Below are 288,358 nucleotides of genomic sequence, written 5' to 3' on the forward strand. Positions count from 1 at the left end.
TATTCAGAGAAGCACAGCATCTCAATCATGCAAAGTACCATATATCTTGAGTATAAGCCAAGTCTTTTTATCCCATGATTTTGTGCTGAAAAGTACCCCTTGGCTTATACTTGAGTGATGGTCCCATAAGATGGAGGGTGAGCGGCAGAGCAGTGGGTCACAGGAGGCAGGATACGACTGCTGCAGTTAAAGCCTGTGCCCACTGCTTAAGAGAAATATTCATTTCTCTTTAATAGCGGGCACAGTAGTCGTAGCTGCCAACTTCCTGCAGTTGCCGCGCAATCATACTTTAGGGAATGAATATTCACTGCCCTCCATGCCCATAGGCAAATAGTACACAGCTAGTTAGATAGGATACACCATATATGCATTGATTAAATAGGATACACTGTGAGTGATGTTTACATTACTTAGGACACAGTGACACTTTCCTGTAAACATCATATAGACTTCACTGGGATTCTACAGCAAGTACAGCGCATCTCATAGAATACACTGAGACTGCAATATACCTTGCATAGGACATACTGACACTCTGCTGTATATATCACATAGCATACACTGAGACTTTGCTGGATATTTTACATGGGATATATTAAGACTCTGCGATACACATCATGTAGAATACACTGGCCTGCATATTTAAGGGGTTAAAATGGCGCAAGAGGTTCATGAATTTTGCATTAAATTAAAAATAATGTTCATTTTTTTCATTTACTTTTTTTGCACCTTTACTAGCATATAGTCAATGTTCCATTGAAATGTTGCAAAATTTGCACATCATTTTTTCGACATAAAATCAGTATAGCGTGGTTTGGAGTACATTTGCCCAAAAATTTAGTGACTTTCCAAAAATTTGGAATTGATGATTCAGTGGAAAATATCAGAAAAGCAAAAACTCATAATGGTGAACGCATATAAAATATACTTTCAAAAGGTGCAAATTAAAAGAATATAGTGAAAAATCAAAAACAGGCTTTAAGCACCAAAAACAAGATAAAAAATAACAAGCACAATAATGCATTATACACTAATCCCTTTAATGAAGGATGCAAATGATGACATGACAGGCGGCCACCATTAATAATTATAGTTATATAATTGTGTCTGTTTAGCTTTCTCTTCGGTTGTCAGTCAATTTAATTGAAATAAAAAAGTTGTAGCTTGCTGCACTTTTCTCCTGTCAAAACTGATAACAGAGCCTCCTAAATAATCCTGCTTTATCCATCACTTTAGGCTAGGCTATGTTCACACTTTAAATTTTTGCTGCATTTTTTGCTGGTTTTTTTCATACAAATTGTAAGCTGCATTTTACAGTGCCAGGAAAGGCTATGAGATTTCAGAAATCTCATGCACACAAAAAAAAAAAGAGAGGAGTCTGAGAGCCGTCAGGAAGGATTTGATAGCGGATGATGACTTCCTGTGTGCACACGAGAACCTGCAGGCCTGATGGTCACAATGTGGTGACATGATTCAGCTGCCTATAATTAAAGAGTTCAAAATCATGATCTGCAGCTATGCTGAGATAAAAGAAATTACAAAGCCAAAATATTTTGTAGAAGGATCATCTTTATTCTCATTTGCACAAGGAAAGACTAGAAGCAATGGGATGAAACTGAATGGGAGGAGACACAGATTAGATATTAGAAAAAACTTTTTGACAGTTAGAGTGATCAATGAGTGGAACAAGCTGCCACGAGAAGTGGTGAGTTCTCCTTCAATGGAAGTCTTCAAACAGAGGCTGGACAGACATCTGTCTGGGATGATTTAGCGAATCCTGCTTTGAGCAGGGGGTTGGACCAGATGGCCCAGGAGGTCCCTTCCAACTCTACGATTCTATGATTTCTATGATTCTATGATTTCTATTTCTTAGCTTTATTCCTGCAAAAAAAAAAAAGAAACAAAATTAAATCCAAAGTTGCACCCAACCCAAGTGCTTGGTTTGAAGAGTAATTTTGTGTTGAAGGAATCCGGTTTCATTTCTGTAGATCTGAATATGTTGTTTGTTTGTAGTGCAGAAGACGGAACTATTAACTATTGTATTTATTCTTATGCTTTAAGGCTAAAAGTTTTGCTCTTCCTAAAAGTTATACTAGGGTAAAGGACACTGACATTCTTTCACAATGCTTCCATTGTCAATAACGACTAATGCTTGTGAAAAGTATTGTGTAAAAATAAACTTTGTATGCTCTAATGCTTTTTATGAATGTATTTCTTTTGCTCATGGCAATAAAAAAGAAAATACCATTGATATGTATCATCCTGTTTTTCCAAAATCTTTTTGAAAGTCATTGTTTGTGAAACCAATTGTAGAAAGTACATTTCAGAGCTTTCTTTCTCTGTTCTGCGGCGGTTCATCAGGGTTATTTGGAAATATATTGGTGGAGTATGACGACACTAAACTACTACTGATCGTTGATTTTGTGATGCGGATACTTTGTGCTCACGTAATCTCACAAATGACTCCTTGATATAATATGATACCAGTGCAGTCAGTTTGTACAATAAAGAGCTTTCATAATACTTTCTAATGCTATGTATTCCCAAATTCTAATGAAATTCTAAAATTATTATTGGGAATGATAATACCGATAAAGTCTGTATACTTGCTTAATTTGCCTAATATGTACCTCAATTACAGTGCATTACTTCTAGAGTTAAATGGATCTTACTCATCAGTCTACTCTTCATTCTCTTCCAATCTTCAGTGGGTGCCACCATGTTTGCCACAATCGATGGCATGTAAAACTATTATCCCTTCAGCCATATGATCTTGAGTAAGTCCCTTTTCTTCCAATTCTGAGAAGTTGTGATGTGGTTCAAACTAGGTGATTTATCATTGCAGTCATCTCTACATTAACAATGAACAGAAGCAAGCGATCATCAATGCCTCCACCAGTAACTAAGGACATGGCCAATATAGTAGGAAGAGTAATGACATTGTAAAACCACTTTGCTTGGTTACTCAGACAAACAATACCAGTCATTGACTCTTTAAAGGGGTTGTCCACTACTCCTTTTCAATGACTGTATTTCTCCATGTAACATTGTAAAAGATGTACTCATCTCCAGTGTAGGCGCCATTTCAGCGATGTCGGCGCCTCTTCTCTTGGGTCTCAAGTGATATTGTAATGTCAGTTGAGCCCTGCACACAGTCATCGGCCACTTCACTCTCAGCTCCTTCAGATGTAACTGACATCTGGAAAGAGTCAGAAAGCAGCAACAAATTCTCACTTCTTCGGTATGTCAGTGTTGTTCAAAGGAAGAGAGTGAAACGAATGCTGATTGGATGCAGGGCTCAAGTGACATAACAATGTCCAGAAGAGCTCCTGAAGAGCAGACAGCGACATTGCTGGAACGTTGTCCGCACCGATGTTCAACAGGCTGTTATTATTTTACATGAGGGAAAAGCCGTGACTGAGAAAGGCTTGTTCGATTAGTAGAAAAACCCTTTAAGATAACAGTGTCAAAATTATCAGATGAGTCTGTGTGGGGACAGCGGGGTAAGGAACCAGTTCCTTCTGATTCTTAGCTTCTTTATAGTATAATTTTTGTTGTTCAGCATTAGCTGGCATCATTTATCTTTTAAATGTCCCATGGCTGTAATTCATTGTCCCTAAACAACTTCACAAAGAGCCAGGCACAGTAATATAGCTGTTTTGCATGTGATATATGTAGTAACATTGATAGGATGATCTTATTAATACATTCAATATGGAAACCTTAGATCTGGTGATCTTTTTTTTTGCAGTGAAGAGAAAACAGCTGCACTCTGGGAAGTTTTGATTTTCAATGCAAAAAATTTTTTTATTGAAGACACCACAGGGGAATAGTGCGTTGAGGTAACGTTTCGACCCTATGTCGGGTCTTTCTCAAACCTCACTTAAAGCACAAGAGAAAAAGAAGCAATCATGGCAGTATGAATATGCAGGAGGGGCAGAAAGCGCAGTCTGACACTACACCACAGACTGCGCTTTCTGCCCCACGCTTCCAGCTCATCTTAGGACCTCTGCCTGGTCCCTGCCAGACCGGACTTCTATATATGGCACTTTAGCCCCTCCTGCACATTCATACTGCCATGATTGCTTCTTTTTCTCTTGTGCTTTAAGTGAGGTTTGAAAAAGACCCGACATAGGGTCGAAACGTTACCTCAACGCACTATTCCCCTGTGGTGTCTTCAATAAAAAAAATTTTTGCATTGAAAATCAAAACTTCCCAGAGTGCAGCTGTTTTCTCTTCACTGCAAAAAAAAAGATCACCAGATCTAAGGTTTCCATATTGAATGTATTAATAAGATCATCCTATCAATGTTACTACATATATCACATGCAAATCAGCTATAATACTGTGCCTGGCTCTTTGTGAAGTTGTTTAGGGACAATGAATTACAGCCATGGGACATTTAAAAGATAAATGATGCCAGCTAATGCTGAACAACAAAAATTATACTATAAAGAAGCTAAGAATCAGAAGGAACTGGTTCCTTACCCCGCTGTCCCCACACAGACTCATCTGATAATTTTGACACTGTTATCTTAAAGGGTTTTTCTACTAATCGAACAAGCCTTTCTCAGTCACGGCTTTTCCCTCATGTAAAATAATAACAGCCTGTTGAACATCGGTGCGGACAACGTTCCAGCAATGTGGCTGTCTGCTCTTACTTTCTAATGCTATGTATTCCCAAATTCTAATGAAATTCTAAAATTATTATTGGGAATGATAATACCGATAAAGTCTGTATACTTGCTTAATTTGCCTAATATGTACCTCAATTACAGTGCATTACTTCTAGAGTTAAATGGATCTTACTCATCAGTCTACTCTTCATTCTCTTCCAATCTTCAGTGGGTGCCACCATGTTTGCCACAATCGATGGCATGTAAAACTATTATCCCTTCAGCCATATGATCTTGAGTAAGTCCCTTTTCTTCCAATTCTGAGAAGTTGTGATGTGGTTCAAACTAGGTGAATTATCATTGCAGTCATCTCTACATTAACAATGAACAGAAGCAAGCGATCATCAATGCCTCCACCAGTAACTAAGGACATGGCCAATATAGTAGGAAGAGTAATGACATTGTAAAACCACTTTGCTTGGTTACTCAGACAAACAATACCAGTCATTGACTCTTTAAAGGGGTTGTCCACTACTCCTTTTCAATGACTGTATTTCTCCATGTAACATTGTAAAAGATGTACTCATCTCCAGTGTAGGCGCCATTTCAGCGATGTCGGCGCCTCTTCTCTTGGGTCTCAAGTGATATTGTAATGTCAGTTGAGCCCTGCACACAGTCATCGGCCACTTCACTCTCAGCTCCTTCAGATGTAACTGACATCTGGAAAGAGTCAGAAAGCAGCAACAAATTCTCACTTCTTCGGTATGTCAGTGTTGTTCAAAGGAAGAGAGTGAAACGAATGCTGATTGGATGCAGGGCTCAAGTGACATAACAATGTCCAGAAGAGCTCCTGAAGAGCAGACAGCGACATTGCTGGAACGTTGTCCGCACCGATGTTCAACAGGCTGTTATTATTTTACATGAGGGAAAAGCCGTGACTGAGAAAGGCTTGTTCGATTAGTAGAAAAACCCTTTAAGATAACAGTGTCAAAATTATCAGATGAGTCTGTGTGGGGACAGCGGGGTAAGGAACCAGTTCCTTCTGATTCTTAGCTTCTTTATAGTATAATTTTTGTTGTTCAGCATTAGCTGGCATCATTTATCTTTTAAATGTCCCATGGCTGTAATTCATTGTCCCTAAACAACTTCACAAAGAGCCAGGCACAGTAATATAGCTGTTTTGCATGTGATATATGTAGTAACATTGATAGGATGATCTTATTAATACATTCAATATGGAAACCTTAGATCTGGTGATCTTTTTTTTTGCAGTGAAGAGAAAACAGCTGCACTCTGGGAAGTTTTGATTTTCAATGCAAAAAATTTTTTTATTGAAGACACCACAGGGGAATAGTGCGTTGAGGTAACGTTTCGACCCTATGTCGGGTCTTTCTCAAACCTCACTTAAAGCACAAGAGAAAAAGAAGCAATCATGGCAGTATGAATATGCAGGAGGGGCAGAAAGCGCAGTCTGACACTACACCACAGACTGCGCTTTCTGCCCCACGCTTCCAGCTCATCTTAGGACCTCTGCCTGGTCCCTGCCAGACCGGACTTCTATATATGGCACTTTAGCCCCTCCTGCACATTCATACTGCCATGATTGCTTCTTTTTCTCTTGTGCTTTAAGTGAGGTTTGAAAAAGACCCGACATAGGGTCGAAACGTTACCTCAACGCACTATTCCCCTGTGGTGTCTTCAATAAAAAAAATTTTTGCATTGAAAATCAAAACTTCCCAGAGTGCAGCTGTTTTCTCTTCACTGCAAAAAAAAAGATCACCAGATCTAAGGTTTCCATATTGAATGTATTAATAAGATCATCCTATCAATGTTACTACATATATCACATGCAAATCAGCTATAATACTGTGCCTGGCTCTTTGTGAAGTTGTTTAGGGACAATGAATTACAGCCATGGGACATTTAAAAGATAAATGATGCCAGCTAATGCTGAACAACAAAAATTATACTATAAAGAAGCTAAGAATCAGAAGGAACTGGTTCCTTACCCCGCTGTCCCCACACAGACTCATCTGATAATTTTGACACTGTTATCTTAAAGGGTTTTTCTACTAATCGAACAAGCCTTTCTCAGTCACGGCTTTTCCCTCATGTAAAATAATAACAGCCTGTTGAACATCGGTGCGGACAACGTTCCAGCAATGTGGCTGTCTGCTCTTACTTTCTAATGCTATGTATTCCCAAATTCTAATGAAATTCTAAAATTATTATTGGGAATGATAATACCGATAAAGTCTGTATACTTGCTTAATTTGCCTAATATGTACCTCAATTACAGTGCATTACTTCTAGAGTTAAATGGATCTTACTCATCAGTCTACTCTTCATTCTCTTCCAATCTTCAGTGGGTGCCACCATGTTTGCCACAATCGATGGCATGTAAAACTATTATCCCTTCAGCCATATGATCTTGAGTAAGTCCCTTTTCTTCCAATTCTGAGAAGTTGTGATGTGGTTCAAACTAGGTGAATTATCATTGCAGTCATCTCTACATTAACAATGAACAGAAGCAAGCGATCATCAATGCCTCCACCAGTAACTAAGGACATGGCCAATATAGTAGGAAGAGTAATGACATTGTAAAACCACTTTGCTTGGTTACTCAGACAAACAATACCAGTCATTGACTCTTTAAAGGGGTTGTCCACTACTCCTTTTCAATGACTGTATTTCTCCATGTAACATTGTAAAAGATGTACTCATCTCCAGTGTAGGCGCCATTTCAGCGATGTCGGCGCCTCTTCTCTTGGGTCTCAAGTGATATTGTAATGTCAGTTGAGCCCTGCACACAGTCATCGGCCACTTCACTCTCAGCTCCTTCAGATGTAACTGACATCTGGAAAGAGTCAGAAAGCAGCAACAAATTCTCACTTCTTCGGTATGTCAGTGTTGTTCAAAGGAAGAGAGTGAAACGAATGCTGATTGGATGCAGGGCTCAAGTGACATAACAATGTCCAGAAGAGCTCCTGAAGAGCAGACAGCGACATTGCTGGAACGTTGTCCGCACCGATGTTCAACAGGCTGTTATTATTTTACATGAGGGAAAAGCCGTGACTGAGAAAGGCTTGTTCGATTAGTAGAAAAACCCTTTAAGATAACAGTGTCAAAATTATCAGATGAGTCTGTGTGGGGACAGCGGGGTAAGGAACCAGTTCCTTCTGATTCTTAGCTTCTTTATAGTATAATTTTTGTTGTTCAGCATTAGCTGGCATCATTTATCTTTTAAATGTCCCATGGCTGTAATTCATTGTCCCTAAACAACTTCACAAAGAGCCAGGCACAGTAATATAGCTGTTTTGCATGTGATATATGTAGTAACATTGATAGGATGATCTTATTAATACATTCAATATGGAAACCTTAGATCTGGTGATCTTTTTTTTTGCAGTGAAGAGAAAACAGCTGCACTCTGGGAAGTTTTGATTTTCAATGCAAAAAATTTTTTTATTGAAGACACCACAGGGGAATAGTGCGTTGAGGTAACGTTTCGACCCTATGTCGGGTCTTTCTCAAACCTCACTTAAAGCACAAGAGAAAAAGAAGCAATCATGGCAGTATGAATATGCAGGAGGGGCAGAAAGCGCAGTCTGACACTACACCACAGACTGCGCTTTCTGCCCCACGCTTCCAGCTCATCTTAGGACCTCTGCCTGGTCCCTGCCAGACCGGACTTCTATATATGGCACTTTAGCCCCTCCTGCACATTCATACTGCCATGATTGCTTCTTTTTCTCTTGTGCTTTAAGTGAGGTTTGAAAAAGACCCGACATAGGGTCGAAACGTTACCTCAACGCACTATTCCCCTGTGGTGTCTTCAATAAAAAAAATTTTTGCATTGAAAATCAAAACTTCCCAGAGTGCAGCTGTTTTCTCTTCACTGCAAAAAAAAAGATCACCAGATCTAAGGTTTCCATATTGAATGTATTAATAAGATCATCCTATCAATGTTACTACATATATCACATGCAAATCAGCTATAATACTGTGCCTGGCTCTTTGTGAAGTTGTTTAGGGACAATGAATTACAGCCATGGGACATTTAAAAGATAAATGATGCCAGCTAATGCTGAACAACAAAAATTATACTATAAAGAAGCTAAGAATCAGAAGGAACTGGTTCCTTACCCCACTGTCCCCACACAGACTCATCTGATAATTTTGACACTGTTATCTTAAAGGGTTTTTCTACTAATCGAACAAGCCTTTCTCAGTCACGGCTTTTCCCTCATGTAAAATAATAACAGCCTGTTGAACATCGGTGCGGACAACGTTCCAGCAATGTGGCTGTCTGCTCTTACTTTCTAATGCTATGTATTCCCAAATTCTAATGAAATTCTAAAATTATTATTGGGAATGATAATACCGATAAAGTCTGTATACTTGCTTAATTTGCCTAATATGTACCTCAATTACAGTGCATTACTTCTAGAGTTAAATGGATCTTACTCATCAGTCTACTCTTCATTCTCTTCCAATCTTCAGTGGGTGCCACCATGTTTGCCACAATCGATGGCATGTAAAACTATTATCCCTTCAGCCATATGATCTTGAGTAAGTCCCTTTTCTTCCAATTCTGAGAAGTTGTGATGTGGTTCAAACTAGGTGAATTATCATTGCAGTCATCTCTACATTAACAATGAACAGAAGCAAGCGATCATCAATGCCTCCACCAGTAACTAAGGACATGGCCAATATAGTAGGAAGAGTAATGACATTGTAAAACCACTTTGCTTGGTTACTCAGACAAACAATACCAGTCATTGACTCTTTAAAGGGGTTGTCCACTACTCCTTTTCAATGACTGTATTTCTCCATGTAACATTGTAAAAGATGTACTCATCTCCAGTGTAGGCGCCATTTCAGCGATGTCGGCGCCTCTTCTCTTGGGTCTCAAGTGATATTGTAATGTCAGTTGAGCCCTGCACACAGTCATCGGCCACTTCACTCTCAGCTCCTTCAGATGTAACTGACATCTGGAAAGAGTCAGAAAGCAGCAACAAATTCTCACTTCTTCGGTATGTCAGTGTTGTTCAAAGGAAGAGAGTGAAACGAATGCTGATTGGATGCAGGGCTCAAGTGACATAACAATGTCCAGAAGAGCTCCTGAAGAGCAGACAGCGACATTGCTGGAACGTTGTCCGCACCGATGTTCAACAGGCTGTTATTATTTTACATGAGGGAAAAGCCGTGACTGAGAAAGGCTTGTTCGATTAGTAGAAAAACCCTTTAAGATAACAGTGTCAAAATTATCAGATGAGTCTGTGTGGGGACAGCGGGGTAAGGAACCAGTTCCTTCTGATTCTTAGCTTCTTTATAGTATAATTTTTGTTGTTCAGCATTAGCTGGCATCATTTATCTTTTAAATGTCCCATGGCTGTAATTCATTGTCCCTAAACAACTTCACAAAGAGCCAGGCACAGTAATATAGCTGTTTTGCATGTGATATATGTAGTAACATTGATAGGATGATCTTATTAATACATTCAATATGGAAACCTTAGATCTGGTGATCTTTTTTTTTGCAGTGAAGAGAAAACAGCTGCACTCTGGGAAGTTTTGATTTTCAATGCAAAAAATTTTTTTATTGAAGACACCACAGGGGAATAGTGCGTTGAGGTAACGTTTCGACCCTATGTCGGGTCTTTCTCAAACCTCACTTAAAGCACAAGAGAAAAAGAAGCAATCATGGCAGTATGAATATGCAGGAGGGGCAGAAAGCGCAGTCTGACACTACACCACAGACTGCGCTTTCTGCCCCACGCTTCCAGCTCATCTTAGGACCTCTGCCTGGTCCCTGCCAGACCGGACTTCTATATATGGCACTTTAGCCCCTCCTGCACATTCATACTGCCATGATTGCTTCTTTTTCTCTTGTGCTTTAAGTGAGGTTTGAAAAAGACCCGACATAGGGTCGAAACGTTACCTCAACGCACTATTCCCCTGTGGTGTCTTCAATAAAAAAAATTTTTGCATTGAAAATCAAAACTTCCCAGAGTGCAGCTGTTTTCTCTTCACTGCAAAAAAAAAGATCACCAGATCTAAGGTTTCCATATTGAATGTATTAATAAGATCATCCTATCAATGTTACTACATATATCACATGCAAATCAGCTATAATACTGTGCCTGGCTCTTTGTGAAGTTGTTTAGGGACAATGAATTACAGCCATGGGACATTTAAAAGATAAATGATGCCAGCTAATGCTGAACAACAAAAATTATACTATAAAGAAGCTAAGAATCAGAAGGAACTGGTTCCTTACCCCGCTGTCCCCACACAGACTCATCTGATAATTTTGACACTGTTATCTTAAAGGGTTTTTCTACTAATCGAACAAGCCTTTCTCAGTCACGGCTTTTCCCTCATGTAAAATAATAACAGCCTGTTGAACATCGGTGCGGACAACGTTCCAGCAATGTGGCTGTCTGCTCTTACTTTCTAATGCTATGTATTCCCAAATTCTAATGAAATTCTAAAATTATTATTGGGAATGATAATACCGATAAAGTCTGTATACTTGCTTAATTTGCCTAATATGTACCTCAATTACAGTGCATTACTTCTAGAGTTAAATGGATCTTACTCATCAGTCTACTCTTCATTCTCTTCCAATCTTCAGTGGGTGCCACCATGTTTGCCACAATCGATGGCATGTAAAACTATTATCCCTTCAGCCATATGATCTTGAGTAAGTCCCTTTTCTTCCAATTCTGAGAAGTTGTGATGTGGTTCAAACTAGGTGAATTATCATTGCAGTCATCTCTACATTAACAATGAACAGAAGCAAGCGATCATCAATGCCTCCACCAGTAACTAAGGACATGGCCAATATAGTAGGAAGAGTAATGACATTGTAAAACCACTTTGCTTGGTTACTCAGACAAACAATACCAGTCATTGACTCTTTAAAGGGGTTGTCCACTACTCCTTTTCAATGACTGTATTTCTCCATGTAACATTGTAAAAGATGTACTCATCTCCAGTGTAGGCGCCATTTCAGCGATGTCGGCGCCTCTTCTCTTGGGTCTCAAGTGATATTGTAATGTCAGTTGAGCCCTGCACACAGTCATCGGCCACTTCACTCTCAGCTCCTTCAGATGTAACTGACATCTGGAAAGAGTCAGAAAGCAGCAACAAATTCTCACTTCTTCGGTATGTCAGTGTTGTTCAAAGGAAGAGAGTGAAACGAATGCTGATTGGATGCAGGGCTCAAGTGACATAACAATGTCCAGAAGAGCTCCTGAAGAGCAGACAGCGACATTGCTGGAACGTTGTCCGCACCGATGTTCAACAGGCTGTTATTATTTTACATGAGGGAAAAGCCGTGACTGAGAAAGGCTTGTTCGATTAGTAGAAAAACCCTTTAAGATAACAGTGTCAAAATTATCAGATGAGTCTGTGTGGGGACAGCGGGGTAAGGAACCAGTTCCTTCTGATTCTTAGCTTCTTTATAGTATAATTTTTGTTGTTCAGCATTAGCTGGCATCATTTATCTTTTAAATGTCCCATGGCTGTAATTCATTGTCCCTAAACAACTTCACAAAGAGCCAGGCACAGTAATATAGCTGTTTTGCATGTGATATATGTAGTAACATTGATAGGATGATCTTATTAATACATTCAATATGGAAACCTTAGATCTGGTGATCTTTTTTTTTGCAGTGAAGAGAAAACAGCTGCACTCTGGGAAGTTTTGATTTTCAATGCAAAAAATTTTTTTATTGAAGACACCACAGGGGAATAGTGCGTTGAGGTAACGTTTCGACCCTATGTCGGGTCTTTCTCAAACCTCACTTAAAGCACAAGAGAAAAAGAAGCAATCATGGCAGTATGAATATGCAGGAGGGGCAGAAAGCGCAGTCTGACACTACACCACAGACTGCGCTTTCTGCCCCACGCTTCCAGCTCATCTTAGGACCTCTGCCTGGTCCCTGCCAGACCGGACTTCTATATATGGCACTTTAGCCCCTCCTGCACATTCATACTGCCATGATTGCTTCTTTTTCTCTTGTGCTTTAAGTGAGGTTTGAAAAAGACCCGACATAGGGTCGAAACGTTACCTCAACGCACTATTCCCCTGTGGTGTCTTCAATAAAAAAAATTTTTGCATTGAAAATCAAAACTTCCCAGAGTGCAGCTGTTTTCTCTTCACTGCAAAAAAAAAGATCACCAGATCTAAGGTTTCCATATTGAATGTATTAATAAGATCATCCTATCAATGTTACTACATATATCACATGCAAATCAGCTATAATACTGTGCCTGGCTCTTTGTGAAGTTGTTTAGGGACAATGAATTACAGCCATGGGACATTTAAAAGATAAATGATGCCAGCTAATGCTGAACAACAAAAATTATACTATAAAGAAGCTAAGAATCAGAAGGAACTGGTTCCTTACCCCGCTGTCCCCACACAGACTCATCTGATAATTTTGACACTGTTATCTTAAAGGGTTTTTCTACTAATCGAACAAGCCTTTCTCAGTCACGGCTTTTCCCTCATGTAAAATAATAACAGCCTGTTGAACATCGGTGCGGACAACGTTCCAGCAATGTGGCTGTCTGCTCTTACTTTCTAATGCTATGTATTCCCAAATTCTAATGAAATTCTAAAATTATTATTGGGAATGATAATACCGATAAAGTCTGTATACTTGCTTAATTTGCCTAATATGTACCTCAATTACAGTGCATTACTTCTAGAGTTAAATGGATCTTACTCATCAGTCTACTCTTCATTCTCTTCCAATCTTCAGTGGGTGCCACCATGTTTGCCACAATCGATGGCATGTAAAACTATTATCCCTTCAGCCATATGATCTTGAGTAAGTCCCTTTTCTTCCAATTCTGAGAAGTTGTGATGTGGTTCAAACTAGGTGAATTATCATTGCAGTCATCTCTACATTAACAATGAACAGAAGCAAGCGATCATCAATGCCTCCACCAGTAACTAAGGACATGGCCAATATAGTAGGAAGAGTAATGACATTGTAAAACCACTTTGCTTGGTTACTCAGACAAACAATACCAGTCATTGACTCTTTAAAGGGGTTGTCCACTACTCCTTTTCAATGACTGTATTTCTCCATGTAACATTGTAAAAGATGTACTCATCTCCAGTGTAGGCGCCATTTCAGCGATGTCGGCGCCTCTTCTCTTGGGTCTCAAGTGACATTGTAATGTCAGTTGAGCCCTGCACACAGTCATCGGCCACTTCACTCTCAGCTCCTTCAGATGTAACTGACATCTGGAAAGAGTCAGAAAGCAGCAACAAATTCTCACTTCTTCGGTATGTCAGTGTTGTTCAAAGGAAGAGAGTGAAACGAATGCTGATTGGATGCAGGGCTCAAGTGACATAACAATGTCCAGAAGAGCTCCTGAAGAGCAGACAGCGACATTGCTGGAACGTTGTCCGCACCGATGTTCAACAGGCTGTTATTATTTTACATGAGGGAAAAGCCGTGACTGAGAAAGGCTTGTTCGATTAGTAGAAAAACCCTTTAAGATAACAGTGTCAAAATTATCAGATGAGTCTGTGTGGGGACAGCGGGGTAAGGAACCAGTTCCTTCTGATTCTTAGCTTCTTTATAGTATAATTTTTGTTGTTCAGCATTAGCTGGCATCATTTATCTTTTAAATGTCCCATGGCTGTAATTCATTGTCCCTAAACAACTTCACAAAGAGCCAGGCACAGTAATATAGCTGTTTTGCATGTGATATATGTAGTAACATTGATAGGATGATCTTATTAATACATTCAATATGGAAACCTTAGATCTGGTGATCTTTTTTTTTGCAGTGAAGAGAAAACAGCTGCACTCTGGGAAGTTTTGATTTTCAATGCAAAAAATTTTTTTATTGAAGACACCACAGGGGAATAGTGCGTTGAGGTAACGTTTCGACCCTATGTCGGGTCTTTCTCAAACCTCACTTAAAGCACAAGAGAAAAAGAAGCAATCATGGCAGTATGAATATGCAGGAGGGGCAGAAAGCGCAGTCTGACACTACACCACAGACTGCGCTTTCTGCCCCACGCTTCCAGCTCATCTTAGGACCTCTGCCTGGTCCCTGCCAGACCGGACTTCTATATATGGCACTTTAGCCCCTCCTGCACATTCATACTGCCATGATTGCTTCTTTTTCTCTTGTGCTTTAAGTGAGGTTTGAAAAAGACCCGACACAGGGTCGAAACGTTACCTCAACGCACTATTCCCCTGTGGTGTCTTCAATAAAAAAAATTTTTGCATTGAAAATCAAAACTTCCCAGAGTGCAGCTGTTTTCTCTTCACTGCAAAAAAAAAGATCACCAGATCTAAGGTTTCCATATTGAATGTATTAATAAGATCATCCTATCAATGTTACTACATATATCACATGCAAATCAGCTATAATACTGTGCCTGGCTCTTTGTGAAGTTGTTTAGGGACAATGAATTACAGCCATGGGACATTTAAAAGATAAATGATGCCAGCTAATGCTGAACAACAAAAATTATACTATAAAGAAGCTAAGAATCAGAAGGAACTGGTTCCTTACCCCGCTGTCCCCACACAGACTCATCTGATAATTTTGACACTGTTATCTTAAAGGGTTTTTCTACTAATCGAACAAGCCTTTCTCAGTCACGGCTTTTCCCTCATGTAAAATAATAACAGCCTGTTGAACATCGGTGCGGACAACGTTCCAGCAATGTGGCTGTCTGCTCTTACTTTCTAATGCTATGTATTCCCAAATTCTAATGAAATTCTAAAATTATTATTGGGAATGATAATACCGATAAAGTCTGTATACTTGCTTAATTTGCCTAATATGTACCTCAATTACAGTGCATTACTTCTAGAGTTAAATGGATCTTACTCATCAGTCTACTCTTCATTCTCTTCCAATCTTCAGTGGGTGCCACCATGTTTGCCACAATCGATGGCATGTAAAACTATTATCCCTTCAGCCATATGATCTTGAGTAAGTCCCTTTTCTTCCAATTCTGAGAAGTTGTGATGTGGTTCAAACTAGGTGAATTATCATTGCAGTCATCTCTACATTAACAATGAACAGAAGCAAGCGATCATCAATGCCTCCACCAGTAACTAAGGACATGGCCAATATAGTAGGAAGAGTAATGACATTGTAAAACCACTTTGCTTGGTTACTCAGACAAACAATACCAGTCATTGACTCTTTAAAGGGGTTGTCCACTACTCCTTTTCAATGACTGTATTTCTCCATGTAACATTGTAAAAGATGTACTCATCTCCAGTGTAGGCGCCATTTCAGCGATGTCGGCGCCTCTTCTCTTGGGTCTCAAGTGACATTGTAATGTCAGTTGAGCCCTGCACACAGTCATCGGCCACTTCACTCTCAGCTCCTTCAGATGTAACTGACATCTGGAAAGAGTCAGAAAGCAGCAACAAATTCTCACTTCTTCGGTATGTCAGTGTTGTTCAAAGGAAGAGAGTGAAACGAATGCTGATTGGATGCAGGGCTCAAGTGACATAACAATGTCCAGAAGAGCTCCTGAAGAGCAGACAGCGACATTGCTGGAACGTTGTCCGCACCGATGTTCAACAGGCTGTTATTATTTTACATGAGGGAAAAGCCGTGACTGAGAAAGGCTTGTTCGATTAGTAGAAAAACCCTTTAAGATAACAGTGTCAAAATTATCAGATGAGTCTGTGTGGGGACAGTGGGGTAAGGAACCAGTTCCTTCTGATTCTTAGCTTCTTTATAGTATAATTTTTGTTGTTCAGCATTAGCTGGCATCATTTATCTTTTAAATGTCCCATGGCTGTAATTCATTGTCCCTAAACAACTTCACAAAGAGCCAGGCACAGTATTATAGCTGATTTGCATGTGATATATGTAGTAACATTGATAGGATGATCTTATTAATACATTCAATATGGAAACCTTAGATCTGGTGATCTTTTTTTTTGCAGTGAAGAGAAAACAGCTGCACTCTGGGAAGTTTTGATTTTCAATGCAAAAATTTTTTTTATTGAAGACACCACAGGGGAATAGTGCGTTGAGGTAACATTTCGACCCTATGTCGGGTCTTTCTCAAACCTCACTTAAGGCACAAGAGAAAAAGAAGCAATCATGGCAGTATGAATGTGCAGGAGGGGCTAAAGTGCCATATATAGAAGTCCGGTCTGGCAGGGACCAGGCAGAGGTCCTAAGATGAGCTGGAAGCGTGGGGCAGAAAGCGCAGTCTGTGGTGTAGTGTCAGACTGCGCTTTCTGCCCCTCCTGCATATTCATACTGCCATGATTGCTTCTTTTTCTCTTGTGCTTTAAGTGAGGTTTGAGAAAGACCCGACATAGGGTCGAAACGTTACCTCAACGCACTATTCCCCTGTGGTGTCTTCAATAAAAAAATTTTTTGCATTGAAAATCAAAACTTCCCAGAGTGCAGCTGTTTTCTCTTCACTGGATAACCGTCTGGACTAAGTTCCAGGTTCAGCTTGCACCTACCTCATATCCACAGATTGCACGCCTTGTCTGTATCACTATCTTTTTTTTGCAATCATCCCAGTAAAACCTGTTGCCATCAATATTGTCATGTGATACCATGAGGCAAATGACCACTCATGCATAATTTAATAAGGTTTTGCGTTATTAAATTTGCACACTTTTTATCATTGCCCTCTTTTATAATATTTGAATGCTGCACGTTACTGGTACCTGATGCAATAATTTTTGAGATTATTATTTAATCTTTTAGATTATGAAAGATTATGTATATTCTTATCATGCTATAGGATCTGTATTACATTTTGCAAAAACATGGTAAGATAAGGAGTTCTGAACTCCACCACAAGCACATTTATGAAGGTTATTTTTGCAGCAAAGTAATAGGCGCAATCAGTCAGTTACACAGATATGGCATTTTAAACCATTCGCTAAGATCAGTCAATCTTAGAATATTACACGGCTTTGCACATACATTAGCCACAAATCTTTGTACACACATGTTTATTAACATACAATCTATTTCCTTCTTATCCTCATGGGATTATTCCAACATAAATTGTGTCTTTACTACAGTTTACTTAAGTCTGAGTGCTTTGCAATTAAAGCAATAAAATGTTTATGCAGGAATAAATCTGTTTTAATGAAACTTTCTCCCCGTCAGGTTTTTAAATCAAACCTTGAATTTGCAATTAGAATATACATTTCCTGCCTCACTTTCCAGCTGTTACTGTCACAGATCCCAGAAACGATACCAAGCTAATCCCTGCAGGCTCCAGAAACCAGGGAGCTAAGAGAATCTTATCGGGCTAAATGGAGATGGTGGGGCAAGACCTAGAATGGCAGAAATTTATCTTCTGGGACACAATTAGAAGTATCCTAAAATGTACATGGAATGACTGATTCTAAAGCATTTCTATATCTGTAGTGGTTGGAACACTGAGTACATTTCAGTCTATTCCAATAGGAATTTTCTGACAAATTGACTGAAAACAAGATCCTGCATATTTAATTAAAAAAAAAAACTGCCACACATTTGATTGGCACCTTCCAAGCCTGGAGTTTTGTTTTTCAAGTTACGCAGAAGTAAAATGTGACGTGAACAAAATAAAAAAAATATCAAAAGTCCAATAATTAACACAAGGTCATTACTTGACTGGTTTAAATTAATTTTTTAAGAGTAATAATTTTCATTTTTATTTAATAAATTACTACTACATGTGAAAAAAGCAACTTCTTATTAGAGAAATCTGCTTCTTTCTCCTCCAGGAAGGAATATTCATTTTCAATACTCTCAATTTTATGAGCACAATTTTTATTCATTGAAGAGATAGAAATCTTATCAGTAGCCACTGCCATCTCATATACTGAAGGGAGGGTGAGGGAGGAGTTTTAGGCAGAGCTACTCCCTCCTCATGAACCTCCCTTCTACATACACTCTTATCAGTAGCAACTATTATCTTCTATCTCAGTACCATAAAACTCTGTCTTCAATGAATGCAGATCTTAAGGTACTGTCACACTTAGCGATGTACCAACGATCCCGAACCAGCGATATGGCGCGGTCAGGATCGCTGGTGCATCGCTAAGTGGTCGCTAGTGAGCTGCCACACAGGCAGATCTCACCAGCGACATCGCTGGGGACGGGGGTCGTTACTTACATGTCACACTAGGCGATCCTGATGTCCTCCCGCCTGGCTCCATGCTCGACGCTCGTCTCTCCACAGGAAACGCCGCAGGAAGCTGATGACAAAAAGCGGTCCATGCCGTTCTCGCGCGATCAGCGATAACCAGCTGGGGAGCGGGTCGTATGTAAGTATCAGACACAGCGATGTCGCTAGCAATATCGCTATAACGTCACAAGTAGAGTTGAGCGACTTTTGGTTTTTTAGGGTCGCGTTTCGTTTCGTGAAACCCGACTTTTCCAAAAGTCGGGTCGAGCAAGATCGTCCGATTATAGGGAAAAGTCGGGGTCGTCCCGAAACACGAAACCCAATGTAAGTCAATGGGGAATAAAAGTCGGCAGTGAGAGGAGGACAGGAAACACACCTACAGTGCCCATTTGAATGCCAAAAGCATCAATTCTTCTTACTTAATCTTGTCAACCTTAATTAACTTCATAATACAAGTTACGCACTGAAAAATGGGGGTTATTTGGCTACAGACTGTGGGGGGGAGGGCTGGCTCCAGGTTTTCATGTGCCCTGGGCGAAAGAGCGCCCCTTTAACACATACCACAACTCATCATGCTCCGATACGGCAGAGAAATAGCGGTATAGTACAATGAAAAATACCTCACTTTTTACATCTCATGACGAGGCCCATCTATTTCTCCATACAGAATCATTGGTCCCATATAATGTTTGAAACAGTATATGATGAGCTCCACATAATGCTACAGTATATGTTGGTCCCCATGGATGAAGCTCTACTGTCTTATGGGCCCAAATAATGCTTCAAACATAATGGGCCCCATTTCTAATGCTCTAGTGTATAATGGGCCCTGTAAATGCTGCTCCAGTGTCTGATGTCCACCTTTGGAATGTTCCAGTGTATGGTGGGCCCCATCTATCATTCTCAGACGGTGTTAGGCCCAGTATGGATTGCACGTGATTGCACAAAGGTTAGAAAGGATACCGTATCCCCAGATAACATGTATGGATAGCGTACACATTCAAAATATATGTCTCAGGAGGCAGGCTCAGACGGTGTTAGGCCCAGTATGGATTGCACGTGATTGCACAAAGGTTAGAAAGGGTACCGTATCCCCGGATAACATGTATGGATAGCGTACACATTCAAAATATATGTCTCAGGAGGCAGGCTCAGACGGTGTTAGGCCCAGTATGGATTGCACGTGATTGCACAAAGGTTAGAAAGGGTACCGTATCCCCAGATAACATGTATGGATAGCGTACACATTCAAAATATATGTCTCAGGAGGCAGGCTCAGACGGTGTTAGGCCCAGTATGGATTGCACGTGATTGCACAAAGGTTAGAAAGGGTACCGTATCACCGGATAACATGTATGGATAGCGTACACGTTCAAAATATATGTCTCAGGAGGCAGGCTCAGACGGTGTTAGGCCCAGTATGGATTGCACGTGATTGCACAAAGGTTAGAAAGGGTACCGTATCCCCAGATAACATGTATGGATAGCGTACACATTCAAAATATATGTCTCAGGAGGCAGGCTCAGACGGTGTTAGGCCCAGTATGGATTGCACGTGATTGCACAAAGGTTAGAAAGGGTACCGTATCCCCAGATAACATGTATGGATAGCATACACATTCAAAATATATGTCTATACATCAGGAGGCAGGCTCAGACGGTGTCAGGCACAGTATGGATTTGACGGCTCAGATTACACAGCGGAGGAGCAGGGAGAGGTAAAGATTGCAAATGCTGGGGCCCTGCCCAAGCAAGGGGGGCCCACTCATGGGCGTCGGTACTGGCACTGGGCCCCTCATAGTACAGCGGTGTGTCTGACGGCAGGTGTGCACCACCACCGTCAGAGACACTTGATTGCACTATGAGGGACCCTGTGCCAGTGCCCGCGCCCAAGAGTCGGCCTACCCACCTGTCCAGGGCAACGGCACTCGCACGGTGTCGTGCGCTAGGTGGTGACCCCGGCCATGGGGGGGAGGCAGCACAGTTAGGGAGTTTTAGAAAGTGGCATATGTTGATGTTGGACATTCAGCTGATGCAAAAGGCGAAATAGGTGAAGTACCAGGAAGAGGTGGACCAAAGCAAGCCATTTTTCTGTCACCCTATGTGTCATCAGGGGAAGGTGGGACAAAATCCTTGGAAACCCATGCGTGGTACATTTTAATGAAGGTTAGATCATCCACATTTTGGGTTGACAGACGGGTCCTTTTTTCTGTCAGGATTGATCCAGCTGCACTGAAGACTCTTTCCGATAGCACACTTGCAGCTGGGCAAGCGAGCTCCTGTAAGGCATATTGGGCCAATTCAGGCCAGGTGTCCAGTTTAGCGGCCCAATAGTCAAAGGGGAATGACCTGTGTGGGAGAACATCGATATGGGAGGAAAAGTAGTTTGTAACCATAGTTGACAACTGCTGTCTCCTGTCACTTTTCATCGATGCAGTATTACCAGTTGTGTGAGCGGTATTTGAAAAATCAGTCCACAACATTGTCATGAAACCCCTGTCTCCAACGCCACTTCTGCTGTGTGCACCACGAACACCTCTGCCAAGCTGCCCCCGGCCCGTACGGCTCGTGTGAGAACCATCACCGCTGCTGTGTGCTGGGAATGCCTCAAGCAACCGATTTACCAGTGTTGCTTGTTTATTAGCCAATATTAGGTCAAGGTTCTCCTGTGGCATGATGTTTTGTAATTTGCCTTTATAGCGTGGATCCAGGATGCTGGCCAACCAGTAGTCGTCATCGTTCATCATTTTGGCAATGCGGGGGTCCCTTTTTAGGATCCGCAAGGCATAATCTGACATGTGGGCCAATGTTCCCGGTGTCAATGATGCACTGCGAGTGCTGGGTGGAGGAGCACTTTCTGGCAAATCCACATCCCTCCAGTCACGCACAAACCCTGTACCAGACCTTGCCACGCCAACATTTTCACTTGCCCCACGAGATGCATCCTCCTCCCCTAAGTAATCATCCCCATCATCATCCTCCTCCTCCTCTTCTTCCTCCACCTCGTCCAGGAGAGGTCCCTGAGCAGACAATGGCTGAATGTCATCAAGGATTCCCTCCTCCTCTTCCTCCTCATCAACATTGGCTGCAGACGCCTGCTCCTTAAGGTGCGTCAAAGTTTGCATGAGCAGACGCATAAGTGGGATGCTCATGCTTAGGATGGCGTCGTCTGCGCTTACCAGCCGTGTGCATTCCTCAAAACACTGAAGGACTTTACAAAGGTCTTTCAGCTTCGACCACTGCACACCTGTCAACTCCATGTCTGCTCTCAAAGTGCCTGGCCGTGTATCCTCCCACAAATGCATTATGGCCTGCCTCTGCTCGCACAGCCGCTCCACCATGTGCAGGGTGGAGTTCCACCTTGTTGCAATGTCGATAATGAGGCGGTGGTTGGGAAGGTGGAGCAATCGCTGCAGCTTCTGCATTCGAACGGAGTGTACAGGCGAACGGCGGATGTGCGCGCACAGTCTTCTCACCTTCTGGAGCAGGGCTGTTAACTCTGGATAATTTTTGAGGAAGCACTGCACCACCAGGTTCAAGGTGTGAGCCAAGCAAGGTATGTGGCTGAGTTTTGAAAGGGCTATGGCTGCCACAAAATTACGGCCGTTATCACTAACTACCTTGCCTGCCTCAAGATGTACACTGCCCAGCCATGACTCAGTTTGTCGCTTCAAGTACTCGGCCAGCACCTCGGCGGTGTGTCTGTCGCCCAAACACATCATCTGCAACACAGCCTGCTGACGCTTTCCACTAGCTGCTCGATAGGGGGACACATCGTGTGCAACAGTGGCAGCTGCAGATGGAGTGCTCGTACGACTGCGCTCTGTGGACGAGCTTTCGCTTCTGGAGGAGGAGGAGGAGGAGGAGGGTCGAACGCCTACAGCCAACTGTTTCCTATACCGTGGGCTAGGCAGCACTGTCCCACCACCGCTGTCCCCTGTGGACCCTGCATCCACCACATTAACCCAGTGCGTAGTGATGGACACGTAACGGCCCTGGCCATGCCGACTGGACCATGCATCAGTTGTGAGGTGCACCTTTCCGCTCACTGACTGCTTAAGTGCATGGACAATGCGGTCTTTCACATGATGGTGGAGGGCTGGGATGGCTTTGCGAGAGAAGAAGTGGCGACTGGGTAGGTCATAGCGTGGTACTGCATAGGCCATGAGTTCGCGGAAAGCTGTGCTTTCCACCAACCGAAAGGGCATCATCTCAAACGAGATTAGTTTGGCAATGTGGGCGTTCAAACCCAGTGTAGGCGGATGAGAGACTGAGTACTTTCTTGACCTACTCATAGTGTCTGGGAGGGTGAGCTGGACTTGAGAGCTGCATATGGTGGAAGTAGCGGTGGACAGGGCGGACTGAGAGAGGGTTGATGATGGTGATGGAGTTGGTGTTCTTTCTGATGGCCTAGAATCAGTCTTTCGTTGATATAACAGTGGGATTCCCTGACTGCTGTGGTCTTGCAACGACACCTCAACATTTGCTGCTGTGCTAACCGGTGGGCTTACAGTGGGGGAAACAATGTAGCGTTGCTGACTACCTTCGTTGTGATCAGTTGCACATGTGGCACTTGAGGTTTGGTGTTGTGTCCACGCTTGCAAGTGCATGGTGTTTAAATGTCTAAGCATGCAACTGGTATTCAAATTTTTCAGATTTTTCCCTTGGCTAAAGGTCTTTGCGCACTTCTTACAGATAACCTTAGCCTGATCATGAGGATTTTGGTCAAAAAAGTGCCACACTGCACTCTTCCTACTTTGGCAGACATTTTGCGGCCTAGCACGCTGTGATCTTTTGACCCTCTGGACAAGCTGTCCAGCAACTCTTTTGATGTTTGGAACCTGTCTTTGGAGTGCTACGGGCCTGCCAGATAACAGCTGTTGCGATGTCGATGTCTGCTGTGGATGCTCCTCATCTGAGCTATTGGAAGCAGCACCCTCTTCCCCCAATGGATGCCAATCTGGGTCAACAACTGGGTCATCCATCACCTCCTCTTCTATGTCATGTGCACCTTCCTCTGTGTCACCGTGTATGGTGGTATAGTGTGCGGGAAGGGGCACCTGAGTCTCATCAGGGTCAGAATCTGGCTCTGTACACTGCGAGGACAATGTAGTGCTCTGAGTGAATGTACCAGCAGAATCATCCATCAGCGGCTGTGCATCAGTGCACTCCATGTCAGATTCATCTTGGCCTGGGTAATTCACCATTTCACTTGATAATCCAGGCATGGTATGTGAAAACAGCTCCATGGAGTAATCAGTAGTATGGCCTGCGTCATCCTTCAATCTTGGTTGGGGTGAAGGACACAAGGAAAGGTGTGGTTCATGAACATGAGCCTCCAATGACGACTCAGTGCTTTTACTTTTTACAACTGAAGAAGAGGAGGCGATAGAGCTGGAGGCTGAGTCAGCAATGTAAGACAAAACTTTTTCCTGATGCTCTGGCTTTAAAAGCGGTTTGCCAACTCCTAGAAAACTAAGCGTTCGAGGCCTTATGTAGCCAGACGATGACGCAGGGTCAGCACCTCCTGCATTCGGTCCTATTTTGCTCTTGCCACTACCATCAGATCCACCACCAACACCATCATTACCAGCTGCCAACCCCCGCCCAATTCCACGGCCTCTTCCACCAGCCTTCCTCATTTTTGGTAGAAATGTAGACAAAATCCAACAAACTATATAGTAATGTAAAACAAGGTACAAGGTGTCTATAGGACAGGGGAGATTTTTGAATTTCTGCAGACACTTGTGGACACTGGACACTTTTGGATTGTGTGAGGCCCACTGATATCTGAGCGCTATGTGACAGGCTCGATGGCACAGCTGTGACCAAAGTGACTAGAGGATAAGGGAGATTTTCAATCTCTGCACACACTTTTGGACACTGGATGGACACTTTTGGATTGTGTGAGGCCCACTGATATCTGAGCGCTATGTGACAGGCTCGATGGCACAGCTGTGACCAAAGTGACTAGAGGATAAGGGAGATTTTGAATCTCTGCACACACTTTTGGACACTGGATGGACACTTTTGGATTGTGTGAGGCCCACTGATATCTGAGCGCTATGTGACAGGCTCGATGGCACAGCTGTGACCAAAGTGACTAGAGGATAAGGGAGATTTTGAATCTCTGCACACACTTTTGGACACTGGATGGACACTTTTGGATTGTGTGAGGCACACTGATATCTGAGCGCTATGTGACAGGCTCGATGGCACAGCTGTGACCAAAGTGACTAGAGGATAAGGGAGATTTTGAATCTCTGCACACACTTTTGGACACTGGACACTTTTGGATTGTGTGAGGCCCACTGATATCTGAGCGCTATGTGACAGGCTCGATGGCACAGCTGTGACCAAAGTGACTAGAGGATAAGGGAGATTTTGAATCTCTGCACACACTTTTGGACACTGGATGGACACTTTTGGATTGTGTGAGGCCCACTGATATCTGAGCGCTATGTGACAGGCTCGATGGCACAGCTGTGACCAAAGTGACTAGAGGATAAGGGAGATTTTGAATCTCTGCACACACTTTTGGACACTGGACACTTTTGGATTGTGTGAGGCCCAATGAATATCTGAGCGCTGTGTGACAGGCTCGATGGCACAGCTGTGACCAAAGTGACTAGAGGATAAGGGAGATTTTGAATCTCTGCACACACTTTTGGACACTGGACACTTTTGGATTGTGTGAGGCCCAATGAATATCTGAGCGCTGTGTGACAGGCTCGATGGCACAGCTGTGACAAAAGTGACTAGAGGATAAGGGAGATTGGATTGCTTTTAAAAAAGCAGTTTGCGGAGCAGTGGGTAAACAGCAATGCAGGAATGTCAGGAAGCCTTAGAAGGCAGCCCAACAACCAACACCACTGATACACCACTATATAGCCTCCCCTTGCACTGCACACACAGTGACTGGTGTGTTGTGCAGGCCAAATTGCTAGCAGCAGAAGCAGTTTTTTTGTCTTCTCAGCAGGACAAAAAAAAAAAATTGGGATTGCTTTTAAAAAAGCAGTTTGCGGAGCAGTGGGTAAACAGCAATGCAGGAATGTCAGGAAGCCTTAGAAGGCAGCCCAACAACCAACATCACTGATACACCACTATATAGCCTCCCCTTGCACTGCACACACAGTGACTGGTGTGTTGTGCAGGTCAAATCGCTAGCAGCAGAAGCAGTTTTTTTGTCTTCTTCCCTGCCTAACGCTCTCCCTACAGAATCAGCAGCAACCTCTCCCTATACTAAGATCGGCAGAAGTAAGATGGCGGTCGGCATGCACGCCCTTTTATACCCCCTGTGACACCCACCAAAGCAAGCCAATCACTTGCATGCCCTTCTGAAAGATGGTGGTGACCCGTGCCTATGTCATCACGTTGCCCACAGTGTCCGTGGATCCTGATTGGCTGAAAAAGAGCGCAAAACAAACTTTTGAAACGCGACTTTGGCGCGTAAGTCGCCGACCTCGTGGCCGACCTCATCCTAGGGTCGGGTTTCGTTTCATGAAACCCGACTTTGCCAAAAGTCGGCGACTTTTGAATTTTTTCGACTCCTTTCGCTCAACTCTAGTCACAAGTTATAACGATATTGCTAGCGATATCGCTTAGTGTGACAGTACCTTTACACAAAAATTGAGAATTTTTAATATGAATGATCAGTTCAGGAATAAAGATGAGTGAACATTTCAAGGTTTGGTTTGATTCGCCGAACGTTTATAAGTTCGACGAATGGTTTGAGGAACAAAACAAACGTATACACAACACCTTAAGGGGTGACAAAAAGCTTATCAAATAACTAAAATTAGAAGTAGACACCGTGAAAAGTGACATCAATTGACCCACAGTAAAATTTGCAAATGGCACAGCAGCAGTGAGCCATGGGTCATGCATGAGGCATCAGGGTCTAGCCCAGCATTTACAGCTTGTAATTAAAGATTTAATGAAGACCTGGTGGTTAAGGGAGCAGTGTAAGCATTCTTCGCTCAGAGCCCTGATACCTCATGCAACACCTCCATTTTTTTTTCTTATTCCAGCCACACTCAGATGACGCAAACACCAGTATCATACAGTGCTATTGGAAGAAAAATGAAAGGAAAGTAACACAGGTAGTTGACGAAAGCCCTAAGTACACAGGCAGCCCATCAGATGGAGACCCACCTTGCAGTCTCCACATTAAAAAAACTATTGTCACACACCACTAAAGTGGCATCAATTTCTACAGAGTAGAAATAGCATAACAGGCCTCTGACACACCTTCTACTACAGGCAACCCACCAGATGGAGACCAAACTTTGAGTCATCACATTTCAAAAAAAAGTTTGTAACTTCATAAGCAGCAGCAATAGCAACAGAAGGCAGAGACGACACCACAAAGGTGTTACAGATTGCAATAATGCAAGATCAATGCATGACAATAAAAAGTAAACCATCGTCTAGTCTGCCCAGTCTGCGACTGGGGTGCAAAAGTAATTGGAGATACATGGCCTGTTCATTTTGATGAAAATTAAGTGGTCATCACTTTAAGGTGACAGCCAGTTGCACTTATCCAACAGGACACCACCAGCAGTGCTGAAGACATGTTCTGAGAGAACGCTGGCTGCCGGGCATGACAAAAACCCCAAGGCTTGACAGGCAAGCTCAGGCTGTTACAGGCTGGTGGAACGCACCAAATAATAAAGAAGGTATAAGGTGCGTTCGAAGCCCGGGGTCCACCATGCAGAGATGGTAACTGCTGCTCGGTAATAGCGGACGTTATATGGCGGTACAATAAGGAACACACGGGGTTAACTCCACCTAATGTGTACAGAAAGAGGGGTGTGGAGAACCACACAAAACACGACATACAGATCCAATTTATAAGCAAAATTCACTTTATTGGAAATAGGGACAGAACAGGAAAAATGGAGGAGCAAGTGCAGGGGACAATAACGTGCAACAGTGCTGAAAGACGCGCCTAAACCTGACAAGACATGCACAATGTCAAATTACGGTAAATAAATAACTGTGAATCCACAGCCATGGTAAAATTAGATTAACAAGTGCCACCTCAATCTAGCTTATATTAGTCTCCACATGCACATGTAGGGACATGTAAAGAGACCATAATACACATACTTAAGGGTGGAATGAATAGGGTCACATAAGATATAAACCATGGAATGCACATTGCGTCCCGGGTAGCTATGGTGACGCACGCGTCACTTCCGGTATGCGTCAGCGGCCTTCCGGTCCGGCGCTATTTTTAGCTCCACACTTCCCTCACTATCACGCCCCCTGACGAAGGAGCCTCGCTCCGAAACACGCGTCGGGGAGACGCACCGCCATCTGCCAGATCGCACCAGTGCCCACCCAGGTAATTATTGAGCATTGCTCTCCACTTTTCTCTCCCCCCTCCCCCCTCTGGGGTTGTGCTGCGAGAGTTCACGGTACTCTCGTCAGTGGGGGAGATTTGCTGGTCATTAGTAGCTATGTACTTGTATTGGACATGGCTTTGATTGTACCATGGCTAATGAACATTATGACAGCAAGGTCTGTGAGTGGTGATAATTTTGTCAACCTCTTATGTGCAGTTTAATTATATACTTGGGTGCCTTATTGTTCTTACAAGTGTCACCCATTTACAATTTGCACATAGATTGGGTGAATTCCATGGTTTATATCTTATGTGACCCTATTCATTCCACCCTTAAGTATGTGTATTATGGTCTCTTTACATGTCCCTACATGTGCATGTGCAGACTAATATAAGCTAGATTGAGGTGGCACTTGTTAATCTAACTTTACAATGGCTGTGGATTCACAGTTATTTATTTAACTTGACATTGTGCGTGTCTTGGCAGGTTTAGGCGTGTCTTTCAGCACTGTTGCACTTTATTGTCCCCTGCACTTGCTCCTCCATTTTTCCTGTTCTGTCCCTATTTCCAATAAAGTGAATTTTGCTTATAAATTGGATCTGTATGTCGTGTTTTGTGTGGTTCTCCACACCCCTCTTTCATGTTACATAACCACGGATCCGTATTTGTCCACTATTCTAACAGCATATGTACACGGATATTCATTTATACGATGCTGTTTTATACCGTTGCTGTAATATTATGCTAATGTGTACAGAGGCAGACTCTGTTGCCTCACAGAGCTGCCCGACCACCAAACACAAATGCCGCAGCCTGTTTATGCTCACAGAGCTCGGCATTGTGAGCACTGGTGTATAGACACAGAACTCTACCCCTGAGACACAGGGTTAGAGTCCCTCTAATCACACTAGTGCTCGGTACCGCAACTGTGATGTCTGAACAGACACCTATAGGATGCTGTGCCCTGTTACAAGTCACAGGGTGCAGCTGAACGTTGCTTACCGCACAGCGCAGCTCTGGCAGACGCCACTAACCAGTCTAAACTCAGGCCTGGAAAGCGCATAGTGCGGCGCCATGCGCATCCTAACAGATGCTGCAGTACCTGCGGTAGCGTGGTGCCTTAGGTAGATTGGCGCACACAGGCGCTAACATGTGTGAGGAGCTGGGAGCACTGCGGCACTAGGCAGTGGCACACAACACAACACTGACTCTGAACTCTAACCCTAATAACATGCGTATCAAAGGGAAGGGGCTTCATAATGAGCCATTCAGTGGTTCACAAGCATCCATCATCACACATATCTCTACCAAATACAGTGTATACTAGTGCATGGCTGAGCGGCCGTGCAAACCTTTTATAGCAGCGTCCTTCTGGAACCTTCCTGATGGCCCAATCCGAGCTGAAAAAGGACCTGAGCATGTGACCTCCGATCTCCAATGAGAGATCGTCCCACGGCATGCCCAGTAGACCGAAAGGAGGACTTAGTTCCTGGAGTAGCTCGCTGCTGACCAGCATGCGTTGTTATAGCTGGACGAGGGGTGACAGCAGTAACCAATCCCACAGTGCTAGACTGAGTAAGAAGCTGGGACCATTGTCTTTGCTGTGCAGGCTCCTCTGCGGCTGGAGAGAAATGGGAGACTGCCGAATGCAAAGCTTGGGATTCCTCCTGTGCAGAGGCAGGAACCTGACACCCAACACAGGCCACTTTTCCATTTTTTAATACCAAAATACAAAAGGATCCAAACCCCCTCGTTGACATTGATATTGAACTCCAGATATCCCTGTACCATACTCTCCAGTAACCCACAATGTTTCAGACTTGTACTCTGTTATGCTAGTGCATGGGCTGGTTTAAAAATGTATCAAATGACTTACAGAAATTGCCTATGCTACTGCTAATACTTTTTTTCATACTTTAGGCTGCGTTCACACGTCGCTTTTTTTGTGTTTTCGTGGCTTTTTAAGGTTAGTTTCACTGTTGTGAGTTCATTTTCCCCTTCGTTACTGAGGTCTGGTGAACTCCCTATTCTGGTAAAGGAAGGTAATGAGCCTGATTATCAGGCACCTGAGTCTAATGAGGATGACTGGCTGAGTGGAGTCACTGACTGGATATAAGGCTGCCGACGCCCTTCGGCCCTGCGGGTGATTTCTCTGTGGACTTCTAGGACACCAGTCTGATTCCTGCTTCCCTAAAGCTAAGTTTTCTGCTTTGCCTGTTTGCATTTATGTTTTGTTTTTGTTTTCCTTGCTTTTCTGGATTCTGCCATTCCCTGCTGGGATGAGCTGAATCTCCTTTTGCCGGTTGCTCTGTCTTCAGAATATTCCTGAGTACTGACATAGCTTTTTTGAAGCCTAGCGTCTTCAGGGCCTTTTTCACTGTCAGTCTGTTGGCTCTTATTTTCATAGGGTTTTTCACGGATTGCAGACAGCAGCCATCCTGTCCTTTCCTATCTAGGTAGCTTGGGCCCCGTCTTTGCTCAGTCTATCTGTCTGTGTTAGTGTTTTCATCTTGCTTCACCGTCATTATATGTTGGGGCCTGCCTATTGCTTTGGGGTCTGCTCTGGGGCAGTTTAGATTTCCCCTTTCTTTCTTTAGGCCTATTTAATTCTCCGGCTGTGATCGAGGGGTCTAGGGCATCGTAGGAACCCCCCACGGCTACTGTTAGTTGTTATGATAGGATCAGGGGTCTGCAATCCGATAGCTGCCAACCTCTCTGGTTTTCTGGACTTAGCTAGCAGTTCTGTTTTTGCCTCCTACGGTGACTCAATCATAACAGAATCACCCGCCATACCGCAGATCCTAGGGTACTCAATAGCAGGAAAGAATTGTGTTTAAAAAAAAAAAAAAGTGTGTGTATATTCTTTCCTCTATATCTCTGAGGCCGTAGGGGGAATTTTTTTTTCTCTCAATGGAGATAAAGCAATTGTCTGATCATGTGGAGCAGCTCGCTGCGGAAGTGCTGGGAATTTCTGCCTACCTTGCTCGTTCGCATGCTGTTGAACCAAAGATCCCTACACCTGATGTATTTTTTGGGGATCGATCTAAATTTTTGAGTTTCAAAAATAATTGTAAATTATTTTTTGCCTTGAAGCCTAACTCGTCAGGGAGCTCCGCGCAGCAGGTTAAAATTGTCATCTCTTTGCTGCGTGGCGATCCCCAGGATTGGGCATTTTCTTTGAAACCAGATGATCCTATTCTGACTAATGTGAACACATTATTTCAAGCTTTGGGGTTGTTGTATGACAAACCTAATACTATTGATCAGGCTGAAAAGACCCTGTTGGCATTAAACCAGGGTCGAGATTCTGCAGAGTTGTACTGTCAAAAGTTCCGAAAGTGGGCGGTCCTTACTACCTGGAATGATAATGCCTTGGCTGCTTTCTTTCGGAAGGGTTTGTCAGAAGCCGTAAAAGATACTATGGTGGGATTTCCTGTTCCCTCTGGTCTGGACAATTCTATGTCATTAGCCATTCAGGTTGATCGGCGTTTACGTGAACGCAGGATTGCACGAGAGGTGCTGCCACCGGTTGAACAGACGTCTGAACCTATGCAATGTGATAGAGTTTTGTCTAAGGCGCAACATCAGGAGTTCAGAAGGCGTATTAAGCTGTGTTTTTTCTGTGGAGATGCCTCGCATATTATTTCTGTTTGTCCTAAACGAGAGAAACGCCTTGCACACACGTTTTCTGTTGGTGGTGTTCAACCTAAGTTTCTTCTGGCAATTACTCTGACCTGCTCCCTGTCCACATTTTCCGCCAAGGCTTTTGTGGATTCGGGAGCAGCACTAAACCTAATGGACTTGGATTTTGCTAAACGTTGTGGATTTCCGATGACACCTCTGCAGACGCCTATCCCTTTGAGGGGGATTGATGCTACTCCTTTGGCTAAAAATAAACCTCAGTTTTGGACCCAGGTGGTCATGCGGGTCACCCCAGACCATCAAGAAAATTGCAGATTTTTGGTGTTGCATGGTCTGCATGATGCCGTTGTTCTGGGGTTTCCCTGGTTGCAAATTCATAATCCAGTTTTGGATTGGAAGTCTTTGTCTGTGGTGAGTTGGGGTTGTCGGTGTGCCTTTAGAGAGGCTCCGATTTTTTTCCACCTCTCCTCAGTCGCATGATGTTCCTGACTATTTGGCGGACTTTTATGATGTATTTAGTGAGAATGAGTCTGCGTCCTTGCCTCCTCATAGGAGTTATGACTGTGCTATTGAACTAAGCCCGGGGTGTAAATTTCCCAAGGGTCGGCTCTTCAATTTATCTGTACCCGAGCATGAGGCTATGCGGTCCTATATTAAGGAGGCGTTGGAGAAGGGTCATATTAGACCATCCTCTTCACCCTTAGGTGCCGGTTTTTTTTTTGTGGCCAAAAAGGATGGTTCTTTAAGGCCTTGTATTGATTATCGCGCCCTCAATAAAATTACTATTAAATATCAGTATCCATTACCCCTGATTTCGGATCTATTCTCTAGAGATAGAGGTGCTTGCTGGTTTACCAAGCTTGACCTCAGGGGGGCGTATAATCTTATCCGCATTAAGCAGGGGGATGAATGGAAGACGGCGTTTAATACTCCGGAGGGACATTTTGAGTACCTGGTGATGCCTTTTGGGCTCACTAATGCCCCTTCTGTCTTCCAGGGCTTCATGAACGATATTTTCTGAGACTTTGTCGATAAATTTTTGATTATCTATCTGGATGATATTTTGTTCTTCTCCAAGGATTGGGATTCTCATGTGGAACATATTCGGACTGTGTTCCGGATCTTGAGGGAGAATTCCCTGTAGGTCAAAGGATCGAAATGCCTTTTTGGAGTACAGAGGATTTCATTTTTGGGATTTATTTTGTCTCCGTCAACTATTGAAATGGACCCGGCCAAGGTACAGGCCATTTATGATTGGGTTCAGCCCACTTCTTTGAAGGCCCTCCAGATGTTTTTGGGTTTTGCTAATTTTTATCGGAAATTTATAGCAAAATTTTCTAGTATTGCCAAGCCATTGACTGATCTGACTAAGAAGGGTGCTGATGTGTTGAATTGGTCTCCGGAGGCTGTTGCTTCCTTTCAGGAGCTGAAGCGAAGATTTACCTCCGCCCCGGTTTTGCGGCAACCTGATGTCTCACTCCCGTTCCAGGTAGAGGTGGATGCTTCTGAGATTGGTGCAGGAGCTGTTTTGTCCCAAAAGGATCCTGTAACATCTAAAATGAATCCCTGTGCTTTCTTTTCCCGAAAGTTCTCTCCATCTGAACGTAACTATGCTGTGGGGAATCGGGAACTGTTAGCCATGATATGGGCATTTGAGGAGTGGAGACATTGGTTGGAGGGAGCTAAACATCAAGTTGTGGTCCTCACTGACCACAAGAATTTGATTTACCTAGAGTCGGCTAAACGCTTGAACCCTAGACAGGCTAGGTGGGCCTTGTTTTTTACACGTTTTGATTTTGTGGTCTCTTTTCTAACTGGAACTAAGAATGTCAAGGCAGATGCCCTCTCTAGGAGTTTCTTTGCTGATTCTCCTGTGGTGACCAAGCCTGCTACCATCTTAGGCGAAGGGGTAGTTCTTTCTGCCATCTCGCCCAATTTGAGACTTGCTCTGCAAGAGTTCCAGGAGGACAAACCTGAGCGTTGTCCCAGTGGAAAGTTGTATGTTCCTGACCAGTGGAAGAAGAGTGATGTCTGAAGTTCATTGCTCTGCGTTGGCTGGTCATCCAGGTATTTTTGGTACTAGAGATCTGGTGAGTCGCTCTTTTTGGTGGCCCACCTTGTCTCATGATGTCAGGAATTTTGTGCAGTCCTGTGGGACTTGCTCCCAGTCTAAATCTTGTTCTCGCTCTAGTGGGTTGTTGATGCCTTTGCCGGTCCCCAGGAGGCCATGGACCCATATTTCAATGGATTTCATCTCTGATATGCCGGTCTCTCAAAGAATGACTGTTATTTGGGTGATTTGTGATAAGTTCTCTAAGATGGTTCATCTTGTACCACTCCCTAAGTTGCCATCTTCCTTTGAGTTGGTGCCCCTGTTTTTGCAACAGGTGGTTCGCTTGCACGGGATTCCTGAGAACATTGTATCTGACAGAGGAGTTCAGTTTGTGTCTAGATTTTGGAGGACTTTCTGTTCCAAGCTGGGAATTCAGTTGTCCTTCTCCTCTGCTTTTCACCCTCAGACCAATGGGCAGACAGAGAGAACAAACCAGACCTTGGAGTTGTATTTGAAATGTTTTATTTCCGCTGATCAGGATGATTGGGTTTCATTTTTGCCCTTGGCCGAATTTGCTTTAAATAATAGAGCTAGTTCTGCCACTTTGATGTCACCTTTTTTTTGTAACTTTTGGTTTCATCCTCGATTTTCTTCAGGGCAGGTGGAGCCTTCTGCCTGCCCAGGTGTTGACACTGTGGTGGAGAGAATGCACCAGACCTGGGACCAAGTGGTGGATAAGTTATCTCTCTCCCAGGAAAAGGCCCAGCGGTTTTCCAATCGACATAGGACCATTGGTCCCCAGTTTAAGATTGGTGATATGGTGTGGTTATCATCAAAAAATATTGCTATGAAGGTGGCTTCTCCTAAGTTTAAGCCTAGATTTATTGGACCTTACAAGATTTTGGAGATTATTAATCCGGTCTCTTTTCGTTTGGCTCTTCCTGTCACATTTAAAATCCATAATGTGTTCCTTAAGTCCTTGTTGAAGAGGTTTGTTGAACCAGTTGTTCCTGGGGTGGCACCTCCAGACCCTGTATTGGTTGAAGGTAACATGGAATATGAGGTAGAGAAAATACTGGATTCCCGTCTGGCTAGACGGAGACTCCAGTATTTGGTTAAGTGGAAGGGTTATGGTCAGGAGGATAATTCCTGGGTCTCTGCCTCTGATATTCATGCCAAAAGATTGGTGCGTGCCTTTCATCGGGCTCACCCTGATCGCCCTGGTGGCGTCGTTGAGGGTTCGGTGACCCCTCCTCAAGGGGGAGGTACTGTTGTGAGTTCATTTTCCCCTTCGTTACTGAGGTCTGGTGAACTCCCTATTCTGGTAAAGGAAGGTAATGAGCCTGATTATCAGGCACCTGAGTCTAATGAGGATGACTGGCTGAGTGGAGTCACTGACTGGATATAAGGCTGCCGACGCCCTTCGGCCCTGCGGGTGATTTCTCTGTGGACTTCTAGGACACCAGTCTGATTCCTGCTTCCCTAAAGCTAAGTTTTCTGCTTTGTCTGTTTGCATTTATGTTTTGTTTTTGTTTTCCTTGCTTTTCTGGATTCTGCCATTCCCTGCTGGGATGAGCTGAATCTCCTTTTGCCGGTTGCTCTGTCTTCAGAATATTCCTGAGTACTGACATAGCTTTTTTGAAGCCTAGCGTCTTCAGGGCCTTTTTCACTGTCAGTCTGTTGGCTCTTATTTTCATAGGGTTTTTCACGGATTGCAGACAGCAGCCTTCCTGTCCTTTCCTATCTAGGTAGTTTGGGCCCCGTCTTTGCTCAGTCTATCTTTCTGTCTGTGTTAGTGTTTTCATCTTGCTTCACCGTCATTGTATGTTGGGGGCTGCCTATTGCTTTGGGGTCTGCTCTGGGGCAGTTTAGATTTCCCCTTTCTTTCTTTAGGCCTATTTAATTCTCCGGCTGTGATCGAGGGGTCTAGGGCATCGTAGGAACCCCCCACGGCTACTGTTAGTTGTTGTGATAGGATCAGGGGTCTGCAATCCGATAGCTGCCAACCTCTCTGGTTTTCTGGACTTAGCTAGCAGTTCTGTTTTTGCCTCATACGGTGACTCAATCATAACATTTCACACTAGCGTTTTTCTGCGCTGGTTTGATGCGTACATCAAATGCGTGACAAAAACGCATTCAAACGCTTGTAAACGCTGCTTTTTTGTCACATTATCATGTGCGGTAATGCAAAAAAACGCAGCATTTGTATGCGTTTTCCATGCGTATGCGTTTTTTACGCGCATGGTGTCACAATCACAGGAGGAAAATTCTAGAAAAATTCTTGCATCAGACACCACCAATGGGACAGCAGTGGGCTTGTGTTATGGAAATTCTTTATATAGACCCAGTTTACAGCTGAATTCTTCACATTTGCTTAGATTTTCTCTTGACAACATGGATCTGCGCTGGAAGACTTTTTACTTCAACTTGGATCTGGACATCAGGATGGCTCAGGCTTATGCAGTTGCTTGCCATCAACAAAGGGAGAGAGAGACAGCGAAGATGGCAGCGGCGGCATTTGTGGGTACATCCGATTGTTGAACTCCAGGAGAGCCGTGGAGCGTTCCACACTCTCTACAGCGAGCTCCAGGCAAACTCGGATAAATTTACTGATTACACACGGATGTCCCAACAAAGCTTCATGTATTTGCTAGGTTGTGTCCAAGATGCCAACTGGAGACAGGACACACATCTACGTCATGCGATTCCTCCTGAGAAATGGCTCCTGGTCACCTTACGGTACGTAGTATTTAAAAAACAATGCCTGTGGGTCACCCTCCCAGGGCTGTTGGGTACTCGGTACCGGGCCGGTATCAGCGGGATGTGTCACAGCAGCGGTGACCTGGTCCGTGGCCCTGGGCACCCAAGAAAAAGGGGGAATGAAATGGTGGAATGTAGTTAATTGAATGATAGTTCGTGACGCCACCTGTGGTGTTCGGCAAGTGCGATGTTGAGCCGACGCTGCATGCAGATCCTCTGGGGCTGGTGGTGTGTTGCAGCCAAGATGGTGAAGCTCCCCACAGGTGGAGCTGTAGCCCCAGGGCAGTGTAGATGTAGGGGGACAGGAGAGGCACAAGTGGTGTAGAAGCTGGTACCCAGATGTAGCGGTGCTGGGTGCGTTGGCGCAAGAATGAATGGAGGACACCAGGGCTTGCAGTTCTAAAGCTTTACTCACAGTCTGTAGTACACACAGGTGCCTTTCTCTGTGCTGTGTCCTCTGGGTCAGGGACTCAATCAACCTCCAGGCCAGATGGAATGCTCCCTTTCAACACTCCGCCAACATGTGCCTTTCTGAACGTCTCCTCTTATAGCGCCTTTAAGTGTGAAGTACTCCTAGTACTGAGTTACACTGGAGTTCCTCCTGACAGATGTTCCCAAGAACTCTACTTGTAAGGCAGACAGCTGTAGCCTGCTTCGGGGACTCCTTACTCCTGAGTCCCGGCTCACTATCAATGTTGCTGTTGTGCCCCCAAGTCTTAGATGGAAGTAGTGCATTTACAGCCCACTACTCCACCGGTGTGTCCTGTAGAACCATTAGTGTCCATATAACCTCGGGGACCGGGACCCGGCCTTGCGCTTAGAACTTCTAGACAGGGTTCTCTTCTAACCCACGTCCTCTGTTCCTCAGCTCAATGTCTTTCTCCTTCTTTCCTTTCCCGTGCCAGCAGACCCAGGTCACTGAGATCTGCTGCAGCACCTCCTTCCTCCATCCCTCTCCCAGGGATCTTCTCTCCTCACTCCTCTCTGAGTGACTCACCGACTGACTGACCTCTAATCCTAAACCCTCCCGCTCTTTTATGTAGTCTAACTCCACCCGTCTCCCAGCACATTTCGTGTTCCCAGCAGGGAGCCACCAAAGGTGCTCTGCTACACTCCAAGCAGGGAGCCGCAATGTGGCTTTTCTGAACTACCGTGTTGTGTGGGATGCGAGTGTTGGAGCGTGGTCAGGAGCCTCCAACTTACCTGGATGGTGGGGTACCACACCTCAGGAGGAGGTGCAGTACCTCTGTGGCGACGGAGCCTCAGGGGCGCCACACCTGCCTAATTTTATTTGTTCTCTCAGATGAACTATGAATTATTTTTATTCCATGTACTTAACCAAAGGCTGAAGCATTATTTTTATGCCATGTAGTAAGAAAAGGCTGCATATTTATGTTTGCGCATTTTTTTTGTTTGTAAAAATTCCAGATACACAAATATTAATTTTTGTTGCTTCTCTGTTTCCCAGATTCCTGGCTACTGGAGAGACCCTCTCTTCACTGCACTTCCAGTACCGGTTTGGAATCTCCACCTTGTCGGGAATAGTTGCGGACACCTGCCGGGCTTTGTGGGACGTTCTCTGTCCCGAATTTCTGCCCCTCCCCACCGTGGAAAAGTGGATTGAAAATGCAGAAAAATTCTGGACAGTCTGCAATTTCCCCAACTGTTTGGGTGCGGTGGATGGGAAACGCATCCGGATTATAAAACCAAAAAGAACTGGATCAGAGTACTATAATTACAAAAAGTACGCCTCTACAGTACTCATGGCTATTTCTGATGCAGACTGTAAGTTTGTTGCAGTGGACAGTGGTGCATTTGGGCGTGGGACTGACTCCCAGGCTTTTAAGAACTCGGACATGGGCCGGAAGTTGTATGGCAACCAGTTCAATTTCCCCATGCCACGTCCTCTTCCCAACACCGAAAGTCCACCACAGCCCTTTGTAATGGTTGGGGATGAGGCATTCCAGATGTGCCAAAACCTCCTCAAACCCTACTCCAGCCGGGACTTGGACACAACAAAAGAATTTTTAATTACAGGCTGACCAGGGCAAGAAAAACTGTAGAGTTTGTCTTTGGTATACTTGTCTCTGGATGGCGCATTTTAACCACAGCCATTAATCTGAAACTGGAAACATTGGATGAGGTGGTGAAGGCCTGTGTGGTTCTGCACAATTTTGCTATGGTTAGAGAGCACCCGAACTTTGAATTTGATGATGCCGCTCCTAACCCCTTGCCAGAATTTAATCAGCACCCTCTCAGGTCATCCGTTGAAGTTGGCCAAATGAGGGACCAATTTGTGGCCTACTTCAACTCAGATCTAGGACGGGTGGCCTGGCAAGACCAAATGGTGTAACAAAGTTTACTTTTGTGTTTTTGTTAATAAAAAAAATTGTTGATACCTGTACCGAGTGCACTCTGTCTTTTTACACTTCAATATAATAATCAACTGGCCAGGTGTACGATTGAATTCACGATGCTGTGTTTTGTGCATCCTTCATTTAATAGTACTCAAGACCAGGTGACTATACATACACACAACTTGTATGATCTTTATTATCTTTACACTTTGAGTTCGGTGTGATGTGACCGTGGAGATAATACAACTAATATTTGTGTCACCTGTCATGATGTTACAAGTATTCATTTTGGAATGCAGGAGCATCCCTAACTATTTATGACACCTAAAAACACTGACTATTCATAATAGTTGTATTAGCATCACTGTGGCCAGTTTAGAACTCAAGACTGTATGCATAATAAAGTTGATACAACTTAAGTGGTGTTTCTCTGTTTGTGTTTTTCCTTAGTGTGTATTAGTACAGCGGTGGGGCCAGTGCCTGAGCCACCCAGCTCCCTAGCAAGGGATAGGTGTAGGGTGTGCTAGGGCTCCAGGTTCCTGATCGGCGTCTGGTGCGGAACCGGCATAGGGATCATTAGGAGCGTTATTGGCACTGACTCATGGGAGTGCAGGAGGTCTCCACGTCCCCTTTCCCTATCGCAGGACCCACCGTTGTAACTGTTTCCCTACCCCTTGTCTTGTCGTTTTAGTTACCGGCCTGCGAGCCGTGTCACACAGGACAGTATCACATGCCGTGTCCTGTTGTTTTAGTTACCAGCCTGCTGGTCGCGTCACACAGGACGGGTCCACGTGACAACATCTTGCAGTAAACACACAAGTATCATCAGGTGCAAGAGATAAAGCATCAACAATACAACATTACAATTCACAATGCATTGACTGTTGAACCTGAGGACACTTGTGTGTTCACTGCAAGAATATATCTTGCAATAAATACACAAGTAACATCAGGTGCAAGAGATACAGCATGAACAATGCAACATTACAATTCACAATGCATTCAATGTTGATCCTGAGGACACTGTTATGGTTGCAGAGGCGCTGTCCCAGCCCTCCATCAATGCAGCAGCCACCTCATTCCAGAGCTGCCGGGTCACCACAATGTCCTTGTACTGCTGGTCACGGCTGTCCCACAACGGGACATGTTCCTGGACAAGGATGATCACTTGCTCGTTGTCAATGTACATGTCTTCATCCCGTTGTGGAACCTAGAAAAGAAATTCATTAGAATTGTGGAAATTGTGGAGAATGGTATAGAGAAAAAAAATAGAACATGAAAAACAGGAATAGAAAACATAATTTTAAAGAAAAGGTAACTTTAAATAATGGATACTTACATTGCTTCTCCTCCCCGCCGGGACTTGTGTACGCTGCTCCGGCTGTTCCTGCTCACTTGGCTGGTCCGATGCTGAGGTCTGTAAAAGAACAGAAATAATTACTGGTTTGTAGAGGTACAGTATACTTACACAAAGGCAAAAACCACTGGAGCCATAGGCGGAGGAGGACATGACTTGGGGATGGTTGTACTTTTACTCCTGCAGCTTTTTTGGTATAGTGGTATAGATTTTAAGCAAGGGTGATGTTGCTTTCAGAGTAAGAAGCACAGTATGTCTGTGCCTGGGGGGTTACTGTGAGGAGGGTGGGGCTTATATAGAGCAGGAAATCTGTCTCTCTCCCTCTTTCATGCACAGGATGAACAGGAGGAAGCGTGTCTGCAGTTTCAGGGAGTATAATACTGGGGTTATCACCTCACATGACAGATGATAGGAGAACATTCACCATAGGAGTGGGGGTCCGTCCCATATCCATAAGTCAAGCAAAATACTCACCTCACGCTCTACTTCTTCCAATTCTTCCCTGGAAGGACTGTATTGGGATCCAGACGACATGCTGGAAAAAAAAAAAAAAACATTAGTACATAATATATTTTAAAGGACAGGCTCACATAAATTGATTTTAGAATACTCACATTATAGCTGCTGTGTTCTCCAAAGTAGTGGATTGTCTCTGGCTGGGTGGGTGTTGTCTTGTCTTCTTTGTGCTGCAGTCTGTCTGGAGAGTAATGATCTGGCACTACAGACCCCTTGTTTTATCTACCCTCCTCCAAAACAATTTTGTTTAGGGGGTGTATTAAACAAGTGTCTAGACATTGTTTACTGTGAAATCGTGCACGCTCACAAAGCGCTGACATGCGCACTTCACAGCGCACGTCAGCGACACCATAGACTATAATACTATTTTTTTGCGCATTGCGTGCACTCATGCACGCATGCGATTTTTTAACGATGTTGGGCGGAACAAAAAATGCAACATGTAGCGTCCGGCGCGTCTGGTCGCACACCTGGAAAATGCGCAGTGCACGCAAACGCTGAGGCCCACGTGCAGTCGCTGGACACTGCGCCTGCCATTTTAAAGATAAGGGACAATTGCGCGTGCGACCGATAGCGCACAATGCACTGCGCGATAAAATGCAAGTGTGAAACCAGCCTTAACGCGCAAATTTGCCACAAAAACGGAAAAAAAAACAGCATCCCATGCAATCCTATGGGATTCCGCAATGCTGTGCTAATGCTGCGGATTTTCCCGCTGTGGAATCGCATCGTGGAAAAATAAGCAGCATGCTGATTATTTTGCGGAATCGCAGCAATCCCGCACCCATAGGATTTCATTGTTCCGCTTACATCCCGCATGTGGCTGTGCCCACCATGCGAAAAGTAAGCAGAACATTTGAGGATGGTACCCACAGTCCGGAGGAGAGGAGACTGTCCTCCGGGCTGGGGGTACCATATCCCTGTTAAAAATAGAATAAAAAATAAAAAATGGTGTTATATTCACCTTCTGGCGTCCCGCGCAGCCTTCCCGGGCCTCAGCGATGCTTCCGTTCCCAGTAATGCCTTGCGAGACCTTTGATGATATCGCGGTCTCGCGATAATGTAGCGGTCCCTATTCCTCACGAGACTGCTACATTATCGCGAGACCGCGACACCATCAAAGGTCTTGCAAGGCATTACTGGGAATGGAAGCATTGCTGAGGCCCGGGAAGGCTGCGCGAGATGCCGGAAGATGAATATAACATCCTTTTTTATTTTTATTATTTTTAACATTGTATTTTTTACTATTGCTACTGCATAGGCGGCCTCAATAGTAAAAAGTTGGTCACACTCGTCAAACACTATGTTTGACGAGTGTGACCAACCTGTCAATCAGTTCTCCAAGTGATGCTACAGATCGTTTGGAAAACGATAGCATTCTGCAAGCTAATTACGCTTGCAAATCGCTAGTTTTTTCCCGGGAAAATCACGGGAATTTAAAATGCGATTTTCCTACAGTTTCTTTGACAGTAACAGATGTTGTCAGTGGTCTTCGGATAGGACGAGACAGCGTTTGTTCAGTTGAGCTTTCATTAATGCCTAACCCACGTACATGTTTAACATCAATACTATTTCCCCTTCCACCTCGACCTCATTTTTTTCCACTCAGTGTGTACCTTCCCCTCTTGTTAACTGCTGCTTCACAACCTTCGGCCCACGACTGTCAGTCACCTGTCACTAAATGAACATTCACTATTTATTTTCTTTTATAGTGTGCATGAGTAACACCGTTAAACCTAACAATTTTTAAGTGGAAATCTGGCCTTCTGATTTGTCACTGGAACACAGTTTTATCACAAATGATTTGTATTAGCTATTTGGGCCTCCTCGGTGCACCCCCATTTTAGGACTAAGATTTTTAAGTGGAAATTTGGCCTTCTGATTTCTCTCTGAAACACAGTTTTATCACAAATGATTTGGTTTAGCTAATTGGACTTCCTTGCAACACCCCAATATTAGGCCCAACGACTTTTAAGTGGAAATCTGGCCCTCTGATTTGTCACTGAAACACAGCTTTATCACAAACAATTAGGATTAGCAAATGGGTGTCCCTGTGACTTCCACACAGTTTTTGCACAATCTAGCTAAATGGTGGAAGATCAATTTCACACAGGACAGGAGCAGCTTCTCTGCACTGTGACACTGAGAAAATGGAGCAGGCAAAACAAGATGTCCACTTTTTATATGGACAGGTACAGGTTACTTCAGCACCCAACCACAGAATACCTAATGTCATGGTGTTATGGATGGTTGGCTGCAGGGATTAGTACGCATAAAGTTAAGGGAAAAAAAGTGCGCTGATCCTTTAACCTTTCCACATTCCCTCCCCTGATCAAACACATTCCCCGTCACCCAGCTCATCATACAACGCCACTATCCTAGCCAAAGTGATAACAAAAGCATTAGTAGAAACTAGATGATTTGCTGAACGGTAACCGAATTTTGCCAACTTTGAGAAAAAATGCTTGTGGAAGTGAACACGAATCTGAATATACTAAATTTGTGCCGATTATAAAATTGGTGAACATTTTTATTCAGGAGAAAAAAGCAGATTTTTATGACAATTTATATTGTAATTGAATTAACTAATTTCCGGGTCCGGATGGCATACACCCATGAGTACTAAGAGAACTAAGTAATGTAATAGACAAGCCATTATTTCTTAAATTTAGGGACTCTATAGCAATGGGGTCTGGCGCATAGCAAATGTGGTACCAATATTTAAAAAGGGGCTCCAAAATTGAACCTGGAAATTATAGGCCAGTAAGTCTAACCTCTATTGTTGGTAAAATATTTTAAAGGTTTCTGAGGGATGTTATTCTAGATTATCTCAATGAGAATAGCTGTTTAACTCCATATCAGCATGGGTTTATAAGGAATCACTCCTGTCAAATTAATCTAATCAGTTTTTATGAAGAGGTAAGTTATAGACTTGACCAAGGTGAGTTATTGGACGTGGGTGGTATATCTTGCTTTTTCCAAAGTGTTTGATACCGTGCCACACAAGAGGTTGGTACACAAAATGAGAATGCTGGATCTGGGGGAAAATGTGTGTAAATGGGTAAGTAACTGGCTTAGGCTAGTTTCACACTAGCGTTTATGAGCGCAGCGACGGCCTGCGCACGGCCGCCGCTAAGCCCCGCCCAATGCCGCGCCCCCGCCGGTAGCTCCTTCCACCGGCGCATGACGCTGCATGCGCCCTGCGTCCCCTATCTTTATCACAGGGGGCGCAGGCCGTGCGCAGTATGCGTTTGGCGGCGCATGCGCCTTTTTGACGGTGCGCCGACGCAACCAAACTGGCGCAGGTCGGCGCACCTTCAAAAGGACGCATGCGCCGCCAAACGCATACTGCGCACGGCCTGCGCCCCCTGTGATAAAGATAGGGGACGCAGGGCGCATGCAGCGTCATGCGCCGGTGGGCGGAGCTACTGGCGGGGTGCGGCAGGGGCGGGGCTTAGTGGCGGCCGTGCGCAGGCCGTCGCTGCGCTCATAAACGCTAGTGTGAAACTAGCCTTAGTGATAGAAAGCAGAGGGTGGTTATAAATGGCACATTCTCTAACTGGATCGCTGTGACCAGTGGGGTACCGCAGGGGTTGGTGTTGGGACCTATTCTCTTCAACATATTTATTAATGATCTGGTAGAAGGTTTACACAGTAAAATATCGATATTTGCAGATGATACAAAGCTATGTAAAGCAGTCAATACAAGAGAAGATAGTATTCTGCTACAGATGGATCTGGATAAGTTGGAAACTTGCGGTTTAACAATGATAAATGTTAGGTTATACACATGGGAAGAAGGAATCAATATCACCATTACACACTGAACGGTAAACCACTGGGTAAATCTGACATGGAGAATAACTTGGGGATCCCAGTTTATGATAAACTTACCTGGAGCAGCCAGTGACATGCCCATTTCCACCAGTCCTCTACCGCTTTTGCTGGTCTTACAGCGCTGCAAAAGTGCTTGAAATTGCCAAGTCACCGACTCATTTGCGACCTGCCCAAGCAGTGGAACTTAACCTATCATATGTTAGTTAGGATTAGTGAGCAGCAGAGGGCAGTAGCTGAATACCATCTTCAACATGCCTGTCACACTCAGAGTCAGCCACCACACATAACACCTGTCGAGTGGGTGTGGATCGCTGACATTTGTGAGGTTCTTGAGAACTTTAAGTACTGCACCACCCTGTGAGCGGTGATCAGGCTATTATCAGTGTAACTGTGCTGTGTCTCTTCAAACAATCACTGCATAATCTCAAAGAGGAAGCTTTGAGTGCCCAGCATGTTGGTGTGGAGCCATAGTTCACAATGGGTGATACTATCCAGCCCAGCCAGTACTCTGAGGCAACATTGGGTGACGAGGAGGATGAGGAGGGAGAGGACTTGTTTTTCTGTGCTACTGAGGGAACTCCTAATGCTACAGAGGGGACACCCAACCCAAGTTTCATTTCTGTGCTGACTGGATGGGCTGGAGAGGAGGAGGTGGAGGAGGAGGAGGCGAGTCAGCATGACGAGAGGGTGGGTACTGTTCCTACTGTGGGGGACAAAAACATTTGCCTTTTTGTAGCTTGGCTCACATGGCACAGTTCATGTGTAAGTGTCTGTGGCGAGACCCTCGCCTGACACACATTTTATCCAACAACCAATACTGGTTGGCCATGGTAGAAAAAGAAATTTCCTTCTCTCTCTTGTTAGAATCACCAAAGAGTTTTACAGTGGAATCGTTCAAGAGGGCCGCTGTAGATCAGTTGCTGAAAACATCACCCTCAGACAATGCTGGTGGCAGAGGCAGTGGCTGTTTTCAACACTAAGGGATAATGGGGAGAGACACGAACACCAGGTCCAGCAGAGGTGGGGGGGAAATGTGCACAAATTGGGCAATTTTCAATAAACCAGCACAACAGCAAGGGCTATCTGTGCCTGTAACAATGCCAAGGAAGGAGAAGTTATAGAACATGGTCAAGGAGTACTTAAGTGACCATTTGTGCCTCCTTTCTGATGCTTCAGTTTCCTTTAATTATTGAGTGTCCAAGCTGAACACTTGGCCCGACCTCTCCCTATACGCCTTGGAAGTGCTGGCCTGCCTGGCTGCTAGTGTGATGTCAGAGTGTGTTTTCAGTTCCGCTTGGTCAATCATCACTGACAGGTGCACAGAACTCTCCACGAAAAATGCATACACACTTACTCTGATTAAATTCAACAAGGATTGGATATCTACTCAGTTTGCAATCCCTTCAGATGACAGCAAACCAACCTAAGTTCACCAAAAATGCTGATTCATGCTACTGCTGTTGACATTAAGCCCTTCCCATAAAAACATATTTCCTTCCTTCGTCACTTCATCAACCATGACTCAGCCTAGATCTCAAATTTTTACTGCACATTGTGCAGTGGACAAACCAGGACAATATTCCTACTCCAGCCTAACTACTATTTGTGATTGGAGGCCATTGGGATGGTGGCTTCCTGTGTCAACCATGACTCAGCCCATAGAGCTAATTTTTACATACTCCATGCACATTGTGCAGTGGACAAACCAGGACAGAATTCCTACTCCAGCCTAACTTTGTGATTGGATGCCCTTGGAATGGTGACTTCCTGCATCAACCATGACTCAGCCCATAGGGCAAATTTTTACAAACCCTATGCACATTGTGCAGTGAACAAATCTTGAATGTAGAGTGGTCCTACCAAACTAATATATGTCATTGGGGGCCCTTGTGACAGGTTGTCCCACATTGTGACTGAGTTAGGGGATACATATTCAATAGAAATCTAGGTTTGGTAATTGTTCTTGTGTATCTGCAAAAGTGGTGTAATACTGCGACAAACTTATTCCCAAAAACCATATGTGAGTCAGAAATGCATGCAGGCATATTCTCCAGGCTCTTCCCATTTTGTTTCATCACTTTCCCATCCATTTCAGCCTTTTCCTCACCCCCAGACCCCTTTGTAGGGTCCAGCAGAAATGTACTCGTATTTCCCATTGACTTGCATTCTACTCACTATTTGGAACGAATATTACAGTACTCGCTCATCATAATGACGAGTCTGCAGTGCAGCAAAAACAGCAGTTTACTCTCATTTTTATTTCAGTTCCCTAGACACCATTTCTGTGCAATTTTTGGCACCTTGGCATCTTGCAGTGTGTATAACCAAACGGAAGACATGAAACTCACGTCTGCTTAGTATATCATCATATATAAATGGAGAAAAGCATAGTTCAACTTCCAATAAAGTTAAGACATTAAAATCCATCATCCTTTATTGATCCCAGTTAAAGCATGGTTGTATTATGCAACATTATCAACCAGCACTCGGCTAGACACAGAGGTAAAACCAGAACAGTGTCTCTTCAAGAAAATGCTTGGTTTATTGAAGACAGAATAAACCAAGCTTTGGAAAGTAAACCATGCCCTCCGGACAAAACAGTAAAGAAAAAAAAGAAAGAAACACCTTCCCTTTCGTAGTGGAGATCAGCCCGTTAACAGGCAGTAACGTTCAGATTAGCACACACTTTCCTGGAGTGCTCTCTTTCCAGGCACCTCTTGAACACTGAAACTTTGGCAGTCAGTCATTTAAGCCCAGACCATGTGACTCCTCCATCATGTGACTGATCATATGATCCTGACATAACAATGATCCTGTCAAAACTCTGCATGTGAACATATGATGGAACACCTCCCACCCGCTCTATGGAGGTCCACTAAAACCAGCCCATCATATAACTTTATATAAACCATCCCAGCATGAAGTGTGATGGAAGACACCATTCTGGTTTTACATCACTGAAGCCATCATGTGCAGTGATACGTATCTCTCCTCCATCTGACTCTGTCACTATATATATATATATATATATATATATACTGTATATACACACTGTATATATGCATAAATAAACAATGGTACATCTCAAGCAGCCATAGGTTGTATCAAATTCATACTCTGAGTCGCTGGTGGACCATTCCCTTTTCTTTCAATCTCTGAATTCTTGGGTTTTGTGAGAGTCAATAATGTGGGTGAAACGAAGGAGAAAAATGCCAAAATGCTCATTTTCTATAGTCACATTGCAGGCATCATGTGGTAATCTTTCATTTCCCTGCATTTCATCAGTAAATGAGCCAGTGAGCCACTTTACTTGGCTCAAGACGTCATTATGTGTTGCTTCTCTTCCTTCTTTATAATAGTCACCCTTTCAGGTCAAAAATAGTAAAATGTTCACCTTTTGATGCTCTCCTCATTACATGTGGACTGTTAGTTACGGCCATTCTCACAAGGCATTTAGCCATGGTTACTAAATTACATCAATGTTTCCAAGATCAAGTCATCCAGTTAATTTTTCTAACATTTGCCCTACTTTTCCAATTGACCAAATATATCATCACTGCCCTACATTTACGGAAACTGACATGTGCTTCCTGTTTTGCTCATGTGATGCCAGCACATTATCAAGCATGGCCAGCAACATGCTTGCTTGTTTGAGATAAGTAAAAACAAGACATCAAAGGCAGGAATGACAATGGACAGCTATGCTTTGGATTTAGTATAAAAAGAAAATCTAAGATATTTTTTCTTAGTCCTCAAGGCTTCCACATATTATTAAATCTCTTTCTGCAACACATCAGAGAGAGAATTCCACAATCACAATCCTTGTGGAAAGCAGGAACATTTCCCAAAAGATGAGCTATCAATGTTTTCACAATCTTGGTCAATGCTTGAAATATGAAACAAGAAAAGCAATGTCCATAGTAACAGTATTAACCAATTCTGAATTGCTGATATGATGGAGGCATACTTTCAGCTACTTTGACACACTATGTCATTTGATCAGCATCTGTCCATACTGCACCCTCGCTCTAGAACACTACTTGAAGTTTCTCTGCTGCTTCTACTCTATTAGGCTATGTGCCCACGTAAAGTTTTAAACCGGACACTCAAAACCGGACTCCTTCCCAGAAAATGCGCGTTTTTTCCGCGCGATTTTACCACGATTATGTTCGCGTTTTTGCCGCGATTTTCGCGTGCGTAATTCACTTGGAAAGTGATTGACAGGTTGGTCACACTTGTCAAACATAGTGTTTGACAAGTGTGACCAGCTTTTCACTATTGAGGCTGCCTATGCGGCATCAATTGTAAAAGAATGTTAAAAATTATAAAAAAATAAAAAATCGGGGTATATTTACCTTCCGACGTCCCGCGCAGCCTCAGCGACGCTCCCGTTCCCAACAATGCCTTGGGAGACCTGTGATGACGTTGGTCTTGCATTGCTATAGCGATCTCACAAGACCACGTCATCACAGGACCGTGCCGCAAGGCATTACTGGGATCGCTGAGGCCCGGGAAGGCTGCGCATGACGCCGGAAGCTAAATATACCCCGATTTTTTATTTTTAATTCTTTTTTTACAGGGGTATGGTACCCAGGGCCTGGAGGACAGTCTCCTCTCCTCCACACCGTGGGTACCATCCGCACATGAGACGCTTAACTTTGCGCATGGTGGTCATAGCCACATGTGGGAAGTAAGCGGTTCTCATGCATTCCTATGGGTGCAGAATCGCAGCACTTCTTTGCGATTCCGCAAAAAGAATGAGCATGCTGCGTTTTTTTCCACGATGCGATTCTGCCACGGAAAAAAGCGCAGCATTACCACAGCATGTGCGGTATGCCATAGGAATGCATGGGGGGCGTTCTGTACAAGTTTTTTAAATGTTTTCGCAGCGTTTTCACGCTGAAAATCGCTGCAAAAATGCTTAAAAATCGCATCGTGGGCACACAGCCTTACATACAGAATCTTAGAATACAAACTCTATGCTTTGTAAGAGTCTCAGAGAAGGAAAAGACAATTTTAACATAACAATATATGTTACTTGATGAGTCTTGTCAATATTATTCTGTCTTTTCTTGAGAAATCTTTTTATTCTTTTTTACCTTGATTGATATTATTCAGTACTATTGTTGAGCATTCCGATACCGCAAATATCGGGTATCGGCCGATATTCGCGGTATCGGAATTCCGATACTGAGTTCCGATACTTTTTGCATATCGAATACTGGAATCGGAAGTTTCCATAATGCTATGAGCCAGTTTGATTTGATTCAGCCAATGAGGAATCCTCAGAAGTGTGGGCACATCCTGTTAGGCATGTTAACTAATGGCATGACTGTGATGGGCTGCTGAAATGATGTCATGATGCACTATAAAAGCCGCCGCCGCCATTTAGGGTTCACTCTGCTGTGAATTCAGTTAGGGACAGGCTGCTGTTCAAGACTCTGAGGGACAGTTAGAGATAGCGATTTGCTAAATAATATTCTGCTTTACCCAGGCTACATTATCAATCACTGTAACTTTCTTTTGCCTTGCAGCGCTTTTCACAGCTGTCTGCAAGGTCTGTGTGAGTGCAGCTCATGCTGTAGTGTGTCCTGCAGCCACCTCTGGTTGTAGGCCGCTCAGCGTGCGTCACTGCCTCATACATATTTTTGTTTTATTGCTGCTAATTTTTCATTAATTCTCCTATTAGTGGGCATCCATCCGTATCCATATACATTGGTTGCAAACACTATAGGAGTAGACAGCGGAGCCTTTCTGCAGCCTTTCAGTGCTAGTGCCCAGTTCTCTGCACTGTTCACGGCTGTCTGTGAGGTCTCTGTGTGTGAGTGCAGCTCACGTTGTAGTGTGTTCTGCTGCCACCTCTGGTTGCAGTCCGCTCAGCGTGCATCACTGCCTCATACATAGTCCTTTTTTTGTTTTTTTGCAGCTCATTTTTCCAGATTTTTTTCTCCTATTAGTGTGCTTCCATCCATATCCATCTACATTGGTTGGTTGCAAATACTATATAGGAGTAGAGAGACAAGCCTTTTTGCTGGCTTGTGCCCTGCACCCGCAGCCAGATTAGTATTTGCCGATTTTGTGGAGCCTCATCTATTGCATTGTAGGTTACCTTCCTGCATTGTAAGGCTGAGTGCAGACGTACTTTTTGGCCCTGGGGATTTTTCCGCGCAGAATGGAAGAAATCCGCAGGTCAAATGACCTGCATTTTTCCTGCGGATTTCTTCCATTTTTCATGTGGTTTTCATGCAGTTTTTGTGCGGTTTTCCATCGCGGTTTTCCCCCTGTGGATTTGGTGACAGGGGAGATGGAAAACCGCACAAAAGAAGTAACATGCTGTGGATTTTGTACTGCTGGAAAACCGTGCGGAAAAATCCGCAGCGTCTGCACAGCGGGTTTTTTTTATACATTGATTTTAAGGCTACTGTACATCACAATGCGGATATGCAACGTTTCTGCGCGGTAAAATCCGCTGCGGAACCGCTGCAAATCTGCATCGTGTGCACACAGCCTTATGGCTCCAAAAAGTTTGCAATACTATCGCTTTCACATCTTTGGTCACATCCTTTTTGTTTTTTTGAAAAAAAAACACGTAAATAAAATTCACCAAACACGCCACTTGACAGTTGTGTAGGCCACATTAGCTCATATTTAAGTGTAGTCCACACACTTTATAAAATTTGTGTTTCTTATACCTGTTAGCAGCTGTTCAGGAATAAGCACACTAAGCGCCCCATTGTACTTTTCTGCCTATCTTTATCAGTCTACCAAGATGAAGAAGGCAGGGAGTAAGGCACGTGGTCGTGGGCGTGGAGTTTAAGCAGGGAGAGGACGTGGGGATTCTGTGCCCGCTGCGGGCACAAGTGACTCAGCATCCCCCAGTTTTACCAGGCAACAGTCCGTTATGCGCAGCTTTGTAGGACCTCGCCGTACTCCACTGCTGCGGGATGAACAAATTGAAGCCATTGTCGGATGGATGGCAGCTAACGCATCGACTTCAATTACTTCCACAGCCTCTCAGGGCCAGAGCATTGAAGAGCAACCATCTGTCTCTTCACCACCTGCCAAATTGCCCAGGCAGTCAGGGAGCCCTGGAGAGGAGCCATCTCTACTTCTGTTCTCTGAATCTCTTGGCTTGGAAACAGGGGGCCAGCCAAGCAGCATTCTAGAATGTGAAGAAGAGGGAGTATGCAGTGATGCGCAACTTCTTTGTCCCTCTGAATCTGAAGAGGCGGGTGGGCCAGCGCCTATGGTCAGCACACCTCTGTACGCATCAGATGATGCGACTCAAGTGCCACTTTCTGGTGCGTACTGTGCTGGCGAGACTACCCAGGAGAAGCAGGTGTTTGAAGAGAGGAGTGTAGATGATGAGGTCCTTGACCCATCATGGCATGAGGAACAGGAAGGCGGTTGAGCAGCTCTGAGGAAGAGATTCCCCAAACAGCCAAAACAGGAGGGAGAGGGAGGGGGCAGACTCGGCTGCCTGTAGCCTCCACTTCGGCTCCCATTAGGAGCATTCCTCTTCCAAAACCCAAAACGGGCAGTCCCAGGACTTGCAGTGTGTGGTCCTTTTTTGACACAGTTGCAGATGATGTTTGCTTTGTCAAATGCAAGCTGTGTAATCATAAAGTCAAAAGAGGGAAAAGTATCAGCAACCTCAATACCACAAATATGTGGAAACATGTGCGGACCAAGCACGTGGTGGAGTTACAAAGACACACTAAAGACGTAGGCCAACCTACAGCACCACCTACCACCTCTTCAGCTCGTGTTGTAGCCTCTTACTCCAGCTCACACACAGCGGGTTCGGCTTCCTCACACGATCGCCATGGAAGAACCTCTGGCACTGTTGTCCAGAGACCCAGTGACAATCCACCCACACCACCACATTCCCTGTCATCCTCACACTCCCAGGCTACTCTACAGCCATCGGTAGCACAGGCATGGGATAAAAGGTGGCCATACTCGGCAAACCATCCCCGAGCACAGGCTCTGAATGCTGGCATTGCCAAACTATTGTCCCTTGAAATGCTCTCATTCAGGCTGGTGGAGACTGACACCTTCCGTAACTTCATGGCATTGGCAGTCCCACAATACACTGTGCCCAGCCGCTTTTATTTCAGCAGGCAAGCCGTCCCTGCCCTGCAAAGGCATGTGGAGGGAAAAATTAAACATGCACTACTAAACGCCGTCAGTAGCAAGGTCCACCTGACCACCGATGCGTGGACCAGTAACCATGGACAGAGATGATACCTTTTGGTCAATGTTGTGGAGTCGGGTACAGATCTTGGGATTGGCACTGTACGTGTTCTGCCAACTCCAAGGATTGCTGGAATCCAGTCTGTACACATTGACACCTCCTCATACTCCAGTTCCTCTGAATCAGCGCTGCAAGAGCTGTCACGGTCTACCTCCACATGGACTCGTGAACGCTTACCCGATATGAGCACAGCCGTGGCCAAACGTCACCAGGCCGTACTGAAATTAATTTCTTTGGGGAATCGAAGTCACACAGAGCAGGAGCTCTGGAATGCCATCAAACAGGAGAGCGATGTGTGGTTTGTGCCAGCGAATCTCCAGCCAGGCTGGGTAGTGTGTGACAATGGCTGAAATCTGGTGGCAGCTCTGGGCCTAGGCAACCTCACTCACATCCCATGTCTGGCACATGTGCTCAGCTTGGTTATGCAGAGCTTTCTGAGGGACTATCCGGATCTTGATGCATTGCTGCACAAGGTCCGCATAGAGTGCGCTCACTTACGGTGTTCCAGCATGGCAAAATCGCGCATTGCAGCTCTGCAGCGCCGATTCCACCTTCCGGAACATCGTATCATATGTGACCTACCAACCAGGTGGAATTCAACGTTACATATGTTGGAGCGGTTGTGTGAGCAGCAGGCAGCAGTAATGGAGTACCAGCTGCATCAGGCGCAAACAAGTCGCACTGTGCGCCGGTCACACTTCAGCACCACTGAGTGGGCCTCTATGAAGGACATCTGCTGCGTTTTACGTGCCTTCGATGATTCCACGCGGATGGTGAGTGCAGATGATGCACTAGTCACTGTCATGATCTGAAGTGATCTGACAGTTTTAAATCACTGGGTGAACTTTTTTACTTTGGAAAGTTCCAAGGTGTCTTGACTGTCCCCGGTGGTGGTTTTGATATTGCACTTTAGGTTTTGTGCACTTAATCATGTATCAGGTGTTACACCCTATAAAGGTGTGCTAGAGGTGTGCAATCACGGCCTGTGATATTGTGAGTTTGTGTTCACTCTGTTTTTGGAGAGCCTGGAGGAAGGATGGAGCTGGTGAGGAGTCCTGCGCAGCTTAGCCAGGGGGGATGTGTTTCAGCTATGGTGTCTGGACGAAGGGCTTGCATGGCGTTGTGGAGTCGCAGTGATGGTGTCAGTGGGAAGTGTCTGCATGGGCTGGTGGAGTGGCGACTATGGAGAGTGGCACTCACCATGTGGGACTTGGCCGCTGAGCTGGACTCAAGCATGCTCGACTTCGTGTCAGCAGCTGAACTCATCCTTGGGACTCTGGTTCTAAGCAGCTGCAACTGGTGTTGGACTCTGCTCCAGGGCTGCACTAAGGTGAAGGGTCCTGTTATGGTGATGGATCCAGGTGGAGGAGAAGATGCACTTAGGTGGAGGGCTCTGTTGCTAGGAGCGCACGCAACAGAGCAAAGCTAAGTGGTGTTTCCCCTGTATTGTCTCTTTCCTCATGTGTGTTATTGGTGCAGTGGTGGGATTAGTCTCCGCACCGACCCATTCCCTAGTGAGGGTTTAGGTTCAGGGTGAGCAAGGGTGTTGAGGTACGCGTGCGGCGCCCGGTGCGAAACCGGCATAGGGAACGTTAGGAGTGCAGGGACACTGGCTCAGGGGAGCTCAGGAGGTCTCCAATTCCCTTTTCCCTATTCCAGGGTCCACCATTGTTAAAGTTTCCCAGGTTCCCCCTTTATTATTTGATTATTGTATGTATAACGTGTAATACCTAAATTCGCCAGGTGGAGGCGGCGTATCCACCTGCACGTTTTTATTATTTAAATACGCCCCACTGGAGGCGGTGTATCCAGGGTCACGTGTGTTATGGGTTCGCCTTGCGGCATCATCTGCGTCCTGACACACGTGATCATGACAGTCAGCATGACTATCCCCCTTATCTGCCTGCTTCAAAAAACACTGCAAGCACTAAGGGAGGAGGTTTTGGAAGAGGTGGAGGATGAGGAGTCACAAATGCCATCTGCTTCTGGACAATCTGCGCAACATGGTTCCTCACAAAGGCCTAGGCAGGGGACACTTTGTGAGGAGGATGAGGAGGAGTCAATGGAGGAGGAAGACATCTCTCCAGAGGATGGAGGTACACAATGCTCTACAGTAGTAGTCAGTATGTAGAGCGAGGGTGGGGTGATGCAGAGCAGGCAGAGATGACACCTGAAGCAGGGTACAGCGTTTCTTGGCCAGTTGGGAGTCTGCAGCACATGGATGATTTCATGCTGCAGTGCCTGAGAAACGATAGCCGCATCACCCACATTCTCAACATGGCTGATAATTGGGTGTACACACTCCTAGATCCTCACTAACGGGACAACTTACAAAGCCTCATAACACCGTTGAACCGGGAGCGTAAAATGTGGGAGTACCAAGACACACTGGTGCATTCCATCATGTTCTCCATTCCACCCGAGAGCAGTGCTGCTAGTGCTTTACAAAGCAGCTCTGTGTGTCGAGGCAGTGGAGGAAGCTCTGCACAAAGAGGGAGCAGAGGCAGTGCCTCAGCACAAGGCAAGACCAGTATGGCCCAAATGTGGCAAAGTTTTGTGTGCCCGCCACAAATGTCTACACCATCACAGACTGCTCCAGTCAGCAGGTGGCAACGTTTCCGTCAGATGGTGACAGACTACATGTCTTGCCCTCTCAGTGTACTCCAAGACGGCTCTTCCCCCTTCAAGTTTTGGGTCTCTAAGCTGGATACATGGCCAGAGCTTAGCCAGTATGCATTGGAGGTGCTGGCTTGCCCTGCTGCTAGTGTATTATCGGAATGCGTCTTTAGTGCCGCAGGTGGTGTACTAACAGAACGTCGCACGCGACTATCCTCCGATAACGTTGACCGGCTTACTTTTCTGAAAATGAGCAAGGCCTGGATCTCGCTGGAATTTGCCAGTCCTCTTCCAGAATAAATAATTGGTTGGCAACAGTATCCAGGTCTCCTGTTGTGTTCATGTTTCTACCACCTGAACTGTAATCCCTGGGCTCCAACACCACCAGTTGTTGCTCAGAAGTGCCATCTGCACAGAGAAAAACACTAGCTCTTGTGTTAGTGGGGTTCAGATACGCCAGCTGCTCCTCTGCTGTGTGTCCGGCAATGTCTCCTGCTGCCTCCGCATTCAAACTACATCAGATATAAGACTTGCTCCAATTAGACCTCAGCCTAAACCCTGATTGAACCTGGGCTCCAACACTGCCAGTTGTTGCTCAGAAGTGCCCTCTGCACAGAGAAAAACACATGCTCCAGTGTTAGTGGGGTTCAATAACGCCAGCTGCTCCCCTGCTGTGTGTCCGGCAATGTCTCCTGCTGCCTCCACATTCAAACTACATCAGATATAAAACTTGCTCCAATTAGGCCTCAGCCTAAACCCTGATTGAACCTGGGCTCCAACACCGCCAGTTGTTGCTCAGAAGTGCCGTCTGCACAGAGAAAAAAAAATGCTCCAGTGTTAGTGGGGTTCAGTAACGCCAGCTGCTCCCCTGCTGTGTGTCCGGCAATATCTACTGCTCCCTTCACATTCATCCCAACATCAGATATTAAACTTGCTCCAATTCGGCCTTAGCCTACTCCATGAATGACCCTGGGCTCCAACACCGCCAGTTGTTGCTCAGAAGTGCCATCTGCACAGAGAAAAACACATGCTCCAGTGTTAGTGGGGTTCAATAACGCCAGCTGCTTCCCTGCTGTGTGTCCGGCAATGTCTTCTTCTACTGCCTCCACATTCAAACTACATCAGATATAAAACTTGCTCCAATTAGGCCTCAGCCTAAACCCTGATTGAACCTGGGCTCCAACACCGCCAGTTGTTGCTCAGAAGTGCCGTCTGCACAGAGAAAAAAAAATGCTCCAGTGTTAGTGGGGTTCAGTAACGCCAGCTGCTCCCCTGCTGTGTGTCCGGCAATATCTACTGCTCCCTTCACATTCATCCCAACATCAGATATTAAACTTGCTCCAATTCGGCCTTAGTCTACTCCATGAATGACCCTGGGCTCCAACACCACCAGTTGTTGCTCAGAAGTGCCGTCTGCACAGAGAAAAACACTAGCTCCTGTGTTAGTCGGGTTCAGTAACGCCAGCTGCTCCCCTGCTGTGTGTCTGGCAATGTCTCCTGCTCCCTCCACATTCAAGCTACATCAGATATTAAACTTGCTCAAATTAGGCCTCTGGCTCCACTCTGTCTCTAGTATTTACCCTGGGCTCCAACACCGCAAGTTGCTGCTCAGAAGTGCCATCTGCACAATCGACACTTGCTCCTGTGTTACTGGGGTTCAGTAACGTCAGCTGATCCCCAGCTGTGTGTCCGGCAATTTCTCCTGCTCTGTCCACTTTGCCACTAGAATGTGGACAGAGCAGGAGAAATTGTCGGACACACAGCAGGGGATCAGCTGACGTTACTGAACCCCAATAACACAGGAGCAATTGTTGACTGTGCAGAAGGCACTTCTGAGCAGCAACTGGCGGTGTTGGAGCCCAGGGTAAATACTAGAAACAGAGTGGAGCAAGATGCCTAATTGGAGCAAGTTTAAAATTAGTTGTAGTCTACAACAGATATTAATCTTGATCCAATTAGTCCTCTGGCTCCGCTATGTTTGTAGTATTAACCCTGGGCTCCAACACCGCCAGTTGCTGCTCAGAAGTGCCGTCTGCACAGTCAACATATGCTCCAGTGTTATTGGGGTTCAGTAATGTCAGCTGATCCCCAGTTGTGTGTCCGGCAATTACTCCTGCTCTGTCCACGCTCACACAATTACAGATTTTAAACTTGCTCCAATTAGGCCTCTGTCTACCACTCTGTTTGTAGTATTTACCCTGGGTTCCAGCACCGCCAGCTGGTTCCCGGCAGTGTCTTTGGCACGGGTACTCCCTCCTGCCCAGCCTGGTTCCAGCACGCCAGCTGTTTCCGGGTAGTGTCAACGTCACTTTGCCACCAATACGTTGTCCTGTCCTGTTGCGGATTAGCCGACTCTATGGTGCCTGCAGTTTAGGTGCTTCCTATGTGGGCTGCGGGATCTGGCAATAAAAGCTGGTTCCGTAGTGCCAATAGGACAAGCACCCCCTGTAGGACTGTGGGTTTCCGTAACTGCGGCTGGCTCGCGGCCATGCAGCTTTGTTTTTCATGGGTACCTTGTGCTACCCATCCGGGTTCCAGTACCGTCAGCTGGTTCTCGGCTGTGCCTTTGGCTTTGGTGCCTCCATCTCGGTATCCGAGTTCCAGCAATGTCTGCTGGTCCTTGGTAGTGCTTTCTAGCACAGGTACCTCCTGCTTAATAACTGGGTTCCAGTACTGTCAGCTGGTCCTCGGTAGTGCCATTGGCTCTTGTTCGTTCTGCTGCCCCTCCAGGTTCCAGCACCGTCAGCTGGTTCTCGGCAGTGCCTTTGGCTGAGGTGCCTCCTTCTCGGTATCCGAGTTCCAGCAACGTCTGCTGGTCCTTGGTAGTGCTTTCTAGCACAGGTACCTCCTGCTTAGTAACCGGGTTCCAGCACCATCAGCTGGTCCTCGGTAGTGCCATTGGCTCTTGTTCCTTCTGCTGCCCCTCCAGGTTCCAGCACCATCAACTGGTCCTCGCTAGTTCCATTGGCTCTTGCAGCTTCTGCTACCCATTCGGGTTCCAGCACTGTCGGCTGGTTCTCGGCAGTGCCTTTTGGCTGAGGTGCCTTCTTCTCGGTATCCGATTTCCAGCAACGTCTGCTGGTCCTTAGTAGTGCTTTCTAGCACAGGTACCTCCTGCTTAGTAACCATGTTCCAACACCGTCAGCTGGTCCTCGGTAGTGCCATTGGCTCTTGTTCCTTCTGCTGCCCCTCCGGGTTCCAGCACCGACAGCTGCTTCTTGGCAATGTCTTTGGCACTGGTACTCCCTCCTGCCCAGCCTGGTTCCAGCATGCCTGCTGTTTCCGGGTAGTGTCAACGTCACTTTGCCACCAATACGTTGTCCTGTCGTGTTGTGGTCGGGTTAGCCGAGTCTATGGTGCCTGCAGTTTATGGGCTTCCTATGTGGGCTGCGGGATCTGGCAACAAAGGCTGGTTCCGTAGTGCCAATAGGACAAGCACCCCCTGTAGGACTGTGGGTTTCGGTAACTGCAGCCGGCTCATGGCCTTGCAACTTTGTTTTTCATGGGTACCTTGTGCTACCCATCCGGGTTCCAGTACCGTCATCTGGTTCTCGGCAGTGCCTTTGGCTGAGGTGCCTCCTTCTCGGTATCTGAGTTCCAGCAACGTCTGCTGGTCCTTGGTAGTGCTTTCTAGCACAGGTACTTCCAGCTTAGTAACCAGGTTCCAGCACCGTCAGCTGGTCCTCGGTAGTGCCATTTGCTCTTGCAGCTTCTGCTACCCAACCGGGTTCCAGCACCGTCAGCTGGTTCTCGGCAGTGCCTTTGGCTTAGGTGCCTCCTTCTCGGTATCCAAGTTCCAGCAACGTCTGATGGTCCTTGGTAGTGTTTTCTAGCAGAGGTACCTCCTGCTTAGTAACCGGGTTCCAGTACCATCAGCTGGTCCTCGGTAGTGCCATTGGCTCTTGTTCCTTCTGCTACCCATCCGGGTTCCAGTACTGTCAGCTGGTTCTCGGCAGTTTCTCAGCCTTCTTGTACCTTCTGCTACATTTCCAAGTTCAAGCTTTTGGAAATGGTGTTTGGTTATCACTCGTGATCTCCCTGACGACGACCCTGAAGACGACGACCCTGAAGACCACCCTGAAGAAGACGACGACCACGAAAACGATGACCCTGAAGACGACCCAGAAGACCACCCCGAAGAAGACCAAAAAGATGACCCTGAAGAGGATGACCAAGAGGTAAAAGAACATGAAGACAACCACCAAGATACAGAACAATAAGAGACAGAAGACCAAGAAGCAGAATACCAAGAAGCAGAAGAGCAAAAAGCAGAAGAACATTCAGCATAAGACTAAAAATCAGAGCAAAAGATATTATCTAAATTATAAGCAGAAGAAGACTAAGCAGTGTATGTGGGTGAGTCCGTTCCTCCTCGTGGTGCCCCTAGAAAATGCCTGATGCGGCAGGCCAAACTGAACGCGGACAAATCCTGTTGTACATCTTTTGTGACAGGCAGAACGGAAGGTGTAATCTTCAAACTTTTATAGATAACAACTACAGGAATGCCTGTCACAAATAAGAATATGATGAAGAAGAAGAATAGGAAGAAGATGAAGAAGTAGAATATGAAGAATGTAAAAATAAAGAATAATAGGAAGAAGGTATTGAAGAAGAAGATGAATAAGGTGAAGAAGAAGTTGATGAAAAAGATGCTGCTGGTGCTGAGGATCATGAAGGAGAAAGTGTGGGAGAAGTAAAAAAGGTGAAGAGCATGGAAGTAGTGAAACATACATATCTGTCAAAATATAAAAAAGGTTAACATAGTCAATATCTTTGTAACTCCGAACGTCTTTAAAAAAATTTTTTTATTCCTGCTATTCCATTTGATTGGGCTAAACCTCTCTGCCTTTAATGTCTCCTCCACCTCCCCCAATAAATTCTACATTATTATTAGTTGTTTTTCTACATGTAGAATTAACCTACAAGGAAAGAAAGGGTTTATTTTAATTCCGATATTTCTGTTCCATTGACTTGCATTGGTTTCCGGTATCGGAATCGGCGATATCCTATACTTTTTGGGTATTGGTCCGATCCAATCCGATCCTATATTTCACGATATCGGATGGTATCACTCAACACTATTCAGTACTAACTGAAATTGAACAAAAGATTTTAGTCATTCTCTATTTAACTTCTAAAAAGTTTGGTTATCAGTGGTGCACAATGTACTGTATTTTTCTGATTATAAGACGCTCTTTTTCCCCAAAAAATTTGGGGGAAAATGGGGGTGCGTCTTTTAATGCGGATATACCTTACCGGTACCGTTCCTGCAGGCTGCAGACTGGGATGAGGGAGTGTCCGGCGGTGCTGCGGGTGCCCAGCGGTGCTGTGGGGTTGTCCTACAGTGCTTTGGGGGTGTCTGGTGTTGCTCTGGGTGTCTCCGGTGCTGCGGGGGCTCTGCCAACATTTTCTGAAAGGCCAGAGCCCCTCGCAATTCCATGGATTCCAAAGCAATGGACACTATGAAAATGGCCGCTGGGGGTGGCGCATGTGCAGATCGGGATCTCGGCACCAAGATCTCGGGAGATGACGCTGGACATCCCTGCAGCAGTACTGGGCACCCGCAGCAGTGCCAGACACCCCCACAGCAGCACCGGGCACCTGCAGTAGCATCGGACACCTGCAGCAGCACCGGATACCAGCAGAGGCGCACCACACATCAAAAACACCCCCTCATCCCAGCCTGGGGACTGCAGCATCACCCCACTCCTGCCTCCTCCAGCAGTGACCCTGGGACCCAGCTTCACCACAGCCACCACCCCTGGTAATCAATAGAATGCATGGATTAAAAGAAGCACCATCATTTCATTAAAAAAAATCCTATTTTTCTCCTCAAAATTTGGGGTGCGTCTTATAATCCAGAGAGTCTTATAATCTAAAATATGATATTTAAGGCAATAATATTTAGCACCATTAATTAACTTATTTTACCCACTCCCCTGTACTTGCAATAGTATAGAGTGGCAAGAATATTTTGTTATTTACAACTTATATTGTTGTTAAAACTTTTTCAATTTTAGATAAAGCGAACCTTGGATAGGCACACCACACCAAAAAGAGAGGGTTAAAGAAGACTTTTGACCAATTTGAGCATGTTAAACTGCTTATATCATAAAATAGTCACTGCAAATATGAGTAGAACATTGTTTTAATTTCTTTATTTCTTCTCTCTGCTGTGAAGATATTAGCTTGTAAAGCTTAGGCTATAATTTGAGCGAGTGTGCTCATCACTAATCATTACTCTCGCGAGCATCAGTGTTCTCGAGATGCTCGTTGCTCAGTGAATATTTTTTGAATACTTGAGCAGGAGCTTGAGTCCCTGCCTCGCATGTTGGCCGCTTTTTAGACAGCCAGTAAACAAGTGGGGATTCCTTGTCAGTCACTGTAATTCCATAGCATTACTGTGATTGGCTAGCTGCATAGCGTCATCAGGTCTATGTAAGACCCATCATGCCATGCTCATCACACTGTACCCCTGAAAAGAGGTAGTGTAGGGAGAGGTGCTGGTGAAAGAGGGACAGAATTGCAGCTGTGTTTTAGCCAGGGATTCAACCACTTTTATATTTCTTTCAAATACAACAGCCCTTATTGAAGCTAATGATAATCAATAGTAATTTTGCTGTTAGCAGCACTTAGGGACAGATTTTGCTGAAGGGATCGTGTAGGACAAGATAGGATGAATTGCATGCCCTTTATGTTGCAGCCTGCAACCCATACCGAAACCCCTTCTCAGAGCTAATAATATTATGTAATTGTTCTGAGCAGGGAAATATTATACACCAGTTTTACTGCAGCAGTTGTGTATTAAATGCATACCGCCAAACTTGGTTGGATCTCAACAGCATCAATAAATTGATAAGGCAGGGTACCCAGTCCATCTGAGATGTGCAAATTTTCCTGCAATTGTAATATTGCAATTTTTTTCAGCAGCGAAAGTTTATATGGCATACTGTCTTGTTCCAGTTGCACCTCAAAACAAAAAAACAAAACTTGTTTGGTTAGAAATAACATCACTATATTGATATTGACGAGTAAGAAGCCCATCTGAGGTGGGTCAATTTTCCTGCCATTGCAATGCTGGCATTTTTTTCAGCAGTGAGATGTTATATGGTTTTTAAAGTACTCTAGTTTTGGCTCAAAGCAAAATAAAAAAACTTGGTTGGTTGCAAATAGCATCGCTATATTGAAACTGCGGTGTAAATCCAGCTGAAGTGGACAAATTTTCCTGCAACTGTAATATTGTACCATGTTCTCAACATAGATATATCATATGTAAATTAAAATGGACAAGTCACTTAGTAAGGAACGGAGAAGTGGACGTGGTTGTGAGTGCAGAGGCTGAGACCATGAGCAAGATGAAACTGTGCCTGCCACGGGAGCACAACAAACACACTCATCATGTCAATCTAGCTTCCTGTCCCAATTTATAGGGGGGCACGGAATACCACTCATGAAGCCAGACCAGTGTGAAAAGGTTGATGGATAAACAGCAGAAAATGCTTCCAATCACTTTGCCAGCAATACCCTGTTTTCCTCACGGTTCAGTAGCCATGATTGTTGATTGTCAGAGGGCCATTAGGCGGCCATCACTCTAATTTTAGAGAGCCAGCAGCCAGCCATCACTAAGCATTTTGGGGGGGCCAGCAGACAGCTTTGCTTTGCATAGCTGTATATTTCTACTGCAATATAATTTATCCATCTGAGGTGGGCAAATTTTCTTTTTAGTATTAATACTGTAAAGCTTCCATCTTGGAGGGCCAATAGGCATCCCTCACTATTTATAGAGGGATAGCAAGAGGCCCCCACTACTTTCAGGGGGCCAGCAGGAGTCTTGTGGACAGATGAGACCAAGATTCAGTTTTTAGATAAAGCACATCATTCTACTGTTTACAATCAAATATGTTGGAGATTCAAAAGATATTTTGGGGTTGTTTTGTTGACTCTGGCCCTGGGTGCTTCGACTGTGTGCAATTTATCATGAAATGTGGAGATTCCCACCAGATTTTGGGTTACAATGTAGCGGCGGGTGTCACACTGCTGCACTGCAGGTAAATGCAGAGTAACGCAAACTCCACTAGATGGCAGTAGAGTGGAGAAAGGGCTGAAATCCTGCTCAGAGCAGAACAGCAGCAAGGCTACCACCAGATGGCAGCAGAATAGTCTGGTTGATACCAGAGAGTTGTGTAGGACACAGGAGATTGCCAAACACAGAGTCAGAGGAGCGCCAAAAGGTCAGTGCCAGTCTGTAGCAGAAGTATCAGAAGGATGAGACAGAATCAGGTCAGAGCCAAAGGAGAGTCGAGTACCGGGGAATCCAAACACACAGGGGCACACAGAGATGGGACGGGTAGGAGAGGAATGCACAGACACAGGCAAAGTCAGCTAAACGCAGCAGGACAAATCAAGGGTTCACCAGAGCTGGCTACACATGCTGTAAGCAGGAAATATAACTGACACTGCCTGCAGGATGCAGTGCAGAGGAATAGCAGACCTGACACTGGAACTAGGCAGAGAGAGTTAACCCCTGACATGACAAAACCAAAATCTGGACTGGATCATGACACCAGGGTCTGAAAGTTTGGGTTTGCATCCTAGGTCATGAGTCTTCCAGCAAGACAATGACCCCAAGCATACTTAAAGAAGCATAATTAACAGAGAGGGGAACCTCTCCTCTAGTTGTACTATCTGGAAAAAAGTTACAAATGGTATAGAAGGAACCTTAAGGTGCTAAAGATGATTTAAAGGTATTGTACAACTCTATTGTAACATACATACGTGGCATAAGAAACAAAACAAACATTTTAGCCTGTTTCGGCCTTGTTCACGCTTATCTAAATAAAGCACAAAAAAAGATAAGTATCACAAGATATTAAACAAATGCAATAAAAGAGATGGATGTCACAGTTCCAACCCTCAGTGTGTCTTGGATGCAGTTACTGACAGCTCAGCCGTCCAATCCGATACAGGGGCGTGCGGAAGCTGTCAATACTTTGATTGACAGGAAGGTCATCCAATATGGTTCAGGGCATGCTGAGCTTCCATTGTGTTTATTGACGGCTCAACTAGCCAATTTGTGACTGGGAGGCATCGCAGTCTCCAGGTGTTCACTATCCTGGGTAAATGTCATGCTTACTTAACTGAGCAGCTTCTCCCAGACCAATGCCAGACGTACATTCATCTTGTGAGATTTGTGATTTGTGCTCCCTGTGTCTTGAGCTCTATATGCTTGATCTGTTGCCCGACCTTGGACTTTGATCTGACTATCTGCCTGTTAACCCCTTCAGCTCTGATCCGTTATCCTCCCAGTACTCTGACCATGGAACGTTACCTGATTACGCTTTTGTATATTCCTTCTGTTTTTGATGTACCCTCCTGGCTTCTCACCTTGGACTCCTTGACCACTCTGACTCAGGCTTGGCTGTGAGAAGTGACTAGCATTACAATGGACATACATAAGGGACAGTAAGTAATAGAAAAACAAAATTAAATGAAAATATGCTATGGAGGATATCCAACGCACAAATGACCAAGCACTGTAAAACAAGAAAGTATATTTGAATACATATGAATAAAGACATAATAATGGAAAGTATCTCTACATATTCATAGACATCCTGAGATGCATTCAAATAAATGTCAGTGACATAATATACGATTGTCCAAATAACTCTAGGAACTTTTTATAGGATCAAAGAGGTAGATAACAACTTAAGGCCTTGGTTCCCTTAACCCCTTAAAGACCAAGTCACTTTGTAGGTTAATGACCAGGTCTTAATATTGAAATCTGACCACTGTCACTTTATATGATTATAACTCTGGAATGCTTCAACGTATCCCATTGATTCTGTTTATTCGTGACATATTGTACTTTATGATAGTAGTAAAATTTCTTCAAAATTTCTTGTGTTTATTTGTGAAAAAAATGTAAATTTGGCAAAAATTTTCAAAATTTCACAATTTTCAAACTTTTAATTTTTAGGCCCCTAAATTAGAGCATTTTGTCACATAAAATAGTTAATAAATAACATTTCCCACATGCCTACTTTACATCAGTACAATTTTTGAAACATAATTTTTTTGTTAGGAAGTTATAAGGGTTAAAATTTGACCAGCGATTTCTAATTTTTTCAACAAAATTTACATAACAATTTTTCTAGGGTTCACCTCACATTTGAAGTCACTTTGAGCAGTCAATATGACAGAAAATACCCATAAGTGACACCATTCTAAAACTGCATGCATCAAGGTGCTCAAAACCGCATTCATAAAGTATATTAACCCTTCAGATGCTTCACAAGACTTGAAGCAATGTGGAAGGAAAAAATGAACATTTAACTTTTTTCCACAGAAATTTTACATCGGACACAATTTTGTCAAGGGTATCAGGAGAAAACCAGAGCACAATATTTGTTGTGCAATTTCTCCTGAGTACACCGCTACTCAATGTGTGGAGGAAGACCACAGCAGGTCTCTGAAGGAAAGGAGCACCATTTGAGGTTTTGAACTTAAAATTGGTTGGAATCGAAAGTGAATACCATGTCGCGTTTGGAGAGCCCCTGATGTACCTAAACAGTGGAAACCCCCAAATGATTTTTTTGCCCCCAATCTTTTATTTTCTCAAGGTTAACAGGAAAAACTGGACCCCAAAAGTTGTGCAATTTGTCCTGAGTATGCTGATACCCCATACGTGGGGGTAAACCACTGTTTGGGCGTATGGCAGAGCTTGGAAGCAATTATACTTTGTCAACGCAAAATTAGCTGGAATTGACATCGGATGCCATGTTGCATTTGGAGAGTCCCTGATGTGCCTAAACAGTAGAAACCCCCCACAAGTGACACCATTTTGGAAGCTATACCCCGTAAGGATCTTATCTAGATGTGTGGTGAGCACTTTGAACACCTATTGCTTCACAGAAGTTTATAACGTAGAGTCGTGAAAATAAAAAATCATATTTTTTTCACAAAAATGATCTTTTTGCCCCCATTATTTTATTTTCCCAAGGGTAACAGGAGAAATTGGACCCTAAAAGTTGTGCAATTTGTCCTGAGTATGCTGATATTCCATGTGTGGGGGTAAACCACTGTGATCACCTTACTGCGATCTTTGGGAGGCCGAATGAACAAATCCACAAGAGGTGAAGAATTGGTTTTATTTTTTACACCGTTCCTCATTGAGTATAAGTGATTAGGCAACTTTATTCTTCATGTCATTGTGATTACAGGGATACCAGATTTATATCCTTTTTTTTTGTTTAGCTTCTGTCACATGCTAAAAGAGGCTTTGTTTGTAAGAAGTTTTTGCATTGCCATATTTTGAGAACTATAATTTTTACATATTTCGGCCTACAGAGTCATGTGTGGGCTTGTTTTCTTGTGGGACAAGCTGACTTTTTTATTGGCATCATTTTCGGCCACATGACATATTTTCATTGCTTTCTATTCCGATTTTTGTGGAGGCAAAATGAACAAAAACCAGCAATTCAGGAATTGTTTTAGTTTTTTTCCCTATGTTCAGCGTGTGGTAAAATTGGTAAGGCAGCTTTATTCTTTGGGTCAGTATGATTACAGCGATGCCACATTTATATTTTTTTAATGTTTTGGCGTTTTTACACAATAAAAACTTTTATAGAAAAAAATATTTTTTTAGCATTGATTTATTCTGAGAGTGATAACTTTTTAATTTTTCCACTGATGGAGCTATATGGTAGCTTGTTATTTGGTTGACAAGATGGCATTTTCAGTGATAATATTTTTATTTACATTCTTATTTTTGATCACATTTTATTCCACTTTTTCCAAGCGGTATCATGATAAAACATAATTTGCTACTTTTTTTTGTGTATTTTGTTACGGAGTTCACTGACGGGGTTAACTAGTGTGACACTTTTTTAGATCGTATTGCGCGGCGATACCAAACATACTTTTTTGTTTATTTAGTTTTTTAGATAAAAATGTGTATATATTAGTGGATTTTTTAAATTATTTTAATCATTTTTTAAATACTTTTTTTTACATATTTTTTTAAAAATGTTTCCTTCTTTACCTAGTCCCTTTATGGGACTTTCACTTTGGTTGCAGATATAATATATTGCAATGCTCCAGCATTGCAGTGCATTATACATATTTTGAAAGCTTCTGACATCATGCTGTGAGCATGGTCTCAGAGGCTTTCCGTAGCTTGATGACCCGGGGGTCATCATGGCGATCCCGGGTCACCATGGCAACGATCGTGCCCACAATGACATCTTAAGGACACTGGTCTGAAGGCAGAGGGAGCTCACAGCCCTCTGCTTCCCTCCTGAATGCTGCGATCTCGCCCGACCGCAGCAATCTCCTGCGCGGTCATGTTTTGATCGGTCACTCAGATTGACTGGCCGATTACAGCGTTCTGGGTGCGGGGACCAACGGCATGAGTCCCTGCACATCTCCCCGTGCCTCTTAGGCCTCTTTCACACTTCAGTCTTTTAGAATCAGTCACAATCCGTCAAAGTGTTGAAAAAATGGATCCATGTTGAGATTGCAAAAAACTGATTCACCGGATCCGTTTTTTTTGATGGATCCCTCGAAGCAGCAGTTGCAGGAATTTTAAAGGAACAGAATTCTGGAGAGAGAGAGAGAGAGAGAGAGAGAGAGAGGGTGAGAAAGAGAGAGATATATTTTTATGTGCTAGAATAGCTGTGAGGGTTAAATTAAAAGAATAGAAATTGTTTCGGGCATGCTCAGTTTCAAAAATTGGAATCCAGCGATGGATCGCGTCTTTTGACCGACAGCGACGGATCCTGTGCCCATAGGCTTACATTATAGCCAACGACGGACGGAGCTGGATCCACCGCGGTACAACTTTACGACGTACACAAAAAACGTTACTTTGTCTATTGTCTCCGGCCGACGGACAAAGAATTTATGACGGATCCGTCAAATGACAGATGAAACGGATGGCCATCTGTCGCATTCCGTCACTAATACAAGTCTAAGAGAAAAAACTGGATCCAGTGGCATCTTTCACTTGTCCGTTTTTTTTCAAAAAAAGATGGATTGTGACTGATGGCAAAAAACTGAAGTGTGAAAGAGACCTTAGCTGTCTGTGACATGCAGTGACAGTTTAAATGCATTACGGGCATAGTCCCTCATGGTGCTGGAACTGTCATCCTGCCATGACGGACTATGTCCATCAATGTATTTTAAGGGGTTAAGGCCCACTCTCTTCTCTGAAAGCCAGGAGTCTTGTTCTAAATTTGAAGGCATCTTAAATGAATGCTCAATGGATCTGATACTCTTAACAATTAGGAACCTTAAAAGAGAAATTACAGACATTGAGGCTCAGATTAACAGCGTTCAATTACAATTGTCCAATACTCTTACTATAACCTGGATAACAATGGGGTCTAACGTTGCACCCCCATATGCAAATATCTTCATGGCTCAGTTTGAGTCTGAATACATCTACACCAATGTACTCTTCCAGGAGCATGTTTTGTTCTGGAAGAGATACATAGACTATATCTTTCTCATCTGGAAGGGTGACATAGCCTCATTAGTAGAGTTTTACAACTTTATGAATCATCAGGTCCCCTGTCATGATCTCAGTGCGGGTTTGACTCGCACACGTGGGGTTAATGTTTGGAACCAGTGCTGATGACTGGCATTTCTGGGGTTAAAGGTTGTGATCCTGGTGCAGGCTTACCTGCACACCTGGGGCTATGATTGTGGCCTCTCCCTGGTTCTGGGGGAGGCTTCTTATAGCCTCAGGACGCTCCCATCCCTGTCGGTTATACTCTTGCCCTTGGCATAGTGTGGTGACCCCTGAGTGTGTTAGTGCTGTGTTCTGGTTGCTTGATTCTCTGTGTATGACTCGGTCTGTTCCCTGGATATCGCTTTGGATTCTGCCTGGTACCTCCTATGTCTGTTTGGCTTTGATCTCTGCTTGGCCCTGATTATCCGCTCTGTCTCCTCCCTGGTACTGTACTGATATCTTGTGTATGACCTTTTGCTTTGTCTGACCTCCCATCTGTTTATCCCTCCTGTACCTCGCTGGTCTGTACCGTGCATGACTTCTGCTTTGCCATAATCTGAGTTCTCTGGCTTCTCTGACACTATTAGCTTGCAGCACGCTTTGTCACCTCTGCTGCCCTGCTCCCCAGGTAACTCTTAGCACTGCTTCTTTACTCAGGAACACGTGCACTGGCTCTATGAGCAAGTGTAGTGCGGTGTCTCTGACATCGCCATTCTCAAATTTACCATGCAGTACGATTATGATAAAATCAACTTTTTTGATACTAATGTGATGATCTCTGACAATGGTACATTTAGTACAGACTTGTATGTGAAACCGACAGACAGGAATAGCCTCCTGCATTTTTCACCCGAGACATGTGAAAAAATCTCTACCGCTGTCACAATACTGTAGGGTCAATCGATTAGGGTCTGATGGCCCCACTTGTATTTCCCGGCTGGGAGAAATGAAACAAAAGTTTATTGACCGAGTGTATCCTGAATCCATGCTATCGTTCTCTGCCCTCACTTCACCATCTCCCTGTGCTGATTCACCTAGGATAGCATTTGTCAGCACGTATCTCCCCTTTACGAGATGTTTTCAGCATATTATTCACAGACTCTGGCCTCTGGGAAACTCTTACCCCAACATTCCAGAATTCACCTCTCAACCCCTAATGTGATACAAGAAACCTCATAATTTAAGGAATCTACTAGTCAGGGCGGACATTGGCTCAAAAAGATCAGGTAATTTACAGACTTTCTTAACCATGCAAACCAAAGGGGACTTTTCCCTGTCTCCATTGCCTGCAATGTTCTAATGACAATTCCCTATTTAGAGCTTTTATAATTGTGACATATTACATGTAGTAAAAGAAATAGTATGGTTTCTCCAGCGATCAGTCCAATGGTGGGGTAAAATATAACTTTTATTTTTCCATTAAAAAGGTTCCATGTTTCTTCAGCAACATTTTTCCAAATAGTCAATCCCTTGTGGACGACATGTTTCGACACTAAATGTGTCTTCCTCCATTGGATTGATCGCTGAAGAAACCATACTATTTCTTTTACATTCAAGGATTTATCCGTTTTCCGTGTGAACTGCTACCACTAGGCTGAACTTATTCCAGGTTTTTTTTCAAAGCGATAAGCTGGCTGCGCCGAAATTTTTTTTTTACAATACATGTAGTATACTTTATCAAATGCCCATGCGGTCTAATATATGTTGGAGAAACCACCCAGCATATTATTATTATTATTATTATTATTATTTATATTGCGCCATTAATTCCATGGTGCTGTACATGAGAATGGGGTGTAAGATAGCGCTCACTGAGTGCATTGGGGGACACTCACTTGGCTGCAATATTGAGGCACACAGAAATACTTTCACTTAAACAGTCTAGTGCAGTTTATTATGCCTTCATAAACCGCTGAGGAACATGCTATGGGTCGCCCTCCCAGGACTGTGGGGTACTCGGTACCGGGCCAGTGTAAGGGGAATGTGTCACAGCAGTGGTGACCTGGTCCGTGGCCCTGGGCGCCCAAGTAATGGGGGAATGTAGTTTATGGAATGGAATAGTTTGTGACGCCACCTGTGGTGCTCGGCAAGGGAGGTGTCAAGCCGACGCTGCATGCAGATCCGCTGGGACTTATGGTAGGGTGCAGCAAGGATGTAAAAGCTCCCCACAGGTGAAGCTATAGTCCCAGGGCAGTGTAGAGGTGGTTGGCACGGGGATGTAGCAGTGCCGTTAAGGGTAGGAAGCAGACAAGACACAGCGGAGTGCAATTTCTGTACCTTTACTTGATAACTGCAATCCAGGGTCCTGATTACAGATGGTAACGGAGCAGGCTAGCCTTGAAGCAATTCAGGGATTCTCTCTCAGCAGATGGGCTGTGCAGTCTCCTTCCTAGCGCTTGGTTGAATGAAGCACTCCCAGTATTGAGTTACACTGAAGTTCCTCCTGTCAGATGTTCTCAAGAACCTTACTTGCACGGCAGACAGCTGTAGCCTATCTCGGGGGCTCCTTTCTCTTGAGTCCCGGCTCTCTATCCAAGCTGCTGTTGTGCCCTCAAGTCTTAGATGGGAGTAGGGCATTTACAGCCTCCTACTCCTCTGGTATCTGTTGTAGGACCGTTAGTATCCGTACAACCATGGAGATCAGGCTCCAGTTCATGCGCTCAATGTGAGGGAGCTCTCCTTTCCTAGCTCAACCTCCAGCTTCTCTCTCCACATCTGCACACTTCACCCTCCGCAGACTAACTGACCACTCCTTCCTCTTGGCGCTCAGAGAGTACTCCTCCCCTTAATCCCCGTTCAGAACTCCCCCTGCTGGCCTGGAGTGGAACTGTGTTGCATGCATGGATTGACTGCAAGAGAGACCCATCATTGCCTCCAAGCCTGGCATTACCCTCCCCAGGAGGAAGGCAAAGCCACTGTGGCGGCCATACTCCTGGGGGCGACACAGCTACACATCACATGCTTATGCATAGTCCATCACAATCCTTGGTACATGGCTTTAACACGCTGTCACTAAGCACGCTGGACCTCTTTGTCCAGTTACTGTGGGTGATCGCACGCTGAACAGTTCATTAGTGTCCATAGAACATCACGGGCACCAACAGTTATATCCCAATGTCCGGGATTACCTCGCAGGAGCTCCTGCTCCAGATGCCGACTCTTTAGTAGTCCTCTCACTCAGGGAAGCTGCCAAACTGGAATCACCATCCCGGACAATGCCTTTCTCACTAGGCCACTTGACAGTGCAGATCCACAGATGGATGGTAGCTCCCCCAATGCAGTGCTGTTGTGAGTTCATTTTCCCCTTCACCATTGAGGTCTGATGAACTCCCTCTTCTGGTGAAGGAAGGTAGTGAGGCTGATCACCAAGCACCTGAGCAGGATGATGATGACTGGGTGACTGGAATTGCTGACTGGATATAAGGCAGCCGATGCCCTTCTGCCTTGCTGGTGATTTCTTAGAGGGATTCTAGGAGACCAGTCTGATTCCTGCTCCTCAAAAGCTAAGTTTTCTGCTCTGCTTTTTGCATTTGTGTTTTGGTTTTGTTTTGCCTTGTTTTTCTGGATTTCTGCCATTCCCTGCTGGGGTGAGCTGAATTCCTTTTTGCTCTGTCTTCAGAAAATACCTGAGTACTGATATAGTCTTTTTGAAGCCTAGCGTCTTCAGGGCTTTTTTCCCCATCAGTCTGTTGGCTCTTGTTTTGATAGGGTTTTGGCGGATTGCAGACAGCAGCTTTTCTATCCTGTCCTATTTAGTTAGCTTGGGCCCCATCATTTGCTCAGCCTATCTTTCTATCTGTGTGAGTGTTTTTTCATCTTTCTTCACCGTCATTATATGTTGGGGGCTGCCTATTGCTTTAGGGTCAGCTCTGGGGCAGTTTAGATTTCCCTTTCTGTCTTTAGGCTATTTAGTTCTCTGGCTGTGATCGAGGGGTCTAGGGCACCGTAGGAACCCCCCACGGCTACTGCTAGTTGTTGTTGATAGGTTCAGGGGTCTGCAATCCGATAGCTGCCAACTTTTCTGGTTTTCTGGACTTAGCTAGTATTTCTGTTTTTGCCTCCTACGGTGACTCATTCATAACAGAATCACCAGCCATACCGCAGATCCTAGGGTACTCAATAGCAGGAAAGAATTGTAAAAAAAAAAAAAAAAATGTGTATATTTTTTCCTCTATCTCTGAGGCCGTAGGGGGAATTTTTTTTCTCTCAATGGAGATAAAGCAATTGTCTGATCGTGTGGAGCAGCTCGCTGCGGAAGTGCGGGGAATTTCCGCCTACCTTGCTCATTCACATGCTGCTGAACCAAAGATCCCTACTCCTGATGTGTTTTTTGGGGATTGGTCTAAATTTTTGAATTTCAAAAATAATTGTAAATTATTTTTTGCCTTAAAACCTAACTCGTCATGGAGCTCCGCGCAGCGGGTTAAAATTGTCATCTCTTTGCTGCGTGGCGATCCCCAGGATTGGGTGCTTTCTTTGAAACCAGGTGATCCTATTCTGACTAATGTGAACGCATTTTTTCAAGCCTTGGGGTTGTTGTATGACGAACCTAATGCTATTGATCAGGCTGAAAAGACCCTGTTGGAATTGAGCCAGGGTCGAGATTCTGCAGAATTGTACTGTCAAAAATTCCGAAAGTGGGCAGTCCTTACTACCTGGAATGATAATGCCTTGGCAGCTCTCTTTCGGAAGGGTTTGTCAGAAGCCGTAAAAGATACTAAAGACATACTGATAGGGAATTTAGATTGTGAGCCCCATCGGGGACAGTGATGAAAATGTGTGCAAACTGTAAAGCGCTGCGGAATATGTTAGCGCTATATAAAAATAAAGATTATTATTATTATTATTATTATTATTATTATTATACTATGGTGGGATTTCCTGTTCCCTCTGGTCTTGACGATTCTATGTCATTAGCCATTCAGGTTGATCGGCGTTTACGTGAACGCAGGACTGCACGAGAGGTGTTGCCACCTGTTGAACAAGTGTCTGAACCTATGCAATGTGATAGAGTTTTGTCCAGGGAGCAACGTCAGGAGTTCAGAAGGCGTAATAAGCTGTGTTTTTTTTGTGGAGATGCCTCGCATATTATTTCTGTCTGTCCTAAACTAGAGAAACGTTTTGCACACACGTTTTCTGTGGGTGGTGTTCAACCTAAGTTTCTTTTGGCAATTACTCTGATCTGCTCCCTGTCCACATTTTCCGCCAAGGCTTTTGTGGATTCGGGAGCAGCCCTGAACCTAATGGACTTGGATTTTGCTAAACGTTGTGGATTTCCGATGACACCTCTGCGGACGCCTATTCCTTTGAGGGGTATTGATGCTACTCCTTTGGCGAAAAATAAACCTCAGTTTTGGACCCAGGTGGTGATGCGGGTCGCCCCAGACCATCAAGAAAATTGCAGATTTTGGTGTTGCATAATTTGCATGATACCATTGTTCTGGGTTTCCCTGGTTGCAAATTCATAATCCAGTTTTGGATTGGAAATCTGTGTCTGTGGTGAGTTGGGGTTGTCGGTGTGCCCTTAGTGAGGCTCCGTTTTTTTCCACCTCTCTTCAGTCGCATGATGTTCCTGACTATTTGGCGGACTTTTATGATGTATTTAGTGAGAATTAGTTTTTTGTCTTTGCCTCCTCATAGGAGTTATGACTGTGCAATTGAACTGAGCCCGGGGTGTAAATTTCCCAAGGGTCGGCTCTTCAATTTATCTGTACCTGAGCACGAGGCTATGCGATCCTATATTAAGGAGGCGTTGGAGAAGGGTCATATTAGACCATCCTCTTCACCCGTAGGTGCCGGGGGTTTTTTTTCGTGGCCAAAAAGGATGGTTCATTAAGGCCTTGTATTGATTACCGTGCCCTCAACAAAATTACTATTAAATATCAGTATCCGTTACCCCTGATTTCAGATCTATTCTCCAGAGTTAAAGGTGCTTGCTGGTTTACCAAGCTTGACCTCAGGGGGCGCATAATCTTATCCGCATTAAGCATGGGGATGAATGGAAGACGGCGTTTAATACTCCGGAGGGACATTTTGAGTACCTGGTGATGCCTTTTGGGCTCACTAATGCCCCTTCTGTCTTCCAGTGCTTCATGAACAACATTTTCCGGGACTTTGTGAATAAATTTTTGATTATCTATCTGGATGATATTTTGATCTTCTCCAAGGATTGGGATTCTCATGTGGAACATGTTCGGACTGTGTTCCGGATCTTGAGGGAGAATTCCCTGTATGTCAAGGGATCGAAATGCCTTTTTGGGGTACAGAGGATTTCATTTTTGGGATTTATTTTGTCTCCGTCAACTATTGAAATGGACCCGGCCAAGGTACAGGCCATTCACGATTGGGTTCAGCCCACTTCTTTAAAGGCCCTCCAGAAGTTTTGGGGTTTTGCTAATTTTTATTGGAAATTTATAGCAAAATTTTCTAGTATTGCCAAGCCATTGACTGATCTGACTAAGAAGGGTGCTGATGTGTTGAATTGGTCTCCGGAGGCTGTTTCTTCCTTTCAGGAGCTGAAGCGAAGATTCACTTCTGCCCCGGTTTTGTGGCAACCTGATGTCTCACTCCCGTTCCAGGTAGAGGTGGACGCTTCTGAGATTGGTGCAGGAGCTGTTTTGTCCCAAAAGGATCCTGTAACATCTAAAATGAATCCCTGTGCTTTCTTTTCCCGAAAGTTCTCTCCATCTGAACGTAACTATGATGTGGGGAATTGGGAACTGTTAGCCATGAAATGGGCATTTGAGGAGTGGAGACATTGGTTGGAGGGAGCTAAACATCAAGTCGTGGTCCTCACTGACCACAAGAATTTGATTTACCTGGAGTCGGCCAAATGCTTGAACCCTAGACAGGCTAGGTGAGCCTTGTTTTTTACACGTTTTGATTTTGTGGCCACTTTTATTCCTGGCACTAAGAATGTCAAGGCTGATGCTCTCTCTAGGAGCTTCTTTGCTGATTCTCCTGTGGTGACCAAGCCTGCTACCATCTTAGGCGAAGGGGTAGTTCTTTCTGCCATCTCGCCCGATTTGAGACGTGCTCTGGAAGAGTTCCAGGAGGACAAACCTGAGCGTTGTCCCAGTGGAAAGTTGTATGTTCCTGACCAGTGGAAGAAGAGAGTGATGTCTGAAGTTCATTGCTCTGCATTGGCTGGTCATCCAGGTATTTTTGGTACTAGAGATCTGGTGAGTCGATTTTTTTGGTGGCCCGCCTTGTCTCGTGATGTCAGGAATTTTGTGCTGTCCTGTGGGACTTGCTCCCGGTCTAAACCTTGTTCTCGCTCTAGTGGGTTGTTGATGCCTTTGCCAGTTCCCAGGAGACCATGGACCCATATTTCAATGGATTTCATCTCTGATATGCCTGTCTCTCAGAGAATGACTGTTATTTGGGTGATTTGTGATAGGTTCTCTAAGATGGTTCATCTTGTACCACTCCCTAAGTTGCCATCTTCCTCTGAGTTGGTACTCCGTTTTTGCAACAGGTGGTTCGCTTGCACGGGATTCCTGAGAGCATTGTATCTGACAGAGGAGTTCAGTTTGTGTCTAGATTTTGGAGGACCTTCTGTTCCAAGCTGGGAATTCAGTTGTCCTTCTCCTCTGCTTTTCACCCTCAGACCAATGGGCAGACAGAGAGAACAAACCAGACCTTGGAGTCGTATTTGAGATGTTTTATTTCCGCTGATCAGGATGATTGGGTTTCATTTTTGCCCTTGGCCGAATTTGCTTTAAATAATAGAGCTAGTTCTGCCACTTTGATGTCACCTTTTTTTTGTAACTTTGTGTTTCATCCTCTATTTTCTTCAGGGCAGGTGGAGCCTTCTGCCTGCCCAGGTGTTGACACTGTGGTGGAGAGAATGCACCAAATCTGGGACCAAGTGGTGGATAAGTTATCTCTCTCCCAGGAAAAGGCCCAGCGGTTTTCCAACCGACATAGGACCATTGGTCCCCAGTTTAAGGTTGGTGATATGGTTTGGTTATCTTCAAAAAATATCGCTATGAAGGTGGCTTCTCCTAAGTTTAAGCCTAGATTTATTGGACCTTACAAGATTTTGGAGATTATTAATCCAGTCTCTTTTCATTTGGCTCTTCCTGTCACATTTAAAATCCATAATGGGTTTCATAAGTCCTTGTTGAAGAGGTTTGTTGAACCAGTTGTTCCTGGGGTGGCACCTCCGGACCCTGTATTGGTTGAAGGTAACATGGAATATGAGGTAGAGAAGATATTGGATTCCCGTCTGGCTAGACGGAGACTCCAGTATGTGGTTAAGTGGAAGGGTTATGGTCAGGAGGATAATTCCTCTGATATTCATGCCAAAAGATTGGTGCGTGCCTTTCATCGGGCTCACCCTGATCGCCTTGGTGGCGTGGATGAGAGTTCGGTGACCCCTCCTCAAGGGGGAGGTACTGTTGTGAGTTCATTTTCCCCTTCACCATTGAGGTCTGATGAACTCCCTCTTCTGGTAAAGGAAGGTAGTGAGGCTGATCACTAAGCGCCTGAGCAGGATGATGATGACTGGAATTGCTGACTGGATATAAGGCAGCCGACGCCCTTCTGCCTTGCTGGTGATTTCTCAGAGGGATTGTAGGAGACCAGTCTGATTCCTGCTCCTCAAAAGCTAAGTTTTCTGCTCTGCTTTTTGCATTTGTGTTTTGGTTTTGTTTTGCCTTGTTTTTCTGGATTTCTGCCATTCCCTGCTGGGGTGAGCTGAATTCCTTTTTGCTCTGTCTTCAGAAAATACCTGAGTACTGATATAGTCTTTTTGAAGCCTAGTGTCTTCAGGGCTTTTTTCCCTATCAGTCTGTTGGCTCTTGTTTTGATAGGGTTTTGGCGGATTGCAGACAGCAGCTTTTCTATCCTGTCCTATTTAGTTAGCTTGGGTCCCATCATTTGCTCAGCCTATCTTTCTATCTGTGTGAGTGTTTTTTCATCTTGCTTCACCGTCATTATATGTTGGGGGCTGCCTATTGCTTTGGGGTCTGCTCTGGGGCAGTTTAGATTTCCCTTTCTGTCTTTAGGCTATTTAGTTCTCCGGCTGTGATCGAGGGGTCTAGGGCACCGTAGGAACCCCCCACGGCTACTGCTAGTTGTTGTTGATAGGATCAGGGGTCTGCAATCCGATAGCTGCCAACTTCTCTGGTTTTCTGGACTTAGCTAGTATTTCTGTTTTTGCCTCCTACGGTGACTCATTCATAACACAGTGCCGTCACTGACTCTGGAAACACAGCCTCTCTGTGTGCTGTTCAGGACGTCTGTCCCCGCTTGGAACAGTTCAACACACAGGCCACCAGGTCCAAAGCCTCCATGTGCTCTTCAGGGAGGTAGCACACCTTCCAACACATAGGCCTTCCAGGACCTTCCACATGAACCAATCAGGTCCATGCACTCTCTCTCTTGTGACCAGACCTCAGGCACATTATATGGTACATAACCACATCCACAGGTGAGGTATGGATCACATGGTCATGACCTCACTTTAGGTCCTATTACACACACAGCCACAAACATACAGGCTTTACTTTCAGTGTTCAGACACAGACCCCTGGGTGGGTTTGTAGGTGACTGGTCCCACCCATCTCACGAAGTCACCTGGAAGATTCCCTATTGTAAAACAGAAACCATCAGCAGTACCTCTGCTGATCAATACACGTTCCAGCTTCCATCACAGGGCCACCCACCCTGTGATACATATTGGCCATTTACAATCCTGCCGCTCATCACTTCCCCATCACAATAAAGAAAATGCCTGCATGCATGTCCTGGGAAGCCCATACAGTGCCCCCTAGCTGTCACAGGGGCCACTGCATCACAGCGGTTATATAAAAAGTTATAGATAGCGTTAACAGTAAACAAATTTACAGTGACAGACTGGTACAGAGGGGAGTGGACCCTGTCCTTGCGGACTTACATTCTATGGGATAGTGGGGAAGAGACAGAAGGTTGGGGGTGCAGCAGCTCTGGAGGTTTTGAGGTGGCAGCTAGGGCATTGGTGAGGCGGCAGAATGGTTATTGCAGGCTGTAAGCTTTCCTGAAAAGATGGGTTTTCAGGTTCCGTTTGAAGGATCCAAGGGTGGTGGATAATTGGACTTGTTGAGGCATGGAATTCCAGAGGATAGGGGATATTCGGGAGAAATCTTGGAGGCGGTTCTGTGAGGAGCGAATAAGTGTGGAGGAGAGTAGGAGGTCTTGGGAGGATCGAAGATTACGTGAGGGAAGATATTTAGTTCAGAGATATAGGGAGGGGATTGGTTGTGGATGGCTTTGTAGGTCAGTTAATAGTTTGAACTGGATTCATTGGTGAATTGGGAGCCAGTAGAGGGATTTGCAGAGGGGAGAGACAGGGGAGTAGCGAGGAGAGAGGTGGATTAGTCGGGCAGCAGAGTTGAGGACAGACTGGAGTGGTGCAAGAGAGTTAGCAGGGAGGCCACAGAGGAGAGTGTTGCAATAGTCAAGCCTTGAGATGATGAGGGCATTTACAAGAGTTTTAGTAGATTATGGGGAGAGGAAGGGATGGATTCTGGAAATATTTTTGAGTTGAAGGCGACAGGAGGTGGCAAGAGTTTGGACGTGTGGGTCGAAGGACAGGGCAGAGTCGAGAGTTACTCCGAGACAGCAGATTTCAGGTGCAGGAGAGCATGATGCCATTTACCATAATAGATAGATTGGGTAGGGAAGATACCTGAGATGGAGGAAAGTTAATGAGTTTGGTTTTGTCATTGAGTTTTAGGAAGTGAGAGGTGAAAAAGGAGGATATGGCTGATAGACACTTGGGATTCTGGACAGCAGAGAGGTGACATCTGGGCCAGAGAGGTAGATCTGAGTGTCGTCCGCATACAGGTGGTACTGGAAGCCATGGTACATTATGAGTTGTCCTAGGTCAAGAGTATAGATGGAAAAAAGTAGGGGCCCCAGGACAGAGCGTTGGGAGACTCCAACAGAGAGAGGGCGGGATGAGGAGGTAGTGTGGGAGTGGGAAACACTGAATGTGCGGTGAGAAAGGTATGAGACAATTCAGGACAGGGCAAGGTCTTTGATGCCCATTAACGGCTTTTATACTTGTGACACATTACATGTAGTATACTTTATCAAATGCTCATGCGGTCTAATATATGTTGGAGAAACCACTCAGCATATCCGAGACCTCATTTCTCAATACAAGTCCACCATCTGCTGCAAGAAAACCATGTTGTCTATTCCAGCACATTTTATAGCCTTGAACCACAATATAGCGCAATTACTCTTTCAGGCAATTGAGTCTGTACCTATGGCCAGAAGAAGAGAAAATAGGATTCTCAGACTTAGTGAAAGAGATGCCTTCTGGATTATACCCTGAAAACCTTGAAATCCCATGGCCTCAGTAGAGAGTATGAGGTGTTCCACTAATTATTCCCTTCCACTTGATATTTATATAGGTTGTGTTTTCAGATTTCACATGCTATGATTGCTTACTAGAGTTGAGCGACTTTTGCTTTTTTAGGGTCGAGTTTCGTTTCATGAAACCCGACTTTTCCAAAAGTCGGGTCGAGCAAAATCGGCTGACTATAGGGAAAAGTCGGGGGTCCGACCGAAACACGAAACCAAATGTAAGTCAATGGGGAATTAAAGTCAGCAGTGAGAGGAGGACAGGAAACACACCTACAGTGCCCATTTGAATGCCAAAAGCATCAATTCTTCTTACTTAAGCTTGTCAACCTTAATCAACTTCATAATACTAGTTACGCACTGAAAAATGGGGGTTATTTGGCTAAAGTTGTGGAGGGGTAGGGCTGGCTCCAGGTTTTCATGTGCCCTGGGCAAAAGAGCGCCCCTTTAACACATACCACAACTCATGATGCTCCGATACGGCAGAGAAATAGCGGTATAGTACAATGAAAAATACTTCACTTTTTCATCTCATGACGAGGCCCATCTATTTCTCCATACAGAATCATTGGTCCCATATAATGTTTGAAACAGTATATGATGAGCTCCACATAATGCTACAGTATATGTTGGTCCCCATGGATGAAGCCCACTGTCTTATGGGCCCAAATAATGCTCCAAACATAATGGGCCCCATTTCTAATGCTCTAGTGTATAATGGGCCCTGTAAATGCTGCTCCAGTGTCTGATGTCCACCTTTGGAATGTTCCAGTGTATGGTGGGCCCCATCTATCATTCTACAGAGTATAGTGCTCCCCAAAAATTGCTGTCCCAACATTGAAAACAATGAAATAAGTCTCCTCGCTAGGGAATCCCTATACTAGTCTGGACTCCTCGTCGTCCCCATCTTCCATCTCACTGCACAGTATTTCAACCTTGTAAGTGCTGTGATCCTGAGCAAGCAAGGGGGCCCACTCATTGGCGACAGCACTGGCACAGGGCCCCTGATAGTACGGTGGTGTGTCTGACGGCGGGTGTGCCGAACCTGCACTTTCATCTGCAGCTTCCTCTTTGTCACCATGTAAGATGGAACTGTATATGGGAAGGGTAACCTGAGTTTCATCAGGGTCAGATTCAGGCCGTGTAGCATGCGAGGGGAATGTAGTGGTCTGGGTCAATGTACCAGCAGATTCATCGAGCAGTGGCTGGGCATCAGTGCACTTGTGTCGCCCCCAGGAGTACGGTCGCCACAGTGGCAGTACCTTCCTCCTAGGGAGTTTGATGTAATGCTTGGGAGCAACGAAGGATCTCTCTAGCAGGTTAACTTATTGGGTGGCGTTATTCCCACGAGTCACGACCCTCCAAACAGCGTTCATGAAGGCAAAGTGTTTGTTTTACGTGGGCAGTATGGTTGCAAAGCTGAACCTTAAAGGAATGTCCAGAAGGGCACCACCAGGAGTGGAGCCTACGGCGTAATTTGACTCAACATAGGCAACCTCAACCATCCAGCCACAAAAAAGGTGCACACATTGCAAGCTTAATTCCGTTAACGAACGAGACTCCGTCATGCCCCGCGGTCCAAGTCCGGCTTATTAGAGGGACACGCGAGGCTCTGGCACGTGAGATTGGCCAATAACTGGTGTGTCATGCCCTTACATGTCCGTGGCTGCATGTGCGCTACACTGAAAAGGCCAGCGTTTGTCGCTTACAGGTGCAGATAACCCGCTGAACAACGTTAGTGATGGGGATCTGGGATTACAATTATTACCCGCGAACGATGACTTCCCAGTAAGTGCAGGTCAACCGCAGTTCCGGAATTAGGCCTAACCGTCATTCCTGAAAAAATGAAAAACTTACGTGTGCAAACCACAGGTGCTGTAGCTTGCTTAACAGCTCGCCAGCCATTCTCAGGCCCAGTATGGATTACACGTGATTGCACAAAGGTGAGAAAGGGTACCGTATCCCCGGATAACATGTATGGATAGCATAGTGTACACATTCAAAATATATGTGTATAGATCAGGAGGCAGGCTCAAACGGTGTCAGGCCCAGTATGGATTACACGTGATTGCACAAAGGTGAGAAAGGGTACCGTATCCCCGGATAACATGTATGGATAGCATAGTGTACACATTCAAAATATATGTCTAGAGATCAGGAGGCAGGCTCAAACGGTGTCAGGCCCAGTATGGATTACACATGATTGCACAAAGGTGAGAAAGGGTGCCGCATCCCCGGATAACATGTATGGATAGCATAGTGTACACATTCAAAATATATGTCTATAGATCAGTAGGCAGGCTCAGACGGTGTCAGGCCCAGTATGGATTACACGTGATTGCACAAAGGTGAGAAAGGGTACTGTATCCCCGGATAACATGTATGGATAGCATAGTGTACACATTCAAAATATATGTCTATAGATCAGGAGGCAGGCTCAGACGGTGTCAGGCCCAGTATGGATTACACGTGATTGCACAAAGGTGAGAAAGGATACCGTATCCCCGGATAACATGTATGGATAGCATAGTGTACACATTCAAAATATATGTCTATAGATCAGGAGGCAGGCTCAGACGGTGTCAGGCCCAGTATGGATTACACATGATTGCACAAAGGTGAGAAAGGGTACCGTATCCCCGGATAACATGTATGGATAGCATAGTGTACACATTCAAAATATATGTCTATAGATCAGGAGGCAGGCTCAAACGGTGTCAGGCCCAGTATGGATTACACGCGATTGCACAAAGGTGAAAAAGGGTACCGTATCCCCGGATAACATGTATGGATAGCATAGTGTACACATTCAAAATATATGTCTATAGATCAGGAGGCAGGCTCAGACGGTGTCAGGCCCAGTATGGATTTGACGGCCCAGACTACACAGCGGAGGAGCAGGGAGAGGTAAAGATTGCAAATGCTGGGGCCCTGCCCAAGCAAGGGGGGCCCACTCATGGGCGTTGGTACTGGCACAGGGCCCATCATAGTACGGCGGTGTGTCTGACGGCGGGTGTGCACAACCACTGTCAGAGACACTTGATTGCACTATGAAGGACCCTGTGCCAGTGCCCGCGCCCAAGAGTCGGCCTACCCACCTGTCCAGGGCAACGGCACTCGCACGGTTTCGTGCGCTAGGTGGTGACCCCGGCCATGGGGGGGGCAGCACAGTTAGGGAGTTTTAGAAAGTGGCATATGTTGATGATGGACATTCAGGTGATGCAAAAGGCGAAATTGTTCAAGTTCCAGTAAGAGGAGGACCAAAGCAAGCCATTTTTCTGTTACCCTATGTGTCATCAGGGGAAGGTGCGAGAAAATCCTTGGACACCCATGCATGGTTCATTTTAATGAAGGTTAGATCATCAACATTTTGGGTTAACAGACGGGTCCTTTTTTCTGTCAGGATTGATCCAGCTGCACTGAAGACTCTTTTCGATAGCACACTTGCAGCTGGGCAAGCGAGCTCCTGTAAGGCATATTGTGCCAATTCAGGCCAGGTGTCCAGTTTAGCGGCCCAATAGTCAAAGAGGAATGACCTGTGTGGGAGAACATCGATATGGGAGGAAAAGTAGTTTGTAACCATAGTTGACAACTGCTGTCTCCTGTCACTTTCCATCGATGCAGTATTACCAGTTGTGTGAGCGGTACTTGAAAAATCAGTCCACAACATTGTCATGAAACCCCTGTCTCCAACGCCACTTCTGCTGTGTGCACCACGAACACCTCTGCCAAGCTGCCCCCGGCCCGTACGGCTCGTGTGAGAACCATCACCGCTGCTGTGTGCTGGGAATGCCTCAACCAACCGGTTTACCAGAGTTGCTTGTTTATTAGCCAATATTAGGTCAAGGTTCTCGTGTGGCATGATGTTTTGTAATTTGCCTTTATAGCGTGGATCCAGGATGCTGGCCAACCAGTAGTCATCATCCTTCATCATTTTGGCAATGCAGGGGTCCCATTTTAGGATCTGCAAGGCATAATCTGACATGTGGGCCAATGTTCCCCGTGTCAATGATGCACTGCGAGTGCTGGTTGGAGGAGCACTTTCTGGCAAATCCACATCCCTCCAGTCACGCACAAACCCTGTACCAGACCTTGCCACGCCAACATTTTCACTTGCCCCACGAGATGCATCCTCCTCCCCTAAGTAATCATCCCCATCATCATCCTCCTCCTCCTCTTCTTCCTCCACCTCGTCCAGGAGAGGTCCCTGAGCAGACAATGGCTGAATGTCATCAAGGATTCCCTCCTCCTCTTCCTCCTCATCAACATTGGCTGCAGACGCCTGCTCCTTAAGGTGCGTCAAAGTTTGCATGAGCAGACGCATAAGTGGGATGCTCATGCTTAGGATGGCGTCGTCTGCGCTTACCAGCCGTGTGCATTCCTCAAAACACTGAAGGACTTTACAGAGGTCTTTCAGCTTCGACCACTGCACACCTGCCAACTCCATGTCTGCTCTCAAAGTGCCTGGCCGTGTATCCTCCCACAAATGCATTATGGCCTGCCTCTGCTCGCACAGCCGCTCAACCATGTGCAGGGTGGAGTTCCACCTTGTTGCAATGTCGATAATGAGGTGGTGGTTGGGAAGGTGGAGCAATCGCTGCAGCTTCTGCATACGAATGGAGTGTACAGGCGACCGGCGGATGTGCGCGCACAGTCTTCGCACCTTCTTGAGCAGGGCTGTTAACTCCGGATAATTGTTGAGGAAGCACTGCACCACCAGGTTCAAGGTGTGAGCCAAGCAAGGTATGTGGCTGAGTTTTGAAAGGGCTATGGCTGCCACAAAATTATGGCCGTTATCACTAACTACCTTGCCTGCCTCAAGATGTATACTGCCCAGCCATGACTCAGTTTGTCGCTGAACGTACTCGGCCAGCACCTCCGCGGTGTGTCTGTCACCCAAACACATCATCTGCAACACAGCCTGCTGACGCTTTCCACTAGCTGCTCGATAGGGGGACACCTCGTGTGCAACAGTGGCAGCTGCAGATGGAGTGCTCGTATGACTGCGCTCTGTGGACGAGCTTTCGCTTCTGGAGGAGGAGGAGGGTCGAACGCCTACAGCCAACTGTTTCCTATACCGTGGGCTAGGCAGCACTGTCCCACCACCGCTCTCCCCTGTGGACCCTGCATCCACCACATTAACCCAGTGCGCAGTGATGGACACGTAACGACCCTGGCCATGCCGACTGGACCATGCATCTGTTGTGAGGTGCACCTTTCCACTCACTGACTGCTTGAGTGCATGGACAATGCGGTCTTTCACATGATGGTGGAGGGCTGGGATGGCTTTGCGAGAGAAGAAGTGGCGACTGGGTAGGTCATAGCGCTTTCCACCAACCGATAGGGCATCATCTCTAAGGAGATTAGTTTGGCAATGTGGGCGTTCAAACCCAGTGTACGCGGATGAGACTGAGTACTTTCTTGACCTACTCATAGTCTCTGGGAGGGTGAGCTGGACTTGAGAGCTGCATATGGTGGAACTAGCGGTGGACAGGGTGGACTGAGAGAGGGTTGATGATGGTGATGGAGTTGGTGTTCTTTCTGATGGCCTAGATTCAGTCTTTCGTTGATATAACAGTGGGATTCCCTGACTGCTTTGGCCTTGCAACGACACCTCAACATTTGCTGCTGTGCTAACCGGTGGGCTTACAGTGGGGGAAACAATGTAGCATTGCTGACTACCTTCTTTCTGATCAGTTGCACATATGGTACTTGAGGTTTGGTGTTGTGTCCACGCTTGCAAGTGCATGCTGGTTAAATGTCTAAGCATGCAACTGGTATTCAAATTTTTCAGATTTTTCCCTCGGCTAAAGGTCTTTGCGCACTTCTTACAGATAACCTTGGCCTGATCATGAGGATATTGTTCAAAAAAGTGCCACACTGCACTCTTCCTACTTTGGAAGACATTTTGCGGCCTAGCACGCTGTGCTATTTTGACCGTCTGGACAAGCTGTCCAGCAACTCTTTTGATTTTTGGAACCTGTCTTTGGAGTGCTCCGGGCCTGCCAGATAACAGCTGTTGCGATGTCGATGTCTGCTGTGGATGCTCCTCCTCCTCATCTGAGCTATTGGAAGCAGCACCCTCTTCCCCCAATGGATGCCAATCTGGGTCAACAACTGGGTCATCCATCACCTCCTCTTCAATGTCATGTGCACCTTCCTCTGTGTCACCGTGTATGGTGGTATAGTATGTGGGAAGGGGCACCTGAGTCTCATCAGGGTCAGAATCTGGCTCATTACACTGCGAGGACAATGTAGTGCTCTGACTGAATGTACCAGCAGAATCATCTATCAGTGGCTGTGCGTCAGTGCACTCCATGTCAGATTCAACTTGGCCTGGGTAATTCACCATTTCACTTGATAACCCTGGCATGGTATGTGAAAACAGCTCCATGGAGTAATCAGTTGTATGGCCTGCGTCATCTTTCAATCTTGGTTGGGTGAAGGACACAATGAAAGGTGTGGTTCATGAACATGACCCTCCAATGATGACTCAGTGCTTTTATTTTTTACAACTTCAGAAGAGGAGGCGATAGAGCTGGAGGCTGAGTCAGCAATGTAAGCCAAAACTTTTTCCTGATGCTCTGGCTTTAAATGCGGTTTGCCAACTCCTAGAAAACTAAGCCTTCGAAGCCTTGTGGAGCCAGACAATGACGCAGGCTCAACACCTCCTGCATTCGGTCCTATTTTGCTCTTGCCACTACCATCAGATCCAACACCATCATTACCAGCTGGCAACCCAAGCCCAATTCCACGGCCTCTTCCACCAGCCTTCCTCATTTTTGGTAAAAATGTACACAAAATCCCACAAACTATATAGTAATGTAAAACAAGGTACAAGGTGTATATAGGACAGGTGAGATGTAAAATTTCTGAACACACTTGTGAACACTGTTGGATTGTGTGAGGCCCAGTTAATATCACATCGCTGTGTCACAGGCTCAATGTCGCAGGTGTGAAAAATGTCACTATAGGACAGGGGAGATGTAGAATTTCTGAACACACTTGTGGACACAGTTGTGTGAGGCCCAGTTAATATCACACCGCTATGTCACAGGCTCAATGTCGTAGGTGTGAAAAATGTCAGTATAGGACGGGGAGATGTAGAATTTCTGACCACACTTGTGGACACTGTTGGATTGTGTGAGGCCCAGTTAATATCACACCGCTATGTCACAGGCTCAATGTCGCAGGTGTGAAAAATGTCACTATAGGACAGGGGAGATGTAGAATTTCTGAACACACTTGTGGACACAGTTGTGTGAGGCCCAGTTAATATCACACCGCTATGTCACAGGCTCAATGTCGTAGGTGTGAAAAATGTCAGTATAGGACGGGGAGATGTAGAATTTCTGACCACACTTGTGGACACTGTTGGATTGTGTGAGGCCCAGTTAATATCACACCGCTATGTCACAGGCTCAATGTCGCAGGTGTGAAAAATGTCACTATAGGACAGGGGAGATGTAGAATTTCTGAACACACTTGTGGACACTGTTGGATTGTGTGAGGCCCAGTTAATATCACACCGCTATGTCACAGGCAGAAATTGGCTAGTGTATGACAAACTACAAGGTGTATACAGAATTGGGCAGAATAGGAAACTCCCTAGAGTGTAGGTCTGTAAGAACGGAACATGTCCTCGACTTATCCTTACAGAGTGACACACAGATAGCTTCACTGTGGCCGTGATAACAGCCGTTACACAGTACTGAGAGAGGAGCGTGCAAGTACACCGCTGTCCGGTGTCCGTAAAATTGTCAAGCTCCGTGTTTTTTAAGTATACGGACTGACACACGCTGTCTCTCTTTAGTTTTGAATGTGATCAAACAGCAAATATACTTAACTGTTTGAAAAGCAGACAAAACTAGAAGGTGTAGGTCTGTAAGAACGGAACATGTCCTCGACTTATTCTTACAGAGTGACACACAGATAGCTTCGCTGTGGCCGTGATAACAGCTGTTACACGGTACTGTGTGAGGAGCGTACACCGCTGTATGGTGTGAAAAATGCACGCTCAGTACCTCACCAGGACAAAAAAAAAAATTGGATTGCTTTTAAAGAAGCAGTTTTCAGAGCAGTGGGAAAACAGCAATGCAGCTGTCAGGAAGCCTTATAAGGCAGCCTAACAACCAACACAGCTGATCCAGCAAAATATAGCCTCCACTTGCACTGCACACACAGTGACTGGTGTGCTGTACAGGCAAAATCGCTAGCAGAAGAAGCAGTTTTTGGTGTCTTCTTCCCTGCCTAACCCTCTCCCTACAGAATCAGCAGCAGCAGCTCTCCCTATTCTGAGATCAGCATGAGTAGCATGGCGGTCGGCATGCACGCCCTTTTATACCCCCTGTGACGCCCCCCAAAGCAAGCCAATCACTTGCATGCCCTTCTCAAAGATGGTGGTGACCCCTGCCTATGTCATCACGTTGCCCACAGTGTCCGTGGATCCTGATTGGCTTAAAAAGGGTGGAAAACAAACTTTTGAAACGCGACTTTGGCGCTAAAGTCGCCGAGCTCGTGGCCGACTTCACCCTAGGGTCGGGTTTCGTTTCATGAAACCCGACTTTACCAAAAGTCAGCGACTTTTGAAATTTTTCGACCCATTTCGCTCAACTCTATTGCTGACTAATTGACTTTGTTTTTCTATTTCCTTTTTCTAGGTCAATTAGCGGCTTATCAAGTATCCACTGTGCTACTTATGGGCTTTCTTGAGTCTCTTCCTTCCCTTTTTTTTATCTCTGCTTATTTGTTCTGCTTTCTTTTCTTTTTTTCCTTTTGCTGTTTTCTTAATGCCTATCGGTATGTACTATTTTCTTTGTTCACAAATGTTCTTATATGCATTATCGTATTATAACACCCGTTACACCTTACATTGCACCTTTTTTCTGGACTATCATTCATTTCCCTACAGACATATAGGCGCAGGCGCAGTTGACATGATTTTTATGTTGTATTACCTTTCACACCTTACATCCCTTTTCCAGGCGTTCATTCATTCTTCTGCAGTCACACTGGCACAAGTGCAGTTGATATTATTTTCCTACATCACTGCATGCGCTCTGGATACTTTTCCCTCTGTTTCAGCACAGGCGCGCTACCGTTCTTCTTTCACTTCTGCCCTTTCTTTACTCTCTTTGCTATAGCATACACGCGACATGTTCACAGATCTCGCGCAGTTTGTTATGGCATTCCCGTGCACTCACAGCGGTTCCACAGCTGATACATAGCCAACATTTACTGGCCATTATTTAGACAGGTGCTTGCATTGTCTAACACACATACCAATGCACTACTGGCTAAAGGTTCCTGAATTCCTAGTGACATAGGTAATTTTCTATTGCTCACATTCTGTTGCTTTTTTTTTGACTTACCTCTATATGTCTCTTCATCCTTTGCTTCATACATTTACAGATTTCACTTTTTCTTGCCCTCCTTGAATAAGGTAATTCCCATTTTTCATATATCGGTTTTTTTCTGTAACTCTTAGCACAAAAAGGTTTTTTTTTCTGTTTATGCCTTATGTATATGCACACTTTGGCTGGTTCTTCTGGTTGGGATCATCCATGATAACCACCTGCAACTTCCACTTCATTTTTCTTTTCTTTGATACTTGAAACCCTTATGGCCTTATTTTATTATCTACCTCTTGGTTCTTACATATAGCTCCTAGAGCTATTTGTACTGTCGTATATTATGTCACTGACATTTATTTTAATGCATCTCAGGATGTTTATGAGTATGTAGAGATACTTTCCGTTATTATTCCTTTATTCATATGGACCTTTGGTCATGTATTCATAAGTATTCAAATATACTTTCTTGTTTTACAGTGCTTGTTCATTTGTGCGTGGGTTATCCTCCATAGCATATTTTCATTGCATTATGTTTTCCTATTACTTACTGTCCCTTCTTTTAGCTTATGTCCATCTCCTTTCTCATTTGTTTAATATCTTGTGAGACTTAGAGTCTTTTTGTGCTTTATTTAGATAACAGTGAACAATAGAGATGAGCGACTTTGCCTTTTTTCGGGTCGAGTCGGGTTTCGCGAAACCCGACTTTCGCAAAAGTCGGGTCGAACGAAATCGGCCCATTATCGTGAAAAGTCGAAGGCCGACTGAAACACGAAACCCAATGCAAGTCAATGGGGAAGCAAAGTTGACAGGGAGTGGAGGACAGGAAACACACCTTCAGTGCCCTTTTGAATGCCAAAAACATCAATTCTGATTACTGAAGCTTTTCAACCTTAATTTACTTCATAATACTAGTTACGCACTGAAAAATGGGGGTTATTTGGCTAAATTTGTGGGGGGGTAGGGCTGGCTCCAGGTTTTCATGTGCCCTGGGCCAAAGAGCGCCCCTTTAACACATACCACAACTCATGATGCTCCGATACCGCAGAGAAATAGCGGCATAGTACAATGAAAAATACTTCACTTTTTACATCTCATGACTGATATCCATTTTTAATAGCTCCAAAAATGAACAGTATATTACTCCATACAGTATTATGGCCACCGCATAGTGCGCTATACAGAGTAATGAGGGCCATATATTTCTCCATACAGAATCATTGGTCCCATATAATGCGTGAAACAGTATATGATGAGCTCCACATAATGCTACAGTATATGTTGGTCCCCATGGATGAAGCTCCACTGTCTTATGGACCCAAATAATGCTGCATATAATGGGCCCCATTTCTAATGCTCCAGTGTATAATGTGCCCTGTAAATGCTGCTCCAGTGTCTGATGTCCACCTTTGGAATGCTCTAGTGTATGGTGGGCCCTTTTATCATACTCCAGAGTATAGTGCTCCCCAAAAATTGCTGTCCCAACATTGAAAACAATTAAATAAGTCTCCTTGCTATGGAATCCCTGTACTAGTCTGGACTCCTCGTCGTCCCCATCGTCCATCTCACTGCACTTGGCTGTTAAGGCAGAGGGCGTACAGACGTGATGTCATTGCGCTCTCTGATCAGACTATCACTGTCAGGAAACGCAGAAGACATCATGGCAGTGGAGCAGGGAGAGGTAAGTATTTCAACTTTGCAAGTGCTGTGATCCTGAGTAAGCAGGGGGGCCCACTCGTTGGCGACGGCAGTGGCACAGGGCCCCTCTAATAGTACAGCGGTGTGTGGCAGTGTGTCTGACGGCGGGTGAGGGTGGGCCCTCCTCTCCCACTGGCAGAGACACTTTTGCGTACTGTGAGGGGCCCTGTGCCAGTGCCGTTGCCCATAAGTATGCCCCCCCAACAGCTCAAGGAACCTGCACTTTCATCTGCACCTTCCTCTTTGTCACCGTGTAAGGTGATATAGTATGCGGGAAGGGGAACCTGAGTTTCCTCTGGGTCAGATTCTGGCTGTGTAGAGTGTAAGGGGAATGTAGTGGTCTGGGTCAATGTACCAGCAGAATCCTCTAGCAGTGGCTGGGCATCAGTGCACTTGTGGCGTCCCCAAAAGTACGGTCATCACAGTGGCATTACCTTCCTCCTAGGGAGTGTGATGTCATGCTTGGGAGCAATGAAGGATCTCTCTTGCAGTTAAACCAACACACAAAACATTTCCCACTCCACGCCAGCAGGGAGACCTCTGAGCATGACTGCTGAGGAGCTGCTCTCTGTGGTCGGGAGGAGGTAAGTTAGGCCATTCTGTGCAGGGAAGGGGAAGTGTGTGGACGTGAGAAGGGGAGCTGGAGGATGAGCAGAGTTAAGGCTCACTCCTAGCTGGAGCTCATGGTCCGGATTCCCGTCTCCGAGTTTGTAGGGACACTGACGTTCCTGCAGCAGAATCCGGAGGAAGTAGCAGCTGTAAATGCTCTGTACAAAACTGAGGCTCGGAGGCCCCAGCATCGACTTGTGTGAGCCAGAAGGAAAAGGCTATGGCTGCCAGCCATATGAGAAAGTTCCAAAAGACAGTCAGCAGGGGGAACTTCATTGAACTCAGCACTGCGAGTACCTCAGATAAGCGCTAGAACAGAGGCCACACTACCTATCTGCAGAGAGAGAAATCCAATTTGGCTTCCAGGCTGACCAACTCCTCCATCTGTACTCTGGGTCCCGGACAGCACCTACCAAGTACAGGTAAAGGAACTGCACGACTGTGTCTGTCATATTTCTCCTGCGCCTGGCGCACGGCTCAGCTACATCCTGCACTGCACCCCATCTACCAACTCTTTCATCTGCCCTGCGACTATGGCCCTACCTGTGCAGGTCTTCTACATCTTAGCTGCACCACACTGCAGCGCTGGTCAATCTAATCAGAAACCAGAGGTGGCGTCATGTATCATTCACCTATAAACGTAATTCACCCCTTTGCATGGACGCTCAGGGCCACGGAACGGGTCACCACCACTGTGACACATCCCTGTGAGACACCGGCCCGGTACCGATTAACCCCACTGCCCTGGCTGGCCACCCACACTCCATGTCAGATTCATCTTGGACTGGGGAATTCACGATTTGACTTGATAACCCAGGCATGGCATGATAGAAAGAGCTACATGGACTAATGTGAAGTGTGGCCTGCTGCCTCATTCAGTTTGGGTGGGGGTGCAGGAGACAAGGAAAGGGGTTCTTCCTGACCAGGAGCCAGCACTTGACCACTCAGTGCTTGCATTTTTTGAAACTTCAGAAGAGGCGGGCATATTTGATGGAGTCTGTTTCGGCAATGTAAGCCAAAACCAGTTCCTCACGCCTTTAAAAGCGGTTAACCTACTCCCAGAAAAGGTATTCCAGGCGTTTCGGAACCAGACCATGACGCAGGCTCAACATCTCCTGCCTTAGCTGCTATTGTGCTTTTGCCACTACCAGCAGATGCACCACCACCATCATCACCAGCTGGCCCCTCCGCGCCCACATCCACGGCCTCTTCCACCAAACTTCAAAATTTTGCACAAAATAGACACAAAATAATATCAGATATATGGCACTGTATCAGAAATGTACAGCTCTATTCAGTCAAAGGATAATTGTCAATCTCCATATATATTCCATCAGTCACACAGAGACGCTCACATGCTCAGTATGGATTGGACAAGAATATAAAAAGTAGACAAAGTGTACAGTATCATCAGATAGCAGGTATATATAGTATAGTTTAAACATTAACAATGTACATCTATATATCAGGAGTAGTGTTGAGCCACCACGCTAGTGTTTTGGTTCGTCACACAGGAGGCAAGTTCGTCGAATGTTCGTCGAACCCCATTGAAAACAATGGCAGGCAAAAACAAACACATAGAAAACAATTATAAAACACCTTAAAAGATGTCCCAAAGCAGAGAAAATGCTCAGAAGACAAATATTACATATGGAAAATGGCAACTACATTTAGAAAAGAGGTGGAGGAGTAAAAGGAGGAGGTGGAGGAGACACAGATATAGGCTTGTCATTCCCTTATCAAGTCAAGAAAGGCTGGAATAAAAATTTAAAATACCAACCAAAAAAAAAAAATTCTGAAATCAAACATGATCATATACCGTCGGACTTCCCACCAATAATTTATGCCAACTGGCGATCGGGCGGCGTTATTCCCACGAGCCTCCAAACGGCGTCCATGAAGGCAAAGGCCTCTTTCACACATCAGGTTTTCGCCGTCAGGCGCGATCCGGCGCTTTTGACAAAAACCGGATCCGGCGAAATGCAGTGCCGGATCCGGTTTCCCCCCCATTGACTTGCATTAGAGCCGGATCGAGCCGGATGGCCATGCATTTCATCCGATTTTCGCCGGATCCGGCAATGTGACGCGATCCGGCGTCTGGAAAAAACGGCTACTGTAACGTTTTTTGTCTACGGCGAAAAAGCCGGACACGCCGGATCCGGCGTGTCTGGCTTTTTCATACAATGAAAGCCTATGAGCGCCGCAATGCGCCTGATCCGGCGACAGCCAGATCCGGTGGCCGGATCCGGTTTTTTTGGTCTGAGCATGCTCAGTAGCTCTGCCCACAAGACATATATAAAAGCAAGACAGTGTGACCCTCAGCCACACCCAACATGCCACCCAAGCCAAGAACCAGGAGCAGGAGAAGGCAGCAGACATCTGCAGCAGCAGCACCATCAGCACCACCCCAAATGGAGCAGCATGCTGAACAACGGGAGGGGAGTCCAGCAGCAGATGAGAGACGGTAATTATCAAATCCCCCATTCCTCCAAACTAGGGCTATGGAATATCAAGATATTCATTGGCCCTTTGTTTCTCTTTATTCAACAGCCGCCCAATAGATGCAGCAGCAGCAGCAGCAATGGCAGCAGCAGGAACACCACCCACAGCCATGGAGTCTGGCCATGAGGAAGACAGCACATCTTCTTCTGGGAGCCCTCCCTCGCATCGTCAGCGTTTGACGGTAAGTTTTTATTTCCAAAATCCATCATCTCTGGAATATATGTCTATTCATTGCCTTTTATTTCAAAACAGGAATCACAAGATGAAGAGGAGCTCCCAGAAGAAGAAGGAAGGGGTGGACAGACACTTGGAGTGGGCTCACAATTGGTAAGTTTTTTGCATCAAACGCAGAAACACAACATCACACTACACACAACACATAGAAAACAATGTTCTGCAGACCACACACAGCAAACAAATGCCTACATCCAAAGACATAACATTTTTTGTTTTCTTCTCTAGTCTTCCCAATCTGGTGCTCGGCCAAGAGGTCCTCGCAGTGCCTCCCAGGGTCGTCGGCGACAGCAACGCGGCGGTCACCAGCGTGTAAGTATAAATATTTTTGCTTTGTTTTTTTTGCACTTTTTATTTCATTTCTTTTGTGGAGGCTAATTATGTTATTTTTGTCTTTTTCTTTAACAGCCTTCACAGCGTGCTCCCGACTCTGACGGTGAGGATGGAGGGATTGATGTGGACCGCCTCATCGATCTCGTCAGAGAAAGGGAGCCGCTCTGGAATATGGCTGACCGCCGCCACGCTGACCTTATCGTTACCCGACGACTCTGGGAGGAAATCTGTTCGCTCCTTGTGGACCGCTGGGAGGACCTCGAAGCTCGGGCCCAGATTAAAGAGCGTAAGTATATACAGTACCGGTTGCTTGATTTAAACCAGTGTTTCCCGAACTCCAGTCCTCGTGGTCCCCACGGATCATGTGTTCAGGATTTCTATTTACTTTGGAAATCCTGAAAACATGGCCCCTGGGGACCATGAGGACTGGAGTTTGGGAAACACTGATGTTGTATACTAACCACTTTGTCCTTTCTCGTTTCAGGGGAGAGAATTGTGAAGCGGTGGCGGTCTGTGAGGGATCGTTTCAAGAAGGAGTTCAATAAAGAGATGCGGGCCCCGAGTGGATCTGGAGGACGCAGGAGCAAGTACAAGTACGCACGAGCCCTGTCGTTCCTCCGGGAGACAATGCTCACCAGAAGGTAAATATTACACACCACATGTGACAAAAAAATGTTTACATGTAACTTTTTTTTTTCAGCCAGGGCCATACCATGTCACTATTTTAATTGTTTTTTTTTCTCTTTATTCCACAGCACGGTGAGCAGCACTCGGGAGCCTGCACGATTGGACCCTTCTGAGGCGATCCCTGAGGAGACCGTCACCGAGGGACACTTCGACCGCCCCGGTACATCTGCACCTTCCCAGCCTTCCCACACATTCGACCCATCTGTCCCATCCACCAGCACCAGCACAGGAGCATCGTGGCCGCCTACATTACATGAAGCTGCTGGTGAGGAGATCGCTTTCCCTTTACCCCACCCTTCTGCCCCTGCCACCTCTAGTACACCTGCGGGTACTGGGCGGCAGCGGCAGAGGGGTCAGGAAAAGAGTTATGCGCCAGAGTTCTTGCATCTGAATGCATCTTTCCAGAACTGTCTAAAAGTCTTGTCAGAGCAAATCTCCGCAGGCTTTCAGCAGATCAACTCCAGCATTCTGGAGGTGAAGACACTTCTGCAAACCATGCATTCAGAAGCAAGATCTTCGCCAAACCACACCTTTTTCAGGTCTGTTGTGGAGCGCATGGCAACACTATCTCCTACCCAGCAGATGCATGTAATGCATTCGTGCCACGGTGCTCTACAGCAGGTTACCTCCCAACCTCCACCTCCCACCACTGTAGTTCCTCCACCTGCACCCCCTCCAGCCACTTTCCATCCTCCCCCTCCTATTACATCTGCACCCCCTCCAGCCACTTTCCATCCTCCCCCTCCTATTACATCTGCACCCCCTCCAGCCACTTTCCATCCTCCCCCTCCTATTACATACCAGCAACCTCCCCAGTACCAGCAACCTCCCCAGTACCAGACATCTCCCCACTTCCAGCAACCTGCCCCGTACCAAACTCCTTCCCCGTACCAAACTCCTTCCCCATACAACTTTCCATCAACATCATCTGCTCCTACAGTCCCTGCCCAACCCTCCACTCCACCGCCCACCACCTCTTCTGCCTCCCACATGTCCACCCATTCTGTAGCTTTTTCCACACCATCACCTCTAACTGTTCCTTCCCCACCACGATCCCAGTCCTCTCTCCACACTCCCAGTGTCGAAGTGTCCCGCAGCCCCTCCAGCAGTATTTCCACCCCACACTACACAGATTTATAATGTGTGTTTTTTAATAAAAATGGTCATTTGGTTTAAAACATTTATTAAAAAAGTTTTTTTCACTTTAAAAACATTTTACAAAAAAAAAAATATTTTAAATAAAAGTTAAATTATTGTTTTACAATGGTTGTCTGTCATTTCTTTCTGCGGCGAACTATGTTTAAAAAAAAGGTTAAATACAGGGTATTTCAAAGGTAAAAAGGTATTCAAAACCAGGAATATAACTGTGGGTAAATTTTAGCTTTTTGCCACAGTTGTGTTCCTGGTTGTGTTTGAAGCAAAGTATTTCACCTAAAAAGTTGTGTTTATTGTTGGTGATTTCCTAACAATGTACACAACTTTTGTTAAAAGGTGAAATACTTTGCATAAAACACAACCAGGTACACACCTGTGGCCTAAACCTAAAAATAGAGACCATGACAAGATAGCCAACTTTGGTTGGCAAAGGTATATACTGTTGGTACAGAAGGTACACAAGTTTGGTTGGGCACAAATCTTTCACACTCTGTCATCCTGCCAGTGCACTCTGCCTTGAGGTGACATAAAGTATAGTGCAAAATTGTCCCTCATTACTGAAACCGACACAGAACTTCTAGTGGTAATGTCATGGTAATCTTGCAAGGTGGTTTCTTCAGAGGTGTCCTCAATGGAAATGGATTCCTTGCAGATAACAAAATTGTGGAGTACCACGCAAGCTTTGATCACCTCGTCAACAGTTTCTGTCTTGAGGTTGATCGCAGTCAATAGGACCCGCCATTTGGCTGTCAGAATACCAAAGGTACATTCAACCATTCTTCTTGCTCTTGTGAGGTGGTAATTAAAAATGCGTTTTGGTCTTGTCAATCCTCTGCTAGAGTACGGTTTCAAAAGGTGTTCTGACAGCTGGAAGGCTTCATCCCCTACACAGACAAATGGCATAGGTGGACCAGATGTTTGCGGCAGCGGTCTAGGTGGTGGGAACTGGAAGGTGTTTCCATACAGTTTACGCCCCATGGCAGACAGTTTGAAAACTTGAGAGTCATTGGAGCGGCCATAGGCCCCAATATCAACAGCAATAAATTTGTATTCCGCGTCAGCGATGGCCATGAGGACAATTGAAAAATATTTCTTGTAATTGAAATATTCCAATCCCGATCCGGCTGGCTTTACAATGCGGATATGTTTCCCGTCCACAGTGCCCAAGCAGTTGGGAAACTGACATATCTGTTGAAACTTGTCAGCAATTTCAATCCACCTCTCTGTTGTGGGCTCTGGTAAAAACTCTTCAGCTAAGGAGTCCCACAGTGCACGGCATGTGTACTTCACTATTCCAGATATGGTGGAAATCCCGAGTCTGTACTGGAAATGCAGTGACGAAAGGGATTCTCCAGTTGCAAGAAATCTGTGGGGAATTAAAAAACAATAAATTAGTTTTAAATCACAGCATTACATACCAAAACTCAGCTATAACACTTGGAGATACAAACTACCACCAACAAGATTGCAGTGAAAGTGTGCTCTGATGCGAGCATATCCAATAAATGTGGCTTACCTTAAAGTCACCATCAGACGCTCTGCGGGTGAAACAGAGAAGCGGCAATAGGTGTCCGCTTTTCTTATGAGGTGTGCAATGCGCTCCACCAAGTAATCAAAAATTCTCCATTTTCATCCGAACATATCCAAAAAATTTATCCGGGTTTCGTCGAAGGTCCATGCAGAGTGTAGAATAGACCCCACGCGTCATTCTCTTGGCTGTGATGGGGTGGATCCACAAACGTCGTCTACGATGCCTGATGCGCTGCTGTCTCGCTCTCTCCTTCTCCAGAACAATCACCCTCAAACGATTCGCCTCCGCTATAAAATCCGCCAAATTCTTCAAAATATTTCCAATCACAACATCCATCTTCGCCAGTAACTTGCTCTTCTCTCCAACCTGCACTTTCTCCTCTCCAACCTGTCAAAGAAGGGCTGTAGGAACACGCTATATATAGTTTTCCAGTAGCCAATCCCGTTCGGAAGGCCACAAGGGTCAATTTTAAAAACCGGATCCGGCGTAATCTGTCGAAAAACGGATAGAAAAACGGATGAACCGGATGAGATGGATCCGGTTTTTTCTGTCAAGAACAAGACGGATCCGGCAGAAAAACGGATCCGGCACATCGGGTTTTACAAAACATTTGCCGGATCCGGCGTTCCGGCACGACGCCGGATCGCGCCTGACGCCGAAAACCTGATGTGTGAAAGTAGCCAAAGTGTTTGCTTTCCGGGGGCAGTATGATTGCAAAGCTGAACCTTAAAGGAATGTCCAAAAGGGCACCACCAGGAGTGGAGCCTGCGGCTTAATTGGACTCCACCCGGGAAACCACAACCATGCCACCTCAAGAAAAGATGCACATATTGAAAGCTTTGTCGACTGTGTGTGTGGTGTAGTATGTCCGTTTGTAGTTGTGCTAGCAATTTGTCAGCTTTATTCCGTTAATGAATGAGACTCCAGCATGCCCCCGCGGTATGCGTCAAGCTTACTAGAGGGATACGCGAGGCTCTGGCACTATCATGGTCTATCGTGGCGTTACATGTCCGGGGTTGCATGCACGCTACACTGAAAGGACCAGCTTTTGTCGCTTACAGGTGCAGATAACCAGCAGAACACCGTTAGTGATGGGGATCTGTGATTCCAATAATTCGCCGCGAACGATGATTTCCCAGTAACTGCAGGTCAACCGCAATTCCTGAATTAGGCCTAACCGGCATTCTTGAAAAAATGCAAAAAATTACGTGTCCAAACCACAGTTGCTGTAGCTTGCTTAACAGCTCTGCAGCCGTTCTCAAGCCCAGTATGGATTCGACAAGATTCTAGAAAGTTGATAAAGGGTACAGTTTCACCGGGTAACACGTATATATGTAGCATAGTTTACACATTAAAAACATATGTCTATATATCAGGAGGCAGGCGCAGACGGTCTCAGGCCCAGTATGATTTAGACGTGACTGGACAAAGGTGAGAAAGGGTACTGTATCACTGGATAACAGGTATGTATAGCATAGTTTACACATTAAAAACGTAGGTCTATATAACAGGAGGCAGGCGCAGACGGTCTCAGGCCCTGTATGGATTAGACGTGATTGGACAAAGGTGAGAAAGGGTACTGTATCACTGGATAACAGGTATGTATAGCATAATTTACACATTAAAAACGTAGGTCTATATAACAGGAGGCAGGCTCAGACGGTCTCAGGCCCTGTATGGATTAGACGTGATTGGACAAAGGTGAGAAAGGGTACCGTATCACTGGAAAACAGGTATGTATAGCATAGTTTACACATTAAAAACCTATGTCTATATAACAGGAGGCATGTTCAGACGGTCCCAGGCCCTGTATGGATTAGACGTGATTGGACAAAGGTGAGAAAGGGTAACGTATCACCAGATTACAGGTATGTATAGCATAGTTTACACATTAAAAACCTATGTCTATAGATCAGGAGGCAGGCTCAGACGGTCTCAGGCCCAGTATAGATTTGACCAGCTTGTGCAAAGTTGAGAAAGTGTACATCATTGGATAGCAGGTATATATAGCATAGTTTAAATATTTAAAATCTCCATGTTCTCAGTATGGATTAGACAACAATCTAAAAAGTAGAAAAAAGGAAATGTAATTGAAGCATACACCAGTATACACTTTTGGTGGTATTTTTAAATCTTCATATATATTTCTGTCTCAGTAAGACAGTCCAGACTCTCCGCAATAGGAAATGAGATGCATACAGTTACTGACATAAATTCTAGTGATTGCAGAAATCTAGTAATTCCTATTCACGGGATAAACTTCCATCACAATTCTCAGAGGCGATACACACCCTCAATTAATTAGTGTGTGGAGACAGAGAAAACCTTTCTTTGTGAAGAAAGTGTTGCTGTATCGCAGTACCGTTGATCCCATCGCCATTACGCATATCCATATAATTTTGATCACAGGGAGAGATGTAAACATGGTGCTCACTGCCTATCATGCTCTGTCACGTATCTTTGGAGTGCAAAAGACAGAAGCCACAGGCCGTAGGCGATTCATGTGGATTGGCATGAGAGAGCACATTTAAAAATGTGCGCTGGAATGTCACACGTCTGTGGGTAGGAAAACTGAATGCTGATGAGAAACCACCACTGCATCTCATTGTGAGTTGACGTCCATAAGAAATGGAAGCCATTGATCATCTGAAGCTAGATCCTGGCCTGGACAGGGCATAGCTACGTCTTAACCATCATATTCTATCAGTTCACCAAATTTGTAGTGGCAGTCCCAGTGAAGGTTTTGACAGCCCAAACTACACAGTGGAGGAGCAAGGAGAGGTAAACATTGCAAATGCTGGGGCCCTGCCCAAGCAAGGGGGGCCCACTTGTGGGCGTCGGTACTGGCACTGGGCCCCTCATAGTATGGCAGTGTGTCTGACGGCGGGTGTGCACCCCCACCGACAGAGACACTTGATTGCACTATGAGGGACCCTGTGCCAGTGCCCGCGCCCAAGAGTCGGCCAACTCACCTGTCCAGGGCAACGGCACTCGCACGGTTGCGTGCGCTAGGTGGTGACCCCGGCCATGGGGGGAGGAGGCAGCCCAGTTAAGGAGGTTTACAAAATGGCATATGTTGATGTGGGACATTCACCTGCTGCTAAAGGCGAAATTGGTCAAGTCCCAGGAAGAGGTGGACCAAAGAAAGCCATTTTTCTGTCAACCTATGTGTCATCAGGGTAAGGTGTGACAAAATCCTTGGAAACCCATGCATGGTTCATTTTAATGAAGGCTAAATCATCCACATTTTGGGTCGACAGACGGGTCCTTTTTTTCTGTCAGGATTGATCCAGCAGCACTGAAGACTCTTTCCGATAGCACACTTGCAGCTGGGCAAGCAAGCTCCTATAAGGCATATTGTGCCAATTCAAGCCAGATGTCCAGTTTAGCTGCCCAATAGTTAAATGGGAATGACTTGTGAGGGAGAACATCGATATGGGAGGAATAGTAGTTTGTAACCATAGTTGACAAGTGCTGTCTCCTGTCACTTTCAATTGGTGCAGTATTACCAGTCGTGTGAGCGGGACTTGAAAAATCACTCCACAACATGGTCATGAAACCCATGTCTCCAACGCCACTTCTGATGTGTGCACCACCAACACCTCTTCCAAGTTGCCCCCTGCCTCTACGGCTCGTGTGACAACCATCACCGCTGCTGTGTGCTGGGAATGCCTCAACCAAATGGTTTACCAGAGTTGCTCGTTTGTTAGCCAATATTAGGTCAAGGTTCTCCTTTGGCATGATGTTTTGGAATTTGCCTTTATAGCGGGGATCCAGGATGCTGGCCAACCAGTAGTCATCATCGTTCATCATTCTGGCAATGCGGGGGTCCCTTTTTAGGATCTGCAAGGCATAATCTGACATGTGGGCCAATGTTCCAGGTGTCAATGATGCACTGCGAGTGCTGGGTGGAGGAGCACTTTCAGGCAAATCCACATCCCTCCAATCACGCACAAACCCAGTACCAGACCTTGCCATGCCAACATTTTCTGTTGCCCCAAGAGAAGCATCCTCCTCCCCTAAATAATCATCCCCATCATCATCCTCCTCCTCCCCTTCTTCCTCCACCTCGTCTACGACAGTTCCCTGAACAGATAATGGCTGACTGTCATCAAGGCTTCTCTCCTCCTCTTCCTCATCATCCTCGGCTGCAGACGCCTGCTCCTTGATGTGCGTCAAAGTTTGCATGAGCAGACGCATAAGTGGGATGCTCATGCTTATGATGGCGTCGTCTGCGCTTACCAGCCGTGTGCATTCTTCAAAACAATGAAGGATTTTACAGAGGTCTTTCAGCTTCGACCACTGCACACTTGTCAACTCCATGTCTACCCTCAAAGTGCCTGACCGTGTATCCTCCCACAAATGCATTATGGCCTGCCTCTGTTCGCACAGCCGCCCAACCATGTGCAGGGTGGAGTTCCACCTTGTTGCAACGTCGATAATTAGGCGGTGCTTGGGAAGGTGGAGCAATCGCTGCAGCTTCTGCATACAACTGGAGTTTACCGGCGACCGGCGGATGTGCGAGCACAGTCTTCGAACCATATGGAGCAGGCCTGTTAACTCCTGATAATTAGTGAGGAAGCACTGCACGACCAGGTTCAAGGTGTGAGGCAATCAAGGTATGTGTCTCAGTTTTGAAAGGGCTATGGCTGCCACAAAATTCCGGCTGGTTATCACTAACTACCTTGCCTGCCTCAAGATGTAGACTGCCCAGCCATGACTCAGTTTGTCGCTGAAAGTAGTCGGCCAGTACTTCCGCGGTGTGTCTGTCGCCCAAACACATCATCTGCAACACAGCCTGCTGACGCTTTCCACTAGCTGATCGATAGTGGGACACATCGTGTGCAACAGTGGCAGCTGCAGATGCAGTGCTCGTGCGACTCTGCTCTGTGGACGAGCTTTCGCTTCTGGAGGAGGAGGAGGGTCGAACGCCTACAGCCAACTGTTTCCTATACCGTGGGCTAGGCAGCACTGTGCCATCACAGCTGTCCCCTGTGGACCCTGCATCCACCACATTAACCCAGTGCGCAGTGATGGACACGTAACGGCCCTGGCCATGCCTACTGGACCATGCATCAGTTGTGAGGTGCACCTTTTCACTCACTGATTGCTTGAGTGCATGGACAATGCGGTTTTTCACATGAAGGTGGAGGGCTGGGATGGCTTTGCGAGAAAAGAAGTGGCGACTGGGTAGGTCATAGCGTGATACTGCGTAGGCCATGAGTTTGTGGAAAGCTGCGCTTTCAACCAACCGATAGGGCATCATCTCTAACAAGATTAGTTTGGCAATGTGGGCATTCAAACCCAGTGTAAGCGGATGAGAGGATGAGTACTTTCTTGTCCTACTCATAGTCTCTGGTAGGGTGAGCTGGACTTGAGAGCTGCATATGGTGAAACTAGCGGTGGACATGGCAGACTGAGAGAGGGTTGATAATGGTGATGGAGTTGGTGTTCTTTCTGATGGCCTAGATTCAGTCTTTCGTTGCAATAACAGTGTGATTCCTGACTGATTGGCCCTTTCGACGACAACTCAACATTTGCTGCTGGTGGTGTGCTAACCGGTGGACTTACAGTGGGGGAAACAATGTTGCGTTGCTGACTACCTTCTTTGGGAGCAGTAGCACATGTGGTACTTGAGTTTTGGTAGTCCGTCCACGCTTGCAAGTGCGTGGTGGTTAAATGTCTTATCATGCAACTGGTATTCAAATTTCTCAGATTTTTCCCTCGGCTAAAGGTCTTTGCGCACTTCTTACAGATAACCTTTGCCTGATCATTAGGATTTTGTTAAAAAAGTGCCACACTGCACTCTTCCTACTATGGAACACATTTTGAGGCCTTGCATGCTGTGCTATTTTGACCGTCTGGCCAAGCTGTCCTGCAACTCTTGGTTTTTGTATCCCGTTTTTGGACTGCTCCGGGCCTGCCAGATAACAGCTGTTGCGATTTCGATGCCCGCTGCGGATGCTCCTCCTTCTCTTCTGAGCTATTGGCAGCGGCACCCTCTGCCCCCAATGGATGCCAATCTGGGTCAACAGCTGGGTCAGCCATCACCTCCTCTTCAATGTCATGTGCACCTTCCTCTGTGTCACCGTGTATAGTGGTATAGTATGTGGGAGGGGGCACCTGAGTTTCATCTGGGTCAGATTCTGGCTCAGTACACTGCGAGGACAATGTAGTGCTCTGAGTGAATGTACCAGCAGAATCATCTATCAGTGGCTGTGCATCAGTACATTCCATGTCAGATTCATCTTTGTATGGGTAATTCACGATTTGACTTGATAGCCCAGGCATGGTATTTGAAAACTGCTCCATGGAGTAATCAGTAGCATGGCCTGCCGCATCCTTCAATTTTGGTTGTGGTGAAGGACACATGGAAAGGTGTGATTCATGAACATGAGCCTCCAATGATGACGTGCTTTTATTTTTTAAAACTTCAGAAGAGGAGGCAATAGAGCTGGAGGCTGAGTCAGCATTGTAAGCCAAAACTTGTTCTTGAAGCTCCGGCTTTAAAAGTGGCTCTTTTGCTTTTGCCACTACCAGCAGATCCACCACCAACACCATCATTACCAGCTGCCAACCCCCGCCCACTTCCATGGACTCTTCCACCACACTTCCTCATTTTTGGGGAAAATGTACCCAAAAAACCACCAACTATATGGTACTGTAAAACAAGGTACAAAGTGTATATAGGAGTGGGGAGAATTTGAATCTCTCTAGACTTCAGGACACAGTTGGATTCTGTCAGGCCCTGTTTATATTACACCGCAATGTGACAGGCAGATTCTGGATGGTGTAAGAAAGGTGTATAGAGGACTGGGGAGAATTGGAATCTCTCTCGACTTCAGGACACATTTGGATTCTGTCAGGCCCTGTTTATATTACACCGCAATGTGACAGGCAGATTCTGGATGGTGTAATAAAGGTGGATAGAGGACTGTGGAGAATTGGAATCTCTGTAGACTTCAGGACACAATTGGATTCTGTCAGGCCCTGTTTATTTTACACCGCAATGTGACAGGCAGATACTGGATGTTGTAAGAAAGGTGGATAGAGGACTGTGGAGAATTGGAATCTCTCTACACTTCAGGACACAGTTGGATTCTGTCAGGCCCTGTGTCTATAACACCGCAATGTGACCGGCAGAAATTGCCTAGTGTATGACAAACTACAAGGTATATATAGAATTAGGCAGAATTGGAATCTCGCTAGAGTGTAGGTCTGTAAGAAAGGACAAACTCCTCGACTTTTCCTTACAGAGTCACACTCGTAGATAGCTTCGCTGTGGCCGTGATAACAGCCGTTACACGGTACTGAGAGAGGAGCTTGCACGTACACCGCTGTACGGTGTATGTAAAATTGTCAAGCTCCGTGTTTTTGTATACGGACTGACACACGCTGTCTCTCTCTAGTTTTGAATGTAATCAAACAGCAAATATACTAAACTGTTTGAAAAACCGACAAAACTAAAAGGTGTAGGTCTGTAAGAACGGACAAACTCCTTGACTTTTCCTTACAGAGTCACACACTTAGCTTCAATTTGGCCATGATAACAGCCATTACACGGTACTGAGAGAGGAGCGTGCACGTACACCGTGGTACGGTGTATGTAAAATTGTCAAGCTCCGTGTTTTTGTATACGGACAGACACACGCTGTCTCTCTCTAGTTTTGAATGTAATCAAACAGCAAATATACTAAACTGTTTGAAAAACGGACAAAACTATAAGGTGTAGGTCTGTAAGAACGGACAAACTCCTTGACTTTTCCTTACAGAGTCACAAACTTAGCTTCAATTTGGCCGTGATAACAGCCATTACACGGTACTGTGTGAGGAGCGTACACCGCTGTATGGTGTGTGAAAAAATGAATGCTCACTACCTCACCAGGACAAAACAATACAATTTGGATTGCTTTTAAAAAAGCAGTTTGAACACCAGTGTGCACACAGCAATGCAGCTAGACTTAAAAGGCAGGCTAATCACCACCAGCGCTGCTGCACAAAAGCAAAAATCTTCACCTTTCACTGCACAGTAACTACAGTGAAAAGTGCTAGCAGCAGAAGCAGTTTTTTTTTCTTTTTGCCTTCCTAATGCTCTCCCTACAGAATCAGCAGCTGCAGCAGCTCTCCCTATTCTGAGATCAGCATGAGTAACATGGCGGTCGGCGTCCCCACCCTTTTATACCCCTTGTGGCGCCACACAAAGCAAGCCAATCACTTGCATGCCCTTCTCCAAGATGGTGGTGACCGCTGCCTATGTCATGACGTTGCCCGCAGTGTCCGTTCTTCCTGATTTGCTGAAAAAGGGCGCTAAAGCATCTTTTGAAAAGCAACTTTGGCGCTAAAGTCGCCGATCTCGTGGCCGACCTCACGCTAAGGTTTCGTTTCATGAAACCCGACTTTGGCGAAAGTCGGCGACTTTTGAATTTTTTCGACCCGTTTCGCTCAACTCTAGTGAACAAGGCTGAAGCAGGCCGAAAAGTTGGCTTTGTTCATTATGCCATTTCAATAAAATTGTACAATATCTTCAAATCATCTTTAGTGCCTTAAGGTTCCTCCTATACCATACTTAAAGGAGCACCAAGCAATAGGTGGAAACAAAGAACTGCAGAGTTGAGAAGTGTTAATTCCAGCTCCAGTGGTGCAAAATCTCCCACCACTACGTCTTACATAAAGATGCTAGAGAGACTGTGAATGGACACATTAAATCAATTAATTTTTGCTTGCTTTGATGAATTTCTGATAACACCATAAAAACCATGAATTGGTTAATGAGTCCATGAAAGAAGCAGCAGCAGCAAGGCTTAAGATTTACAAGGCAATAATCACTCACTGTAACGCCTGTCATACTCTATACCTAGTCACACACCTCACTTTACATAAGTTGCAGATAAGAGCAGTATTATCTCTATGTATAAAAATGAATGTGTGTGTGTATCACCAACCAATCACAAAGCATCTTTCATTTCACCAGAGCTGTTCAAAAGAAGCTGAGCTGTGATTGGTTGCTATGACCAACAGTTTTCCCACTTGACAACACCTCAGCAGACACTGACATGGTGGGAGAAATCTAGCATCTTCAGGAACATAAGCTCCCAGTCTTTGTCTGTCCCCTGAAAGGAGCACAGAGTACATGACAGAACTGAATCCCCCCCTCCTATGCCCATATACCATCACACATCCTCCATCCTATAGGCACATCTTCCCTCTTACAGGTATCATTGGTATGGAAGTCAGAGCAAATCCATCCAGTGCTTTGGTTTTGACCCCAGGCCTCTCTTAAAGGGATCCCCAGTATAGAAGTCAGGGCAATTGCCTTCAAATGCTCTGGTACTGACCCCAGGTTCTCTTAAAGGGATCTCCTGCATGGAAGTTAGGGCAAATCCCTCGGCAATCAGATTCTGACCCTACGGTTCTATTAAAGGGATCATTGGTATGCAAGTCAGGGCAAATCCACTCAGCGCTCTGCTTCTGATCCCAGGCTCTCTTAAAGGGATCCCCAGTATGGAAGTTAGGGCAAATCCACTCAGCGCTCTGATTCTGACCCAAGTCCCCTCTTAAAGGGATCCTCATTATGGAAGTGAGGGAAAATCCACTCTACGCTTTGGTACTGACCCCAGGCCTCTCTTAAAGGGATCTCCGGTATGGAAGTTAGGGTAAATCCCTCAGCGCTCTGATTCTCACCCCAAGCTTCCATTAAAGGGATCATTGGTATGGAAGTGAGGGCAAATCCACTCAGCATTCTGGTTCTGATGCCAGGCCTCTCTTAAAGGGATCCCCACTATGGAAGTTAGGACCGTTCCACTCAGTGCCCTGGTTCTGACTCCAGGCTGAGGGGATGATGTGGGATATTAGTGGTAGTGTTAGCGTGGCTGGTCTGGAGCCGGATTCTCCAGGAGTGGACTCTCTGGGCCGTGGCACCGAGGGGCCCCGGGCGAGCTGCCAGGTGGAACCGACCCCTATACAGGGACCGTTAGGAGCAGGCCCAGGGGTTCGAGTACCACGGTAGTTGGTACCGAGAGGGGCGGCTCAGGATGGACTGGAGTAGGAGTGTGGGACTGAAGTGTAAATGACAGAACAGAGCTGGAACACAGGAAACAGGAGTGGAGTAAGACTGTAGACTGGAACATGGAGGGAGTGAAGTGTAGATGACAGGACAGAGCTGGAACACAGGAGATAGGAATGGAGTAAGACAGTAGACTGGAACATGGAGGGATCGCTGGAGCAGGAACACAGGAGACAGGATTAGAGGAGGACGGAAGGACTGGAGAAGGATGGAACTGGAACACCGGAGGCAGGACTGGAGTAGGACGGAAGGACTGGAGCAGGATGGAACAGGAACACCGGAGGCAGGACTGGTGTAGGATGGAAGGGCTGGAGCAGGATGGAACAGGAGCACCAGAGGCAGGACTAGAGTAGGACAGCAGGACTCGAGCAGGATGGAACAGGAACACCGGAGGCAGGACTGGAGTAGGGCGGCAGGACTGGAGCAGGATGGAACAGGAACACCGGAGGCAGGACTGGAGTAGGACAGCAGGACTAGAGCAGGATGGAACAGGAACACCGGAGGCAGGACAGGAGTAGGACGGAAGGACTGGAGCAGGATCGAACAGGAACACCGGAGGCAGGACCGGAGTAGGACAGCAGAACTGGAGCAGGAGGGAACAGGAACACTGGAGGCGGGACTGGAGTACAGCAGGGGACACAGATAGCCAGACTGCGAGGCTGCTGCAGGGAGCACACGAGAACGGGACTGTGAGACTGCAGAGAGCACACGAAGAAGCGAGGCCCAATGTGCTAGGAAACAATACGATCAGGCGCCTCCCTCAGGGGGAAGTGGCCTGATATGCCCCTGTCTGGTCTGCCATTGGTCAGTGGGTGCTTCTGGGTCAGGGCATAACTGGAGCACAAGAAGCAGAAGGGAGGCGCGGCCGCAGCCTATGGTGCATGCGCATTGCATGCAGAGACGCCGTCAGCCACGCGCCTGTCAGAGGTGAACGCTGTGGCCGTTGAGCGGCGAGGGGCTGCGGCGTGGGAGCGATGGACGGATGAGTATGCAGAGACGGCGTGGGAGTGGAGGCCGGGTGAGTATGTCAGCACGGCATGACAGGTAGTTGTCCGGTGGCTCTGGCTGATGGGGTGATGTGGGATATTAGTGGTAGTAGTCCGGTGGCTCTGGCTGATTGAACGATGTGGGATATTATGAGTAGTTGTCCGGTAGCTCTGGCTGACGGGATGATGTGGGATATCGTTATTGTTTGGGTCAGGCGCTGCCCGGGCATAGTAACTAACTACGGTTAGTTATAACAAATTATAATGATTTTATCTATATATATATAAAGCTGAGTGTATAGCCCCGCCCATTCAGCATAGCCACATTCACTATAATATCCCACATCATCCCATCAGTCAGAGCCACCGGACAATTAATTGTCCGGTGGCTCTGACTGATGGGATGATGTGGGATATTATAGTGAATGTGGCTATGCTGAATGGGCGGGGCTATACACTCAGCTTTATATATATATATAGATAAAATCATTATAATTTGTTATAACTAACCGTAGTTAGTTACTATGCCCGGGCAGCGCCTGACTCTTCAGCTAGTTGTAGAATATAGAAAGGATTTGAACCGGCCTTAAAAGATTTTTTCTTGTACGTGGCAACAACAAGCTCTGGAGGAATGTAAGTAACACTGACAGCTTTGATGAATTTCTGAGTACAGATCACCGTAAAAAGCATTAATTGGTCAATGAGTCTATGGAAGGAAGCAGCAGCAAGACTTAGAAATAATAAGGCAATAATCCTTGACTAGATGGTTGTTATACGCTATCCCTACTGCGAGACCTCACCTTAGCCGAAATGCAGATAAGAGCCGTATTATTATAACAGAATAGAATCTGTTTGAATGAGCCTTGAAAAATCGATTAGTTTAACATAGCACCAGCAAGGACAGTTATTTCATCATCCCTGCTGGAGAAATTAGTGGAGCGTTTCACATTCACACAGCCTACTATGAAGGAAACCAGGATCTTCTGTACTTACTGCAAAAAATCTCATGTTCCACTGTGAAATCTTGTATACAGTGTGAGAATTCCCTATGTGATGACCATCTGACAGCCCACAACAAAGCACTGGATCATATAATAATAGAATCCACTGGCTCTTTTGGCTTCAAAAATGTTCCCTCAACTAGAAGATGGATCCTCAGAAAAGCATTTTTTTCTAGAGATGGGTGAACCCGAACAGCAAAGTTCAGCATCCTTACTGAACACCAACTGTTCTTGCATGGACACTGAACATGGACTACACCAGGAAGTCCGTGTTATTGTTTGGGTTCAGCTGCCCAAACACCGGGTGCATGACAGCGTGGCAAACACCTCTTCTGATCTGCGGTGAAATCATCCCCACTGGTCAGAGAGCCGCGGTTCCCACTCTGTCAAAAGACAGCGTGATCGCTCAGCTGTGATCAGAGGTATAAAGTTTACCTCTGGTAACTGGTGCCAGCTGATGGAACTGCAGCTCCCATCAGTTTACACCTGCTGCTGCTAATAACAATGAGACCAGGAGCGACTGATGGGAGTACTCATCAGCCGCCGCATGTACTGTAAATAAATAATTAAAAAAACATGCATGGGTTCCCCTGTATTTTTGATAACCAGCCAGGCAAAACTCACAGCTGGGGGCTGCAACCATCAGCTGTCAACTTCAACAAGTCTGGTTATCAAGAATAGAGTGGGTCCCCAAGCTGTTTTTTTAAATTATTTAAATAAATAATTTTAAAAAATGGCGTGGGGTTCCCCCCTATTTTTGACAACCAGCCTTGACAAAGCAGACAGCTGGGGGCTGGCATTCTCAGGCTGATAAGGGGCCATGGATATTGGCCTAAAAATAGCAGCTGCTCAGAAAAGGCATATCTATTACAGTTGTGGCCAAAAGTATTGACACCCCTGCAATTCTGTCAGATAATTCTCAGTTTCTTACTGAAAATGATTGCAAACACAAATTCTTTGGTATTATTATCTTCCTTTTAATTTGTCTTAAATGAAAAAACACAAAAGAGAATGAAGCAAAAAGCAAAACATTGATCATTTCACACAAAACTCCAAAAATGGGCCAGACTAAAGTATTGGCACCCTCAGCCTAATACTTGGTTGCACAACCTTTAGCCAAAATAACTGCGACCAACCGCTTCCGGTAACCATCAATCAGTTTCTTACAATGCTCTGCTGGAATTTTAGACCATTCTTCTTTGGCAAACTGCTCCAGGTCCCTGATATTTGAAGGGTGCCTTCTCCAAACTGCCATTTTTAGATCTCTCCACAGGTGTTCTATGGGATTCAGGTCTGGACTCATTGCTGGCCACCTTAGAAGTCTCCAGTGCTTTCTCTCAAACCATTTTCTAGTGCTTTTTGAAGTGTGTTTTGGGTCATTGTCCTGCTAGAAGACCCATGACCTCTGAGGGAGACCCAGCTTTCTCACACTGGGCCCTACATTATGCTGCAAAATTTGTTGGTAGTCTTCAGACTTCATATAGCCATGCACACGGTCAAGCAGTCCAGTGCCAGAGACAGCAAAGCAACCCCAAAACAACAGGGAACCTCCGCCATGTTTGACTGTAGGGACCGTGTTCTTTTCTTTGAATGCCTCTTTTTTTCTCCTGTAAACTCTATGTTGATGCCTTTGCCCAAAAAGCTCTACTTTTGTCTCATCTGACCAGAGAACATTCTTCCAAAACGTTTTAGGCTTTTTCAGGTAAGTTTTGGCAAACTCCAGCCTGGCTTTTTTATGTCTCAGGGTAAGAAGTGGGGTCTTCCTGTGTCTCCTACCATACAGTCCCTTTTCATTCAGACGCCGACGGATAGTACGGGTTGACACTGTTGTACCCTCGGACTGCAGGGCAGCTTGAACTTGTTTGGATGTTAGTCGAGGCTCTTTATCCAACATCTGCACAATCTTGCGTTGAAATCTCTTGTCAATTTTTCTTTTCCGTCCACATCTAGGGAGGTTAGCCACAGTGCCATGGGCTTTAAACTTCTTGATGACACTGCGCACGGTAGACACAGGAACATTCAGGTCTTTGGAGATGGACTTGTAGCCTTGAGATTGCTCATGCTTCCTCACAATTTGGTTTATCAAGTCCTCAGACAGTTCTTTGGTCTTTTTTCCTTTCTCCATGCTCAATGTGGTACACACAAGGACACAGGACAGAGGTTGAGTCAACTTTAATCCATGTCAACTGGCTGCAAGTGTGATTTAGTTATTGCCAACACCTGTTAGGTGCCACAGGTAAGTTACAGGTGCTGTTAATTACACAAATTAGAGAAGCATCACATGATTTTTTGAACAGTGCCAATACTTTTGTCCACCCTCTTTTTTATGTTTGGTGTGGAATTATATCCAATTTGGCTTTAGGACAATTCTTTTTGTGTTTTTTCATTTAAGACAAATTAAATGAAGATAATAATACCAAAGAATTTGTGTTTGCAATCATTTTCAGTAAGAAACTGAGTATTATCTGACAGAATTGCAGGGGTGTCAGTACTTTTGGCGAAAACTGTAACTGCGCCAATTCTGTCTCTTTGCCCGGTTCTTCCCACTTGCCCTGTAGCGGTGACAAGTGGGATTAATGTTTGTGGTGTTGATGTCACCTTTGTATTATCCCATAACATCAAGCCCACGGATTAGTAATGGAGGCATCTATAAGACATCTATCCATTACTAATCCTATAGTGTTATGATAAATAAAGACACAGCCAGAATAAAGTCCTTTATTAGAAATAAAACAAAACACACTTTTACTTTTATATTTAAAAATAACAAACACAGTTATACTCATCTAATGCCTAATTCCACCAAAACCCTCGTTCTCCTGTAATAAACCAAAAATAAACAAAATAACAATATCCTTCATCTATCCGTCATTCTGGCTCACACTGCAATCCATGTTTGGGTGAAACACAGTTTTCAACCTGGACAGTTCCAGGATGCGACCATCCAGACTGAGATACACTGGTGACTGAACTGCTGCGAGAGTTGCCTCAGAGACCGGCGGTGACGTAATTGAGGTTACTGCCAGACACTGAAGCTGTGTTTCCTGCCAGACTGAACTACCATGACCTCAGTGAGGTCTCCGCTGGCACCGTGAGAAAAACTCTCTCATGATCTGTTCCCTTCCCCGTCCCAGGGAAGAGGGGAGCAGGTGTGCAGCGCAGTACACCAACCAGACAAACAAGGCAACACAAACAGGGGGAACGGTAAAATACCAGGCATACAAATATTTGCTCACATATAACAAAGGAATGCAGTGGGGAGTGGAGGATAGGGTAAAAACAAAGTAAGAGAAGAAAAGGGAATTTACTAACTATTTACTACTTACTTAATTTACTTACTACTTACTAACCCAAGCAGCAGTCACTGATAAACTCAACAAATGCCTTCTCATGTAACCACCAAACAACTATCCTCCCAACCATGCAGCATAAGCTAGCTCTGATGATGTGTATCAGTCAGTACCCAGATTATATAGGGGATTGGAGTGGCTAACCATGCTCAGCAGAGAGCCCCGACTCCAAGAGCTCCCACCATGGCCAATTAACCCCCGTACTGCCAAAAGAATTTTACACAGTTTAAAAAGGTGAAGTGCTTCTTTACTGAGCAGGAGTAGGAACAATCAGATGCTGTGGTCTTCTGACACTTCTCTGTCATGGTAACCCTGTGACAATGCTGATACAATCAGCAAGAAACTCCTTCAGCATCTTCCAAAACTTTTCCCTCCTTGTCAGAGTACTCTGCGCATGATGGCCTGGGCAATGGAAGTGTCCCAGACCTTTGATAGTGTTCCCCTGCCTCTGCCGCATCTGGTGTGTGTCTCCCTTGTATCTACACATTGGTTGTCCAAGGAATTGTGGCCTCTACTGCCAGCATTGTCAGATGGGAATGTTTAAATAATTCTTCAACTATTGCCTTCTGTTACTGCAACATTGACCTCTCCGCCACACAAAGGAGATGTAAAGTTCTCCTTGTAGCGTGGGTCTAGAAGGGTGACCAATCAGAAATTAGTGTTGGCCAAAATGCATACAATGGGAGAGTCATGGGAAAGGCAGTGGAACATAAACTCAGCCATGTATGCCAGACTGCCAAGACTTCCCTATCCCTACCAAGAGGATGACTGTCCATGTTGTCCTTTTCATCATCCTCCTTTTCCTGCTCATCTTCAGGCCATCTGTGCTGATCAGACAAGATTATTATTATTATTATTTATTATTGTAGCACCATTTATTCCATGGCAATTTACATGCGAAATGGGTATACATAATAAAAAACAAGTACAGTAATCTTAATACAAGTCATGACTGGTACAGAAGGAGAGAGAACCCTGCCTGAGAGGGCTCACAATCTACAAGGGATGGGTGAGGATACAGTAGGTGATGGTAGAGCAGGTTGTGCAGTGGTTTGGTGGTTACTGCAGGTTGAAGGCTTGTCGGAAGAGGTGAGTCTTCAGGTTCCTTTTGAGGAAAGAGGTGAGTCTTCAGGTTCCTTTTGAAGGATCTAATCCTTTTTTTGAAGGATCTAATCCTTATAAACAGGGAGGAAATGGTTGAGGAGGTAATAGTGGCTGGGACCCTAGGAGGTAGCGACCATGCTATTTTAGAATTTTGGATAACTAGAGGCGGAAGACCTGTGAAGACTCAGACGTCAAGGTTAGATTTCAGAAAGGCAGATTTTAAGGGATTCAGAAAGAGAATTGGAGGGATCCAATGGCTGGATATCCTTAAAGACAAAAATGTCCAGGAAGGATGGGAAATCTTGAAAAATGAAATTCTCAAAGCACAGTTGTTAACAATTCCGAAAAGAGGGAAGAATAGGAAGCATTTAAGGAAACCAGGATGGATGAACACAGAACTTAAGCACATGCTAAAAAGGAAGAAAAAAATGTTTATAAAATGGAAAGAGGGAGGCATATCTAAAGAAGAATATAATGCTGTCTGCAGAACCTGCAGGGCACAAATCAGATTATCTAAAGCTGAAAATGAATTGAGGCTTGCAAGAGATGTCAAAAGCAATAATAAAGGATTTTGGGGATATGTCAAAAGTAAAAGAAAAGTCAAAGATGCTATAGGATTTTTACAGGATGAAAATGATGAAATGGTAAGACAGGATGTTGAGAAGGCTGAACTTTTAAATTCCTATTTTGCATCTGTTTTCTCTCAGAAAGGAAATGTAACATCAACTGTTATTCATTGTCCTATTAAGGGAATAGAAGAATCCAGGATATCTATAAACAGAAAGATAGTGAGGAAACACTTAGCTAACCTAAATGAATTCAAGTCTCCAGGTCCAGATGAATTACACCCCAGAGTACTGAAGGAGATAGCAGAAGAAATTTTTGAACCCCTCTCCATAATCTTTGAAAATTCTTGGAGAACAGGAGAAGTACCAGAAGACTGGAGAAGAGCAAATGTTGTTCCTATCTTCAAAAAGGGGAAGAAGGTGGACCCAGGCAACTATAGGCCGGTGAGTCTGACTTCTATACCAGGAAAGATCTTTGAACAAATTATTAAACAACATGTATGTCAATACCTGGATAAGAATGAAGTGATTAAACAGAGTCAACATGGGTTTGTAACTAATAAGTCATGTCAGACTAACTTAATTTCCTTCTATGACGGTATCACTGATTGGGTGGATCAAGGAAATGCTGTAGATATAGTATATCTTGACTTCAGCAAAGCATTTGACAAAGTCTCTCATACAATCCTTATTGAAAAAATGACTAAGTATGGAATGGACAAGGCAATTGTTAGGTGGATTCATAACTGGCTTAGTGATCGGACCCAAAGAGTGGTCATAAATGGCTGCACATCCAGTTGGAAGAATGTCTCAAGTGGGGTACCACAGGGCTCTGTCCTGGGCCCTGTATTGTTCAACATCTTTATCAACGATTTAGATGAAGGAATTGAGGGTAAACTGATTAAATTTGCTGATGACACAAAGCTAGGAGGGATAGCTAATACTAGAGAAGAGAGAGAGAGGATTCAAAAAGATTTAAATAAACTGGAGAAGTGGGCAGCAACTAACAGAATGGTTTTTAACAGGGAGAAATGCAAAGTACTACATCTGGGCAATAAAAATGAAAAAAGCATATATAGAATGGCAGGAATAGGGCTAAGTGACAGCACATGTGAAAAAGACTTGGGTATACTAATAGATCACAGACTGAATATGAGTCAACAGTGTGATGCAGCAGCAAAAAAGGCAAATGCAATTCTAGGATGTATTAACAGAAGCTTACAGTCTAGATCACGTGAAGTCATTATTTCCCTCTACTCCTCTTTGGTCAGACCTCATCTGGAATATTGTGTCCAGTTTTGGGCACCACATTTTAAAAAAGACATCAACAAACTGGAGCAAGTTCAGAAAAGAGCGACCAGAATGGTGACCGGTCTGCAAACCCTGTCTTATGAGGAAAGGTTGCAGGATTTAGGAATGTTTAGTTTGCAAAAGAGAAGACTGAGAGGAGACTTAATAGCTGTCTACAAATATCTAAAGGGCTGTCACATTGTAGAAGGATCAACTTTATTCTCATTTGCACAAGGAAAGACTAGAAGCAATGGGATGAAACTGAATGGGAGGAGACACAGATTAGATATTAGAAAAAACTTTTTGACAGTTAGAGTGATCAATGAGTGGAACAGGCTGCCACGAGAAGTGGTGAGTTCTCCTTCAATGGAAGTCTTCAAACAGAGGCTGGACAGACATCTGACTGGGATGATTTAGCGAATCCTGCTTTGAGCAGGGGGTTGGACCAGATGGCCCAGGAGGTCCCTTCCAACTCTACGATTCTATGTTTCTATGATTCTATGATTCTATGATTCCATGGTAGGCGAGATTCTGATATGTTGTGATAGAGATTTCCAGAATAGGGGGGATGCGCGAGAGAAAGCTTGTATGCAATTGTGGGAAGAGGGGAGTAGAGAAGGAGATCTTGTGAGGATCGGAGGTTGCGTTTAGGTAAGTCCCAGAGACAAGGTCACAGATGTTTGGAGGAAACAAGTTGTGGATGGCTTTGTATGCCATGGTTTTTAACTGGAGTCCTCGGGTAATAGGGATGCAGTGAAGGGATTGACAGAGAGGAGAGGCTGGGGAATACCAGGGGATAGGTGGATTAGTTCAGCAGCAGAGTTTAGGTTAGATTGGAGGGGTGCAAGAGTGTTAGAGGGGAGGCCACAAATTAGGAGATTACAGTAGTCAAGGTGGGAGATGTTGAGGTCATGCACTAGAGTTTTTTCAGATTCTAGGTTTAGGAATGTACAGATCCGGGAAATATTTTTGAGTTGAAGTCAGCAGGAAGTGGAAAGGGCTTGGATATGTGGTTTGAAGGAGAGACCAGAGTCAATAATTACCACAAGGCACAGAGCTTGTGGTACTGGGGAGAGTGAGCAGCCATTTACTTTAATGGATAGGTCTGTTGGGGGAGTCAAGTGAGATGGGAAAAGATGATGAATTCTGTTTTGCCCATGTTAAGTTTGAGAAATCTAGCCGAGAAGAAGGATGCAATAGAAGACAGACATTCTGGAATTTTGGTTAGTAGGAAGGTGATATCTGGTCCAGAGAGGTATATCTGTGTGTCATCAGCATAGGTGAGGTGATACTGCAAGCCGTGAGATTCTATGAGATGTCCCAGGTCGAAGGTGTAAATAGGACTGAACCTTGCAGGACTCCTACAGATAGGGCGCGAGGTGAGGAGGTGGTGTATGAGTGAGAGACACTGAATGTCCAGTCTGTTTGGTATGATGTGATCCAAGATAGGGCCAAGTCAGTGATTCCAAAAGATGAGAGGGTCTGTAGTAATAGGGAGTGGTCCACTGTGTCAAAGGCAGAGGACAGGGCCATGAGGAGTACAGAGTAGTGTCGCTTGGCTTTGGCAGTCAGTAGGTCATTGGTGAATTGTCACAGTCCAATTCTTGGATCTGTGTCAGATTCTGGATTCCCTCATTTAAACCTTTGGGGCCTTAATATGGGTTTTTTGCCTCCAGTGGCCACTGGGGTTATTACATATCTTTGCTTTCCCTGCTGATGTGACCACTCCTCCTTTGCTATATAAGGTCACATGGTGTATCAGCTGGGGTTTGTTGTAGCAGGTCCTTGGTGGATTCCAACCACGGTGAAGTTAGCAGCTGGCTCTGAGGTGTCTAGCCACTGCTGAAAGTTGATCTGGTGCTGAACTCTGCTGCCCGGTGTTTGCAGCACAGAAAGATGGTGAAGGTAGCAGCTGGCTCTTAGGTGTCGAGCCACTGCTGAAGATGGTGAAGATAGCAGCTGGCTCTTAGGTGTCAAGCCACTGCTGAAAGCTAATCCAGTGATGAACTCTGCTGCCCGGTGACTGCAGCAGAGAAAGATAAGTGTTTTGTTGCTTCTCCCATTTGGTGTATTTTCCTTCATGTGTACTAGTGCAGTGGTGGAACCAGTGTCCGCACTAACCAGTTCCCTAGTAATTGATAGGTGCAGGGCTAGTGAGGCATTCAGGTATCCTGGTCGGCGACAGATGAAGAGCCTGTATAGGGAACGTTAGGAGTGTTCAGGGACACTGCCTCAGGGGAGTGCAGCAGGTCTCCACGTCCCCGTTCCCTATTGCAGGGCCCAACCATTATAACTGTTTCCCCGGTGTTCCCTTTTGTCTTGTTGCTTCAGTTACCGACCTGCGGGTAGTGTCACACAGGACAGGCATGCGTGATAGTCTTGTTGTTTCAGTAAAAGACCTGCGGGTCGTGTCACACAGGACAGGTACACGTGATAGTTTATAACCAACCACTCATTTTCTTGTGAGCCATGGGCCAAGTACAGACCTGTGACCAATTGCTTCTGGTCCTCACTGAGGAGAGTGAGGTGCTGCACGGGGTGTTGGAGCAGCAGCAGTTGTCTGGGTCTGCGGCGTCCCCTCTGGCTCAACCAGAGCCCCAATGTGCGGCTTTGGCAAATATGCCCCCTGCAGTCCCTGCTAGGGAGCAGGACTTGCTCATACACGCGGATGCACCCAGGCAGGTGGGAGGAGTTGGAGTCCCTGTGGTGCTACCTGATGTTCCCCAAGGTGAGGGGGCACGTCCCTGTAGTGAGAAGACTGATTATTTAGTCCACGGGGCTCACGACGAAACTTCTATACTACCGAAGAAGCCTCCTGCCCCTGGTCGTGGGGGGGAAGACGACCAGGGGGAGTATATTACCTTCATCTTCCCCTCCCCAATTGCGGCTCTGGCAAATATGCCCCCTGCAGTCCCTGCTAGGGAGCAGGACTTGCTCATACATGCGGACGCACCCAGGCAGGTGGAAGGAGTTGGTGTCCCCGAGGTGCTGCCTGATGTTCCCCGTGGTGAGGGGGCATGTCCATGTAGTGAGCAGACTGATGATTTAGTCCACAGGGCTCACGCCGAAACTACTATACCTTCGAAGAAGCCGCCCCCTCCTAGTCGTGGGGAGGAAGACGACCAGGGAGTGTATATATTTCCTCCATATTCCCGTCCCCTTCTCCTCCAGTAGTGGCAGCAGGGGTGCTGCCAGGGAGTAGGGGCAAGTCGCAACCCTCACCACAAGCTGCCCGTCGGAGTCCTCTTAGGAGGGGGGGCAGAGAGAAGTGGTTACCTCTGAGCCTTGTGGGGGTGTGAGTGTTACGACACGAGGGGATGCCTCTGTTGTCGGTTCTGTGAGGCGTTCACCATCTAGTAGCAAGAGAGTGAATGACGATAAACGTTCAGGTCCGGACCTGGGTGTGTATGTGTTTGTATGGGTGTCAGCCATTGTCGCGCCAGCGAGTTATCATTTGGGGTTACCCTTTGTTATACCCAGGCCTAGCTCATTCCCCAGGTCTGCGCTCTGGAGATTTGTGGCACCTCTGGAGTATATGTCATCACCTCCATTTGCCCTCTCTTGCCATGACCCAGAGAGTCAGATAATTGCTGAAGTGAACTCTGGCAGAACAAGGCGTCCTCACTGTAGGTGGTCTACAGAGAAGTATGGTGTTGAGGGTCCGGAGGCTTCTCACTGAGGGAGGGGTGCTGTCACAGTCCAATTCTTGGATCTGTGTCAGATTTTGGATTCCCTCATTTAAACCTTTTTTTTCCCTTTCAGGCCTTTGGGGCCTTAATATGGGTTTTTTGCCCCCGGTGGTCACTGGGGTTATTACATGTCTTTGCTTTCCCTGCTGATGCGACCACTCCTCCTTTGCTATATAAGGTCACATGGTGTATTAGCTGGGGTTGGTTTGAAGGAGGTCCTTGGTGGATTCCAACCACGGTGAAGTTAGCAGCTGGCTCTGAGGTGTTTAGCCACTGCTGAAAGCTGATCTGGTGCTGAACTCTGCTGACCAGTGTTTACAGCAGAGAAAGATGGTGAAGGTAGCAGCTGGCTCTTAGGTGTCAAGCCACTGCTGAAGATGGTGAAGGTAGCAGCTGGCTCTTAGGTGTCGAGCCACTGCTGAATGCTAAACCGGTGATGAACTCTGCTGCCCGGTGACTGCAGCAGAGAAAGATAAGTGTTATGTTGCTTCCCCCATTTGGTGTATTTTCCTTCGTGTGTATTAGTGCAGCGGTGGGACCAGTGTCCGCACTAACCAGTTCCCTAGTAAGTGATAGGTGCAGGGCTAGTGAGGGATTCGGGTATCCTGGTCGGCGACAGGTGAAGAGCCTGTATAGGGAATGTTAGGAGTGTTCAGGTACACTGCCTCAGGGGAGTGCAGGAGGTCTCCACGTCCCCGTTGCCTATTGCAGGGCCCAACCGTTGTAACTGTTTCCCCGGTGTCCCCCTTTTGTCTTGTTGTTTCAGTTACCGACCTGCGGGTAGTGTCACACAGGACAGGCATACGTGATAGTCTTGTTGTTTCAGTTACCGACCTGCGGGTCATGTCACACAGGACAGGTACACGTGACATGAATTTTGTTAAAGCAGTTTTAGGCTACTTTCACACATCAGGTTTTCGGCGTCAGGCGCGATCCGGCGTCGTGCCGGAACGCCGGATCCGGCAAATGTTTTGTAAAACCTGATGTGCCGGATCCGTTTTTCTGCCGGATCCGTCTTGTTCTTGACAGAAAAAAACGGATCCGTCTCATCCGGTTCATCCGTTTTTCTATCCGTTTTTCGACGGATTACGCCGGATCCGGTTTTTAAAATTGACCCTTGTGGCCTTCCGAACGGGATTGGCTACTGGAAAACTATATATAGCGTGTTCCTACAGCCCTTCTTTGACAGGTTGGAGAGGAGAAAGTGCAGGTTGGAGAGAAGAGCAAGTTACTGGCGAAGATGGATGTTGTGATTGGAAATATTTTGAAGAATTTGGCGGATTTTATAGCGGAGGCAAATCGTTTGAGGGTGATTGTTCTGGAGAAGGAGAGAGCGAGACAGCAGCGCATCAGGCATCGTAGACGACGTTTGTGGATCCACCCCATCACAGCCAAGAGAATGACACGTGGGGTCTATTCTACACTCTGCATGGACCTTCGACGAAACCCGGATAAATTTTTTGGATATGTTCGGATGAAAATGGAGAATTTTGATTACTTGGTGGAGCGCATTGCACACCTCATAAGAAAAGCGGACACCTATTGCCGCTTCTCTGTTTCACCCGCAGAGCGTCTGATGGTGACTTTAAGGTAAGCCACATTTATTGGATATGCTCGCATCAGAGCACACTTTCACTGCAATCTTGTTGGTGGTAGTTTGTATCTCCAAGTGTTTTAGCTGAGTTTTGGTATGTAATGCTGTGATTTAAAACTAATTTATTGTTTTTTAATTCCCCACAGATTTCTTGCAACTGGAGAATCCCTTTTGTCACTGCATTTCCAGTACAGACTCGGGATTTCCACCATATCTGGAATAGTGAAGTACACATGCCGCGCACTGTGGGACTCCTTAGCTGAAGAGTTTTTACCAGAGCCCACAACAGAGAGGTGGATTGAAATTGCTGACAAGTTTCAACAGATATGTCAGTTTCCCAACTGCTTGGGCGCTGTGGACGGGAAACATATCCGCATTGTAAAGCCAGCCGGATCGGGATCGGAATATTTCAATTACAAGAAATATTTTTCAATTGTCCTCATGGCCATCGCTGACGCGGAATACAAATTTATTGCTGTTGATATTGGGGCCTATGGCCGCTCCAATGACTCTCAAGTTTTCAAACTGTCTGCCATGGGGCGTAAACTGTATGGAAACACCTTCCAGTTCCCACCACCTAGACCGCTGCCGCAAACATCTGGTCCACCTATGCCATTTGTCTGTGTAGGGGATGAAGCCTTCCAGCTGTCAGAACACCTTTTGAAACCGTACTCTAGCAGAGGATTGACAAGACCAAAACGCATTTTTAATTACCGCCTCACAAGAGCAAGAAGAATGGTTGAATGTACCTTTTGGTATTCTGACAGCCAAATGGCGGGTCCTATTGACTGCGATCAACCTCAAGACAGAAACTGTTGACGAGGTGATCAAAGCTTGCGTGGTACTCCACAATTTTGTTATCTGCAAGGAACCCATTTCCATTGAGGACACCTCTGAAGAAACCACTTTGCAAGATTACCATGACATTACCACTAGAAGTTCTGTGTCGGTTTCAGTAATGAGGGACAATTTTGCACTATACTTTATGTCACCTCAAGGCAGAGTACCCTGGCAGGATGACAGAGTGTGAAAGATTTGTGCCCAACCAAACTTGTGTACCTTCTGTACCAACAGTATATACCTTTGCCAACCAAAGTTGGCTATCTTGTCATGGTCTCTATTTCTAGCTTTAGGCCACAGGTGTGTTCCTGGTTGTGTTTTATGCAAAGTATTTCACCTTTTAACAAAAGTTGTGTACATTGTTAGGAAATCACCAACAATAAACACAACTTTTTAGGTGAAATACTTTGCTTCAAACACAACCAGGAACACAACTGTGGCAAAAAGCTAAAATTTACCCACAGTTATATACCTGGTTTTGAATACCTTTTTACCTTTTAAATACCCTGTATTTAACTTTTTTTTTAAACATATTTCGCCGCAGAAAGAAATGACAGACAACCAGTGTAAACAATAATTTAACTTTTATTTAAAATATTTTTTTTTTGTAAACTGTTTTTAAAGTTAAAAAAACTTTTTTAATAAAGGTTTGAAAAAAAACTGGGCATTTTTATTACAAAACACACATTACAAATCTGTGTAGTGTGGGGTGGAAATACTGCTGGAGGGGCTGCGGGACACTTCGACACTGGGAGTGTGGAGAGAGGACTGGGATCATGGTGGGGAAGGAACAGTTAGAGGTGATGGTGTGGAAAAAGCTACAGAATGGGTGGACATGTGGGAGGAAGAAGAGGTGGTGGGCGGTGGAGTGGAGGGTTGGGCAGGGACTGTAGGAGCAGATGATGTTGATGGAAAGTTGTATGGGGAAGGAGTTTGGTACGGGGAAGGAGTTTGGTACGGGGAAGGAGTTTGGTACGGGGCAGGTTGCTGGAAGTGGGGAGATGTCTGGTACTGGGGAGGTTGCTGGTACTGGGGAGGTTGCTGGTATGTAATAGGAGGGGGAGGATGGAAAGTGGCTGGAGGGGGTGCAGATGTAATAGGAGGGGGAGGATGGAAAGTGGCTGGAGGGGGTGCAGATGTAATAGGAGGGGGAGGATGGAAAGTGGCTGGAGGGGGTGCAGGTGGAGGAACTACAGTGGTGGGAGGTGGAGGTTGGGAGGTAACCTGCTGTAGAGCACCGTGGCACGAATGCATTACATGCATCTGCTGGGTAGGAGATAGTGTTGCCATGCGCTCCACAACAGACCTGAAAAAGGTGTGGTTTGGCGAAGATCTTGCTTCTGAATGCATGGTTTGCAGAAGTGTCTTCACCTCCAGAATGCTGGAGTTGATCTGCTGAAAGCCTGCGGAGATTTGCTCTGACAAGACTTTTAGACAGTTCTGGAAAGATGCATTCAGATGCAAGAACTCTGGCGCATAAGTCTTTTCCTGACCCCTCTGCCGCTGCCGCCCAGTACCCGCAGATGTACTAGAGGTGGCAGGGGCAGAAGGGTGGGGTAAAGGGAAAGCGATCTCCTCACCAGCAGCTTCATGTAATGTAGGCGGCCACGATGCTCCTGTGCTGGTGGATGGGACAGATGGGTCGAATGTGTGGGAAGGCTGGGAAGGTGCAGATGTACCGGGGCGGTCGAAGTGTCCCTCAGTGACGGTCTCCTCAGGGATCGCCTCAGAAGGGTCCAATCGTGCAGGCTCCCGAGTGCTGCTCACCGTGCTGTGGAATAAAGAGAAAAAAAAACAATTAAAATAGTGACATGGTATGGCCCTGGCTGAAAAAAAAAAGTTACATCTAAACATTTTTTTGTCACATGTGGTGTGTAATATTTACCTTCTGGTGAGCATTGTCTCCCGGAGGAACAACAGGGCTCGTGCGTACTTGTACTTGCTCCTGCGTCCTCCAGATCCACTCGGGGCCCGCATCTCTTTATTGAACTCCTTCTTGAAACGATCCCTCACAGACCGCCACCACTTCACAATTCTCTCCCCTGAAACAAGAAAGGACAAAGTGGTTAGTATACAACATCAGTGTTTCCCAAACTCCAGTCCTCATGGTCCCCAGGGGTCATGTTTTCAGGATTTCCAAAGTAAATAGAAATCCTGAACACATGATCCGTGGGGACCACGAGGACTTTAGTTCGGGAAACACTGGTTTAAATCAAGCAACTGGTACTGTATATACTTACGCTCTTTAATCTGGGCCTGAGCTTCGAGGTCCTCCCAGCGGTCCACAAGGAGCGAACAGATTTCCTCCCAGAGTCGTCGGGTAACGATAAGGTCAGCGTGGCGGCGGTCAGCCATATTCCAGAGCGGCTCCCTTTCTCTGACGAGATCGATGAGGCGGTCCACATCAATCCCTCCATCCTCACCGTCAGAGTCGGGAGCACGCTGTGAAGGCTGTTAAAGAAAAAGACAAAAATAACATAATTAGCCTCCACAAAAGAAATGAAATAAAAAGTGCAAAAAAAACAAAGCAAAAATATTTATACTTACACGCTGGTGACCGCCGCGTTGCTGTCGCCGACGACCCCGGGAGGCACTGCGAGGACCTCTTGGCCGAGCACCAGATTGGGAAGACTAGAGAAGAAAACAAAAAATGTTATGTCTTTGGATGTAGGCATTTGTTTGCTGTGTGTGGTCTGCAGAACATTGTTTTCTATGTGTTGTGTGTAGTGTGATGTTGTGTTTCTGCGTTTGATGCAAAAAACTTACCAATTGTGAGCCCACTCCAAGTGTCTGTCCACCCCTTCCTTCTTCTTCTGGGAGCTCCTCTTCATCTTGTGATTCCTGTAAATAAAAGGCAATGAATAGACATATATTCCAGAGATGATGGATTTTGGAAATAAAAACTTACCGTCAAACGCTGACGATGCGAGGGAGGGCTCCCAGAAGAAGATGTGCTGTCTTCCTCATGGCCAGACTCCATGGCTGTGGGTGGTGTTCCTGCTGTTGCCAATGCTGCTGCTGCTGCTGCATCTATTGGGCGGCTGTTGAATAAAGAGAAACAAAGGGCCAATGAATATCTTGATATTCCATAGCCCTAGTTTGGAGGAATGGGGGATTTGATAATTACCGTCTCTCATCTGCTGCTGGACTCCCCTCCCGTTGTTCAGCATGCTGCTCCATTTGGGGTGGTGCTGATGGTGCTGCTGCTGCAGATGTCTGCTGCCTTCTCCTGCTCCTGGTTCTTGGCTTGGGTGGCATGTTGGGTGTGGCTGAGGGTCACACTGTCTTGCTTTTATATATGTCTTGTGGGCAGAGCTACTGAGCATGCTCAGACCAAAAAAAACGGATCCGGCCAACGGATCCGGCTGTCGCCGGATCAGGCGCATTGCGGCGCTCATAGGCTTTCAATGTATGAAAAAGCCGGACACGCCGAATCCGGCGTGTCCGGCTTTTTCGCCGGAGACAAAAAACGTTACAGTAGCCGTTTTTTCCAGACGCCGGATCGCGTCACATTGCCGGATCCGGCGAAAATCGGATGAAACACATGGCCATCCGGCTCGATCCGGCTCTAATGCAAGTCAATGGGGGGGAAACCGGATCCGGCATTGCATTTCGCCGGATCCGGTTTTTGTCAAAAGCGCCGGATCGCGCCTGACGGCGAAAACCTGATGAGTGAAAGAGGCCTTAGTGGAGTGGAGTCAGAAGCCAGATTGCAAACGGTGAAAGAGGGAGCATGAAGTGAGGTGGGAGGACAGTTCGGAATGTACATGTTCTGGGAGTTTTGAGGTATAGAGAAGAAGTGATATGGAGCAATAGCTAGATAAAGAGGGTGGGTCAAGAAAGTTTTTTTTAAGGATTGGTGTGATTGAGGCATGTTTGAAGCATGAGGGGAAAACACCAGTTGTTAGTGATAGGTTGAAGAGATGGCTTAGGGTTGGGGTGAAGACTGTGGTGAGGTTTGGGATGAAGTGGGATGGGATCGGGTAAAGTTCTTTAATGGTGGAGAAGCTGCTTTTGGAGGAGGAGGGCTGAGTAGTTATGAAGAAGGGTTGTGGGGGTTGTAGGCCAAAACTTTCTCTGATGTTATCAATCTTCTGTTTGAAGATAGAGGAAAAGTCTTCAGCTGATATAATTTGAGAGGTAGGAGGTGCTGGGGGACGGAGGAGAGAATTGAAAGTGTTGAATAACTATTTAGGGTTGTGAGACATGGAGGATATGAGAGATAAGAAGTAGGTTTGTTTTGCTTTTGTGAGCGTGGCCTTAAAAGTATTGAGGGACTGTTTGAATGCGATGAAGTCCTTGTTGGACTGTGATGTTTTCCATCTCCACTCAGCAACCATAGAAACCCGCCTCAGTTCTTTGGTCAGGTGGTGTGCCAGGGTTGTCTGTAAATTTTGCGAGCTTTGGTATATGGGAGAGGGGCGACCTATTCAAGAGTTGCAGCTATTGTGGTGTTATATAAAGCGGAAGTGGCATCCAAATTGTGTAGGGAACTTATTTCTGTAAGAGGAAGAAGTATTCAGAGAGTGAGTGTAGATCGAGATGTTTGAGATTTTTGCAAGGATGTGCAAGTTTGTGGGGTCGGGATTGTGGTCAAAAAGAGGTAGACGTGAGTTAGAGAGATTAGATAGGGAGCAAATGCGGGTGAGGTAGAGGTCCAGTGTGTGGCCATCTTTGTGAGTGCCTGCAGAAGTGCGAGATAGAAGTTTTGTGACAGGTGAGTGGGATGTGTCAATGGGTATGTTGAAGTCGCCCACGATGATAGTGGGGATGTCAGCGGAGAGGAGATGAAGTAGCCAGGTGGTGAAGTGGTTGAAGGTGGTAGCTGGCCCTGGGTGGTTGTAAATGACAGCCAGTTGGAGGTTGGTGGGGAAGTAGATGCACACAGAGTGCACCTCAAAGGAAGAGAGGGTAACAGAGGGTGGAAGTGGGTTGTGGATGAAGGAGCAGTTATTTGACAGGAGAAAACCAACTCATCCACCCTGCATGATATTCCGGTGGGGGTGTGTGGGAAAGGTGGAATCCACCATACGAAAGTTCAGCTGGAGAGGCTGTGTCAGTGGGGGTGAGCCAAGATTCGATGATAGCGAGGAAGGAAAGTTTGTTAATAATGAAAAGATCATGGATGTAGGAAAGTTTGTTGCAGACAGAGTGACCGTTCCATAGAGCTCCTATTAGTGGGACTGGGACAGCGGGGGATGGGCAAATGGGTATAAGGTTAGAGAGGTTACGTAAATTTGTGATAGAGCATGGATGCGAGGAGGGAAAGGATTTGGAGAAATATCACCAACAGTGAGGAGGAGCAGAGAAAATGATAGCAGGTGGGAGCAGGAAAGGGCATGGGAGGGCTGTCTGTGTTTGAAGACAGAGGATTGTATGCTGAGGAACAGTTCTGAGGAAGAGGTGAGATGGATGGAGAAAATGGAGGGAGCAATAACCAGTTCCTTACTTTTTGCAGGGATTAGGGGGTTAGCAGAAAGTGAAGGATTATAGGGGTGAAAGTGAAAATAAACAGAAACATTGTTTACAGTGACTTTCCAGTTACCTTCAGTTCCCTACTGGTTCAATTCTGGATTAATTGTTTCATTGCTCCATACGCTTCTATGATACACTTATATGATGCACTGGGCAGACTGATGTCTTGGCAGACTTATGCTATGCAATATATGTGCTAGAAAGTGCATTCAGGTGTGAAGCAGAGAGGAGTGGTCTGTGCTCACCTTGGTCAGATGATTAAGAGTGAGCCAGATGCATATGAAAAAGAGTAAACAAGGTCATGAATAAGATTGGTGTTAAACAGGGTTTAGTTGAAAAGCATAATAAGTGATTACAAGGAGCAGAGGTATGGGAATGTCAGTGTGGAAAAGCTAGGTCATGTACCAAGTGATTGCAAGGAGCAGAGGTATGGGAATGTCAGTGTGGAAAAGTTGGGTCACGTACCAAGTGATTGCAAGGAGCAGAGGTATAGGAATATCAGTGTGGAAAAGCTGGATCACGTACCAAGTGACTGGAAGGAGCAGAGGTATGGGAATGCCAGTGTGGAAAAGCTGGGTTATGTACCTGTAGGAAGAATAGAGAAATGGACATGTTGATTAGAGTGCGATCGTGGCAGATGGCAGGGTACAGTCTGTATACATCATATTACATTCTGGATTAATTCTTTCATTGCTCCACACACATCTATTATACACTTATATGATGCAAGGTGGTGTGGTTACTGTCGTCTGTGGCACAGGCAAACAAGTCCTGTTCCTTCTCCTCCTCATTATCACTCAATCTGCGTTGACAAGATGAGATGCCCATGGGTTTTGTAGCAGCTGTAGCTGACTAGTGGAAAATGGCACCCATGCGGCGTACTTTCACAAGGAGCTCAGGCAGATCAGGGTAGGTTTTGAGAAACTGCTGAACCACCAAGTTGAGCATGTGGGCCAGCCAAGGTACATATGTGAGGTTGACAAGCTTCAGAGCTGCCACCAGGTTAAGACCATTTTCATACATGACAATAGCTGGTTTTAGGTTCAGGGGTGAGAGCCACAGATCAGTCTGGTTTGTTAAATCTTTCAAGAACTCTGCGGTGGTTGGCAGTTTGCCACCTAAGCAGATTAGCTTCAGGAGTGCTTGTTGCTGTTTGGCCGAAGCAGTGTTGCATTGCTTTCAGCTTGTGACTGATGTTGACAACTCTGAGATGGAGGAGGAGCAGGAGGTGCAGGAACAGCTCAATGGTGGGTGAGACCCTGATTAAACCAGGTCCCGTAATACTCGGTGTCGATAGCACATCTTCCGTCCCAGGGTCCAACTGGGTCGTGGCATCCACAATGTTCACCTAGTGTGCCTCAGGAAAAGGTAGCATCCCTGGCCACAATCACTTGTACAGGTGAGGGAGTCATCTTCAACTACATCATGGACAGGAGAGCGGTATGCATGTAGAACAGGGAAAGAAGCAATAGTGTCACCCACAGATACGGTTTCTGGACCCTGGCGTTTGGCCCTTATAGTCGGGTACTTTGCTTGCCTGAGCATGTGTGTGGTAGTCAGGCTGGTAGTTGTGCTGCCCCTGCTGATGCTGGCATGGAAGATGTTGCAAATGGCCTTTTTTGGGTTAACTGGACTGTCTTTAAAAAAGCACCAGACTCGGGAACACTTAACACTTTTCTTATCAACTTCATCCGTGGTGGTGCTCAGTGGAAAAAATGCCCACCTTGTATGCCTGACCATCCCTTGCTCTTGCTGCCAGTTGTGTTGCTACGGATCGCTCCCTATGTGCACTCCTATCCTCCCTCTGCATGTCACCTTGCCAGGTTGTGTCAATGACTTCATTGTCCACCACCTCATCTTCCACTTCTGCACCCTGGTCTTCCTCCTGACTTGCTGACGTAACAACACCACTTGTTGGCAATTGTGTCTTATCACCATCCACAGTAAATGCATTTTCCCACCATCACCGTCTTATGAATATGGCTGCATTGGTACATGCAAGCTCATGTCACACTTGAAATGGGCAGGGAGGGAGGCCAGAATATATATATATATATATATATATATATATATATATATATATTTATGGAAACTTAAACAGCTCTTCAGAGTGTCCAAGTGTCAGATCACTTGTCTATGGGCACTTGGCATGTTGGGAGGGAGGAAGGAAGATCAGTGTGAGGATTATGTGGTCCGGAATCACAGCTAATGAGACTGGACTGTGTGGAAGACAGGGTGATGCTGGCAAAGTGACTGGAACCATTATCTGCTATCTATCCAACAATCTTTTCATGCTGGACTAGCTTCAAGAGTGGTGTTCCACGCCCCCCTACAAAGTGGAACAGGAAACTAGATCGACATGATATGTGTTTTCATTTTGCTCCCACGGCACACACAGTTTCACCTTGCACATGGACTCGGCATTCACCATCAGCATCACGTGCACTTCCCCGACCATTATCACGAGCCTTGCACATTTTAAATGACATGAAATATCCCTGTTGAAAAACATTGTAGTTTTACAATGGCAGGAAAATTTGCCCACTTCAGATTGATTTCCTAGACTGCAGTATCAATATAGCTATGCTTTTTCCAGGCAAACAAGTTTTTTGTGCGTTTTGAGGTACAGCTGGAGCATGATAAATCTCTATATATAAAAATCAATGTGTGTGTGTATCACCCAACCAATCACAAAGCATCTTTCATTTCTCCAGAGCTGTTCAAAAGAAGCTAAGCTGTGATTGGTTGCTATGACCAACAGTTTTCCTTGCAACCAATCACTAAGCATTAGAGTTGAGCGAAACGGGTCGAAAAAATTCAAAAGTCGCCGACTTTTGGCAAAGTCGGGTTTCATGAAACGAAACCCGACCCTAGGATGAGGTCGGCCACGAGGTCGGCGACTTACGCTCCAAAGTCGCGTTTCAAAAGTTTGTTTTGCGCTCTTTTTCAGCCAATCAGGATCCACGGACACTGTGGGCAACGTGATGACATAGGCACGGGTCACCACCATCTTTCAGAAGGGCATGCAAGTGATTGTCTTGCTTTGGTGGGCATCACAGGGGGTATAAAAGGGCGTGCACGCCGACCGCCATCTTACTTCTGCCGATCTTAGCATAGGGAGAGGTTGCTGCTGATTCTGTAGGGAGAGTGTTAGGCAGGGAAGAAGAAAAAAAAACTGCTTCTGCTGCTAGCGATTGTGCCTGTACAACACACCAGTCACTGTGTGTGCAGTGCAAGGGGAGGCTATATTGTGGTGTATCAGTGGTGTTGGTTGTTGGGCTGCCTTCTAAGGCTTCCTGACAGCTGCATTGCTGTTTACCCACTGCTCTGCAAACTGCTTTTTTAAAAGCAATCCCAATTTTTTTTTTTTGTCCTGCTGAGGTACTGAGCTGCAAACTGCTTTTTTAAAAGCAATCCCAATTTTTTTTTTTGTCCTGCTGAGGTACTGAGCGTGCATTTTTTCACACCATACAGCGGTGTACGCTCCTCACACAGTACCGTGTAACGGCTGTTATCACAGCCACAGTGAAGCTATCTGTGTCACTCTGTGAGAATAAGTCGAGGACATGTTCCGTTCTTACAGACCTGCACTCTAGGGAGATTCCTACTCTGCCCAATTCTACATACACCTTGTAGTTTGTGATACACTAGCCAATTTCTGCCTGTGACATAGCGCTGTGATATTCAGTGGGCCTCACACAATCCAAAAGTGTCCAGTGTCCACAAGTGTCTGCAGAAATTCAAAATCTCCCTTATCCTCTAGTCAATTTGGTCACAGCTGTGCCATCGAGCCTGTGACATAGCGCTCAGATATTCAGTGGGCCTCACACAATCCAAAAGTGTCCAGTGTCTGCAGAAATTCAAAATCTCACTTATCCTCTAGTCACTTTGGTCACAGCTGTGCCATCGAGCCTGTGACATAGCGCTCAGATATTCAGTGGGCCTCACACAATCCAAAAGTGTCCAGTGTCCACAAGTGTCTGCAGAAATTCAAAATCTCACTTATCCTCTAGTCACTTTGGTCACAGCTGTGCCATCGAGCCTGTGACATAGCGCTCAGATATTCAGTGGGCCTCACACAAACCAAAAGTGTCCAGTGTCCACAAGTGTCTGCAGAAATTCAAAATCTCACTTATCCTCTAGTCACTTTGGTCACAGCTGTGCCATCGAGCCTGTGACATAGCGCTCAGATATTCAGTGGGCCTCACACAAACCAAAAGTGTCCAGTGTCCACAAGTGTCTGCAGAAATTCAAAATCTCACTTATCCTCTAGTCACTTTGGTCACAGCTGTGCCATCGAGCCTGTGACATAGCGCTCAGATATTCAGTGGGCCTCACACAATCCAAAAGTGTCCAGTGTCCACAAGTGTCTGCAGAAATTCAAAATCTCACTTATCCTCTAGTCACTTTGGTCACAGCTGTGCCATCGAGCCTGTGACATAGCGCTCAGATATTCAGTGGGCCTCACACAATCCAAAAGTGTCCAGTGTCCACTAGTGTGAGCAGAAATTCAAAATCTCACTTATCCTCTAGTCACTTTGGTCACAGCTGTGCCATCGAGCCTGTGACATAGCGCTCAGATATTCAGTGGGCCTCACACAATCCAAAAGTGTCCAGCGTCCACAAGTGTCTGCAGAAATTCAAAATCTCACTTATCCTCTAGTCACTTTGGTCACAGCTGTGCCATCGAGCCTGTGACATAGCGCTCAGATATTCAGTGGGCCTCACACAATCCAAAAGTGTCCAGTGTCCACTAGTGTGAGCAGAAATTCAAAATCTCACTTATCCTCTAGTCACTTTGGTCACAGCTGTGCCATCGAGCCTGTGACATAGCGCTCAGATATTCAGTGGGCCTCACACAATCCAAAAGTGTCCAGTGTCCACAAGTGTCTGCAGAAATTCAAAATCTCACTTATCCTCTAGTCACTTTGGTCACAGCTGTGCCATCGAGCCTGTGACATAGCGCTCAGATATTCAGTGGGCCTCTCACAATCCAAAAGTGTCCAGTGTCCACTAGTGTGAGCAGAAATTCAAAATCTCACTTATCCTCTAGTCACTTTGGTCACAGCTGTGCCATCGAGCCTGTGACATAGCGCTCAGATATTCAGTGGGCCTCACACAATGCAAAAGTGTCCAGTGTCCACAAGTGTCTGCAGAAATTCAAAATCTCACTTATCATCTAGTCACTTTGGTCACAGCTGTGCCATCGAGCCTGTGACATAGCGCTCAGATATTCAGTGGGCCTCACACAATCCAAAAGTGTCCAGTGTCCACTAGTGTGAGCAGAAATTCAAAATCTCACTTATCCTCTAGTCACTTTGGTCACAGCTGTGCCATCGAGCCTGTGACATAGCGCTCAGATATTCAGTGGGCCTTACACAATCCAAAAGTGTCCAGTGTCCACTAGTGTGAGCAGAAATTCAAAATCTCACTTATCCTCTAGTCACTTTGGTCACAGCTGTGCCATCGAGCCTGTGACATAGCGCTCAGATATTCAGTGGGCCTTACACAATCCAAAAGTGTCCAGTGTCCACTAGTGTGAGCAGAAATTCAAAATCTCACTTATCCTTTAGTCACTTTGGTCACAGCTGTGCCATCGAGCTTGTGACATAGCGCTCAGATATTCAGTGGGCCTCACACAATCCAAAAGAGTCCAGTGTCCACTAGTGTGAGCAGAAATTCAAAATCTCCCCTGTCCTATAGACTCCTTGTACCTTGTTTTACATTACTATATAGTTTGTTGGATTTTGTCTACATTTCTACCAAAAATGAGGAAGGCTGGTCGAAGAGGCCGTGGAATTGGGCGGGGGTTGGCAGCTGGTAATGATGGTGTTGGTGGTGGATCTGATGGTAGTGGCAAGAGCAAAATAGGACCGAATGCAGGAGGTGTTGAGCCTGCGTCATCGTCTGGCTCCATAAGGCTTCGAAGGCTTAGTTTTCTAGGAGTTGGCAAACCGCTTTTAAAGCCAGAGCATCAGGAAAAAGTTTTGTCTTACATTGCTGACTCAGCCTCCAGCTCTATCGCCTCCTCTTCTTCAGTTGTAAAAAGTAAAAGCACTGAGTCGTCATTGGAGGCTCATGTTCATGAACCACACCTTTCCTTGTGTCCTTCACCCCAACCAAGATTGAAGGATGACGCAGGCCATACTACTGATTACTCCATGGAGCTGTTTTCACATACCATGCCTGGATTATCAAGTCAAATGGTGAATTACCCAGGCCAAGATGAATCTGACATGGAGTGCACTGATGCACAGCCGCTGATGGATGATTCTGCTGGTACATTCACTCAGAGCACTACATTGTCCTCGCAGTGTATAGAGCCAGATTCTGACCCTGATGAGACTCAGGTGCCCCTTCCCGCACACTATACCACCATACACGGTGACACAGAGGAAGGTGCACATGACATTGAAGAGGAGGTGATGGATGACCCAGTTGTTGACCCAGATTGGCATCCATTGGGGGAAGAAGGTGCTTCTTCCAATAGCTCAGATGAGGAGCATCCACAGCAGACATCGACATCGCAACAGCTGTTATCTGGCAGGCCCGGAGCACTCCAAAGACAGGTTCCAAAAATCAAAAGAGTTGCTGGACAGTTTGTCCAGAGGGTCAAAAGATCACAGCATGCTAGGCCACAAAATGTCTGCCAAAGTAGGAAGAGTGCAGTGTGGCACTTTTTTGACCAAAATCCTCATGATCAGGCCAAGGTTATCTGTAAGAAGTGCGCAAAGACCTTTAGCCAAGGTAAAAATCTGAAAAATTTGAATACCAGTTGCATGCTTAGACATTTAAACACCATGCACTTGCAAGCGTGGACACAACACCAAACCTCAAGTGCCACATGTGCAACTGATCACAACGAAGGTAGTCAGCAACGCTACATTGTTTCCCCCACTGTAAGCCCACCGGATAGCACAGCAGCAAATGTTGAGGTGTCGTTGCAAGGCCACAGCAGTCAGGGAATCCCACTGTTATATCAACGAAAGACTGATTCTAGGCCATCAGAAAGAACACCAACTCCATCACCATCATCAACCCTCTCTCAGTCCTCCCTGTCCACCGCTACTTCCACCATATGCAGCTCTCAAGTCCAGCTCACCCTCCCAGACACTATGAGTAGGTCAAGAAAGTACTCAGTCTCTCATCCGCGTACACTGGGTTTGAACGCCCACATTGCCAAACTAATCTCGTTTGAGATGATGCCCTTTCGGTTGGTGGAAAGCGCAGCTTTCCGCGAATTCATGGCCTATGCAGTACCAAGCTATGACCTACCCAGTCGCCACTTCTTCTCTCGCAAAGCCATCCCAGCCCTCCACCATCATGTGAAAGACCGCATTGTCCATGCACTCAAGCAGTCAGTGAGCGGAAAGGTGCACCTCACAACTGATGCATGGTCCAGTCGGCATGGCCAGGGCCGTTACGTGTCCATCACTGCGCACTGGGTTAATGTGGTGGATGCAGGGTCCACAGGGGACAGCGGTGGTGGGACAGTGCTGCCTAGCCCACGGTATAGGAAACAGTTGGCTGTAGGCGTTCGACCCTCCTCCTCCTCCTGAAGCGAAAGCTCGTCCACAGAGCGCAGTCGTACGAGCACTCCATCTGCAGCTGCCACTGTTGCACACGAGGTGTCCCCCTATCGAGCAGCTAGTGGAAAGCGTCAGCAGGCTGTGTTGCAGATGATGTGTTTGGGCGACAGACACACCGCCGAGGTGCTGGCCGAGTACTTGAAGCGACAAACTGAGTCATGGCTGGGCAGTGTACATCTTGAGGCAGGCAAGGTAGTTAGTGATAACGGCCGTAATTTTGTGGCAGCCATAGCCCTTTCAAAACTCAGTCACATACCTTGCTTGGCTCACACCTTGAACCTGGTGGTGCAGTGCTTCCTCAAAAATTATCTGGAGTTAACAGCCCTGCTCCAGAAGGTACGAAGACTGTGCGCGCACATCCGCCGGTCGCCTGTACACTCCGTTCGTATGCAGAAGCTGCAGCGATTGCTCCACCTTCCCAACCACCGCCTCATTATCGACATTGCAACAAGGTGGAACTCCACCCTGCACATGGTGGAGCGGCTGTGTGAGCAGAGGCAGGCCATAATGCATTTGTGGGAGGTTACACGGCCAGGCACTTTGAGAGCAGACATGGAGTTGAAAGGTGTGCAGTGGTCGAAGCTGAAAGACCTCTGTAAAGTCCTTCAGTGTTTTGAGGAATGCACACGGCTGGTAAGCGCAGACGACGCCATCCTAAGCATGAGCATCCCACTTATGCGTCTGCTCATGCAAACTTTGACGCACCTTAAGGAGCAGGCTTCTGCAGCCAATGTTGATGAGGAGGAAGAGGAGGAGGGAATCCTTGATGACATTCATCCATTGTCTGCTCAGGGACCTCTCCTGGACGAGGTGGAGGAAGAAGAGGAGGAGGAGGAGGAGGAGGATGATGGGGATGATTACTTAGGGGAGGAGGATGCATCTCGTGGGGCAAGTGAAAATGTTGGCGTGGCAAGGTCTGGTACAGGGTTTGTACGTGACTGGAGGGATGTGGATTTGCCAGAAAGTGCTCCTCCAACCAGCACTCGCAGTGCATCATTGACACTGGGAACATTGGCCCACATGTCAGATTATGCCTTGCAGATCCTAAAAAGGGACCCCCGCATTGCCAAAATGATGAACGATGACGACTACTGGTTGGCCAGCATCCTGGATCCACGCTCTAAAGGCAAATTACAAAACATCGTGCCACAGGAGAACCTTGACCTTATATTGGCTAATAAACAAGCAACTCTGGTAAATCGGTTGCTTGAGGCATTCCCAGCACACAGCAGCGGTGATGGTTCTCACACGAGCCGTACGGGCCGGGGTCAGCTTGGCAGAGGTGTTTGTGGTTCACACAGCAGAAGTGGCGTTGGAGACAGGGGTTTCATGATAATGTTGTGGACTGATTTTTCAAGTACCGCTCACACAACTGGTAATACTGCATCGATGGAAAGTGACAGGAGACAGCAGTTGTCAACTATGGTTGCAAACTACTTTTCCTCCCATATCGATGTTCTCCCACACAGGTCATTCCCCTTTGACTATTGGGCCGCTAAACTGGACACCTGGCCTGTATTGGCACAATATGCCTTATAGGAGCTCGCTTGCCCAGCTGCAAGTGTGCTATCGGAAAGAGTCTTCAGTGCAGCTGGATCAATCCTGACAGAAAAAAGGACCCGTCTGTCAACCCAAAATGTGGATGATCTAACCTTCATTAAAATGAACCACGCATGGGTTTCCAAGGATTTTGTCCCACCTTCCCCTGATGACACATAGGGTGACAGAAAAATGGCTTGCTTTGGTCCACCTCTTCCTGGGACTTGACCTATTTCACCTTTTGCATCAGCTGAATGTCCAACATCAACATATGCCACTTTCTAAAACTCCCTAACTGTGCTGCCTCCCCCCCCATGGCCGGGGTCACCACCTAGCACACGACACCGTGCGAGTGCCGTTGCCCTGGACAGGTGGGTAGGCCGACTCTTGGGCGCGGGCACTGGCACAGGGTCCCTCATAGTGCAATCAAATGTCTCTGACGGTGGTGGTGCACACCCGCCATCAGACACACCGCCGTACTATGAGGGGCCCAGTGCCAGTACCGACGCCCACGAGTGGGCCCCCTTGCTTGGGCAGGGCCCCAGCATTTGCAATCTTTACCTCTCCCTGCTCCTCCGCTGTGTAGTCTGGGCCGTCAAATCCATACTGTGCCTGACACCGTTTGAGCCTGCCTCCTCATGTATAGACATATATTTTGAATGTGTACGCTATCCATACATGTTATCTGGGGATACGGTACCCTTTCTCACCTTTGTGCAATCACGTGCAATCCATACTGGGCCTAACACCGTCTGAGCCTGCCTCCTGATGTATAGACATATATTTTGAATGTGTACGCTATCCATACATGTTATCCAGGGATACGGTACCCTTTCTAACCTTTGTGCAATCACGTGCAATCCATACTGGGCCTAACACCGTCTGAGCCTGCCTCATGCTGTATAGACATATATTTTGAATGTGTACGCTATCCATACATGTTATCCGGGGATACGGTACCCTTTCTAACCTTTGTGCAATCATGTGCAATCCATACTGGGCCTAACACCGTCTGAGCCTGTCTCCTGATGTATAGACATATATTTTGAATGTGTACGCTATCCATACATGTTATCTGGGGATACAGTACCCTTTCTAACCTTTGTGCAATCCATACTGGGCCTAACACCGTCTGAGCCTGCCTCCTGATGTATAGACATATATTTTGAATGTGTACGCTATCCATACATGTTATCTGGGGATACGGTACCCTTTCTAACCTTTGTGCAATCACGTGCAATCCATACTGGGCCTAACACCGTCTGAGCCTGTCTCCTGATGTATAGACATATATTTTGAATGTGTACGCTATCCATACATGTTATCTGGGGATACGGTACCCTTTCTCACCTTTGTGCAATCACGTGTAATCCATACTGGGCGTGAGAACGGCTGGCGAGCTGTTAAGCAAGCTACAGCACCTGTGGTTTGCACACGTAAGTTTTTCATTTTTTCAGGAATGACGGTTAGGCCTAATTCCGGAACTGCGGTTGACCTGCACTTACTGGGAAATCATTGTTCGCGGGTAATAATTGTAATCAGTGATCCCCATCACTAACGTTGTTCAGCGGGTTATCTGCACCTGTAAGCCACAAACGCTTTCCTTTTCAGTGTAGCGCACATGCAGCCACGGACATGTAAGGGCACGACACACCAGTTATTGGCCAATCTCATGTGCCAGAGGCTCACGGGTCCCTCTAGTAAGCCGGACTCGGACCGCGGGGCATGACGGAGTCTCGTTCGTTAACGGAATTAAGCTTGCAATGTGTGCATCTGTTCTGTAGCTGGCATGGTTGAGATTTCCCAGGTGGAGTCGAATTTAACCGTAGGCTCCACTCCTGGTGGTGCCCTTCTGGACATTCCTTTAAGGTTCAGCTTTGCAACCATACTGCCCACGTAAAACAAACACTTTGCCTTCATGAACGCTGTTTGGATGGTCATGACTCGTGGGAATAACGCCGCCCAATCAGTTAACCTGCTAGAGAGATCGTTCGTTGCTCCCAAGCATGACATCACACTCCCTAGGAAGAAGGTAATGCCACTGTGGCGACCGTACTCCTGGGGGCGACACAAGTGCACTGATGCCCAGCCACTGCTCGATGAATCTGCTGGTACATTGACCCAGACCACTACATTCCCCTCGCACGCTACACGGCCTAAATCTGACCCTGATGAAACTCAGGTTACCCTTCCCATATACAGTTCCATCTTACACGGTGACAAAGAGGAAGCTGCAGATGAAAGTGCAGGTTCGGCCCACCCGCCATCAGACACACCACCGTACTATCAGGGGCCCTGTGCCAGTGCCGTCGCCAACGAGTGGGCCCCCCCTGCTTGCTCAGGATCACAGCACTTGCAAAGTTGAAATACTGTGCAGTGAGATGGAAGATGGGGACGACGAGGAGTCCAGACAAGTACAGGGATTCCCTAGCGAGGAGACTTATTTGATTGTTTTCAATGTTGGGACAGCAATTTTTGGGGAGCACTATACTCTGGAGAATGATAGATGGGGCCCATCATACACTGGAACATTCCAAAGGTGGACATCAGACACTGGAGCAGCATTTACAGGGCCCATTATACACTAGAGCATTAGAAATGGGGCCCATTATGTTTGGAGCATTATTTGGGCCCATAAGACAGTGGAGCTTCATCCATGGGGACCAACATATACTGTAGCATTATGTGGAGCTCATCATATACTGTTTCAAACATTATATGGGACCAATGATTCTGTATGGAGAAATAGATGGGCCTCGTCATGAGATGTAAAAAGTGAAGTATTTTTCATTGTACTATACCGCTATTTCTCTGCCGTATCGGAGCATGATGAGTTGTGGTATGTGTTAAAGGGGCGCTCTTTCGCCCAGGGCACATGAAAACCTGGAGCCAGCCCTCCCCACCCACAACTGTAGCCAAATAACCCCCATTTTTCAGTGCGTAACTTGTATTATGAAGTTAATTAAGGTTGACAAGCTTAAGTAAGAAGAATTGATGCTTTTGGCATTCAAATGGGCACTGTTGGTGTGTTTCCTGTCCTCCTCTCACTGCCGACTTTTATTCCCCATTGACTTACATTGGGTTTCGTGTTTCGGGACGACCCCGACTTTTCCCTATAATCGGACGATCTTGCTCGACCCGACTTTTGGAAAAGTCGGGTTTCACGAAACGAAACGCGACCCTAAAAAACCAAAAGTCGCTCAACTCTACTAAGCATCTCTCATTTCACCAGAGCTGGTTAAATGTAGCTGATCTGTGATTGGTTGCTATGTGCAAGTTTTCCCACTTGACAACACCCCAGTAGACACTGACATGGTGGGAGAAATCTAGCATCTCCAGGAACATAAGCTCCAGCCATCGTCTGTCCCCCAGAAAGGAGCAGTGAGTACATGACAGAAATGTATCCCCCCCTCCCATGTGGTATCATTAAGTGACACACATGAATGTAGGAAAGTGCACATATTAAATGTCATGTTGATTTAATATTTTCTCAGACACTTTTATGCATTATTGATGTGTTACTGTGCTCTGATGCTCTGAATTTTTTTAAAGTGCTACTTTCCCCATAATTGACCTGAATATACCCATATAACACGTAATGTTTTTCCCATAACAGCCCACTAAATATGATACTGTACTGCATACAGATGCTATACATCCATGAGCAACTCAGCTAGACAATTTACAAGTTGACCTGGGATCTTAGTGAACCATGTTTCTGTGCAATTTCACTATTCTATTTTTACTGGCTTTAATGGGATGATGTGGGATATTAGGGATAGTAGTCCGGTAGCTCTGGCTGACAGGATAATGTAGGATATTATAGTGAATGTGGCTATGCGGAATGGGTGGGGCTCTACACTCAGCTTTATATATATAATGATGTGAGATATTAGGGGTAGTAGTCCAGCGGCTGTGACGGAATGATGTGGGATGTTAGGGATAGTTGTCTGGTGGCTCTGGCTGACGGTACAATGTGGGATATTAGGGATAGTGGTCTGGTGGCTGTGACGGGATGATGTGGGATATTTGTAGTCCGGTGGCTCTGGCTGATGGGATGGTATGGGATATTAGGGGTACTAGTCCGGTAGCTCTGGCTGACGGGATGATGTGGAATATAATAGTAAATGTGGTTATGCGGCATGGGCGGGGCTATACACTCAGCTTTGCACACTAACTAACCGTAACCATAGTTAGTTACTATGCCCGGGCAGTGGCGGGCTCTTCAGCTAGTGTTGTATAAAATTGCACTGCTGAAAAAAATTTGCAATATTACAATTACAGAAAAACTTCAGATGGCTGCAGAATCAATATAGCGGTGTGATTTCTAACCAAACAAGTTTTTTTGTATGAGGCACAAGTAGATCAGGATGAATACTTTAAAAACTTTCACTGTTGAAAAAAATATCCGTGTTACATTCACAGGAAGGAATCCACCTCGGATGGACTTCTTAAGCTGCAGTATAAATATAGCTATGCCATTTCTAATCAAACAAGTTTTTTGTGTGTTTAGAGGCACAACTGGACCACAATAAATGCTGTATAAAATTTCAGTACTGAAAAAACTGCAGTATTACAATGGCAGGAAAATTTGTCCAGTTCAGATGGACTTCTTAGACAGCAATATCAATATAGCGATGCTATTTCTAGCCGAACAAGTTTTTTTGTTTGAGGCACAACTTGGGCACAATAAATGCCGTATACAATTTCAGTGCTGAAAAAAATTGCAGTATTACAATGGCAGGAACATTTGCACACTTCATATGGCCTTCTTAAACTGCAGTTTCAATATAGCAATGCTATTTCTAACCAAACATTTTTTTTTTTGCTTTGAGGCAGAAGTGGAGCATGATGAATGCCGTATAAATTTTCACTGCTAAAAATATTGCAGTATTAAAATTGCAGGAAAAATGGCCCACCTCAGATGAACTGGTTACAGTGCAGGAGCAATATAGCAATGCGATTGAGATCCAACCAAATCTGACTGCATGCTTTTACCGCACAACTGCCAAAGTAAATATGTTGCATAATATTTCTAAAAAACAATTTGCAGGATTAAGAGCAAAAAGAATATTAGCCCTGAGACAGGGTTTTGTATGACATGCAGACTGCAGCATAAAATTTGTGCAATTTACCCTATCTTGTTGTTCACGATCTCTTCAGCACAATCTTTCCCTAAGTGCTGCTAACAGCAGTATAACTATTGATTATAATTTGCCCTAAGAAGGGCTGTTGTTTTACTTGAAAGAACTGTAAATGTGGTTGAATCCCTGGCTAATACACAGCTACCAAGATGGTTATGGCATTACAGTTACTGTCAGGAAACCCCCATATGTTCATTGGCTGTCTTAATAGCACCAAACATATGGTGCGGGGACTCGAGATCCTGCTTGAGCATTCAAAAAATACTTGCTGAGTTACGCGTTTCTCAGGCACGTCGATGCTTGAGTGAGTGATGAGTAGTGACAAGCACGCTTGCTCATCTTTACATATAAATTATGACTTCATTGGTTCAAAAGCACTCTTCCAGGTAATTACTATGGTAACAAAACATGCACAAAATTATATTTGGAAAAGAACCACTACTGCTCTTTATAATAATGTAATAGGATACAAAGAGGCCAACTAGCAACTTGACCTGACTGAATAATTGTAATCTCATTTATTTCTACTGCCAATGAGTTCAGTCTACATTAATTATTATCTTGATGGCCTTGGTTGGTATCTTTATTACCTTTGTATGGTAAATTATATAAGAAAAATTGCATGTTGGATGTTAACTGTATGTTATTTTTTATTTTGCTTTTCGATATTACTTGTAAAGCAGTCATCTGGGTAATGAACATTGTATGTGATGAGAAGTAACCAGCCAGAAACTGGGGTCTAATACTAGTATCAAATTCTCCTTTTTTGTGCCCATTGTCACAAAGTGTAGACTCCAATTGCGAATATATTTTCTTAATAAAGAACTTTAGAGTTTACATGAATGTGATCTTGGTAAGATAGTGCAATTGAGTGAAATTATCTCTTTAGTAGAGCTATTAATCCTACATCTTCACATCCCATTTTCTGCAAAGACGTTAAATGTTGTATTAATGTGTTCAATAAGGGCTATTGTTATTTATTTGTTCAATTAATCCCCTTATCTATTCTAGGAACTTTGATTAAGGGGTTCTAGAGTGTAATGATTTTAAAGGCTTCATGCACTCACAAATTTCAGCTTAGGTGATGGACTGCTTGTTTTTAAAAGGTTCCTAAAAGGACAACTTGCAGACTGCTGAACATCAGAGAATGAAAACCCCTTCCTTTAAATGCTAAGAAATATACAAAACATATAAAAAAAAAAAATAGGACTGCTATTTGCTTTAAAAATAAAACTTAATATGTTATGGATCTGTATTAGAAGCTCTCATTTTTGGAGTCTGTGATCTAAAACACGTCTGTTTGTGTAACTGCCCAATAGCTGACAAAAGCTTCTGAAATTATATGTAAGCAACTGAGACTATTAATTTAATAAATTATCATTTTTTATGAATTGCTATAGAGAAGATAACTAGGGATGAGCAAACGTGCTCAGTGATATTCGGTTATCACTCGAGTATCACAGTCCTGGAATGTGCTCGCTACCTGGCGAGCAATCGGTGGTGCTCGAGTAAAAACTCTAATCCCCGCCACTCTTCTTTGGTACATGTTATGCAGCCAATAAGCATGGGAGGATTGCCTGTGATTCACTGTAATGCCGTAGCCATCTTGGTTGTGGCATTACTGTGATTCCCTGGCATTGTGACATCATCAGACATTATAAAAGGAAAGGCACAGCCTGGCTCAGCATACTGACAGCATTGCTCAGCTCTGTGACGCTTCGAATTGGAGGGAGAGAGTGCTTGTCAAGCCCCGTGTGCATAGTGTAACGAATGAGAAGCCAGTAGTGTTGATACTGGTGCTGAAGCTGAGCCATCATACTAACAGTCCTTCTAAGGGCGAATTACTTGTTGCATACAATCTGCATTTAGCTTTGGGAGGCAGGAAAAGTGACAGAATCCAGTCTGTAGATATGGATTAGGCTTGTGCAGTCCCTTGGTAAATTTATAGCTAAAGTTTTATTGTGGAGACTCAAAAAATTGAATATATTTTGATCCATCAAGTATTACATGCTTTGAGGGGTTTTGTTTTGTGTTATATAACACACTCAAAAATAGTTGAAACATTTTTCCTGGTCTACATTTTTCAGCCATACACTATTACGTAGTGTGGATTAAAGTTATGTAATCACTAAAACTGCTAAAAAGCTTTAAAAAGTATTGTAGGCTTCCATTTCTCAGACATACAATGTTAAGTGATCTGTAAATATTTCTGTGATCTCTAAAAGTGAACAAACGCTTTTTAAAATTTTGTAGGCTTCAATTTTCAGACATGCAGTATTACATGATCTGTAAATATGTATGTGATCTGTAAAATATGACTGTGATCTGTAAAACTGCTAAAAAGGATTTAAGAATGTTGCAGTCCTCCTCTTAGGCATAGTGTTACATGGTCTGTGAATATTTCTGTGATCTCGAAAAGTAAACAAAAACTTTTTAAAATTTTGTAGGCTTCCATTTCTCAGGCATACAGAGTTACATGGTCTGTGAACATTTTAGTGATCTCTAAAACTGAGAAAAATCATTGAAACATTTTTCTGAATTGAATATAATTGTTATCCATACACTTCTGTATTCTTTGTTATATTATGGTAGAGTAAACTCACAAAAAAGACTTTTACTGTTGCAGATGACCATTTTTTTTCTTTTATTAAAAATAAACTTGGTTTCAAGAGACCTAGCAATTACAAAATGCGTAAGGCGAGCAGTAAGGGATTGGGTAGTGGAAGTGTAATAATAGTGCACGGAGATGCAGAGGATATGGGGCAGGTACGACTATGCCTGTGGCTGGAACACAAGAAAAACTCCCATCCACGACACATAGGTTTCTGTCCCAGTTTGCAGAGAGGCATAGGTCACCATTTCAGAAGCTAGAGCAGTGCGAACAGGTGGACGGTTGGATAGCAGATAATGCTTCCAGCAGGCTTTGCAACAACACCCAGTCTTCCACATGGTCCAGACTCACCAGCCTAAAGTCTGGATCACTTAATATTCACCATGATCCTCCTTCCTCCTACTATGTTGAGTCCCAGGAGACTAGTGATCTGACACTAGGACGCTCTGAGGAGCTCTTTACCACAACATTTCTTGATTGTGGCATTTTTACCTGCATGCTCCAAGAAGGACAGGAAGAAATACTTTTTAGTGATGTACAAAACAGCCACGGATGCAAGAACATGATGGTGGGGAATAGCAAATATGGGATAAGGAGGAGAAAAATTATGATTAAACACAGTTTCTTCTAAGTCTTGTTGTTGTTAAGTCTACAAATATCTCAAGGGTTGTCACATTGTAGAAGGATCATCTTTATTCTCATTTGCACAAGGAAAGACTAGAAGCAATGGGATGAAACTGAATGGGAGGAGACACAGATTAGATATTAGAAAAAACTTTTTGACAGTGTGGGGATGTGACTCGCTTAGGTGCAGCGGGAGACAAATATGAGACAGGTTCTTCAACAGTGCTTGTGGTTTATTCACGTCATAAACGCACAAGGCAGCTTAACACCAAAAAGTAGCCTGTAGCTCAGGCAAAATAACACAAAATGTCCGTGGTTGTAGACTCAGAGCAGGAGTCTCAGCACAAATGGGAGGCTTAGTCCTCCCCACATACAGCTCCCTGGTTCAGGAGCAGGCCACATTATAAGGCTGTAACCACACCTACGATCCCAGCAGCTGACTGGTCACCTGACTGTGACCTCACCACAGGTCCTTCAAACAACAACAATAACCATATTTGGTATGCTTTACTTATGCCTTACATTATAGAGACAAGCCATTTATAAGGCACATATCTCCCATCGATTACACGACCCTTAGCCCTGCCACATACCCCCCCTCTGCCTAAAGCCGTAGGGCTTGGTACTTTCACCTACCAGGCAAGGGATTCTGGAGAGGGCATCGGCATTCCCATGTAGCTTCCCGGCCCTATGCTCTACATGGAAGCTGAAGTCTTGTAGGGCTAAGAACCAGCGGGTGACCCTAGCATTCTTGCCCTTTGTTTCCCTCATCCACCTGAGTGGGGCATGGTTGGATATTAACCTAAACTTCCGTCCCACCAAGTAGTACCTTAATGTGCCCACTGCCCATTTTATGGCCAAACACTCCTCTACCACTGAGTAATTTCTCTCACAAGAAGTCAACTTCCTACTCAAGTAGAGAACAGGATGCTCCTCCCCACGTATCTCTTGGGAGAGGACTGCTCCTACCCCGACATCTGAGGCATCTGTCTGGAGGACAAATTCACGCTTAAAGTCTGGGGCCACCAAAACGGGTTGCTTACAAAGAGCTCCCTTCATTTCCTGGAAGGCTGACTCTGCTTCTTCGGACCAGCTGACCATCACTGACTTTGTCCCCTTTAGCAAATCAGTTAGAGGTGCAGCCATTGTGGCGAAGTTTGGGATGAATCTCCTGTAATATCCCACAATCCCCAGGAAGGCTTTAACTTGCTTCTTTGACAGAGGTCTCGGCCATGTTTGAATTGCCTCCACTTTATTGATTTGGGGTTTGATCTCGCCATGCCCCACTACATATCCGAGGTACTTGGCTTCTTCTCTCCCCAAGGCACACTTCTTCGGGTTTATTGTAAACCCCGCCTCTCTTAGAGCGTCAAACACTGCTTGGACCTTTTCCAGGTGAGTCTCCCAGTCCGGGGTAAAGATGACGATATCATCCAGATATGCGGCAGCATATAGCTTATGAGGCGCAAGGATTCTATCCATTGCCCTCTGGAAGGTTGCCGGAGCTCCTTGTAGGCCAAACGGCATCCGGACATACTGGAAGCACCCGTCTGGTGTGGAGAATGCCTTCTTCTCCTTGGCTTCCTGTGCCATGGGAATCTGCCAATATCCCTTTGTCAGATCCAAAGTGGTTATGTACCTGGCCGATCCAAGTCTCTCGATGAGCTCATCAACGCGTGGCATGGGATAAGCGTCGAACTTGGAGACCTCATTCAGCTTCCGGTAATCATTGCAGAACCTCCATTCACCATCAGGCTTTGGGACCAGGACAATCGGGCTCGACCAGCCGCTCTTGGATTCCTCAATGACCCCGAGCTGCATCATACGCTGCACCTCTTTGGAGATTACCTCTCGCCGGGCCTCAGGAATACAATACGGTTTCATGTTCACCCGCACATGTGGCTCGGTCAGAACTTCGTGCTCCACTACCTTCGTGCACCCCGGCACCTCTGAGAACAGGTCCCTGTTTTTCTGGAGTAACTCCCGGCACTGCTGTTTCTGAGCCTTCAATAGCGTCTCTGCTATGGTAACCGCTCCAACCTCCCCTTCTAGGTTGCCCAGCAAGCACGGAGTTCCCGCTTGCTCTCTATTTTGCCACGGCTTGATGAGGTTGACATGGTAAACCTGGTATGGCTTCCGTCTTCCGGGTTGGTGGATCTTGTAGTTTACGTCTCCCAGCTTCTCCACCACCTCATATGGCCCTTGCCACTTGGCCAATAACTTACTCTCCACCGTCGGGATTAGCACGAGAACGCGGTCTCCCGGATTGAACTGCCTCACTCTGGCTGACCGGTTGTAGACCTTGGCCTGAGCCTCTTGTGCCTGGCGGAGATGTTCTTTAACAATGGGCATCACCTTCGCAACCCTCTGTTGCATCAGTGCCACATGCTCAATGACGCTTATGTGGGGCGTGACTTCGGCTTCCCAGGTTTCCTTGGCTATATCTAGGAGACCTCGCGGATGCCGGCCGTACAGAAGCTCGAAGGGCGAGAACCCCGTGGAGGCCTGGGGAACTTCACGGATAGAAAACAGTAAACACGGTAAGAGACAATCCCAGTCTCTACCATCTTCCCCTATGACTTTTCTCAGCATGCTCTTCAGTGTCTTGTTAAACCTCTCAACAAGGCCATCTGACTGCGGATGGTACACTGAAGTCCTTAACTGGGAAATTTGCAAGACTCTGCACAATTCTCTCATCACCTTGCTCATAAAAGGTGTCCCCTGGTCGGTCAGGATTTCCTTTGGCTGCCACAAAATTACGGCCATTATCACTGACTACCTTGCGTGCCTCAAGATGTAGACTGCCCAGCTATGACTCAGTTTGTCGCTGCAAGTAGTCGGCCAGTACCTCCGTGGTGTGTCTGCTGTTGCCCAAAGACATTATCTTTAACACAGCCTGCTGACGCTTACCACTAGCTGTTCGATAGTGGGACACCTCGTGTGCAACACTGCCAGCTGCGGATGGAGTGCTCGTGCGACTGTGCTCTGTGGACGAGCTTTCACTGATAGAGGAGAAGGATCGAAAGCCTACATCCAACTGTTTCCTATACTGTGGACTAGGCAGCACTGTTCCACTGCCGCTGTCCCCAGTGGAGCCTGCATCCACCACATTAACCCATTGCACAGTGATGGACACGTAACGGCCCTGGCCATGCCTACTGGTCCATGCATCTGTTGTGAGTTGCACCTATCCACTCACTGACTGTTTTAGTGCATGGACAATAAGGTCTTTCACATGCCGGTGGAGGGCAGGGATGGCTTTTCGAGAAAAGACGTGCCGACTGGGTAGGTCATAGGTGGGACAGTATAGGCCATGAATTCATGGAAAGCTTCGCTTTCAACCAAACGATAGGGAATCATCTCTAAAGAGATTAGTTTGGCAATGTACGCGTTCAAACAAAGTGTACACGGATGAGAGGATGAGTACTTTCTTGTCCTACTCAGAGTGTCTGGTAGGGTGAGCTGGACTGGAGAGCTGCATACAGGGGATGTAGCGGTGGACCGGACGGAGTGAGAGGGGGCTGGTGATGGTATTGGTGGTGATGGCCTAGATTCAGTGTTGTGTTGCAAAACCATTGTGATTCCCTGAGTGCTTTGGCCTTGCGACAACACCTCCACATTTAGTGCTGGTGGTGTGCTTAACCGTGGCAGTGGTCTTACAGTGGGGGAAGCGATGGAGCATTGCTGGCTACCTTCAGTCGGAGCAGGTGCACATGTGCTACCTGAGGTTTTGTAGTCCATCCACGCTTGCAAGTGCATGTCGATTAAATGTCAAAGCATGCAGCTGGTATTCAAATTTCTGAGTTGTTTACCTCGGCTAAAGGTCCTTCCGCACTTCTTACAGGTAACCTTTGCCTCATCAGTAGGATTTTGGACAAAGAAGTGCCACACTGCACTCTTCCTACTATGGTATACATTTTCTGGCCTTGCACGCTGTGCTAAGATGACCGTCTGGCCAAGCTGTCCTGCAACTCTTTTAGTTTTTGGTCCACGTTTTTGGACAGCTACGTGCCTGACAGATAACCGCTGCTGCGATATCAATGCCTGCTGCGGATCCATCTCCATATCTGAACTATTGCCAGTGCCACCCTCCTCCCCCAATGGATGCCAATCCGGGTCAAGAACTGGGTCATCCATCACCTCCTCTTCAAAGTCATCTGCACCTTCCTCTTTACCTTCCCCTGTGTCACCATGTAAGGTGTTATAGTATACGGGAAGGGGCACCTGAGTTTCATCAGGGTCAGATTCTGGCTCAATAGACTGCGAGGGCAATGTAGTGCCCTGGGTCGATGTACTAGCAGAATCATCTAGCAGTGGCTGTGCATCAGTGCACTCCATGTCAGATTCATCTTGGACTGGGGAATTCTGGATTTGACTGGATAACCCAGGCATGGTATGTGAAAAGAGCTTCATAGAGTAATCTGAAGTGTGGGCTGCCGCATCCTTAACTTTTGGTGGGAGTGAAGGACACAAGGAAAGGTGTTTTTCCTGACCAGAACCCTGCACTGACGGCTCCGTGCTTGCAGGTTTTGAACATTCAGAAGAGGAGGCAATAGAGCTAGTGACTGTTTCGGCAATGTACGCCAAAACCTGTTCCTGATGCTCCGGCTTTAAAAGCGGTTTTCCTACTCCAAGAAAAGGCAACCTTACAGGCCTTCTTGGGCCAGACGATGACACAAGCTCAACACCTCCTGCCTTAGCTGCTATTGTGCTTTTGCCAGAACCAGCCGATGCACCACCATCATCAGTACCAGCTGCGCCCCCCTGCCCACGTCCGCGGCCTCTTCCACCATACTTCCTCATGTTTGGGAAAATGTACCAAAAATACCAGCAGAGAGATGGTACTGTATGAGGAGCGTCCAGCTGTGTAAGGTGTATTAAAAAAATTAAATCTACGTATATATTAGTCACAGACGCTCTCACAGTATGTATTGGACCGAAATCCAACAAGCAGATATGCAGAACTGTATCAGAAGTGTACAGTTGTATACGTTTTTTGTGTAACTAACAATCTCCGCATATGTATTTAAGGAGTGTCACACACACACGCTGACTCTGTATAGATGTGACTGTAATGCGAACGGCAGATATACAATACTGTTTGAGAATCAGACAACTCTATACGGTGTGTGTGTGGAAAATTGTCAATCTCTGTGTATTTGTATAGGGACTGACACACGCTGTCTCTGTCTAGTTTTGACCATCATCAAATAGCAGATATACGAAACTGTTTGAAAAGCGGAGAGCACCCTAAGGTGTAGGTCTGGAAAAATGGAAAAACTCCTTGGCTTTTTTTTTCCAGAGTCACACACAGCTTCTATTTGTCTGTGATACAAGGCGGTACACGGTAGTGTGTGAGGAGCGTACACTGCTATACGGTGTCTGTATGGAAAATTGTCATTCTGTCTATTTGTATACGGACTGACACATGCTTTCTCTGTCTAGTTTTGACCGTTATCAAACAGCAGATATACAAAACTGTTTGAAAAGCGGACAGCACTCTAAGGTGTAGGTCCGGAAAAACTCCTCTGCTTTTTTTTCCAGAGTCACACACAGATATTAGCTTCTATTTGTCCGTGATACAAGGTGGTAAACGGTAGTGTGTGAGGAGCATACACCGCAATGCGGTGTCTGTATGGAAAATTGTCAATCTCCATCTATTTGTATAGGGACTGACACACACTGTCTGTCTAGTTTTGACCATTATCAAACAGCAGATATACGAAACTGTTTGAAAAGCGGACAGCACTCTAAGGTGTAGGTCTGGAAAAATGGAAAAACTCCTCAGCTTTTTTTTCCAGAGTCACACACAGATAGCTTCTATTTGTCCATGATACAAGGCGGTACACGGTAGTGTGTGAGGAGCGTACACCGCTATATGGTGTCTGTATGGAAAATTGTCAATCTCCGTCTATTTGTATAGGGACTGACACATGCTGTCTCTGTCTAGTTTTGACCGTTATCAAACAGCAGATATATGAAACTGTTTGAAAAAAAGGACAGCTCTCTAAGGTGTAGGTTTGGAAAAATGGAAAAACTCCTCGGCTTGTTCTTCCAGAGTCACACCCAGATAGCTTCTATTTGTCCGTGATACCAGCCGGTACACAGTAGTGTGTGAGGAGCGCACACTGCTATACGATGTGTGAAAAAAATGAACGCTCAGTAACTCACCAGGACAAAATAATAAAAGTTGAGTGCTTCGAAAAAAGCAGTTTGAACACCAGTGAGCACACAGCAATGCAGCTAGCAGGTAGCCTTAAAAGGCAGCCTAATCACCACTAGCGCTGCTGCACAAAACAAAAATCCTCCCCTTTCACTGCACACTAACTGTACAGTGAAAAGCGCTATCAGCAGAAGCAGTTTTTTTTTCTTCTTCCCTGCCTTACACTCTCCCTGTTCAGTATCAGCATCAGCACCTCTCCCTATTCTAAGATCGGCAAAAGTAAGATGGCAGTTGGTGGTCACAGCCTTTTAAACCCACTGTGACGCCACACAAAGCCAGCCAATCACTTCAGTGCCCTTTTCTAAGATAGTGGTGGCCGCTGCCTATGTCATCGCATTGCCAACAGTGTGCGTCCTCCATCATTGGCTGAGAAAAGTAGCTGGAAGCATTATTTGAAACGTGACTTTGGCGCTCTGATCGGCGACCTCATGGCCGACCTCACGCTATGGTCGAGTTTCAATCGGCGAAACCCGACTTTAGCTAAAGACGGCTATTTTTGAATTTGACTGACTCGTTTTGCTCAACTCTATTTACATGCAGACCAGGTGGAGATGGATGAAGACATAACACAGAGAGATTGTAGTCAGCCCAGCCTTTTCTCATCTGCTCAATGCGGATTGGGTAACAATGAGGAGGTAGACACTGAAAAGGAGGTAGAGAAGGAACAGGAGCTGGTGGCTAGCACAACAGAGACTAGCAGCCACACAACCTTCATCTTATCTCTCCTACATAGACGGACTGAGGATGGGAAGGAAGAGGAAGAGAGTTGACTGTGTGGAGCTTGGCACATATGGCTGAGTTCATGCACCGCTGCCTTTCCTGTGACCCTCGCATTACATTCATCTTGTCCAAAAAAAGAGTACTGGTTGTTCACTATGCTAAACCCATTCTACAAGGAGAAATAACTTAAATTTTTAGGTCCATTTTTTCCTGTTACTCTTGTAAAAACAAAAAAATGGACCTGAAGTCAATTTTTTGTGAACAAAAAGTTAAATGTTAGTTTTTGTTTCAAAAAATTTCTGAGAAGCACCTGAAGGGTTAATAAACTTCTTGAATGTGGTTTTGAGCATCTTGAGGAGTGCAGTTTTAAGAATGGTGTCTCTTTTGGGCATTTTCTTTCATATACTTTAGACCCCTCAAAGTGACTTCAAATGTGATGTGGTCCTTAAAAAAAATGATTTTGTAAATTTTGCTGGAAAAATGAAAAATCGCTCATCAACTTTTATGGGCAGCACTGTGGCTCAGTGGTTGGCGCTGCAACTTTGCAGTGCTGGAGTCCTGGGTTCGAATCCCACCAAGGACAACATCTGCAAGGAGTTTGTATGTTCTCCCCGTGTTTGCTTGGGTTTCCTCCGGGCACTCCCGTTTCTTCACACACTCCAAAGACAGTATGATAGGGAATTTAGATTGTGAGCCCCATTGGGGACAGTGATGAAAATGTGTGCAAGCTGTAAAGTGCTGCGGAATATGTTAGCGCTATATTAAGATTATTATTAACCATTATAACTTTCTAATAGAAAAAAAATTGGGTTCCAAAATTGTGCTGTTGTAAATTTAGACATGTAAAAAATATTATTTATGAACTATTTTGTGTGACAACTCTGTAATTTAAGGGCATGAAAATTCAAACTTTAAAAATTGTGAAATTTTCCAAATTTTCATCACATTTCTGTTTTTTTTCATAAATAAACGCAACTCATACGAAAGAAATGTTACCACTATCATGAACTACAATTAGTGTTGAGCATTCCGATAGTGCAAATATCGGGTATCGGCCGATATTCGCTGTATCGGAGTTCCGATATCGAGTTCCGATATTTTTACAATATCGAATACCGGAATCGGAAGTTCCCATAATGCAATGAGCCAGTTGTGTTAGCCATGTTAACTAATGGCATGGCTGTGATTGGCTGCTGAAATGATGTAATCATGATGCGCGGTCTGTGCTGGCCTGCCGGGGGGTCTTACGGGCTTGCCGGGGGTCTGTGCGGACTGCCGGGGGTCTGTGCGGGCTGCCGGGGGTCTGTACGGGCCTGCCGGGGGTCTGTGCGGGCCTGCCGGGGGTCTGTGCGGGCCTGCCGGGGGTCTGTATGGGCCAGCCAGGGGTCTGTATGGGCCAGCCAGGGGTCTGTGCGGGCTGCCGGGGGTCTGTACGGGCCTGATGGGGATCTGTGCGGGCTGCCGGGGGTCTGTGCGGCCCTGCCGGGGGTTGTGTGTGTGTGCAGGCATCGTCCGATGGGGCTACAAGTCCCATTGGGCTATGCCTGCTACAATGACAGTGATTGACACATTAGTCAATGATGAGACAGTAGTAGTTCCATCATCCGGCTAATGTGTTGAATGTAAAAAAAAAACATACATACTACATACATACTACATATATACAACATTCATACAACATACTACATACATACTTCATATATACTACATTCATACAACATACATACATACTACATACATACTATATATATACTACATTCATACAGCATACATACATACTACACAATACATACATACTACATATATACTACATTCATACAACATACATACATACATACTACATATATACTACATTCATACAACATACATACATACTACATAATACATACATACTACATATATAGCATATAGTATGTAAGACAGAAGGGGCATTAGTGAGCCCAAAAGGCATCACCAGGTACTCAAAATGTCCCTCCGGAGTATTAAACGCCGTCTTCCATTCATCCCCGTGCTTGATGCGAATAAGATTATACGCCCCCCTGAGGTCAAGCTTAGTAAACCAGCAGGCACTCTTAACTCTGGAGAATAAATCAGACATCAGAGGTAACGGGTACTGATATTTAACCGTCATCTTGTTAAGGGAACGATAATCAATACACGGTCTTAATGAACCATCTTTCTTGGCCACAAAAAAAAACTCAGAACCTAAAGGTGATGAGGATGGTCTAATATGACCCTTCTCCAATGACTCCTTAATATAGGATCGCATAGCATCATGTTCGGGTACTGATAAGTTGAAAAGCCGACCCTAGGGAAATTTACACTCAGGCATCAACTCAATTGCACAGTCATAACTCCTATGAGGAGGCAAAGACGCAGACTTGCTCTCACTAAATACATCAGAAAAATCGGCTAGATAATCAGGAATATCATGAGACTGAGGAGAGGTGGAGAAAACAGGAGCGTCCCTAAGAACACACTGACAACCCCAACTCACCACAGACCCAGATTTCCAATCCAAAACTGGATTATGAGTTTGCAACCAAGGAAAAGCCAGAACAATAGCATCATGCAAATTATGCAGCACCAAAAATTTACAATTTTCTTGATGGTCTGGGGCAACTCGCATTGACATCTGGGTCCAAAACTGAGGTTTATTCTCCACCAAAGGAGTAGCATCAATACCCCTCAAAGGAATAGGCGTCTGCAGAGGCGTCATGGAAAAACCACAACGTTTAGCAAAGTCCAAATCCATCAGACTCAACGCTGCTCCTGAATCCACAAAAGCCTTCGTGGAAAATGTGGATAAGGAGCAGATCAGAGTAATTTCCAAAAGAAACTTAGGTTTTATACTGCCCACAGCAAAACGTGTGTGTGCAAAACGTTTCTCTCGTTTTGGGCAGACAGAAATAGTATGAGAGACGTCTCCACAGAAAAAACACAGCTTATTACGCCTTCTAAACTGCTGACGTTGCGCCCTAGACAAAACCCCATCACATAGCATAGGTTCAGACTTTTGTTCAAAAGGTGGCAGTGCCTCCCGTGTAGTTTTACGTTCACGTAAACGCCGATCAACTTGAATGGCTAATGACATAGAATCATCCAGACCAGAGGGAACAGGAAATCCCACCATAACATCTTTTACGGTCTCTGATAAACCCTTCCGAAAGAGAGCTGCCAATGCACTATCATTCCATGTAGTAAGGACCGCCCACTTTCGGAATTTTTGACAGTATAACTCTGCAGAATCATGACCCTGGTTTAATGCCAACAGGGTTCTCTCAGCTTGATCAACAGCATTAGGTTCATCATACAACAACCCCAAGGCTTGAAAAAATGCATCCACATTAGTCAGAATGGGATTTTCAGGTGTCAGAGAAAAAGCCCAATCCTGGGGATCACCGCACAGCAAGGAGATGACAATTTTAGCCTGCTGCACAGAGCTCCCCGATGAACTAGGCTTCAAGGCCAGAAATAATTCACAATTATTCTTAAAATTCAGAAATTTAGACCGATCCCCAGAAAACAAATCAGGAGTAGGGATCTTAGGTTCAACAGCATGTGACCGAATGAGGTAGGTGGAAATTCCCTGCACCTCAGCAGCCAGCTGCTCCACACGATCAGACAATTGCTTAATCTCCATTAGGAAAAAGCAAAAAAAACTCCTCCTACGGCCCCAGAGAAAAAGAGGAAAGAATATATATAAAAAAAAAAAAATTCTGACACTTTTTTTTTTATCAACTCCTTCCTGCTTTTGAGTACCCTAGAATCTGCGGTATGGCTGGTGCTTCTGTTATGAATGGGTCACCGAGGAGAAAAAAAGCAAAACAAGCTAAGTCACAGAAAACCAGAGAGGTTGGTAACTATGCAGATTGCAGATCCCTGATCTTACCACACAACTAGCAGTAGCCGTGGAGCGTGCCTACGATGTTCCTAGATGCCTCATCACGGCCAGAGGACTGAATAAGCCTAAAGCAAGAAAAGGGAAAACTAACTGCCCCAGAGCAGACGCCAAAGGAATAGATAGCCCCCACACATGTAATGACGGTGAAACAAGATGAAGGCACAAACACAGGCAGGAAAATAGGCTGAGCAATCGATGGGGCCCAATCTAACTAGACAAGAAAGGAAATACACTGTCTGCAACTTGCAAAAAACCCTACAAAAATCATGTCCAACACTTCTGATAGCAAAATTAACCCTGAAGTCACTAGACTTCTCCCACTATATCAGCACTCTGAAATATTCTGAGACAGAGCAAAAAGAGACCGAACTAGCAAGGGACAAAAAGCCAAAAGGCAAAACACTCATAAATAAGAGTGGAAATTCAGCACAGCCCCCAGCGGGGCTGGCTGACCACACAAAAAACTGAATAGACCAACAAAATTAAGTGTGAACATTAGCAGAAAAACTTAGCTTTAGATGACTGGAACAGAGCTGAAAACCAAGAGCTGACAAGCCAGAAGGAATCACCAGCAACTAAATAGGGCGTCGGCTGTCTTAAATCCAATCTGAGAATCCTGAGGTCCAATCGTCATCATCATTCTCAGGTGGCAGACCTCCACCGATCAAACCAGCCTCACCACCTCCTATCACCACCAGAGGGAGTCTGGAAGGGGAACCCACAACTGGTGAACCAGAGAATGAACTCACAACAGTATGTAGTATGTATGCATATTGTATGAATGTTGTATATATGTAGTATGTATGTAGTATGTATGTAGTATGTATGCTTTTTTTTATTTTTTTTTTACATTAATCACATTAGCCGGATGATGGGACTACTACTGTCCCATCATTGGCTAATGTGTCAATCACTGTGATGTGTCAATCACTGTCATTGTAGCAGGCATAGCCCGATGGGACTTGTAGTCTCATCGGATGATGCCTGCACACACACACAACCCCCGGCAGGCCCGCACAGACCCCGGCAGCCCGCACAGACCTCCAGCAGGCTCGCACAGACCCCCCGGCAGGCTCGCACAAACCCCCCGGCAGGCTTGCACAGACCCCCGGCAGGCTTGCACAGACCCCCGGCAGGCTTGCACAGACCCCCGGCAGGCCCGCAGAGACCCCCGGCAGGCCCGCACAGACCCCCGGCAGCCTGCACAGACCCCCGGCAGGCCCGCACAAACCCACGACAGGCCCACACAGACCCCGCCCGCACACACACAGTCTCCACCCACACTCTTCCCCCCTCCCGAACTGGATGTGCAAGGAAAGAAAGGATTTATTTTCATTCCGATATTTGTGCCCCAATGACTTGCATGGGTTTCCGGCATCGGAATCGGTGATACCCGATACTTTTTGGGTATCGGTCCGATTCAATCTGATCTGATATTTCACGATATCGGGTGGTATCGCTCAACACTAATTACAATATGTCATGAACAAACATTCTCACAATCACTGGGATTCGTTGAAGCATTCTAGAGTTATAACCTCATAAATTGACAGTGGTCAGAATTGCAAAAATAGGCCAGGTCATTAAAACCTATTATCTACCAATGTCCTTTTTTTGGGACGTCTGATCTTTTGCTTCTAGCAACTAAGATTTTATAATTAGGTCCATTTTTTTGTGTTTTGTTTGTAAAATGAATGTTTTCAAAACATGAAATCATGTCATTGTCATTTTTAATTGAATATTCCTCCACCCAGAGAGCTTTCAAAGCACCTATTTTAGAGAGTTTTTCAAAATTAGGATCATAAGCTGAAATTATTATTTAAAATCACAGTTCTTTGATCACAAAATTACTAGAACTATTGTTTATACTTGAAGGAGGGTATATAATGCAATGGCATTGATGTAGATTTACCAAAGCCAGAGTTATATTCAAGTGAAAGTGCCATCCCATTTTTGGGACATTGGCAGAATGCATCTATTTTCGATGTTTTTTTACATGGAATTTTTTGTTTGATTCACTAGTTTTTATACATAACCCTAAATCATTTACAACTGATATGGCAGGCCGAGGTCTTTTAGTTTCATTTCTTCCTTCTTACCAGATAGTCTGGAAATCCCTCACCCCTCCACCCCCCTTCCCCAGTAGATTTCTGACTATATATGCTTTGTGAAACCTGATAACTCAGCTGTACTGGAGACACTCAGGAGAACAGACCCTGTAACTTTCTGGCTTGTTAGACATTGTTTACGATCACATCACAGTATATAAGGTTGGTATTTTATGTTTTTATTCATCAAAATTGTTTATTTAGCTTGTTTTATGAATGGATAGTGAAATGTGAAATATTTTTATATATATTTAAAATAATAATATATATTTTTATCTATAGTTTTCTAAATGTTACTATACTAATTTTTGTTTTTGTTGCATCAGCAGTAAGAACATGGCATATCGATATAAAAAGGACTTACTGCTGATGAAATACTAGGTTATCTTGAGGAAGTAGATGACCAAGGAGAGGGCGTTTCTGATGTTGAAGTAGTGATTGTACCCCCTGACCCTGATGAGGCAACTGATGAGGAAGATTTTCAGGAAAATGAGCTTCTTGCTCATGAATTGAATGTAGCAGGAACTTTGGAGGTATTGCACATTTCAACAGAAAGTGAAGGGGCTCCTGAGGTGGTATCAACTGAGAATTTACCATCCACCTCAGCAGGAACTTCAAGTTCCAGTAGCAGAAAACGACCAAGGAATCAAACTTCAAAACCAATTGTGAGCAAGAAAAAAAAATGCAACAGAAATATTACAATGTGCAGCAACTGCAAAATGGAAAAAATGCCAACCAACATATGAAAGTAGTGCGGACCAGGATACGTCCTAAATAAGCAACATTTGTGACCATTTAGAAAATAAAAATGAAGTTGAAGAGTTTTTTTCCCATGATGTTATGGATATTATTTGGACCCAAAGCATGCTATATGCAAACCAAAAAAATAAACCCTCCTTTTCCATCAGCGAGGAAGAATTACAAGTTTTCTTAGGCATATTATTACTGTCTGGATATCATTCTCTCCCCCAAAAGGACATGTACTGGGAGCAAGCTCAAGATGTGGGAGTTCCATTGGTGTACAAAGCAATGTCAAAGAACCGTTTTAGGGAAATATTATATACACCTAAATGACAATTCTAAAATTGACAAGTCTGACAAGATGTACAAAGTTAGTTTATTCTTTGAAGTACTGGGGAAAGAATTCCTGAAATTTGGTGTATTCCACCAGGAACTTTCCTTAGATGAAATGATGGTCCGCTACTATGGCAAACACCCTACAAAAATGTACATGCGAGGTAAGGCTGGTTTCACATTTGCGTTTTTTAGCGCTGGAAAAAAACGCTAACCTGCGCATGCGTTTTTTCCCCTATATTTAACATGGGTGCGCATACCTGCGCGCTTGTAAGCGCATGTATGCGATTTTCATGCGCTGCGTTTTTTTGGGGTGTGCGATTGGATTTTCCAGACGCATCATGTTGCATTTTTTGGCCCTGCAAAAAAGCGCATGCGCACATATGCGCACGTTTTGCGCTAAAAATGGCCATTATAGCCTATGGATGCGCATATGTGCGCACTGGCATGCTCATGTAAGCGTTTTTTTGCATATGCGTTTTTTTTTTTTAACCATGGAATTTAGGGGTTTGAGTTAGAGTTAGGGTTAGTTAAGGGGGTTTAGGGTTAGGGTTAGGGTCAGGGTCAGGGTTTAGTATGGTTTGGTTAAGGGTTAGGGTCAGGGTTAGGGTCAGGATTAGGGTTAAGTATGGTTTTGTTAAGGGTTAGGGTCAGGGTTAGGGTTAGGGTTAGGGTTAGGGTCAGGGTTAGGGTTAGGGTTAGGGTCAGGGTTAGGGTTAGGGTCAGGGTTAGGGTTAAGTATGGTTTTGTTAAGGATTAGGGTCAGGGTTAGGGTCAGGATTAGGGTTAAGTATGGTTTGGTTAAGGGTTAGGGTCAGGGTTAGGGTTAGGGTTAGGGTTAGGGTCAGGGTTAGGGTTAGGGTTAGGGTCAGGGTTAGAGTTAAGTATGGTTTTGTTAAGGATTAGGGTCAGGGTTAGGGTCAGGATTAGGGTTAAGTATGGTTTGGTTAAGGGTTAGGGTCAGGGTTAGGGTTAGGGTTAGGGTTAGGGTTAGGTTTAGGGTCAGGGTTAGGGTTAGGGTCAGGGTTAGAGTTAAGTATGGTTTTGTTAAGGATTAGGGTCAGGGTTAGGGTCAGGATTAGGGTTAAGTATGGTTTGGTTAAGGGTTAGGGTCAGGGTTAGGGTTAGGGTTAGGGTTAGGGTCAGGGTTAGGGTCAGGATTAGGGTTAGGGTTAGGGTTAGGGTTAGGGTTAGGGTTAGGGTCAGGGTTAGGGTTAAGTATGGTTTTGTTAAGGGTTAGGGTCAGGGTCAGGGTTAGGGTTAGGGTTAGGGTCAGGGTTAGGGTTAGTAAAGTCATGGTTTGGGTAGTGTGAGGGGCCACCTAAAAATGTTGGAAAAAAACGCAAACGCGGTAAAAACGCGCTAAAAACGCATACAAACGCATAAAAACGCTGCGTTTTTTTCATGCATGCTCATAAAAATGCTTGAAAAAAACGCAGCAGTTGTATGCTTATGTATGCGTTTTTTCAATGCGTTTTTTTGCGGGAAAAACGCGCTGCAAAAAAAAGCAAGTGTGAAACTAGCCTAAGCCAATAAAATTCAGCTACAAAATTTGGTATCTGTGCAGTTCCAACGGCTACCTCTACAAATTTGTGCCATACTGTGGTAAGTCTGACAAAGAGGAAGGATCGTTAGGCTTAAGAGTAATTTCAAAACTTACAAATGTAATTCCTAATTCCCAGTCATTCAGTTACAAGTTATTTTTTGACAATTTCTTTACAAGTATTGATGCTCTGGTGATGCTGAAAAACAAAAACATCCAAGCTACTGGCACTATGAGAGAAAATCGCACAAAACAGTGTTCTCTTATGCCAAGCAAGGAGATTGAAAAACAAAAGGAAAGAGGATTTTGTGATTACCGGTTTGATAAAGCAAATAACATTCTTGTGGTGAAATGGAAGGATAATAAAGTTGTCACGTTTGGTACGAACTTCAGCACAATAGAGGCTTTGTCAACAGCTCGTAGGTACTCTCAAAAGCAGAAAAAAACATGTCCAAATCTCAATGCCACTGATGGTTCAGGAATATAATTCCCACATGGGGGGAGTTGATTTATTGGACAAACAAATCTCCCTGTACCATGTCAGAATCCGTTCCAAAAAGTGGTGGTGGCCCCTTTTCACTCAAATGATAGACATTGCCGTTGTCAACACCTGGAGGGCATATAAAAAGGCAAATCCAGAAGAAAGTGTGCAACTGCTAAGTGTAAGGAGGATTGGCCTATCTAAGTAAAAGCACACAATCAACCCCAAAGCGATGTGGACCTGAACGGAGTAAACTATTAGGTGGCCGAGTTAGTGATGATGTCAGATTTAATCCTAGTAATCATTTGATAGAGCCAATTTCTACACAAAGAAGGTGTGCTTTATGTAAGAAAAAAACAACCAGAATTTGCAAACGGTGTGATATTCCTCATCATGCTAAGCGTTTTGCTGTATTCCATTCCCCTAACTGAGTTATTTGGAGAATTTTGTAATATAATATTTTGAAAAAAAGTGCATAAACATATTGTTTGCATAATAGTTTGTACGCAAAAATGCAAAAAAATAAAGTTGAATAAGTTCTATCTTTTCTGAGTTTTTGCTGTCACTTTCTGCCAATGTCCCAAAATTGGGACGCCTTTTTCAGAAAAATCCGTACTTGTAAAAATTTGGCTAATTATGTTTCTGATTCATTAGGACCCTAGTCATTAAAAATCTGTCATTTAAAAAAAAAAATGAAAATTGGTAATTTGGCAAGTAATGGGTTAACATGCAAACCACCCTCGGGGGTAAATGGGTTAAAGAAGAACCATTGCTTTAATTTTTATTTCATAAATTAGTAATACACAAGAAAATAAGAAAATTTGTAATATACAGTCATGGCCCAAATTATTAGCACCCTTGAAATTGTTTCAGAAAATAAAGTATTTCTCCCAGAAAATTATTGCATCTACACATGTTTTGTTATGCCACATATTTATTTCCTTTGTGTGAATTGGAACAACATTAAAACAGAAGAAAAAAAGGCAAATTGGACAACAATTTCACACAAAAAATGGGCTTTACAAAATGGTTGGCACCCTTAACTTAATAGTTGGTTGCACACTCTTTGAAGTAAATAACTGCAATCAATCGCTTCCTATAACCATCAACAAGCTTGTTACACCTCTGAACTGTAATTTTGGATCACTCTTCTTTTGAAAACTGCTCCATGTCCCTCATATTTGAAGGGTGCCTTCTCTCAAAAGTAATTTTAAGATCTCTCCATAGGTGTTCAATGGGATTTAGATTCAGACTCATTGCTGGACACTTAAGAACTCTCCAATGCTTGGTCTCCATCCATTTCTGGATGCTTCTTGAAGTATGGTTGGGGTCATTGTCATGCTGGAAGACCCATGATCTAGGAAGCAAAGCCAGCTTTCTGAAACTGGTCACTACATTGAAAGCCAAAATCCTTTGGTAATCTTCAGATTTCATGATACATTGCACATAGTCAAGGCACCCAATGACAGATGCAGCAAAACAACCCCAAAGCATCTGTGAATCTCCACCATATTTGTTTGTAGATACTGTATTCTTTTCTTTGTAGGCCTAATTCCATTTTTGGTTAACACTATTATGATGTGCTTTAACAAAAAGATATATCTTGGTCCCATCTGTCCACAAAACGCTTTCCCAGAAAGATTTTGCCTTACTCGACTACATTGTGACAAACAACAGTCTAGCTTTACTATGTCTCTGTGTCAGCAGTGAGGTCCTCCTGGGTCTCCTGCCACAGCATTTCATTTCATTCAAATGTCAACAAATAGTTTGTCCTGATACTGATGCATGCAAGCCTGCATGACAGCTTGGATTCTTTGGAAGTTGATTAGAGCTGCTTATCTACCATCCGGACTATCCTGCGCTGCAACCTTTCATTAATATTTTTCTGCCATCCATGTCCAGGGAGATTTAGCTTCAGTATCATGGGTTGTAAACATGTTTTGATTGTGTTTTGCACTTTGGACAAAGGAACATCAAGATCAATAAAGATGGAATCGTAACCATGCTGATATTGTGCAACAATTTTGGTTCTCAAGTCCTCAGGCAGTTCACTTCTTCTATTTATGCTCTCCATGCTTAGTGTGGCACACACAAACACACAATGCAAAAATTGAGTCAACTTATCCCATTTTAATCTGGTTTCAGGTTTGATTTTCATATTGCCCACACCTGTTACTTGCCACAGGTGAGTTAGAACCAACATTACATGATTGAATCAAAGTTGTTTAACCACAATTTTGGACAGATGCCAACAAGTTTGTCCTGCCCATATGAATAAACACGACAGTAAAGCCATTAAGTAGGCAACAATAATATAACAATCCAGCTGCTGAACACGACATCTCATATATTTCTTCATTGGATATTTTCCAGGTTTCACATACTTTGTTACTGTATTGTGCAGTTAGCCTTTCTGTACCATTTTTGATGGGATAGTGGCAAATTCCATTTTTTGCGTGCTTTCATTTTTAAAATGTTGTCTGGATTCTATTTCTTATAAGCGATTAATAGAGATTGTTATATTAGCTGGACATGACGTCTTAACCCTGTGCTGATATACAGTGGGGCAAAAAAGTATTTAGTCAGTCAGCAATAGTGCAAGTTCCACCACTTAAAAAGATGAGAGGCGTCTGTAATTTACATCATAGGTAGACCTCAACTATGGGAGACAAACTGAGAAAAAAAAATCCAGAAAATCACATTGTCTGTTTTTTTTTTATTTTATTTGCATATTATGGTGGAAAATAAGTATTTGGTCAGAAACAAGCAATCAAGATTTCTGTCTCTCACAGACCTGTAACTTCTTCTTTAAGAGTCTCCTCTTTCCTCCACTCATTACCTGTAGTAATGGCACCTGTTTAAACTTGTTATCAGTATAAAAAGACACCTGTGCACACCCTCAAACAGTCTGACTCCAAACTCCACTATGGTGAAGACCAAAGAGCTGTCAAAGGACACCAGAAACAAAATTGTAGCCCTGCACCAGGCTGGGAAGACAGAATCTGCAATAGCCAACCAGCTTGGAGTGAAGAAATCAACTGTGGGAGCAATAATTAGAAAATGGAAGACATACAAGACCACTGATAATCTCCCTCGATCTGGTGCTCCACGCAAAATCCCACCCCGTGGGGTCAGAATGATCACAAGAACGGTGAGCAAAAATCCCAGAACCACGCGGGGGGACCTAGTGAATGAACTGCAGAGAGCTGGGACCAATGTAACAAGTCCTATCATAAGTAACACACTACGCCACCATGGACTCAGATCCTGCAGTGCCAGACGTGTCCTACTGCTTAAGCCTGTACATGTCCGGGCCCGTCTGAAGTTTGCTAGAGAGCATTTGGATGATCCAGAGGAGTTTTGGGAGAATGTCCTATGGTCTGATGAAACCAAACTGGAACTGTTTGGTAGAAACACAACTTGTCGTGTTTGGAGGAAAAAGAATACTGAGTTGCATCCATCAAACACCATACCTACTGTAAAGCATGGTGGTGGAAACATCATGCTTTGGGGCTGTTTCTCTGCAAAGGGGCCAGGACGACTGATCCGGGTACATGAAAGAATGAATGGGGCCATGTATCGTGAGATTTTGAGGGCAAACCTCCTTCCATCAGCAAGGGCATTGAAGATGAAACGTGGCTGGGTCTTTCAACATGACAATGATCCAAAGCACACCGCCAGGGCAACGAAGGAGTGGCTTCATAAGAAGCATTTCAAGGTCCTGGAGTGGCCTAGCCAGTCTCCAGATCTCAACCCTATAGAAAACCTTTGGAGGGAGTTGAAAGTCCGTGTTGCCAAGCGAAAAGCCAAAAACATCACTGCTCTAGAGGAGATCTGCATGGAGGAATGGGCCAACATACCATCAACAGTGTGTGGCAACCTTGTGAAGACTTACAGAAAACGTTTGACCTCTGTTATTGCCAACAAAGGATATATCACAAAGTATTGAGATGAAATTTTGTTTCTGACCAAATACTTATTTTCCACCATAATATGCAAATAAAATGAAAAAAAAAACAGACAATGTGATTTTCTGGATTTTTTTTTCTCAGTTTGTCTCCCATAGTTGAGGTCTACCTATGATGTAAATTACAGACGCCTCTCATCTTTTTAAGTGGTGGAACTTGCACTATTGCTGACTGACTAAATACTTTTTTGCCCCACTGTATTTTCTTTACATTTTGCACAACTATTTTGTAAAGGCAGCCTTATTCACATTAGTCCATATGGGCAATTGCGGTCATTCATACTGGACATTACTTTTCAATGACACTGGATAAAACATTGATCTTTCTATTAATTTTCTTTAAAGGAAAGAGCATGGATGAAACATCTTTAAAAGAATAAATTACTTTTCCTCCAACTACCTTGTAACTTTAGGTTAATCTTTTGTATGGGCTGCTGAAGAAAGAATGTGACATCAGAAAATGTACTATTGTTTACATCAGATTTTTGTGTTAAATGTATTTTTTAAACATTTTGGCTGTTTTTTCCACATCATAATCGGTTAAAATATCGTTCCATTGACACACTAGCCGTGGAGACTGTTTTAGACTAACTTCCTATTGTTTCTGTAAATCCATATATGCATTAGCAGCCACAATTGGAGATGAGATGAATGAATAAATTAGAGTGGAATTGAATTCTGCTCATGTTTTACAAAAATCTGCATTTGCCAAAATGTGGAATATTTTTGTAACTCGCTTCTGCTTGGATTCTGTGTTTCGGAACCATAAAAGACCATCAAAATCTTTAGATATTTTTTTTACCGCTCATCTCTTCGAACACTCTACTCATCACCGCAATCAATTTAGTCCTTGCATCATCTCTCGAATAGTTGGGTTATGTAAACAGTATGTAAAAGATTTGTTTCTGTGGAAGTTAAAAAGTACATTTTTTTGTGAAGAGTATATTACAGCATTATTTATACATGCAATATATTGCGAGGACAATTATTAGGTAAGTGAGTATTTTGACCATATCATTTTTTATGCAGATTTTAAGATTTCGAGTTGCATAAACTTGGATGCTTATTGGATTAAGCAGATCATGTAACATGTACTATAATCAGGGAAGGTGAGGCCTAAGGATATCAACACCTTTTATCAAGGAGTGCAGAATTATTAGGCAGCTTGTTATCCTCAGGCAAAATGGCCCAAATTTTAGACAGATGACAACAATTTTGTCCAGCCCATATTGGGGTTTTTTGTGAAATTAAGTCCAGTTTGCCTTTTATTTCTTTGTCTGTTTATGTTGTTCCAGTACACAAAACATCAGAGAAAAGATACAGCCTTACCACAAATGCATTAGCAATTCAATATTGTGTTCCAATACACACAAAGGAAATAAACATATATATACCATGTAGAAGACCAAAGAGGCACCAATTTTTTTTATCTGCAACTATATTTATGGATAATAGTCAATATACAACTTCTTGTGAGATACAACTGGGTGGTGCAAAGCTGCAAGCATATCATATATTCAATAAGTAGAAGTAGAAATGCAGCACTCACCCATAGCCTTTGAATAAAAGTTCTATATTTCATGAACGTGGACATCATTCCTTGTGGCGAGCAGGTAAAAAGAGAGATTATAGTGGGGAGAGAAGAGCCGTGTAACAGAGTAGAATGTCAATATGAGGTCTCAGAGAACTTGGTTAACATAGAAAAAAAAGACCTATAAAACTAATATTTCTTAAGTATACATTAAAAAGGATAAACAATCCTAAATGTCAAAACATACATACATAGAATTTGAAGCACATTAAGGTTATGGAGTGGCTTATCCAGTCTCCAGACCTTAATCCCATAGTAAACTTAAGGAGGGAGTTGAAGCTCCAAATTTCCAAGCGACAGCCTCAAAATCTTAATGATTTAGAGATGATCTGCAAAGAGGAGTGGACCAAAATTCCTCCTGACATGGGCACAAACCTCATCAACTACAAAAATGTCTGACTGCTGTGCTGGCCAGCAAGGGTTTTGCCACCAAGTATTAAGTCTTGTTTGCCAGAGGGATCAAATACTTATTTCTCATTGCAAAATGTAAATAAATTTATATAATTTATACAATGTGATTTTCTGGATTTTATTTTTGATATTCTATCTCTCAATGTTAAAATTAACCTACCCTTAAAATTATTGACTGTTCATGTCTTTGTCATTGGGAAAACTTACAAAATCATCAAGGGATCAAATACTTATTTACCCCACTGTATTGATGAATGAGAGGGCGTGTCCCAGGACAGAGAAACCATGTTTAAATACCCAAGTAATAACAGAGGCCGCTTCCTCTCATATGCCCGTGACCATCACTAGGATAAAAACCCCAGAGTAGCCAGCAGCGCAAATTGAGCTGGCACATGTGCAGTGCTGTAAATTAAGTAGAGGTCCTGGAATAGAGCCGGAACTCACTGCACATGCTCGTGACGTGGGACGGTTATTGCAGAATGTACTGATGACGCCTACCTTGCGAATGTCCAGTCAGTCCCGACTTATTGCCAAGGTGCTGATACAATGCGTGTCACAGAGGGATGACATTTCTTGATACTTTCATGCGCTTTTGGAAAGCAATCACTGTTCATGCCTCAGATAGGATTATAATCCTAGTGGTGCACAGCAGTGTCAAGATATATAAGGACAGAAGGATAATAGTATATAAGAGGACCGCCAGGTGATGACACGCATGACCTTCTTAACAATACACACCAAGGAGAGGGGCATCAGAGGATATGTTGGTAATGAGGGGCGGGATGAGAGGGGATAACAACAGGTAAATAGATAGACGAGGAGAACATGGTTAAGGGGCTGGCATGTTGATAATGTGAAGAAATGTAGATTAGCCAGATACAGTACAAGACACTGTGAGCCTTATAATGCAAGCCAAAGGGTGCAGCAGTGGTCAAGTCTGGAAATCAAAATCTAACAGGCATAGGAAATATTTTCATTTAATCTCCTGGGAGAGATGGAGTCCCTCCGAAAAATCCGTTTGCTCTCCATCTAAAGTAATTTTTTATCAAAATTACCTCCAAGTATATTGGGTTTAACCACTTTGATCACACAGAAAGAAATATGCTTCAGATTGCCTTTTATGAGCATTATTCATATGCCTAGCCAGAGGAATATCACAGTTGTGGCAGATATCACCAATGTGCTCCCCCACACTCCTCCTAAATTCTGTGTGTGAAGTCAGGTAGATCAGGCCCGTGGTTTTGCAATTGAAGAAATCCCTTTGAAAGAACAGTTTACCAGTGGAGGAACTTGCAAGTGCTTGAAAGATCTCATCCATTTGCAAATACTAAAGTCCCCACATTTGAAAAAAAAAACGCATGGTTGCCTATCCACCCATGTGCTCTCAAGTGTAGGTCTCCTGAAATGGCTGTGGACAAGACAATCCCAAAGGAACTGCCCCTTTCTGTATGTGACTGTTGGGCTTTTGCCCAGCAAATCCCTGAGGTCTGGGTCTGCCATGAGCACCACCCAATGTCTCCTACAGATGTTGCGTAAACTTTCATTTGTCACTTGTACCTTCATACTGGGATTTACTGTGAGAAGGGTGGGCCTTTCCCTATTCTCTGCAAAACCACGGGCCTATCTGAGGACATATTTGGAACATCCCTTCTCCATAAATCTGTCAAACATGTCCCCAGCCTTCCTATGGAAATCAGATACCTCAGAGCAATTCCTCTTCAATCTGTATTCACTAAATACAAACTTTTACCTCAGAATTGAGAATTTTGATTATGAATGATCAGTTATGGCAGATAAAGAAGCAGATTTTCCCTTAAAATATGTTACAAAGTATCATATTTCCATGTGTACTATTAATTTATGAATTAAAAATGATGGTTACACTTTAAAGATGAAAGAATAATGACATGGCCCCCTTCCTCACCTGACCTAAATCTTATTGAGAACTATCTGAATATTGTCAGGGCAGCTGTGGTTGGTGCTGCACAAAAAGTTGATTGAAGAAATTAAGAAACTGAGAGATTCCATAGGTGGAAGTCTTATTATGGCTGTTATTGAAAAGAAGGGTGGTTATATTGGTCACTGATATTGTATTTAAATCCCACCCCAACCTATCATCTTCTTCCCCAATACCCTGTAGATTTTAAGCCCGTGAAGGCAGGGACCTACCCCTTCTGTATTTGTCTACCAGTTTGTTTACTTAAAATTTGTATATACATGTTATGTATGTAACCAAAATATCTCCAACCAGGAATTAATCCGCACAGCAAGAAAATACATTAATTGTGCACATGCCTGTCTGAACTGCAGCCTAAGAGTGCGTGCAGTACAAGAAGTTCTCCATAGACCGGGGTGCCACTCCAAAGCAATAGGCACAACAACTTCACCAAAAAAGAAACACAGATGACACTCACCGGTTAAAATCTTCTTTTTTCTATTTCTTTAAAACATCAGCATAGGGAGGATGGGAGCAGGAGTGGAGATGACATCTCCACTCCTGCTCCCATCCTCCCTATGCTGATGTTTTAAAGAAATAGAATAAAGAAGATTTTAACCGGTGAGTGTCATCTGTATTTCTTTTTTGGTGGAGATGTTATGTATGTAACCTTGGAAATAAGGGTACTTAAAAAAAAATAATAATATTTTGAGCTGTTTGGGTATTATTCTCACTTTAGCAGATAAAAATAAACAATTTAGATGGAGGAAAATTTACATTTTTCATTTAGTAGCATAGTTATTTTGCACAATAATAGTTGCCCAAAGAATTCTGCACACAGATATTCTCTTAAAAACTACAAAACCTCACTTTTACTTTCTTACATATTCATATTCAGGTTTATTAACCTTTTGAACTGAGAGAAAGCACTGTGGTTGTTCAGTAATAAAGGTAATCATCCAAAATACAAATTGCCTAATGATTGTGCACACACTGTATACATGGCAGCTTTATTTCTATGGACAGTATATATTGGTATTACCTTATACAGATATGGAGAAAGTTCAATCATATATCTGTAAACAAATAATTCTCTGATAAGATGAGCCATTATTTTATGCTTTACTTTATGCCTTATTAGGATCTGTCTTTGAAGACTCCTATTAATCCTGAGAATGGAGGGACTCACTCTAGCACTGATTTACCGCTGTGTTTCCATAATCATTTTTCTCTGCAGAGTGGTGAACCCCTTATTCTAAGGCTAAGTGCACACATACTTTTTTGCCCTGCGGATTTTTCCGCGCAGAATTGAAGAAATCCACCGGTCAAATGATCTGCATTTTTCCTGCGGATTTCTTCCTTTTTTCTTGCGGTTTTTGTGCGGTTTTCCCCTGCGGATTTCCCCCTGCGGATTTGGAGAATGGAGCAGGTGGAAAACCGCACAAAAGAAATGACATGCTGCATATTTTGAACTACAAGAAAACCGCGCGGAAAAATCTGCAGCGTCTGCACAGCGGTTATTGTTTTCTGTTGATAACATGCTACTGTGCATCACAATGCGGATATGCAGCGTTTCTGTGCGGTAAAATCCGCTGCGGATCCGCTGGAAATCTGCATCGTGTGCACATGGCCTCAAGCCTCCTTCACATGTCCATATAAAATAAGTATGTTAAAAACTAGTACCGTATCGTCAGCGTTCTCCATCAGTGAGCCATCAACGTGCCATCTGTGTGTCCGTGTTTACCATCAGTATTCAGTGTTTTTCCAGGTTGATAAAAGAAAGAATTAAATTACAAAGCTTTGACAGCAGATTAATCTCTGTACTGTCCAGCTGTTCAACAGTTAATATATATTTATTCAGGAAATAAGACAGTACAGCTTACAACTGGCATTTTTTTTAAAGCTTACGATCTTAGTATCTAGTCTCTCAGCTTGCAAAGTGAAAGTAAAATGTGCTCCAGCTAAGCACAGAGTGAACAGATACTTCCTGTTTTTTAACAGTACTTTACTGGCAATATAGCATTATTGCTTGAAACAGAAACTCATGCACTATTAAGCATCAGCAAATAGTAGTTGGTGTAATATATACAATAATAAGCATCACTCCAACACCCCCCACTCAACAACTACTTATCCTGTTAGCCTCATAGTGGTTTTGAATTTTTCAAATTTGGCCCATGGAAGTGGCTTTGTAATAACATCAGCTATCACCAGGTCAGTCTTGGCCTTATACACGTTGAGGTCCACTCTGACACATGGTAAAGTTTTTAATATTAAACAGTGTAGGACCATCCTGAATAGGGTCACCTTGCCAATTGGTGGGAGGGCTATTATGCTTTTTTGATCAAAAACAGTGTCTACAAAGAATCCTATGTTATTTAAATGCACTTTTGCTTTTTTACTTATTTAGTTGCAGCAGGGTATATAATCATTTTGTTTCTTGTAGGTTTTGTCTAATAATAAACACACTGAATTATGCCTCGTTTTATCAAATCATGCAGGAGATGATGTTTGACGTCAACGTGTTTGGTTCTCGCATTGATCATGCAAGTTTATTGCATCCTTGGTTGTCTTCATAAATCACCATCTGTTGAGTTGATGGCTTGCCAAGATTGACTAACAATCGCTTTAAACAAATGACCTCTTGACAGACACATAATCTGCTTCTGTAGGGGTCCCGTTTCACATAGCGACACACCAGCGATCCCCACAACAATACGACCTGGTAAGGATCGCTGGTGCGTCACTACATGGTGGCTAGTAAGCTGCCAAACAGGCAGATCTCTTCAATGATGCAGCAATGATACGGTGATCCATATAACGACCTCGGCGGTCATTGGTACCTTGCCACACACCAGCTATTCTGAGCGATTCCAGCCTGTGTCCCTGAGTTCTGCGTTGTCTTTCAAATATCGAAGAAATGTCTTAACTATTGCTAGGTATAGAGGTGCCCACGCTGTCTTTCTGTAATTCTCATTGTTAGGTAAAAGATCATCTTCTCCTTCCAACTTTGGCTTCTGACATTCCAAACTGATTCAGAATTGAGTTGATTTTTGCACTTCGGTTTAGAAGAAAGCTACCATCTTCTTCTCTTTGGACCTTGATTCCTAGATAATATGTCAATTTCCAAGGTCTTTAGTTTCAAAATTCTGATTTAGAATTTTAGTCATTAGCAATTTCAGTTTCCTCTTGATGAACCATAATTCCATAATTAAGGATGAGCGAGTACTGGAGTATTTGGACTCGCTATACTTGAACCGAGTATACCATAATACTCGGGTATTCGGTACGAATAGCGAGTCCAATGATAGTCAATGGAAAATGCGAGTAATTGTCTGCTGGACCCTTCAAAGCGGTCTGGGGGATGAGGAAAACGCTAAAAAATGTGTAAATGTTAAAAAATGTATGCTGTAAACAAATGTATATAACATGAGGGCACCTGGTCAGGGGCTGCACAATTGTTTTTACACCACTGCTTCACTAGAGTGTACAAACACTATTTTAAGTCCTGTGGTTTTTTGCCGGAAGAGTGGCACTCGTACGCCACTTACGCAGTGCCAGTGATATATCAGAAGAAGTACCGTAAGACTGACACCTAAGTGTGAAAGTGGTGTAAGGAGAGCAATCTGCCCTAGGGGTAGGGGCTGTGTTATGGTTAACGCAGGAAGAAGCCACCCATCATCATCATCATCACAAGGGATTCACAATTATAAAGCTTGGGCTACTGTCCTTGTTGTGCCATTGCCCAATGTGTAGGCATAGATTTAGTGTCTTCCAAACATTAGCCCTAGAGGCTGTATCATGTATTCCGTTTGTACATACATTCCATCCGTTGGTGCCCAAGGTGTATTCCATCATTAGGAAACACTGGCCCCTCCTGGCAAGGGCCTATCCTGGTATTGATTCCTTCAACTTGCCAACATTAATATGCACTAAAAGACCATCCAATATCAAGGACAAGCTTGTGAGAGCTGACATAGGCAGCGCACGCCTTACTACTACACAAAGGCTACTTGCTACTCGACGTAATGGTACTTTTCCGTGTCTAAACTGTGCAGCCTGTTCTAATATCATCAAATCGGACAATATAACCCATCCCAGGACTGGTAAATCCTATCCAATAAACGGTTTTTACACATGTGACTCCAATTTTGTTATACAGTGGGGCAAAAAAGTATTTAGTCAGTCAGCAATAGTGCAAGTTCCACCACTTAAAAAGATGAGAGGCATCTGTAATTTACATCATAGGTAGACCTCAACTATGGGAGACAAACTGAGAAATAAAAATCCGGAAAATCACATTGTCTGGTTTTTTTTCATTTTATTTGCATATTATTGGTGGAAAATAAGTATTTGGTCAGAAACAAGCAATCAAGATTTCTGGCTCTCACAGACCTGTAACTTCTTCTTTAAGAGTCTCCTCTTTCCTCCACTCATTACCTGTAGTAATGGCACCTGTTTAAACTTGTTATCAGTATAAAAAGACACCTGTGCACACCCTCAAACAGTCTGACTCCAAACTCCACTATGGCGAAGACCAAAGAGCTGTCAAAGGACACCAGAAACAAAATTGTTGCCCTGCACCAGGCTGGGAAGACTGAATCTGCAATAGCCAACCAGCTTGGAGTGAAGAAATCAACTGTGGGAGCAATAATTAGAAAATGGAAGACATACAAGACCACTGATAATCTCCCCCGATCTGGTGCTCCACGCAAAATCCCACCCCGTGGGGTCAGAATGATCACAAGAACGGTGAGCAAAAATCCCAGAACCACGCGGGGGGACCTAGTGAATGAACTGCAGAGAGCTGGGACCAATGTAACAAGGCCTACCATAAGTAACACACTACGCCACCATGGACTCAGATCCTGCAGTGCCAGACGTGTCCCACTGCTTAAGCCTGTACATGTCCGGGCCTGTCTGAAGTTTGCTAGAGAGCATTTGGATGATCCAGAGGAGTTTTGGGAGAATGTCCTATGGTCTGATGAAACCAAACTGGAACTGTTTGGTAGAAACACAACTTGTCGTGTTTGGAGGAAAAAGAATACTGAGTTGCATCCATCAAACACCATACCTACTGTAAAGCATGGTGGTGGAAACATCATGCTTTGGGGCTGTTTCTCTGCAAAGGGGCCAGGACGACTGATCCGGGTACATGAATGAATGAATGGGGCCATGTATCGTGAGATTTTGAGGGCAAACCTCCTTCCATCAGCAAGGGCATTGAAGATGAAACGTGGCTGGGTCTTTCAACATGACAATGATCCAAAGCACACCGCCAGGGCAACGAAGGAGTGGCTTCGTAAGAAGCATTTCAAGGTACTGGAGTGGCCTAGCCAGTCTCCAGATCACAACCCTATAGAAAACCTTTGGAGAGTTGAAAGTCCGTGTTGCCAAGCGAAAAGCCAAAAACATCACTGCTCTAGAGGAGATCTGCATGGAGGAATGGGCCAACATACCAACAACAGTGTGTGGCAACCTTGTGAAGACTTACAGAAAACGTTTGACCTCTGTCATTGCCAACAAAGGATATATCACAAAGTATTGAGATGAAATTTTGTTTCTGACCAAATACTTATTTTCCACCATAATATGCAAATAAAATGAAAAAAAAAACAGACAATGTGATTTTCTGGATTTTTTTTTCTCAGTTTGTCTCCCATAGTTGAGGTCTACCTATGATGTAAATTACAGACGCCTCTCATCTTTTTAAGTGGTGGAACTTGCACTATTGCTGACTGACTAAATACTTTTTTTCCCCACTGTATATCTGGTGAAATGCCCCTGTGGACTCCTTTTTGTGGGTGAGACCACACAGTACATTAAGGACCGTATAGCTAGCCATAAGTCCACCATTTGATGTGGAAAAACCTGGCTGCTATTGCCCGACCATTTCGCAAGATTTAGACACTCAGTGGCCCAACTTAAGTTCTTGGTCATCGAGCATATTCCTCGCCCTGAAAGAGGTGGGGATCATATTAAATTGATTAAATCACGCGAGACCTATTGGATTCACAAATTGGACACTTTGGCCCCCAAGGGCCTTAATAGAGAGATAGATTGGCTACTTTGAACATTTATTAATGTTTTCTCTGTTATTTTACAGAACCGCTAAATTACTGTGATCATAGGTGAGTTTGCCCCACCTCCTGACTCTTATTTTGCATTTATGCTCAGTTTTTTGGATTTTTTTATTTTTTCCTCCTCTACATAATTTTTTCTCCATGAGAGGTTAATGTCACCAACAACAGTTATACCTTATCCTGTCACCTTGCATAATGTGCCCATTTGTACACTCACCAATAGCCCTGTACATATTGGCTATACTTATACTTCACCTACATTATGCTACCACTTCTATTTAGAATGCTAGTGCCATTTCTCCTTTGCAGGAATGCACACACAGCCACCACCATTTGTTTTATATGTGATGCCAAGCCTCCAGCTGCCCTAGCAGCGACCATAGTATTCACTAGGGTGACCGCAAAAAATCGATGTCGGAATTTTGTCCGTCTGGACCCCACAAAACGATTCCCCTTTCCAGATATTGAGATAGCCAAAATTTGAGCTCGATCAAACGACGTTAACCCGTGCCGCTCGTCGCTCAAAGTTTGAAAAAATCCAATTTGAGGTATTTTAAGATTTAGGTATTTTGCATAGTCTGTTAGACTATAAAGAATGTGACAACAACATTGCAGAAATAGCCCTGACCAAATTTTCGAACCATTTGTGGTATTTGAATGCAGAGTTGGTGGGATTATCGTTTTTTGATCCCACCATTACAGACAATGAAAAGTTGTTAATGGCTAATAAATTGCTCAGTAGCACAGATGAACCATCAGAGCACGCTAGGGTTGTAAATCCAAAAGTTAGGAAAGAAAAATTAAAAGAGGTAGGAAGTAACCGACTTTAACGACCTTCTGACAAAAGATGAAGAACAAAAGCAATATGTCCTGCAAGTTGTAAGCAAATGCCGAGCATTATATTCTGACGTTTCAAAAACTGCTTTAACAAAAGCTCTAGAATAGATTAGATAACTATGTAAAATTATCAACTCATGTAGGTTAGCGTGCTCTGATGGTTCATCTGTGCTACTGAGCAATTTATTAGCCATTAACAACTTTTCATTGTCTGTAATGGTGGGATCAAAAAACGATAATCCCACCAACTCTGCATTCAAATACCACAAATGGTTCGAAAATTTGGTCAGGGCTATTTCTGCAATGTTGTTGTCACATTCTTTATAGTCTAACAGACTATGCAAAATACCTAAATCTTAAAATACCTCAATTTGGATTTTTTCAAACTTTGAGCGACGAGCGGCACGGGTTAACGTCGTTTGATCGAGCTCAAATTTTGGCTATCTCAATATCTGGAAAGGGGAATCGTTTTGTGGGGTCCAGACGAACAAGATTCTGACATTTTTTCCCCCCCATATGAGATCCGGTCACCCTAGTATGCACACAGCAGCTGTATGATGTCACTTCCGGTCTGGGCTGCTCACTTCCGGTCCAGCGTCACACAGGGGCTTTAAAATGCTCACCAGGAGCCATGCAGGCACACATGCCGACTCAGCCAGGTGCGGGAGCGCCGCTTTAGACAGCAACCCCGGCTGGTAAAGACTCTCCACCACTCATGCTCTGCCTTGTGACTGCTCCTAGGCACTTTGGGCTTATTTTAACTGAACACACATACTCCTTATCTAACTTTTGCAGATCCCCACTAGCCATTGATGGTGATTCGGCACCTTTATAAGGATTTTAGCATATGACTAGGTACCATACATTCCTTTTCTATGGTTTCAATACTGTGTCTCACACATGCTAATTATTTTCACCATTCTTTGCAGTCTCTGTGACACCACAGGGATTTTCATCCCTCTTCTTTATACCCTTCTCTTGTATGGCACTGGATTAATGTAATTACATACCTCTTTCTGCTTTTAATTATACCTCATTTGTTACCAGTTGTCTTGACAGTCTAATCAGTATATATATATATATATATATATGTATATATGTAAATTCTTTGTTTAACATGTGTTCTACATGCTGTGATCCATGGATTAGTGTACAAGTATGCACCAGGATGACCGTCTTATTTTTTGTTCATATTTTTATTTTTATTCTGCAAATTTTTGTTACTTATATGTCTCTTTTTACTTTACAGCGATTGTGTGATAAAGGCTCTGGCAGAGCCGAAACGTTCTATATATTGCTTCCATTGCATTATTCTGTTACGCTCCCAAAATGTGTCTTAATAAAATTTAAACTATTTGGCATGATAATCCACAAGAGTGTGCGGTGAATTATTTAATTACTCGATGAAGGAAGCAAGGCAGGTCTGAAGGGCCAAACAATTATGATGAAGCTAGGAGTCGGACTACTAGCATAGAGGTGGCCCAAGGGGCATGATAGCATGGTTGATGAAGGAAGAAGGGTCTCACTCTCATCACAAGTGCCTCCGATGGGAAATATTAATTAGCGTTAGAATGTTTTTAGCTTATTGACCATGAGGTATATGTGTCAGAAGCAGGTTTTGAAAACGTTTAAGAAGAAGAAAAGGCTGGACAGACATGAAGCTGGGGTTTGGATTCCCCTCTGTAGCATGACGTGTACCACTGAAAAAGAAGTCCTCTCCCTCCTCATTTTCATCATCCTCTTCATCCCCCAATGTTACCTGATGATATTGGCTGGGCTGGGTAGGATCACCCTTTGTGAAATCTTGCTCCATACCCAGCTGCTGGGCATGCAAAGATTCCATTTTTTGATTCTGCAGCGATTTTTTCTGCAGACATAGCATAGGAAGATGGTTATGCTGATAATAGCCTGATGACTGCTCACAGGCTTGGTGCAGTACTCAAAGTTATCAAGCACCTCACAAATATCAGCGATCCACACCCACTCAACAGTTGTTATGTGTCTTGGCTGAGTCTCAGTGTGATGGGCATGTTTAAGTCTGGTATTCAGAAAGTGCCCTCTGCTGCTCAATTACCCTTGCCAACATATGATATGTTGAGTTCCACCATGTTGGCAGGTCGCAAATCAGTCTGTGGTTTGGCAAATTAAATTGCTTTTGAAGTGCTGCAAGACTGGCAACAGCGCTTGAGGAGTGTCGGAAATGGGCGCAAATACAGCGCACCTTCTCAAGTAGGTACGGAAAGTCAGGGTATGTTTTTATGAATTTCTGCACCACCAGGTTCAGCACGTGAGCTATGCATGGCACGTGTACAAGCTTCCCGAGCTTTAAAACCGCCACCAGGTTACGCCCATTGTCGCAGACAACCTGACCAGGTTGGAGTTGCAGTGGGGAGAGCCACTGATTGGTCTGTTGTTTTATTCCTTGCCAAAGCTCTGCTGCAGTGTGTGGTGTGTCACCTAAGCAGATCAGCTTCTGCAGAGCGTTTTGCCGCTTTGCCGATGCGCTGCTGCACAGCACCCAACTTGGGAGTGATGTGGAGGGTAATTCAGCATAGGATGATGAGGCGGAGGAAGAGGGGAGACTGGACGCATATGATGAGGCGGAAACCCTGATTGAGGATGGGCCCGTTATTCGTGGTGTGGGTAGGATATGTGTTGATGGTCCAGTTTGAGACTTTGTCCCACCCTCCACCAGGTTCAGTCAGTGTGCCATGACAGAGATGTATAGTCCCTGGCCACAAGTACTTGTCCACGTGTCTGTTGTAAGATGGACATTCCCGGTTATGGCATTAGTGAGAGCACGCTTTAGATTGTTTAAGACGTGCTGGTGTAACGCGGGGACAGCACAGTGGGAAAAATAGTGTCGGCTGGGAATCGAGTATCGTAGGGCAGTCACAGCCAAAAGATCACAGAAAGACTGTGTCCCCACAAGCCTAAATGGCAACATCTCCACAGCTAGCAACTTGGCAATGTGCGCGTCCAGTATTTGTGCTTGTGGGTGTGTGGCTTGGTATTTACGCCTCCTTTCATACATCTGGGACACGGACAATTGGACGCTTTCCTTGGACAAACAAGTGGATGAGCTTGTTGTGGCCTGTGTCTGTGCAACTGCAGCTTGTGAGCAAGAGGTATGATGTTCACCTGCTTCCTGTCCAGCAGATTGGTGAGACCGTATCACTGGCGACATGGAAGTGGTTTGACCCGCAGTGTCTCAGACACTGATTTGGTACCCTGTTGTTCAGCCCACCGACTAGGGTGCTTGGCTGCAATGTGTTTCCGCATACTGGTGGTGCTTTGGTTGCCCTTGCCCTGGCCTCTGCTCAGCTTCCTATGGCAGATGCTACAGATGACAACATTTGGTTCAGAAGGACTATCGGAAAAAAATTTCCAGACAGCGGCTGAACGCACCCTTGCCTTGACTTGGGGCACAGAGGAATTGCTCTTGGCAACAGTTGACACAGTTCGCACTCTGCTCAAACCAGTAGCCCTTCGTGCCTTTGTTGGTGCTACGTATCCACCTTCATCTTATGTGCTGCTGCGCTGGCTATGCATGCCAACGGCCCAGGTCAGATCGGTGGTCTCATCATCGACCACCTCGCCGTTTATGTCATCCTCCTTCCGTGTTGATTTTGGCGACTGGACAGATGGCAACTGTGTGTCACCACACCATCAGCCTCCACCTCTTCACCTGATATATCACGTGGCTGAAAGTGGCTTTCTTCTGGATGTGGGGTTTCAAATATTTGGCCATCTTCAACAGACAATACCCCCTCACGATCCTCTTCAGTGTCACGCGGTGAGAGGCCAGAGGCAATGAAAGAAAATGCACCAAACAGATCCTCTGAGTGACCAAAGTTGGGGTCAAATGATTCCTGTGACTCCTGACCAGGTGATGAACTAGGAATAGGTTGAGAATAGGACGACCCAGCGTTATCTGTATGCACAGTAGACTATTTTGTCATGGACGATTGGGTGCTGCTAGAACATTTTCTGGAAGCCTTACCATCTATCCAAGACAGTATCTGCTCTTGATCTTCTGGCTTCCAGGCCGGTTTATGTTCCAGACTGGGAAATTTCGCCAGGAAACTAGATGCATCAACCTTCTTTAATCTCTCAGACTCTGTGCCTTGTTGGGCACCAACGACCCCACGTCCACGTCCCTGTCCCTTCACAACAGCCTTTTTAGGAATTTTGGATTTTTCTGCCATAGTTGCAGATGTTCAGGCGCAGATATTGGGGAACAAGGAGCAGTTAGTGCTTTGTGGAAGGTAGCACAACAGCCTAGTACTGCTTTGTGTTTTATAAACAGCACTGCAGCAGCAGAAAAAAATTGCCCTGAGGTTTAAGGTAAGATTACGCACCCCAGGAACCACACAAGACAGTGGTGCTGCCACTAAAAAATTTGCCCTGAGGTTTAAGGCAAGAATACGCACCACAAACACCACACAAGACAGTGGTGCTGCCTGCGTGTCAGTTGTGCAGTACTGTGCGTGCGTACTATTTGCTGTTCTTATGTGAACGCAGCACGGCAGCAGCACAAAAAACTACCCAGAGGTTTAAGGCAAGAATACGCACCCCAGACACCACACAAGACAGTGGTGCTGCCTGCGTGTCATTTATGCAGTACCATGCGTGCGTACTATTTGCTGTTATTATGTGAACGCAGCACGGCAGCAGCACAAAAAACTGCCCCGAGGTTTAAGGCAAGAATACGCACCCCAGACACCACACAAGACAGTGGTGCTGCCTGCGTGTCAGTTGTGCAGTACCGTGCGTGCGTACTATTTGCTGTTATTATGTGAACGCAGCACGGCAGCAGCACAAAAAACTGCCCTGAGGTTTAAGGCAAAAATACACACCCCAGACACCATACAAGACAGCGGTGCTGGCTGCGTGTCAGTTGTGCAGTACCGTGCGTGCTATTAGCTGTGAACGCAGCACGGCAGCAGCACAAAAAAACGGCCCTGCAGGGGTAAATGTGACCTATTAAAAAGCTGGGAAAACGGTCACTTCTCGGTCCCTAACCTTATACTTTCAGCTCTGAAAAGAGCTTTTGGGTTTCACAGAGGATTTCTGGCTGATTTTAACCAAAAAACACAACTCTCCCTAGCAGCTGCTCACACTCTCCCTACATTAGCTGTGTTCTGCATGCAATGTGCTGAAAATGGCAGCGGCAAGCAGGGCTTAGTGCCAGGCTATGATTGATGACTCATAGGAAGCTGGACAGCCAGCTAACCATAGTAATGCCGCCCACAACCAAGAAGGGTGCGGCATTACTGTGATTGGCAACTGGTGGGCGGGAGAACCGAATAGTGAGGCGAGTAGTGAAATACTCGCTATGTACCAAGTACTGCGAGTACCACATTACTCACCGAGTACAGAGTACCCACGAATATGCTCGCTCATCCCTAACCATAATCACATCGTCCACGTCTACAGGAAAATATACATCCACTTCCCATGTGTATAGAAACGGATGTTTGACCTCTTTGAAATACTACTTCCATTAAGACTTTGTTCATGTTGGTGTTCCATGCTCTTGCCAATTGCTTATGACCTTAGAGAGATTTATGTAGGTTGCAAATGAGATTCTCTTCATCCTCTTTGAAATAATACTCAGGTTGAGTCATGTACAAGTCCTCGTCCGTGGCACCATTTAAAACGAAGTTTTGATGTCCAATTGTCTGACATATAATTTGTACAGGAACTATAGCTATTAGAATCCTGAATGTGGCTTGCTTAGCAACTGGAGAAAACATGGCATCATAATCTGCACCAAATTTCTGAGAATATCCTTTTGTGGCTAATCTCGCTTTAAATCAGTGAACCTTGCCTTCACCATTTTACTTGGTCTTAAAAACCCATTTACATCATTTGATTGCTTTCCTGTCTTGTGGTAGTTTGGTGAATTTCCAAGTTTGTTGTTGATGAAAGGACTTAATTTCCTCATTAGTAGAGATGAGCAGATGAGTGAGCGTATTCAGAAAACGTTCACCAATCTCAAATTTGACACTAACATAGCGCATTCGGGTTCGCGATCGCTTTCACAAGCATTTTTATTCAAAGTCGGAAAAATCGGTCACAGTTCGGTAAATCATCACGTTTTCACTAATGCTTTTGTTATTACTTTGACTAGGATAGTGGTGCTGCATGATGAGCGGGGGGACAGGGGAATGAGTTTGATGAGGGGAGGGGGTATTGATAGGCTAGAGGAGCATGTGAACTTTATGTGGGTTGTTTCTGGCAACCAATCAAGTTGCAAAAACCATCCACAACATCATGACACAAGGTCTTCTGTGATTGGCTGCCAAAGTCACATGTCCCTAGCCATATAAAAAGCATACATCTTGTTTTGCTGGTGACATTTGCTCAGTGTCACGGTGCAGAGAGGTCACTCCTGCGTTAGTCCTGGTGCTTAAAGTGAACTTGTCAGTTAAAGGGAATCTGTCACCCCTTTTTTGAGATATCATATAATGATATAATTCAATTGTGTGTCACATAAGGATTCTCTTAGTACTTTTGCTTCCCCCTGACCCCGCACCTTTCATGCATAAATACCTTTTTTATATCGGTTCAGATGTATGTAAACTGCAGCTGTCCGGTCCGCTGGGCGGGGCTTATTCAACTGCTCCCCCCTCCCTGTCTTGCTCTACGCATTTCTTCTTGTGTAGAGCAAGACAGGGAGAGGGGGAGAAGTTGAATAAGCCCCGCCCATCAGACCGGACAGTGGCAGTTTACATACATCTGAACCGATATAAAAAAGGTATTTATGCATGAAAGGTGCGGGGTCAGGGGGAAGCAAAAGTACTAAGAGAATCCTTATGTGACACACAATTGAATGATATCATTATATGATATCTCAAAAAAGGGGTGACAGATTCCCTTTAAATAGATAGGATCCTGTCCTGTTTGTAATCAATCTTCCAGCATCTAAGTAGAATGCAGAAACTGTGTGGCAGTCTCCGGAAGCTCCATTTGCTACTCAAAATAATTTGTGCTCAAACTGTGTTTCAGTGGCAAATCAGAAGGCAAGATTTCCACTTAAAAATCGTTAGGCCTAACATAGTGGTGCATCCACAAGGCCCAATTATCTGCTGCAAATAGTTTGTGCCAAAGTTGTGTTTCAGTTGCTAATCAGAAGGCCAGAATTACAATTAAAAATCACTAGGTCTTATATAGTGGTGCAGCCACGAAACCCAATTGTCTGCTCCAAATTGTTTTGTGCTAAAATTGTGTTTCAGTGGCAAATCAGAATTCTAGATTTCCACTTAAAAATCATTAGACATAACAGTGTTGTTCAAGCACACTATCTAAAAAAATAAATAGTGACTGTTCATTTAGTGACAACTGACTAACAGCTGTGGGCTTAAGACGGTGAAACAGTAGGTTACAAGAGGGGAAGGCTAGTTACAACATGAGTGGGAAAAAGCGAGGTTGTGGTGGAAGGGGAAGATGCTTGGTCTTCGCCATATATGTGGGTTAGGTGTTAATGTGAATGAAAGCTGAACTTAACAAACACTGTCTCATCTTATCCAAAGACCACTATGTGTTACTGGCCGGGCTACTCAACTCCCTTTCTTTGGCTGATGCAGAGCGGTACACCTTGTACAAGAGGCTCAGAAAAAGCATGTGCTACAGTGGATGGCAAGCACTGCATCAAGTGGCCTCTCCTCTTCTTCCTCCACCTTAACATGACACACAGTACAGTCCTCAGAGGTGGCACCCCAATAACCCTCATTTCCCCCATCACAGACTGGACATTCTGGAGAGCTGTTCACACATTCTATTCCATGGGCATCAGAGGTCTGCTCCAAAGAATCACAGAATTTAGAGGAGGAAAGCATCTGTACCGATGCCCAAAATTTTTTCAAGTTGGATCCGGGGCTGGACAAAGTAAGGGTCCAAGCAGAATCCACACCGCCATCACCAGATGTTAACCACCAAGGGTAGAGGTGATTCTGATGAGTCTCAGATTCCAGACACGGACTGTACTGTGGCGTCAGAGCACGAAGAGGAGGAGGGTGAGGAGTGTGAGAACAGAGAGGATGATGATTAGGTTGTAGATCCCACTTGGTGTGAACCCAGAGGTACGCAGCTCAGTAGCTCAGGAGAGGAGGTGGAGGAGGAGGAAGATGAGGAAGTTACATTGCGGCTTCCCACAAAGACACAAAGTGATGCAACCACTACAAGCACTGCATCCTCAGCCCCAACTCTGTCTGTGGCCAGCACTGGTTGCAAGTGTGTAGTTTGCAGGGGTGGCAAGGGTTACGTAACCTGGTTATTTTTTGAGACCACGAAGGATGACCAACACACGTTATTTGTCAGATTTGCAAAAAAACTGAGAACTTGCACAATTGGTGGCTGACTAAATACTTTTTTTCCCTCTGTACATGCATGAACCGGCACATGCGTGATAAACAAGCCTTATTGTGGGAATCTCACTGCGCTAAAATGTGGACTAGCAGGTCTCGCTAACCACCAGCCGTCCAATCAACCCCATCTGCTGCATCTTTGTCCTCTGTCCATCACCATTTCAAGAAATTACAATTATTTACTCACCACTGTCAAGATGAGTGAGAGCTGGACAGTGGTCAGCTGTTAAGGAAGTAGACAGTACTGCTGCTTTTATGTCATATAACACAATACATCTTTCTCAATCCACCAAAACATCTCCGCCTGCACCTCACTCACAGTACAGCAGTTTGTCCTGTTTTCCAAACTCCGCCCTGTCTCAGCATAGCATCCAGCCCTCAGTCATGCAGTTGTGGTCACATAAAAGAATGATTCCTCTTACACATGGCAAAGCTAAGAGCTTGAACTCCACCATCTCCAATCTGTTGGCCACAGAAATGCTGCCTTTCTGCTTTGTGGATACAGACAGTTTCTAAAAGATGATAACTGCTGCAGTACCCCAGTGTTAGGTGTCAATTTCCTACCACTGCACAAGGGGAATCTCAAGCCATGTCCTCTGCAGTCTCCCATTCTTCCACAGCCACAGAGGTTCCTGCTTAGCAGAGATGTCAGTCTCAGTGGTTTGCTCAGGCTAATGCTATGCGTCTGGTTGCTGCTGCTGCCCCAGGTTCAGCTATAGCTTTCAGCATTGGTCAGCAGTAAGGAGACGCTCCTGGGACTAAGTCCTGCTTTTCTCTATCTGAGCATGCCTGTGAGACGACCGCTCATTGGTGGTTGGAGGTCACATGCTCAGGTCCTCAAGTAGCTCGGATTGGGAGATCAGGAAGGTCCTGGAAGGCTGCAGTTATAAAGGGATCGCACGTCTGCACGGTCGTGTGCTAGTATAGACAATATGGAGTGACTGCTGTATGCACGTATGAATGTCTCTGGTGACTGACTCATTATGAAACCCCTACCCTTGGCATGCATGTGTTGATCAGCCTTGCCAGGTAGTGCCTAGGCTGATAATGCAGGTAGGAGGCAGAGTCAGGGCCTAGCTTCAGCACCAAGTCGTGGCTTTGCCTGTACACCACTGTGCACTTGGTCGGCACTCCACAGTAGCCAGCGTCTATTAGTGCGTTCACAGATGCGACGCCATGCGCCTAGTGGGACTAGAGAGGCTCTTAGCCTGCGTCCTTGGGGCAGAGTCTTGTGACCGTACACTATCGCTGACTCAGCTGTGCCCTGTGACAGTTAACAGGGTACAGCATCTGTGTTATGTGGTATCGTGGCTCTGTGAAGCAACAGAGCCCGTCGCTACTACATACTGGGTGGCGTTTCACCCACGTGTGTCCAGTGCGATACCACCATTTAATGTCCGCAATTACCAAGCAGCAGTTAACATCTCTGCAAGGTGGACTCCGGGCTGCGAACGCACCTTATTACCATTTCTTTATTATTTGGTGCGTTCCACCAGCCTTAACACCCAAAGCAGTTGGCCAGTCACCATTACTTCTCTAAGAAAGGTGTGCCTGTGTACACCACCATGTCGCTGACAACATCACCCGGGCCTTGAAAAAAATCTGTTTGCCAGGGTGCATTTCACCACTGACATCTGAATGAGCAAACATGGGCAGGGGCGATACATTTCACTGACTGGGCACTGAGTGACTCTGGTGGTTGTGGGGCAGGTGGTCAAGTTTACTTTGCAATGTAGAACACATATAGCAAACAAATGGCACACATATACCATCCGTGTGCTTTATGTGTTTTCATGGACCCATAGTTTTGTATTGGCCCTTGTAATTCGTGTTGCCAGAAAAAAAATAGAGACATGACTCAGTGTGTGTTGCATGGACACACAGTCTGTGTAAACATATGGGCATGTGCATAGACATACAGATTATAATGAGTATGCATAGCATCCATGAAAAAAATGGATGTCACACATACTGCAAACACAGATATGTGAAAGAAGGCTAACAGAAACTACAGCATATTCCTATTCAAGTGTACTATGAAAACCCTACAGTTCTAAATTTATACTAGAGCCCCATCTTTTTCTGGATTGGATTGGACTTGTAGAGGTTGGATCCACCAATAATAAAGTGATGGCAAATCCTAGCGATATCACTTTATAGGAATGGAATAACACTTTAGGTTGAAAAAGTTGTCTGTTATAGAAAAATCATATTTGAATACCCTGGTATTCTGAGTTAATTGGAATTTCCTTATTCAGGACAGTTTCAATTAACCAAAATGGTGAACAACTTTTGATCAGCTCATTTTTAAGACAAATCAGAAAAATCCAGAAATTGATCATGAAGATAGAATCATCCATTTACAAGATCATAGAAAGGCAAGATCCAGGAAAAGTCTACATGTTTCAAGTCAAAGGTAAAGCCTTGAATCATTGCTTTGACTAGGAGTCTTTGTTTTAGCTCAAACCATGGAAGCTTTTCTTGGACCATCATGTGTTTTAACATGATGGAATAATAATAATTATGTTACCTTTAAAATTGAGTCCTGGATTATACTTATTTTCACAGAATTATTCACCTGTTGCTGACGTGGAGCGCATGAATCCTGTGTACCATCTTCTAATGTGGGAAAGCCTGAAAGCTAACATGCATGAGCTATCTCATCCATCCTGTTGTGTTCTCTTTAAGGACCCTGTTAAACTGGAATCCAAAAAATAGACAACACTATTAAAAATGATGTTACATTTATTTACAAAGATCACCAAGTACAATTGAATTTTAAGGGATAGTGTGACAAACTAAAGCTGTGCATCTTGTAAAGAAAGTATTAGAGCTGAGCAGAACAATCTTGCTTCAAATTTCCTAAAATGTGCAGTTTAATGCAAATATGAACATTTTGAGATATGATTTGTCGTTTGAAAAAAAACCCATAAACTTGCACTGCAACATTTCCAAACTGCTGAAGCATCAAAGAACAGGCAAGCGTCATTTTGCATTTTGCAGGCTTCCCCATAATACCCTGCAGCTATGAGTCTGACATCTAGCGAATTATAATACCTTGTACAGTGGTGGTTCGTACCTGGGTCATCAGAAATCAGCGGATCCCAGTGATGCACAATTTGTACGTCAGAGTCATTTTCCATCTCCAGAGTCACTGGGTAAGTCTCTCTCTTCTGTAGAGTATAAGGCTGTGTGCACACGTAAGCGTTTTTTTGCATTTTTTAAGCATTTTTACCGGCAAAAACGCTTACAAAAAGATTCATTTTAATGAATTCTGCACTTTTTGTGCATATTGATGCGTTTTTTTCTGCGAATCGTGGTAAAAAACGCAGCATGCTCATTAAATTTGCCAAAAAATCCGCATTTCTAGCTATTTTCTATGAGACTGGGGACGAGTGGAAAAAAAGCATAATAAACGCGGAAAAAAACCCTCCGCTTTCTAGGAAGGAGTCCGGTTTTCATGCAGAAATTTTCTGCATACGTGTGCACATAGCCTTAGCGCTTATGGCCATTGAGGTCCTTTTTCTCCTGTAACATGTAAATTCTTCCACATGTGGTCAAAATTGTTGGTACTGTTTGTTTAATGACAGAAAAAAACACAATGGTTACAGAAATAACTTGAATCTGACAAAAGTAATAAGAAATAATAAATCTCTGAAAATGAACAAATGAAAGTCAGACATTGCTTTTCAACCATGCTTCCACAGAATTAAAAAAACACCTCGTGAAATAGGTCTGGACAGAAATGATGGTACCCTTAACTTAATATTTTGTTGCACAACCCTTTGAGGCAATCACTGCAATTAAACGATTCCTGTAACTGTCAATGAGACTTCTGCACCTCTCGACAGGTATTTTGGCCCACTCCTCAAGAGCAAACTGCTCCAGTTGTCTCGTGTTTGAAGGTTGGGTTTTCCAGACAGCATGTTTCAGCTCTTTTCAAAGATGCTCAATAGGATTTAGGCCGGGGTCACATTGCGTTATGGCAGCCTGTTAGATGGACTGCATTACACCGCGACATAACATGGTGTAACACAGTCCGTTAACACTACCATTGACCCCCATTATCCGACGCTTGCCTTAAAGCGGCATGCGCTCACGACATGCCATCATTCAGTGATGGAGCCTCAGACGCGGGATGAATCATCTGCACTAGCGGGTATAGCATAACGCAATTGCGTTAATGCAGCCAGTAAATGCTATGCATTGAATGGGCTGGGTTAATGCAATATGAACCTGGCCTTAGATTAGGGCTCATAGAAGGCCACTTCAGTATAGTCCAATATTTTTTTAGCCACTCTTTGATGTTTTTAGCTGTGTGTTTTGGGTCATTATCCTGTTGCAAGACCCATGACCTGCGACTGAGACCAAGCTTTCTGACACTGGGCTGCACATTTCTCTCTAAAATCCCTTGATAGTCTTGAGATTTCATTGTACCCTCACAGATTCTAGACACCCTGTGCCAGATGCAGCAAAGCTGCCCCAGATCATAACAGAGCCTCCTCCATGTTTCACAGTAGGGACTGTGTTCTTTTCTTGATATGTTTCATTTTTCTGTCTGTGAACATAGAGCTGATGTGCCTTGCCTAAAAGTTCCATTTTTGTCTCATCTGTCCATAGGACATTCTCCCTGAAGCTTTGTGGCTTATCAACATGTAGTTTGACAAATTCCAGTCTGGCTTTTCTATGATTTTTTTTCAACAATGGTTTCCTCCTTGGTCGTCTCCCATGAAGTCCACTTTGGCTCATACAACGACGGATGCTGCAATCTGACACTGATGTTCCTTGAGCTTGAAGTTCACCTTTAATCAGTTTAGAAGTTTTTCTGGGCTCTTTTGTTACAATTCATATTATCCATCTCTTTGATTTGTCATCAATTTTCCTCCTGGGGTCATGTCCAGGTAAGTGGACTATTGTCCCATGGATCTTAGATTTCTGAATAATATGTTGTACAATACAAAATAATATAGTGGTACCATGTTAGCCAGAAAAATCTATGTAAATACTTAGGTCCCAAAAAAATGAGAAAGGTATTCAAGGAGTGATACGTTGCCGTCTCTTCTCAGTAATTCACTTGTAATGTAGCCTGATGAAGGGAGCCTTCTGAGCCCTGAAAGCTTGCAAATGTAATTTCTCTGGTTAGGCAATAAAGGTATCACTCCTTGAATACCTTTCTCATTTTTTGGGGACCTAAATATTTACATTGAATAATATGTGCAACTGTAGTCACAGGAGTATCAGTCTGCTTGGAGACGGACTTATAACTATTACTTTTAACATGTTTGTCTATAATTTTCTTTCTAATCTCCTGAGACAACTCTTTCCTTCACTTCCTCTGGTCCATGTTGAGTGTGATACACACCATGTCACCAACAGCACAGTGAGTATCTGTAGCCCTGTATACAGGCCCTCTCACTGATACCAAGATTGTAAACACCTGTGTTACTAATTAGTGGACACACCATGATTTAACATGTCCCTTTTGTCACATTATTTTCAGGGGTACCATCATTTCTGTCCAGGCCTATTTCATGAGTTTTATTTTTCTTAAATTCTGTTGAAGCATGGTTAAAAAGCAATGTCTGACTTTCATGTGTTAATTTTCAAAGATTTTTGATGTATTATTACTTTTGTGAGATTCAAGTTATTTCTGTAACCATTGTGGGTTTTTCTGTCACTAAACGAGGGATACCAACAATTTTGACCACGTGTGTATAGACAGTGACGACATCCCTTTCTCCTGTAGTTTATCAGCTCTTATGGCCAGCGTGGTCCTCTCTCTCCTGTACAGTGCGAGCTCTTTTGGTCAATGGGGTCAACTTTGGAAGTGAGGAGAGCACCTTATCTGCGTGTACACCAGAGATCAATGGAGTGAAAGTCACCTGCGTAGAAGATCCCTGAATACAGTGCCCACAGAAGGGAGGATGAGAGGTCTCAGGACGCAGGTGCAGGATTCCAGGACCGTAACTGACACTGATTGGAGGGGGGTGGTATTGTAATAAGGAGATGAGGCAGGGATTTTTTACAGTACCACACACCCCGGAGCCTAGAAGAAAGAAAGAATATAACATTTCTGAGCAACAGGACCATTAATATGAGGCATACAGGTAGGACTAGTTTAACATTTCTGTTACCTGTATGTCCATATTAATAGGTCATATATGTCCCAGGGGGTGACAGATTCCTTTTAATTTAGTTTTCTAATTGGATCACTAGAGGTATGATTTAAATTAATAAACCCCTTAAGTTATAAATTAATTAATTAATTAAAGGGGTTGTCCGGGCTTTTCACATAATCTCAGTACATATCTGGGCTGCAGAATTATGAGGCTGCTAGAGGGGGAGGATTTGTTACTGTGTGATGAGGGCTTCTTCATGTGGACGGGGAGGGCCTGTAGCTATGGAGGGTTGGCTTGTTGCTACAGAGGGCATGTTTGGAGTAGATTAGGAGGTTACGACCAGTTCTCATTTCAATGCCATAACACCCCCCCTTGGACGTTCTGTTCAGAATATCTAGAAAACCGTGCAAACTAGTGACAGAAAGTAAATTACTTATTGTCACAATTCTGCAGCCCAGATATGTTCTGAGATTATGTGAAAAGCCCGGACAACCCCTTTAAGGTTTAAATTAATAAACCCCTTACCCTGACGAAGGATTTAATCCAAAATGCTCGTCGGGGTGTGCTGTACTTGGAGCGGCGGGCTTTAAAGGTACATACTCTCTTTATGGTCGCCCTGCATTACGGTGTGTCTTAGCATATATTCGCACTATCCCCTCCCCATTCCTTATTTCTATACACTATTTGCTTAATTTTGCACACATTGTTCTTTTATCACTATCATGGAGTGTTAAATATTTTTTTATGTGGAATTTTTTTATATGGTCAATTTTAACAATATTGTTGCACACACTTACTATGCAATTATACCCTTGTTTTTTTTGCATTCCCCTAATACACTGCACACCTGAAAGGCACCCCTTTTTGAGTGATCTGTTGAGACAATATTAATGTATATATGTATGTTCATTGTATTTATTAGATATATTTATATTTTTTATTTCTGATGATGTACATACACTACATACCCCTGAACATCCTTAATATATATATGTACGCTTTTTGGCCTGCTGTTTCTTTTCCTATATATTAATATATATTTCTATGGAAATATTTTCTGATATTATACATATATTTATATTTTTATACTCTCCAAGTACGGGCACATTTGCTATAGTGCTATCATTTGCCATTAATATTTGAATAAAGGGAATTTTATTTTGAACTTGTTCAATTGTATTTGTACTTCTTTGAGATCGTAAGTTTGGGCTGTGTTGTTTGGCTTTAGGGTATGTGCACACGCTGCGGATTCCGCTGCGTTTCCGCAGCGGTTTTGGCCGCTGCGGACCCGCAGCAGTTTTAGCTGCGGTGTACAGTACCATTCAAATGAATGGTCAAAAAAAAACGCTGTGTAGACGTTGCGGAAAAATCCGCGCGGATTTACTGTGGTTTTGAAACCGCAGAAAGAATTGACATGTCAATTCTTTCTGCGGAATCCGCTGCGGGTTACTATCTCCACCATTGTGGAGATGGTGAATCCACAGGACCAAACCGCAGGCAAAACCGCAGATAATCCGCAGGTCTTTTGACCTGCGGTTTATCTGCGGTTTTTGCAAAATCCGTGCGGATTAATCCACAGCGGATTCCGCAGCGTCTGCACACACCCTTATTGTTCCGAATGGTCTGCCATTCCTCTTTCTAGCAACTATACCTTTTATTTAGTGGTATATAACCTTATTTTCCTTCTAACTGGTCTATTGATTTGGGGTATAGATTTTGCTACGTTCCTTTTATTTCCCTTAAGTTATATGTATAATGTAACACAATTTTTTTTGCATGTTTCATTACATTTTTTACATTCATTTTACAGTATAACAGTCTAGTTCTTAAAATTTCATTTTTAAATAATGCATAAGAAGTCAGACATTTTCATGTGCTATTGTTTTATACATATTCATCTAACATTAGACCCTCTATATGTCTTTTGCTAAACATGAACCATAAAATTCCACTATATTTCAGATGCCAGATAAATTTGATCGGCTGTATGTTTAAATTGATGTTCTAGGTTTTGAGGGTCTTATTGCTCCTTCCTCGGCCATGGCTACAAGAAGAGATAATCTGTGTAAAAAGAAAAATGGATATTTAAAGTGAATTTGCAAGGACAGTCTGCTCATCAATTTCCTGTTCTGCTCAAATGCTATTCTCGGTGATTGAATTTGACCACACTTATCTGAATCAGGTTTAAAATTGATATTAATTTTGCTCACAGGATCCAGCCTTCAGGAAGGTGCCCAGGACATACTCCAGTCACAATCGCATACTGGTGGAGAAACATGACAAGCTGTGAGGAACAGTGATTTCATTAAGACAGCTCCCATGATGTATCATAATGTAATACTACTGAATAATAGCAAATGACTGTAGAAGGGACGTCTCCAAACTTACTTACATTTGCTGTCGGTAAGTTGGCAACCTTTATCTCATGACACTGGAAATAAAATTTAACTCTTCTTCTCCTTCTGTTCTGCTCACAGAAAATGCATTATATATTAGGTTATGGCAGTAAGCCACCAGAGATCAGTTCAAATATTAGAAAGAGAATGGAGGCTGGAGATCTTATATGGCAGCAAAAAGCTGCATTATGAATTTAATAATCACCATTTTAGTGGATCTTCAACTGACAATATTATACTTAAATGGATTTATTTTGCACCAACATGGACTATAGAGTTAGACAGACAAAAATTCTAAAAACAGTAATAAAATAGCTAAATGCATTCTTAGTTATATATTAGTGAAAGAGAAAAAATTCGGCAGCCACCTTAAAATAGCACTATAGTGCGGTGCAAATTCACACACACCGGGGCTTCATGCCAGCTACCCAAAGAATGGGTGCTCAATCCAAAGAAGAATGTACACAGCTTTATCATATGGAGAAGAACAAAAGGGATGGCCCTCACCATTCTGAAGTAGTGAATTTATTATCGGATAAAAAGCATAGGCTCGGGAGAGATGTATGAAATGTGGACAACGGCTGTTTCACGCACCTGCACTTCCTGAGGTCCCGTTGAAGCACAGGTGCGTGAAATGGCCGTTGTCCACAGTTCATACATCTCTCCCGAGCCTATGCTTTTTATCCGATAATAAATTCACTACTTCAGAATGGTTAATGCCATCCCTTTTGTTCTTCTCCATATCATTTAGTTATGTATTAGTATACTGCTATAATCTCATTCAAGAAATTCTCTACTTTTGACTCTCTTGGCTATGCAGTTAGATTTGAATTGGATGCTTAACAGAAGTATATTCATACCTGTATAAAAGAACAGGTGCAAGGTCAGGTTAAGAAAAGTGTATGTACATCAACCATCTTTCATTCAGAACAAACAAACACCTTTTCATCTGTACAATTTTGAATCTGTAGAACATCCATACAGCATCCATTTTATTACATCAACAATTTAAAAAATAACAATTAGTCAAATATATATCTTTGGTTTTTATTAAAGTACAGAGCCTAAGATAAAAACTAAATGAACAAATACCCCATAGTAAGTAAATAAATAGTAATAGTACATGTAAATAACATAGGGGACTTAGTTAACAAAGTTTTGATAAGTAAAAAAAATGTAAAAGCCATTCTGCCACAACAAAGTGTACTCCAATTGAGATGGCATCTACTGTAACTCTTGTAGCTAACCTCACTATGTGTCAGCAGACATAAAAAAAAAAAGATAAGGGGAGATTAGGACCTGGGTTCCGACATGGGAAGGTGTCTGAACAGCCGGGACCAAGGTCCTACTCTGACTGTATTTTTTTTATGTCTGCTGACACATGGTGAGGTTAACTACAAGAGTGGGGAGGCAGGGTGGCATTTAAATTTATTTTATCAAAATGATGTTAAACCCTTTCCGACATCAGGCATGATAACCCTCCCTTTGATGTGGGCTCCGGTGCTGAGCCCACATCTTTTCCGTCACATGTCAGCTGTTTTGAACACTTATCTGAATTAGGTTTAAAATTGATATTAATTTTGCTCACAGGAGCCAGCCTTTAGGAAGGTGCCCAGGACATACTTCAGCTTGCTATGGTCGGCGCTCATAGCAAGTCAGCAAATCTGCTACACACAGTACAAGAGATCTGAGCATCGCCTGTATGTAGCAGAAGCGATTGGGTTATGGCAGCTTCTAGAGTCTCCCATGGAGGATATTGAAGCATGGCAAAATTAAAAAAATGTTTTTAAAAATATAAAAGAAATAAAAAAAAAATAAAAGTTCAAATCACCCCCCTTTTGCCCCATTCAAAATAAAACAATAAAAAAATTAAATATGCACAAATTTGGTATTGCCACGTTTAGAATCGCCCGATCAATATAAAAAAAAATTAACCCGATCGCTAAATGGCGTAATGAAAAAAAGTTAAAACGCCAGAATTATGTTTTTTTGATCGCTGCAACATTGCATTAAAATGCAATAACAAGTGATCAAAAGAATGTATCTGCACCAAAATGGTATCTTTAAAAACGTTAGGTTGGCACACAAAATAGAAGCCCTCACCCAACCCCAGATCAAGAAAAGTAGAGACGGAAAATGACACAATTTTTTTTAACAAATTTTGGATTTTTTTTTTCACCACTTAGATAAGAACGAACCTAGATATGTTTGGTGTCTATGAACTCATAATGGCAGGTCAGTTTTAGCATTTAGTGAATATAGTAAAAAAGCCAAACAAAAAAACATTAAGGAATTGCACTTTTTTTTGCAATTTCACGGCTCTTGGAATTTTTTTCCCATTTGCCAGTACACGATATGTTAAAACCAATGGTGTTGTTCAAAAGTACAACTCATCCCGCAAAAAACAAGATCTCATATGACCATATTGACTTAAAAATTAAAAAAGTTATGGCTCTAGAAAGAAAGGGAGCAAAAATCGAAAACCCAAAAATGAAAATACCTCCAGTCATGAAGGGGTTAGTACCCTATGCTATTTACATGCACTATTACTAATCATTTACTTACTAAAGGGTATTTGATCATTTTGTATCTATCTTAGGTTCTTTTTATTATATGGCCACAGTGTGAATTCACACCTATACATTGCGCTTATACACGCTCTGACTCAATTTTTTGGCTCTATTTTTAAACGACATTAATAACTTCAATGGATCCATAAAAATCTGATGCCTTATGGATGGTGCCCATATAAAATCAGATGTCATAATACAACTATTTAATTTAATAGGTGAGTTTGATTCGAAAATCAGATTACATTAGTGCATGCTGTGTTTTCAACATATGGACTATCGGTGAACCCTATTGACTATCATTGGTCCCGTGTGCTGTCTATTTGCTATCAATTTTATATTCAGACAGAACATGTAAGAAAAATAGCCATTCTGAATGAGCACTTAATTTGAAACTTTCGTGTCTCAATGCAAATTCCCTAACAAGACCTCTACCTATCATATTATATGTGTAAGTGACTATGAGGGAGATAATTTCATGCCAGTTGACTGTGTGCAGACTATAGGAAAGAGAGAGCGCAATAGGGTCTTATCCGGGTAATTATTGGAAGAAATAAAAGAAATCACTCACCCTTTCCAGGAGAGATTAAGGCATATAGATCAGTTGTCAGCTTGCTGTATGTCCAAAGGTCCACTCCGTGACCGCCCGTATAAATCCTTAATGGAATAAAATTCTTGGACTTGTGTACGCTGCTTAACAAAGTATCACATCCAGGTTGTATAAAGAGTTTAACTATTTATTTCCCAACGCGTTTCGCAGTACATTACACTTCTTCCTCAGGGGATGACATGATTCATGTCATCCCCTGAGGAAGAAGTGTAATGTACTGCGAAACGCGTTGGGAAATAAATAGTTAAACTCTTTATACAACCTGGATGTGATACTTTGTTAAGCAGCGCACACAAGACTAAGAATTTTATTCCATTAAGGATTTATGCCAGTTGACTGTATCATATCGAATCCGAGATTATATACCTTCTTCAAAGTGTGAAGCTGAGACAGGATACCTGGTTCGGCAGCTGGTCCAGCTTCAAAAGCTCCAAGAGGAAAACCTCACAGCCTAGCTGGTATAAAGGCCTTCCTGGCAGGATGAATTCTTCTGGGAGCCCAAGTTGCTTAATTTCTTCAAATAAAGCTCACAGATAAATGGGTGCTGAGGTTTCATAAGGAGTTATGGAGTTATTGTATGTCTTAGCTGTATACCTTTTACATTTTCAAGATCTCGGGAATGGGCCAAACACCCACCTGGGTCTTGGCCCGTTCTAGCACCTAGGGGCGGATAAATACATTGAACGGCTTGTAGAAGCCAGGTACTGAAGCCGCGTTTGGTCTCAAGATAGAATGGCGCCAAAACTGCTGCCCTACATAAAAAAATTATGTTCCATTATAGGTTTTGGAGTTTCAGCTACGAGAGCCAAGGGGAGGAAAACTAGGACCATTGTAAAGGGAATGACCGACCAAGGGGTTAAGTGCTCATGGAAGGCTATGACCCTTGGTTCTCTTTTAAGGGGAGGTCACGCCATGTAGTCTGTTGGAAGAAACTGGAAACTGTTGGCACCCCACACCTCCCATATGGCTGCAGCAAAAAGGCGTAATAACTAGAGTTGAGCGACTTTTGTTTTTTTAGGGTCGCGTTTCGTTTCGTGAAACCCGACTTTTCCAAAAGTCGGGTCGAGCAAGATCGTCCGATTATAGGGAAAAGTCGGGGTCGTCCAGAAACACGAAACCCAATGTAAGTCAATGGGGAATAAAAGTCGGCAGTGAGAGGAGGACAGGAAACACACCTACAGTGCCCATTTGAATGCCAAAAGCATCAATTCTTCTTTCTTAAGCTTGTCAACCTTAATTAACTTCATAATACAAGTTACGCACTGAAAAATGGGGGTTATTTGGCTACAAACTGTGGGGGGGGAGGGCTGGCCCCAGGTTTTCATGTGCCCTGGGCGAAAGAGCGCCCCTTTAACACATACCACAACTCATCATGCTCCGATACGGCAGAGAAATAGCGGTATAGTACAATGAAAAATACCTCACTTTTTACATCTCATGACGAGGCCCATCTATTTCTCCATACAGAATCATTGGTCCCATATAATGTTTGAAACAGTATATGATGAGCTCCACATAATGCTACAGTATATGTTGGTCCCCATGGATGAAGCTCCACTGTCTTATGGGCCCAAATAATGCTCCAAACATAATGGGCCCCATTTCTAATGCTCTAGTGTATAATGGGCCCTGTAAATGCTGCTCCAGTGTCTGATGTCCACCTTTGGAATGTTCCAGTGTATGGTGGGCCCCATCTATCATTCTCCAGAGTATAGTGCTCCCCAAAAATTGCTGTCCCAACATTGAAAACAATCAAATAAGTCTCCTCGCTAGGGAATCCCTGTACTTGTCTGGACAGGTGCTGTAGCTTGCTTAACAGCTCGCCAGCCGTTCTCACGCCCAGTATGGATTACACGTGATTGCACAAAGGTGAGAAAGGGTACCGTATCCCCAGATAACATGTATGGATAGCGTACACATTCAAAATATATGTCTCAGGAGGCAGGCTCAGACGGTGTTAGGCCCAGTATGGATTGCACGTGATTGCACAAAGGTTAGAAAGGGTACCGTATCCCCGGATAACATGTATGGATAGCGTACACATTCAAAATATATGTCTATACAGCATGAGGCAGGCTCAGACGGTGTTAGGCCCAGTATGGATTGCACGTGATTGCACAAAGGTTAGAAAGGGTACCGTATCCCTGGATAACATGTATGGATAGCGTACACATTCAAAATATATGTCTATACAGCATGAGGCAGGCTCAGACGGTGTTAGGCCCAGTATGGATTGCACGTGATTGCACAAAGGTTAGAACGGGTACTGTATCCCTGGATAACATGTATGGATAGCGTACACATTCAAAATATATGTCTCAGGAGGCAGGCTCAGACGGTGTAAGGCCCAGTATGGATTGCACGTGATTGCACAAAGGTTAGAAAGGGTACCGTATCCCTGGATAACATGTATGGATAGCGAACACATTCAAAATATATGTCTATACAGCATGAGGCAGGCTCAGATGGTGTTAGGCCCAGTATGGATTGCACGTGATTGCACAAAGGTTAGAAAGGGCACCGTATCCCTGGATAACATGTATGGATAGCGTACACATTCAAAATATATGTCTCAGGAGGCAGGCTCAGACGGTGTTAGGCCCAGTATGGATTGCACGTGATTGCACAAAGGTTAGAAAGGGTACCGTATCCCCGGATAACATGTATGGATAGCGTACACACTCAAAATATATGTCTATACAGCATGAGGCAGGCTCAGACGGTGTTAGGCCCAGTATGGATTGCACGTGATTGCACAAAGGTTAGAAAGGGTACCGTATCCCTGGATAACATGTATGGATAGCGTACACATTCAAAATATATGTCTATACAGCATGAGGCAGGCTCAGACGGTGTTAGGCCCAGTATGGATTGCACGTGATTGCACAAAGGTTAGAAAGGGTACCGTATCCCTGGAAAACATGTATGGATAGCGTACACATTCAAAATATATGTCTCAGGAGGCAGGCTCAGACGGTGTTAGGCCCAGTATGGATTGCACGTGATTGCACAAAGGTTAGAAAGGGTACCGTATCCCCGGATAACATGTATGGATAGCGTATACATTCAAAATATATGTCTCAGGAGGCAGGCTCAGACGGTTTAGGCCCAGTATGGATTGCACGTGATTGCACAAAGGTTAGAAAGGGTACCGTATCCCTGGATAACATGTATGGATAGCGTACACATTCAAAATATATGTCTCAGGAGGCAGGCTCAGACGGTGTCAGGCACAGTATGGATTTGACGGCCCAGATTACACAGCGGAGGAGCAGGGAGAGGTAAAGATTGCAAATGCTGGGGCCCTGCCCAAGCAAGGGGGGCCCACTCGTGGGCGTCGGTACTGGCACTGGGCCCCTCATAGTACAGCGGTGTGTCTGACGGCCGGTGTGCACCACCACCGTCAGAGACACTTGATTGCACTATGAGGGACCCTGTGCCAGTGCCCGCGCCCAAGAGTCGGCCTACCCACCTGTCCAGGGCAACGGCACTCGCACGGTGTCGTGCGGTAGGTGGTGACCCCGGCCATGGGGGGGAGGCAGCACAGTTAGGGAGTTTTAGAAAGTGGCATATGTTGATGTTGGACATTCAGCTGATGCAAAAGGCGAAATAGGTGAAGTACCAGGAAGAGGTGGACCAAAGCAAGCCATTTTTCTGTCACCCTATGTGTCATCAGGGAAAGGTGGGACAAAATCCTTGGAAACCCATGCGTGGTTAATTTTAATGAAGGTTAGATCATCCACATTTTGGGTTGACAGACGGGTCCTTTTTTCTGTCAGGATTGATCCAGCTGCACTGAAGACTCTTTCCAATAGCACACTTGCAGCTGGGCAAGCGAGCTCCTGTAAGGCATATTGGGCCAATTCAGGCCAGGTGTCCAGTTTAGCGGCCCAATAGTCAAAGGGGAATGACCTGTGTGGGAGAACATCGATATGGGAGGAAAAGTAGTTTGTTACCATAGTTGACAACTGCTGTCTCCTGTCACTTTCCATCGATGCAGTATTACCAGTTGTGTGAGCGGTATTTGAAAAATCAGTCCACAACATTGTCATGAAACCCCTGTCTCCAATGCCACTTCTGCTGTGTGCACCACGAACACCTCTGCCAAGCTGCCCCCGGCCCGTACGGCTCGTGTGAGAACCATCACCGCTGCTGTGTGCTGGGAATGCCTCAAGCAACCGATTTACCAGAGTTGCTTGTTTATTAGCCAATATTAGGTCAAGGTTCTCCTGTGGCATGATGTTTTGTAATTTGCCTTTATAGCGTGGATCCAGGATGCTGGCCAACCAGTAGTCGTCATCGTTCATCATTTTGGCAATGCGGGGGTCCCTTTTTAGGATCCGCAAGGCATAATCTGACATGTGGGCCAATGTTCCCGGTGTCAATGATGCACTGCAAGTGCTGGGTGGAGGAGCACTTTCTGGCAAATCCACATCCCTCCAGTCACGCACAAACCCTGTACCAGACCTTGCCACGCCAACATTTTCACTTGCCCCACGAGATGCATCCTCCTCCCCTAAGTAATCATCCCCATCATCCTCCTCCTCCTCCTCTTCTTCCTCCACCTCGTCCAGGAGAGGTCCCTGAGCAGACAATGGCTGAATGTCATCAAGGATTCCCTCCTCCTCTTCCTCCTCATCAACATTGGCTGCAGACGCCTGCTCCTTAAGGTGCGTCAAAGTTTGCATGAGCAGACGCATAAGTGGGATGCTCATGCTTAGGATGGCGTCGTCTGCGCTTACCAGTCGTGTGCATTCCTCAAAACACTGAAGGACTTTACAAAGGTCTTTCAGCTTCGACCACTGCACACCTGTCAACTCCATGTCTGCTCTCAAAGTGCCTGGCCGTGTATCCTCCCACAAATGCATTATGGCCTGCCTCTGCTCGCACAGCCGCTCCACCATGTGCAGGGTGGAGTTCCACCTTGTTGCAATGTCGATAATGAGGCGGTGGTTGGGAAGGTGGAGCAATCGCTGCAGCTTCTGCATACGAACGGAGTGTACAGGCGACCGGCGGATGTGCGCGCACAGTCTTCGCACCTTCTGGAGCAGGGCTGTTAACTCCGGATAATTTTTGAGGAAGCACTGCACCACCAGGTTCAAGGTGTGAGCCAAGCAAGGTATGTGGCTGAGTTTTGAAAGGGCTATGGCTGCCACAAAATTACGGCCGTTATCACTAACTACCTTGCCTGCCTCAAGATGTACACTGCCCAGCCATGACTCAGTTTGTCGCTTCAAGTACTTGGCCAGCACCTCGGCGGTGTGTCTGTCGCCCAAACACATCATCTGCAACACAGCCTGCTGACGCTTTCCACTAGCTGCTCGATAGGGGGACACATCGTGTGCAACAGTGGCAGCTGTAGATGGAGTGCTCGTACGACTGCGCTCTGTGGACGAGCTTTCGCTTCTGGAGGAGGTGGAGGAGGAGGATGGTCGAACGCCTACAGCCAACTGTTTCCTATACCGTGGGCTAGGCAGCACTGTCCCACCACCGCTGTCCCCTGTGGACCCTGCATCCACCACATTAACCCAGTGCACAGTGATGGACACGTAACGGCCCTGGCCATGCCGACTGGACCATGCATTAGTTGTGAGGTGCACCTTTCCGCTCACTGACTGCTTGAGTGCATGGACAATGCGGTCTTTCACATGATGGTGGAGGGCTGGGATGGCTTTGCGAGAGAAGAAGTGGCGACTGGGTAGGTCATAGCGTGGTACTGCATAGGCCATGAGTTCGCGGAAAGCTGTGCTTTCCACCAACCGAAAGGGCATCATCTCAAACGAGATTAGTTTGGCAATGTGGGCGTTCAAACCCAGTGTACGCGGATGAGAGACTGAGTACTTTCTTGACCTACTCATAGTGTCTGGGAGGGTGAGCTGGACTTGAGAGCTGCATATGGTGGAAGTAGCGGCGGACAGGGCGGACTGAGAGAGGGTTGATGATGGTGATGGAGTTGGTGTTCTTTCTGATGGCCTAGAATCAGTATTTCGTTGATATAACAGTGGGATTCCCTGACTGCTGTGGACTTGCAACGACACCTCAACATTTGCTGCTGTGCTAACCGGTGGGCTTACAGTGGGGGAAACAATGTAGCGTTGCTGACTACCTTCGTTGTGATCAGTTGCACATGTGGCACTTGAGGTTTGGTGTTGTGTCCACGCTTGCAAGTGCATGCTGGTTAAATGTCTAAGCATGCAACTGGTATTCAAATTTTTCAGATTTTTCCCTCGGCTAAAGGTCTTTGCGCACTTCTTACAGATAACCTTGGCCTGATCATGAGGATTTTGTTCAAAAAAGTGCCACACTGCACTCTTCCTACTTTGGCAGACATTTTGCGGCCTAGCACGCTGTGATCTTTTGACCCTCTGGACAAGCTGTCCAGCAACTCTTTTGATGTTTGGAACCTGTCTTTGGAGTGCTCCGGCCTGCCAGATAACAGCTGTTGCGATGTCGATGTCTGCTGTGGATGCTCCTCATCTGAGCTATTGGAAGCAGCACCCTCTTCCCCCAATGGATGCCAATCTGGGTCAACAACTGGGTCATCCATCACCTCCTCTTCTATGTCATGTGCACCTTCCTCTGTGTCACCGTGTATGGTGGTATAGTGTGCGGGAAGGGGCACCTGAGTCTCATCAGGGTCAGAATCTGGCTCTGTACACTGCGAGGACAATGTAGTGCTCTGAGTGAATGTACCAGCAGAATCATCCATCAGCGGCTGTGCATCAGTGCACTCCATGTCAGATTCATCTTGGCCTGGGTAATTCACCATTTGACTTGATAATCCAGTCATGGTATGTGAAAACAGCTCCATGGAGTAATCAGTAGTATGGCCTGCGTCATCCTTCAATCTTGGTTGGGGTGAAGGACACAAGGAAAGGTGTGGTTCATGAACATGAGCCTCCAATGATGACTCAGTGCTTTTACTTTTTACAACTGAAGAAGAGGAGGCAATAGAGCTGGAGGCTGAGTCAGCAATGTAAGACAAAACTTTTTCCTGATGCTCTGGCTTTAAAAGCGGTTTGCCAACTCCTAGAAAACTAAGTGTTCGAGGCCTTATGTAGCCAGACGATGACGCAGGGTCAGCACCTCCTGCATTCGGTCCTATTTTGCTCTTGCCACTACCATCAGATCCACCACAACACCATCATTACCAGCTGCCAACCCCCGCCCAATTCCACGGCCTCTTCCACCAGCCTTCCTCATTTTTGGTAGAAATGTAGACAAAATCCAACAAACTATATAGTAATGTAAAACAAGGTACAAGGTGTCTATAGGACAGGGGAGATTTTGAATTTCTGCACACACTTGTGAACAGTGGACACTTTTGGATTGTGTGAGGCCCACTGATATCTGAGCGCTATGTGACAGGCTCGATGGCACTGCTGTGACAAAAGTGACTAGAGGATAAGGGAGATTTTGAATATATGCACACACTTTTGGACACTGGACACTTTTGGATTGTGTGAGGCCCACTGATATCTGAGCGCTATGTGACAGGCTCGATGGCACAGCTGTGACAAAAGTGACTAGAGGATAAGGGAGATTTTGAATATCTGCACACACTTTTGGACACTGGACACTTTTGGATTGTGTGAGGCCCACTGATATCTGAGCACTATGTGACAGGCTCGATGGCACTGCTGTGACAAAAGTGACTAGAGGATAAGGGAGATTTTGAATTTCTGCACACACTTGTGGACAGTGGACACTTTTGGATTGTGTGAGGCCCACTGATATCTGAGCGCTATGTGACAGGCTCGATGGCACTGCTGTGACAAAAGTGACTAGAGGATAAGGGAGATTTTGAATATCTGCACACACTTTTGGACACTGGACACTTTTGGATTGTGTGAGGCCCACTGATATCTGAGCGCTATGTGACAGGCTCGATGGCACTGCTGTGACAAAAGTGACTAGAGGATAAGGGAGATTTTGAATATCTGCACACACTTTTGGACACTGGACACTTTTGGATTGTGTGAGGCCCACTGATATCTGAGCGCTATGTGACAGGCTCGATGGCACTGCTGTGACAAAAGTGACTAGAGGATAAGGGAGATTTTGAATTTCTGCACACACTTGTGGACAGTGGACACTTTTGGATTGTGTGAGGCCCACTGATATCTGAGCGCTATGTGACAGGCTCGATGGCACTGCTGTGACAAAAGTGACTAGAGGATAAGGGAGATTTTGAATATCTGCACACACTTTTGGACACTGGACACATTTGGATTGTGTGAGGCCCACTGATATCTGAGCGTTATGTGACAGGCTCGATGGCACTGCTGTGACAAAAGTGACTAGAGGATAAGGGAGATTTTGAATATCTGCACACACTTTTGGACACTGGACACTTTTGGATTGTGTGAGGCCCACTGATATCTGAGCACTATGTGACAGGCTCGATGGCACAGCTGTGACAAAAGTGACTAGAGGATAAGGGAGATTTTGAATTTCTGCACACACTTGTGGACAGTGGACACTTTTGGATTGTGTGAGGCCCACTGATATCTGAGCGCTATGTGACAGGCTCGATGGCACTGCTATGACAAAAGTGACTAGAGGATAAGGGAGATTTTGAATATCTGCACACACTTTTGGACACTGGACACTTTTGGATTGTGTGAGGCCCACTGATATCTGAGTGCTATGTGACAGGCTCGATGGCACTGCTGTGACAAAAGTGACTAGAGGATAAGGGAGATTTTGAATATCTGCACACACTTTTGGACACTGGACACTTTTGGATTGTGTGAGGCCCACTGATATCTGAGCGCTATGTGACAGGCTCGATGGCACTGCTGTGACAAAAGTGACTAGAGGATAAGGGAGATTTTGAATATCTGCACACACTTTTGGACACTGGACACTTTTGGATTGTGTGAGGCCCACTGATATCTGAGCGCTATGTGACAGGCTCGATGGCACTGCTGTGACAAAAGTGACTAGAGGATAAGGGAGATTTTGAATATCTGCACACACTTTTGGACACTGGACACTTTTGGATTGTGTGAGGCCCACTGATATCTGAGCGCTATGTGACAGGCTCGATGGCACTGCTGTGACAAAAGTGACTAGAGGATAAGGGAGATATTGAATTTCTGCACACACTTGTGGACAGTGGACACTTTTGGATTGTGTGAGGCCCACTGATATCTGAGCGCTATGTGACAGGCTCGATGGCACTGCTGTGACAAAAGTGACTAGAGGATAAGGGAGATTTTGAATTTCTGCACACACTTGTGGACAGTGGACACTTTTGGATTGTGTGAGGCCCACTGATATCTGAGCGCTATGTGACAGGCTCGATGGCACAGCTATGACAAAAGTGACTAGAGGATAAGGGAGATTTTGAATTTCTGCACACACTTGTGGACAGTGGACACTTTTGGATTGTGTGAGGCCCACTGATATCTGAGCGCTATGTGACAGGCTCGATGGCACAGCTGTGACCAAAGTGACTAGAGGATAAGGGAGATTTTGAATCTCTGCACACACTTTTGGACACTGGACACTTTTGGATTGTGTGAGGCCTAATAAATATCTGAGCGCTATGTGACAGGCTCGATGGCACAGCTGTGACAAAAGTGACTAGAGGATAAGGGAGATTGGATTGCTTTTAAAAAAGCAGTTTGCGGAGCAGTGGGTAAACAGCAATGCCAGCCTGTCAGGAAGCCTTAGAAGGCAGCCCAACAACCAACACCACTGATACACCACTATATAGCCTCCCCTTGCACTGCACACACAGTGACTGGTGTGTTGTGCAGGCCAAATTGCTAGCAGCAGAAGCAGTTTTTTTTTCTTCTCAGCAGGACAAAAAAAAAAAATTGGGATTGCTTTTAAAAAAGCAGTTTGCGGAGCAGTGGGTAAACAGCAATGCCAGCCTGTCAGGAAGCCTTAGAAGGCAGCCCAACAACCAACACCACTGATACACCACTATATAGCCTCCCCTTGCACTGCACACACAGTGACTGGTGTGTTGTGCAGGCCAAATCGCTAGCAGCAGAAGCAGTTTTTTTGTCTTCTTCCCTGCCTAACGCTCTCCCTACAGAATCAGCAGCAACCTCTCCCTATACTAAGATCGGCAGAGGTAAGATGGCGGTCGGCGTGCACGCCCTTTTATTCCCCCTGTGACGCCCACCAAAGCAAGCCAATCACTTGCATGCCCTTCTGAAAGATGGTGGTGACCCGTGCCTATGTCATCACGTTGCCCACAGTGTCCGTGGTTCCTGATTGGCTGAAAAAGAGCGCAAAACAAACTTTTGAAACGCGACTTTGGCGCGTAAGTCGCCGACCTCATGGCCGACCTCATCCTAGGGTCGGGTTTCGTTTCATGAAACCCGACTTTGCCAAAAGTCGGCGACTTTTGAATTTTTTCGACCCGTTTCGCTCAACTCTAGTAATAACCAACTGGTAACTGACTTTTGTATAATCTGCTTATACTTATTGCACTACCAACTGCAGTTGAATACCTGACCATTGTATAGGTTTATACATTGTGATTATAGAGTTCTGTTTAGTGTGCCCTTAAGGCAATTAAATATCCAATTTAACCTTGGGATTCTTTTTTAGCTCCATTCACAAATCCACACGTCCATCTTCTCTGCTTAATGTCACATGCTGGTTTCTGGCCCGATATAATCCCATTTATGGACCTGGTTTATATCTAACGAGAAATTGTTGGCAGTCCTACCGGGCTGGAAGGCTCTGTTTCAATGGTGCTAGTGAAAAGGATCTCTCAGCCTGTTAGGGTTGTGAGCGAGTGTTGTGCCACGCTGGCAGTTGCGTGGGCCACCCTATCTCACTTCCCGTGCTTTCCTGTGCTCATGTGGACAGGGAGTGTCTGTGTAAAACTGTGCCAAGCTGACATTATGTATTCTCAAGGTGTGGAATGTCATGTTGGTGAAAGTGCTGAGACCGTACCTCGTGATCCCTGATGTATTACTGAGATCAGGTGGGGCGGCGAGGTGCAGTGCGTAACACCATGTATAACACTTGTGTCTTCTTATATGCCAGAACTACATTTGACTATCCATAAGCACTAGGGAGAAAGTGCCACTTTTTCAACTACTCTGGCTACATCCCTGGTAATTGAATGTTTGCTTTTTTCAGAGAAATGAATGATTAAAATTAAACTATTACTATTATTACTATTCTTATTAGTTGTATGAGAGGAAGTTTTTAATTATGTTTCCTACCATGTCTTTCTTCCTTGTAGCTGCATGTAAGGCCTCTTTCACACATCAGGTTTTCGCCGTCAGGCGTGATCCGGCGCTTTTGACAGAAACCGGATCCGGCGAAATGCAATGCCGGATCCGGTTTCCCCCCCATTGACTTGCATTTGCGCCGGATCGCGCCGGATGGCCATGTGTTTCATCCGGCAATGTGTCGCGATCCGGCGTCTGGAAAAAACGGCTACTGTAACGTTTTTTGTCTCCGGCGAAAAAGCCGGACACGCCGGATCCGGCGCGTCCGGCTTTTTCACACAATGAAAGCCTATGAGCGCCGCAATGCGCCTGATCCGGCGAAAGCCGGATCCGGTGGCCGGATCCGGTTTTTTTGGTCTGAGCATGCTCAGTAGCTCTGCCCACAAGACATATATAAAAGCAAGACAGTGGGACCCACAGCCACACCCAACATGCCACCCAAGAAAGCAACCAAGCGCAGCAGGAGAAGGCAGGAGACCACTGCAGCACCATCAGCACCACCACCACCCCAAATGGAGCAGCAAATGGAACATGCTGAGGAGGGGAGGCCAGCAGCAGATGAGAGACGGTAATTATCAAATCCCCCATTCCTCCAAACTAGGGCTATTGAATATCAAGATATTCATTGGCCCTTTGTTTCTCTTTATTCAACAGCCGCCCAATAGATGCAGCAGCAGCAGCAGCAATGGCAGCAGCTGGAACACCACCCACAGGCATGGAGTGTGGCCACCAGGAAGACAGCACATCATCTTCAGGGAGCCCTCCCTCGCATCGTCAGCGTTTGAAGGTAAGTTTTTATTTCCAAAATCCATCATCTCTGTAATATATGTCTATTCATTGCCTTTTATTTCAAAACAGGATTCACAAGATGAAGAGGAGCTCCCAGAAGAAGAAGGAAGGGGTGGACAGACACTTGGAGTGGGCTCACAATTGGTAAGTTTTTTGCATCAAACGCAGAAACACAACATCACACTACACACAACACATAGAAAACAATGTTCTGCAGACCACACACAGCAAACAAATGCCTACATCCAAAGACATAACATTTTTGGTTTTCTTCTCTAGTCTTCCCAATCTGGTGCTCGGCCAAGAGGTCCTCGCAGTGCCTCCCAGGGTCGTCGGCGACAGCAACGCGGCGGTCACCAGCGTGTAAGTATAAATATTTTTGCTTTGTTTTTTTGCACTTTTTATTTCATTTCTTTTGTGGAGGCTAATTATGTTATTTTTGTCTTTTTCTTTAACAGCCTTCACAGCGTGCTCCCGACTCTGACGGTGAGGATGGAGGACTCGATGTGGACCACCTCATCGATCTCATCAGAGAAAGGGAGCCGCTCTGGAATATGGCTGACCGCCGCCACGCTGACCTTATCGTTACCCGACGACTCTGGGAGGAAATCTGTTCGCTCCTTGTGGGCCGCTGGGAGGACCTCGATGTTCGGGCCCAGATTAAAGAGCGCAAGTATATACAGTACCGGTTGCTTGATGTAAACCAGTGTTTCCCGAACTCCAGTCCTCGTGGTCCCCACGGATCATGTGTTCAGGATTTCTATTTACTATGGAAATCCTGAAAACATGACCCCTGGGGACCATGAGGACTGGAGTTTGTGAAACACTGATGTTGTATACTAACCACTCCTTTCTCGTTTCAGGGAACAGAATTGTGAATCGGTGGCGGTCTGTGAGGGATCGTTTCAAGAAGGAGTTCAATAAAGAGATGCGGGCCCCGAGTGGATCTGGAGGACGCAGGAGCAAGTACAAGTACGCAGAAGCCCTGTCGTTCCTCCGGGAAACAATGGTCACTAGAAGGTAAATATTACACACCACATGTGAAAAAAAATGTTAGATGTAACTTTTTTTTTTCAGCCAGGGCCATACCATGTCAGTATTTTAATTGTTTTTTTTTCTCTTTATTCCACAGCACGGTGAGCAGCACTCGGGAGCCTGCACGATTGGACCCTTCTGAGGCGATCCCTGAGGAGACCGGCACCGAGGGACACTTCGACCGCCCCGGTACATCTGCACCTTCCCAGCCCACACATTCGACCCATCTGTCCCATCCACCAGCACAGGAGCATCATGGCCGCCTACATTACATGAAGCTGCTGGTGAGGAGATCGCTTTCCCTTTACCCCACCCTTCTGCCCCTGCCACCTCTAGTACACCTGCGGGTACTGGGCGGCAGCGGCAGAGGGGTCAGGAAAAGAGTTATGCGCCAGAGTTCTTGCATCTGAATGCATCTTTCCAGAACTGTCTAAAAGTCTTGTCAGAGCAAATCTCCGCAGGCTTTCAGCAGATCAACTCCAGCATTCTGGAGGTGAAGACACTTCTGCAAACCATGCATTCAGAAGCAAGATCTTCGCCAAACCACACCTTTTTCAGGTCTGTTGTGGAGCGCATGGCAACACTATCTCCTACCCAGCAGATGCATGTAATGCCTTCGTGCCACGGTGCTCTACAGCAGGTTACCTCCCAACCTCCACCTCCCACCACTGTAGTTCCTCCACCTGCACCCCCTCCAGCCACTTTCCATCCTCCCCCTCCTATTACATCTGCACCCCCTCCAGCCACTTTCCATCCTCCCCCTCCTATTACATCTGCACCCCCTCCAGCCACTTTCCATCCTCCCCCTCCTATTACATACCAGCAACCTCACCAGTACCAGCAACCTTCCCAGTACCAGCAACCTCCCCAGTACCAGACATCTCCCCACTTCCAGCAACCTGCCCCGTACCAAACTCCTTCCCCGTACCAAACTCCTTCCCCATACAACTTTCCATCAACATCATCTGCTCCTACAGTCCCTGCCCAACCCTCCACTCCACCGCCCACCACCTCTTCTGCCTCCCACATGTCCACCCATTCTGTAGCTTTTTCCACACCATCACCTCTAACTGTTCCTTCCCCACCACGATCCCAGTCCTCTCTCCACACTCCCATTGTCGAAGTGTCCCGCAGCCCCTCCAGCAGTATTTCCACCCCACACTACACAGAGTTATAATGTTTTTTTTGTAATAAAAATGCCCATTTGGTTGGTTTCAAACCTTTATTAAAAAAGTTTTTTTAACTTTAAAAACAGTTTACACAAAAAAAAATATTTTAAATAAAAGTTAAATTATTGTTTACACTGGTTGTCTGTTATTTCTTTCTGCGGCGAAATATGTTTAAAAAAAAAGGTTAAATACAGGGTATTTAAAAGGTAAAAAGGTATTCAAAACCAGGTATATAACTGTGGGTAAATTTTAGCTTTTTGCCACAGTTGTGTTCCTGGTTGTGTTTGAAGCAAAGTATTTCACCTGAAAAGTTGTGTTTATTGTTGGTGATTTCCTAACAATGTACACAACTTTTGTTAAAAGGTGAAATACTTTGCATAAAACACAACCAGGTACACACCTGTGGCCTAAAGCTAAAAATAGTAAGACCATGACAAGATAGCCAACTTTGGTTGGCAAAGGTATATACTGTTGGTCCAGAAGGTACACAAGTTTGGTTAGGGCACAAATCTTTCACACTCTGTCATCCTGCCAGTGTACTCTGCCTTGAGGTGACATAAAGTATAGTGCAAAATTGTCCCTCATTACTGAAACCGTCACAGAACTTCTAGTGGTAATATTTCCAATGACAACATCCATCTTCGCCAGTAACTTGCTCTTCTCTCCAACCTGCACTTTCTCCTCTACAACCTGTCAAAGAAGGGCTGTAGGAACATGCTATATATAGTTTTCCAGTAGCCAATCCCGTTCGGAAGGCCACAAGGGTCAATTTTAATAACCAGATCCGGCGTAATCCGTCGAAAAACGGATAGAAAAACGGATGAACCGGATGAGACGGATCCGGTTTTGTCTGTCAAGAACAAGACGGATCCGGCAGAAAACCGGATCCGGCACATCAGGTTTTACAAAACATTTGCCGGATCCGGCATTCCGGCACGACGCCGGATCGCGCCTGACGCCGAAAACCTGATGTGTGAAAGTAGCCTAACTGCTCTGACTTACCTTGCCAAGACTCTTCGCTCCCATATTCCACTCTATATACATATGCTGGCCTCATGTTGCCACAGTAAGCAACACTCATTAATAATGTCACTCAAAGTGAGGCTTTAAGCCTGGCATTTTTTGGCACTCACTGGTTGAGTGTATCTGTGCCTAGAACCTATCTCTGGCTTTGTTTTCTAACAATTCTGATTGTTTTTGCTCAATCTTTTGCTCAGTCTTGGTTATGGTTCCTGCATTTCTCTTTAGTTATAATCTCTTTGCTGTTAATGTGTTATGCCAACCCTTGGCTATGTTTTTTTTACTTTTCCTCTTATCTTCTTCCAGGAAATTACTATATCATGACCCTCTGCCCTGATCTCTGGCTACACATTTCACTTTGGCCTAGAGGGCAAAAGGATTGGAGATTGTGTTGGATGCTGTGACTTAGGAAGTATCTTGCAGCAAACACAATAACTCTAAAGGATATGTGCACACTATCAGTAAACGATGCGGGTTGGATGCTGCGTACTTTGTAGAGTCCAACCCGCAGCATCCAGATGTTAGAGCATAGTGGATGGAATATCACAAAATCCCATGTCCACTATGCATGCACCGACGCCCGCAGCTCATCCGCGGAGACTGACCTGTGACGCGTCTTTCCAGACTGCAGCATGCCTATTTATCTTGTGGAGACACGAATCTCCGAAATATAAATTTCACCCATACAATGTATTAGACGTGGTGATTCCACACGGTTCAATGAACACATGCGAAATCACCTGCGTTCAAATGCCAGCAGCGCTTTGGACACAGCAGACATGTGCTGTGTCCAAAGCGCTGACAATTACTGAACATCTGAAATATCCTATGTAGTAATCCAATCCTGGTCTCCTGTCCACATTAGAAATATGACATCACTCCATTGGTTATTTCATCCCTACGACATTTTAAAGGAAACTATCACTTGGATTTTCCTACTCTATATGAGAGCAGCATGATGTAGGGGGTGGAAACCATGATTCCAGTGCTGTATAACAAAATGGGCTGCCTGCTGCAGTTGTGATAAAATCACTGTTTTATCTTCTGAAGATCTACCAGTTCTCTAAATGATGAGCTCTGTATAACCCAGTCCACATCACTAATTTCACAGTATACACAGAAAACTGGCACAGGCAGTGTTAGGTGTCAGGTTTCCTTCCCTGTACAGGAGGAATCCTGAGCCTTGCCTTCTGCGATCTCCCATTCTTTCCCAAACGCAGAGAAGGCTGCTCAGCAGACAAGTCGATCCCGACGTCTTGCCCAGGCTAGTACTGTCGGTTTGACCACTGCTGCCACCCCTGGTCCAGCTATTGCAATCCACACTAGCCAGCAGCGAGAGCAGCTCCTGGGACTAAGTTCCTCTTTTGGTCCACTGAGCATGACCGTGGGATGACCTCTCATTGGAGGTCGGAGGTCACATGCTCAGGTTCTGTTGCTGCTCCGAGTGGACCACTAGTAAGATCCCGGAAGGCTGCAACTATAAAAGCCTTGCATGGCCGCCCGGCCATGCGCTAGTATAGAATTATGTTCTTGTGTGTGTGATGATGGATGCATGTTTCTGGTGACTGACTCCTTATGATTCCCTCCCTTTGGTTGTGCATGTTATAGGGTTACCAGAGTTAGAGTCAGCGCCTAGTAGTGGCATTGCCTATGTGCCACAGTGCACCCAGTTCTCTGCACAAAGTGTTAGCGCCAGATTGCACCATCCAGCACAAGGCACAACTGTACCGCATGCACAGCAACGTCCGTCAGAACGACGCCATGCGCAATTAGTGCGCTTTTCAGTCCCAAGCTTGGGCTGGTTAGTGGCATCCGCCAGAGCGTCCCTGCATGCACTTCATGCATTTAAACCTTTAGGTGCTCTTCCTGGCACCGTGGTTGCGGCGCCAAATGCTAGTGGGTCTAGAGGGACTCTAACCCCGTGTCCTTGGGGCAGGGTTCTGTGACCTACACACTAGCGCTTTCCCTGCAGTACTGTGGCCCTGTGAAGCAACAGGGTTCGCCTTTTACACACCGGGTGAGGTTAACCTCACGTGTGCCTGTTATACCACCATCTTGCATCTGCCATTACCTGGCAGCAGGTGACATCTCTGTACGTTGGACCCCGGGCTGCGAACGCACCCTGTCTTTACTATAATATTATTTGGTGCATTCCGCAAGCCCATAACAGGCAGAAAGCAACTAATCAGTGCTGGGTTGGGGTTATACAGACCTAAAGAAAATGATGAACTGTAAGACAAGTTTACTAGTCCTCTAGTAATAATCTCCTGCTGACAAAACTGCGATTTTAGCAGCCTTGTAAGTGATACATCTCTGTGTCTCTATATTATGCTACATTATGCTACTCTCAAATTAGGTGGCAAAAACCTGATGACAGATTTACTCAAGCCATTTTTTGTTGTTGACAAAGGCAGTTTAGCAAGGGCAAACATGTTCGCATGAGTGGATGGAAAAAGAAAAGTGATCTGCAAATAAGGTAGATCTTTTGCGGGTGAAGGACACTGTGGCAATTAAAAAAATTACATTAATTGTGAACTTTTAGTCTTAGTCCTGATGTTATGACTGAATTTATGGTGATAGATGGTTAAGTGTAACTGATGAACAAAGAAGTTGGCGTCCATCCACATCAGCTGATTATCTTTAAGAAATTGAAGCAGTTTTATGGTGCAGATCAATGTTTTTCTTTGCAACTGAAGGATCAGATATTTGATCTTTCTCTAGGCACAATGTGGGCACTCTTCATGAACAATTACAAAATTGAAAGGTGAAAAATGCTTTTCCACAGCAATGCCCAGGCACGCACTGATTACGGCACTTTAAATCTCTTGAAAACGTGGGACTTGAAAGTTGAGCATTTTAACTACAATACTAATTTGCTTCTGTTTCATCATTTTTATACAATTGTAGAAACACTTTAAATGGCAAATTAGTCCAAAAAAAGCATGTGAGTATCATCAATCTTTTATTAATGTATACAATCAAGCCTCTAGCCATCCAATCTTCCTTTACATATATTTGCGAAAGAAAGGGTCATTTTTACATCTCACAGAATTTGTGTATGGTACTGAGGTAATGCCGAGGGTTGCTTCCGTTTCCCCCAACTCTAGAGATCAGGGGACCTGACTGAGTGTATGCATTGTTACCTTTTGAAGATTTAGCTGCAGACATGGCAGGCAAGGACCTAACTAAATAAAGATGAAAGAGAGATAATGAAGTAACTATATAATCTTTCCTTTACTGACCAAGCTGGTACAGCATATGTGCATACGGTAGCAGGAACGACACTTAAAGAATACATCTTCTGCACAATTCAGAGCTATAAACTTGACGATTACATTTGGTGGTACATTTCTGACAATTCTTGTTGCTTTGAAAAAGAAGACCTCCATCTTCCCTTCTTGTGAGTGTGCACTACTGCATCTTTGTACCTGCTTAACCCCTTCATGACCTGAGGTATTTTCAGTTGTGTGTTTTCATTTTTGCTCCCCTTCTTTCCAGAGCCATAACTTTTTTATTTTTCCATCAATATGACCATGTGAGGGCCTTTGTTTTGCGGGACGAGTTGCACTTTTGAACGACACCATTGGTTTTAACATATTGTGTACTGGAAAATGGGAGCAAAATTCCAAGTGCGGTGAAATTGCAAAAAAAGTGCAATCACACAGTTATTTTTTTGTTTTGCTTTTCTTACCATGTTCACTAAATGCTAAAACTGACCAGCCATTATGATTCTGCAGGTCATTATAAATTCCTAAAAACATGCAAAACACAAGCGGCGGAGACACCATCACATGTTTCTCAACGCAAGCAACGACTAGCCAGGTCTTTCCCCGGGAAAAAACAACCACGGGAAGGGCAGTCTCCAATGAAGGAAACCACCTATGCCAAAACATGGTATCCATCCACAGACAGCTGTTTCGGGGTATTGCCCCTCATCAGTGTGGAGTAGGAACCTGGCCAGTAGGAGCAATGCCTAGTAGAAGACTGTGAAAAATGAGGATGAATGAACTCATGGAGATCAACATCCAACACTGTGGAGACAACATCACATGTTTCTCAACGCAGTGATTCTATAGCAATGCCCCCATCCCTTATGGGAAATATGTAAAAACATGCAAAACTGTTGTGAGTTCATTTTCTGGTTCACCAGTTGTGAGTTCTCCTTCCAGACTCCCTCTGGTGGTAGCAGGAGGTAGTGAGGCTGATTTGATTGGTGGAGATCTGCCACCTGAGAATGAGGATGACGATTGGATCTCAGGAGTCTCAGATTGGATTTAAGACAGCCGATGCCCTATTCAGTTGCTGGTGATTCCTTCTGGCTTGTCAGCTTTTGGTTTTCAGCTCTATTCCAGTCATCTAAAGCTAAGTTTTTCTGCTAATGTTCACACTTGATTTTGTTGGTCTATTCTGTTTTTTGTGTGGTCAGCCAGCCCCGACTGGGGGCTGTGCTGAATTTCCACTCTTTTTTTATCTGTATTTGCCAATTTGCTTCTTGTCCCTTATTAGATTGGCCTCTTTTTGCTCTGTCTCAGAATATTTCAGAGTGCTGATATAGTGGTAGAAGTCTAATGACTTCATGGTTAATTTTGTTACCAGAAGTGTTGGACATTATTTTGTAGGGTTTTGGGCAGATTGCAGACAGTGTCTTTCCTTTCCTCTCCTTTCTAGTTAGTCTGGGCTCCATCGTTTGCTCAGCCTTTTTTCCTACCTGTGTTTGTGTTTTCATCTTGTTTCACCGTCAATACATATGTGGGGGCTGCCTATTCCTTTGGGGTCTGCTCTGGGGCAGTTAGTTTTCCCTTTTCTTGCTTTAGGCTTATTTAGTCCTCTGGCCGTGACGAGGCATCTGGGTTCATTGTAGGCACGCTCCATGGCTGATGCTGCTGGTTGTGTGGTGAGATCAGGGATCTGCAATCTGCATAGCTGCCAACCTCTCTGGTTTTTCTGGGCTTAGAATGTTTAGGTTTTTTCCTCATCGGTGACCCATTCATAACAGAATCACCAGCCATACCACAGATTCTAGGGTACTCAAAAGCAGGAAAAAGTTGTTTAAAAAAAAAAGTGTCGGAATTTTTTTTTTTTTTTTTAATATTTTTTCCTCTTTTTCTCTGGGGCAGTAGGAGGATTTTTTTTTTCTTTTTCCTAATGGAGATTAAGCAATTGTCTGATTGTGTGGAGCAACTGGCTGCTGAAGTGCAGGGAATTTCCACCTACCTCATTCAGTCACATGCTGCTGAACCTAAGATCCCTACTCCTGATGTGTTTTCTGGGGATCCGTCTAAATTTCTGAATTTTAAGAATAATTGTAAATTATTTCTGGACTTGAAGCCTAACTCATCGGGGAGCTCTGTGCAGCAGGTTAAAATTGTCATATCCTTGCTGCGCGGCGACCCCCAGGATTGGGCTTTTTCTCTGACACCTGAAAATCCTATTCTGACTAATGTGGATACATTTTTTCAAGCCTTGGGGTTGTTGTATGATGAACCTAATGCTGTTGATCAAGCTGAGAGAACCCTGTTGGCATTAAACCAGGGTCAGGATTCGGTAGAGTTATACTGTCAAAAATTCCGAAAGTGGGCGGTCCTTACAACATGGAATGATAGTGCATTGGCAGCTCTCTTTCGGAAGTGTTTATCAGAGACCGTAAAAGATGTTATGGTGGGGTTTCCTGTTCCCTCTGGTCTGGATGATTCTATGTCATTAGCCATTCAAGTTGATCGGCGTTTACGTGAACGTAAAACTACACGGGAGGCACTGCCACCTTTTGAACAAACGTCTGAACCTATGCAATGTGTTGGGGTTTTGTCTAGGGCGCAACGTCAGGAGTTTAGAAGGCGTAATAAGCAATGTTTTTTCTGTGGAGACGTCTCTCATACTATTTCTGTCTGCCCAAAATGAGAGAAACGTTTTGCACACACATTTGCTGTGGGCAGTATAAAACCTAAGTTTCTTTTGGAAATTACTCTGATCTGCTCCTTATCCATGTTTTCCACGAAGGCTTTTGTTGATTCAGGAGCAGCGTTGAATCTAATGGATTTAGACTTTGCTAAACGTTGTGGTTTTTCCATGACGCCTCTGCGAATGCCTATTCCTTTGAGGGGTATTGATGCTACTCCTTTGGCGGAGAATAAACCTCAGTTTTGGACCCAGGTGACAATGCGAGTTGCCCCAGACCACCAAGAAAATTGTAAATTTTTGGTGCTGCATAATTTGCATGATACTATTGTTCTGGGTTTTCCTTGGTTGCAAGCTCATAATCCAGTTTTGGATTGGAAATCTGGGTCTGTGGTGAGTTGGTGTTGTCAGTGTGTTCTTAGGGACGCTCCTGTTTTCTCCATCTCTCCTCAGTCTCATGATATTCCTGATTATCTAGCTGATTTTTCTGATGTATTTAGTGAGAGCAAGTCTGCGTCTTTGCCTCCTCATAGGAGTTATGACTGTGCAATTGAGTTGATGCTTGGGTGTAAATTTCCCAAGGGTCGGCTTTTCAACTTATCAATACTCGTACATGATGCTATGCGATCCTATATTAAGGAGTCATTGGAGAAGGGTCATATTAGACCATCCTCGTCACCTTTAGGTGCTGTTTTTTTTGTGGCCAAGAAAGATGGTTCATTAAGACCGTGTATTGATTATCGTTCCCTTAACAAGATGACGGTTAAATATCAGTACCCGTTACCTCTGATGTCTGATTTATTCTCCAGAATTAAGAGTGCCTGCAGGTTTACTAAGCTTGACCTCAGGGGGGCGTAAAATCTTATTCGCATCAAGCACGGGGATGAATGGAAGACGGCGTTTAATACTCCGGAGGGACATTTTGAGTACCTAGTGATGCCTTTTGGGCTCACTAATGCCCCTTCTGTCTTCCAGTCCTTTATGAATGATATTTTCCGTGACTTTGTGGATAAGTTTTTGATCATCAATCTGGATGATATTTTGATCTTTTCTAGTGATTGGGATTCTCATGTGGAACACGTCCAGACTATGTTCCGGATTTTGAGGGAGAATTCCCTGTTTGTTAAGGGATCGAAATGCCTCTTTGGTGTACAGAGGATTTCATTTTTGGGATTTATCTTATCTCCATCGACTATTGAAATGGACCCGGCCAAGGTACAGGCCATTTATGATTGGGTTCAGCTTACTTCTTTGAAGGCCCTCCAGAAGTTTTTGGGTTTTGCTAGTTTCTATCGTAAATTTATAGGTAATTTTTCTGGTATTGTCAAACCACTGACTGATCTGACCAAGAAGGGCGCTGATGTGCTGAATTGGTCTCCTGAGGCTGTCTCAGCATTTCAGGAGCTTAAGCGGAGATTTACTTCAGCTCCGGTTTTACGGCAACCTGATGTCTCACTTCCATTTCAGGTGGAGGTAGATGCCTATGAGATTGGTGCAGGAGCTGTTTTGTCCCAAAAAGACCCTGTGACTAGAGTTGGGCGAAACGGGTCGAAAAAATTCAAAAGTCGCCGACTTTTGGCAAAGTCGGGTTTCATGAAACGAAACCCGACCCTAGGATGAGGTCGGCCACGAGGTCGGCGACTTACGCGCCAAAGTCGCGTTTCAAAAGTTTGTTTTGCGCTCTTTTTCAGCCAATCAGGATCCACGGACACTGTGGGCAACGTGATGACATAGGCACGGGTCACCACCATCTTTCAGAAAGGCATGCAAGTGATTGGCTTGCTTTGGTGGGCGTCACAGGGGGTATAAAAGGGCGTGCACGCCGACCGCCATCTTACTTCTGCCGATCTTAGTATAGGGAGAGGTTGCTGCTGATTCTGTAGGGAGAGCGTTAGGCAGGGAAGAAGACAAAAAAACTGCTTCTGCTGCTAGCGATTTGGCCTGCACAACACACAAGTCACTGTGTGTGCAGTGCAAGGGGAGGCTATATTGTGGTGTATCAGTGGTGTTGGTTGTTGGGCTGCCTTCTAAGGCTTCCTGACACGCTGGCATTGCTGTTTACCCACTGCTCCGCAAACTGCTTTTTTAAAAGCAATCCAATCTCCCTTATCCTCTCGTCACTTTGGTCACAGGCAGCTGTGCCATCGAGCGTGTCACATAGCGCTCAGATATCAGTGGGCCGCACACAATCCACAAGTGTCCAGTGTCCAAAAGTGTACGCAGAGATTCAAAATCTCCATTATCCTCTCGTCACTTTGGTCACAGGCAGCTGTGCCATCGAGCGTGTCACATAGCGCTCAGATATCAGTGGGCCGCACACAATCCACAAGTGTCCACTGTCCACAAGTGTACGCAGAGATTCAAAATCTCCATTATCCTCTCGTCACTTTGGTCACAGGCAGCTGTGCCATCGAGCGTGTCACATAGCGCTCAGATATCAGTGGGCCGCACACAATCCACAAGTGTCCAGTGTCCAAAAGTGTACGCAGAGATTCAAAATCTCCATTATTCTCTCGTCACTTTGGTCACAGGCAGCTGTGCCATCGAGCGTGTCACATAGCGCTCAGATATCAGTGGGCCGCACACAATCCACAAGTGTCCAGTGTCCAAAAGTATACGCAGAGATTCAAAATCTCCATTATCCTCTCGTCACTTTGGTCACAGGCAGCTGTGCCATCGAGCGTGTCACATAGCGCTCAGATATCAGTGGGCCGCACACAATCCACAAGTGTCCACTGTCCACAAGTGTACGCAGAGATTCAAAATCTCCATTATCCTCTCGTCACTTTGGTCACAGGCAGCTGTGCCATCGAGCGTGTCACATAGCGCTCAGATATCAGTGGGCCGCACACAATCCACAAGTGTCCACTGTCCACAAGTGTACGCAGAGATTCAAAATCTCCATTATCCTCTCGTCACTTTGGTCACAGGCAGCTGTGCCATCGAGCGTGTCACATAGCGCTCAGATATCAGTGGGCCGCACACAATCCACAAGTGTCCACTGTCCACAAGTGTACGCAGAGATTCAAAATCTCCATTATCCTCTCGTCACTTTGGTCACAGGCAGCTGTGCCATCGAGCGTGTCACATAGCGCTCAGATATCAGTGGGCCGCACACAATCCACAAGTGTCCAGTGTCCAAAAGTGTACGCAGAGATTCAAAATCTCCATTATCCTCTCGTTACTTTGGTCACAGGCAGCTGTGCCATCGAGCGTGTCACATAGCGCTCAGATATCAGTGGGCCGCACACAATCCACAAGTGTCCAGTGTCCAAAAGTGTACGCAGAGATTCAAAATCTCCATTGTCCTCTCGTCACTTTGGTCACAGGCAGCTGTGCCATCGAGCGTGTCACATAGCACTCAGATATCAGTGGGCCGCACACAATCCACAAGTGTCCAGTGTCCAAAAGTGTACGCAGAGATTCAAAATCTCCATTATCCTCTCGTCACTTTGGTCACAGGCAGCTGTGCCATCGAGCGTGTCACATAGCGCTCAGATATCAGTGGGCCGCACACAATCCACAAGTGTCCACTGTCCACAAGTGTACGCAGAGATTCAAAATCTCCATTATCCTCTCATCACTTTGGTCACAGGCAGCTGTGCCATCGAGCGTGTCACATAGCGCTCAGATATCAGTGGGCCGCACACAATCCACAAGTGTCCACTGTCCACAAGTGTACGCAGAGATTCAAAATCTCCATTATCCTCTCGTCACTTTGGTCACAGGCAGCTGTGCCATCGAGCGTGTCACATAGCGCTCAGATATCAGTGGGCCGCACACAATCCACAAGTGTCCAGTGTCCAAAAGTGTACGCAGAGATTCAAAATCTCCATTATCCTCTCGTCACTTTGGTCACAGGCAGCTGTGCCATCGAGCGTGTCACATAGCGCTCAGATATCAGTGGGCCGCACACAATCCACAAGTGTCCACTGTCCACAAGTGTACGCAGAGATTCAAAATCTCCATTATCCTCTCGTCACTTTGGTCACAGGCAGCTGTGCCATCGAGCGTGTCACATAGCAATCAGATATCAGTGGGCCGCACACAATCCACAAGTGTCCAGTGTCCAAAAGTGTACGCAGAGATTCAAAATCTCCATTATCCTCTCGTCACTTTGGTCACAGGCAGCTGTGCCATCGAGCGTGTCACATAGCGCTCAGATATCAGTGGGCCGCACACAATCCACAAGTGTCCAGTGTCCAAAAGTGTACGCAGAGATTCAAAATCTCCATTATCCTCTCGTCACTTTGGTCACAGGCAGCTGTGCCATCGAGCGTGTCACATAGCGCTCAGATATCAGTGGGCCGCACACAATCCACAAGTGTCCACTGTCCACAAGTGTACGCAGAGATTCAAAATCTCCATTATCCTCTCGTCACTTTGGTCACAGGCAGCTGTGCCATCGAGCGTGTCACATAGCGCTCAGATATCAGTGGGCCGCACACAATCCACAAGTGTCCACTGTCCACAAGTGTACGCAGAGATTCAAAATCTCCATTATCCTCTCGTCACTTTGGTCACAGGCAGCTGTGCCATCGAGCGTGTCACATAGCGCTCAGATATCAGTGGGCCGCACACAATCCACAAGTGTCCAGTGTCCAAAAGTGTACGCAGAGATTCAAAATCTCCATTATCCTCTCGTCACTTTGGTCACAGGCAGCTGTGCCATCGAGCGTGTCACATAGCGCTCAGATATCAGTGGGCCGCACACAATCCACAAGTGTCCACTGTCCACAAGTGTGTGCAGAAATTCTAAAACTCCCCTGTCCTATAGACACCTTGTACCTTGTTTTACATTACTATATAGTTTGTTGGATTTTGTCTACATTTCTACCAAAAATGAGGAAGGCTGGTGGAAGAGGCCGTGGAATTGGGCGGGGGCTGGCAGCTGGTAATGATGGTGTTGGTGGTGGATCTGATGGTAGTGGCAAGAGCAAAATAGGACCAAATGCAGGAGGTGCTGACCCTGCGTCATCGTCTGTCTACATAAGGCCTCGAACGCTTAGTTTTCTAGGAGTTGGCAAACCGCTTTTAAAGGCAGAGCATCAGGAAAAAGTTTTGTCTTACATTGCTGACTCAGCCTCCAGCTCTATCGCCTCCTCTTCTTCAGTTGTAAAAAGTAAAAGCACTGAGTCGTCATTGGAGGCTCATGTTCATGAACCACACCTTTCCTTGTGTCCTTCACCCCAACCAAGATTGAAGGATGACGCAGGCCATACTACTGATTACTCCATGGAGCTGTTTTCACATACCATGCCTGGATTATCAAGTGAAATGGTGAATTACCCAGGCCAAGATGAATCTGACATGGAGTGCACTGATGCACAGCCGCTGATGGATGATTCTGCTGGTACATTCACTCTGAGCACTACTTTGTCCTCGCAGTGTACAGAGCCAGATTTTGACCCTGATGAGACTCAGGTGCCCCTTCCCGCACACTATACCACCATACACGGTGACACAGAGAAAGGTGCACATGACATAGAAGAGGAGGTGATGGATGACCCAGTTGTTGACCCAGATTGGCATCCATTGGGGGAAGAGGGTGCTGCTTCCAATAGCTCAGATGAGGAGCATCCACAGCAGACATCGACATCGCAACAGCTGTTATCTGGCAGGCCCGGAGCACTCCAAAGACAGGTTCCAAACATCAAAAGAGTTGCTGGACAGCTTGTCCAGAGGGTCAAAAGATCACAGCGTGCTAGGCCGCAAAATGTCTGCCAAAGTAGGAAGAGTGCAGTGTGGCAGTTTTTTGAACAAAATCCTCATGATCAGGCCAAGGTTATCTGTAAGAAGTGCGCAAAGACCTTTAGCCGAGGGAAAAATCTGAAAAATTTGAATACCAGTTGCATGCTTAGACATTTAACTAGCATGCACTTGCAAGCGTGGACACAACACCAAACCTCAAGTGCCACATGTGCAACTGATCACAACGAAGGTAGTCAGCAACGCTACATTGTTTCCCCCACTGTAAGCACACCGGTTAGTACAGCAGCAAATGTTGAGGTGTCGTTGCAAGTCCACAGCAGTCAGGGAATCCCACTGTTATATCAACGAAAGACTGATTCTAGGCCATCAGAAAGAACACCAACTCCATCACCATCATCAACCCTCTCTCAGTCCGCCCTGTCCACCGCTACTTCCACCATATGCAGCTCTCAAGTCCAGCTCACCCTCCCAGACACTATGAGTAGGTCAAGAAAGTACTCAGTCTCTCATCCGCGTACACTGGGTTTGAACGCCCACATTGCCAAACTAATCTCGTTTGAGATGATGCCCTTTCGGTTGGTGGAAAGCACAGCTTTCCGCGAACTCATGGCCTATGCAGTACCACGCTATGACCTACCCAGTCGCCACTTCTTCTCTCGCAAAGCCATCCCAGCCCTCCACCATCATGTGAAAGACCGCATTGTCCATGCACTCAAGCAGTCAGTGAGCGGAAAGGTGCACCTCACAACTGATGCATGGTCCAGTCGGCATGGCCAGGGCCGTTACGTGTCCATCACTGCGCACTGGGTTAATGTGGTGGATGCAGGGTCCACAGGGGACAGCGGTGGTGGGACAGTGCTGCCTAGCCCACGGTCTAGGAAACAGTTGGCTGTAGGCGTTCGACCCTCCTCCTCCTCCAGAAGCGACAGCTCGTCCACAGAGCGCACTCGTACGAGCACTCCATCTGCAGCTGCCACTGTTGCACACGATGTGTCCCCCTATCGAGCAGCTAGTGGAAAGCATCAGCAGGCTGTGTTGCAGATGATGTGTTTGGGCGACAGACACACCGCCGAGGTGCTGGCCGAGTACTTGAAGCGACAAACTGAGTCATGGCTGGGCAGTGTACATCTTGAGGCAGGCAAGGTAGTTAGTGATAACGGCCGTAATTTTGTGGCAGCCATAGCCCTTTCAAAACTCAGCCACATACCTTGCTTGGCTCACACCTTGAACCTGGTGGTGCAGTGCTTCCTCAAAAATTATCCGGAGTTAACAGCCCTGCTCCAGAAGGTGTGAAGACTGTGCGCGCACATCCGCCGGTCGCCTGTACACTCCGTTCGTATGCAGAAGCTGCAGCGATTGCTCCACCTTCCCAACCACCGCCTCATTATCGACATTGCAACAAGGTGGAACTCCACCCTGCACATGGTGGAGCGGCTGTGCGAGCAGAGGCAGGCCATAATGCATTTGTGGGAGGATACACGGCCAGGCACTTTGAGAGCAGACATGGAGTTGACAGGCGTGCAGTGGTCGAAGCTGAAAGACCTTTGTAAAGTCCTTCAGTGTTTTGAGGAATGCACACGGCTGGTAAGCGCAGACGACGCCATCCTAAGCATGAGCATCCCACTTATGCGTCTGCTCATGCAAACTTTGACGCACCTTAAGGAGCAGGCGTCTGCAGCCAATGTTGATGAGGAGGAAGAGGAGGAGGGAATCCTTGATGACATTCAGCCATTGTCTGCTCAGGGACCTCTCCTGGACGAGGTGGAGGAAGAAGAGGAGGAGGAGGAGGATGATGGGGATGATTACTTAGGGGAGGAGGATGCATCTCGTGGGGCAAGTGAAAATGTTGGCGTGGCAAGGTCTGGTACAGGGTTTGTGCGTGACTGGAGGGATGTGGATTTGCCAGAAAGTGCTCCTCCACCCAGCACTCGCAGTGCATCATTGACACCGGGAACATTGGCCCACATGTCAGATTATGCCTTGCGGATCCTAAAAAGGGACCCCCGCATTGCCAAAATGATGAACGATGACGACTACTGGTTGGCCAGCATCCTGGATCCACGCTATAAAGGCAAATTACAAAACATCATGCCACAGGAGAACCTTGACCTAATATTGGCTAATAAACAAGCAACTCTGGTAAATCGGTTGCTTGAGGCATTCCCAGCACACAGCAGCGGTGATGGTTCTCACACGAGCCGTACGGGCCGGGGGCAGCTTGGCAGAGGTGTTCGTGGTGCACACAGCAGAAGTGGCGTTGGAGACAGGGGTTTCATGACAATGTTGTGGACTGATTTTTCAAATACCGCTCACACAACTGGTAATACTGCATCGATGGAAAGTGACAGGACACAGCAGTTGTCAACTATGGTTACAAACTACTTTTCCTCCCATATCGATGTTCTCCCACACAGGTCATTCCCCTTTGACTATTGGGCCGCTAAACTGGACACCTGGCCTGAATTGGCCCAATATGCCTTACAGGAGCTCGCTTGCCCAGCTGCAAGTGTGCTATCGGAAAGAGTCTTCAGTGCAGCTGGATCAATCCTGACAGAAAAAAGGACCCGTCTGTCAACCCAAAATGTGGATGATCTAACCTTCATTAAAATGAACCACGCATGGGTTTCCAAGGATTTTGTCCCACCTTCCCCTGATGACACAAAGGGTGACAGAAAAATGGCTTGCTTTGGTCCACCTCTTCCTGGTACTTCACCTATTTCGCCTTTTGCATCAGTTGAATGTCCAACATCAACATATGCCACTTTCTAAAACTCCCTAACTGTGCTGCCTCCCCCCCATGGCCGTTGTCACCACCTAGCGCACGACACCGTGCGAGTGCCGTTGCCCTGGACAGGTGGGTAGGCCGACTCTTGGGCGCGGGCACTGGCACAGGGTCCCTCATAGTGCAATCAAGTGTCTCTGACGGTGGTGGTGCACACCCGCCGTCAGACACACCGCTGTACTATGAGGGGCCCAGTGCCAGTACCGACGCCCACGGGTGGGCCCCCCTTGCTTGGCCAGGGCCCCAGCATTTGCAATCTTTACCTCTCCCTGCTCCTCCGCTGTGTAATCTGGGCCGTCAAATCCATACTGTGCCTGACACCGTCTGAGCCTGCCTCCTGATGTATAGACATATATTTTGAATGTGTACGCTATCCATACATGTTATCCGGGGATACGTTACCCCTTCTAAACTTTGTGCAATGACGTGCAATCCATACTGGGCCTAACACCGTCTGAGCCTGCCTCATGCTGTATAGACATATATTTTGAATGTGTACGCTATCCATACATGTTATCCGGGGATACGGTACCCCTTCTAACCTTTGTGCAATGACGTGCAATCCATACTGGGCCTAACACCGTCTGAGCCTGCCTCATGCTGTATAGACATATATTTTGAATGTTTACGCTATCCATACATGTTATCCAGGGATACGGTACCCTTTCTAACCTTTGTGCAATGACGTGCAATCCATACTGGGCCTAACACCGTCTGAGCCTGCCTCATGCTGTATAGACATATATTTTGAATGTGTACGCTATCCATACATGTTATCCAGGGATACGGTACCCTTTCTAACCTTTGTGCAATGATGTGCAATCCATACTGGGCCTAACACCGTCTGAGCCTGCCTCATGCTGTATAGACATATATTTTGAATGTGTACGCTATCCATACATGTTATCCGGGGATACGGTACCCCTTCTAACCTTTGTGCAATGACGTGCAATCCATACTGGGCCTAACACCGTCTGAGCCTGCCTCATGCTGTATAGACATATATTTTGAATGTGTACGCTATCCATACATGTTATCCGGGGATACGGTACCACTTCTAACCTTTGTGCAATGACGTGCAATCCATACTGGGCCTAACACCGTCTGAGCCTGCCTCATGCTGTATAGACATATATTTTGAATGTGTACGCTATCCATACATGTTATCCAGGGATACGGTACCCTTTCTAACCTTTGTGCAATGACGTGCAATCCATACTGGGCCTAACACTGTCTGAGCCTGCCTCATGCTGTATAGACATATATTTTGAATGTGTACGCTATCCATACATGTTATCCAGGGATACGGTACCCTTTCTAACCTTTGTGCAATGACGTGCAATCCATACTGGGCCTAACACCGTCTGAGCCTGCCTCATGCTGTATAGACATATATTTTGAATGTGTACGCTATCCATACATGTTATCCGGGGATACGGTACCCCTTCTAACCTTTGTGCAATGACGTGCAATCCATACTGGGCCTAACACCGTCTGAGCCTGCCTCATGCTGTATAGACATATATTTTGAATGTGTACGCTATCCATACATGTTATCCAGGGATACGGTACCCTTTCTAACCTTTGTGCAATGACGTGCAATCCATACTGGGCCTAACACCGTCTGAGCCTGCCTCATGCTGTATAGACATATATTTTGAATGTGTACGCTATCCATACATGTTATCCAGGGATACGGTACCCCTTCTAACCTTTGTGCAATGACGTGCAATCCATACTGGGACTAACACCGTCTGAGCCTGCCTCATGCTGTATAGACATATATTTTGAATGTGTACGCTATCCATACATGTTATCCAGGGATACGGTACCCTTTCTAACCTTTGTGCAATGACGTGCAATCCATACTGGGCCTAACACTGTCTGAGCCTGCCTCATGCTGTATAGACATATATTTTGAATGTGTACGCTATCCATACATGTTATCCAGGGATACGGTACCCTTTCTAACCTTTGTGCAATGACGTGCAATCCATACTGGGCCTAACACCGTCTGAGCCTGCCTCATGCTGTATAGACATATATTTTGAATGTGTACGCTATCCATACATGTTATCCGGGGATACGGTACCCCTTCTAACCTTTGTGCAATGACGTGCAATCCATACTGGGCCTAACACCGTCTGAGCCTGCCTCATGCTGTATAGACATATATTTTGAATGTGTACGCTATCCATACATGTTATCCAGGGATACGGTACCCTTTCTAACCTTTGTGCAATGACGTGCAATCCATACTGGGCCTAACACCATCTGAGCCTGCCTCATGCTGTATAGACATATATTTTGAATGTGTACGCTATCCATACATGTTATCCAGGGATACGGTACCCCTTCTAACCTTTGTGCAATGACGTGCAATCCATACTGGGACTAACACCGTCTGATCCTGCCTCATGCTGTATAGACATATATTTTGAATGTGTACGCTATCCATACATGTTATCCGGGGATACGGTACCCCTTCTAACCTTTGTGCAATGACGTGCAATCCATACTGGACCTAACACCGTCTGAGCCTGCCTCATGCTGTATAGACATATATTTTGAATGTGTACGCTATCCATACATGTTATCCAGGGATACGGTACCCTTTCTAACCTTTGTGCAATGACGTGCAATCCATACTGGGCCTAACACCGTCTGAGCCTGCCTCATGCTGTATAGACATATATTTTGAATGTGTACGCTATCCATACATGTTATCCGGGGATACGGTACCCCTTCTAACCTTTGTGCAATGACGTGCAATCCATACTGGGCCTAACACCATCTGAGCCTGCCTCATGCTGTATAGACATATATTTTGAATGTGTACGCTATCCATACATGTTATCCAGGGATACGGTACCCTTTCTAACCTTTGTGCAATGACGTGCAATCCATACTGGGCCTAACACCGTCTGAGCCTGCCTCATGCTGTATAGACATATATTTTGAATGTGTACGCTATCCATACATGTTATCCAGGGATACGGTACCCTTTCTAACCTTTGTGCAATGACGTGCAATCCATACTGGGCCTAACACCGTCTGAGCCTGCCTCATGCTGTATAGACATATATTTTGAATGTGTACGCTATCCATACATGTTATCCGGGGATACGGTACCCCTTCTAACCTTTGTGCAATGACGTGCAATCCATACTGGGCCTAACACCGTCTGAGCCTGCCTCATGCTGTATAGACATATATTTTGAATGTGTACGCTATCCATACATGTTATCCGGGGATACGGTACCCCTTCTAACCTTTGTGCAATGACGTGCAATCCATACTGGGCCTAACACCGTCTGAGCCTGCCTCATGCTGTGTAGACATATATTTTGAATGTGTACGCTATCCATACATGTTATCCGGGGATACGGTACCCCTATTAACCTTTGTGCAATGACGTGCAATCCATACTGGGCCTAACACCGTCTGAGCCTGCCTCATGCTGTATAGACATATATTTTGAATGTGTACGCTATCCGTACATGTTATCCGGGGATACGGTACCCCTTCTAACCTTTGTGCAATGACGTGCAATCCATACTGGGCCTAACACTGTCTGAGCCTGCCTCATGCTGTATAGACATATATTTTGAATGTGTACGCTATCCATACATGTTATCCAGGGATACGGTACCCTTTCTAACCTTTGTGCAATGACGTGCAATCCATACTGGGCCTAACACCGTCTGAGCCTGCCTCATGCTGTATAGACATATATTTTGAATGTGTACGCTATCCATACATGTTATCCAGGGATACGGTACCCTTTCTAACCTTTGTGCAATGACGTGCAATCCATACTGGGCCTAACACCGTCTGAGCCTGCCTCATGCTGTATAGACATATATTTTGAATGTGTACGCTATCCATACATGTTATCCGGGGTTACGGTACCCCTTCTAACCTTTGTTCAATGACGTGCAATCCATACTGGGCCTAACACCGTCTGAGCCTGCCTCATGCTGTATAGACATATATTTTGAATGTGTACGCTATCCATACATGTTATCCGGGGATACGGTACCCCTTCTAACCTTTGTGCAATGACGTGCAATCCATACTGGGCCTAACACCGTCTGAGCCTGCCTCATGCTGTATAGACATATATTTTGAATGTGTACGCTATCCATACATGTTATCCGGGGATACGGTACCCTTTCTAACCTTTGTGCAATGACGTGCAATCCATACTGGGCCTAACACCGTCTGAGCCTGCCTCATGCTGTATAGACATATATTTTGAATGTGTACGCTATCCATACATGTTATCCGGGGATACGGTACCCCTTCTAACCTTTGTGCAATGACGTGCAATCCATACTGGGCCTAACACCATCTGAGCCTGCCTCATGCTGTATAGACATATATTTTGAATGTGTACGCTATCCATACATGTTATCCGGGGATACGGTACCCCTTCTAACCTTTGTGCAATGACGTGCAATCCATACTGGGCCTAACACCGTCTGAGCCTGCCTCATGCTGTATAGACATATATTTTGAATGTGTACGCTATCCATACATGTTATCCAGGGATACGGTACCCTTTCTAACCTTTGTGCAATCACGTGCAATCCATACTGGGCGTGAGAACGGCTGGCGAGCTGTTAAGCAAGCTACAGCACCTGTCCAGACAAGTACAGGGATTCCCTAGCGAGGAGACTTATTTGATTGTTTTCTATGTTGGGACAGCAATTTTTGGGGAGCACTATACTCTGGAGAATGATAGATGGGGCCCACCATACACTGGAACATTCCAAAGGTGGACATCAGACACTGGAGCAGCATTTACAGGGCCCATTATACACTAGAGCATTAGAAATGGGGCCCATTATGTTTGGAGCATTATTTGGGCCCATAAGACAGTGGAGCTTCATCCATGGGGACCAACATATACTGTAGCATTATGTGGAGCTCATCATATACTGTTTCAAACATTATATGGGACCAATGATTTTGAATGGAGAAATAGTTGGGCCTCGTCATGAGATGTAAAAAGTGAGGTATTTTTCATTGTACTATACCGCTATTTCTCTGCCGTATCGGAGCATGATGAGTTGTGGTATGTGTTAAAGGGCGCTCTTTCGCCCAGGGCACATGAAAACCTGCAGCCAGCCCTCCCCCCCCACAAATTTAGCCAAATAACCCCCATTTTTCAGTGCGTAACTTGTATTATGAAGTTAATTAAGGTTGACAAGCTTAAGTAAGAAGAATTGATGCTTTTGGCATTCAAATGGGCACTGTAGGTGTGTTTCCTGTCCTCCTCTCACTGCCGACTTTTATTCCCCATTGACTTACATTGGGTTTCGTGTTTCGGGACGACCCCGACTTTTCCCTATAATCGGACGATCTTGCTCGACCCGACTTTTGGAAAAGTCGGGTTTCACGAAACGAAACGCGACCCTAAAAAAGCAAAAGTCGCTCAACTCTACCTGTGACTTCTAAGATGAATCCCTGTGCCTTCTTTTCTCGAAAGCTCTCCCCATCTGAACGCAACTATGACGTGGGGAATCGGGAATTGTTGGCCATGAAGTGGGCATTTGAGGAGTGGAGACATTGGTTGGAGGGAGCTAGACTTCAAGTTGTGGTCCTCACTAGTGTTTAGCGATACCACCCGATACAGAAAAATATCGGATCGGAATGGATCGGCAGATCTAAAAAAAAGTATCTGGTATCGCCGATTCCGATCCCGGAAGTCCCATTCAAGTCAATGGAACAGAAATATCGGAATTAAAAAAAAACCTTTTTTTTTCCCTGTAGGTTAATTCTACATGAAGAAAAACAACTAATAATAATGTAGAATGTATTGTGGGAGGTGTAGAAGACATTAAAGCCATAGAGGTTTAGCCCAATCAAATGGAATAGTAGTATTTTTTTTTTTTTAAAGATGTTCGTAGTTACAAAGATATTGACTATGTTAAAGTCTTTAATATTTTGTCAGATATGTATGTTTCACTACTTCGATGCTCTTCACCTTCTTTTTTACTTCTCCCACACTTTCTCCTTCATCATCCTCAGCAGCATCTTTTTCATCAACTTCTTCTTCACCTTATTCATCGTCTTCTTCTTCTTCACCTTCTTCCTATTTTTTTTTTTTTTACATTCTTCATATTCTTCTTATTCAACTATTATTGTTCTTCATATTCTACTTCTTCATCTTCTTCCTATTCTTCTTCATCATATTCTTATTTGTGTCAGGCATTCCTGTAGTTGTTATCTATAAAAGTTTGAAGATTACACCTTCCGTTCAGCCTGTCACAAAAGATTTACAACAGGATTTGTCCGCGTTCAATTTGGCCTGCAGCAGGCCTCTTCCAGGGGCACCACGAGGAGGAACGGACTCACCCCCATACACTGCTTAGTCTTCTTCTGCTTATAAATTAGATAATATTATTTGCTCAGATTTTTATTCTTATGCTTAATGTTCTTCTGCTTTTGGTTTTTATGCTTCTTGTTCTTCTGTCTCTTGTTGTTCTGCATCTTGGTGGTTGTCTTCATGTTCTTTGTCCTCTTGGTCATCTTCTTCAGGGTCATCTTTTAGGTATTCTTGTGTGTGGTCTTCAGGGTCATTGTCAGGGAGATCCAGAGTGAGAATCAAAAACCATTTCCACAAGCTTAAACTTGGAAAAGTAGCAGAAGGTACGAGAAGGCTGAGGAACTGCCGAGAACCAGCTGACGGTACTGGAACCCGGATGGGTAGCAGAAGGAAGAATAGCAACAAAGCACTACCAAGGACCAGCAGTCGTTGCTGGAACTTGGATACCGAGGAGGCACCTAGACCCAAGGCTCTGCCGAGAACCAGCTGACGGTGCTGGAACCCGGATAGGTAGCAGAAGGTACCCATAATCAACAAAGTTGCAAGGCCCCGAGCAGGACGCAGTTACCGAATCCCACAGTCCAACAGGGGGTGCTTGTCCTACTGGCACTATGGAACCAGCCTTTAGTACCAGAACCCGCAGCACACATAGGAATCACCGAAACTGCAGGCACCATAGACTCGGCTAACCTGACCGCAACACGACAGGACAACGTATTGGTGGCAAAGTGACGTTGACACTACCCAGAAACAGCAGGCATGCTGGAACCAGGCTGGGCAGGAGGGAGTACCCGTGCCAAAGACACTGCCAAGAACCAGCTGACGGTGCTGGAACCCGGATGGGTAGCAGAAGAAACAAGAGCCAATGGCACAACTGTGGACCAGCTGATGGTGCTGGAACGCGGTTTCTAAGCAGGAGGTAACTGTGCTAAAAAGCACTACCAAGAACCAGCAGACGTTGCTGGAACTCGGACACCGAGAAAGAGGCACCTCGACCAAAGGCTCTGCCGAGAAACAGCTGACGGTGCTGGAAACTGGCTGGGCAGGAGGGAGTACCCGTGCCAAAGACACTGCCGAGAACCAGCTGACGGTGCTGGAACTCGGATGGGTAGCAGAAGAAGCAAGAGCCAATGGCACAACTGTGGACCAGCTGACGGTGCTGGAACACGGTTTCTAAGCAGAAGGTACCTGTGCTTTAAAGCACTACCAAGAACCATTGCCGGACACACATCAGGGGATCAACTGACGTGACTGAGCCCCATTAACACAGGAACAAATGTGGATTGTGCAGATGACACTTCAGAGCAGCGACTGGTGGGGTTGGAGGCCAGGGGAAATACTAGAGACAGTAGAGCCAGAGGCCGAAGTGGACCACGGTTAAAAATCAGTAGTAGTGTGACGGTGTAGGCAGCAGGAGACTTTGCCATTCACACAGCAGGGGAGCATCTGGCGTTACTGAACCCCCCAGACACAGGAGCGAGTGTTTCTATCTGTGCGGACGGCACTTCCAAGCTACAACTGGCTGTGTTGGAGCCCAGGATCAATGCTCTGAGCAGGCTGAGGCCTACCTGGAGCAAGTAGAAAATAAGATGTTGCGTGATTTTGGAGGCAGCAGGAGACTTTGCCATCCGCACAGCAGGGGAACAGCTGGCGTTACTGAACCCCACAGACACAGGAGTGAGTGTTTCTATCTGTGCGGAGGGCACTTCCAAGCTACTACTGGCTGTGTTGGAGCCCAGGATCAATGCTCCGAGCAGGCTGAGGCCTACTTGGAGCAAGTAGTAAATAAGATGTTGCGTGATTTTGGAGGCAGCAGGAGACTTTGCCATCCGCACAGCAGGGGAACAGCTGGCGTTACTGATCCCCCCAGACACAGGAGCGAGTGTTTCTATCTGTGCGGATGGCACTTCCAAGCTACAACTGGCTGTGTTGGAGCCCAGGATCAATGCTCCGAGCAGGCTGAGGCCTACTTGGAGCAAGTAGAAAATAAGATGTTGCGTGATTTTGGAGGCAGCAGGAGACTTTGCTGTCCGCACAGCAGGGGAACAGCTGGCGTTACTGAACCCCACAGACACAGGAGCGAGTGTTTCTATCTGTGCGGATGGCACTTCCAAGCTACAACTGGCTGTGTTGGAGCCCAGGATCAATGCTCCGAGCAGGCTGAGGCCTACTTGGAGCAAGTAGAAAATAAGATGTTGCGTGATTTTGGAGGCAGCAGGAGACTTTGCCATCCGCACAGCAGGGGAACAGCTGGCGTTACTGAACCCCACAGACACAGGAGCGAGTGTTTCTATCTGTGCGGACGGCACTTCCAAGCTACAACTGGCTGTGTTGGAGCCCAGGATGAAGCATGCAGCAGGTGGAGGCCAACTTGCAGCTGGTTTTATAGAGATTGTAGACTACTACTGATTGTTACCTTGCTCCACTATGGCCTCCAGCTCCACTGTCTCTAGTATTTCTCCTGGCCTCCAACCCCGCCAGTTACAGCTCTGAAGTGGCGTCAGCACAATCCACACTTGTTCCTGTGTTACTGGGGTTCAGTCCCGTCAGTTAATCCCCTGATGTGTGTCCGGCAAGGTCTCCTGCTCTGTCCTCATTTACACTACTAGTAATGGGAATGTGGACAGAGCAGGAGACCTTGCCGGACACATATCAGGGGATCAACTGACGTGACAGAGCTGTAACAGGCAGGGTTGGAGGCCAGGGGAAATACTAGAGACAGTGGAGCCAGAGGCCTAAGTGGAGCATGGTTAAAAATCAGTGGGAGTTTGAATGTGGATGGAGCAGGAGACTTTGCCGTCCACACAGCAGGGGAGTAGCTGGTGTTACTGAACCCCACTAACACAGGAGCTAGTGTGTTTTTCTCTGTGCAGACGACACATCTGAGTGACAACTGGCTGTGTTGAAGCCCAGGGATTATAGTTAAGGTGGTAGAAACATGAACACAACAGGAGACTTGGATACAGTTGCCAACCAATTATTTAGTCGGGAAGAAGACTGGCAAATTCTGGAGAGATCCAGGCCTTGTTCATTTTCAGAAAAGTAAGCCGGTCGACGTTATCGGAAGATAGTCGCGTGCGACGGTCTGTTAGTACACCACCTGCGGCACTAAAGACGCGTTCCGATAATACACTGGCAGCAGGGCAAGCCAGCACCTCCAATGCATACTGGCTAAGCTCTGGCCATGTATCCAGCTTAGAGACCCAAAACTTGAAGGGGGAAGAGCCATCTGGGAGTACACTGACAGGGCAAGACATGTAGTCTGTCACCATCTGACGGAAGCGTTGCCTCCTGCTGACTGGAGCCGTCTGTGATGGAGTAGACAATTGTGGCGGACACACAAAACTTTGCCACATTTGGGCCATAGTGGTCTTGCCTTGTGCTGAGGCGCTGCCCCTGCTCCCTCTTTGTGCCGAGTTTCCTCCACTGCATCGACGCACAGAGCTGCTTTGTAAAGCACTAGCACCACTGCTGTCGGGTGGAATGGAAAGCATGATGGACTGCACCAGTGTGTCTTGGAACTCACGCAGTTTACACTCCCGGTTCAACGTTGGTATGAGGCTTTGTAAGTTGTCCTGGTAGCGAGGAAGGAGGGTGTACACCCAATAATCAGCCGTGTAGAGAATGTGGGTGATGCGGCGGTCGTTTCTCAGGCACTGCAGCATGAAATCAACCATGTGCTGCAGACTCCCAACTGCCAAAGAACCGCTGTCCCCTGCTTGAGGCGTGATCTCTGCCTGCTCTGCATCACCCCACCCTCGCTGTACATACTGACTAGAGCTTTGTGTACCTCCCTCCTCTGGAGAGATGTCTTCCTCCTCCATCGACTCCTCCTCATCCTCCTCACAAAGTGTCCCCTGCCTAGGCCTTTGTGAGGAAGCACGTAGCGCAGACTGTCCAGAAGCAGATGGCATTTGGGACTCCTCATCCTCCACCTCTTCCAAAACCTCCTCCCTTAGTGCTTGCAGTGTTTTTTGAAGCAGGCAGATAAGGGGGACAGTCATGCTGACTAGTGCATCATCTGCACTCGCCATCCGCGTGGAATCATCGAAGGCACGCAAAACGAGGCAGATGTCCTTCACAGAGGCCCACTCAGTGGTGCTGTAGTGTGACCGGCGCACAGTGCGACTTGTTTGCGCCTGATGCAGCTGGTACTCCATGACTGCTGCCTGCTGCTCACACAACCGCTCCAACATATGTAACATTGAATTCTACCTGGTGGGTAGGTCACATATGATGCAATGTTCCGGAAGGCGTAATCGGCGATGCAGAGCAGCAAGGCGCGATCTTGCCGTGCTGGAACGACGCAAGTGAGCGCACTCTATGCGGCCCTTGTGCAGCAGTGCATCAAGATCCGGATAGTCCCTCAGAAAGCTCTGCACGACCAAGTTCAGCACATGTGCCAGACATGGGATGTGAGTGAGGTTGCCTAGGCCAAGAGCTGCCACCAGATTTCGGCCATTGTCACACACTACCAAGCCCGGCTGGAGATTCGCTGACACAAACCACACGTCGCTCTCCTGCTTGATGGCATTCCAGAGCTCCTGCGCTGTGTGGCTTCGATTCCCCAAAGAAATTAATTTCAGTACGGCCTGTTGACGTTTGGCCACGGCTGTGCTCATATCAGTCGTAACAGGCTCCTGCTGCGCTGTTTCTAAGGAACTTGAGTAGGAGGAGGAGTCAATGTGTAGAGACTGGATTCCTGCAATCCGTGGAGTTGGCAGAACATGTACAGCGCCACTATCCAGATCTGTACCCGGCTCCACAACATTGACCCAATGGGCAGTGAGGGAAAGGTATCGTCCCTGTCCATGGTTACTGGTCCACGCATCGGTGGTAAGGTGGACCTTGCTACTAACGGCGTTTAGTAGCGCATGTTTTATTTTTCCCTCCACATGTTTCTGCAGGGCAGGGACGGCTCGCCTGCTGAAATAAAAGCGGCTGGACACGCTGTATTGTGGGACTGCCAATGCCATGAAGTCCCGGAAGGTGTCAGTCTCCAAAGCCTGAATGAGAGCATTTCAAGTGCCAGTAGTTTGGCAATGCCAGCATTCAGAGCTTGTGCTCAGGGATGGTTTGCCGAGTATGGCCGCCTTTTATCCCATGCCTGTGCTACCGATGGCTGTCGAGTGGCCTGGGAGTGTGAGAATGACTGGGAACGTGGTGCTGTGGGTGGAATGTCACAGGGTCTCCGGACAACAGTGCCAGAGGTTCTTCCTTGGCGATCCTGTGAGGAAGCCGAACCAGCTGTGTGTGAGCTGGAGGAAGAGGCCCCAAGAGGTGGTAGGTGGTGCTGTCCGTTGGCCTACGTCTTCAGTGTGTCTGTGTAACTCCACCTCGTGCTTGGTCCGCACATGTTTCCACATATTAGTGGTATTGAGGCTGCTGACATTTTTCCCTCTTTTGAGTCTCTGATGACACAGCTTGCATTTGACAAAGCAAATGTCATCTACAACTGTGTCAAAAAAGGACCACGCACTGCAAGTCTTGGGAGCGCCTGTTTTGCCTTTTGAAAGAGGAATGCTCCTAACGGGTGCCGAAGTGGAGGCTACAGGCAACCAAGTCTGCCCCCTCCCTCTCCCTCCTGTTTTGGCCGTTCGGGGAATCTCTTCCTCAGAGCTGCTCCCACCACCTTCCTGTTCCTCACGCCATGATGGGTCAAGGACCTCATCATCTACACTCCCCTCTTCAAACACCTGCTTCTCCTGGGTTGTCTCGCCAGCACCGTACGCACCAGAAAGTGGCACCTGTGTCTCATCATTATCTGATGCGTTCTGCAATGTGCTGACCATATGCACTGGCCCACCCGCCTCATCAGATTCAGAGGAACAAAGAAGTTGCGCATCACTGCATACTCCCTCTTCTTCACATTCTGGAATGCTGCTTGGCTGGCCCCCTCTTTCCAAGCCAACAGATTCAGAAAACAGAAGTAGAGACTGTGATGGCTCCTGTCCAGGGCTCTCTGACTGCCTGGGCACTTTGGCAGGTGGTGAAGTGACAGATGGTTGCTCTTCGGTGCTCTGACCCTGAGAGGATGTGGAAGCCATTGAAGTCGATGCGTTAGCTGCCATCCATCCGACAACGGCTTCAATTTGTTCCTCCCGCAGCAGTGGGGTATGGCGAGGTCCTACAAAGCTGCGCATAAAGGACTGTTGCCTGCTAAAACTGGGGGATGCTGACTCACTGGTGCCCGCAGCAGGCACAAAATCCCCACGTCCTCTCCCTGCAGAGTCCCCATGTCCTCTCCCTGCAGAATCCCCATGTCCTCTCCCTGCTGAAACTCCACGCCCACGCCCACGTGCCTTACTCCCTGCCTTCTTCATCTGGCTAGACTGATAATGATAGGCAGAAAAGTACAAAGGGGGGGCTTAGTGTGCTTATTCCTGAACAGCTGGTTACAGGTAGAAGAAACACTAATTTTATGAAGTGTGTGTGTGGACTACACTTTAATAGGAGCTAATGTGGCCTACACAACTTTCAAATGTAGCGTTTGGTGAACTTTATTGTTTTTTTTTGTGAAAAAAAACCTAAAAGGATGTGACCAAAGATTTGAAAGTGATAGTATCACCAACTTTTTGGAGCTATTACAATGCAGGCAGGAAACCTACAATGCAAAAGATGAGGCTCCAAAAAATTGGGTAATACTAATCTGGCTGCAGATGAAGGGCACAAGCCAGAGAAAAGGCTCCTCTATCTACGACTATATAGTGTTTGCAACCAACCAATGTAGATGGATACGGATGGATGCACACTAATAGGAGAAGAAAAAATGAGCTGCACTAAAAGAAAAATATGTGTGAGGCAGTGATGCACGCTGAGCGGCCTACAACCAGACGTAGCTGCAGGACACACTACTCAGCGTGAGCTGCGCTCACACACAGTCAGAGACCTCTCAAACAGCCGTGAACAGTGCAGCTAAGTGGGCACTAGCACTGAAAGGCTGCAGAAAGGCTCCGCTGTCTACTACTAGAATTTGCAACCAACGTATATGGATACGGATGGAAGCACACTAGATAGAATTTTTGAAAAATAAACAGCTCAAAAAGAAAAATATGTATGAGGCAGCAGTGAGGCACGCTGGGCGGCCTACAACCATATGTGGCTGCAAGACCCACTCCACAGCGTGAGCTGCACTCACACAGCCCTTGCAGACAGCTGTGAACACTGCTGCTAGGGAAAAGAAAGCTACAGTGGTGGTTTATGTAGCCTGGCTAAAGCACAATATGTTTTGTAGAATCGCTATTTCTAACTGTCCCTCACAGTCTTCAACAGCAGCCTGTCCCTAACTGAATTCACAGCAGAGTGACCAGAAATGGCAGCGGCGGCGGCTTTTACAGTGCATCATGACTTCATTTCAGCAGCCAATCACAGCCATGCCAATAGTTAACATGCCTACATGCCTAACAGGATGTGCCCACACTTCTGAGGATTCCCATTGGCTAAATCAAAGCGAGCGGGCTGATAGCATTATGGGAACTTCCGATTCCGGTATCCGATATGAAAAAAGTATCCGAAGTCAGTATCGGAATTCCGATACAGCTAATATCGGCCGATACCCGATACTTGCGGTATCGGAGATCTCAACACTAGTCCTCACCGATCACAAGAATTTGATTTATCTGGAGTCAGCCAAACGCTTGAATCCAAGACAGGCTAGATGGGCCTTGTTTTTCACGCGTTTTAATTTTGTGGTCTCTTTTCTTCCGGGCACTAAGAATATTAAGGCAGACGCCCTTTCTAGGAGTTTCTTTGCCGACTCTCTTAGTGTGACCGAGCCTACTACCATCCTACGTGAGGGGGTAGTTCTTTCTGCCATTTCACCCGATTTGAGACGAGCCCTGGAAGAATTTCAGGAAGATAAACCTGAACGTTGCCCTATGGGAAAATTGTATGTTCCTGACCAGTGGAGAAAGAGAGTGATGTCTGAAATTCATTGCTCCGCATTAGCTGGTCATCCAGGTATTTTTGGTATCAGAGATTTGGTGAGTCTGTCCTTTTGGTGGCCTGCCTCATCTCGTGACGTCAGGAATTTTGTACAGTCCTGTGGGACTTGTTCTCGGTCTAAACCCTGTTCTCGTTCTAGTGGGTTGCTGATGCCCTTGCCGGTGCCCAAGAGGCCATGGACCCATATCTCAATGGATTTTATTTCTGATCTTCCTGTCTCTCAGAGAATGACTGTTATCTGGGTGATTTGTGATAGATTTTCGAAGATGGTCCATCTCGTACCACTCCAAAAGTTGCCATCTTCCACTGAGTTGGTGCTCTTGTTTTTACAACAGGTGGTTCGGTTACATGGGATTCCTGAGAACATTGTGTCCGACAGAGGAGTCCAGTTTGTTTCCAGATTCTGGAAAGCCTTTTGTTCCAGTCTGGGAATTCAGTTATCCTTCTCCTCCGCGTTTCATCCCCAGACCAATGGACAGACTGAGAGAACAAAACAGACCTTGGAGTCTTATTTGGGATGTTTTATATCTGCTGATCAGGATGATTGGGTCTCATTTTTGCCCTTGGCCGAATTCGCACTAAACAATAGAGCTAGTTCTGCCACTTTGATGTCACCCTTTTTCTGTAATTTTGGGTTTCATCCTCGATTCTCTTCAGGGCAAGTGGAATCTTCGTCCTGCCCAGGTGTGGACACTGTGGTTAAGAGAATGCAGCAGATATGGGACCAAGTGGTGGATAAGTTGTCACTCTCTCAGGAAAAGGCCCAGTGATTTTCCAACCAGCATAAGACCATTGGTCCCCGGTTTAAAGTGGGTGATATGGTTTGGTTGTCGTCTAAGAATATTCCTATGAAGGTTGCATCTCCTAAATTTAAGCCAAGATTTATTGGTCCTTATAAGATTTTGGAAATTCTTAATCCTGTTTCGTTTCGATTGGCTCTTCCAGTTACGTTCAAGATCCATAACGTATTTCACAAATCTCTGTTGAAGAGGTTTGTTGAGCCAGTGGTTCCTATGGCAGCACCTCCTGACCCTGTGTTGGTTGAAGGCAATGTGGAATATGAGGTAGAGAAAATATTGGATTCTCGTTTGGTTAGACGGAGACTCCAGTATTTGGTCAAATGGAAGGGTTATGGTCAAGAGGATAATTCTTGGGTCTCTGCCTCCAATATTCATGCTAATAGTTTGGTTTATGCTTTTCACCGGGCCCATTCTGATCGGCCTGGTGGTGTGGATGAGGGTTCGGTGACCCCTGCTCAAGGGGGGTTACTGCTGTGAGTTCATTCTCTGGTTCATCAGTTGTGAGTTCTCCTTCCAGACTCCCTCTGGTGGTAACAAGAGGTGGTGAGGCTGATTTGATCATTGGAGATCTGCCACCTGAGAATGAGGATGACGATTGGATCTCAGGAGTCTCATATTGGATTTAAGACAGCCGATGCCCTATTCAGTTGCTGGTGATTCCTTCTGGCTTGTCAGCTTTTGGTTTTCAGCTCTGTTCCAGTCATCTAAAGCTAAGTTTTTCTGCTAATGTTCACACTTGATTTTGTTGGTCTATTCTGTTTTTTGTGTGGTCAGCCAGCCCCAGCTGAGGGCTGTGCTGAATTTCCACTCTTATTTATCTGTATTTGCCAATTTGCTTTTTGTCCCTTATTAGATTGGCCTCTTTTTGCTCTGTCTCAGAATATTTCAGAGTGATGATATAGTGGGAGAAGCTTAGTGACTTCATGGTTAATTTTGCTATCAAAAGTGTTGGACATTATTTTGTAGGGTTTTGGGCAGATTGCAGACAGTGTCTTTCCTTTCCTCTCCTTTCTAGTTAGTCTGGGCCCCATCGATTGCTCAGCCTTTTTTCCTACCTGTGTTTGTGTTTTCATCTTGTTTCACCATCAATACATGTGTGGGGGCTGTCTATTCCTTTGGGGTCTGCTCTGGGGCAGTTAGTTTTCCCTTTTCTTGCTTTAGGCTTATTTAGTCCTCCGGCCGTGACGAGGCGTCTGGGTTCATCCTAGGCACGCTCCACGGCTGCTGCTGGTTGTGTGGTGGGATCAGGGATCTGCAATCTGCATAGTTGCCAACCTCTCTGGTTTTTCTGGGCTTAGCATGTTTAGGTTTTTTCCTCCTCGGTGACCCATTCATAACACAAAACATAAGCCACGGAGACACCATCACATGTTTCTCAACGCAAGCAATGACTAGCCAGGTCTTTCCATGGGAAGGGCAGTCTCCAATGAAGGAAACCACCTATGCCAAAACATGATATCAATCCACAGACAGCTGTTTCGGGGTATTGCCCCTCATCAGTGTGGAGTAGAAAACTGGCCAGTAGGAGCAATGCCTAGTAGAAGACTATGAAAAATGAGAATGAATGAATGACTCAGTGCTTGCATTTTTTGAAACTTCAGAAGAGGAGGGCATATTTGCTGGAGTCTGTTTCGGCAATGTAAGCCAAAACCAGTTCCTCATGCTCCGCCTTTAAAAGCGGTTAACCTACTCCCAGAAAAGGTAGCCTTCCAGGCGTTCCGGAGCCAGACCATGACACAGGCTCAACACCTCCTGCCTTAGCTGCTATTGTGCTTTTGCCACTACCAGCAGATGCACCACAACCATCAGCACCAGCTGGCCCCCCCACACCCACGTCCGCGGCCTCTTCCACCAAACTTCAAAACTTTGCAGAAAATAGACCCAAAAATAACATCAGATATATGGCACTGTATCAGAAGCATACAGCTCTATTCAGTCAAAGGATAATTGTCAATCTCCCTATATATTCCATCAGTCACACAGAGACGCTCACAGGCTCAGTATGGATTAGACAAGAATATAAAAAGTAGACAAAGTGTACAGTACCATCAGATAGCAGGTGTATATAGGATAGTTTAAACATTCTAAATCTCCGTAGATATTTGAGGAGGCACACTCAGACACTCTCAGGCTCAGTATTGGATTACAACACAATCTAAAAAGCCGTAAAACGGTAATGGATCTCAAGAGTACAGCTGTACACAGTGTAGGTGTCATTGTCAATTTCAGTATTTATTTCCACAGTCAGAAAATAACTCTCACTTGGTCAGTTTGCATTAGACCAGAATATAACAAGCAGTAAATGGGAAATGTATCCCAAGCGTAGAGCTGTATACAGTGTTGGGGTAATTTTTAAATGTACATCTAAATTGCAAGAGTAACCCATAGACACTCACACGCTCAGGATGGATCACACCACAATATAACAAGAAGATCCGCAAGAAATAATCACACATGTGGGACAATGTTCCAGGTGTCAGTGATACACTTAGAGTGTTGGTTGGAGGAGGACTTCCTGGCAGAAAGGGTACAGTATCACCAGATACCAGATATATATAGCATAGTTTAAACATTAACAATGTACTTCGATATATCAGGAGTAGTGTTGAGCCACCCCGCTAGTGTTTTGGTTCGTCACACAGGAGGCAAGTTCGTCGAATGTTCGTCGAACGTTCGAAGAACACCGTCGAACCCCATTCAAAACAATGGCAGGCAAACACAAACACATACAAACTCATAGAAAACAATTACAAAACACCTTTAAAGGTGTCCCAAAGCAAACAAAATGCTCAGAAGACCAAAAATAACATATGGAAAAGGGCAACTACATTTAGAAAATAGGTGGAGGAATAAAAGGAGGAGGTGGAGGAGACACAGATATAGGCTTGTCATGCCCTTATGAAGTCAAGAAAGGCTGGAATAAAAATGTAAAATACAAACAAAAAAAAAATATTCTGAAATCGAACACGGTCATATACCGTCGGACTGCCCACCAATAAATTATGGCAACTGCCGATGGGGCGGCGTTATTCCCACGAACCTCCAAACTGCGTCCATGAAGGCAAAGTGATTGGTTTCCGGGGGCTGTATGATTGCAAAGCTGAACCTTAAAGGAATGTCCAAAAGTGCTCCACCTGGAGTGGAGCCTGTGGCTTAATTGGACTCCACCCGGGAAACCACAACCATGCAAGCTACAGAATAGATGGACAGATTACAAGCTTTGTCGTTTCTGTGTGTGGTGTGCTATGTCCGTTTGTAGTTGTGCTAGCGATTTCTAAGCTTTATTCCGTTAACGACTGAGACTCCGGCATGCTCCCGCGGTACGTGTCAAGCTTACTAGAGGGATACACGAGGCTCTGGCACGCGAGATCGAGCAATAGCAGGTCTGTCATGCCCTTACATGTCCGGGGCTGCATGCACGCTACACTGAAAGGACCAGCTTTTGTCACTTACAGGTTCTGATAACCCGCTGAACACCGTTAGTGATGGGGATCTGGGATTCCAATTATTCCCCGCGAACGATGATTTCCCAGTAAGTGCAGGTCAACTGCAATTACGGAATTAGGCCTAACTGGCATTCCTGACAAAATGAAAAAATTACGTGTCCAAACCACAGGTGCTGTAGCTTGCTTAACAGCTCGCCAGCCGTTCTCAGGCCCAGTATGGATTCGACAACATTGTAGAAAGTTGATAAAGGGTAACATATCACCAGATTACAGGTATGTATAGCATAGTTTACACATTAAAAACCTATGTCTATAGATCAGGCGGCAGGCTCAGAGGGTCTCAGGCTCAGTATGGATTTGACCAGATTGTACAAAGTTGAGAAAGCGTACATTATCACTGGATAACAGGTATATATAGCATAGTTTAAACATTAAAAACCTATGTCTATAGATCAGGAGGCAGGCTTAGAGGGTCTCAGGCCCAGTATGGATTAGACGTGATTGGACAAAGGTGAGAAAGGGTAACGTATCACTGGATTACAGGTATGTACAGCATAGTTTACACATTAAAAATCTATGTCTATAGATCAGGAGGCAGGCTCAGACGGTCTCAGGCCCAGTATGGATTAGACGTGATTGGACATAGGTGAGAAATGGTACATTATCACTGGATAGCAGGTTTATATAGCATAGTTTAAACATTTCAAATCTCCGTGTTCTCAGTATGGATTAGACCACAATCTAAAAAGAAGAAAAAAGGAAATGTTTTTGAAGCGTACACCAGTATACACTTTTGGTGGTATTTTTAAATCTTCATATATATTTCTGTCTCAGTAAGACATTCCAGCCTCTCCGACATATGAAATGAGATGCATACAATTACTGACATAAAGTCTAGTGATTGCAGAAATCTAGGAATTAACAATCACGGGAAAAACTGCCATCACAATTCTCTGAGGCGATGCTGACCCTCAATCAATTTGTATGTGGAGACAGCGAAAACTTAAGTTTGTGTAGAAAGTGTTGCTGTATCGCAGTACCGTTGATCCCATCAGCGTTACTCATCTCCATCAAATTTTAATCACAGGGAGAGATGTAAACATGTTGCTCACTGCCTATCATGATCTGTCATGTAACTTTGGAGTGCAAAAGACAGAAGCCACAGGCCGTAGGCGATTCTACGAGATTGGGTGTGCACCCCCACCATCAGAGACACTTGATTGCACTATGAGGGACCCTGTGCCAGTGCCCATGCTCAAGAGTCAGCCCACCCACCTGTCCAGGGCAACGGCACTCGCACGGTTGGGTGCGCTAGGTGGTGACCCCGGCCATGGGGGGAGGCAGCCCAGTTAGGGAGGTTTACAAAATGGCATATGTTGATGTTGGACATTCAGCTGCAGAAAAAGGCGAAATTGGGCAAGTGCGAGGAAGAGGAGGACCAAAGCGAGTCATTTTTCTTGTAACCTTGGTGTCATCAGGGGAAGGTGGGACAAAATCCTTGGAAACCCATGCATGGTTCATTTTAATGAAGGTTAGATCATCCACATTTTGGGTCGACAGACGGGTCCTTTTTTCTGTCAGGATTGATCCAGCTGCACTGAAGACTCTTTCTGATAGCACACTTGCAGCTGGGTAAGCGAGCTCCTGCAAGGCATATTGTGCCAATTCAGGCTAGGTGTCCAGTTTAGCGACCCAATAGTCAAATGGGAATAACCTGTGCGGGAGAACATCGATATGAGACAAGAAGTAGTTTGTAACCATAGTTGACAACTGCTGTCTCCTGTCACTTTCAATCGATGCAGTATTACCAGTCGTGTTAGCGGGACTTGAAGAATCAGTCCACAACATGGTCATGAAACCCCTGTCTCCAACGCCACTTCTGATGTGTGCACCACGAACACCTCTTCCAAGCTGCCCCTGGCCCCTACGGCTCGTGTGAGAACCATCACCGCTGCTGTGTGCTGGGAATGCCTCAACCAACCGGTTTACCAGAGTTGCTTGTTTGTTAGCCAATATTAGGTCAAGGTTCTCCTGTGGCATTATGTTTTGGAATTTGCCTTTATAGCGTGGATCCAGGATGCTGGCCAACCAGTAGTCGTCATCGTTCATTATTTTGGCAATGCGGGGATCCCTTTTTAGGATCTGCAAGGCATAATCTGACATGTGGGCCAATGTTCCCAGTGTCAATGATGCACTGTGAGTGCTGGGTGGAGGAGCACTTTCTGGCAAATCCACATCCCTCCAGTCACGCACAAACCCTGTACCAGACCTTGCCATGCCAACATTTTCTCTTGCACCACGAGAAGCATCCTCCTCCCCTAAATAATCATCCCCATCATCATCCTCCTCCTCTTCCTCCACCTTGTCCAAGAGAGGTCCCGGAGCAGACAATGGCTGCCTGTCATCAAGGCTTCCCTCCTCCTCTTCCTCCTCATCTACCTCGGCTGCAGACGCCTGATCCTTAATGTGCGTCAAAGTTTGCATGAGCAGACGCATAAGTGGGATGCTCATGCTGATGATGGCATCGTCTGCACTTACCAGCCATGTGCATTCCTCAAAACACTGAAGGACTTTACAGAGGTCTTTCAGCTTCGACCACTGCACATCTGTCAACTCCATGTCTGCCCTCAAAGTGCCTGCCCGTGTATCCTCCCACAAATGCATTACAGCCTGCCTCTGTTCGCACAGCCGCTCAACCATGTGCAGGGTGGAATTCCACCTTGTTGCAACGTCGATAATTAGGCAGTGCTTGGGAAGGTGGAGCAATCGCTGCAGCTTCTGCATATGACTGGAGTGTACCGGCGACCGGCGGATGTGCGAGCACAGTCTTCAAACCTTATGGAGCAGGCCTGTTAACTCCGGATAATTAGTGAGGAAGCACTGCACCACCAGGTTCAAGGTGTGAGCCAAGCAAGGTATGTGTCTGAGTTTTGAAAGGGCTATGGCTGCCACAAAATTCCGGCCGTTATCACTAACTACTTTGCCTGCCTCAAGATGTAGACTGCCCAGCCATGACTCAGTTTGTCGCTGAAAGTAATCGGCCAGTGCCTCAGCGGTGTGTCTGTCGCCCAAACACATCATCTGCAACACAGCCTGCTGACGCTTTCCACTAGCTGATCGAAAGGGGGACACCTCGTGTGCAACACTGGCATTTGCGGATGAAGTGCTCGTGCGACTGCGCTCTGTGGATGAGCTTTCGCTTCTGGAGGAGGAGGAGGAGGGTCGAACGCCTACAGCCAACTGTTTCCTATACCGTGGGCTAGACAGCACTATCCCACCACCGCTGTCCCCTGTGGACCCTGCATCCACCACATTAACCCAGTGTGCAGTGATGGACACGTAACGGCCCTGGCCATGCCTACTGTACCATGCATCAGTTGTGAGATGCACCTTTCCACTCACTGATTGCTTGAGTGTATGGACAATGCAGTCTTTCACATGAAGGTGGAGTGCTGGGATGGCTTTGCGAGAAAAGAAGTAGCGACTGGGTAGGTCATAGCCTGGTACTGCGTAGGCCATGAGTTCGCGGAAAGCTGTGCTTTCAACCAACCGGTAGGGCATTATCTCTAACGAGATTAGTTTGGCTATGTGGGCGTTCAAACCTAGTGTACGCGGATGAGAGGATGAGTACTTTCTTGTCCTACTAATAGTTTCTGGTAAGGTGAGCTGTACTTGAGAGCTGCATATGGTGGAACTAGCGGTGGACATGGCGGACTGAGAGAGGGTTGATGATGGTGATGGAGTTGGTGTTCTTTCTGATGGCCTAGATTCAGTCTTTCGTTGATATAACATTGTGATTCCCTGACTGCTTTGACCTTGCGACGACACCTCAACATTTGCTGCTGGTGGTGTGCTAAACGGTGGCCTTACAGTGGGGGAAACAATGTAGTGTTGCTGACTACCTTCTTTGGGAGCAGTTGCACATGTGGTACGTGAGGTTTGGTAGTCCATCCACGCTTGCAAGTGCATGGCGGTTAAATGTCTAAGCGTACAACTGGTATTCAAATTTCTCAGATTTTTCCCTAAGCTAAAGGTCTATGCGCACTTCTTACAGATAACCTTTGCCTGATCATTAGGATTTTGTTCAAAAAAAGTGCCACACTGCACTCTTCCTACTATGGAAGAAATTTTGAGGCCTTGTGCTATTTTGACCGTCTGGTCAAGCTGTCCTGCAACTCTTTTGCTTTTTGTAACCCGTTTTTGGACTGCTCCGGGACTGCCAGATAACAGCTGTTGCGATGTCAATGCCTGCTGCGGATGCTCCTCCTCCTCTTCTGAGCTATTGGCAGTGGCACCTTCTTCCCCCAAAGGATGCCAATCTGGGTCAACAACTGGGTCATCCATCTCCTCCTCTTCAATGTCATGTGCACCTTCCTCTGTGTCACCGTGTATGGTGGTATAGTATGCGGGAAGTGGCACCTGAGTTTCATCAGGGTCAAATTCTGGCTCAGTACACGGCGAGGACAATGTAGTGTTCTGAGTGAATGTACCAGCAGATAAATCTAGCAGTGGCTGTGCATCAGTGCACTCCATGTCAGATTCATCTTGGACTGGGGAATTCACAATTTGACTTGATAACCCAGGCATAGTATGAGAAAAGAGCTTCATGGAGTAATCTGTAGTGTGGCCTGCCGCATCCTTCACTTTTGGTAGGGGTAAAGGACACAAGGAAAGGTGTTGTTCCTGACCAGGAGCCTCCACTGATGACGCAGTGCTTTTATTTTTTGAAACTTCAGAAGAGGAGGCGATAGAGCTGGAGGCTATGTCAGCAATGTAAGCTAAAACTTGTTCCTGAAGCTCCGGCTTTAAAAGCGGTTTACCTACTCCCAGAAAAGGGAGCCTACAAGGCCTTGTGGAGCCAGACAATGACGCCAGCTCACCACCTCCTGCCTTAGGTGCTATTGTGCTTTTGCCACAACCAGCAGAAGCACCACCATCAACACCACCATCAGGACCAGCTGGCAACCCCCGCCCACTTCCACGGCCTCTTCCACCATACTTCTTCATTTTTTTTAAAAAGGTACCCAAAATAACAACAGCTATATGGTACTGTAAAACAAGGTAAAGGGTCTATAGAGTATTGGTGAGAATTTTAATCTCACTGTAGATTGGAGGACGCTGAACTATTGTCTCAGGCCCAGTATAGATTACACTGCTCTGTGACAGGCAGAAATTGGCTGGTGTATGAGAAGGCAAAAGCTGTATAGAGTATTGGTGAGAATTTTAATCTCACTGTAGATTGGAGGACGCTGAACTATTGTGTCAGGCCCAGTATAGATTACACCACTATGTGACAGGCAGAAATTGGCTGGTGTATGAGAAGGCAAAAGCTGTATAGAGTATTGGTGAGAATTTGAATCTCAATGTAGATTGGAGGACGCTGAACTATTGTCTCAGGCCCAGTATAGATTACACCACAATGTGACAGGCAGAAATTGGCTGGTGTATGAGAAGGCAGAAGCTGTATAGAGTATTGGTGAGAATTTTAATCTCAATGTAGATTGGAGGACGCTGAACTATTGTCTCAGGCCCAGTATAGATTACACCGCTATGTGACAGGCAGAAATTGTCTGGTGTATGAGAAGGCAGAAGCTGTATAGAGTATTGGTGAGAATTTGAATCTCAATGTAGATAGGACGACGCTGAACTATTGTCTCAGGTCCAGTAGAGATTACACCGCAATGTGACAGGCAGAAATTGGCTGGTGTATGAGAAGGCAAAAGCTGTATAGAGTATTGGTGAGAATTTGAATCTCAATGTAGATTGGAGGACACTGAACTATTGTCTTAGGCCCAGTATAGATTACACCGCTATGTGACAGGCAGAAATTGGCTGGTGTATGAGAAGGCAGAAGCTGTATAGAGTATTGGTGAGAATTTTAATCTCACTGTAGATTGGAGGACGGTGAACTATTGTCTCAGGCCCGGACAGTTTGCACCGCAATATGACAGGCAGAAATTGCCTAGTGTATGACTAACTACAAGGTGTCTATAGAATTGGGCAGAATTGGAATCTCCCTAGAGTGTAGGTCTGTAAGAACGGACAAACTCCTCGACTTTTCCTTACAGAGTCACACACGTAGATAGCTTCAATTTGGCCATGATAACAGCCGTTACACGGTACTGAGAGAGGATCATGCACGTACACTGCTGTACGGTGTATGTAAAATTGTCAAGCTCCGTGTTTTTGTATACGGACTGACACACGCTGTCTCTCTCTAGTTTTGAATGTAATCAAACAGCAAATATACTAAACTGTTTGAAAAACAGACAAAACTATAAGGTGTAGGTCTGTAAGAACGGACAAACTCCTCGACTTTTCCTTACAGAGTCACACACGTAGATAGCTTCAATTTGGCCGTGATAACAGCCGGTACACGATACTGTGTGAGGAGCGTACACCGCTGTACGGTGTGTGAAAAAATGAATGCTCAGTAACTCACCAGGACAAAACAATAAAATTTGGATTGCTTTGAAAAAAGCAGTTTGCTCAGCAGTGTGAAAACAGCAATGCAGCTATCAGGGAGCCTTAAAAGGCAGCCTAATAGCCAACAGAGCTGATGCACCGAAATATAGCCTCCCCTTGCACTGCACAGTACCTGGTGTGTTGTACAGGCAAAATCGCTAGCAGCAGAAGTAGTTTTTGGTATCTTCTTCCCTGCCTAACGCTCTCCCTACAGAATCAGCAGCAGCAGCTCTCCCTATTCTGAGATCAGCATAAGTAACATGGCGGTCGGCGTGCACGCCCTTTTATACCCCCTGTGACGCCACACAAAGCAAGCCAATCACTTGCATGCCCTTCACAAACATGGTGGTAACCGCTGCCTATGTCATCACGTTGCCCACAGTGTCCGTTCTTCCTGATTGGCTGAAAAAGGGCGCAAAAGCATCTTTTGAAACGCGACTTTGGTGCGATGGTCGCCGACCTCGTGGCCGACCTCACGCTAAGGTCGGGTTTCGTTTCATGAAACCCGACTTTGGCGAAAGTCGCCGACCTTTGAATTTTTTCGACCCGTTTCGCTCAACTCTAGTGAATAGGTATCATGAAAAGAACTTTCAACGATCACTCCTTTTCACTTTACCTTAGGTGTATCTATCACGGAGCTATATTCCCAGGGCAAGGAAAAGGCTGCACATTTCCTCCAAATTTGACAGAGTCAGAGTTCCGTTACTTAGGAGATTAAAAAATGGAACTGTCCTTGCCGCATGCAAAGTATAGTTATTAAAAAGTAGAACAAAGTAAGTCTCTTCCAACAATTATTTAGTGGAGAACTGTCCCGGCCGATGACAGTCTCTATGGATTACTCACTGTTCACACGGAGCGCCAGCGTTCTTCGCAGCCCAGTACACAGCGTTATGCCGACGGCTGCTAAGTTGCTGCAGGACCTTCGTGACGTGAGGAGTCACGTGTTAGGAACCCTGATGAAAGAAGCTGTGCACTTCCGAAACCGGTAGGAAGGAATTGGTCCGTAGCATTCACTGGATCCCACCACGTGACTCCATAAACATACTAAGTAAAGGAAGGATCTCACCCATATGTCTGGAAGATGCCCAAAATTCAGATGTCCATCAGAATCAAGTCAGGTCAGGAAACAAGGCATTACCCTAGTCAGACCCTGTAGGGGCTAGCAGACCTGACACCCATGACTCCCGCCCTAACAAGGGCAGTCCACATCTGACCCTCACAAAAATATCCCTGCAATGTCCCTATGCATCCCATGCAATCCCTGCAATATTGTGGCTATTTATTGTTTCACTAAGAGTTCGATCCTAAAGCAGTGGATATTTCAGTGCAGAACCATCTTTACATCTATAAGATGCGCCTTTTTCTGGCACTTAGCCTGTGATGGAGTCAGCTTTCGCTGAGTCTTTTTCTAGAGTGGACCCTCTGGGTCATGGCACCCACCCACCGAGGGCGATCTGACCTTTTGAGGAACCACTCCCTATGCAGGGAGAGTCAGGGGCAAGACCAAGAGGGTGAGCCACCACAACTGCTGGAACCAGACGGCCGGCTCAAGGGAGACACAATGTGAGTGTCTGACGACAAGGGACATGCAGGAAACAAGACAAGACAAGATTTTGAGGTATCTTCATTAAGGCAAACTCAGGATAATATCAGGTGCAAGACGTGGAAACAGGAAAACACAGCAAGGTGCGTGTGTGGGCACGCCAAGGTCCACGGCATGGTACGTGCCAGGTGGCACGCCTGTGTACAGGCAAGGGCTCGATGGCATCGGACTCCGGACAGTTGGCAACGATCGACAGGATCAGGGCATCAGGCTGCGGACATCAGCTCCGGACATCAGGCCGCAGTTGTCAGGCTTACGCTCTCTAGCAGCAATCGGCAGGTTCCGGGCATCCGGCAGGCAAACCAGGGTTCAGGTAAGGAGGCACGACATAATTCAAGACATGGTGCGTGTTAGGGAACACGCCAAGGTCCAAGGCAAAGTTCAAGGCAGGGTGCGTGCTAGGGGCACACCAGGGTCCAAGGCAAGGTGCAAGGCAGGTTGCATGCTAAGGACATGCCAGGGTCCAAGACAAGGTGCAAGGCAAGGTTCAGCACACTAGGCATGGTGCGTGTTTAGGGGACTCGCCAGGGTTCAAGGTCCAAGGTCCTGGGCACGCTATGGAAGCTGCCAGGATTCATGATTAAAAGTGCTGCACATGCTAGAGTCACGCCAGGGGCACAGTACAAAGATCGGTCCTGGCCGTTCTAGGAGGCACGCCAGGGTACATGGTTAACAGCGGGTCCCACATGTGCCAGGGAACACGTCGGGCTTTGAGGTTCAGGACATGGTCCTGCGCGTGCATAGAGGTATGCCGAGGTACAGGCTAAGGTCCTGCGTATGCAGAGTGGCACGCCAGGGTTCAGGCTAGGGCAAGGGCCTGCGTGTGCTAAGAGACACGCCAGGGTTCAGGCTAAGGCAAGGGCCTCCGCCTGCTAGGAGACACACCAGGGTTTAGGCTAGGACCTGTGCATGAAAGAGGACACCCCAGGGTACAGGCTAGAGCCTGTGCGTGCAAGAGGGCATGACAGGGTACATGACAGGGCCTGCACATGCTTTTAGAGAAGCACGGGGAGGTATGCCAAGGAGCGGGCTAGGGCCTGCGCATGCTTAGAGGGCACACAATGCACAGTGCGGGGGCAGCGTGGATACAAGGAAGCACAGAGCACAGCTGAGGCACTGGCTAGCTGGTCGGGCTGAGGCTCAGACCGGCGGGCAAGACTGAGGCGAGCACGGCTGAAGCACAACAGGCGAACACAGCTTAGTCACTGGCAGACGAGCACAGCTGAGGCACAAGCAGGCGGGCACAGCTAAGGCAGGCATGGCTGAGGCACAGACAGGTGGGCGAGGGAAGGCCAGGCGCATGCAAAGGGCACGTGAAGAAATAAGGCAAGACAGATAAAGATGGGGGGGCGTGGCTTGGATCTCACACAGGGAGGACGTGTTTTGTGGCAGCTCCCGCTCCTAGCCACAAAATTGCCTTATTTGGCCCAGATAAAAGCGGCATAAAAGCGACAAAAAAGGATTTTTGGAGTGCCCCGGGCTTGGAGAAGAAGGTGAGGGGTGGTGTGGAGACGCGGCGCCGGAGCGCTGAGCGGCCTTGTGGAGAGTGCTGTGACGCTGGAGGAAGACGGGTGCCATCTTTGTATATCTCCCTGAGTGCAAGACCCGGAGAGCCGGACCGCAGGAGGCCCTTGGTGGAGGTGTGAGACTGCAGGGCAGGGAGCGGTCTCGCCTGTTGGAGAACAAGGCGGTGAGAGGAAACCCCCGGCGTGCTGTCTGTGTGGCTTGCGGGGATTGCTGCCGCTGCATGAGCTGCATGAGGGGGAGGAAGGTGCTGGCTCTGGGCCAGACAGGCTGTTGACGGTTCCCGGCGTTGCTGAGACTTTCTGCAGGGCCTGAGTGGGGGATATCGCTCCCCCACACATAGAAGTGCTGCTGTCTGCTGATACAAACGCAGCAGTGGAGAGCTGGCGCTACCCTGTCTATGCCGGCTCCAGCTGATCCCCACGGATGTTCCCAATTTTTAACCCCTCACCCTCCAAGTTACATGGGGTTATTTTTATATAGCAAAATGCTGTGCTAGACTTTTCTTGATGCACGGGTGGTAAATTCTAGGCACGCTTTCATTGAGCAAAATGGTCAAAACTAATAAAGAGCGTGCAAAACCGCTGACTGCGGAGGCGCATTGAAGCAAACAAGGTGAAATGGATAAATTTTTGAAAAATAAATCTGCTACGTCTAAGCCTAATGCTAAAAGGCTCCCTGTGGAAGTTGTGGAGGAGGAGCATGCCGAGGACTCAGATTCCAGTGACGATGCTTCTGGCAGCGATGCCACTCAATCGGACTCTGGGAAACTTTCTAGATCGTTTTTTAAAAAATTATTAGCACAGGCTATGAAACCATTGGTGAATGAAATATCTGGTATGAGAGCGGACTTGTTACACATTGGTAATAGAGTGGAGTCTTTGGAGTCCTCTCAGTCCTCTATCATTAGCCACTCCAATGCTATGAGAGAACATCTAGATTATCACAGAGTACAGCTTAACAACTCTTTTCTGGCCCTTGAGGATCAGGAAAATCGGAGTCGCAGAAAGAACATACGGATAAAAGGCTTGCCTGAAGGTGTTTCCACAGAGATATTGGAAAAAGCTACTAAGGAGATCTTTGCCCTCTTAATTCCACAAGAAACATGTGACCGAATTGTAATAGAAAGGGTGCATAGATCTCTTAGACCAAAACCGAAACCAACGGAACCTCCGAGGGATGTGATTTGCGGCCTATTGAGCTATTTAGATACCAATGCTATTTTGTCCGCTTCAAGAGACATTAAAAATCTTTCTTATGAGGGATCTGCTATCCATCTTTACCAAGATGTTGCGCCGTCGACCCTTGCAAAAAGAAGAGTCCTAAGGCCACTCCTGGAGGTGTTACGCTCGCGTAAAATCTTGTATAAATGGCTGTTTCCGTTTGGTATATCTATACAAGGAGATGGTAGGCAAATAATGGTTCGGACCCCTGAAGATTTACCCAAAATATGGGACGCTTTTGGCATTGCCCCTATGGACATTCCTTCCTGGCTTCCTTTAGACATGGATCATCGTACGCCTCCTCCTGTTCATGCCTTTACTGGAGGACAGGGGGACTGGGTCTTGGGAAAGAGACGCTCGACTCCCAAAAGAGGGAAATCTGGAACGGAAAAGGAGATACCCCCCTGAGCTTTCTTGTGCTCCTCCTGGTTGTATTTGTTTCTTCTACACTGGAGCCGGACCCCTCGGTCCGTTCGGACATGCTTTATCCTCTTTTAGCTTGCTAAGTTTGACATTTATTCAGGTGTTGATATCATTCAATGGCCGTATAAGTTAACATATGCCACTCGTGTGTCAGAAATGTTTTTTCCTGTTCTGTTATGGGAGGTATTTTTGACCCCCTGCCTCTGCTACAGACAGGTAGTTGGTTCTTGTTGTATCTCTCATGTTTTATCTTAATAATTTTTAGGTTTTTTATTATTTTTCTTATCTCTTTGTTTTTTTCTTTTAATTTATGTGGTTTGATGACGGAGGAATCCTTTTTATTACCTTCTTTAACAAATTATGGGTGATAAGGTGAACTTAGCCACTATAACTGTGGCCTCGTATAATGTAAAGGGCTTACGCTCTCCGAATAAGAGAAGCCAAGTGATGAATCTTTTGCACTCAAAGAAGTCTAGTATAGTTTTCCTGCAGGAGACACATTTTAAAGAAGGGAGAGTCCCAGATATGTCTAGATCTCGCTACCCGACCTGGTATCACAGTACGGGCGGCTCAGCGTCGGGTGGAGTGAGTATTGCTATGAAGAAAAATGTTCCTTTTATTTTGAGCGATTGTTTATCTGATTCAGAAGGCAGGTACATTATAATTAAGGGCTTTTTGGCTAACACTAAGATTACCTTGTGTAACTTATATGCCCCAAATAGGAACCAGATAGGTTGGCTGTGTAAAACATTGAATGCTCTAGAACTTTTTATGGAGGGTCTGTTGTTGGTGGGAGGGGATTTTAATGTATCTTTGAACCCAGCCTTAGATACTTCAACGGGCAGATCGGCTCTTTCTCAGAGGGCGCTGAGACGATTGCACCTTTCATTACAAAAATTGCATCTGATAGACCCTTGGAGAACGCTTTTTCCTTCGGGCAGAGATTACACTTTTTATTCTCATCCGAATAATAGCTATCACAGAATTGATTACCTACTGGTACAAACAGCTAATCTCCAATTAGTTAGAAAAGCTAATATAGATATCATTTCTCTCTCAGATCACGCTGCCATTTTTCTTGACATAGAGATAAAAACTCTACCACGGCCAGCTGGGACGTGGTCACTGAATGAAACTCTTTTGGACTCGGACTCTCACATTGAAAAACTGACAAGTACTCTTGACTTCTTTTTTCAGAATAATTTGCACTCAGGCCCGCCCTTGCCTATGGTGTGGGAATCTCATAAAGCAGTAATGAGAGGGGAATTCATAGCACTAGGCTCATATTTGAAAAAGGAGCGAGCAAAAAAGGTTGTGTCTATTCTACATCAAATCAGTTCCTTCGAGAGGTTACATAAGAGATCTCAGGTAGATAAAATATTGTCAGAACTGACAGATCTGAGAACCTCATTAAAAAACCTTTTAAACATTAAATCAGCAAAAATTTATATGAGAAGTAAACAGAGGTTTTATTTCCATGGCAATAAGAGTAGTAAGCTTATGACATCCCTACTTAAGAAACAAAAGGAAAAGACGTTTATTAGACAACTTAGAGCTTTAGATGGCTCTTCAATTCTCGGGACTGCAGATATTGCCAGGGAGTTTAAAGACTTCTATGAAAATTTATACAATTTAAATACACCTGATAGCATGCAGGAGCCAGTCACAGCCTTAGCAAAAATGAAAGAATTTTTGACCTCGTTGCATCTCCCTAAAATAACTCTTGAAGGTCAGTCCTTATTGACTGCCCCAGTTACCCCTACAGAGATTTTAGACATTCTTTCTACTATTCCGAACGGAAAGGCACCGGGCCCAGATGGTCTTCCCATTATCTATTATAAAAAGTTTATAAAACCACTGTTACCTCACCTAGTGTCTTTGTTTAATTCCTATTTAGCAGGCCAGCTCCCCCCTAGACAATCCTTGGAGGCATACATCACAGTCCTCCCTAAGGAGGGTAAAGATCCCAATCTGTGCACTAGCTATAGACCAATATCACTGCTTAATGTAGATATCAAGATGTGGGCTAAAATATTAGCGAGCAGATTAAGCAATTTCTTACCTAAGCTAATTTATGCAGACCAAGTAGGCTTTGTAAAAGGCAGGGAGGGGAAGGATAATTCTACTAAAGTCATTCAGTCTATAATGTTTGCTAAGACTCGGGGTATACCCTTGATGCTCTTGTCGACGGATGCTGAGAAGGCTTTCGATAGAGTGAGCTGGAGGTTTATGGAACAAGTAATGATTAAGTTTGGCTTCCCTCCTCAATATATAACAGCAGTCCTCTCGCTTTATTCACAACCGACGGCCAAGGTCAGAGTCAACGGCACCCTGTCAGATAGTTTTGGGATTAGCAACGGGACTAGACAGGGTTGCCCCTTGTCGCCTTCTTTGTTCATTTTAGTTATAGAAACTTTGATACAAAGCATCAGACAAGATCAACGTATAGAGGGGTTAACGGTGGGTCAGAGGTCACTTAAGACTCTAGCTTTCGCAGACGATTTGCTTTTTCTTATCTCCAATCCATCCCAGGCCTTTCCAATTATTCTTCAAGCCTTTCATCATTTTGGTCTCCTCTCTAACTTCAAAATCAATTTGTCAAAATCTGAAGTGTTAAACATTGGTCTCCCTCACTCTCAGACCTCCAACATTCGTACGCAGATTCCATTCTCTTGGGCCACTAACTCTATTAGGTATTTGGGAATAATGATAACTAGAGACCCCACTAACCTATTCCATGATAATTACACTCCTTTAATTCAAAAGGTCAAAAACCTGATGCAGAAGTATAGCTTACCCACTTTATCCTGGATGGGTCGTATTAACGTGTTTAAGGCATATATAATGCCCATTATACTATATACCATGAATATGGTCCCGATTCGGATTCCCCTGACATTTTTTGGAACATTAAAATCCCTTATTGGAAAATTTATATGGAAAAATAAAAGGGCTAGGTTACCTTATAAGTTTCTTTCTCGTCCTCTCTCTGTTGGAGGGTTAGGAGTTCCAGACCTTCTTTTATATTATAAGGCTATCCATCTCAGTAGATGGTTAAAGGTGGTGTCCTGTGCTGAAAGGGAGGAGGGGGATAGTGTTGACTGGGCTTTATTGGGCCCGAGAGGTTTGCCGTATCTCTGGACTAGGGCTAAGCCGCCGGCCTCTCTTAGGTTGGATGATGTAACTACAACTACGTTGCGTATTAAAAGACTGGTAATGGGTGAGTTCCCGGAAGATACTTTCCCCTCCACATTGACACCGATTGGCTCAATTCCCTATTTGTTAGAGCAAGACTTTCAGGATCCATACAATTTATGGTCCAACCTCCCTAGAGAAACGTTAAATAGTTTTTATAGTAATAACACTTTGCGGGAGGGATCTTGGCCACAGGGGGCATCGGTCCAACCAACAAATTTTCTCCAGAAACAACATATCAAACGCATACTTTTACAGTTTGGAAAGAGATTCCCGTCTAAATCTAATTGGTCCTGGCTAGATATTATGATTAAACTTCCATCCCCACGACAGAAAATTATATCCCGCATCTACTCACATCTCAGCTCTCCGAGTGGACATTCTAAACCCTCATTTATACACTCATGGGAAATTGAACTTAATATCACGTTTACAGAAGATCAAATATCTAAAATGCTGTCAAATGCTAGGGGTTTTTCTAGATGCGTACTTTTGCAGGAGAATTCTTATAAAATATTAACTAGGTGGCATTTAACTCCAGCTAAGTTGTTCCAGTTAGGCCTCGTGGATAATGATGATTGCTGGCGATGCCTCAATCCTAGAGGACATCATACGCATATATTTTGGGAATGTCCTAGATTGCGAATTTTTTGGGAGGGAGTTGAGTTAGTTCTCAAAAAATTAGGATTAATAAAGGTGGATCTTGGAGCCACGGAAGCCCTTCTTTCATGCCCGTCAAAGGATTTTTCACCAAAAAAACATGGGCTTCTTCCACTGATGTTGAGTGCGGCAAGACAGTTGATAGCTACTCATTGGAAGGATGTAGCTCCTCCCACGTTGGGAGAATGGTATACGAAAATAAATCAGATTTATCGTCTAGAGGAGCTGTCGAGTTGGGAAATCTATAATCATAAAGCTTTCGTGTCGACTTGGGCTCCTTGGAATAGGTATTTAGAAGACAATCCTCTCTAGGAACATTCTGGAGTTTTTTGTTTCGTTAGGCTCTACTGAATTGGGTGGCTTCTGCTTTGGGGCTCCTGGCCTTATTATACCATATTAGATAGCTCAATTGCAATACACGGAAAAGCGTTATTTTTTGAAGTGCACCCATGCAATGATTGTGCTCATGTTGTCAACCACATGTTGTTATTGTTAATGTTGTTGATATTGTATATGAATATGTTCCCTTTTCCCCTTCCCTTTCCTTTTCCCTTTCCTCCCTTACCTATTTTTTCCTTATTTTCTCCTCCCCTTCCGCCCTAAACCAGACACTATTTAATATGTCGCCAACTGTACTTGAGAATTGGTGCTGTGTTTAACGGTGTTGTTAAAAAATTTTAAAAAATTGCTAAAATAAAGAATTTACAAAGAAATAAGGCAAGACAAGAAACAAGGCAAGGCTAGGCAAAGTACAGAACAAGTTGCGGAACGCAGGCAGAAGCACAGAGCTGGGTCAGAGAGAGTATAGGGCTAGCAGCGGAGCGTAGACCGAAGCCCAGAACCGGGTCAAGGGAGAACCTTGAGACTAGCCAAGAAATGTGTTAGAGAGCATCATAGGACAGAGTCTAGCAGCAGAGCGTAGGCTGAAGCCCAGAGCCAGGTCAAGGCAGAATCTTGAGACTAGACATGAAATGTGCTAGCGAGCACCAGAAGAGAGAGTAAGGAAAGCCAGGTAAAGACAGGGAATGTGGAAGTACTACAAAGCAAAGAATAGCAGAGGCAAGACATGGTGAAACAGGCAAAGGCAGTGAACAGAGAAAGTACTGCAAGGCAAAGCATAACAAGGACAGACATGGCACAAAAGACAACACAAGACATGGCACAAGACAAGAGGCAGAATACAAGCACAGAGCATGTGCAGAGACGCACAACAGGGCATAGTGCAGGGGCACAGAATACGGGGAGTGACCCAGCAGGACCATGCAGCCTAGCAGGGAAGCAACACGATACTCAGGCCCCGACCATAGGAAGGGGCGGTCTTATATAGGGCATTAGCACCGGCACTTCTGGGTCAAAACCAGGGAAGGTCTTCCAGTTCAGATCCTCCAGGATCATAGAGAGGCTAGCTACATCAGATTCTGCTGGACCATAGAGATGGTCACATGATCAGGGTCTCCAGGACCATAGAGAGGATTGCTGGATCAGATACTGCTGGACATAGAGAGGGTCACATGATCAGGGCCTACAGGACCATAGAGACGATCACAGTGGGCAGAGCAGAGACGGGCGTGCACACAGCCACGGCATGCAGCCATGAGGTGAGGTGCGCATGCACACTGCTCCAAGAGTGACATAGCACAACAGTCATGAGGTGCACGTGCATACTGCTCCAGGGATCATGCAGCATAATAGTCATGAAGTGCGTCTGCACACTGCTCCAGGGGTCATGCAGCATAACGGACATGACAGATATAACAGTGAGGTGCGCATGCACACTGCTCTAGGAGTCATGCAGCACACAAGACATGACGAGCAAGACAGTTAGGTGTGCTTGCACACTGCTCCAGGGGTCATGCGGCATATCAGACATGGCGGGCATGGCATAGCCTCTCTATTTTCATGGCCTTTAGGGGTGGCTCATGGGTTAATAATAATGGGTTAATGTCACCTTGCTATTGAAAGGTGACATTAAGCCGAGTTAATAATGGAGAGGTGTCAATAAGACACCTATCCATTATTGACCCTAGAATAGTAAAGGGTTAAAAAAAGACACACAATTAAAAAATCTTTTAATAAAATAATGACACCAAGTTTTTGACCAAATTTATTATTCTGCTAATCCAAAAAAAAGCCCTTGTTCTGTAAAAAAATAGAGTAAAAAACCAACAATATACATACCTCTCCGCCATTCAGTCAGGTCCCCCGCTGCAATCCATCACATGGGGTTAAGTAGTTTACAACGGGGACGGATGCTAATGCTATCGGCCCTGCTGTAAACTACTGCAGAATGAATGAATTCATCTCTCCGTAGGTTCCCCGGCAGACCGGAGATGAACTGATTAGCATGGGAAAGTTTCTGAACTTTTTTCCACGCTGTCAGGTCACCTCAGGTGAGCCGGGAACTCCGCACAGCCTCACCGACTACTGCTGACGTCACTGAGGCTGCGAGGAGTCCCTGGCTGTCCTGACGTGATGTGACAGTGTGGGAAAAAGTTCAGAAACTTTCCCACGCTAATCAGCTCATCTCCGTTCTGCCTTTCAATAGCAAGGTGACATTAACCCAATATTAACCCATGAGCCACCACTAAAGGCCATGGGAATAGAGAAGCTTATAGATGCGCCTTTTCTGGGGTGGCTAGGGGCAGATTTTTTTTAGCTGGGGGGGCAAAAACAATGGTCCCTCTTTAGAAAAAAAACGGATCCAGTGTCATCAGTCGTCGGATTCGTTTTTTTCAAAAAAACGACGGATTGCGACCGATGGCCAAAAACTGATATGTGAAAGGGTCCTTAAATGCCGCTGAGAGGGTTTGAAAGTGGCATTTAATGGGTTAATAGCTGTGGGTGGATCGCGGTTCCACCTACGGCTGTTCAGGGCACATGTCAGCTGTTCAAAACAGCTGTCATGTGCTGGCAAAGATGTGGGCTCATCACCGGAGCCCACATCAAAGGAAGGGATTCCGACATCAGTGTAAATTTACGCCCGATGTCAGAAAGGGATTAAACTTACTGCAAATCCTTAGGAGATAATATATTCAGCCTGGCCAGTCTTTGCTTTGACCCTTTGATCTGGCTGCACTCGAACTTTCTAACGTAATGCAGATAATGCTTGCTGTAGGCAACTCACTTGCCTGCTATAAAGGATTACTACTGCCACTTGATACTTGTTACTTCAGAACTTGCTACCTGAATATGGTCTTCTCTCTTTTCCAAACACAACACCCTTAATCAATGCTACTCTGCCAACACTGGTTCCTTTTCCTTTCAGTACTTTTCAACAATTAAGGTTATGTGCACACGATCCGGAAGTGGAAGCGCTTTGAAAGCACCGTATGTCTGCTATGTCCAAAGCGCTGCCGTCTATTGAACTCCAGTGTATCCGCATGTGTTCATTGAACCGTGCGGATTCACTGACTCCAATACATTGTACGAGTGAAATTTATCTTGTGGAGACTCGAGTCTCCGCAAGATAGACATGCTGCGGTCTGGAGAGACACGCCGCATGTCTGCCTCTTCCGGTGAGCCTCAAGTGTCTCTGGATTCATAGTGGGCATAGGATTTCTTGAAATCCCATCCACTATGCTGTAACATCTGGATGCTGTGGATTGGGCTCTGCACAAGTACGCAGCATCCAATCCACATAATTTACTGATCATGTGCACATACAGTGGGGAAAATAAGTATTTAATCTTCTGCCGATTTTGCAAGTTTTCCCACCTACAAAGAATGGTGAAGTCTGTAATTTTTATCGTAGGTACACTTCAACTGTGAGAGACAAAATCTAAAAATAAAAAAACAGAAATTCACATTTTATGATTTTAACATAATTAAATTGCATTTTATTGCATGAAATAAGTATTTGATCACTTACCAACCGTCAAGAATTCTGGCTCTCACAGATCTGTCAGTTTTTCTAATGAAGCCCTCCTATTCTGCACTCATTACCTGTATTAATTGCACCTGTTTGAACTCGTTACCTTTATAAAAGACACCTGTCCACACACTCAATCACACTCCAACATCTCCACCATGGCCAAGACCAAAGAACTGTCTAAGAACACCAGGGACAAAATTGTAAACCTACACAAGGATAGGATGGGCTACAGGACAACAAGCAAGCAATTTGGTGAGAATTTAGAAAAATATAAGAAAAATAAGATGACTGTCAATCTTTCTCAGTCTGGGGCTCCATGCAAGATCTCACCTTGTGGGGTAAGGATGATTATGAGAAAGGTCAGGAATCATCCCAGAACTAAACGGGAGGATCTGGTCAATGACCAGAAGAGAGCTGGGATCATAGTCTCAAACTTCACCATTAGTAACAAACTACACTGTCAGGGATTAAAATCCTGCAGGGCATGCAAGGTCCCCCTGCTCACACCAGAACATGTCCAGTCCCGTTTAGAGTTCAGCAATGACCATCTGGATGATCCAGAGGAGGCATGGAAGAAGGTCATATGGTCAGATGAGACCAAATCAGAACTTTATGGTATCAACTCCACTCACCATGGTTTGGAGAAGGAAGAAAGATGACTACAACCCCAAAAACATCGTCCACACTGTGAAGCATAGTGGGGGAAACATCATATTTTGGGGTTGCTTATCTGCAAAGGTGACAGGATTACAGCACCACATTGATAGGAGGATGGATATTTTGGTCAACAACCTCCTTCCTCAGTAAGAGCAATGAAGATGGATCGTGGCTTAGTCTCTCAGCATGACACTGACCCAAAACACACAGCCAGGGCAACTAAAGAGTGGCTTTGTAAGAAGCATTTCAAGGTGCCGGAGAGGCCTAGCCAATCTTAAGAAATTAACCCAATATTAAATCTTTGGAGGGAGCTGAAACTCAATGTTGCTCAGAAACAGCCCCGAAACCTGAAAGATCTGGAGATGATCTGTATGGAGGAGGGGGCCAAAATCCCTGCTGCATTGTGTGCAAACTTTGTGAAGAGCTACAGGAAACGTCTGACCTCTGTAATTGCAATCAAAGGTTTCTGGACCAAATATTAAGTTATGTTTTCCTATTGTATCAAATACTTATTTCATTCAATCAAATGCAAATTAATGATGTAAAAATTATTCAATGTGATTTTCTGTTTTTTATTTATAGATTATGTCTCTCACAGATGTGGTGTTCCTACAAAAACAATTACAGACCTCTCCATTTTTTGTAGCTGCGAAAACTTGCAAAATCGGCAGAGTATCAAATACTTATTTTCCCCATTGTACCCTAACAAACAGAAACTGAGTTTCTATACCCACTTAACTCATCCCAACATAGGCTGACCTAATAGATAACCTCATCTGCAAGCTAACTAAGTGCCGCAGGCCACAGAACATATAAAACAAAATATAACACAGGTAAATGCATTATACTATAATGATATCTTCAGGGATGAGTAGTGCCTACAGCTCTTCAACATCTTTATAATAATAATAATTTTTATTTATATAGCGCCAATATATTCCGCAGCACTTTACAATTAAGCGGGGACATGTACAGACAATAAATTCAATACAAGTTAAGACAATTCAAACAGTGACATTAGGAGTGAGGTCCCTGCTCGCAAGCTTACAATCTACAAGGAAATGGGGGGACACAGTAGGTGAGAAGTGCTTGTTAATTCAGGTCTGGCAATTATAATAAATAGGGATTTTCATATAAAGCTGCATGATCCGGTCATCAGCCCGTGTGTTTAAGTGCAATAGACAAGTATCAAGTGCAGTTATCGTGTGCATGGAGGGTGTGGAGACAGATGAATAGTAGGGTGCAGATTCAGAATAATATTTGGAAGGAGGGAACAGGGCAAAGTTAGTTTGCTGAGTAGTTGATGTGGTAGGCTTGTTTGAAGAGATGAGTTTTCAAAGCGTGCTTGAATAGGTCAGGGCTAGGTATCAGTCTGATCATGTGGGGAAGTGCATTCTAGAGAGCTGGAGCAGCATGAGAGAAGTCTTGGAGACGGAGGTGCGAGGTTCGGATTACGGGGGATGTTAGTCTTAGGTCATTTGTAGAACGGAGGGCTCGTGTAGGGCGATAGACAGAGATGAGAGAGGAGATATAAGGCGGTGCAGAACAGTGGAGAGCTTTGTGGGTGAGAGAGATGAGTTTAAACTGGACCATGTAGCGAATAGGTAGCCAGTGTAATGACTGGCACAAGATGGAGGCATCGGTGAAGCGGCTGGACAGAGATATGACCCTGGCTGCCACGTTCAAGATGGATTGGAGAGGAGAAAGTTTGGTAAGAGGGAGACCGATCAGAAGAGAGTTGCAGTAGTCCAGACGAGAATGAATAAGAGCGACAGTAAGAGTCTTAGCAGTTTCAAAGGTGAGAAAAGGTCGGATTCTGGAGATGTTTTTAAGATGCAGGTGACAAGAGCGACTGAGTGATCGGATGTAGGGAGTAAAGGAAAGTTCAGTGTCGAATATGACCCCAAGACAGCGGGCATGCTGCTTGGGAGTTATGGTTGAACCCTCCAGGGTAATTTCGATGTTAGGTAGAGTGAGGTTAGTAGAGGGGAGAAACACAAGAAGTTCAGTTTTGGAGAGATTTAGTTTCAGATAGAGGGAGGACATGATGCTAGAGACAGCAGACAGACAATCCTTGGTATTTTGAATTAGGGTAGGGGTGATGTCAGGGGAAGAAGTGTATAATTGGGTGTCATCGGCATAGAGATGATACTGGAACCCAAATCTGCTGATTGTTTGTCCAATAGGGGCAGTGTATAAAGAGAAGAGGAGGGGGCCTAGGACTGAGCCCTGCGGGACCCCGATAGTAAGGGGACGAGGAGAGGAAGAGGAGCCGGAAAAAGATACAGTGAAGGGGCGGTCAGAGAGGTAGGAGGAGAACCAGGAGAGGGCTGTGTCCTTGAGGCCTATAGAGCGGAGCATAGTGAGGAGGAGCTGGTGATCCACAGTGTCAAATGTGGCAGAGAGATCCAGGAGAATCAGCAGGGAGCAATGACCTTTTGATTTAGCTGTTATTAGATCATTAGAGACTTTAGTGAGGGCAGTTTCAGTAGAGTGTAAAGAGCGGAAACCATATTGTAAGGGGTCGAGAAGAGAGTTATCCGAGAGATAGCGGATTAGATGGGAGTGGACCAAGCGTTCCAGGAGTTTAGAGATGAAGGAAAGGTTAGAGACAGGTCTGTAGTTAGCAGTGCAGTTCTGGTCCAGGGATGGCTTTTTAAGTAAAGGGGTTATGATGGCATGTTTAAATGAGGAGGGAAATATACCTGAAGAAAGAGAGAGGTTAAATATTTTAGTCAGGTGAGTGGTGACCACTGGTGAGAGAGACTGCAGGAGCTGTGAAGGAATGGGGTCACTGTTGCAGGTTGTAGGCCGAGCAGAAGCGAGGAGCTTGGAAACTTCTTCTTCTGAAACAGGCTCAAAGATGTCTAGTGAGCATGAGGTGCGGCAGGGAAGGGGATCCAGGCACTGAGGAGATTGGGCTGAGATATCCTGATGGATGTGGTTGATTTTTTCTAGGAAATAAGTGGCCAGATCCTCACCGGTGAGGTTGGTGATGGGGGCCTGTACTTTAGGTTTCAGGAGGGAGTTTAAGGTTTCAAAAAGTCTTCTTGGGTTGTTGGATAGTGAGGTGATGAGGGTGGTGAAGTAGGATTGTTTGGCCAGATGAAGGGCAGAGTTATAGGTTTTGAGCATGAACTTATAGTGGGTGAAGTCTTCTGCTAAGAGAGATTTTCTCCACTGCCGCTCTGCACACCTTGAGCAGCGCTGAAGAAAGCGTGTTTGCGTTGTGTGCCAGGGCTGCCGTTGTCTGTGTCAGGTCTTTCTGCGTATAGAAGGTGCTGCTTCATCTAGGGCATTCTTCAGTGTATTATTGAAGTGTGACAATGCTGTCTGGACAGGAGAGGGTGGAGATGGGGGCTAAAGATGTGTGGAGATTGTCCATAAGCTGTTGGGTATTAATGGTACGTGTATTCCAATAAGTGTGGTAAGTGGGGGTGTCCCGGGTGAGGAGACAATTCTTGACTGAGAAGGAAAGAAGGTTGTGGTCCAAGAGCGGGAGAGGTGAGTTAGTAAAGTCGTGCAGTGAGCCAGGACGGGAGAAAACCAGGTCCAGAGTATTCCCGTCCTCATGTGTAGGAGAATTAGTAAACTGTGAGAGGCCGAATGAAGAAGTTAGAGAAAGAAGATGAGAGGCAGACTGGGAGAGCGGATCATTGATGGGGATATTAAAGTCTCCCATGATGAGGGTGGGGATGTCACAGGATAGAAAGTGAGTAAGCCAGGTGGCGAAGTGGTCTAGAAACTGGCAGGAGGAGCCTGGAGGGCGATAAACAACCGCCACTCGTAAGGAGTCTGACGGCATGGACTTCAAAGGAAGGAAATGTAAGTGAGGGAACCGGGGGGGATGACCTGGAAAGCACATTGTGATGAAAGGAGGAAACCAACACCTCCACCCTGTCTGTTCTCAGGTCTGGTGGTATGTGAAAATTTCAGCCCACCAAATGAGAGAGCGGCAGCAGCGGTAGTGTCTGAATGCTGGATCCAGGTTTCTGTAATAGCCAGAAGGTTAAGGGAATTAGAGAGAAAAAGATCGTGAATGTAAGTCAGTTTGTTACACACAGACCGTGCATTCCAGAGAGCACATTGGAAAGTGATAGGAGAAGGCCTGCACTGAATGTTAATAAGATTAGCAGGGTTTCTATATGCAGCTGGAGGAGAGTAACGTATGCTGGTGGAGGGAGGCCCAGGGTTGGGGGAGATGTCACCTGCAACTAGTAAAAGGAGAAAAAACAGAAAAAGCAGGTGGTGGGATGGTTTGTATGAACGTTTTGAGTGCTGCATGGAGGTTTTGGATGGTTTGGTGTGGGTAAGAAATGTCAATAGAGCCTCAGAGTTATACATGGGAGAGGGGAAAAGGGAGGGGTGGATATGCAGAGAGTGCACAGAATGTGTAAAAGGGCAGGCGAGTTGTTAAAAAGCAGAAGTGAAGACAAATAAGCAGCAGGTTGATATGATCAATGCATATGTAGTACGACTGACCAAGAAGCATGTGTGCATGAAAAACTTATGCACCTTACCTGTCTCCTGCCCTGTCCAACTGCATTGTCTAACTGCAAAACACTTGATCCCGTTGCACTTAATATCTGTTGCACGCGTGAGCCCGCACGCGTGCTATCCCAGCCAGAGCTAAATATATATGAAATGAAATGTCTGCTAGTTATCTTTATGCTGTAATAGTATGACAACATTTTAACAAGTCACTTCATTAAATTTATTTCCTCCTAAATGTTACATGGACTCCTGTGACTGCCATTACTGAAAAGTGGAAGATCTGAAAATAGAGATTACAGTGAGATAAAATAGGTCCTCATTTTTCTACACAGCTTCATAGTGCAACTCCATGGTATGTTTAATTTTTTGAAATTATTTTGCTAATAATAACACTACACGTGACAAACCCTCACCTCATTGCCCCATTAGACATTTCATATATGTCATAGGGATCATGTGGTACGGTCTGCTCACTTGCACCAACATGATGTTGTGGGCCACCTGGGAACAAATAAGGTCAGCTTAGCACATCTCTACACAGACACCCCATTGTCCACATGGGCCCAGGGAGGCACAGGGGTGAGAGATTGTGGCCCATGCAGTAACTGATGTGGCACCATACTCACTCTTAACCAATACAGGCTGAAATGCCCCTTTCACTAGCACCAGTGAAACCGAGCGCTGCCTGGTAGGCCTGCCACCAGTTCCTCATTAAATAAAAGCTCGGTCCATTAAAGGAATTATAATCGGGCCAGAAACCAGCCCCGGTAGCATGGAAATTTAAAGCAGAGAACACTAATGTGTGGATTCATGGAAAGAGATAAAAGAACAGCCCAAGGTTGAACCATATATCTAACCACCTTAAGGGTGCTCTAGACAATACACTATATACACAATTATTATAAATACAGTATATAATAGTCAGATATGCAAATACACGTGATAGTACAAAGTTATAAACAGATGAACCATGTAAATTACCATCTTGATGTTCGGCCACATGAGGGCATATGCTGACAGCTGTTTCAGTTTCTTCCAGCATGTTACATGATGTAGACCCCCTTTAGAAGTAAACAGAAAGCATGACAAAGAGAGAGAGAGCACATGGCCTTGCACAACCAGTTATCAGTTTGGTTGATAACACCCTTTTTGCTCCCCCAAGAGGGGCTTTATTCCCCTCCTGAGGGTGTTTGAAGTTAAAACTCCCAAAACCTATGAAAGGAAAAATTGTAGGCGGTGGTTCTGGCACCATCAGATCCAGCCAGGCCACCGTTACGCTTGGAGACCAAACATGGCTTTGCTACCTGGATTCTACTATCCGTTCTGCATATCTTTCCTCCACTCTGTTCCTGAGATCTTGAAAATGTAGCTGGTATGTGGATTGAACAAAGCAGTTACAGAATATGGGCTCTGTCGGAGGTCATCTCGTAGGAGCTTGGATACTAGCTGGTGTGGCTGGACCACCTATTGAGCCAAGTGTCCTCTTATAGCTACACTTGCTGAAGGAGGATTGTAAGCTGCCAATAAATACCCCCATATTCTTCACACTACAATATATAGTAGATTGTAGAGATAGGAAAATCTTTTGACATTTGTCAGCTTCTGTTTGCGGTGAACGATTTACTGTGTACCACAAGTACTCCAATTGCCAAAAAAGGACATATATATCACACTGAGATTTCTTAGTACTATATCAAACCCCTACAATCTCTTTAATGCAAATGCATTCTTAGTAGAGTTGAGCGACTTTTGGTTTTTTAGGGTCGCGTTTCGTTTCGTGAAACCCGACTTTTCCAAAAGTCGGGTCGAGCAAGATCGTCCGATTATAGGGTAAAGTCGGGGTCGTCCCGAAACACGAAACCCAATGTAAGTCAATGGGGAATAAAAGTCGGCAGTGAGAGGAGGACAGGAAACATACCTACAGTGCCCATTTGAATGCCAAAAGCATCAATTCTTCTTACTTAAGCTTGTCAACCTTAATTAACTTCATAATACAAGTTACGCACTGAAAAATGGGGGTTATTTGGCTAAAGTTGTGGGGGGGAGGGCTGGCTGCAGGTTTTCATGTGCCCTGGGCGAAAGAGCGCCCCTTTAACACATACCACAACTCATCAATGATCATGCTCCGATACGGCAGAGAAATAGCGGTATAGTACAATGAAAAATACTTCACTTTTTACATCTCATGACGAGGCCCATCTATTTCTCCATACAGAATCATTGGTCCCATATAATGTTTGAAACAGTATATGATGAGCTCCACATAATGCTACAGTATATGTTGGTCCCCATGGATGAAGCTCCACTGTCTTATGGGCCCAAATAATGCTCCAAACATAATGGGCCCCATTTCTAATGCTCTAGTGTATAATGGGCCCTGTAAATGCTGCTCCAGTGTCTGATGTCCACCTTTGGAATGTTCCAGTGTATGGTGGGCCCCATCTATCATTCTCCAGAGTAACGTGCTCCCCAAAAATTGCTGTCCCAACATTGAAAACAATCAAATAAGTCTCCTCGCTAGGGAATCCCTGTACTAGTCTGGACTCCTCGTCGTCCCCATCTTCCATCTCACTGCACAGTATTTCAACCTTGCAAGTGCTGTGATCCTGAGCAAGCAGGGGGGGCCCACTCGTTGGCGACGGCACTGGCACAGGGCCCCTGATAGTACGGTGGTGTGTCTGATGGCGGGTGGGCCGAACCTGCACTTTCATCTGCAGCTTCCTCTTTGTCACCGTGTAAGATGGAACTGTATATGGGAAGGGTAACCTGAGTTTCATCAGGGTCAGATTCAGGCCGTGTAGCGTGCGAGGGGAATGTAGTGGTCTGGGTCAATGTACCAGCAGATTCATCGAGCAGTGGCTGGGCATCAGTGCACTTGTGTCGCCCCCAGGAGTACGGTCGCCACAGTGGCATTACCTTCCTCCTAGGGAGTGTGATGTCATGCTTGGGAGCAACGAAGGATCTCTCTAGCAGGTTAACTGATTGGGCGGCGTTATTCCCACGAGTCATGACCCTCCAAACAGCGTTCATGAAGGCAAAGTGTTTGTTTTACGTGGGCAGTATGGTTGCAAAGCTGAACCTTAAAGGAATGTCCAGAAGGGCACCACCAGGAGTGGAGCCTACGGTTAAATTCGACTCCACCTGGGAAACCTCAACCATGCCAGCTACAGAACAGATGCACACATTGCAAGCTTAATTCCGTTAACGAACGAGACTCCGTCATGCCCCGCGGTCCGAGTCCGGCTTACTAGAGGGACACGTGAGGCTCTGGAACATGAGATTGGCCAATAACTGGTGTGTCATGCCCTTACATGTCCGTGGCTGCATGTGCGCTACACTGAAAAGGCCAGCGTTTGTCGCTTACAGGTGCAGATAACCCGCTGAACAACGTTAGTGATGGGGATCACTGATTACAATTATTACCCGCGAACAATGATTTCCCAGTAAGTGCAGGTCAACTGCAGTTCCGGAATTAGGCCTAACCGTCATTCCTGAAAAAATGAAAAACTTACGTGTGCAAACCACAGGTGCTGTAGCTTGCTTAACAGCTCGCCAGCCGTTCTCACGCCCAGTATGGATTACACGTGATTGCACAAAGGTTAGAAAGGGTACCGTATCCCCAGATAACATGTATGGATAGCGTACACATTCAAAATATATGTCTCAGGAGATAGGCTCAGACGGTGTTAGGCCCAGTATGGATTGCACGTGATTGCACAAAGGTTAGAAAGGGTACCGTATCCCCGGATAACATGTATGGATAGCGTACACATTCAAAATATATGTCTCAGGAGGCAGGCTCAGACGGTGTTAGGCCCAGTATGGATTGCACGTGATTGCACAAAGGTTAGAAAGGGTACCGTATCCCTGGATAACATGTATGGATAGCGTACACATTCAAAATATATGTCTCAGGAGGCAGGCTCAGACGGTGTTAGGCCCAGTATGGATTGCACGTGATTGCACAAAGGTTAGAAAGGGTACCGTATCCCCGGATAACATGTATGGATAGCGTACACATTCAAAATATATGTCTCAGGAGGCAGGCTCAGACGGTGTTAGGCCCAGTATGGATTGCACGTGATTGCACAAAGGTTAGAAAGGGTACCGTATCCCCGGATAACATGTATGAATAGCGTACACATTCAAAATATATGTCTCAGGAGGCAGGCTCAGACGGTGTTAGGCCCAGTATGGATTGCACGTGATTGCACAAAGGTTAGAAAGGGTACCGTATCCCCGGATAACATGTATGGATAGCGTACACATTCAAAATATATGTCTCAGGAGGCAGGCTCAGACGGTGTTAGGCCCAGTATGGATTGCACGTGATTGCACAAAGGTTAGAAAGGGTACCGTATCTCCGGATAACATGTATGGATAGAGTACACATTCAAAATATATGTCTCAGGAGGCAGGCTCAGACGGTGTTAGGCCCAGTATGGATTGCACGTGATTGCACAAAGGTTAGAAAGGGTACCGTATCCCCGGATAACATGTATGGATAGTGTACACATTCAAAATATATGTCTCAGGAGGCAGGCGCAGACGGTGTCAGGCACAGTATGGATTTGACGGCCCAGATTACACAGCGGAGGAGCAGGGAGAGGTAAAGATTGCAAATGCTGGGGCCCTGCCCAAGCAAGGGGGGCCCACTCGTGGGCGTCGGTACTGGCACTGGGCTCCTCATAGTACAGCGGTGTGTCTGACGGCGGGTGTGCACCACCACCGTCAGAAACACTTGATTGCACTATGAGGGACCCTGTGCCAGTGCCCGCGCCCAAGAGTCGGCCTACCCACCTGTCCAGGGCAACGGCACTCGCATGGTGTCGTACGCTAGGTGGTGACCCCGGCCATGGGGAGGGAGGCAGCATAGTTAGGGAGTTTTAGAAAGTGGCATATGTTGATGTTGGACATTCAGCTGATGCAAAAGGCGAAATAGGTCAAGTCCCAGGAAGAGGTGGACCAAAGCAAGCCATTTTTCTGTCACCCTATGTGTCATCAGGGGAAGGTGGGACAAAATCCTTGGAAACCCATGCATGGTTCATTTTAATGAAGGTTAGATCATCCACATTTTGGGTTGACAGACGGGTCCTTTTTTCTGTCAGGAATCAGGATTGATCCAGCTGCACTGAAGACTCTTTCCGATAGCACACTTGCAGCTGGGCAAGCGAGCTCCTGTAAGGCATATTGTGCCAATTCAGGCCAGGTGTCCAGTTCCACCTTGTTGCAATGTCGATAATGAGGCGGTGGTTGGGAAGGTGGAGCAATCGCTGCAGCTTCTGCATATGAACGGAGTGTACAGGCGACCGGCGGATGTGCGCGCACAGTCTTCGCACCTTCTGGAGCAGGGCTGTTAACTCCGGATAATTTTTGAGGAAGCACTGCACCACCAGGTTCAAGGTGTGAGCCAAGCAAGGTATGTGGCTGAGTTTTGAAAGGGCTATGGCTGCCACAAAATTACGGCCGTTATCACTAACTACCTTGCCTGCCTCAAGATGTACACTGCCCAGCCATGACTCAGTTTGTCGCTTCAAGTACTCGGCCAGCACCTCGGCGGTATGTCTGTCGCCCAAACACATCATCTGCAACACAGCCTGCTGACGCTTTCCACTAGCTGCTCGATAGGGGGACACATCGTGTGCAACAGTGGCAGCTGCAGATGGAGTGCTCGTACGACTGCGCTCTGTGTACGAGCTTTCGCTTCTGGAGGAGGAGGAGGAGGAGGGTGGAACGCCTACAGCCAACTGTTTCCTATACCGTGGGCTAGGCAGCACTGTCCCACCACCGCTGTCCCCTGTGGACCCTGCATCCACCACATTAACCCAGTGCGCAGTGATGGACACGTAACGGCCCTGGCCATGCCGACTGGACCATGCATCAGTTGTGAGGTGCACCTTTCCGCTCACTGACTGCTTGAGTGCATGGACAATGTGGTCTTTCACATGATGGTGGAGGGCTGGGATGGCTTTGCGAGAGAAGAAGTGGCGACTGGGTAGGTCATAGCGTGGTACTGCATAGGCCATGAGTTCGCGGAAAGCTGTGCTTTCCACCAACCGAAAGGGCATCATCTCAAACGAGATTAGTTTGGCAATGTGGGCGTTCAAACCCAGTGTACGCGGATGAGAGACTGAGTACTTTCTTGACCTACTCATAGTGTCTGGGAGGGTGAGCTGGACTTGAGAGCTGCATATGGTGGAAGTAGCGGTGGACAGGGCGGACTGAGAGAGGGTTGATGATGGTGATGGAGTTGGTGTTCTTTCTGATGGCCTAGAATCAGTCTTTCGTTGATATAACAGAGGGATTCCCTGACTGCTGTGGCCTTGCAACGACACCTCAACATTTGCTGCTGTGCTAACCGGTGTGCTTACAGTGGGGGAAACAATGTAGCGTTGATGACTACCTTCGTTGTGATCTGTTGCACATGTGGCACTTGAGGTTTGGTGTTGTGTCCACGCTTGCAAGTGCATGCTGGTTAAATGTCTAAGCATGCAACTGGTATTCAAATTTTTCAGATTTTTCCCTCGGCTAAAGGTCTTTGCGCACTTCTTACAGATAACCTTGGCCTGATCATGAGGATTTTGTTCAAAAAAGTGCCACACTGCACTCTTCCTACTTTGGCAGACATTTTGCGGCCTAGCATGCTGTGATCTTTTGACCCTCTGGACAAGCTGTCCAGCAACTCTTTTGATGTTTGGAACCTGTCTTTGGAGTGCTCCGGGCCTGCCAGATAACAGCTGTTGCGATGTCGATGTCTGCTGTGGATGCTCCTCATCTGAGCTATTGGAAGCAACACCCTCTTCCCCCAATGGATGCCAATCTGGGTCAACAACTGGGTCATCCATCACCTCCTCTTCTATGTCATGTGCACCTTCCTCTGTGTCACCGTGTATGGTGGTGTCACGCGGCGGCTGCCGCGCGCTCCTCTCTCTGCCTCCTCCCGGCCGCAGCTTACCCTTCCTCCGGCATCCTGCTTCCCTCTGTGCCGCCGTCCTCGGTCCTCCCCGGCTCCTCTTCTCTGTCCGGCAGTCCCCTTCGTCCGGTCTTCCGGACCGCGCCGGGTGCACGCTCCCGCCCCTCCTGCTCGGCGGGCGCGCGCACATACTGTGCCTGGGCACGCGCGCTCCTCCTCCTCCTCCTGAGGACGCGCGCCTGCTCCTCCTCCACTTTAGGTCACGACCCGGAAGTCCTCCTACTAGCCCCTATATCTGGCCGCCTCTTCCTGCCAGCAGTGCCTGAGTATCACTGCTTTTCCCTAGTGATTCTGGCCGCCCTCTATGCACGCTATCGCGTCCTGTCCATCCGTGGCTCGTTCACCTCTCCATTTTTCCTCTCTCCTAGGTCCTGTGTCTCCAAGCCGTGCCCGCCTGTCCTGTGTCTCCCAGCCGTGCCCGCTTGTCCTGTGTCTCCCAGCCGTGCCCGCCTGTCCTGTGTCTCCCAGCCGTGCCCGCCTGTCCTGTGTCTCCCAGCCGTGCCCGCCTGTCCTGTGTCTCCAAGCCGGTACCGTCAGTCCTGTACCCCCAACTCGGCTCTAGTTGTCTGTCTGTCGTTACTCTCCAGGGTACCAGCTGCCGTGGTAATAGTTACCCGCGGGCTTGCCCCAAATGCTCCCTGTATAGGGGGTGGTCCACCTGGTCAGCTCGCCCCCGGGAGGTTCGTTGCCACGGTCTAGCGGGTCCACCCCAGGTGTACCTTACAGAATACTCAGGCCATGGATTCCGCTGGTACCCCGACCCCGACCCAAAAGGAACTTTTGTTCCTTCGTGAGAATCAGGCGAGGATCATGTCGTTCCTCAAGTCTATGGAGTCCAGACTTTCATCTCTGCAAACCTCCGATCCGGGGATTGCCTCCCAAATCTCCGGCTTACAGCAGGAGCTTGCTCAGCAGCGCGACACCCAGGCCCATATTTTAAACTACATAGCCTCTGTAGATAACCGCCTTCTAGCTCTACAGACGGTGGCCGCTGTCCCTGTGCCTGCAGCAGCTTCCCAGTCCTCGCCCCGCTTGGCTAAACCCCCACGCTATAGTGGGGATCCCAAGCTCTGTCGGGGGTTCATTAACCAGTGTCAGTTGCACTTCAAGCTGGCACCCCTACAGTATCCCTCCGACCGGGCCAAGGTGGCCTTTATGATTTCCCACTTAGAGGGTGAGGCATTGGCTTGGGTGAATCCTTTGTGGGAGCGAGATGACCCGATAGTCTCCCAGCTCGCAACCTTCTTGGAGACATTCCGCAAGGTCTTTGATGAGCCCGGGCGTCTGGTCTCCGCTACCGAGTCCTTATTCTGCCTTCGCCAGGGTGCTCTCTCTGTGGGACAGTACGCCATCCAGTTCCGTACGTTGTCTTCTGAACTAGGGTGGAACAATGAGGCTTTAGTAGGGGCCTTTTGGCGTGGCTTGTCGCCCCGAATCAAAGATGAGTTGGCAGGCAGGGATACACCTACTTCTTTGGAAGATCTCATCTCGCTGGCAACGCGAATTGACCTGCGTTTCCGCGAGCGTTCCCGCGAGGCCGTCAGGGAGAGAAGACCCACTCGGTTCTCTCCTCCGATGCGCAGTCCTCCCCGCGCTCGGCCTTCCACCTCGGCGTCAGCCCCTGAACCCATGCAGGTTGACCGACTCAGGCCCGCAGAGCTACGCCGCCAGGAGAGACTCACTCATGGTCTCTGTCTCTATTGTGGCAGTGCCTCCCACCTTCTACGTTCCTGCCCTGTGAGGCCGGGAAACTCCTCCGCCTAGGACAGGTAAGAGAGGCCTCCCTAGGTGCCTTCGACACCTCTCTACCTTTGACCCTTCCTGTTTTGTTTATCCAGGGATCCAAACGTTTCTCGGAGCTAGCCTATATTGACTCAGGGGCTGCTGGTAATTTCATCCAACTCGAGGCGGTGAAGAGATTGGGGATACCTGTTAGGTCCTTGGAGGTTCCCCGGCAGTTAGCCTCAGTCGACGGGATTCCCTTGCGCGAGACCGTAACGTTGGTGACTGAAGAGCTGGAATTACAGATCGGGGTCCTGCACCGTGAGAGAATAACCTTCTTCGTGCTGCCGTCTCTATCCCACACCTTGCTCCTGGGTCTTCCGTGGTTGAGGATGCATGAACCTGTCCTAGATTGGCGGACCGGAGACATCCTTCGCTGGGGCTGCGTTTGCCAGACTAGATGTCTTCGTCCAGTACAACCCCTCAAATGCTCGCCTCCTGTCTCGGGTCCTGCGGATTTGCCCTCGGTCTATTGGGCTTTTTCTGATGTCTTTGATAAGAAAGAGGCAGAGGCTCTTCCACCGCACCGGCAATATGATTGCCCCATCGAGCTTGTTCCCGGCTCGACTCCGCCCCGGGGCCGAATCTATCCCTTGAGTCCACTCGAGTCCCAGGCCATGTCTGAATATGTACAAGAGAATTTGGCCAAAGGCTTCATCCGAAAGTCTTCTTCTCCCGCTGGGGCTGGCTTCTTTTTTGTTAAGAAAAAGGACGGGTCTCTCCGCCCCTGTATTGACTATCGAGGTCTTAACCAGATTACCATCAAGAACAGATATCCTCTGCCTCTCATCCCCGAGCTGTTCGACCGGCTGCGAGGTGCGCGAATCTTCTCTAAATTGGATCTCCGTGGAGCCTATAATCTCGTCCGTATTCGCTCCGGAGATGAATGGAAGACCGCCTTCAACACCAGGGATGGACACTACGAGTACCTCGTCATGCCCTTCGGGTTGTGCAACGCTCCCGCAGTTTTTCAAGAATTCGTGAACGACATCTTCCGAGACCTTCTGTACTCCAGTGTGGTTGTATACCTTGACGATATCCTGATCTTCTCTCCCGATCTGTCCACCCACAGAAGAGATGTCCGCCGAGTGCTGTTCCGATTGAGGGAGAATCGCCTGTACGCCAAATTGGAGAAGTGCGTCTTTGAACAGTCCTCCCTTCCATTTTTGGGATATATCATCTCCGACTTCGGCCTGCGTATGGATCCGGCGAAGGTGTCTGCCGTGCTCAACTGGCCACGTCCCCAAGGGGTGAAAGCCGTTCAGCGATTCCTCGGCTTCGCAAATTATTATCGGCAGTTCATCCCCCATTTTTCCTCATTGGCCGGCTCTATCTCATCTTTGATTCGTAAAGGAGCCAACCCGCACGTCTGGACCCCTGAAGCAGAGGAGGCCTTCCTATCACTAAAACGAGCTTTTACCACGGCTTCCGTACTCCATCGTCCTGAGGCCAACAAACCGTTCGTCCTCGAAGTGGATGCATCAGCAACTGGAGCCGGAGCGGTTTTGTCTCAAAAATCTTCTTCCGGTAAACTCGTCACGTGCGGCTTCTTTTCCAAGTCCTTTTCCACCCCAGAGCGGAATTATTCCATAGGGGACCGAGAACTGCTGGCCATCAAGTTAGCTCTAGAAGAGTGGAGATACTTATTGGAGGGCGCCGCACATCCCTTCACAATCTTCACAGATCATAAGAATCTAGCCTATCTCCGATCTGCGCAGAGACTCAACCCACGCCAGGCCAGGTGGTCTCTGTTCTTCGCTCGATTCGATTTTGATCTACATTTTCGCCCAGGCAACAAGAACCTCAAAGCTGACGCCTTGTCCAGATCCTTCCTGCCCACAGATGTCGAAGAGGAACCCACGCATATCTTGGATCCATCCCGGCTCATCACGGTGGCACCACTTTCTCTTCTCTCACCTCCACCTGGCAAGACTTTTGTGCCGGAGAAGGACCGAGGACGAATCCTTCACTGGGGACATGCTTCCAAGCTGGCTGGCCATCTCGGGATTAAGAAGACACTTCACCTGGTATCCCGCTACTACTGGTGGCCGACTCTTCCCCAGGATGTCCGGGATTTCGTCGCCTCCTGTCTCTCCTGTGCCAAGATCAAGGTGCCTAGGCAGCTACCTTCTGGGCTTCTACACCCGCTTCCTATACCCTCGTCCCCCTGGCAACACATTGCCATGGACTTTATTACGGACCTACCCCACTCTGCCAACTGTACAGTCGTCCTAGTGGTGGTTGATAGGTTTTCTAAGATGGCACACTTCGTTCCCCTTTCCAGCTTACCATCAGCTCCAGCCTTGGCGAAGATCTTTGTTCTGCACATCTTCCGTCTTCATGGACTGCCCCAACATATTGTTTATGACAGAGGAGTCCAATTTACCTCTCGCTTCTGGAGAGCCCTATGCAGATCAATGGATGTCACTCTCGACTTCTCCTCATCTTACCACCCCCAGTCCAACGGTCAGGCTGAACGGACAAATCAGTGCTTGGTGAACTACCTCCGGCATTTTTCCAATGTCCACCAGAACGACTGGGCTGAACTTCTCCCGTGGGCCGAGTTCGCCTATAATAACCACGCCAGTGAGTCTTCAGGCAAGTCCCCTTTCTTTATTGTCTATGGGCAACATCCTGGTGTACCTCTACCGGTTCCTCCTGCCTCGGGTGTACCGGCGGCTGACCTTCTGACCGGGGAATTCTCCAGGATCTGGCAGGAGACCAAGGCCGCTCTCGAGTTGGTACGTAACAGAGTTAAGAGACACGCCGACAAAAGACGCCTGGATGCTCCGCCATATCACCCTGGTGATAAAGTTTGGCTGGCCTCCAAGTTTATTCGCCTCAAGGTCCCTTCCCATAAACTGGGTCCCCGTTATATTGGACCTTTTGAGATCTTGTCCCGTATTAATGATGTCTCCTATAAACTACGGCTTCCTGCCTCTCTCCGTATCCCTAATGCCTTTCATGTGTCTTTGCTAAAACCAGTCGTCTTCAATCGTTTCCTTTCTAAGGCCCCTCACTCACCTCCGCCTGTCTCCGCAGACGATGTATTTGAGGTTAAAGATATTTTGGCCATGAGGAAGCAAAAGGGGAGAACCTTTTTCTTAGTTGATTGGAAGGGCTTTGGTCCCGAGGAGAGGTCCTGGGAGCCCCAAGAGAACATCCAGGCCCCTCGAATCTTGGCCAAATTCTTTTCCGGACTGCGGAGGGGGGCGCGTAGGGAGGGGGGTACTGTCACGCGGCGGCTGCCGCGCGCTCCTCTCTCTGCCTCCTCCCGGCCGCAGCTTACCCTTCCTCCGGCATCCTGCTTCCCTCTGTGCCGCCGTCCTCGGTCCTCCCCGGCTCCTCTTCTCTGTCCGGCGGTCCCCTTCGTCCGGTCTTCCGGACAGCGCCGGGTGCACGCTCCCGCCCCTCCTGCTCGGCGGGCGCGCGCACATACTGTGCCTGGGCACGCGCGCTCCTCCTCCTCCTCCTCCTGAGGACGCACGCCTGCTCCTTCTCCACTTTAGGTCACGACCCGGAAGTCCTCCTACTAGCCCCTATATCTGGTCGCCTCTTCCTGCCAGCAGTGCCTGAGTATCACTGCTTTTCCCTAGTGATTCTGGCCGCCCTCTATGCACGCTATCGCGTCCTGTCAATCCGTGGCTCGTTCACCTCTCCATTTTTCCTCTCTCCTAGGTCCTGTGTCTCCAAGCCGTGCCCGCCTGTCCTGTGTCTCCCAGCCGTGCCCGCTTGTCCTGTGTCTCCCAGCCGTGCCCGCCTGTCCTGTGTCTCCCAGCCGTACCCGCCTGTCCTGTGTCTCCCAGCCGTGCCCGCCTGTGCTGTGTCTCCAAGCCGGTACCGTCAGTCCTGTACCCCCAACTCGGCTCTAGTTGTCTGTCTGTCGTTACTCTCCAGGGTACCAGCTGCCGTGGTAATAGTTACCCGCGGGCTTGCCCCAAACGCTCCCTGTATAGGGGGTGGTCCACCTGGTCAGCTCGCCCCCGGGAGGTTCGTTGCCACGGTCTAGCGGGTCCACCCCAGGTGTACCTTACAGGTGGTATAGTGTGCAGGAAGGGGCACCTGAGTCTCATCAGGGTCAGATTCTGGCTCTGTACACTGCAAGGACAATGTAGTGCTCTGAGTGAATGTACCAGCAGAATCATCCATCAGCGGCTGTGCATCAGTGCACTCCATGTCAGATTCATCTTGGCCTGGGTAATTCACCATTTGACTTGATAATCCAGGCATGGTATGTGAAAACAGCTCCATGGAGTAATCAGTAGTATGGCCTGCGTCATCCTTCAATCTTGGTTGGGGTGAAGGACACAAGGAAAGGTGTGGTTCATGAACATGAGCCTCCAATGACGACTCAGTGCTTTTACTTTTTACAACTGAAGAAGAGGAGGCGATAGAGCTGGAGGCTGAGTCAGCAATGTAAGACAAAACTTTTTCCTGATGCTCTGGCTTTAAAAGCGGTTTGCCAACTCCTAGAAAACTAAGCGTTCGAGGCCTTATGTAGCCAGACGATGACGCAGGCTCAACACCTCCTGCATTCGGTCCTATTTTGCTCTTGCCACTACCATCAGATCCACCACCAACATCATCATTACCAGCTGCCAACCCCCGCCCAATTCCACGGCCTCTTCCACCAGCCTTCCTCATTTTTGGTAGAAATGTAGACAAAATCCAACAAACTATATAGTATGTAAAACAAGGTACAAGGTGTCTATAGGACAGGGGAGATTTTGAATTTCTGCACACACTTTTGGACACTGGACACTTTTGGATTGTGTGAGGCCCACTGATATCTGAGCGCTATGTGACAGGCTCGATGGCACAGCTGTGATCTAAGTGACTAGAGGATAAGGGAGATTTTGAATCTCTGCACACACTTTTGGACACTGGACACTTTTGGATTGTGTGAGGCCCACTGATATCTGAGCGCTATGTGACAGGCTCGATGGCACAGCTGTGACCTAAGTGACTAGAGGATAAGTGAGATTTTGAATCTCTGCACACACATTTGGACACTGGACACTTTTGGATTGTGTGAGGCCCAATGAATATCTGAGCGCTATGTGACAGGCTCAATGGCACAGCTGTGACCTAAGTGACTAGAGGATAAGTGAGATTTTGAATCTCTGCACACACTTTTGGACACTGGACACTTTTGGATTGTGTGAGGCCCAATGAATATCTGAGCACTATGTGACAGGCTCGATGGCACAGCTGTGACCTAAGTGACTAGAGGATAAGTGAGATTTGAATCTCTGCACACACTTTTGGTCACTGGACACTTTTGGATTGTGTGAGGCCCAATGAATATCTGAGCGCTATGTGACAGGCTCGATGGCACAGCTGTGACCTAAGTGACTAGAGGATAAGTGAGATTTTGAATCTCTGCACACACTTTTGGACACTGGACACTTTTGGATTGTGTGAGGCCCAATGAATATCTGAGCGCTATGTGACAGGCTCGATGGCACAGCTGTGACCTAAGTGACTAGAGGATAAGTGAGATTTTGAATCTCTGCACACACTTTTGGTCACTGGACACTTTTGGATTGTGTGAGGCCCAATGAATATCTGAGCGCTATGTGACAGGCTCGATGGCACAGCTGTGACCTAAGTGACTAGAGGATAAGTGAGATTTTGAATCTCTGCACACACTTTTGGACACTGGACACTTTTGGATTGTGTGAGGCCCAATGAATATCTGAGCACTATGTGACAGGCTCGATGGCACAGCTGTGACCTAAGTGACTAGAGGATAAGTGAGATTTTGAATCTCTGCACACACTTTTGGACACTGGACACTTTTGGATTGTGTGAGGCCTACTGATATCTGAGCGCTATGTGACAGGCTCGATGGCACAGCTGTGACCTAAGTGACTAGAGGATAAGTGAGATTTTGAATCTCTGCACACACTTTTGGACACTGGACACTTTTGGATTGTGTGAGGCCCAATGAATATCTGAGTGCTATGTGACAGGCTCGATGGCACAGCTGTGACCTAAGTGACTAGAGGATAAGTGAGATTTTGAATCTCTGCACACACTTTTGGACACTGGACACTTTTGGATTGTGTGAGGCCCAATGAATATCTGAGCGCTATGTGACAGGCTCGATGGCACAGCTGTGACCTAAGTGACTAGAGGATAAGTGAGATTTTGAATCTCTGCACACACTTTTGGACACTGGACACTTTTGGATTGTGTGAGGCCCAATGAATATCTGAGCGCTATGTGACAGGCTCGATGGCACAGCTGTGACCTAAGTGACTAGAGGATAAGTGAGATTTTGAATCTCTGCACACACTTTTGGACACTGGACACTTTTGGATTGTGTGAGGCCCAATGAATATCTGAGCGCTATGTGACAGGCTCGATGGCACAGCTGTGACCTAAGTGACTAGAGGATAAGTGAGATTTTGAATCTCTGCACACACTTTTGGACACTGGACACTTTTGGATTGTGTGAGGCCCAATGAATATCTGAGCGCTATGTGACAGGCTCGATGGCACAGCTGTGACCTAAGTGACTAGAGGATAAGGGAGATTGGATTGCTTTTAAAAAAGCAGTTTGCGGAGCAGTGGGTAAACAGCAATGCCAGCCTGTCAGGAAGCCTTAAAAGGCAGCCCAACAACCAACACCACTGATACACCACAATATAGCCTCCCCTTGCACTGCACACACAGTGACTGGTGTGTTGTGCAGGCCAAATTGCTATCAGCAGCAGAAACAGTTTTTTTTTCTTCTCAGCAGGACAAAAAAAAAATTGGGATTGCTTTTAAAAAAGCAGTTTGAGGCCCAATGAATATCTGAGCGCTATGTGACAGGCTCGATGGCACAGCTGTGACCAAAGTGACTAGAGGATAAGGGAGATTGGATTGCTTTTAAAAAAGCAGTTTGCGGAGCAGTGGGTAAACAGCAATGCCAGCCTGTCAGGAAGCCTTAGAAGGCAGCCCAACAACCAACACCACTGATACACCACTATATAGCCTCCCCTTGCACTGCACACACAGTGACTGGTGTGTTGTGCAGGCCAAATCGCTAGCAGCAGAAGCAGTTTTTTGGTCTTCTTCCCTGCCTAACGCTCTCCCTACAGAATCAGCAGCAACCTCTCCCTATACTGAGATCGGCAGAAGTAAGATGACGGTCGGCGTGCACGCCCTTTTATACCCCCTGTGACGCCCACCAAAGCAAGCCAATCACTTGCATGCCCTTCTGAAAGATGGTGGTGACCCGTGCCTATGTCATCACGTTGCCCACAGTGTCCGTGGATCCTGATTGGCTGAAAAAGAGCGCAAAACAAACTTTTGAAACGCGACTTTGGCGCGTAAGTCTCCGACCTCATCCTAGGGTCGGGTTTCGTTTCATGAAACCCGACTTTGCCAAAGTCGGCGACTTTTGAATTTTTTCGACCCGTTTCGCTCAACTCTAATTCTTAGTAATGTCAAAGTGACTTCAACATACATTTGTCAACTTTGAAATTGCAACACCCAGGAGGAAAAGTAATGGAATTATGAAAATCACAGGATCTATAGACATGTTAAGGATCTGCAATTGGAGCCTGCTCTTTCCAGGCATAACAGGTGTAGGATGATGACAGTAGTACTGTCTCATCAGGCAACACATGTGAGCAGTGGTAACCTTTTTCCTGCCGGTTACAGCTGTTGGCTCATGCTGTTACCTGCAGCTCTCTGACCAATGGTAGTGATCTGTGCCGCTGGTGTTTCTTGAGCTGTCATGGAGATGAAAGCATGGGATACACCTGATGTTCGGGGTGCCGAAACTGAACAGCAACAAGGACTTCCTGGAGAAGTCTATGTTCCGTGTGCGTGCACAAACACTTGATGTTCAATACGAACCCCAAACTTTACTTTTCGGGTTTGCCTATCTCTACTCACTTGTTCTCGTCATATTTCAAAAATGGTGTGTAGAGATCCCTTCTGCACTGCAAGTGAAATAAGACATCAGATACCAAGCCTAAAGGTACTGTCACACTTAGCGATGTACCAGCGATCCCGACCAGCGATATGACGCGGTACATCGCTAAGTGGTCGCTAGTGAGCTGCCACACAGGCAGATCTCACCAGCGACATTGCTGGGGATGGGGGTCGCTACTTACCTGTCACACTAGGCGATCCTGACATCCTCCCGCCCGGCTCCATGCTCGTCGCTCGTCTCTCCACAGGAAGCGCCGCAGGAAGCTGACGATGAGAAACAGTCCTGAACGTTCTCGCGTGATCAGCGATAACCAGCGGGAGAGCGGTCGGAGGTAAGTATCAGACACAGCGATGTCGCTAGCAATATCGCTATAATGTCACAAGTTATAGCGATATTGCTAGCGATATCGCTTAGTGTGACAGTACCTTAAGGTATCAAACAATGCCACATAAACCATCCGAAGGTGCCTGCATGACTTCGGGCTAGAACATTTTTCAAACAAAAATTAGTAACCTCATTGATAGCATGCCAATGTGTCTAATTGTGTGTATTTCAGGTGCTTGAGCTAAATCAACTTGATTTATTCAGAATGGAGTATGAAATCAATATTGACTCAAGAAAATATACAAATTCTAAAGAAAAGGAAATAAAATTGTCAACTTTTAACATATCTATCATTCCACTGATTTTCATAATTCCACAAATTCTTATTGATGTTTCATTTTCAATTTTGAGAGTTGTTTATAGTTATAGGTGAATGGATGGTAACTGTTCTACACCACCGTGCTATTCCACACATCGGTATAATTACTTCAGTCATTTATGGCCTGTCCTTCCTGTTTCTATGCCTAAATTATGATATTCTATCACTATCCAAATTCATCACATAATGGCTGCTGAATCAGGCCTCTTTCACATATCCGTCTGTCACCATCAGTCAAAATCCGCCATTTTGCCAAAAAAACAGATCCGCCATTTTTCTTGACAGATCCGTTTTTTTTCCCATTGACTTGCATTATCGGTGGATCTTGACGAATGGTCATCCGTTGGATCCTTTTTTTACGGATCCGCCAAAATTTTGGCGTCCGCAGACATGACAGGATGGACACTGAACCTTTTTTTTGCTGGCCGGATCCGCATTTGTACACTGCGCATGCCCGGAAGAATTAACTCGGCTGGAAATTTAACCCTAAATGCCAGGTCTGGCTGCTGAAAAAAATTCTCTCTCTCTCTCCCGCCATTTTCGCGGATTGCAACTGATGAAAAAAACGTATGTGTGAAACAGGCCTTACCGATTTTTGTTTTTATACAGGCTAAGAAAGTCCATCCTGATTGACTGTGCTATATCATATAATGTGATAGCTGCAAAGCATCATAGAGAAGCTCACTTGGCTGTCCATGTCATGTGAGGTCATATGAGCCTTCTCTTGCTGATGTATTCCTCTGCAATGTGTAAAATGGCAGTAGTATTTTATGTGATTTGCACAAAACAAATTGCTTTTTTTTTTAAATTCACTGAGTTAAATGAGTTCTCAAAAATGTAACATGAATTCAATTTACAATCTATACACTTGTCTCTAATATTTAGGCTGTGTTCACACGTAGCGTTTTTTTTTTTTGCCTTTTCACAGCGTTTTTAAAGCGAGATTTTGCCGCAAAAAAAAGCATGGGATTCCGCAATGCTGTGCTAATGCTGCGGATCTTTCCACGGCAGAATCGCATCGTGGAAAAATACGCAGCATGCTCATTAATTTTGCAGAATCTCAGCGATTCCGCCCACATAGGAATGCATTGTTCTGCTTACTTTCCACATGTGGCTGTGCCCAACATGCGAAAAGTAAGCAGAACATTTGCGGATGGTACCCACGGTGTGGAGGAGAGGAGATTCTCCTCCAGGCTGTGGGTACCATATCCCTGTAAAAAATAGAATTAAAATAAAAAAAATCGTCATATTCTCACCTTCCGATGTCCCTCACAGCGTCAGCAGGCCTCCGCAATTCTCCCGGCAGGTCCCGTTCGCAGTGATGCATTGTGGCAATGACCTTTGATGACGTCGCAGTCTCGTTCCCAGTGATGCATTGCGGCAATGACCTTTGATGACGTCGCAGTCTAGCGAAACCGTAGCGGTCTCGTAAGACCGCAACATCATCAAAGGTCATTGCCACAATGCATCCCTGGGAACGGGACCTGCCGGGAGCATCGCGATGATCGGGAACGCTGCGCGGGACATCGGAATGTGAGAAAAACACGATTTGTTATTTTTTAAAATTATTTTTAACATTAGATGCTGCATAGGCAACCTCAATAGGAAAAAGTTGGTCACACTCGTCAAACACTATGTTTGATGAGTGTGACCAACCTGTCAATCAGTTCTCCAAGCGATGCTACAGATCGCTTGGAAAACGCTAGCATTCTGCAAGCCAATTACACTTGTAAATCACTAGTTTTTCCGTGGGAAATAGGCAGAAATTAAAATGCAATTTGCTCACATATTTCCCGCAGAATGGAATTCAGGAATTCCCG

This window comes from Dendrobates tinctorius, unplaced genomic scaffold, assembly GCF_039654945.1.
Source record: "Dendrobates tinctorius isolate UK_male_01 unplaced genomic scaffold, ASM3965494v1 ptg000270l, whole genome shotgun sequence".
In the NCBI taxonomy this organism is placed as follows: Eukaryota; Metazoa; Chordata; class Amphibia; order Anura; family Dendrobatidae; genus Dendrobates; species Dendrobates tinctorius.